The 288358-nt window shown below is 44.6% G+C and overlaps 5 protein-coding genes across 6 annotated transcripts; 2 read left to right on the top strand and 3 right to left on the bottom strand.

Moving 5' to 3' along the window:
- Nucleotides 1-12955: 12955 nt before the first annotated feature.
- On the top strand, nt 12956-13843 carry PPP1R3B (protein phosphatase 1 regulatory subunit 3B; the record flags this gene model as incomplete). Its single annotated transcript, XM_081999785.1, has 1 exon — nt 12956-13843. Exon 1 carries the CDS (start codon nt 12983-12985, stop codon nt 13841-13843), a length of 861 nt encoding a protein of 286 aa, XP_081855911.1. The 5' UTR covers nt 12956-12982.
- A 35015-nt stretch (nt 13844-48858) lies between these two features.
- ERI1 (exoribonuclease 1) lies at nt 48859-59293 on the bottom strand (the record flags this gene model as incomplete). The annotated part of the gene is made up of 7 exons (XM_081999228.1): nt 48859-49101; nt 51047-51161; nt 53424-53533; nt 54167-54250; nt 55548-55758; nt 58144-58319; nt 59213-59293. 7 exons carry the CDS (start codon nt 59291-59293, stop codon nt 48859-48861), a joined length of 1020 nt encoding a protein of 339 aa, XP_081855354.1.
- Nucleotides 59294-66493: 7200 nt separating this feature from the next.
- On the bottom strand, nt 66494-96868 carry MFHAS1 (multifunctional ROCO family signaling regulator 1; the record flags this gene model as incomplete). Its single annotated transcript, XM_081999714.1, has 3 exons — nt 66494-66624; nt 93643-95216; nt 95469-96868. 3 exons carry the CDS (start codon nt 96866-96868, stop codon nt 66494-66496), a joined length of 3105 nt encoding a protein of 1034 aa, XP_081855840.1.
- A 6347-nt stretch (nt 96869-103215) lies between these two features.
- TNKS (tankyrase) lies at nt 103216-238688 on the top strand (the record flags this gene model as incomplete). 2 transcript variants are annotated; one of them, XM_081999713.1, is made up of 27 exons in its annotated part: nt 103216-103850; nt 114776-115000; nt 134492-134587; nt 174026-174062; nt 174933-175008; nt 195365-195459; nt 198293-198359; nt 198848-199034; nt 201385-201506; nt 204123-204214; nt 204302-204380; nt 213221-213392; nt 217202-217281; nt 218286-218431; nt 219446-219611; nt 222381-222600; nt 222874-222983; nt 225482-225670; nt 227023-227296; nt 227985-228067; nt 231069-231189; nt 231864-231961; nt 233342-233416; nt 234633-234738; nt 235601-235787; nt 236516-236672; nt 238602-238688. In XM_081999713.1, the coding sequence occupies 27 exons, from the start codon at nt 103352-103354 to the stop codon at nt 238686-238688; spliced, it is 3846 nt and encodes a 1281-aa protein (XP_081855839.1). The 2 variants fall into 2 exon arrangements, with proteins under 2 accessions (XP_081855839.1, XP_081855838.1); XM_081999712.1 differs by having other exon boundaries at nt 103352-103850; nt 227023-227260.
- A 5938-nt stretch (nt 238689-244626) lies between these two features.
- DUSP4 (dual specificity phosphatase 4) lies at nt 244627-249330 on the bottom strand (the record flags this gene model as incomplete). The annotated part of the gene is made up of 4 exons (XM_081999118.1): nt 244627-245012; nt 245222-245441; nt 245798-245934; nt 248946-249330. The coding sequence occupies 4 exons, from the start codon at nt 249328-249330 to the stop codon at nt 244627-244629; spliced, it is 1128 nt and encodes a 375-aa protein (XP_081855244.1).
- Nucleotides 249331-288358: the final 39028 nt, after the last annotated feature.

Here is a 288358-nt window from a genome sequence, read left to right as displayed (position 1 = left end):
CTTCCTATCTGCAAAAGCTTTGAGACCTTTACTAAACCATTTTGAGAGTCATCCTTGTTTTCTTTCTTTCTCCTCTCTTAGCCACATAATGCTGGATTTCATACCACACATATACGAGTCCTCCATTTCTTACCTGCCTCTCATCATTCTGTATTTGCTCGTTGTATCACATACTCTTAATTTTTAGCACTGTGGCTGGGGGATCAGTAGCCATTGATGCTTTCAGGAGGCAACACCTTCAAATGGGGAGATATCATATAATCATACAGTCATGGACAACTTCATGTGGAAGTGAGCTCTGGAGGTGTCTCCCCACTCCTCATGTGAGGGTCACCCTCACATCAGGGCAGGATGTTTGAGGCTGCATCCAGGCAAGGCTTGGTGGTCCCCAAGGACAGAGATGTCACCACCTCTCTGGGCCATGTACTGCTGTCCCGTTCTTCTGGAGCAGCGTGGTTTCCGCCTATCCCATCAGAAGTCCCTGTGTTGCACAAGTGCCTGTTGGCTCTTCTCCTTTCACCAGGCACCTCTGAGAAGGTTTGGCGCTACATTCTCCGTCTACCTCTCAGGCAGTGGAAGATGCATCTGCAGCCCCATCGGCCATCTCTCCTCCGAGCTGAAGAAGCCCAGGACCCTCCATCTCTCCTTACGCGCCTTGTGCTCCAATCTCTCGTCAACCTGGCAGCTGCCGCCAGGCTACAGCATGTCATCATTTCTCTCATACCAGGGGCCCAGACTGGGCACAGTGCTCCACGTACAGCCTCGGCAGTGCCTGGCAGTGGGGAACGCAGCCCTGACAATGATGTAAGAGCCTCAAGCTTTGGAATGACCCGGAAAAGGCAATTAAAGCTGGAGTGCGGCGCAGTGCCTTTGACATATCACAACCACGCCATCTGATCATAAGGCAGTTAACACACCCGTGAGGGAAAGTGGGCTGCAAAACAGAGGAAGTCCACTCAGTGAATAGGATGTATGCGCATGCAGATAAGAAATGCTGGGGGCCAGCAGCACCACGACAGGCAGCGGTCAGGCCCGTGACAGGCTGTCCACTACAACACCCATACCGGATGGGGACATTGCCTGCCTTGCAATGTTAGTGTCAAGCATCCTCCCTGTCCTGAGGCAGCTGCCTCCAACCCTTTATTTAGAGATTTATTATAAATATATTATTTAACTTTAGAAATCTCTACAGTTTGCTTTGCCCTTAATTCTTAATTTGAAACTTATGCTTTCTATTTTCAATCACAAATTGTACAAGCATATTTATTGCCATATGATAAACACAGATGTATTTTCATATTTACGGGTGTCCAATGAAACATATGCCTGCTCCCCCCCACCTTACCCAGATTACAAGTCAGCAATGAGCCAGGAGCACTGGCAAACTTGGCCCCCAGCTGATGGGAGAGCTGAGGCTGAGAGCAGCCAAGCACTGACACGCGGAGCGAGCTCTGTGATCAAAGCCCCCGGGTTATCCAGGGGCCACCGATTGCTATTTATAGCTGCCTTAGCTCACATTTAAGCGGAGGCTTTAAAAAGCTCAGAGGCAGTTTGGGTGCCAGGGTAGCTCCGTCCTGCACGTGCGGCACATGGTTCCTTGCACGAGAATGGTGCAAAGCCCCAGTTGTGCCATTGCACAGGCTGGATCAGTCCCTGCCTCTCTGGGAGGCCCCAAACAGCTTGTGTTAAGCTGTTAATCAAATAGTACTTGTGGTAGTATCAAATAGTATTTGATTTGACTGAGCTAACTCTGCCTACCTTTCAGAGGACCCAAGCAAACCCCTTACCTGAGCAAACCCCACCACAACCACAACTCTAGTGGCTGTGGGACCGAGGGCTACAAAGGTTGTCCCAAAACTGTCAAACAACTCAAACCCAGTTCACAGCAGCAATGACCTGAGCTGCGTTCAGCCTTGTAAGGACTCCTGTGGAGAACCAACCCGCAATGACCTTGAGGGAGGGGAAGTTGGAAGACTGGACTTGAAGTTGTTTCAAGACCATGCAATCAAAAAGACCTGAGAAAGTTGGCAGGGTTTGAGGTGGGTCAGTCCTCTGTGGGGCAGCCAGCCCAGATATACAGCCCTTCTCCGGATGTGACAGCACCTTCCTGTCTCTGGGACGTGCTGACAATGAGTTCCGCTCTGTGAGCCTCAGATGATACGGTTGCAGCAACCAGCTTCAGAAAACACAGTGTTTGGTCTTTTCCAGGCTGTCGCCACACTGTGAGCCTGAACATCACAGGAGGCTTTGTGTTCTGGAGTGAGTCTTACATGAATGGAAATAATTAGTGCAGAGAGTTTGGTACTGCCTGCAATTTTTCAGCATTGCACTATGAGTTTTGATGGAGTGGTACTGCACAAAATTGGACTAATGCAGTGGAAGTCAAAGTATTTTTGAAAGATTAGGAAAGATGTCCTATCAGTAGAGACCAAGTGGCATTTGTCTTTTGAAAAAACCACCTGAGTTATCATTGCAGTTCTGGAGGTGAAAACAGACCAAAACCTAAGACAGCTCAAAAATCTGTGCAACCAGGTTTTCTTTTTTTCTCTGCAACTGAAAAGCTCAACAGTAGATGATGTTTCACTCTCTGAGCTTATTTGAGCATAGGGCATAACACTGAACTCTTACATCTTTCCATGCACACCTTTGCGTGAGAATGTGTCCATGCAAGTACACATGTATGTGTGTACCTACATATACGTAAGAGTCATACTGATGCCTATATTGCTGTCCTCTTGCACAAGACATGAAAAAGCAATATTGCATTGACTTCCTTTCTCAAAAACAGTCATCCAAAATACAACAGTCACCAGGGGATGTTCAGCTGCTATGCACTATTGCACTTCATCTAGATTTGCCTCTCCTTTATCAGGAGCAGATAAGTCAACAAATTAAATTCCCAGCCTACTTGTGATGACTTTCAGGACCATCATATTTATTTCAACTTACTGATTTTCCTACAGCCCCTGGCTAATGCTGCTTTTTTTGCAGCTTTGCTGGTGCCACCTGGTTCAGATCACTGTAAGCTGGTCATCCCAAAGACCTCCTTCTTCGCCACCTGCTGTGTCTGCACCACTTTGACCTGCCTTCCAGCATTTTAAATTCTGCTCAGGAATCAGTGGCATCCAGGGAAACTCGATGGAGTTTGTTTTACTTTTGGGAGGGGATTGCATTTTCTTTACACTGGTTTTCAGCCACTGCAGGATCCCAGTGGCTGCTGCTCAAGGCCGACACTACCCTCCGCTTCTGCACGCCATCCCATGCAGCAGAGGGGAGCTGGGCAGACCAGTAATAGGAGATGCGCAAAGACTAGAGGAGGGGTGAAGGAGACAGACAAAAGGCTCCATGGGCTTGGGACACTCGCTATTCCCAGCTGTCGGCACTGGAAGGCTGCTTACCATACCATCCGATGGCCTGACTACCTCCTCCCCGACCACAGCTAGCGCCAGGCTTCCTATGAATAACCAACCTGTTTTCCAGGTCCCATCAGAGTTATTCCTGCCCTGGGTGCGTCTTTTTTCTGCAGGCACACTTCCTAAATTCTGCCTCATCCAATCCAAGTTTAGAAGTCCTTGCTCTGGTGCAAAGATGCTGTGCATAACCTATTCCTGCTAAGTGCAGATGAGATTAGCTAGATCCTGCGAGGTCAGGCATGGAGAGAGCCATTTCTGCAGGATCCTAAGCGTTCAGGAGAGGAGGCAATGCCAAGCTACCTGCAGACAGTGGAGGTATTTGTATGCACCAAACCTGTGATCTCAAGTTATCTACTTAGCTGCACTTAATGTGCAACTTCAGAAGTATAAGAACCACAGAGAGCAGTAATTGTTGCTAGCAGTCAGTTTCTGCAAGAAGGAAATTTCAAGCTTCTGGTTAATTTGGTATCACCAGTTTTGGTTTTTGTTTGGGTTTTGCTTTTTTTTTTCTCCTGGGATTAAATTAAAACTACCACATAAAAAGGCCAGGTTACACCTAAAAACATTTTCAAAGAATTCAAAGGCTAATGATGGGAGTAGCTCCAGCTGACCACCTTCCCCAGCACCCTCTGCTCAGCTCTCGCCTTTATCGCTGACATTGCCTTTGGTACTTGCTCGAGGTACCATTTAAAAGTCAGGCATCTTGTTCCTGCTGATTTTCAGATTCCCTCTATTGTGAATGCACAGAGATAGGCAAGTCCGGAAAGCAACAGATCCCATCTTTCATTGACACTAATCTTAGGATGAGACAAAATGCTTCATGGAGGGACTGACCATTCTGTGCTGCAGCAGAGCGCGCCTGGATACTGACAGAGGCTCAGCTGAAGGGCATGAATCCCCAAAAGGAGCTTCGCATCGTATTTATCATTGAGGACTACACGCACCCCTCAGTCTGGCCTTTTCTCTCTCACTCTTCATCAGCATACAAGTGACTTTCAGAAAAAGCACAGTCTCTCACACAAAGAGAAGTCCTCTGACTCCCCAGGCCTGGATGCAAGACATGTGCCCCACCAAATAAGGTTTGCAGTCTTTTTAGGGCACCGAAGTTAAAATATACATTGCTTCACTATGACTCGTGCATCAAGGGCAGATCCAAGTCCAGCCAGCTGGACACTTGTATGGTGTAAACAAGCCAAGCTGTCAATGCAGCTGGACTGATTCAGCCCCTCCAGCCCAGCCCTTGCTGTCCCTCTCCTGCAAGAGCACATGGGGAATTTGGAGAATTTGAGGTTCTAGACCAGGCTGTGACTTTGTGCTCCTTGCTTGCTTCATGTAGGTGGGCATGTACTGCTTACAGACAATTTTTTTTTAACACATTGTATCTGCACAACCAGGTACTCCTGGGTTCAAGCAAACAGCAGAAGGGATGGAAAGCCTCTGTGTTTCTCTCCATCAACTGAAGCATAACAACGAAAATTTTCTGGGACGTCAAGCCAGGCATCTCCACAGTGCATGTTTGCTAGGGCAAGGGAAGCTCTCAAGAAAAAAAAAAGTAAGGACGAGTACACGGTTGCACTGCTTTGTGCAATCTGGGGGCAGACAACCAACCTTCTTTCTTTTGCTGTGATTTTTCCAGGAATTCAGTGATGGGAGTGAAACCTGTAGACTGCATGAAGGCAAGGTCTTGGAGTAGCTCCCTGAAAAGAACATCATAAATGTTGAAAAAGCAGGAGGTACCCTTCTCTTGGAGGGGCTCGCCCACTCTTGGGTCCCAGTCTCTAGGGAAGAGGTTGTTTTAAGCTGGTACCCTGCATATAGTGCCTCACCTTAGCACTGCTATAATATTTTTGACAAGCACATTGTGTGCCTGGGCAATGAGTTACCTCTTTGTTGTTCCTGCCTACCTGTCATTTGGTCGCTCTACAGTTATTTTGTCTCTTTCTGCTGCCCTTTGGGCTCTTCCTTCGCTGGAAGCCCGTTCCCTTTTTCTCTGTGGGTAGCAGCTTTCCTTAAGGCATTTGCAGTAACTTATTTGCACTCATTCCTTCCCCCACAACCTCTCTTTTTTGCAAGGATTTTCACAGTCTCTCTTGCTGGACATTTTTATTAGAGAAAACTATAGTTTTATACTACCCAGTCTTTTTCCACCACACACAGTACCGGGCCAGGCTTTGCATCTGGCCCCGCACTATCTTCTCTGTGCATGTTGGGCTGGAAGGGAAGGTGCCATGGTCTTCAGTGGGACAGAGTACACATTCTTTGGGGTGCTTGACCGTGAGGGCATACGAGATCCAAAGGGAGCCATGCCAAGACAGATATCCTACCTCAGGCCTGCAGCCAATGTACTGAAGTAACTCCTCATTTCTGTACAGAGCCAGGAGAAGCAGTGGGGCCTCTGCCTTGGAGCACAGCTCCCAAAAGTGCAGTGATGAGCCTTAACTGAGAGTGGGATTTCCTTTGATACCGGCGCACATTGAATGCTCTTAGCTTAATTTCCTGGGATGGCCACAGGAGTTTGAGACCTATGGAGATAAAAGAGGGGAATGCCACCACCCAACAGGAATTCTCAGATCTTGTCTTGGTGGAGCTGTGTTTACTGTGACCCTACAGGAGCCGGACAGGGGCCTGGGACCACAAGGAGCTCCCAAGCAACACACCAGGTGCTCAGACCTCAGCACGCTGCTGCAGCTAAGACCAAGTTGGCTGGTGAACTATAAAGCGAGAAAAGTCTTTTTTGCTACAGACTTTTGTCATGCTGTCGCTCTCCCGCTTTTGTTATCCCAGCTTTCTCCACTGCTCCAAGACTAGCCCCATGACATGTGCTATAGCTGGCCTGGAGGATGTCAGTGCTGGCTGGCCAGCTGGTGCAGACACCAGCTGGCCAACGGGCCACCACAGCCAAGCCCCACTCCACTTTTGCTCAGCGAGGATACTCACTGGGTCTCCCCGCCCCAGATGTTGATTCTCACAAAACTTAAAAGGGGTCTGTAAGCTTCCCACCCCCCTGTCAAGTGTGGCTGAAACCCACCGATACGTCAAGAAGGGACAAGGGAGGAATGATGGCTGGACAGACACCCAGCTCAGCCACGGATACATCCTTTCTGGAGGATGGCACGCATGCTGCCGACTGCCACCACTCCTGGGGCACTGCACAGGTCTGGCTGCCTCTCCCACCGTGCCTCAGTGCTGCCCAAAATAGCCTCTTCTGTTTCAGTCAGGCTTTCCTCCCTGACCACATGCCCTCAATGACAAAAATTACTCCAAAATTAGTTTCTCCCCTTGCATTTTGATATGAGGCAACATCTGATTAAAATTACTTCAGAGTTATCCTCATAGCCTTGTCACAGGCAGGTGGACTTTAACAAAAACCCTCCTCTGCTTGGCACAAGCACTGCGGCCTGGCACAAAGGCAGCAGCAGTTTCTCAGCAGTGACGATTTGGAAACTGCTGGCAAGCGCCAGTGTTGCAACAGCATCAGCCACAGCACCATGGCGGGCACCGTCTGCCTCCGCGGGCTGCTGCGGTGAGCACAAGGAGTGTGGCACTTTCACCGCCACCCCGAGGACTTCCAGCAGCCAGGGATGGAGACCTCCCCATAAACGTGCCACTGAGCACTCCTGGCCAGGCTGGGGCCACAATCCGGTGTGGAAGTGCCGAAGGCTGGAGATGCGTGCCCATCGGCAGCAACAGGGGATGGCAGCTGGGGTGGTGGGGAGAACAAGGTAGCAGAACAAGATAGCAGGAGGGGGCTGCCGGTTTGGGAGGGGGCAGGAGGTGTGGGATGGGGTGTCCCAAGGTGGCAGCCCCGGTGCAGCTCCCTGGGCAGCGCTGTTACGCCAGCCACTCCACCGGTTTACAACACTCGCCCTTGAGCCTTGGCCCTGCAGCCTGCTGTGGTGTGGACGCATTGCACAACACCCCTGGTCCCACTCCCCTTCCCCACCGGGGCTGCCCGGTGGCCGGCTGATGGGTGGCCGGCTGTCGCAGCAGCCTGCCGGTTCCCAACAGGGAGGAGAAGATGCTCCATCCATCCCTGCCTCTAGCAGAGCACCAGAGGAGGTGGCAGGACCAGGAAGGGTCCCTAAGAACCTACTCAAGCTTGCTGGTAGAGGTGGCTCTTGAGGAACTGTGGTGGGGGAAGGAGGGCTGCCCCACAGAAGGGATGGAGAAGCTCTGCCTCCCTTCCTGCAGCGAGCCAGTGGGGCTGCACCCCAGGGGTGCGGGAGCCTCCACATCCTGTCCCAGAGGGCCTGGGGTAAATCCTCCAGCCAAACCAGGAACAAAACCTGATGGAAGAGTGGGACCTTCCTTCCAGAGACGTCTGTCATGGATGGGACTGGTTCTGCAATGCTCCCCCAGGAAGAAGCACCCCTGGATCCTCTTCCCCATGCCAGGGAGCAAGCTCTTCCTCATCCCTCAGCAGTGCAGGAGGGGTGGAAAGCTGTGGGGAAATCACAAAGACCACTGTGCAAGGGCCTAGCACAGAGCTAAATATAGCCACTATCTCAGCTCCCCAAAGATAACAGCCTGTGTCCACAGACTGCCGCAATGCCCTGCCCCAACTTCCACCTACCTTTGCTTTGGGAGCAAACACCAACCAGCAGTTGTGAAACACCCTGCCCTGCTCACAGCAAACAGGGCTTATACCGTGGGGCAGAAACGCCCTCTAAGCCACCTCACATGCACTCCTTCCCCGGCACGGGGGGCTGGCTGGCCAAAACCCATACAGATCAGTGGCCACCCAACATCTCCCTCAGCACCTCCATGGTGCTGAGCAGCCAGCAACGTGCTGGAGAAACCTGCGGCAGAGCAGAGCAACAAGTGTCAGTCAGGTTGGGGCTTCCCAGTTTTTGGGCTCACCCCATTAAACGCACTGCTTCCACTTGAATCTCTCTGGTGTCCCAAGATCAGCAACCCCGAGCTAGGCTGTGGTGGCTGTGCCTGGAGAAAGGGAGGCAGCAGTGAGAGGGCCCATGGGCCATGACTGCCTCATCGGTCTCTGTCTATTGCTCTCAGGAAAATGTGAACATGGTTCCCCTCATCCCTGCTGTGAACCCGCTCACTACGTAGCACGTGCTGAAATCCCACCATACCCTCAGCACATAAAATACCGCTGCAAGTCTGCAAGAGTCCTGCAGCGGATACATCTTTCATCTCTCTCTCTCCCCAACTTTAAATCTTATCACTGCCTTCATCTAAAAAGGCTTTTTAAAACAAAAAACAAGGTGGGCTTTTTCCCTTTTTCCCTTTTGCCTCACAGAGTAACAAGTTTATGAAATGGCAGCTTCCAGCAGGAAGTCTCCGGCTTTAACAATAGCTGCGTGTGTTTCCACAAGTTAATTGAAAACAAATGTTGACACTTCAATCCTGCTTTTATGCTCTGTAAGAGAGGTGAGAGAGAGCAGCATTGCTCGCAGCTGTGCAGTTAGAGGCCAGATGTGGCACAAAAAGAGGCAAATATTATTACCCCTACCGTTGCCATGGGGGGAAGGTAGATGCACCATCCCCGCCTGTCAGGAGGCTTTACAGCCTCCGCTCCTTGCCCATGGCGGTGGTCTTTGCCCCCAAAGCTGCTTCCCTGCCAGAGCAGCCAGCTCTGTGTACACCTTCGCGTCGGCAAGTAGATGGGCTCTGCGCCGAAGCGGGCTCAGGAGCAGCCCCAGGCGCAGAGACAGGAACTGGCGGCAACCGAGAAGACCCCCGTGGTCACGTCTGTGAGAAAGTCATATTTTCCACTCCACACCGTAAGCATCGCATGGAAAGAGGATTTGGGAGTACCCTCTGGAGACTTCTATCCAGCGCCAGCCAGCACGGTGGCCACACGACGTGGACGCCTGAGGAAAATTAGGAAAAATTTCTTTACTGAGTGGTCAAGCGTTGGAACAGGCTGCCCAGGGAGGTGGTGGAGTCACCATCACTGGAGGTGTTCAAAAACCGTGTAGATGTGGCACTTCGGGACATGGTTTAGTGGCCATGGTGGTGTTGGGTTGACGGTTGGACTTGATGATCTTAAAGGTCTTTTCCAACCTTAATGATTCTGCGATTCTGTAACCCTCCTCCCCACCCGGCCCTGAGCGCCCGAACACCCTGGGCCAGCCCAGCCGAGAAGAGCAGTGCCCCAAAAAGGCTTTCCCGCCTCAAGAACAACAGCTCCTCCAGGTGCGGCCCCGATCGGCTTATTCGTGGATGTTCAGAGCGCCCCGTCCCGCCCTGCTGGACCGGTGAGGAGGGCACCACGGCACAGGAGCCGCATGGTACCTGCTGCCAAAACAAGCTAGCCCTGCGCGGGGAAAGCCGGAGGGGCTGATCCAGCGAGATCCCCCCGCAAACGGGAGCGTCCCTTAGGGCTGAGAGCCCCGGGAACCGGCCGCCCCACGCGCCGCCGCGTATCCCCCCGCCCGCGGCTCCCGGCCGGCGCCCCCCGCCGCGGCCCCCCGCCCTTCGCGTGCCGGGCGCCCGGCGGCCTATTGGCCCCCCGCCGCGCTCGGAGCGCGCTCATTGGCTGCGGCGCGGGCCGGCCGGGCGGGAGGGGCGGGGCGGCGCGGGCGGCCGGTCTTAAGGCGCCGGGTCGGGGCGGGCGCTGCCCGGGTGGCGGCGAGCTGAGGGTACTGGGAGCGGCCGCATGCACTGCGCCAGGTATGGCCCCGCAGGGGCTAGCGGCCCCCTCCCCTCCGCCGTCGGCGGGCGCGTCCCCTTTGGCTTCCCCGAGTGCCTGCCGCGCTCCCCGGTGCGGGGTCGCAGCCCCCTCGGGTACGCGGGTACCGCTGGTACCGGCGCTCCCCGCCGCCGTGCTGCTGCCGAGTTGCGGGGGGCGGGATCCTCCAGGCTTGGCTCCCGTAGCTGCTGCCGCCGGAGCCCCGGTGGCGCTGGGTGTCCCGTCTTGGCTCGGGTTTGCAGGAGGGACGGGCTGTAGCAGGGTGGAGGTGTCGCCCGGAGCTCGGGTAGAGGCCTGTGAGAAACGGGCCGTGCCCTCGGAACGGCTGGGCCCGCCCTCGGTCCGGGGGGAGCTGAAGGCAGAAAACCCGAGCGCTGCTTCATCCCAACTGTGTTGTTAGGGCTAAAAACTCCTGGCTTAGCGGCTGCTGACCAGCGAGCCCTCTGCGAGGGTGCTACCTGGTCACGAACAGCGCTGGGAGCGGAATGGAGGCAAGGGAAGGGATTTGATAAATGTAGGTGTAAATAATTCCTTTGCTCTGGCTTGTGTCTCCTTCCTAGAAGTAGAGGAGGGAAGAGTGAGCAGTGACATCCTCACCTGGAGAGGGTAAAGCTGTGGGATGATGTCCAAGAGGCAGAATCTAGTCTGGCTTCGTCTTGAGAGGAGGGGGAAAGGAATCGGCCCTGGTACCTGCGCAGGGCTGCCTGCCTTGCGCCGCTTGCTTCCTAGAGCTCCCTTTCCTGCGTAAGGTCTCAAAGCCACTTCCCTGCTCCCACCTTCGAAGCGTCTGAAGTTTGAGACAGCCAATGCTAGCTCCTAGAAGGGAAACCTTCCTCTGCTGGCTCTGAGTTGGGCATCAGCAGGCTCTCAAGCACAGAAAGAGACGTCTGGGTTATCAAATGAACTGAAAAAGAAAGTTTGTAAAAGCGTGGAGCTCAGACTAATAGTAGGTATGAAAAGCTCTTAGCTTGGAAAAAAGCTCTAGGTAATGCAAATCAGGCTGGATATTTCATGCCTCTTCATTCTAAAACTTGTGAATAACCAAGGCTTGCTAAGAAACCCGACTTCTCAGCAGTTATGGGAATTCAGCTGAATAAATTTCCCTGGGAAGAGATGCAACCAGGTGAAACTGGCCCAAGTAAGAGAGAAGCATTGCAGGTTGCGTTAATTTAAAGGAGGAAATGACCTATATAAAGTGTATGTGAATAAAAACTTGGCAAAACCAGGTAGAGAACAGTGTTAGCAGACAGGTGGATCTGCTGTCTGTCTTGTACAGCTGCCCTTGAGCTGAAAGGAGGCTGAAGGAGGCAATGCTGAAGGAATTAAGCTGGTGGGTGTGTTGGAAAGCAAACCTTGGCACATGTGCTCTGAATAAACAGATGCCCTTGCTGAATGGGTGCTGTGAAAAGCCTGCTCAGAGCTGCTCTGTTGGTGTTGCAGGGTGGGGAGTTAAAGCACTGAACCAGAGCGTGTAGCTCTTGCTTTTTCTTGGCAGGGGGGCAGCAATCAAGTACTAGGGCTGGCTGTGCGTGGCTTTGGCAGCCGGAGCTCTGCCGCATCACGTGGCCGGCGGCCGCTGCTACCGCTGCTGGCTCGTCCTGCTCTGCACGGTGGGAGCAGCTTTGGAGCCTGGCCTGCAGCCAAAGAGGGATTTTTATTAAGGGAATACTCTGTGTTTAAGGTCAGCTGCAACACAGTTGACTTAAGGGGGATGTGTGCGATAAATCTGTCCAGTGGTTTATCCAGAGCCAGGCCAAAGAGTTTGCCAAAAGCATACAGCCTAACCTCAGTGTAAGGGCAGGAGCCATAGGTATGATGTTCTGAGAGCTGGCTGGCTACATCTGGCAAGGTGCTGGGTGGGAGCTATCCTAGAGTGGGTGCGCAGAGAGGGATGGTGCTGCGTCCCTGGAGGAACGGGCTGGATGCTGGAGGAGGAGAGGCCGTGGTGGAGGGGCACATGGCCTGTGCCTTCTGGGGGAAGGACTTGTTTCCAAAGACTTGGTCATCCTTGAGTAGGTGAGTTGTGTTTGTCAGAGCCCTGTGTTTCCCAGGGGCTCAGCACAGGTGCTGTGGAGGCTTGAGGTGAGAATTCTGCGCAGGAGGTAAAATCTGCTGGGCCATCTGAGCTGACAACTGTTCTAAAGTGCAGTAGATGGAAGAAAGCGGCTCCTCTGTACGTGTGGAGCAATGTCAGTTAGGTCTCTACCTTGGTGCTGTATCAGACTTGCTATCCTTACAATATCACTTGCAGGCATTTTAGATGAAGCAGTTCTGGGAGACAGTGATGAGCAAAGTATGTAGCTCAACCAAATGAGTGCTTTTTAGCTTCTAAAAATACTAAACGTGGGGTTTTATGAAAGGTGAGGTCAGCTGTATGCAGCAGCTTGTGGCAAAATGAGTTCCTGTTCCTACAAAAGCACCTGATGCCCTGGGGAGAGCCTGTCCTGGAGGGAGGAGAGTGCAGCAGGAATACTGCTTTACGTAGCATTGGAATTTGATAATCTCTGGATTCTGTGGGCATCAGCAGGACTGAGCCATGGGTTTTGCTTTGGGTCAGAAATGCTCTGGAGCCTGCTGTTGCTAGCCTAGTAGGGCAGTGCCTGCGTGTGTCTTCAAATGGTGACTGTCCCTGTAGCAACTGGAGGAGATCTTGTTCCAGGGCACAGCAGGCTGTGCTCCTGCCACTTCTGCTGTAGCATGTTCCTCACTGTGTCCCTACATCAAAGGATGCAAGCACCTGCCTCTAAGCTTGAGGGGCTTGTGGGGTTGGGGTTGATGGAAGCAAGTTTCTTCGGGATGGCTGGGGGGAAGTGTTGTAGCATTTGTCTGACAAGTCCTATGAAAATGCTTTTCTAACATCAACTGACCCTTCTTATCTTCCAGAGTATTAGACTATTTTCCTCACAAACAAGCCATGGCTGTGGATGTAGCAATGCAGCTATATCTATGCTCTTCGCCCTTGCGGAGAGAGAAGTGTGCCTGCAAAATTGCTCCGAAGCCAAGCAAGCCGTTGCGGCCCTGCATCCAACTGAGTAGCAAGACTGTGCTGAATGGACCAGAAGAGGCAGCAAACTCCTTCACACACAACAAAGCGAAGAAGAGAGTGTCATTTGCAGATAGCAGGGGCTTCTCTCTGACAATGGTGAAGGTGTTCTCGGAGTTTGATGATCCGCTAGATATTCCTTTCAACATCACCGAGCTGATAGACAACATTGTGGGCCTGACAACAGTGGAGAGGGACAGCTTTGTCCTGGATTTTGTTCAGCCCTCTGTGGACTACCTGGACTTCAGAAACCGCCTCCAGGCAGATTGTGTCTGTCTTGAAAACTGTATGCTAAAGGAGCGATCCATTGTGGGAACAGTGAAGGTGAGGAACCTCGCTTTTGAAAAGACTGTGAAGATCAGGATGACATTTGACACCTGGAAAAACTTTGTAGATTACCCATGCCAGTATGTCAAGGATACGTATGGAGGGTCAGATCGGGACACGTTTTCCTTTGACATCAGCTTGCCCGAGGGAATTCAATCCCATGAAAGAGTCGAGTTTGCCATCTCCTTTGAGTGCAATGGGAAGATATACTGGGACAGCAACAGGGGCACAAATTATAGGATCATACGGTCAGAACTGAAGTCTGCCCAGGAAGCTGTCTGCGCCCCACGAGGCCCTGACTTTGGCAGCGCCTTTGACCAGTTCGGGAGCCCTCGGTGCTCCTACGGCCTCTTTCCCGAGTGGCCCAGCTATTCAGGCTATGAGAAGCTAGGGCCTTACTATTGACCCAAGGACAAAGTCCTGATTGACTAACTGTTGCTGGCGTGTCCGCAGGCCCGGGAGCTGGTCTGAACGTGAGGCGTACAGAAGGGTGGAAGAAGTATGGCTCCATGTAGCTCTGCATAAGCCTCCCAGCAAAACCAGATGTGCTCTGCTGGCAGTGGGCTTATAGTCAGGGAAGCATCTCTGGTGTAAAGGGCTTCCTTCCCTGCCTCAGCTCAGATAACTGGCTTTCTGGATGCTCAAAGGACCAGGAGCTGTTGCTCATGTCTCTTCAGTGCTGCTACTCCTTCCTCTTCTATAAAGCTGCTAGTCTCCAGGGTAACACTACAGTGCTTATATCGTCTGTCCAAGGTGTGTAGTGGTGGCTGGTTTGTATTGCTTGCCTAGTGTTAAAAGGCTTTTTCAAAATATTAATTTTTAGTGGGCTGTACTTCAGCTGCAGGGCTGTCCTTGCAAAGCTGGCCCGTGCCTGTCAGGAAATGGAGTGGTTGGCTTGTGGGGAAGAGAGTCCTCTCCTTGCACGTTTCCTTGTAGTGTGAGGTCCTTCCTACTAGAGGCAGAACGGGTGTTTTGGAAATGAAAATGCAACTGTGATGACAGGAAATGTGGCCCTACAGCCTTCCATATTAGGAGACGTATGTGCCTGTGGGAGAGGATCTGATATGCTTAGTCACCAGTTGTTTTATCAGCTGATCTTGAAAAACTCATTATACTCTTGGTGATACCAAAAATAGAGATTAGCTGTAGCTGTGTTGTGTGTGTAACACAGTTGTGGGTTGATGGCCTTGACTGCTGCCTTCAAAACCTTCCTGTTTCTTTAATCACAAGTGATCAATGATGCTTCTTCCCCTTGATGGACACCTGAAGTCAGCTGTTGGCTGTGCTGGGCCTTGAAAATGCAGTTCTTCCTCCTGTGGACTGTAAAACAGGGTTTTGTCCAGCTTGGGGCCTGAGTCCTGTGCAGGAGGCTGTGCTCAGGTGTTACGGAAGCTAATTGCAAATGGGCCACATGGCTACTCTTTGTGTCCTGTTATAAGGTGACTGTTGTGTATCTACGGTGGTGGAAGCGCCTTGACTGAGAAAGGGGTGGTACATGCGATCCCAGTAATGCTTTGGGATACACAGGCTTTGGAAATGATGTCGCTTTTAAAAAAGATCTCATAATGGTTTGTTACTCTGTGCCATGGACTGCTTGGCAGCTAATGGTGTGGCACTGTTCACATGTGAGGATGCTGTGGCTAACTGTACTGGTTGAAGATCAACATGCTGGGCTTCCCTCGCTGTTGTAGCAGTAGCTGCCATTTCAGCCTGTAAATGCCCAAACTTTGCATCTCTGTGCACATAAGAAGCGGCTCACCCCACCTCTACAAAGAACTAGCGGTAAGGAGTGTGAGATGTGGGGTTATCCGGACACCACGCCTGGATGTGAAACAAATCACTGGTGTGAGCCATCCCTATCTTCAAAGAGGTGGCTTGTCTTCTGGGCCTGTGCTGAGGTGAAGCGGCCAGTTTGTGTGGTGCCAAATGGCCTCACAAAGCTCCTTGCGTGCTAGTTGAGCAGAACAACTTAATCCCTCAGCTCAAAGGGAGAGTGTCAAATAGTTTGTAGAAATAGAGGTCAAGGGAATTTTACTTTTTCTAGTGCATAAGCTTTATATAATTTGGGTGCCTATAATAGCCTATGGATGGGCTGGAGAGAAGCAATGGGCTAGACCTACTTAACTTTTTAAACCTAGCTTTTAATTCTGGAGACTACCATATAAAATACTTACAAGCTGTTTTACCCTAACATAGAAGGGATACTATGATCACTGTTGGATGCCAAAAGGGGCAAGAAGAGCTTGCAGGAAGAATAGCTAGCGTTCAACTGCTGCTTTTTCAAAACCCAACATAATGCATGTCATCACTGTGCTTGATCACTTAGTTCAGGTAGTAAATCTACTTGCTGGCCCAGAGCTCATCAGGCTTGGTTCCTCTGTTCAAGCAGCTTCCTGAGTCAGCCCTTAACCTGCATCTGGTCTCTCTTAAAGGGACTATTGCCTACCTTGGCTTGAACCTGATTTTAAACTTAAAGCAAGTCTGAGTGACACTGATTTTTTTTTTTTGATATAGTATATGATGTTAATGCTGTAAGACACTGACTGTAGAAAAGTCATGTTCTCCTGGCATGCTATCATGCTTATGGAGAGCTGTTTTTGGGCTGAAACAAGGCATGTATGTCTGGGGTGCTGTGGATGGTGGTATCTCCTTACGGGCCTGTTTGTTTTCAGGCTGTGGATGGGGTGTGCTTAGGGAGGAACATGGAAGATAAGCTAGAAGAGCAATGCCATAAGTAAATGCTAGGCTGGGAACTGACTATTTGACCAACAGTGGTTTAAAAATACTACTTGTGGCCTTTCCCCTTTTCCCTTTCTCCATTGCCAATGTGAACGTAGAAGTGAGGGGTTGCTCTCCTTGCTCTATGCCTGGAAGTGCCTTGTGGGGTGTTTTGCATGTTTGTTTTTAAAAGATATTTTTGTACACAACATTCAAGTGGAAAATGCACTTTATAATTGCCATGTAATGACTCTTTTAAAAATATGGTTCTGTTTTTATCTGATTGTTAAAATAAAGGTGGAACAAAATGTTGGCTGTTTATATTGCCATCTTCTTATTTAAAGACCCATGGGGCTGGGGAGGTGATTTGGACACGGGACAAGCTTCCTGCAAGCGGCCATTGGCAGGGAGGAGCACATGTCCACAGTGGACTCAGCTGCCTGAAACAGGAAAGAGCTGCCTATTCCTGCTGCCCTCCTGCCAGCACAAATGCTTCCAGAGCCTCCGTAGCCACAGGAAGGAGGAGAGGAGCCAGGGCCTTGTTTCCATGCTCTGAAGTTTCTCCTCTAAGCACTGTGTTCCTGAGCTATTCTTCACTCTTCCCCTGCTTGCAGTGCCAGGAACAGCCTTTTCAGGTTTTTCTGCATTTATTTCAGGTCAGTCTCAGTCCTCCCCCCTCAACCTGGCTTGATCTGGGATCAGTGCTTTCTCTCTGCCTGGGTACTAGGGTGTGATGGATGCTAGGAGGGTCAGGCTCTTTTCTAATACCAGGATCAAGTGAAAGCTAGACCCCTCTTCACTTCAAACTAGTTGTTCCTGTTGTCACTGCAATAAAAAGCACTGGCAGGAAGCTTGTCCTTTGCAGCAAGGGAACAACTCTGATGTGAATGGCAGCCAGGGCTAGTGTCAGAATTTGACCTGGCTTCACCATGAAGACTGGGTCTTGGAGATGCTCGGAAAGTGTCACATTTCAGTCAACTCTCCTGAGTTGGGTGGCTTTTGCCACTTACAGATAAGTTAAAAAGGAAAGCTGGGAGGAGGGGGGGGAAAAAGCACAGTCTTGGTGTAGGCTGGCTTGTCGGGCTCTGCAGGCAATGCTTCCCATCTTGCTCCAAAGCCTTGCAGAGTGAGCTTAGCCTCTGCTCTACACAGAAACAAAACAGCACCTTCTGACTTGCTATTTCTAAGTCTCTCGCTTTTAAAAGATGAACTGTCTTTCCAGGGTGTTTTGCTTCCTGTGGCAGGTGGGTAAGGTAAAGCTTTTGGTTTCTCAGGTGCCTCCCCCAGGCTTTGCATCACAAAACCCAGCATGCTGACACAGTGGGGTGCCAGCTCTTCCACCACCTCGTGAAGCTGCTCCCCTGGACAGAGGAGCATGGGGCCTGCATGCACCTGGGAAAAAGGGTATTACAGGCTTGCAGGCTGCTGCTTCCTTTTTTTTTTTCTTTTCCCTCTGCTCAGGGAGGCCTGCGTTGGCTGTCACCACTGCTGTTTGTGCCCAGAGGCCCTTCTGGCATTGTCTTTGTAGTGGGATTCTTCCAGGGGTAGCGGATCTGCCCAAAGGCAGCTGAGGGCTGCTCTGCAGCAGGAGTGCTTGGGTCCTCGGAAAGGGAACAGCACCGGCTGAGTGGTGGGAAAAGTTGTGTGTGTGAGATGGGTGGGTAAGAGAGAAAACCCTGCCTGTAATCCCCTGTCTGACAGCAGTTATGCCATGAGAAGTAGCATGAGGCAAAGGGCTTTACTTTCTTGGTAATCATTTGCCACTTCCTTTTCTCCCCAAACTCTTTGTTACCTCCACATCTAACCAAATGCAGTTAAACACCATTAAAAATGCTTCAGTTTTTTTTTTACTACTGTTAAAAGGCCATCTGATGGCTTTTGGGGTACAGGGAGGGGAAATGTTTTTAAAAGCTGCTTGTGCCACTGCCCCAGCACATCCCCAGGTGCTTTGGGTGGCTTGGCCAGGGCTGTTTTCACACCCGAACACTGGCCTAAGCTCACAAGAGAGACAATTGCAGTCAGCCATTTCCTGTAACAGTTCTGTGGCCGAAAGCCTGCTGTGATGATGGTTTCTGTTTGAGAAACAAGGAAGCCCAAGCTAAGCCTGCTGACATCTGGGGCGGCTGAGGAGATGTGCAGGTATTAGGAGGGCCAAGAGAGCTCTTGGGTTTCTCTCCTAATGCTCAGGTGTTACTTGCTGGAGGGTACAGACATTGGAATGACTGCATTTATAAAGACCTTGGTGGCATGTGCGATTGTGCACTTGCTGTTTAATAAACAAACATTTCTTAAGAGTGCTTCTGGCTCCTGGCATCTTCCCTGCTCCCCCAACCTTTCCTCTAAGATTCCCAAACCTCTCTATCCTTAGGGTTTTTGGTGCCACCTCTTGGCAGAGATAATTAAGCTGGGATGTCGTGTTGCTCTTGATTGAGGTTTCCTGAGTCTGTGCTCCATGGACAGTTCTGTGAAGGGGAGCGGGGCAGGTGTTCCCCGGTCTATATCCAGCTCCCTTTGCCAAGTGCCATCTCCTGCTGGCCTGGGGATGCTGTTCTACAGTGGAGCAGCTCTGCTGAACTGCTGTCACCACAGCAGCCTCCTCTAGAGCCCACTGGAGGTTGCAAGTCCTGGATGCAGTGGAAGAGGCAGGATGTGGGCTCTGCACCCACATCCTGGCAGAACAGGGTCAAAACTGTTGAAGAAGTTTGTCAAAAGTAGATCCACCACCCCAAGAAGAGCACAGGTGAGAGTTTGTTGCTCTCTTCCCATTTTCATCCTTGCCAAGGGGGTCCTCGCTGGGGAATATGGGCTGCCAAAGTTGTCCCCAGCCTTGTCCAGCTTCCAGAACAGGGCTGGTGATGGCTGAAAAAGTTCACCTTTGAAGCTGCTCATGTATTGAAGAAGGTCCTTGAGTTCAGGTTTCAACACATGCTTAGCTCATGTCCCTGCTTAATCAGAAAGTGAGGCTCTGTTGCTAACTGAGCAGTGGACAACAGTGCAATCAGAGGAAAAGCTGAGACACATGAACCTGAATGTGGGGAGGTGATGAGCAAAAATGTAGGAAAACCAGGAGGGGCTGACTGCTTTCATACCCAGCGAGGACAGTTCAGCCTGCCATCTGTCTGTGTCTCTGTACAGATGCTGTGTGAGCACGCCACATTCTTGCTTTAGAAGTCTACCAGGCCAGACTCGGAATCATGGATGCTCTGGTGAAAAGCTGCCCACAGTGGGGTAAGGTGCAGAGGGTAGGAAAAATGTCTCTGCCAAACCATGGGAGTGTAAATGCATCCAGATAGTACTTTGCTGCTGGAGCAAATTTTTCTTTGGTGTTAAATGTGGCTCTTACAGGCCCTCAAAGTGGAGTGACCTGTGGAAGATGTGTTTTGCCTTGCTAACGGAGGGCAGTAGGAGGGGAGGAAGACAGAGCGCATCATTTCCAACAGCAGTCAGCATTTATTCCTCGGTTTCCCCTCCATAAATGGTCAGCAAATGGGCCTCACTAAGAGACTGGGTCTTTGGGGGCATGTCTCTTGTCTGCAAGGTAAGGGATAAACGGTGCTTCCTTTTAGGCACGTACCACGGGGCTTCCTGTTGCTCCGCAGTGTCTCCCTTCTTGTGCTCTACAGCAGGGCATTGCCCTTTTTTCTTCTCTCTTACACCATGATGCTGTTTCTTCCACTGCCAGTGTAACCATCACCAAACTCAAGGGTCAGCTTGGTTTCACAATGTCTTCCACAAGCTTGTGCGTGGTCTGGGGACAGGAAAACATCTGTATGCAGCGGGAGGAGGCTGTGCTAAGGCCAGAGCTCTCGGCAGCACCAAGAGCACCCTGCACCCCTGGGAACAGCACAGAGCTTTGCCGTAAAGCCAGCAGCATCGGGACTGGGTTGCAATCCTCCCAGACTCCCCCGGTATTTCCACGGACTTGCTCCTGCTGGGCAGCTCAACTGGCTCTAAACTATTGCAATAAAACATATTTATGCCCTTGTCTCTTTTTGATGGAGCGAAGCTTCAAACAAGCAGCTCTGGCCCAGCAAGGTTCTGCCACACTGCAGCCAGAGAAGCTGCCCAGCCTGTCTTTATCCTCCCCCTTGGAGGGGTACCGTGCCAGACAGTTAGCTGTCTTTAAAGGCTTGTTATTGACATTTACACAAGGATTAAAAAAAGAAGAAGGGTGTCTTTGTTGAAAAATAATTGCAGCTGGCATGTTCCTTTCGTACAGATAAGTCAGAGCAGTCACCAAGTTAAGTACTTTGGCTCCTGGAACAGGCACATGGGCAAGCCCTTCCAGCCGGCACATTAGTCACAGCCCTCCTCCCTGCTCTGATGCTGCTCTGTAGTCTAGGTGGGAAGGAAGGCTCAAAATTCATAACCCAGGAGAAGCATGCTCAAAAGAGCATAAGAAGAGGGTGAAACTTTCAGGATATCTCCATAAATGCTTTTATAGCTTCCAGCTATTTCTGGTGGGGGGCTTCTTCTTGAGACCATGGTGATGTCTTTATATTTACTGAATCCTAAACAGGTTCAGGTAGGAAGAGATCTCTGGATGTCTGCTCCAAGCAGGACCACTGTCACAGCTAGCTGAGGTCACACAAGGCCTCAACCATGTGGATGCCGATGACTTTGATGATGGACATGCCACCACATCCCGGTGCCCTGCCCCAAGGCTGCACTGCTCTCCTGGGGAAAAGACACGGTCCTCAGGAATCAAAGGTGCTCTGAGCAATGCTACAGTCTTGCCAAAGCACCCTGTTTGTTCCAGCTCCTGTCCAGATTCAGGACCTATGGATCTGAGGGGACAAGGTAAGTGGCCATGGGACAAAAACATTTCAGGGCTGGCAAGTCCTAACCCCTGTGTTGTTTGGGGTAAGGGACCAGCTGCTGTTTGCATACAGTAAGGTACTTGCCATTCCCCAAGGTATCCTGCAGTAAAAGGTAGAGCCCTATTCCCAATACAGTTGCTAGAAAATCCTGCTTCCAAAACCTAAATTGACGTACAGCCCACCTTCCAACGATGCCCATCAAGGTCAATTTGAGCAAACCAGACCCCAGTTTCCTTCCCAGCACTCAGCATTCAGCAGTAGGGAACTCATGTTCTCCTGCGCCTGCTTTCCATCTTTATGGTCACTGCTAGAACAAAACTGGAGCATTATCAGCAGGAGTGTAATTCCTCAGTGTTTGTGTGGTGATACTCCAGCACTATGGAGACAGGCACTTTTATAGGAAGAAATATAATAGGCTCCTCCAGCCCCACTCAGGGGTTTATGACCATGCCCCTTTCACACATTGCCCCCCTGGACACCTGGCATGTGTTGCTTCTCCTGCATTTCCCTACTTGCTATGATTTATTGGCATCTGGGAGACCATCAGAAATGTAGAGTGTGTATTCATCCGTGAGCTCAGCTGAATGTGTCCTTGACAGTGTTGCAAGCCAGGGCTCAGGGTAGCTGTAGGTGACGTGGTGACAAAGACCATGAGTGGCACCTTCCACCTGACCACTCTCAACAGCATACTCGGTCACTGGGGTAGGAGATGTTAGCACAGGTCTTCCTCTTGGGCTGAGGACTGTCACAGCCCAGCTTTACCTTCTCCAAGAAGCTGTCTCCAAGCTCATCAACTCACAATAGGAGGCAAACTAAAAATAAATAAATCTATCGAACCCTCCACTCCTCCATGGTGGCTTCTTGCAGGAGAAGAACTTCACAGACCAGAACAATTCTCACTTGAATGCTTTATAGCCATACAACCAATTATAGCAGACATGTACTAACTTTTAAGTTGGTGGTCAACAAGCTTTCTTAGACAACAAATGAATCTACACACAAATCTTTCAGTGCTTCTAAATGCCCTGCAATAACAGCCCAGTGCTGGTAAACAGGGAGCTATAAAGCCAGCAGGGATGCACTCACTGGGGTTAATAGCAGAATGACTGAGCATTTTAGTAATTTTTCCTTTTTTTAGTTTTGGTTTTACTGCAAGGAAACATGGCTTTTGTTCAGGCAAGCTGTCCTGTGAGCGTTATTTTTGCTAATGGGTATCCTGTTTTAGTCTAAAATTGAGTATTTATTAACAGTTCAGTACAAAAAGGTTTTTTCATTACTTATCTGCATCAAACTGGATTTAGTGTTTAACCACTTACCTCAACAAATATGGGCACTGCACACATGACTTGGTGGCCTGCACTGAGACCCGGGAAACCCACAGCAGTCTCAAGCTGCTTAAGACCCTCAGAACCCAAGGCTGTCTTTGGGGCTGGGCACCATGTGAGATGGCTCCAGCTGGCAACTCAGGATCACTCTGCAGAAGCTGGGAAGGAAAGCAGAGTTATCTCCCTCTGAAATCAGAGCAATATATGCTAGCAGGGAAGCTGCTGCCTAGCTGTCTTGTCGGATGTGTCTCAGAAGGCACGATGAATTGAGTGGGGTCCTTTCAGCACAAGCTGTAATTCTCATGGTTCCCTCAGTCCAGCAGCAGAACTGGCCACAACTGGCAAAATAGCCCTTCTCATAAAGACAATTTTCTAGGCTGACTTGTGTGTGCCAAGCTGGAGGTGGCCAAATTCTGGCTACATTAACTAACCTCCAAATAGCCATATAACCCCCCTCCCAAGCAAAACAATGGATGTGGGAAGCCACGTCTCCATATCATCTCAATGAAGCTAAATGCCTTGTGTAAGGCTATAGGACAGGCCACACTCCTACTGAGGAGACAGAGGAGCCCAAGGGCCAGGGAGGTGGCAGGGCCAGGCTGCCTCTGATCCCTGTTGTGGAGTGGAGAATGTGGTCTCACGTTGTAGGGGCTCAGCCAAGTCCCTGTGCTGGGTTACACAACTAGGCATCACAAACACTCGCTCCTCTTGCCTGCTGTGTGCTGGAAGGGCTAAGTCCATCAAAACTGCAGCGGGAATATGTCAGCTTAGGAAAATCCTGCCTTACGGTCAAATGTCTGGGATGAAAGAGTGCCAGCATCCCTGCACACCGTGCCAAGCCAAGCCAGTACAGGCTCTCAGGTTCCCTCTGTCTTAATACAGGCGAGCTCATGCTCAGCATTAAAGCACTGCTTAGATCCCCAGAGGCTGCCGTCGCACAGCCTCCTTTGAACACCCCTAAGCTACCTGTCAACTTGAGCCGTGCTTTTCCTGGGGCGGGGAATGGGCTGCAGATCAGCCCTGACCGATCGTCTTGGGCTTCTCCATCTCAGTGGTCCCTTTGCTGAATGGAGACAGGACGGCATTCTGGTGCGGCACAGGCGGCTACTCGTCTTTTCTTGCCATCAGCCAGCACCCTGCAGCAAAAGCCCCCCAGCAATGACAGGCATCTTCCCCCATCATGGGTAGGAAGAATAAGGCAGAAAGGAGGCCTCAGCTCAGATTTCTAATTAACAAAACGAGATATCTGCCAGAGTCTGGAAAAAGTGCCCATCTGGCAGGACCCTGCAGCTCCACCCTGAGGGAATTTGCATTTCTGACACTCAATCTGCCTACTTGAGAGAAGACACTTCCAAGATCGGCTGCAAGCAGAGAGCCCAGTGAGCCAGTTCTGTACAACTTGCTCTAAATAAGGCTCCACCCAGCTCTAGCTGCAGCCAAACAAAAGCAAAGGCTCTTTTCTTCTGAAATACATAGGAGGTCAAAAGCAAGCTTGGAGCTGTATTTTCAGCTCTGACGTTGCTTTTCAGCTCCGCTGCTTGTGTTTGTGCTTGGCTTCTTCCCCCTTTCCAAATTCCAGCAGTGGATTGCCTTTGTTTCCTTAACAATGCGAAGAAGGAAGAAGTTTGGATGTGGTCTTATAGGAAAAGAGTGAAAGCAATTTATAGCATCTTGCACCAAGGGGGCACTGAGAACAACTCGGAGCCTCAAACCCATCTGAACCTGAATCAGTACCCAGATTTTTCCAAGGTGCAGATCACCCAGCAAGTGGAATTGGTGAGCAGTGACCAAGGGGAGTTCCCAGCAGCGGTACAGACCCCAGAGAAAAGAAAACTGGCAAATCTGAACCCTGGGGAGATCTCCAGAACTCAAACTTTTCCACTGATCGGAGAGAGTGACCACTTCTCAGAGGAATCGACCATTTGGTGTGGAGCAGCTCTGTGGCCCAGCAGACCAAGCTGTAAATAGAGCCCCAGGGAACCAGACCACTCCAAACCAGTGCAATTATTGAACTGTGGGGATGGATAATCATCCAAATAGCTTTCTCCAGGCGATGCAGAGAAGAAATGTCACCAACCGTGTGAAAATTGAGACCATATGCTTCTAGGATGCCTTCTGAGAGGAGTGTGCTTGATGAAGCTGGAGTTGAAGGCTGGTTCCCAGGTCAGACCCTGGCACAGCAGTCCCTCCTCTTCTGGTCCCAACTCTGGTCATTATTTTCACTGTGGTCAGTGCCCCCTTTTCTGCACTACCTAGTGAAAGGCTGCAAGTCCTTCAAGGCCAAAACAGAGCTTGTGCTTTGTTTGTTTGGGAAAAAAAAAAGAATGCTAGAAAAAAACCCAGATGCTGGAGAACTGCCTCTGGCCTCCCCCATCTGTGGATGAAGGCAACTCCTCCACAGCAGCAGCAGCCTCTCCTTCCGCTTGGCAGGTGTTGCCTGGACCAGAGCCATAGGCACGGTATCTATTTTCTGTTGAGCATGCAAAGGAGAAGCAGTTGCCTGGCACAGCCCATGCCAGAAAACACTTTCCCATGCACTTTAACAGCTGATCTGGTAACACAGAGGCGCTGTCCCCTTTCTCCGTGCTTCATTCCCCGAAGGAGCAGGGCAATCGTTGCTTTTTCTTTCCGTGAGGAAGCTGTCGGACATAAGCTGACACCTGAAAGGAGTTCTTCCACTGTACAATTAGTTTCTGGGAATTTGGGGTTCTTTCACATCCTGAAAGATGGCATTTTTCACCTCTTGGGAGGCCTGTCCCTCATTGCCCAGCTCTACGTGTGCCAGTAACGGAGCCACATGTGCATGTGCTGGAGCCTCCCCGATGCTTTTGCCTGGTTACCCTGTCCCAAACAGCCTCGGCTACAGCTCCCGCGTCTCCAGAGGGCATGCACCAGAGGCTGGGAAACGGGGAGAAGGCAAAGCGAGCCCTAATCAAGCAAGGCGGCTAGCTATTACCAGGCTGCTATTTCTACTGCAAGAAGCCCTGGAGCAGCAAAACTGCTTGCCTCGTGTATGTTCATTAGCAGCAGGGATAAGAGCAGCATTGATTGCAGGCTATAATTAGATCTCTGGGACCTTTCTGGACTGGCTTTCTCTGGCATTGTGCTAGTTTGAAAGCACTTCCAATTTCTTTTCTCATTCTTTTTTTTCTTTTCTGAATGGTTGGGATGGCATTTCCCTATTCAGCAGATTTGGGACAGTTTCTGTTTTCTCCATTGTGGCTCGCAGAACTCTCCCCAACTTGGTGCCACAAGCCCCACACCACACAGTTAGCAAAAGCTCCATTGTTTGACCACTCCTGGTCCCTTGGGCTGTGGGGTTGGCCAGGCTGTAGCTCTCCTCTTAGCACCATATTGCTAGCCTGCCAGGCAGCCCTCCCTGCTTCAGTTAACGTGCCAAGACGTAGTTTAGAGAGTATCTTCCTCTGATGATGACTCTGATTTTCCTGGAATCAATTTCTTAGCATATTCTGCGCAACCAGCCCGGAGCACTCCCAGAAGAGATGGATGCAGTAAGCCGGCGCTAAGCGCATACTCCTGGCACAGTGGCCTACATGGAAATTATTACTCCTCCCCTGGAGTGCTGGAAAACAGCTTCAGCATCCACTCAGTGAAAACGGGTGAGGAAGGGTAAGGGAAAGACCCGTGCCACAAAGGCCTGGCCTTCACGTATCGACACTCCACGTGGCAAATGGTACCCAGGGGTCCCCATGCTTCTGGCTTCCCCTCTAAAACGCTGGTGTGTTGGAGACAACCGCTAAGCAAGGCTCTGTGGTGGGCACGGGCCTTCTGGGCTGTACCATGTTCATCCATCTTTGCCACATCCACAGACCATTCCTGTATCTTCTGCTGCGTGGCCCACGCAGCAGCCCACCTGGGACTGTGGAGCCGGAGGCAAACACGCACACCGAAGCCTGGCTGACCCGTGTGCTGGAGCAGGGCATCTGACGAAGCACGTTCCTGCCTCTGGTTTTGAACCCAAGGCCAAACTGACTGAGATTAAAGCCTGTTTTTGAGCGGCACTCTCTCTGAGGACAGAAATTCACCCAGGACAAAGCATTTTGGTGATGAGCTACTTTTCGGCTTCCTGCGTTCTCACTGGAGACTTGCTGACCTCACGCTGATGTGTAACCTGAACTAGATTCGCCGAGTGCCTGCCTCTTTCCAATACCTTCAGGCAGCAATACAAACTCTGACCCACCCAATGTCAGTTAATCGTGCTTTTTTCTGCAACGTCAACATGAATTTTATCCTATTGTTTGTGCTTCAAAGCTATGTGAATCGTTGGAAGCAATTCTGTCTTTACTCCGTAGCTTCTCCTTCCCTTCTCTTTTTCTCCTCTAATCTTAAATTGCTTTTCTGATGTTTTAAAGTTAAAGCAGTTTAAAGTTAAAGCTCTGCTCTGAGAAATGACTTTGTGAAACTGTATTTGCTTACATATGAAATTTTTTTCCCTGTGTGAGATCTAAGCCAGATCTGCTGAGGTTAGTGGCTCTCATATGGGTTTATTGCTTGTTACTCCTCTGAACCCAGGAAGAACCAGTCTAGCAAAGAGAGCAGGTGTTTTATTCTGGGTGATTTTCTAATTACGTGTATCAGCTCTGCACGTGCAAACCACAGTATCTAGCCAAAAGGTCATCACTGGCAGAACGTGGCCTGGCTGGAGCTGAGAAACTTGCTTATAAGCAAGGGATGAAAAAGAAATTACAAGCTTGAGTTTCAGAGCCCAGCACAGATTGTGACCCAAGTCACACTGATTAGCAGCCAAAAATTTACGAATCAAGATCTCCATTTGCAGGTGTGGCAGGAAGAAGTTCCCCAAACTGAGCAGCATGAATCAGGTCTCCCCACTGACTTTCTTTTATATGTCAGTGATTTTTGATCCACAAGGGCCTTTTAGTACCTAACTCCCTGTCTCCCCAGTAGGTCTTAAATGTTGTCTAGAGCAGCCTATAATAAACCAGGCCTGGCAAGGCTGTCAAATAATTTCTAGCACATAACTGCCTGTGACAGACGCTCAGGCAAGGACGTTTCTAACCAGCAGAGGCTAAGGGCAGAGCCTCTCTCTCCCAAGACGACCGTGGGTTTTCGGCAAATTGGTCCAGCGGGAAGAAGAAACAGCCACCACCATTTCTGTCCCAAGGCATTTGACAAGGCAGTGAATAGTTTGTGCCAGAGCCAAAGTCCATTAGTTTAGCAACAAAAAGCTGGTAGCACCTGACTTTCTAATGTAACCTGATACCACTATTTAATGTCTACAGTGTGAATTATTGACAGAGTTCCACCCAACGCCTTATCATTGGGAGGCTGGAAAAATCACCAACTTTCAAGGGCAAGTTCAATTTCCTTCATCTGACCTAGATTCTATAATCACCCTCCCACCATCTTAGCCTTATTTAAACTTTTAAATTGACACGCATGACCTGTGGCTTACTGCCCTTCCATGAAAAGGTGTAGTGAAGGTCACTGCTTACCTGTCTGTTGGAAGGGAACAAGCTGAAGGGGAGACAGAGAGAGAGAAAGAGAGGGCGGTTCTGTTCTCTTTTGATATAGTTTGGCAATGAAAATGCACACGCCTAAAAAGAAATAAATTGAATGTTTAAAGGACACTATGACAGGGACACGTTTGCGACGTAAAGACAAATCCTCTCCCGGCCAGACAGAAACTCAGGTTGTCTCTGCCTCTCCCAGGACACCCTCCTGGTCCTGCCTCCCCTTCGCCCTGTGCTTCCCTGGCAATCTCCCTGATAGAAGCCCACATCTCAAGTGTCTCACTCCCCTTCTTGTCTCCTCTCCCCGCCTTGGTTTCCCTCTGGAAACCCACTGCTGACAGAGAAGCCTGCCATATCATCCTCACTTCTATCAGGGTCCAAGCCATGCTCCAGGCTTCTCCTGAGATGTCCACAGCTAAGTGGTACCCGAGCGCCTGGATGCTCCTGCTGCCCGTGCAGGCTGAGCAGCAAGCCATGCTGTGACGTGAGAAACGTGACAGCCATGCTGCTCAAGGGCCTGGCTTCTCGCCCGACAATTGGCTTGAAAAAGAAAGAGGAAAAAAAAATTGTTTGCAAGAGTATCATGGAGAGACATCAAGACGGGGCTATTAATAACAGGTGAGACGTAACCTGCAGGCCACTTGTCACAGGGCCTTGTGGTAAGGCCATCGTGTGGTATGTGCAACTCAGTGTGCCTTCGTGGGGAGGCAAATGTAACCCTCACTCCCGTGGACTCGACCTTTACACTGAATATCCCGGTGCTTTGTGATGTTCTTGGGAAACACCTCAGGACCCCCAGGAACATTTCTCCTTTCTATGAACGACCTTCACTCAGTCCCGTGCCCATCCCCTACCACTGCAGAGGATGCCACAAGGAGCACGTGTCATCCTTCTCAATCCTCACTTAGCTGAGCTGCTGTACCTAGGCACAGACTAAAAGAGCCTTTGACTCACTCTGGGCAATTGCTCCTCCGACGGCTCCGTTGGCAGCTCACGCTGCAGGTTGCTACAGGAGCGCACAGAGGCTGCGTGGCTGGGCAAAGCGGGCAGCAAATCCAGCAGACAGCAAGTGGGGTTTCCCTCTGCAGCACGTGGACCTTGGCTCTGGTGGACACAACGTGTTAGGCTGGCAACCTGCCTGCCCGTCCCCTGCAGCTGCTCACTGTCATGGAAGTCCTTCCATACTCAGGACTGCAGATCCAGATGCTTTTTCCGCAGAATATACTGCATTTATTTGTAGCACCTCATGAATTTTCCTTGCCTTGTTTTCTGGCCACCTTCCTAATTCTTCCAGGGCATCTCAGGTTGTTGTTTCATACCATGTTCAAAATCCTGGAACGTTATTGCAAGCGAGCGCTCTGACATGCCGCTGAGATATGCAGTCTCAAGCTCCCCTTTACACAACCCTCACTTTTGCACACAGACCACAGCCCTCTTTCCGGGGGATCCAGTCTGCTATCCAACACCTCTGGACCTCTGGTGATCTCGTACCCAGCACAAACCATTCCTCCCTGGAGTCCGAGCGTCTCCCTTTTCTGCCAGCGCCACGCAGAGACAACGGCCTGCTCCTTCCCAGCAGTATTTTCTCTTCTGCAAACCACAACTTTACAGCAGCAAAAGCAGATCTCTATTTCACTGTGTTACTAGGAAGTGAAATTATTTCACAGTATTTGTCAAAATACCCTTCTTCCCAGGTTTCAGTATGACCAGGTATGGGAGGAAGATGCTGCTCTAGTTTAATCTACTTGAAGTGTTTGGCATGCAGCTAAAGAGCAGAACATGGCACAGTTAAACAAGAGTGGGGCGTACCTGCCAGTGGCCAGGCTGCCTTCAAGACCAAGCACATCTGCCTAGAGAGCCCTCAGAGCCTCCTGAGACTGCTGTCCCAGGGAACAGCTCTTGAGGCCAGTCTCTTGCTTTTCATGGGGGAAATTTCTGCAGGGAAAGCCCAACTGCCCACATGGGAACCATCTTCCAGGACAGCTTCCAGCACTACTCGCTCCCCATGACTGTCAGGTCTCTCCAGCCATGGGGCAGAGGTCAGCAAGGACCCCAGGTCAGCAAGGACCCCAGCTACACGTGAGAACCAAGCCCTGGTGTTAGAGCAAGAGCAGGGATGGCCTCAGGGGTGACTCCATCTACGTGTCCACCCCGCTGAGACAAGGTGCTCTGCACAGGGCAGACACCTTGGGGCACAGCTAAATACCTCCCCCTTTATGGAGAGGAGATGGAAAGAGGCCAGTGACCTGGGAGGGACTGGCAGCCATGCAGAGGGACAGGAAGGGCAGCCTGGGAGAGGCTGGAGAAGGCTGATAAGGAAAGGTGGAGAAACTCCACCCCGTTCCTCCTCGGTGGCTTTGCTGTCCCCTCCTGCCACTTCCAACACATAACCACCAGGAAAGCAGCTGTTGGTTGGTGAGATGGGGTGCCTTTGGGCTGAAGGAGGGAGGGACCTGGAGAAGAAGCCTCAAGGCCAGAAAGGCAGGCAGAGATGCCCCAGCATCACTGAATAGGAATGATGGGAGACTGAGACAGAAGGAAATGGTGGTGGGAGGCCTTTTCTGTTTGCACCATGTGCCCTCACTGGTCTGAGGAAGAGCAGGGTTCCCCAGACTCACCACAGCCATCTGACTCCACCATAGTGCTCCACAGTAGAGGAGAGCGAGGCACTAGGGAGAGGTCACTCCCCTGCCCAAGACACAGCAGCAACCACAGACAAGGACGCCTCAAGGTGAGGCAAGATGCACATTTCTCATCTGCCCAGCAAGCAGCTCTGCCCAGCAGATTCCCCTGAGGAAAGGAGGAGAAGAATGTGTCACACCCTGACCAGAAGCCAGCCAGCAGCTCACAGTCACATCAGCTGCCATAAAACTGCAAAATAACCTTGTGGCTCAGCCGAGCCAAACCCCGTTGTTCTGAAATTAATTTAGAGTATATGCAACTCGAGTCAAAGGCCCATGGCAAACACCCCAAAAGAGACACACAGTTTTCTCAAAGTTGCTTGTAGGGTAGGGTAAGAAGGTGTTCCTTAGATGACCATGAATGGTCATCTAAGCACAAGGTAGCAAAATCACCTGTGATTTTGCTGGAGCCAGTTAAGCTTTGGAGGAAAAAAAGTCTCCCCATGAGATAATGTGAAGTTGCTTAGGACCAAGCTTTTCATAAGAAAAGGCTGGGCCAAGCAATGGTGCTGTTAAGAGAAAAAACGTAAGATTTTTAAAAGGCCAAGCACCAAGTGTTTCAAAACTGGCGTGGTGAAACATTTGGAGAAACCCAAACCAAACAATCCCCTGAGCCGTGATTCACATTCGCTTTGACCCTCCATCCTGGTCAAGAATGAGGAAAAGGAAAGGAGTGAAAAGGAAAGAGTGAAAACTCCATAGTTTTCTCAGCACAAGCAAACCGCTCCCTACACGGGTGTTCGAATTTACTGTGAGAGAGGACCGAAGGTTTGCGGGGAGCGGTGCCTGTGTAAGGCACAGCTATGGCTTTCTCCCCGCTGAAACCCTGGCACTCAGCTTAGGCCTCGCGTTCGCTCTTCAGGGAGGCTTTTAACCAAAACAAAAGGATTAGCATGGAAAAAATGACTCTGTGGGTATCGCGTTGGGAGTCCGGGTCTTCCTTGACTCATAGTGTTGGCAGAGCATCCCAAGCTGAGCTTCAAAGTTGGACCCAGGCCTTGGAGACCTTAAAATCCCCGTGGGACATGGGCCCCGCTCTCTGCTGGGCTCTGAGGCTGCTCCTCCTTAGCCGGGGCAGGGTTATTACTGCTTGTTGGCTCCAGACCTTTCCTCTGGTGAGAGCGGTCATGTTTTCTTCAGCTGCTGCAAGTCTCCATTCCTCAGCTGTTAACCCTCCCACCAGAGACAGCTGCGAACTCACAGGATGCCCAACCTCCCCCTCAGTGTGTGTCCCAAATTTCTTTGGTTTCTCCCAAGAGGGGATGGAGAGAAGGCGGCTCTCCTTCTTGCTGCCTCCATGGCATGGGCTGACGAGAACACATGCTTGCTATTCCTTCCTCTGAGAGAACACAAAGAGAGCCCATCGCAGAGACGGGATGCCTGCGGCAGCCATCCTACCTTTCTCCTGCCTCCATCAGATCAGCGACGCTGTTGATGCACTGAATCATGAAGGTAACCAACACTGATTTGCAGACCTTCCATTGCGAGGACTGATCCAAACAAGCCAGGCAACGACCACTGCCGAGACTCGGTGGCGGGAGAAGCCTGAAAGGGCAGGGGAGGCAAGGTGTCCCAGGAGGCGAGGAAGAAACGGCGTATCTCTTCAGCGAGTTCGTGAGGCTGAGACAGCAGCCTGTGAAGACGTGAAAGGATACGCAGCGCTGGGCCTCGGTGCGGAGGAGCCAACACACCTACAGACAACAAAAGCCCCACAAAAAGAGGTGTCCAACTGTCTGTCCTTTGAGCCAGCCTGGAGGATCTCAAAGGATTTCAGGATGGAAGAGGTACTAGGCAGATCAAGGGGTCAGGCAGAAAGTGCCGGTGCAGCTCCAGGCAGCCTTTTGCACAAACGGCTGAATGCCGACAGAATGAAGGTCAAACAGGAGACAGAGGAGAGGGAAGTCTGGATATTTGCCCAAGAATACTGAGGAGCAGCTTGACTGGGAAAGATCAGTCCTACAAAGCTCTGAGGCCCAGCACTACTTCTCTGTGTTTGCTCTTGCAGCAAGAGGCATGTAACAGGCACCCAGCGCAGTCCATGCTGATGGACCTGGATGTGACCGCAGAGGAATGCAGTGAAGCAAAGGCATTCACAGGAGATGAAGGCCATGGTGGACATTTTGGTGATGATTACCAGGTTTTAAGCCTGTTTGGCAAGGCTTCCAGACGTGGAATTTTCCCAGTGAAGTCATCTGATGGACCCATGCTGGAGCCAGAACCTCACCATCTTCCATATAGGGAATCAAACCTTGTGTCCCTCCCTGCCCCCCCGCCCCTCACATTTCTAAATCCTGTTTAAAAATAGGATGTTTCTGAGTTCAGCCTCCCCTAGTGAAAACCATAGGAACAGTTGCTATCCAAAACAGTGTTGTCCCGAGTTGTGTACACCGAAAGACTGTAAAACTGGAGCGCAGAAAGCCAGTGACCTCAGGAGAGGTAAAAGTGGTTGCAAAATTCTCCCTCCCCATTCAAATGTGTTGCTTTTTCAGCCAGTGCCTGCCAAGAGAGACACATTTTAATTATTTGGCCCTGCAAGTCATTAAGTAGACTAGCACCAAGCTAGATGAAGTCTGACATCTTAAATGTACATACTACATTTCCTTCAAAAAACATCTTTGCCGTGCAAAAGAGCAAAAGCCAGCAGTCCGTGTTAAATTGGGTCCCCATATGTTTGGCTTACGTGCTCTTTAGGAGAGAGAGAGAAGTATGCAAACATGGGAACAGAGCCGGCATTTGCAAAATTCATGAGAAAAAAAAAAAACCACAGTCACTGCTTCCACAGAAGCACTGCCTCCCATGAATTTATACTTGCACAACCAACCAACAGAAAAGTGTGCTGCATGGACACTTGCGCTTAGCTCTCCTTCCCTTCTCCCTCCAGCAGCACAGGGACATCAGATCTGGGTAGTTTCTCAGCCTGTGATGCTGTTGGATAGCTTATTCAACTGTCCTGTTCCTATCTGTCAGTCAGATCTGTCTTGGTCAAACATTGCTACCAGGAAGGTCAGAAGACTGCAGGAAGGAGACTTTCAGTTCGCAGCAGCAGAAAACATCCATGCAACTTCTCCTCCAAAGCAAAAATCAAGGCTGAACAAACCAGTAGTGAAAATCCTCCTCCCAGGACTTCACCTGCCATGTGACTTGGTGCAGGACGACTGGTGGCAAGAGTTTCCCTGTCACTGCTGGCTCCCGAGAGCAGAAAAGCGAGGCTGGTGGTAGTGAGGTGGAGGATGCTCATGTTGCTCCACACCACTTGCCAACCAGACAGCCCATCATAGCAGTTTTCAGACCACTCCACAAAAGAGGGCAGGGGAGGAAGCAGGTTCTTTGGGTCCCAGTGCCAAATCTGAGATGATGTGACCTACTGCCAGAGCCCCGCAGCAACTGTAGGCTAACACCGGCTAGCAACACCACATGCAAGCATCGTAACGCGGGACACAGCTGAGCTGCTATGGCCAGGCCTTTGTCCACCATAAGGCACTAGAATCACGCAACATGAGACCCCCGAGAACAAGCTACGTACGCAGCTGACTGCATGTCCAAGCTGTAAGACCTCTTCCTCTGGCAGAATAAGTGCTCTCCACTCTCAACACTGAGCAGCTGAGCAAGGTGACCTTGCTGTGTTTTCCCACCCAGAGACCTTTTCTACGTTGCTGTGAGGACAAGCAGAGTACAGACCACCTTTGAGTCAGACACTTGGCTCTGAACAGGCCATGTTAAGCAGAACCCAGAATGAGAGCAGCTTGCCAGCAACTGGAAGGTCTTCCCAAGCAGAAAAAGGCTCTCAAAATTGTTCAAAAATATCTAGAGCCCTAAAGCCTTGTGTGGCAACACCAAGAAAAGAAATTCTGCCCAGTACTAAGTCTTCTCTTCAAACACAGACAAGGGACTGGCCCTGAATTTCTCAACAGCCCTGAAACTCACAGCTTCCTTCTTGGATGTTATTTTCTGTTGAGCACAATCAAACAGAGAGTGTTTTCAGCAGTGCAAGTAGAAACTATTGCAGCTGGCTTAAGTGATGGACAACCATTGTGAAAATGCCTACAATGGTGCAAGTATTCATTGAGACCTGTTTTCTGGAGGTTACTGCCCTTAGATATATCAGTGTTTTTCATCCCACACTGCTAGTTGTGCTTGCTTCTCTGCAAAAGATTGTCTGAACTCACCTGGCCAATGTTTTGCTCCAGTTAGAGCTGGAAAAAAGGTCATCTGAAAATGTCTCTGGGGTGATGAGGGTCTCATCTTGAGAAAGGTCATTGCAAAATATAAACAGTAAAGAACAGGGGGCATTCACTTGACCATGCACAATGTGGAAATTTATCCTCAGCTGATTCTTGTAAAGTAAACAAGCAAGAACACAGTGCCTCTGCAAAACTGGTACATCTCAGGGGACTGCAAATACCTGAAAATTAGAATAATGTGTGGGGTAAACACTACTTTGGTACTTTCTTACATTTTCCTTGCTACAGATCAAAAGTCTTTCTGTATATAAATAAAGCAAGAAATCTCTGTGTCAGTAGTCCATAGACGAATCAAGAGCCTGTGGTGTGAAACATTGGCAAGTTTAGAAAAGAACCTAGGTCTGGGGAAAAAAAAAAAAAAAGCACTAGCAACTTAGGAAAAGCTCTGGTGCTTTTTTATGAGCCTCAGGAAAGGCTGAAAGTTAAAACTGGCTTGAGCATCTCAAGTAATGCTTATGGCTACACACAAAGCCTTCTGCTTTTTCTGAAGAACTGGCCATGACTTGGGAGCCATTGGTCCTTCTCACCTCTGACTCCCTGTTGGGTGACCTTGGAAATGTACTTGGGGTCACCCTGGACACCTAGAAAAGGGCCTGATATAGGCACTAAGCAAAACCGTTGAGTTCCACATCTTGCCTTGACCCTTTCCTCAGTCCTGCCTCTCTCTGAGCACGTTCAGACCCTCCCTGCCTGAAATGACATTTCCCCTGTGTCAAGAGCTCAGAAGTACCTTGAGTAAAAGATGGGAGCAGCATTATTTCCCCACACCCTGTCTCTACCCTACAGTCATGGCTCAGGAGAAAGGCATGTCTCTGTCCATCACATGTACACCATTTATAACAGACACCACCCTGACTGTTCCTGCCTTACTGGTGAGGAGTGTGGTTTTCTGCCAACTTATTATTTTTTGGACCTGTTTACATATAATCACTGCCTGGCTCACTCCAGTTTCTTGACATCTTTCTTTTGGAGGTCCTGGACACTGTGCTTCTGATACAACCCTACAAACACCAAGCAGAAGGAAACGAATCATCTCCCCTGCTCCCATCACCTGGGTGCAAGCTAGGTAGGAGAAGTCACCTCTGAGGACTAAAGAGGTATCTCCAGAACGTCAAGGATACTTTTGGCTCACCCATAAACTGGAATGAAGCCAGATGTGCACCACCACCTGCTTAGGAAGTGCGGTTATTCTGAAAGAGAGACTGTTACATCTCAAACCTCCGCAGAAGTCAGGGCAGCAGCTAGGAGAGAAGTTGTTCTTGTGGACTCTGAATCCCTGGGAACATGGCCTGCAGGAAAGGCTTAGTCACTGGCAAAGATGCATCTGGGTGTTAAGTTTATGCCAGAATTACATTTGCATATTATCAATTCAGAAGTCTCTTTCTTTTCAATCTTGTGCAATCTTTTCTGAGTCCCTTAGCACTCACTGAAGACTCCCTTTCTTATTGAGCCTGTCAGTACTGGGGTCAAGATGAACTGGGATGAAACCTATAGCTTTGTGGACAGAGGGTGTCCTATAGTCATCAGAAAAGGCAAAGAGAGGGGACATGTTACCTACAGAAAGCTTGAAAGGATTCAGAGTCTGAGGATTGGGTGCCAACTAAGCTCTCAGTGGACCCTGAACAAACACCACTGCCAACAGTAAGATGGTGATGGGGAAGAAAAAGTGCCATCAGGCTGAACTCTGGGAAAGTGTTTCCGAGAGCAACCTGAAGCCAGCATCCTCCCCGCCCAGCTGTTTTCAGTCTCCTCTAGAAGAACATTGGCTGCTTTACAAGTTTGGAATTGGCAAGCCGGTGAGAGAATTTGTGCCTGATGTGCCAGGTAAAAGGGGACCAGTTTGTAGTGATGCTGTCACACAAGGTCAAAGTCACTTGTGAAATAATGCAGGCCCCAGGGTAAACACAGAGACAAGCCCACAATAGCATTAGCTGCCAAACTCAGAAAGCCTTTGGCTGCAGCATTATTACCTAAATTTAAGGGCAGCAGGACTGGTTGAATTATTCATTGCAAGCAAACTCTCTGGCAAACCTTCGCCCTGCTGCCTGTTAAAAGACTGTGGGCAAACTACCTTTCTGTTTACAGGTGTCTGTTATGCAGAAGCATACCAACTGTTCATGCAAAACACATTTCAGCCTAGGAGCTGTCTGACAGTCCTTCTGCAAATCCCTGCCCATGAGTTGTCTCAGATGACAGCATGGTATCCCTGCTCCCAGCAGTACCTGTAACTCCTACCCGTGGGCAGAAGAGTGATACAGCCCAGGGAGGAGGAGAATTCTGTCCGTGAAGTGTGTGGGTAGATTTCACCATCCTTTTTTTGGAGATGCTTATGCATGTATTTGCTTGTATACATTTTCCACTCTTTCTTGTTTTCCTCTAGCAGATTATCTTCTTTACCCAGTGGGGGTTTTTGCCTGTCTAGGAGAGCAGCCTGGAGACAGCGCTTCTCCTACCACTGTCCCTCTGTTTGCAGCCAGCACTCTGTCCCCTTCTGACTTCAACAGTCTCCCAGCCATTTCCAACTCTCCTGGCTAAATAATCAAAACAAAACACTCCTATGCTTGTGGAAGAGGCTAGTGCTGTGCAATCAGTGTCGCAGGCACATCCCTTTGAAGCCTTGCACTACCCTTTCCAGAGGCAGAGCTCCCTTGTCAGGGACAGTCTTTAGCGCACAGAAGACCTGCTTTCTGCGAAGAGGAAGGATGGGGCTGAAGGCAGCCCAGAAAGACTGGCTGCTCCAAACTTATGAAGGGAAAAGAAACTGCAAGAATACTCCTTTTTTTTAATCCCTCCTCCTTTCTTGGGGGCATTTTTCTTTTTGCAGAGGAGGGCTAGTCCTCTGGCCAACCCCTGTCACCCATACTCAGCCATGGCAGTGTCTTGCAAGGCTGGGTTCACTGCCTAGCACTCTAGTTTGCTCCACATTATCATGCAGTTGCACAGAAAACAGCTCTGTCCTGCTCATGCAAGAAGTGCCTTTTCATGTTCTACCAGTGGAAAGTAGACAAGTCTCAGGCTCTGTGGTTTGTGCAGACAACCACAGAGATAGTCTGGCAGGTAAAAGTTGCCCTGAGAGGGAGTGACACCCAACCCTGAAAGCACTAAGACAAGGCATACCAAATGCAGCATTTAGCTCTTAGAAACTGAAGAGCTGGAATCCCTTCATCCCAGTTTAAATACTGGCACCAAACCACTACCAAAAAATAAGCATCACTCTTTCCTCACTTCAGCAAGTGCTTCAGAGACTCCTCCCAACTTTCAATGAGTTCAAGACTTCCTAAAGGTCAAAGGCTAAGCACCCCAATCTGCAACTGAGGACCTTGGCAAGTAATTGATTTCCACACAGGTCGGCTCCTCCATCACTCCTGTGCAAACCTGCAGTATAGCAGTAGGTGATCCCAACCTTAACAATCCTATAGCAGTTGTCACTATTCATTTTCACTGGAGTGCAGAAACAAAAAAACTAAACCCAGATCTAGATGTCTTCCTCACATGCTTTTTGGGAGGGCTAGTGAGTTAACCAAACAGAAACATGTCCTCATTTCCCAAAGCCTTTGGCGTTTGAGAGATGATGTCTTGGTCTCACAATTGTACTTCCTCTCCTGGCTGCTTGAAATCCCCATCTCTCTAGCAAAGGCTCTGTGGAAGCTCATATGCTGCACAGCAGCAGCACAGCTTCTACCTTGCAGCTAAGTCATATTAAGAGACAGCAAAGACCAACAGGACAATTCATTCTCTGGAGGTACTTGTCTCTTCCTGTTAAGCTGACTGGGCCATGAGCTTGCTCCAGGGACACCATTCCGGTGCCCACACACAGGTATGAGCAATAGCGCTACTGAAGATATCTCAAGTCTCCAGTCTGGCTTCCAGCTGCTGCTTCAGAAGACAGGAGGACTTCTGCAGGTCCCATATGGTATCTGCAAGCTTTGTGCAGACAGCTGATACCAGAGGGCACCAGACAGCTATGTTTAGGTAACTAGATCTTTCCCTTAGCAGTTCCTACAGGTCTAATTCTCAAAGAGCTTAAGACAGACTGAATTATGTGCTGTTTGTGCCAAGCTCTTCTGAGACAGGAAGATATAAAGTGGAATTGGAAACAGGACTAGAGTGAAAACAATAAATCTATGGCAAACCCAGCAAGCAGGAACCATTTCTAATCAACAGGCATCCTTCTGTCCCCTTGAGAAAACAACCTCTTAGTTGGTCTCCATTTGCCCATTAAACTCTGCCAAAAATGCACACTTCATCATGCTTCTTTGAGATGCTCTGTAGACTATGTCTGGAAGGACTCACGGACTCCTTTTCCATTTCAAGGCCTGTCATTTGAGGTTGTAGCCTTCAGAGTGGATCACCAAACCTGTTCCATAGTGGGACGCTACATCCTTTGAGTGTGCTCTCGTACTGCTAGATCCTGGAAGGATGGCTCCAAGCACAGCCAGGTTGCCCTCTACATTCTGTGGGATTCTAACAGTCCAGTAGGTCATTGGTGCCTTAGCAATGTGCTAAGTGGTCCACAGACACCTTGCAACCCAAGGATTTGGCTGCATATATGCTCCCAAGACCACCTTTCACAGTCACAGGAAGCCAAAATAAATCCACCAACATGGATCAGTAGAGGATCCTGGAGAGACATTCCAGTGCTACTGCTAAAATCATTGGCAGCTATCAGTTCCCAGCAAGCTTTCAAGCGCAAGACAGTGTGTCATAGGAAACCAAGGAGCAGAAAACAGTGTCAGGGCATGCTTTCAGAGCAGCAAAATCAAGCTGTAAGTGAAAGAGAAGAGACAGCTGGAGAAGCTCACTTAAAAAGGAGACTTTCCCCCAAAGACATTGGACCAAGAATGAACACTTCGCATTCCAGCACTGCCTATGCGCTGATGGATCTCTCTTCTTGCAGCCACACTGCAGCAACTCTATCAAAGCTCAAAATGAGACTATAGAAAGTGCTTGTGTTTAAAAAAACCCAAACTGATTGCACTCATGCATACTCTCATACATATAAATCACAAGTACTATGACATGTTTCCACATGGTCAGTCCAGAATGCAAGCACCAAGTGTCCATGCTCTTGCCAAGATTACTTGCAACGAGATGGAAGAAAAAAAGATGCCAGATATCTTCCCCCACCCTCCTGAACTCTCAGGTTAGCGAGCATACACAGGTTTTGGATGTGTTCTCTGTACGAGCCCAACCCATGATTAGGATCATCTTGTCCTATCTCTGTGAATCATTAGGATACACTCTGTCTTTTGTCTCCTTATCTCAACAAGTAATTGCTCCAATCCCGTTCTTTTATCATCCAACCAGCATATTTTCATGCCTTGAGATTTCAGGTTTGTCTTGGTTTAGGCTGCCCCTTGTTCATCTCATCTAGGTATTCTAAGGAGCTGTAGGTGTGCTGTAATTTTGATGACCTGCTGACACATGTGCTATCAGCACGTCTCATTCTTATACTTCTAGCGCCTTCCTTCTGGCGCTTCTAGACACTCCCATTCCTTCTCCATTCATATCAATGCGTCTATCACAAACCTCAAAAACTCCTGGTGGCAAAACAAGCTGAAGACAAATTGCTGATGTTTCCTTGCAGTCATCACAAACATAGTCTACCGGGTTTTATGCTGTCAGTCCAAGTGACCGCATGCACTCAGAGCTATTGGAAGTCTCAGCGCTTGAGCCAGGGCAGACAGACCACAGTGACCCATTGCTCAAGAAAGCATTTGCAGAAGATACATCCTGCATGTCCAGAGATGAGATCCAGAGCCAGCTGCTTTGGAGACCAGGAGCTTGAATGGAATTCCCTCAGGCAAGGGCCTGTCCCAAGAAGAGCTCAGCCAAAATCATGACAGCAGTTGCACAGCCTCTTCCTCTAGTGGCAACCTACATTAAGATGTTGTCTATTGAAAAGAAACAGTAGAGGTCTTGGGAGAGACAACAGCTGAGGAAACAAGGCAGCTGATTTCCATTTCTAGCACTATCCTTACTCACTGCATAAACTTGAATAAGAATGTAATTCTATGCCTGAATTTCATCCTCTTTAGAACAGGGCTAGTAACTTCACTGTAAACTATAGTCAGTGTATAAGACTTACTACGCTTATCCATCTCCTTAAAGCAAGCACAGAGGTCAGCCTAACTGCACATACTTTTGGGACGTTATATACTTGACATTTAGGGGCTGCTGAACTATGGTAAGATGCCATAGTCAGGACCACAGCATAGGGAAAAGAAAATAGGACTGAGAAAGAGAAAAAGAAAAGGTAAGCCTTACACCAGACATGCACAGCACAGCTGGTGCAGGACAGAGTGGAAAGCTTGGACAGAGAAGCAAAAGGGGACAGAAAGCAATCAGTTGTACTTTAAGGTATGTTACAGACACTTAGTCCTGTCAAAAAACCCACAAGTGAACAGAGCAGTGGTTGTCTGCCAGGTTGAAGGGTAGCTGGTATGGATGGAGGAACAGAGGTACATGAAGACAGTTCAGTCCATTCTACATGTGCTCCAGAACTCAAAGACTGAGGGCAGAGGAAAGCACTTTCAAGACATTTATATTCTAAAAGAGAAATTACTATATGTACAAAGGGCTCTAGAATATAAGGAATTGGCTGAGCTGCAGGATGTGCTTGAGGAGATTTTGTGCAATTTTTAAAAGATTATGCAGATGGCAGAAAAGAGGAGGAACAGATGGAAAGCTCCCCACAGCAACGGCCAGGTGGCTGCAGCCATCAGCCTAGATGTTGAACTGTGAAATCCTTTCATATACAGTATGAACATAGTTGAACAAGCTTACTATATACTCAGTGGCACACAGCCAAGCTCTGTGTTCTTCGCCTTGCAGACACAAAGGTAATGTTTCCACCATGGAGTATTTTGCTCACTGCCACAGCTACCAGGAGGGACCTGAATTAGGTCTGTGGTCTCTTGGCTCAGGAAAGAAGTTCAACAGCCTTGAACGTGGCTACCTTGGTTCAAGACAAAAGTTTCATCCAATATGACACACCTACTGCAACCTTTATGGAAATGTTTCACACACAGACAGAATCAGCCAAGCACAGAGGAGTTCATTCACTCTCTGCCAAATCACTCCACTAAACAACAAAAAAATTCCCATATCTATGGCAAGCAGTATCCACCAAGATGGGCAGGTCTCTTGGCTGGAGGACAGGAAGATGACATTTCTATTTTCTGCCTGAAAGGGAGCTAAATCATAGGCTGTCACAGGGATTCTGTTTCCATAGTGAAAGAGCATTGTCTGAGGATCATTCATTTTGGAAGCCTTGATCCAACACTTAGAAGACTCCATCTCCCAGACTAAACTATGGAAGAAAACTTCCTGCCAATATGTTGAGGCGCAGTGTTTATACTAGAATTGACTTGCTCTGTGGAACTGCCACCATCTCGGCCTCATAATACCTTGCTCTGTGCTAAAAGAGGCACCCCTGCTGGGATTGCTCCACAAAAACAGCCAGCAAGGCTGATCAAGGTCCTCCAGAGCTCCGCAGTGCCACGCTCCTAAGTGGAGCTACACAACACTAAACGCTACACAACTATCACAAGAACGTCTTGCTCCGAACAAAATCCATTCTGTTTGTCACATGCTCCTGTACTCGACAGCACAAAAACACTTTCTCAGCACCACTGTGTTTCTTCTGAAGCACTTCCAATTTCACAGTCCTCCTGAAACTGCATGTAGATCTCTTCACCTCCCCAATCCCTCAAATAAAAAGTCTTTTAAAAGTTTGTAAGTTTAAAAACATTACTTTCTTCTTTCAAGCCCAACACAAGAACAGTAGTTTTCCGTGCTTGAAGGCTAATGACAATCTGTCAGAAAAATCAAGGGCATTTGAACGGGCTTGCTTGCTGAATCTAGTAAAGCATCACTCTACCTCATCCACGTGATGCTACATTTAGCAACGCAGCTCTAGCATAGAAACAAATACCCATCACACATCTAACTTAACTGGCATTCAGTTTCAAGATGACACTGTCCTTGCCACGATTTTTAATCTCTAATGGTGGCACCAGCCCCAGGGGGATGTGCACATGATAGCAAGCATGAATGAAAGCACCATTAAACCGTAAGAATTTGCCACAAGCTTTTTGCCATGACTTGTGAAGGAAGCCAAGAGATTCTCTATTTATTTATACTGTCCTCCCTACTTCTAGTATCTGTTAAATGGCTGCAGCATTCAGCAACCACAACACTGCACTATAAAAGCTCCTAACAAGGCAGCAGTCCCTGATAAGGTTTCTGTGAGACCTGTCCCTAACAGTTAGGCTAGCAGCACAGACAAGATTACAGCATAGAGTACAGCTGCTTCCAGACATGGCTTGTTAGAAAATCAGTACAAGCAGGCTACCTTGGTTCAAGACAAAAGAACAGGGAAGGACTGTTTCATGTAAGCGAAACAAGCAAGAACAAGGAGCGAGCTAGTAAATTCCAGAGAAGCCAGCCCCAAAACCGGGAAATCTGAAGTGTCCGAGAAAGGTCTGAAGAAGGAACATGCCCTGCCTCTGCAGGTTAACAAGGGGAAACAAAGCACCAGCACAGCTGAAGGAACCCGCTCCCGAAGATCTGCAGCACCCCAACAGACGGGCTTTACAGGCACCATGGCAATTCCCTCCGATGCCGGGTGGGGATGCCTCCTTTCTTCTTCAGCCATGCCCCACTCGGGCCTCGCAACTCAAATAAATGCCCCTTATCTACAGGGCTGCCTGTTTGAAGGCTGCCAAGCATGGGGACCTGCCCTATGGATATTACTCTCAGCAGGACATGGCTTAACTTTCCGAACTAATATATGGCAAGATACTCCGTTGGTAGGAAAGAACAGCTGTCTATCAATAATGAGAAACAGAGTCCTCTGAAGAGTAAAGCTGGTCTGAAGGCCCCGTCTGTGGCCAAAAAGTGTGGAAAATTCCCAGTTAAAGTGATCCCCCTGCAGCATATTACGACTACCGGATAATCTACAGCTCGTTTTTCCCCTCAATGGGTTTTCACAGAACCAGAGGAGTGTTGTTTGGAAAGGAGGTGGGGGGGTGTCTTGTCCAGACTCCTATTTGGAGCAGAGCTATCACTAACACAAGGTCGAGGGGCTGGCTCTGTCCTTCCTCTCTTCGTGGAGGACAGCAATATATGACCATACTATCCCCCAGATTGTGCTTAAATACAGCCACGCTTAGTGTGGAAGCAGTCACCCACCCCCTCCATACATGGCATCAGGCAACCCAAAAAGCCTGTTCTCAAAAGTCCATCAACTGTATCAAACACTGAGACTATACGGAGAGGTGTATGCACACACCTGGCCTACTCTGCCTAGATCCCCTACTAACGTGTCACTTCTCCTTTCTTTTTAGGCCTCTATCATCTTAGTCTGTATCTGCATGAATGGAAATTTATCATAAACATTCAAGTGTTCTCAAGTGAGAAAGGGAGGCACTTTTGATTCTCATACTGCTGGCTGCTACACCTGTCTCTAAATTACTTATAAAGCACTTTCATGCTGCTCAGAGCATAAGTATTCAGCTACTTATGAATTCAAACTACGAATTATTATGAAATAAAGAAAGGAACACAGCAAGAAGACCTCCAAATCACACTGATTGCAGTCATAAGGAAAAATAAGTGATGCTCAAGAATGGAGTTTTGCTGAGCATGTAGCTGTCTGGGAAGGTATGTCACGCTTCATGGCCAGCCTGCAGCGCAGGACCTGCACACCAGCCCAAACCTGGACACAAGCAGGATGAAGCAATTCCTGCTTATTGGGACATCTCTGGCTCACAGAGGTCCATTTGGCTACGTGTGGTCTTTAAAAATCAACATTGCTGGAACAGGGAACATAAACAAAGGAGGTCAGAATCACCTGCAAGTCCTTTACCAATGCAAGATCGTTACTACCATTCCCTTCAAACAGAAAAAAAAACATGATTAGCCATAACTTAGCCAGGAGAGTAGGCAAAAGCCCCCAGTACAGATCTGCAAACAGCATCATGAGATTTACAGCTAACGTGCAGTCATGACCACACTGAGTTACGAAGATCGCAGGAGCGGGGCATGGTGCTACCCATGGGGCACCCCTGAACTGAGTGGCCACAGAGGAGACAGCTGCCTGCGCCACGCACTCACATCCCTAATGACAACACACCCAGAGGTCACCTCTGCCATAAAGAGGCGTCCAAGGCTCTTGTTGTCTATTACGAAAAAAAACTTTCCTCCATGAGAGGCCATTTAGTGCAAAGCAGTCACACTCCTCTAATTTAAAGAGCGCATCCCTGAAGCTACTTCAGGCTTTTCTCCCATAACACAAAGTCATCTGACTTAAAGGGGGAAAAAGCCAGTCAGTGTTGGAGGCTACGAATGCACAAAGACCAAACTAGAAGGAACACAAGAGAGAAGCAACTTCTCATCCTCCAAAGCCATGTCTGCACCCATATTTGCAGATCAGCACCCCGTCCTCCATCGGATGAGCAGGAAGGTCTTCTGAAATGAAGTGTTAGCCTGCTCACTACTATGGCTGTTCAGCTAGGCCACAGCTCAACACGAGGTAGAGCAGAAGCATGGACGGACCACCACCTTGCTACTTCACCTGTCACCATTAGGGGAATACTTCTGGTAAGCTGTCACTGTTACCCATGGGGCTGTCAAATGCAAAGTCCTTGAGAGGAGGGTGGAATGGTCTTGGTTGCAACAGAACGATGTTCTATACATTTAGCCCCTTTCAAAAGCCTCCAGCCAGTAACTGGGTCTCTTGACACCTACCCTCCACAGCCAAGACTTCCAATTTCTTTTTAAAGGGACAGGGTTTTTTCCCCCCACGTTAAAAAGAACATACAAAGATCTCACCTAGCACAAACCTCTTTCCAGGGGAGGCAAAAGTTCACTAATGGAATAAAAAGGAAGGACTTAAACAGCTTTGGGAACTGTAGGGCAAGAGAAATCAGTTGTCCCTTAGCGAAGCTGTGGTGAAAAAGCATTGCTTCCGCAAGGTCACCAAAGAGCCGTGAAGACCTGCTGTGAAGCACTGAGAGCTCTCCAAGGGCACAAGAACCTCAACTCAAGGTGAGCTGAGGTTTTTTATTTATTTCCACTGCTGGGAAAAGCCCCCTCCCCATTGCAATGTTAATTTCCAACAAAATATGGAAACAACAACTACCTTGTTAAACTTAATTATTAAACTACCTTATAAGACAAGCACAGACAGGAGCAGTTTCCGTGGACAACTTGACCTGCTGAGACTTGCCCCTGTAGCCATACCTCACTAGGAGGTTGATGGGAGGCTACACACTGTTGTGACCTCTTCTTCCCCATGCATTTAGTGACACTTGCTCAGACATTTGCTCATCAAAGGAGAAAGGTTATTGTTCTTTAACCTGCCTGAGAAACCTTTTTTTCCCCCTCTAACACAACCCCAAGATTCTGTGAATCCCTCTCACATTCATATACATATTAAGAAATCTACTTGAAAGTGCTCATGTTGAAATTTGTCTGCAACTTCTTTGGTGAAAGCTTGCTAGTGTTTTACAAAGGCTGTTTGCAGTAGTGGTGGAATTGCTCAAGTACAGCTCCTGAAATGTGGGGAAAAAAAAAACCCCAAACAACAAACCAACAACAAAACAAGGCCTCTTACTGTATCACCAGGATAATGTCTGCATAGGGTTTTTTTCTGCATAAAAAGGAAATCTTTTCTTACATAGTTGTCAATGAATTTTTCCAGCATGGGATGATTCCTCTAATAAATAAAAATATTCATTACAGCAGAGATGCACTCAGCAAGCTTCTCTGGATGAACAAATGAAATCGACTTGAAAAAACATTGTTTTGCCTAACACAAACATCACTACTAAACTCACTGTGCCACATGTTTCCCCCCCCCAGATGCCTCCCTCCCCTTTAGTATGACAGCATCCAGGAAAATTTATCCCATTATAGTGTGTTGTGAACTAGTCACATTCATGAGATTTAGGCCACCTAGCCATGGCAATGTTGCTAGTCCAGAGAAGACTAATCATAGGCCACGCTAAGACCAAGACCCCCCAAGACTGCTGAAGTCATCTCATGCTTTATAGAGTGAATTTAGTACCTGACATGTTAATAAATACCAACTTATTTTAATGTATTTGTTTACATTTCAAGTAAACCAATAAACATTGATAAATTCACTTCATCTCAAAATCAAAATAGTTACAGCTTACAGCTCGATATTACTCCAACTTAGATAAAATAGTATCTGGAATGATTCTACTGATTCCTGCAACTCACTGATAAAAAAACCTACTCAAGCAGTAAAGAGAAAACAATTATTAATATTTAACCCTTATCTCAAAATATCTTTTAGAAGTTATTTAACAAAAATAAACAACTCTGTACTTAAAGTAAGTGTTGTAAAATTACAACAGCTCTTCACTTATGAATCCTGCAGAATAATCTGTAACAAAGTTTTTCACTGGACTGTGAGCCTGGTTACAGACCTGCAAATAAAAGACTAGTGATGAAGCCTATGATACTCCCAGCATCTCAAGGGGAGGTCTCCTGAGCTAGATTAAATTTTATCATAGAAACATTCATTCACCACAGTAACTCAGATACAAAAAAAGTAAATTACCAAGGTTCTTCAGAAAAGAAGATACTATGTTTGCTATAGTGAAAAGCAAATATATAATTAACAATTTGTACAAAACACAGGCTGACAAATAGGCCATATTTTCAGAGTAAGCATATCAGAGATTTGGATTTTACCCTTCTGAAAATACATCAAGTATTGCCACAGAAAGAAAGGAAACTGTAAAGTTCAACAAAACTCTAAAAATAGAACAAGTATTTACTTTCAGGAAAAAATTAACATCATTCTAAAGCAGTTGTGGCTGTCCAAATCTGTGACTCTGGAAAGAAAACTGCTTCCTTCCCACATGTGAAGCAACTGAGAATTAACCAGTGTTTTAAATTCATCTAAGAGAGAGAAGTAAAGTTTTCACATTTCCATTGATCCATTTTTAACAGTCAGAAGAGCAAGAGGAGCTGGGAGGAGTTTAATTAGCCAAGCAGTGAATGTTCTCAACAAACCTTTATTAGGACTTGGTTATTTTGTTTCCTGAATGTAAGTGGCAGAAAGAAGGAATGAATACAGGGATACCAAACTAACTTTTTTTTTTTACTAAAAGCAACCAAAATACATCATTCTGCTTTTCCAAACAAGCAATTCTAATGCAAAGCTGATCACATCAATGTTGTACTTCATAACAGCCCATGGAGACAAAGCAAATTAACACTTTGGCCTCTTTTCTGTCTCATCTTATCTGGGGCCTACCTTTGGAAAGGTACCAGAAATAGTTGAGCATGTCTTTTACTATGAACTAGAAGCTTCTCGTTTTGTTTTATGCAACGACATAGCACAAAATTTTGATGATCTGGCATGTTTTAAACTTATTTTTACTTCACTCATTTTTAAATACAGGTTAAAAAAATTACTATCATACTGCATTAATGGAATTTTTGTTTAATACACAGCTCTTCTATTCACCGTGGAAGCAGACAAACACATCCCTTAAAGAAAAAAAACCAAACACAAACAACACAGTATTTCTCTACTGCTTTAGAACCGATGAATGTGCTCCCATTTGGTCTAGACTTTGTTAAAAAAAAAAAAAAAAAAGAGTATTACCAGCAGAAATCCTTAGAAGAGTGTCTTATCAGGAAAGGCCAGCCTGACCACTCGCTATTTCAGTTCTTCCAGCAATGTCTTATTTGTGTGCAATGAATAATCAGATGCTAGATATCATCAGAGTATGGCATAGTGAATAAATACTACCCACAGGCTGGGGTGGAACAGCAGCACACAGGCCCAACCAATCTTTACATGTGTTTAAATTACAGGTTCTTAAAAGCTTAACATTTTGCCTAGATTCTGCATATCAACCTTACTGCTACAAAAGTTGCAAAAGACAGAAAAATCATCAGTATAAAAAAAAATATGCTGTAACACAGGCTTCAAAGAGCAAAGAGCTTCCACACTCCTCTTTACTTCAACAGAGACAATTAGTTAAGGTGCAGATTCTGCATTGCAGGCAGGCTGGCAGAGGTGGCTGTTTAATAAGCTCTTAACAGTCTTTAGCAGGTATCTGAGAGCAGTTCCTAAGGCAGAACCCCCAAACTGCTAGTTTCTGTAGCGGGGCATCTGTGGAGCAGGGGCTCCCTCTAAGGGGGCTGAGGAGGAGACTGTCATAAGCTGTCCAGCATGCATTCTCTCATTCACCCGCAGTTCACAGCCATCCTGCAGCATCCTTATAGCTATCCTTGCAATGTTTTTAGAGTCATCAAGTCCACTGTGAGGTCTCCCATCATAATTCATGCCCAGCTTTTCAAGCATGATTGTCAGCTTGGTCTGGTTCCTAGGAACCTGATGGAGAAAGTGAACCACATTCAAGGATTAGGTTCTGTACCAAGTCTTTTTAATCCAACACAGTGCAGTAGAAACATATGCAGATTTTAGGTCTACTTAAGACACATGCTACTTTCATTTTGCCTGTTGTCAGATCACTAACAATTTAACTTCAAAGCACATTGGTGAGACAGACACTCTCATTTTTTTTTACAGAGAAGACATAGTCAACAGGAGTTTGTCTAGACTCAGGATAATCTCAAGAGCCTCTTGCCATTACCAGCACCAGCTCAAGATGCGCCAGTGCTGGCAACAGTGGAAGCCATGGCCTAGCTAAGTTTAACAAGCCTTATAAAAGAGGAATTACCGCCCAAAGTGGCATTGTAGAAAGAATCAGAGTTTGGTTTTCCTTTTAAATGCTAAGCAATTAAAGAAGCACTGGGCTCCTGATTCTCACTGACATCAAGCTTCTGAATGTCTCCAAAGACCACAGGAGCAGATCAGCAACACCTACAGCAGCCCATGTTTACATGGATGACCAACAGCATGAACAGATGAGGAGGCTTAACTAACTTACCCATGCAAAGTGCTATGCCAGCAAAAGCCCCCGAGTTCTCTCTTGATTAACTACTAAATACATGTTTGTGCTTTGGAAAGGCCAAAATAAAACAAAGGGATAACTTTAAAGGAAAATTTTAGCTTGTTCTCTTGGTGGTGGGATTGGAGTGGGAGAACACAGGACATGACAAGTTCCAGGATATTGCACCATACTACTGGATTGAATAGCGAGGCAGAATGCTCACAGCACAGTTGCCAAAACCTGGCAATATGCAACTCCAACAATAACACCCAGAAACTGGGTAGAGGAGACATAACTGCAGGTTGTGGGATATTCCATAAGAAAGTTACAATATACTCCTTGTCGTTAATTTTATCAATTACTTAACAACAGATTCAATAGGAGCACAGAAGAGCTAAACAGAAGCTCTCAACAGCTATAAATGCTACAATTGTTTGCATTTATTAAAAAAAAAAACACAGAAAGTAAAAAGAAACTGATTCACTCTAAGTTATAATCTTCATTGCCTTTGATGAAAAAGCACTCACTGCTCAACAGAGAAGGAAAAAGAAGGTATATCTATGTTAAAGCTTATAAGACTAACAAGACTGTTCTGTGTTCTTACATATTTCCAACAGAAACTATCATGCAGAGAAGGCACAATAATAGAGGGAGAAATGGAGTAACGCTGTAATATTTGCTCAGCACAAAGTAAAGCTCTTCTCTTATTAAATGTTAACCTCTTTCTTTTCCTAGATGTTACATTTAGTATGAAAAAGCCCTCCAAGAGAAGATTGTCAGATAGGCTGAAATCACATTCAAACAAACGGTGTAGTGTAGACTGACTAGGCATTCACTAGAATCTCCAATAACCCCTTTTATGGTAATATGACAGCAAAAGAAAGCAGCAATAGGGTCCAGCACTGAACTTGGTATTACTTTTCTCTTGACAATTTGATCCAACTGTAGATATGTCCTAATCTTTCTCAGTTCCCATTACACTGTCAAAAGTAGAAATATCTGAGGGTAGTGGTGCAAATTAGTTTCGTAGTGTATTACATGAAAACAGGAAAAAATAATTGAAAAATCAATATAGAATCTTTTCAGCTGAACTACTTCAAGGCACACTTGATTTAAGAGCACCAGTATGACATTTTTAGACAGTCCTTCATGGAGCATCTCTTCATTCTTAGAAACAAGATTAAAATAAAAATGCAGTAGCTTATATGATCTTCCATTAGTAAAGCAAGATCTGGGCATGAAGCACGTTTGAAAATCAGGCCCCAAGCAACTAGTTTAAGTACTATAATTTTATACTACACAAGTAAAGATGAGAAGTACAACAGGACATTCTAGACCTTTAAACCAAATTTTCCCACAAGAGAAACAACAATCTGTACAAACCTTGTAGAAGTTCCCATATGATTTGCGAATATTGATCCACTTTTTGGCAAAAGAAGGGTATTTGATACGGCTAATACGGCACTGGATGTTCAAAAATTTACTCATATCCCAAGATCTTACAAAGTCAAAAGAGAAGAGAAAAACATTAGTAAAATATAATTCAGAAGCCCTGCATTCTCCATGTTGCACAGCCATAGCACAAACAACTGTCCTGTCTTTGGTGGTGAGCAGAAGGAAAACAGTTTAGGAAAAGCTCTTTTGCCATAATCATGTAAAGATTTGTCTGAATATGAATTTGTTAATCATGGGGAAAACAAACACATGAGCAAGATTTTTCACTAGGATGGTTTCAGGTCCAGGTTGGTTAAAACAAGAAATAGCATGCCAGCTTCTCCATCTACGACATCTACTCTAAAAAACTGCCAATAAACTAGATGGTTACACAGCCCTTGGGGAAGTAAGTGGCACCTTAAATTTTCCTGATTACTTGGGTATGCATGCATCTCTCTACTTAACGTAGATTATTGAAACAACACTGCACTTAGTTTTAGGAGAACCAGACCTTTATGGAAAGAAGATGAAACTATAACGCTATGTGCTTCTAGCCCACCTTCCTAACAGGAACCACCCCAACAAGTGTGTAAGCTTCAAGCTAAAATAAAGCCTTTTTTTGCTCCTCTCTTGCAGCTGTCTACACAATCTCACCTATATGACAGATTTCACCACACCTATCTTCCTCGAGGAATTTCATGGAGGGGATTCCCCTGAAGGGGAGCTCCAGACACATTCTAGGCTATCGAGTAACATAACCAGTCTTGCACCAGTTTTGCTTTAGCATTTTCTTTTTTTAATTTGCTGTTGCTTCCAAAGGTAGAAGCCTAATTATAGGTAAATAATGAGTCAGATAAATACTGCTATCTGGTAAATACTGCTAAGTAGTTCCTTAAATTAAAGTTGGAAGGACTTTTTTTTAGCTTCTTGTTTTTAATGTGTAGACAGAGCTAAACTGTACACGTCAAGTCTTGTGTGACAGCTTTTAAATGGCTTTACTGTTCACACTGGACACAATCACATTTCAATGATACAGGTTCTTTGCCAGAGAAGACCTGTGATTTATAGTCATTGTTCAAATCTTCAGGAATTTTGAGAAAAAGGTCTCATGGCCAAGAAAATTTTCCCACTTGATAAGTTGGGTTAGTTAAAAAAAGGTTTTGTTACATATCCATTCATGCCCTACGATACATTATTTTTTAAACCACTCATAAACTAGAATATTTATCTGTGTTTTACTTGACAGAAGTGTTAGGAAGCTATACTAAGATCCCCACGTGCTTTTTTCATAAACTCCAGTTTTGTTTTGGGGTTCACCTCCCTTCGGTTCGACACAGTCATTGTCACAGAGCGGCACAGGACTGCCTTTTTAATGCAGCACAGCAGAATTACTCCAGGCAAACAACAGGCATAGCAACATGAAAATGCATCATTCAACTCAACACAGCTAATATTAAAAACTCTGTGCTACTTAAATCCCTCATTCCAAGAGAAGGGGGAAAGCAGACATCTTAACAGAATAGTAATGTTTCACAGCTAAAAAGCTAGCTACAGAAAAATTCTCTGGCCAGTGCTATATAAGATAAGGCTCAAACAGTATCTTTTATCATATAACAAAGCTAAGATCACAAGAACAATGTTGCATCACAGCTATATCTACATCTCAAGATCTGTTCACTTTGAAGTTATTAGGGGACTTGATTTTCCATGGAGACTTCGTAAGAGTGCAAGTTCAGGTGGCAGTTCAAGGACTAGTCAATCCCCCACACACAAAGTTTGTTGGAGCTGGGACCCACCAGAGCCACAGCCTTCTAAGCCAAAGCAGAGGGCTTTCTGCGCTAGTCATTTCTCCTTGTTTGATAAACAGCATAATCCATTATTGCTTTCTGGTGAAAATATGCAGGATGCATTAACAGTAACACTAACACACACAGGGTGCAACACAACCACCACATGTCTCTGAAACCTCGGATTCAGGAGAGCATGGGAGTTGCTTAGAACGGGTATCGCACAATGTTATTTTCAGGTATTATGTGCTATATGAAAACTAGATGTAAACACAGAATTACAACAACAATAAAGGCTAAAAAGTCTGTTCAACATCATTTAGTTGCATACAGAAAGCTAGGAAAGAAACAGTGCCACCTAATGGATTTAAGCTTCATTTCAAATTGTTTAGTTCTGCTTTTCTTATTTTCCCCAAAAGCTAAAATTATAATAAAATGGCAAAATGGCAGTGTCGTGATCGCCTTTTAACAATACTCCCACAAAGATTACACACTGTTTTGCAGTTTTAGATTGTGCTGAAGGTTACATAAGGACATACCCATCTGTCAACATGGAATAGCTATACTTTGTTCCCAGTTCTCGCTGCCTCATCCACTCTATGACGTTCTGCAGAACTTGAGGAAATGAATCGGCTTTATCAACAATGTCCTAAGAAAACCAAAAATCCAAAAGTGAGGAACATTTTTTCAGGAAAAAACCCAGCATGATGTGTATACAGGCACTCACTAAATCACCTACTTGCTAAGTAGGTTTCACAAAAATCTTTAGGAACAGGTAACACATTAAAATAAGCAGACAATTGGGCAGATTTTTCTAAACTGAAAAAAAGCACCACCAAAAGAGCCAACCTCCAAATGGCATCTATAAAGATAGCAAAGTGGGTCAGCTGTTGAACTTAGATTAAAACCTTGGAACTTGTTTCCCAGGCTCCTGCTCAAGTCACTTATCACAAGCCATTACCATCATAAAATTCTAAATCCTTTAGAATAAAAATCTTAGAAGAGGAACTGATGCAATTCAATGCTTTCCTCTGCTAACGATTAAGTTTCCACACATAGATTACAAAGTGAATGCTTTTCCCTACAGCTCCTTACAAACACCTAAATGACCAAATTAGTGAAATCAACTGTGATAATTGGGAAAAGGGGAAAAAACAAGGACTAAGAGAATAAGCCTTACAAAAAAATTACCATGAAAGACTACCAGTCTGAAAACATCGACACTACATCTTTTTTTTTTTTTTTTTATATTTTTTCCTGAAGAAACAAAAGTGCAAATTACCTGGGTGATTCCTGTCAGACTGATGCAGAAGTTTGAAAGCTTGGGATTAATTTCTGGCTTCACATATTGCTGAAAGGTATCCTCCTGTAATAAGAGAATCAAACACTCAGCAGCAGCACACTATGTAGCCCAAAAGGCAACTTCTTTGGCTTGCCCATAGCTGAAAGACAATAGCAGCTACTTGTCCTGCTGGAGGCAAAAAGGAGTGTGTACCTCCCCAGCCAATACAGGCCTCCTGACTGGCCATCATGAGATTCGCGGTGGGACAGATGGATGGCTTTCCAACCGGAACACGTCCTTCCTCTCAGCCAGTAGGCACCACAGAGCAGGGATGTGGATGTAAGAGGGGAGAAGGACAGACTGCAATAAAGGGGAGGATTTGAGAAAAGGAGAGCATGAGTAAGGAAAAAAAAGAAGTGAGAAGCATGAGCAAAGCCCAATGTTTTTTTAGGTGGCATCTCTAAAGGCTCACCTGTAAGTCAAGAAAGGCAACAGGCCACACATCTCACAGGCTGCATGGAAGTCAGAGAGAAACACAATGACCTCCCTCAGGGAAAATGAGCAGTTTAAGAATGAAGACCACATGCAAGTTTCACAGAAAAAAGAAAGCCCCAAATCCCTGCTGCTATACACAACCTTTTGGACAGAGGAAAATAACCCATGCTGTTTCCTACTACTCTAAAGGTAATAAAGCAGTCTACACAACCCTCTTTCTGCAGTTAGTCATACACACAGCTACGCTCTAACGTAGCATCACACTGATTGCTGGAAATCCTCCTCCTCTCAAAAGTTCTTGATAAATAAACCATTAGTCAGAGGCATGCACTTCCTCCATTTCACTGAGTCACTTGGTGTCAGTTAAGACAGCAAGTAGTTCTCCCTAAAAGAAACTTGTGCGGGAACAAAGCACTCGAGGCTGCCAAATGCCTACTAAATATGTTTAAAATCAGGTTACAGAGCTGTCAGTTTGTCAGGTACGTTGTGGAAATAGTCTAGCCTGCCAAGAAGCAGAGTTCACTCAACCCCACTTTCCAAACCTCTGCGTTAGTCTCTTGTAGACTACCTCACAGAGGATCACAGAATTTGCTAATTCTTTTTTATGATGAATCCCTTGAGTCCTTGAACAGATGACTGAGAAACTGAAGTCCCTCCTATCAGTAGAGGGAGTCAACAGAAGAGGCATGACCTATTCCAGATGCTTTAAGAATAGAAAGTTTTGCTTGTATGTAAGAGGCACAGAGGATAGGTCTTTATGAAAAATAAAAATTTTTTTGCTGTATTTAATGGAGTTCAACATCTACCTAAAAACTAATCCAGACTTCCTGAACCTAAAAAGTTACATCGAAGAACAAGATACTGACACAGTAATCAGGTCACTTACTATTTCCAGGGTATGTGTGTTTAGTAAGACAACAGGAAACTCAATTATTTCATGAACAAATTCAGGTGGGTTTCCCTCTTCACATGTTGCTTCAAAGTCAACAACACAGATGTAGTCATAGTAGCTGTCTCTATTAGCGGGTTCCTTCTGCATCAGCTTCTGTTTCTTGTAATGGTTTTTCAGTCTCTTTTTCAGCACATCTTTCACTCCTCTAAAGAGATAAGGAAAGTGACAAAGATCACACCCTCATTTAATCAGTTATTTCACCATTGTAGAAGTGAAGCTGTATTTATTAGTCTCATTTTGAACACAAGCACTTATGAAGTCCAGTTTCAACTTTATACAGTTAATGCTCTTATCTGGGGTAATGAAGAGGCCACGATACGCCCCCGACAACTAAAACATCTAGACAATACCAGTATCTGGGGACAGACTGGGAAGCACAGTGCAGAGACACTCCGCAGTCACCTCCAGTTCAGCAAGACTCTGTAGCTGAAGCCTTTGCAAAGCCCAAGTCTTTGTAAGATTGCTCCCAGATGACCTCTAGGCCCTGGAAACAGTATACTGCTTCACCAGTATTTCCCTGTGCCCCCTGCCTAAAGTGACTGATGCCCAAGGTATTTCTGCATCAGTGGCACAGATAACGCAGAAACCAGCTGAAAAGCCTACACATTAAATTTGTCTCAATTTAAATTTAAAATTGAGCATGAGTAAGTCAATTAAAATAAAGTATTCAAGATTTCAGTTGTCAGAAAAACTTCCTGGTCAAGATCCTGCTTTTCAGGAGGTTTGTGGCTAACACATAAATTCACAGTGGCAAATGATTAAAGTTACTTACTGTGTCTTTTTAATACAAACATTGTAATATGCAAGTGCAGGTGCCAAAAGTGCCATGTATGAAACCAAAGCTGAATAAACAAGCATAATTTATTCTAAGGAAGTTACTTTTAAAATTACACATTGCAAATGAAATCACAGAAGCTGGTAAGAGCTACTCGTAACAAGTGCTGTTATCAGAAAAGCAACTCACTGATCCACAAGGAAAAACTAGACATCAGCCTCTTCTGCAAACACAGGTAACTTTTTCCACTATGGTTTATTAATCTAGTTTAATTCAATGACCAAATCATTCAAAGTTGAAACAGTATGGGAGCTGATGGAGGGGAAAAATTACTGTTTTCTTCATCAAACCTATAAAAGAATTTGAAAGAGGAAATGATCTGCTATCAAAATAACCCCAAGGGAAAGGATGGTGTGTGGCAATCTGCTCAATTTACTACATTAGAGGTCATACACTATTTGTTTACATGTATGGTGTATTTTGAACAACTTAATTGAACATATTGACCAAAGAAGTTTCTTTAGTTTAGCTAAAAGAAAAGTTTAACACTTTCTGCATTTATAACTGAATAAAAAACACAAATAGAAAATCAATAACCTAGAAGGAAACCACAAACACATCATTTACTATTTGAATTCTGCTTTTTATTTTAAAATCAGAATAACTGCTGAATAGCTGTACAAGTCTAACCTGTTTTACTAAAAATTTCATCAGGTAATGATAACAATTTTTTGTCCTAAGGAGTCAAATTCATTTAACTGAAGGAGGAATTAAAAAAACCATGCAGTCAGAACATCTGCAGACAGACAGGGTGGAGGCGGCAGGCTGCACTTCCCACCCACACTGTTTTCTTTTTCTTTTATTCTGTTCAAATCAATGTCTGTACCTTCCTTTTTTTTTTTTCCTCTGAACATCCTCTGCCCTACAGTCATCTTTTCTAGAAAGCTAAACTTCTCCTTTCGGACCCCATCTCACCTTTCATATTCCTTCTTCCTCCAGAGCAGTAGCTTCTCACTTTGCTAATTCCCCAACACCACTGCCACCACTGCTTCATTACTGCTGCCAACAGAAACAATACACTTTGTTTTTCCCAGCTGACCTTCTTCTCAACATCTCAATTTGTCTGGCCACAGCGATATCAAAGGGTCTTGAAGGTAATTTCTGATAGAGCAGGAACAACTCTTATACACCTTAGCCCTTTCCTCTTCCTCCTCAATAAGCACAAAACCAGTTTATAATACATTCACCTATTAATGTTATTCTAGCTCATCTATTCAGATTAGCAAACTGTCCATCGAAAGGTACCTGTCCTCTGCATTAAATTAATTCCAAGTCCTATCACCACAGATGTTCTAGCCAGAGTCAGATCTGTACTGGGTACAGCAAACAAAAATATCTATGTTCTGAAGCAAGTTTCCACACTGAAGGTCTGCAACACGACCTGAGAACCCTTGCAGTTCTTCAGACCTATCTTTCCCCCTTTGCCAAAAACATGTTGAGAAGTAACCTGCAGTTGCATACTCTTTTGTTTCTTTGCATTACCGGTTGAGAGAGCATACAATTCTGATAACACATTAAGCAGTATCACATGCACTAATCCTGCAACAAAAGCTGCATCAAGACTGCACATAAAACTGGCATTTGGCAGCGTGTCTGCTTCTCACTTTGTGGTGTGTTTTTAAATTTAAAAATAATCATCCCTTATGTCTCTGCTGCTCTCAAAGAACAATTAAATGGTTTACAAATCAGTCCAACCTGGTTTCAAGCTTGAACTCTGCAAGTTTACTTCTGAGCTCCTCTCTGGTCATTCTGTTGATGTAACCATTGGTTATAGCAATTTCTTTGTAAACCGGATCACTGAAGTCATTTGAACTGGCAGCTGAGTTTTTCCCCTTGGTTTCTTGATCACTGGTCCTACAATGCTGCCTACCCTAGAAGAAAGAGAAATCCAAAGGTCATTTAAGAGGGTCAAAACAAGAAGCTAGAGTGTTAACATTTACACATCGTTTTGACACCAAAATGCAGTAAAACATCACACCATTTCACTCATGATCAAACTGAGCAAACCAGCTTATAGACAGGTAAGAAAATCAATACTTAAGCCTGCTCTGAAACACCATTTTCCTTCCTGCTTTCATAAAAATCGATAGAATAAAATGATACTAACAAACATGTCAGAAGCCATGCCAAAGAGTAGCTCCAAGAGATAAAACCTGAATGCGTGTTCCAGTTTCAAAAGAAAAAGTTAACTCTCCGGCATGAGCTAGCAAAACCTTGACCAGCTGGAAGAGATTTCTCTCGGCACTTTAACTAACCAGAATGCATACTAACTGATCCGAGACAGACAGACAGATGCCCAATAATGTCTGAAATAAACAAAACAAATTAAGAGGAAAAACTAAAGGCATTTTGACTCTAAACGGTTATTCGCAGCCTTTGTGGGGCGGGCACACGGCGGTGCAGGCCCCTCCCAGGCCCGCCGCCGCCACAGCCGCCGGGACCTCCTGGGCCTCGGGCGCAGATGGAAGGGCCCGTGGCACCCCTTCGGTAACGCGGCACTCGGCCCACCCGAGCAGGCCGCACTGGGCCCCACCGCACCGGCCTGACCCCAGGAACCACCGAGGGCCAGAGGAGCGCCGAGGCGCCGAGAGGCCGGACGAGACAGACAGCGCAGCCGCCATTGGGCGTGCCCCGCGGAGGCCTCTGCGCATGCGCGGCGAGCAGCGGCGGGCCGGGAGCGCGGGCACATGCCTGGCGCGGCCAGCACCGCCCGCCCGGCGCCGACGGGGCCGCCTGGCGCCTCCCGCCGCCCCAGCGCACTCACCGGCGGGCAGGCGGCGGGGGCGGCCGGCGCCGGCGCCGCGTTGCGGGTAGCCTGCGGGCGGTTCTCCTTCTGCTCCTCCATGGCGGCGGTCGGCGGGGACGGCGGCCCGGCGCGGGGCGGGGCGAGCGCGGGGCCCGCCCCTGGGCGGTGAGGCGGTGCAGCCGCCTTCCCCCTCGGCGGGAGAAAAGCGGACAGCCGCTCGGCCCGGCCCTGGCTTCTACCTTCCCCGCCCGGGATAAAAAAAACTGTCATGGGCGTGCGCCACCCGTGCCCGGCCTGCCTCACCCCCTGCCTGTCCCAGCGGGCTCAAAGGCAGCCCCGGGTACCCGCAGCCCTCCGCCCCGCTCCTCCGCGGCAGCACCTCCGCCGTCCCGCTCCTGTCATCCCGCCCCCCTGCGCCTCTGCTGACCGGCCTCCTGGTTTTGGGGGTCGCAGCAGCTTTCTCAAGCTCTGGCCATGTTATGGGAAAATGCACTGGACAGAGACACCTTATTTATGCTTCCATGTTCCTCTCCTGACTTTGCGCAGGGCATCCTAAACATGGACCTGGGACACCCACGAGGTGTGGGTGGCCAGGTCCAGGCCACTGGAGCAATTTAGCTGGCCCCTGTCCAGGGAAGTTGCCTCCTGCTCTTCCCCATATCCCTTCAGCTGCAGTCAACAAGTGGGGTGGGGCGGATGGCACAAGACACATGTGAGCCCTATGGGTCGTCTTGGCCAGGAGGTGAAGGCAAAGGCCTCTCTGTCCATCACAGGTCAGTTGATGTTCTGCTGGTGCTTCCCACAGCCCTGGAGCACAGTCCGGGTACATGCTCAGAGATTTCCCTTCTATCCCACGGCAATGGAGGCCAATGAGTTTGTAGCACCCACCTGACTGATGCAGCCTGACACCTCCACATCTGCAAGTCCCTAAAGAGTCTGGCATCTCCTCATCCGCCCTGCTGCAGCTGGGGCCCTGCCACCCACCCTCAGTTGGTGCCTCCTGTCTCACTCCAGCAAGTCAGCATCTTGTTGCAGATACTGCCATACAGTAACATTGCTGTGTTCGCTGGTGTTGCCACGGAGGTCTGCCTTGTCTTCTCCAGATGAGGGTAGTGATGGAAGTGGGGTCACACACAGCTGCTCAGGGCTGTGTGGGAGGGGGACTCGCTTTCTACTTTTAATTCACTCTCCTGGCGCTCCCACTAATGCTGATGATGGCAAGCAGAGGGCCATCTGTCTTACTGCTCTCGCCTCTGAACAACGTGGCACTTGAGCAGGGTTCGCAGGGAACCAAGCTTTACAAGAAAGCAGACAATGTGGTACCGGTGAGAACTGCTGAGCTGGCCTCACAAACCCACAGAACACCCTGAATGCCGTAGGGAAAAAGCTGTTCCCCAGAAATCACCTGCCTTGCTGGAATGGGCAATAGTTCACAGATGTTAATCCAAACAAGGGGTTCCATGCTCAGATTCATTCAGTGCCAAATCTCGTAATGCTTTTGCAAGTCATTTGCTAACAGTGCTCCTAGAAGCTCTGGCTCCTGCATTCAGAAAACCCCAGATCTACAATTCGGCACAGACCTTTCCAGAGGCAGGGCCCAAGGTAAAACAAATCAAACAGCCAGGCCTCTTCTTGAGATTGAGATCATTTTTATTTTCAGTCGTTTTGGCAAGGATGTGCGGGCAAGTGTGGGTGTGGTGCGTGTACGTCTGGGCATGCATGTGTGTGTGCGCAAAGTCCTGCCCTGTGACGTAGGTTATATGAATACCTGCAATTACAGTCCATAAACTGAGCCATGAAGTGCGTGATGAATGCTACACCGAGGCCCACTTGCTTGCCTCTTCTTGTGCTTACTGCAGTGCAGCATCTCTACCTCCCCACACTGCAAGGATGCCAGCCCAAGATCCCATCCAAAGGGCACGGGAGGAGCTGAGCTCCAGGATTTGGCTCTGCAGGACTGAGCTGGTGGGTTTCCACCTCACTTGGTGAGCTCCAAAATACCATTTGCAGTTCCCTTGAACATAACTGTATCTGTCTTCTTCACAGCGAGGAGCCCCTACTGCTCTGACAAACTTTAACCACCTCAGAGGGACAAAGGGGAAGGGAGCAAGGACCCCACGTAAGCTCTGGTGCTACAGCACAGCCAAGTCCATCTTGGGTTCCTGGGAAAGCAGCACCTAAATGCACTACTGAGTTTCCACAGCCACCGTGGAACTGTAGCATGGGAGATGCTGCAAGGGAGATGACTCGTGCTTCCACAGTCCCCAGTCTCTTCCATCTGATTTGAGAGACCACGAGGCAGATTAAATCCCAATCTGGTCTCTATTTCTGTTTAACTTTAAAGTGGAATCCTCCAAGCTCAGAGCAGAGACAGCATGCAGAAAGAACAGCATTGCCACAAAAGACGACTAGTCAAATGCATTCTGGCCTTGTGGCAGGTTGGAAACAATCTCACTTCTCTGACCTTTGTGCCTTTAGCACAGTTCAAGCAGAGGTGTCCTACCACCCAGGACCCTCTGCAGTTGCCAGAGGCCTCCAACTATCCTTGTAAGCCCTAAGATGAACTAGATGTGCAGCATCACCCTTCAGGCTCCTTCTCACTCTACCTCAACAGATTTATGTGCTGCTTAGGGACATGCAATTTCTCACGTTACACAGACCCAGCAGAAGACAAAGCTGCTATTCTGGGAGTTTCACTTGGACGGATGCAGGTTTGAATCCCAGGTTTTGCTTCAGAGCATAACATAAGGTACTCCAGGACATGTTTCAGGTGCTGAAAAGTCCTGCAGTGCAAAGCAACTTGCCAGCTCTACTTCCATGCTTGTCTGCACCAGTTTCAGCAGGAAATCAACTGGTCAACAAGCAAGGGCTCTGCAAACCAATAAGCAAAACCAGCACAGTCCTCTCGAGTGAAGTAGGCATCTAGTACCAGGAGATTCTCCTCCTGTTCCAAAGGGGTTTAAGTCACTGTCAATTCCACAGGGAGATAATTGATGCCCCAGTCCTTTCTGCCCTCTTCAAACACTTTCAGTAAAAGCTGCGGGGTGCTCCGCAGAGGCCTTAATCATTCCTAACAGTTCAGTAACTCTCCAAGCAGGGACAAGAACAGGAATATAATACTTTGAACTCACGTATCTCTGCACTTAGGGCACTGCCTTCAAGCCCTCTTTCCTTATGGCTTGACGCATGAAAAATGACAGATCCTTCAAAAGCATGGGGCCCTCATCCCTGGGGCTCAGGGATGTTACATGGGGTATAACAGGCAGGAGCTCAGTAAAGGGGCACTGTGTGCAGAGGACTCTAGGATGCATCCTTAAAAGAGAGCAACAGTGAAATAAAAAGAACTACCAGACACTTGGCTTGGTTCTCCTGCACAGTTCTCCCACCTGGCAGTTGCAAAGGGGAGACACTTTTGAACTGCACAGAAAATTAAATGGCTTTTGCATATTAAAAAAATACAGATGAAAATACAGTTACACCAGTTACTAAACAGTGGGCGGATGAGCAATCACCATTTCGTATTAAATAGACCCAACTAGACTGATCTCCATAGTGCCACACTCCCAGCATTACACCTTTAGTGCACACAGCAGACTGAGTGCCTGCAAAGGCCAGGTAATGCCGTGCTCCCGCTGAGGTAGCATGCCCCAGCAGGAGGGCTGCGGTCCCAAGGAGCAGACTGTAAGATGTCTGCTCTGTCCTCTCGCTCCTTCAATGCTCACGCATCCCAGACCAGATGGGCGCACAGGGAAACAGGCCTCCGGCTGGAAAAGGATTCCAGTTTGTAGTTTCTTTACAATGTGGTTTCCACACAACGTCACAGCAGCAAATCACTAGTTTCTTCCTATGGAGAATGGAAAGAGAGAGGTGAGTAGCAGCAAAGAGAGGAGAAGGCTGCCCAGCACAGGAGGCAACAGTAGGGAATGCTCTGACTACACCAGGGCCCTTCCTGTCTCATGGGCAGCAAGACTTGGGACAAGGGAGTTTCCTAGCACTGTTCTCGACAACATTCAAAGATCTTACCACCATTTCATTTCCTCCAGCCACAACAGGCAATTTCTAGTCCCCAATTTATCTACAGCAATACAGAAACACAATTAACGCTTCCCACTGTCATAAGAAAAGTTCAAATGCCCATTGCCAGAGGTGGCAGGTCAACACATGAAATCTGAGCCCAAGCTCCCTCCCCAGCTGGAATGATACCCTGAAGAGATGTGAAGCTGACAGAGCTGCCAGCTTTTATTTGGCAGCTTTCCCCCCCTGAAGTGAGGCACAACCACTTGATTTCTTCCACCTGGCCCCTACAGTCTCCTGCTAGAGTGGATTCTGCCCTGCATTTCCCAGTGTTAAGTTCCTGCCAAAGGCGATATTTGCAGCCCTATGCACAAGGCTGGTATTTGAAGGACCAGAAACCAGGGGAACGTCACCTGTGCAGCAGCAGCAGGTCCCAGCAGGATGCATGTCACTGTCTTGCACTGGTTGAAGGCCTGGCCAGCCTGCTGACCAGTATCACCCATCCCAGGTCTGGGGGGGCCTCTGCCCCATGCCTGCCATCACAGCCCCAAGTGTTAAGAGCTGTATGTTAATACAAGCATTTTAAGTCCCTCATCTCTCAGACCTCCACGAGCCTCTGATGAAGGGATCCTGGCTCTGGAAATGCCTGCCTCCCATTTGATTTACACTAAATCAAGTATTTGCATGGAACAGGACTCATACAGTCCAGTTATCAGAGCTCATCTGTAGGGCAGAAACTGACAGCAACATCTTAGAAGCCCTCAAAACCACCTAGTCAGGAGAGAAACCAGCACTGTGCTGCCAGTGTTCAGCCCATCCTTTCCCACATCTGGCCCAGGGGAGCATGGCTGCCCACAAAGCATGGCTGCCAGGGCCAGCCAAGGGGATCAGGGCCAGTTTGCACAACACAGCCACACACTGCTTCACTAGATCGCCACACAAAAGATGCCTGGGTGGCTTTGCTAGGAGGAGGACCCAGATCTAGGTTTCTGCTCCTCTAGTGGCCACAATGCATGGAGAGTACCGCAGTCGCAACTCCAGAGCATCCAGACGTGGCAGACCATGAGCTGTTGAGGGCTAGTGATAAGGAAGAAATGGCAGGTCCTGGGGGCACATGACTGCCCTTCTTCCATCCTTGTGTCGTTACAACACATCCTTACTGCTTCAGGGCACAGTGTATGTGAATACACAAGGCAGGAAACATTTCACAGCCTGCTTCTCTTCCTGTTCTGCCGGCCACCACCCAAGACTGCTGTGTGGGACACAGCCAACTGTTTTGCAGTGGAGCAATTTTAAAGGCTTCACAGCATCAACCCTCTCCCCAACAAAGCCTTGGCCAACTGCCACAAAACTCACTTGTCCAGGAACAAATCCAGGGAATCCCGCTATAGCTCATTTCAAGAGACTTTCCTCCAAGCAGGTCTGAATTAAATGGTACCAAGAACATTTTTACATTCATCATGAGATCCAAATGGGTTTTCAACACGCAATCAATGGGTCCACAGAATCCTATCCCCAGTGCTTCCCCTCTGGCCAGTGGCCCTGCCATCTGCAGCAATCGTTTTGCTTCATGCTTCGTTGTCATCCCCGACCTCCAGGTGACTGCGTCCACTCCATCCACGAGGCCTCCACCTGGGAGCTGCCCCCACCCCACAGCATTTCAAAGTCCAAAGTCCCATCGATCCCCGTCAGCATGCAACTCCACAATTGGAGAGATGGGAACACTGCAGAGCATCAGCCGTGTTCTGCCCGGTGGAAAACCTTTGGCACCAGCACTGATGATTTATCTAGAAGAGGAAAGGATAAAGAAAAAGTAAGGTAGCACAAGCAGCAGGGTTCATAGTGCTTGTGATCAATAAGCTAAGACACACAATTTTCTCTAGGCTTCTAAATAGGCAGGGTGAGGTCTTTAAAAGTAACACGGGTCTTTTTGAGAAGACAAGTTTCCTGTCAGCAGAGTGACTGTGAAACTGGGACACAGATGTCAAACATTGTGGAAGGCAGGCTGGAGGACAGGAGGACATGTGGACATGCATAGCCTGACAGCACAGTACAACAAAAATTGCAACCTCGGGTTAGAAATGTGCTGTGCCAAGTGTACACACAGGAGGGCCAAATGAATAGACAGTGGTGACCTGTGTCTCAGTACCAGGGCAGCTACCTTGTTTCCTGACCCTGGTGGGCACTTCACCTTCACACACAGCTCAACAGCCACCCATCACCGAAGCTATTCTCCAGCAGGATGAGCATATTTTGGGGTGGGAGGGTACTGAACAGAGAGAACAGCATCCAAAGCTACTTTCAGATACTGAAGAGAAAGTAATAGGCATTCACACGCAGCACAGCAGCAGCCACCAGCAAGACACTTGGCTTGCTCCTCAAACCTCCCTCCCAAATTCCCTTGCACCACCCCAAGGAAAGCAGGCCACAGCTGCATTTCTGTTCTGCAAGAAAACCTATGCATCGAAAAGTCAAGGCACTGGCTGGTTTTGTGAGTGTTGTTCCACATTTGTTCCCACCACAACACTGCTCTCTTTTTCAAGCACATCCCTCCTCTGTGGAGTGAAGGACCTGTAGGCTACTGATACACAGGAGGGCAGGGCTTCTGTCCAGAGGGAACTCACCAAGCTGGAGGACTGGGCCAACAACAGTGCTATGAAATTCAACAAGGACAAGTGCATAGCCCTACACCTAGAATGGGACAACCCCATGCATCACCACAGCCTGGGGTCCATCTGGCTTGGGTTCTAGTGGAGAACACATTGAATACAAGCCAGCAGTGCATCTTCGTGGCAATGAAAGCCAACCTGTAATAAGGGAGATTCTGATGGGACAGAAGGAAAGAAGTTCTGCCCCAGGAGAACAGTGTAACTCTAGAGTCCAGAGTTGCAGTGGCACCTCCATCCTTGACAGTCATCAACCTTTGCCTATAAAAGGTCACAAACAACCTGACCTGGCTGTGAGGGTGGCCCTGCTTGGAGAAGAGGGTGGACAGAGACCTCCTGAAGTCCTGTCCTACCTAAACCTGCCCATGACTGTAGTATCTCCTGATCTGTCCTGCCCACTATGTATGTCTTGCATCTGCCACAACACACCTCAGGGAAAACCTTGGCCCATTTTACTGTACCTCTTACCCTTTGAGCAGGCTGTCTATAGCCACAGATAATTAGGACAGTCCCCAGGTTGTGGGCCTGCTACCTTCCAGAAAAAATGCTTAGTGAAGGCATGTTTTACGAAGGCTTTCTGGTGTCTACTGACAGGGGAATGGGGGTCTGCTTTCAGGTCTCACTTGGAACAAGGGCTGATCACAGTTGGAGTGGGGGGGTAAACCAAGGCAACATTAACTCGCTCGCTGCCGTTCTTGGGACAGATGATCTCCGTCAGTCCCTCTGGTCTTGGCTGACTCAGCAGTTCTCCTGTGAATATGGGAAAACAATGAAAACATTTAAGGATCGGCAAGGCAGTTTTTGCAATTTTTGCTTTCAGCATGCCCTTACCCTCCCTCTCCCCAAGTAAATGTCCATGACCGATGCAAATGAGCACTGTAAGAGGGCTTACTGGTCCTGCAACCCAGCAGGTCTCATTCATGCAACCATGGTGAATGTCCTGGTGATTACAGCTTGAAGACATGCTGCTCCACACAAACATAACATCTGCCATCTTTCCTGTCTCTGCTTTGGATCACTGCACACAGACTTGAGAGCTCCTTAGGGATTCATCGCATCTAGATGGAGCCTAATGAGATGAAGATTTTAGGAGTAGGTATTTTAATTAGGCTTTGGGGGCAGATGGGATCCAGAAGTTTACCTTAAAACTCCATGAAAGGGAAGAAGATGACCTGTAGCATCAGCAGGATAACTGGTAGACTGACAGAGAAAGCTACAGATACAAGCCTTATTATTCACATCTGCATACTACAGCCATCCACACCCACAAAGCTACCCAAAAAGCAGCTGTCTTTCAGTTCAAGCAGAAGGATGCTACAAGGACCCTGCCAAGACCACCTTCTTTGGTATGAACCAGAAAGAAGATGGTTTGAAAGCACTGCCACAGACATGATTGTTGCATCACTTCAGTATTTCTCCTCTAAGAAATTCTAGGCAGGACTTCAAACCAGCCACAGACAAGTGTGCTTGACCTTTTCTGAACCTGTATGTTACCCCCTGTTCTGTCCCTGAGCAACCCTGCACATTGCAGCTGTCCAGCCGTTGCTCTGGTACTGCGATTTCTGAGCTGGAGCTACCTAGGAGCTGGAGAGACCCTACTGTTCTGTGGTGGTTGGCCAGCTGCAGGGTGCCTCTCTTAGCTGCCAGAACCAGAACAGTATTTAGAAGCAGGTAAAAATACTCAAGAGGATTCCCTAACACCCCTCTCCCTGCTTGCGCTTGCCACAGCTCCTGTGGGACTGATGCTGCATCCTGTCAGGGCTCTGGGACACACTATACTCTGCTGACCATGCAGATCCCAGCTCCCAGCCACCAACTCTTCCCTAATGGAGGTAATACCAGCTCTGCTCTGAGACAGTGGCAGTGAGGGGCTCTCACACCACATGTACCCCTCTCCTAAATGAGTTGTGTCAGCTCCGCTGTCCAAGTGCCAAGTTGGCAGCTCCCCGACGCTGGCACCCTTGCAGCATGTAGTCCAGGGCAAGACACAGGCCAGCACAGTGAGAGGGGAAAGCCAGGTGCTGAGATGTGCCCAGCTCTGAGGAATGCTTCCCCAACAGCTTATTCAAGTTTCCTCCTGGCTCCACTCCACACATGACTAGCCCCAGCAGGGCAGATTCCCCAGCCATCAACATGCTATTTCCTCGGCATAGTCCAGCCACAGCTTAGACACTCAATAGCACCAGAGGGACATTTTGATACCAGTCTGGCAGGTAGGGTCTGCTCTCAAAGGCAGTATGGGGTGGCAGCATCCATACCCAACAAGGGCTCAATTCTTCTGCTGAGCATGCCTGCACTGATGCCAGAGCCCTACCTGAAGCAGAGTCACCAGGCCACAACTGGCTTGTGCCAGCTAGATCAGCGACCTCCTTTAGAGAGTCAGGCCAGCTGTAAGCAGGCTGCAGTCCCAGGTTCACACAAAACTCTCTATACCCATCAATCAAGCAGCCCCTGTGAGCTGTCCCCACTTCCACTAAAACACTCAAGACGGATGGTCCTTGGACTTCACTATTTTGAAATAGGTTTGCAATAGATTCATCTGCTGTTAAACAAAGAACATCAGAAAAATGTCTCCCCATGTCTAGCTGCAATTGCCAGGCAACCCAGGAAAACCAGAAAAGAAATCACACTTCGAAAAAGTACTGCCCAGCCTGTGCAGTAATGGCATCACAGTCAGCCCCACCATGCCTGAAGGCCCCCACATGCCGCTTCCCTCCTCTCCTCCTCAGACTCTTCTCACTTTCATGAAAAAGTCGATCTAAAAGCCCCTGTTTTTTCCAAAGCAAGAACACATCATTTGGTACCATGAAAGCAGTGTTGGCAGAGAACACGCACACACAGTTCCTCTTCAGAGATACCCCACCCCTGGGGCCAGTAATTCCAGTTTGCCCCCATGGTCTGCAATCTGAATTCACATTTGGTTTGAATATCTACCCTTGTCTCACACCCACACTCAAACCTGAAGTGGCAGAGCAGCTTTTCAGCCACATAAACATGTCTCCTAAAACAGAAGAATCGTGATGGTATTTGCAGTTCAAAGTTAAATCTGCAAGGCTGCGTCCTCTATTACGTGAGCTGTCACACACCAAAGGCAGCATTGCATCCCATCAAGCACGTACGCCACAGAGCTCCGTGTCCCAGCAATTCCCAGGGTTCCAACCCCAGGTTGACTTCCAAACTGCAGTATTGCTAACAGTACTGAAAACGCCGGCTCTGAAAGATGAGTCATAGAATCAGTGCACCATTATGCACTTTAAAGACAGGGCTAATATCCATTAGGTCTTAAGCCAGAGGGAGTGCAATAAGACTGGTCTGTCTGCTTGAACCTTCATTCCCATTTCCATCTCCCCACTTCAGGAATCCTCAGATGGAGATTTCTCAAGCAGAGGAGATTGCTGCAGGGTAAAATGGATGCCTGATTTGCAGGCAAACCCCTTCCCACAGCTCTTCAGTCAACTCTCCTTTTCTGTATAGCTTTACCTTCAGCTTTACCTTCCCCTCCAGGTTGTGTTTGGCATAAAGCTCACCTCACTCTGTCCACAGGCCCATCCACATCTTCTCCAGCCCCACTCCCATTTCCTGCTGACATACATGCTGCTCCCCAGAAGAAAGACTTTTCTCACAGTTACTCCATGAGATACATCACGTACCGAGTGGGCATGCTTCCTATTCCCACCCCTCCCAGCTAAGGGATGTCCCACTGCCCTCCCACTGTAGCGTTCTCGTCCCCTTGTCTTTGCAAATTGCTCATCTTTGCTGCGTAAATTCATCACAGTACTAAAACAGGCATAACTATCTAAATCATGCTTCACATCACTGCTAAATAAAAGTCAGTGCAAACCCCACTGCAATATGCAATCTTCAGAGCTGTAACAACTAGCACTGAGGCACTGCTTGGATGCAGCTCTCCAGGCCCAGAATCTCCTAGAGGTTTCCAAAACCTCAGGTTTCTATTCAGAAATTATTCAAACTGCAGGAGATCAGAAATAAAAGTCTTCAGGGCTGTGGCAGAGTAGGAAAGAGGAGATCAAACGAAGCATTGCTCTGACACAAAAGAAAAAGCTAAGTGCGTGTCATGCGGTGGTAGTCGCTTGGTTTAACTTATGTTTAAATGTAGCTGGAGCAGCCTGTGTCTGCAGCACTTGTTCTGCCCCTATGTACAGGCTAGCCAGTCTGTATTTTGATTGCACATTCCTACATGAGCATGTCACAAATTTTACTGGAAACCTCAGTTCTGCCTGCCCCCTCTGAAAGGTTGCTCCACAATAGCACACACACAAACCACAAAGCTTATCCTTGTCTCATCATGGCCTTGGTTTTAATGTTAACTTCCACAGAAGCCACTATGGTTTTAACCAAAACTCCAACTACTTTGTCTTAAGGCTAAAGACTCTCACAGTTGAGTTGTTGAAGAACAACCCTATCTTCCAGGAGACAAATCTGCATCACTAACATTATTCAGCTGATTTAGGAGCATGAGCCGTATGTGCCTTTCAAAAGGCACTTTAATGCTGAGTGCTTGCAGACCAAGGCCTGATTTTTAGATGCATCGAAGTCCCAGCTCAGGTGACTAGAGGTACCCACCAAACCTGGTTAGAAGCACCTGCAAACAGACAGCAGATGGTTTAGAAGATGCTCCTTTGCTGCCTCTCCATTTACAATGGCACAAATGGTGCAGAGGAGTTGCATCTGTCCCACAGCCACCCCTCCTGGTGTTTCGGCACAGAAACAGGACTCTACAACTGGGTAAAACGTGCTGTACAGCAAGACACAAACTGAGACCCTGTCATGAAACTACAATGGTCAGTTTTGGCTGCAGCATAAGCTGGTTTGTAAACTCCCGCAGTCAGATGGGCTGAGCATATCATGCTGCCCATAGCATTTAAAAGAAACCTGCTACACGTGGGCAGTCACAGGCAGCGGTAGGAAGAAACCTTCAGCCATGCCCAAAGCTCTACAAGAAGGGCCTGTTTCCCCTCAGCATTAGCCAGCTCACTCGAAGCAGGTATTTTTGTGTCAGCAAGATGTTCTTTTCTGCCACTGTTTTATCCCAGAACAGACACGGCCAACTTTGAGCCACTTAACGCTGGGCTCCTGGGCCAGACCAACGCCTGCAGCCCACAAGGATAATTGCATGTGCCAGACAGAGCTCAACTGTGTATCGCCACTCAGTGCATGAGGAAGACACTTCTACTGCCATATATGCCCAGGAACATGGAAAATCATAGGTGTACAATTTTTGGTCAAGTACAGAGTTAAGCACATTTTTCCTTCTGTCCTTGATTTACTGTGATTTAGGGAGGAATGCCTCCCTTGGAGCCCATGCCAGTGATCAGACCCATGCATGCTGCAAAGCACACTTCACTGGCCTTTAGGAAATATCCGTGAAATGCCAGATACCCATGACGAATCAGAGAGTTAGGAGGGAGGCTGACAGCAAGAAAAGCGAGTACTTGCAGGAGTCTTCAGTTACTCCATGCTGGCAGCCAGACAAGCCCAGCTGTAAGCCTACTTGTCTGTCTAACAGAGAGAAGGGTTTTGCACGCAGGGAGCAAAATCCCGGACCCTTTGCCTTCATACAGTTCCCACTGCCATGGCTGTGCTAAGTGGCACAAGGTTCCCTGTTCACGTGTCAACAATCTGCAGCAAGGGCACAGGGGTGAAAAACTCTGCTCTGGCCTGCCATGACACCTCCTTTCTCTCAGAGCTCCCAGGAGAACACATTTGCACAGTATCAGCCTGATGGTGTTTCTCATTTTCATGCTTCTATTACTGCTGTCAGGAACTGGGCTCCACCAGGACAACCAGCAAGCAGCAGATGACTAGGACCCTAGCCCTGGCTCTGTGGTGCTGCTTCTCCAGTCTGCTTGGGATCTTGAAGATACATTGCCCATGCTTCATGACAGGGGCATGAGACAGCCAAAACCAAGATGTTCCTAGATCCTGCCCTGCCTCAGCACTGTCCCATTCACTCCACCCTATGCCCCAGAGCTGCACCAATCACATACCCACTGTTTTTTGAAGTTCCACTGCTCATTTTCTCTCCTACCCAAATCTCTTCTCACTCTTCCTCCTTGCTGAAGGCCTTCAGACACCAATCACTGCAAGTGGGATTGGCAGGAGATAGACTTTACATCTCCCCCTCAACTGCTTTTCTGTCAAGCCTCCTTTGACTAATGCATGCTTGTGACATCTCTCTATACAGCACTCAGCAGTCATGTCTTCAAAAAGTAGAGACTAAAACACTTCAACACTGCCTGCATACCAAAAGCATGTGTCCCATGATCGGTTTCCAACAGCAGTCAGAAAGCAGGGCTCACAAGAGAGCCCCAGGACACCCTTCTGCTTCACATGCAATCCTACTTACTTTCATCAATACAACTGCAGAGATGAGGGTTAGAGTAGCTACAGCTTCTCTGCCTGGCTGTTGTTTTGAGGTTCATCAGCTGGAGCACTTACAGAATTAGATCAAACCTGTCACAGAGGCAGAATGAGTTGAATAGCCATGTGCACAGATTTCCCCCTCTGCCGTAAGCACAGGCAATGCCCTCACACACCGAGACTTCACAGCCAGCTCTACAGCAGATGAGAATCTGCCAAGAGTCTTGGCAGAAGGAAGGGGAAGGAGATGGTGTCTCACACCAAGCCTGCTTCTACTCCACGCTGTTTAAATCTTGTCTTCACCACTCTCTGCTTGGATGAAATGAATGAGTTGCTTCCTGCAAATGCTGCTGTGCATGACACATAAGCTTATTCTCGAGCACTGCGCACAGAAAATACTGCTCTGTATTGGTATGAATTTTTAACATGCTCCTTGCAGCACCGCCTGGATGTCACGCACGAAAATATTCCCCAGAAAGTTAGAACCCTGCACTGTCCTTGATTTATTTCTGGAGTCCTGAGCAACCTTATCTACCTGGCCTGCTTGGAGCAGGGGATTAGATAGGGACCTCCAAGTTAGGACTTCATTTTCTTCTCACTGGAGGCTATTCTCCTGGCTGCAAACACAACAAAAATAGGGAAGATGAAAGCAGAGACATCACAAAAGGGAGCAGAGCAGGGTGAAATCCACATTATGAACAAAAAGCTTCATGAGCCTCATATTGCAGTCCCAGTTAAAGGAGCTTAAAACTAGCAAACAAAAATGCCAGCCAGTGAAGCGCCCCAGTGGGAGAGACCACTGGGGAAAAAAGCAACAGAGAAGAAAACTCTATTGGTAAGCACCAGTCACGACAGCAGGCTGGTGAGCAGAGCCACTCATCAGGTACAGCACATGCTCAGGAACAAACCAGCCTGAGGTTCAATATAGTCAAAAAAGAAAGTGAAGGCTTTAAAACAAAAAGCAGAGCTTGCTCTGGAAATGCAGAGTGAGAAAGGTGGCCAGTCACAAGGCAAAGGACCAAGCTGCAGAAATGATGGACCAGAAGCTGAGAACATGGAGAAAAGGATGTGGAGAGCACGAAAGATGGTTAGAGCTTTCCAAAACATGCAAAAGGAACTGATGGCAATTTGCCATTTCTCATTTGAAGGGTTCAAGACCAAAAATGTCAGCAGTGACACCTTCCTTGAACACAGAGTAGTCTCCTGTGGGTGCTCAACTCCACTGCAGAACATCATGACTGCCAGAGGGGCAGCCTCAGCTGACCCAGGCACCAAACAGCTTTCCAGCTCTTACCTTCACAGCAACAGCTGCCTCTTGAGCCAGCACGTCATCTCTAGGCCTCACTGCGGACATGTATATGGCTCACCTTGAGTATTTCCCCCAGCTGTCTGCACAGGAAAAAGTTTTCCCAAGGCTCTTAATTCATGGCAGATGACAGAAACATGAAACAACCTCTGTGGTGGATCTTTGGAAACAGGCAGGAGTGCTTTTCAGCTTGGAGCTGACAGGTCTAGGTCAAGCTTCAGGACCTAGAGCCCACAGCTCCTCAAGCCGTGAACCCCAGACCTGCTGTAGAAGCAGCTGAGATCACCCTGCACTTTACCTCCTACCCAAGAAGCTACCAGACTAATCACCCTAGCAGGAAGCCAGGCCTGTGCCAAAGGGTAAGGAGCTCTGCAAGGCCTGCCCAGGAGACACAGGGAGACAGATGCTGTTACCTGACAATTGCTACCTCTAATTTTAGCCACTCAGGGAAGGGGAGAGGTCACACAAACACCAGCTAGAGACCTGAAGGCTTAAGGATGTTAAATACCCTCCTCCTCCCCAAATCATGACAGGGTCAGCTAGCTCTTAAGCCCTCGTTGTCACTGCAGAAGAGGACACTGACACACCTCAACGGTTGCAAAAGCTCTGAGGAAGCCTTTGGCACTGGACTGAGTGTACCTCTGGGTGGAGAACTTGAGTGGAAAGCATTCTGAGTGCTTGACTCAGCAGTTGCAGGAAGGTAATTATTCAAAATGCTGATTTATATCTCATCCACTAATTTCCCCAACATGAGTTGAGATCATCCCTTACGAGTGCATCAGTATAAAGTTTCCAAGTATAGAACGTGGAAAACTATGTTTGTCCCAAAACATTAGTTAATTATCTTATTCTCAGGCACACAGAAGTTAATTATAGTTAGAACTGGAATTCAGTTAAAAGCAAAACAAAAAACCCCACACATTCCTCAAACCACACAATGCAGTACTTCCTATCTCCATATTCACAAACCAGAATCACAGAATCTTTGGGTTGGAAGGAACCTCTAAAGGCCATCTAGTTCAACCCCTCTGCAATGAGCAGGGACATCTTCAACTAGATCAGGTTGCTCAGAGCCCCATCCAACCTGACCTGGAATGTTTCCAGGGTCGGCACGTCTCTGGGCAACCTGTGCCAGTGTCTCACCACCCTCATTGTGAAAAATTTCTTACTTATATCTAGTCACAATCTGCCCTCTTTTAGTTTAAAACCATTACCCCTTGTCCTATTGCAACAGGCCCTGCTAAAAAGTCTGTCCCCATCTCTCTTATAAGCCCCTTTTAAGTACTGGGAGGCTGCAATAAGGTCTCCCCCGAGCCTTCTCTCCTCCAGGCTGAACAACCCCAACCCTCTCAGCCTGTTCTCACAGGAAAGGTGTTCCATCCCTCTGGTCATTTTTGTGGCCCTCCTCTGGACCCTCTCCAACAGGTCCATCCATGTCTTTCCTGTGCTGAGGGCTCCAGGGCTGGACACAGGACTCCAGGCGGGGTCTCACCAGAGTGGAGTAGAGGAGCAGAAGCACCTCTTGACCTGCTGGCCACACTGCTTTTGATGCAGCCCAGGATACAGTTGGCCTTGTGGGCTGCGAGTGCACATTGCCAGCTCATGTCCAGCTTTTCATGCACCAGTCCTCCCAAGTCCTTCTTGGCAGGGCTGCTCTCAATCCCTTCATCCCCCCAGTCTGTACTGATACCAGGGGTTGCCCTGACCCAGGTTGCAGGACCCTTCACTTGGCCTTGTTGAACCACATGAGGTTCACACAGGCCCACTTCTTGAGCTTGCCCAGGTCCCTCTGGATGGCATCGATGGAGAGAGCAGTAGCAAAGCATCAAAATAACTTCAGGAGCAGTCATGAAGGTTTGAGCCCTTCTGTCTCCTTCTGACAGTATGAAACAAGCAGCTTGGATAAATAAAGGAGGGTTGACATCTACCTAATTCTGAAGCCAGTGCAGGTAGGTGATGTACCATCAGTGTGGCTACACAATGCATGCAACATTTCTCTCCTCTTTCCGCAGCTCATGAAATATTAAGCACAGAGAGCATTTATGCCAGGTAATGCTGTCATCTCAGCAAGAGACTTGCCATGAGGAAAGAAGTTTATGGCTTTTGACAGCACCATCCCCCTCCAAAAGGATGGGGGTGGGATGAACACGGTGCCATTTCTCCACTCTGTCCTGTCAAACTCAATCTATTTCAAATAGTGTTTCAGCACGAGTAGCCCCCTTTGTCCACCTTCATCTCTATCTGTTCTGTTGGGCACCCCATCCCCTTTCTCCCTGTGCAATGGGGAAGGTGGGAGCAAGCCGCCTCTGCCCATGAGTGACCAGAACATACACTGGAGAAAGGAAGTGACCACAGAGGACAAGCAAACAGCACAACATAAAGCCTCAGGAAGATAAGAGGGGGCACTGGGGAAAAGTTGAAATAGAAAGCAAAGTATCTTCCAAATTGCTGAATATTTTGCCGCCCTTCTGATATCTAAAAAGCTCCTTGAATTGGCAGGCTGCAACACAGCACTTTTAGATGACTGCAATACAAAGCCATGAAAAATTGATTTGCTTCATTAACATTTTAGGACCTTATTAGCTGTAAAGAAATTGACTGTCAAGGCATTCTAAGGGAGCGTCATGGTGTAATGAGCTCTGTGCGAACTATCCTCATCCCAGAATAGAAACAGGCCTGTCACTGAGTAACCAAGACCAGAATCTACCTTTTGGTTATTTTTAATTCCACCCCTTCAGCTCTATCTGCCATGAGCACTTTCTCATTCTGCCAAGGCAAGGCACCAGGTGGAGAGAAAGCTGCAGCCAGCCCCGACCTGTCTGCTCTCACCCAGTTAAGAGCAAGGCATGACTGCATGCAGAGCATCTACCCCAACACTAGACACCATCAGCTACAGGCAGTCCAAACAGCAACAATTCCCACCAGCCATGAGCCCACCTTTCCAAACAGTAATTCCAAAGCTATTACACCCCCATCACAGAGGAGATCATGAGTCTTCTTTCATCTAAACGATTAGCATGCTGCAGGTCCTACTGCGTCTGCAGGGAGCTATCAGAACTGGTCACCATCCTGCTAGCTCTGGCTCTCTGTGTTTGGGTCACAACACATTAATAGCTGGCCACGTGAAAATTCAACTCCTGGAGGGGGGCTTAAAAGACTCAGTCCCATGGACTTCCAGCCTTATGCAACTGATGAGGCAGGGCCAAGTCTCAGCCTGCCCCTCTGCTATATTTAGAGAATTAGGCAAGCCTGCAAGACATTTTTCTTCACAATAGTTTGGCTACGGCATTGCACCCAGAACTGGCTGATCAGTTTTCTGCCTGCTCCGATACAAGAACTAAGAAGGCTCCATGCAGGTACTATGAAGTGCACTGGAAAAAAATCAAAGGAAGCAGTCCAGCACCCGACACAGGCTGCAGAACTCCCTGCTGCAACACACTGTAGATTCAAGAAGCTCATGAGGATTCACAAAGAGACCAGACCAGTAACTGGCAAAGTGTCTTTAAGAATTACTAAAGAGACATATCCCTGTGCTGAAGATAAGCAAAGGGGACAAGTTTTTTTCCCCAGTTGGCTTGCTCCTTCCCCACAAGATGTCCACACACGCCACAGCTGAAGGTAGGATCCTGGCTATGCAGCCCCTCTTCTGGAACAAGCATTCAGCGAAGTCCAGCTGGGGAGCAAAAGACCTGCAGTTGCATTCTGACACAACAACACCCCCCCCCCTTTTTTTTTTTTAATTTACCTGCCTTTTGCCAGCCAAGAAAAAGAACCAACCAAAACACACATGCAAGACATGCGTGTACATGTGCTGCTCAACAGTTTTCCCTGAGATTAAATAAACTCCTTCCTGGGTAAAAGTAACTTGGCTCTATGAGTTGCTGTTGCTTTAGGGGTGTTCCAAGGCTTCAGTGTGTTCAGCAAACGGAGTTGGAGAGCGCTATATTCTCAAACCTGCATGGTAAGTATTCTCTTCCAGATCATTTAAGGTGAGATGCATGTGTAATACTCCTCTGTAAAGCTATTTTGGTCGCTCTAAAAGCCTCCCTGTTCAGCACGACAACCACAGAGCCCACTTATGCAAAGGAACAATTTTTATTTTTTTTACCCTTCATCATCAACTGGTCTAAGGAGCAAAGTCTAAACACTGTCCCACTCAGGCTCAAACGTTAAATCAAGTAAGTGTTTTACCTGTTAATTGAACCAAATTGAATTCATCCCTGTTTTAATCTCATAACATGACTTTCTGTTGAAGCCACTTCACTGTGAAATTTGATCTATGCACGTACATCAGAGAATTTATCGTGGGCTCGTGCTTAATTGCAGCAAAATGCCTCCTTGGTGCTTCTCCTACAAAGCTACCCACTTCCTGCTAGTTAATAACTAACAACACACTACATGCTGACGACAGGTATGGCTTTAGCTGAGTGAACCTGCAGGATCACAGAAGTTTCCTTAATTACAAGGGCATCAGATCTAACTTGCTTCTCTGCCTATGTTTTTTCCCTTTAAACTGAAGTTTCATGAGTACATCCTTAGGTCAAAAGTTTCTTCCTTGTGAGACCACGTGATGTAGACTTGGGTGAAGCTATACGGCTGAAATCAGAGGAGCAGAGTGCTGAGACCAGTGGCCAACTCTCCTCTTGGTCTCAGGGGTAAGGCTGGTGCCTTCTATAAAAGCATTGCTGGTGCACATGGCAGTGCCCAAGCAGGACTCCACAGAGCTCAGAGCCCAAGCCAACAGAGGCAGAGAACTGATTTTCATTTCAAATCTTCTCCATCTGTTTGGTTTAAAGTATTTTTGTTATTACCAAAATTGCTGTCTTTGAAATCTGAGCTGCTGGTTTGCACTGCTCAATGGTCAAGAACAAAGTTCTGTCTGTCCTTTTACTGTTAAGACCTTTACAAAATCTTTTTCTACTTGTCCCCTTTTCCAGAGGGGATGAGAACTAATCTGTTATATCTTTTCTTTCTTTTTTTTTTTTTTCAGTGATTCCTCAGCATTTCCAATCATTTAACCATTCGTCTCTGGACCCTCTCATTCCCTAATAACCGAACAGGTGACAACTAACAGCTGTAAATCAAGGCAACAACTAGCTTTTGCTTACAAACACCTTTTCCCCATGGGAAAGTGCTTATTTATGGACTTCACATTATGGATTGTTTTACTACCTCTGCTGAAACCAATTCTTGTTACTTTTTATTCTGCCACTGGAACGCCTACCAAAATGATAAGTCATGTGAGTTCAGAAACAATAGCTTTGCTACTTAACTCCTGCAGAGTTCATTGCCTGCTAAATGCCATCTGGTCTGGGATTCTCAGTGCCCAAAAATAAACTGCAGCATCCGTCTTTTCTGTTTAAAAACCGCTTCTATGGCAGTCATGTTTGCTACTGAAACAGGAAGGAGCCCCGGGGGCTGTAAAGAACTCATCAGCCTCACAGGGAGGCAGCAGCATTGCCAGGAGAACATTACAGTCCTTCACCATCTCCTCTACCCCCTCCCACCTTCCCAGGAGCTGCCTGCTCCACCATGGGACTCCGGGACAGAGCTGAGCTCCTTCCTGGCCCCCTAACTATTTGTGCTGCAAACCTGTAGCACTTCCAGGTTTTCTCCAGGCAGCTTTCCACCAGGTGGATAACTCTGAGGTACTTACTCCCCAGCATCATTGTAACACAGCCCTGGTCCCCTCTCCTTCAGATGTTTCACCAATCCCACCTGAACTGCAAGCTGGCTGGCTCTCCTCTGGATGTTCCCTGCACTGATCCCCTCAGAGGGATCTGACTTGGGAAGAAATTATCTTAAAACTTCCAAGGCATTTACTTGTACTGGTCAAAGAGGAGAGACTCGGGAAGATCTTAAGCATATGATCAAGAGACCCCCAAGAGTGAGGACCATTGGGACTGGAAAAACAGGAACCGGCAGGATGCTCGCTCTCAAACATGGTTCAGCACTGGAAATCAGGCCCCAGCCAGACTTGCTCTGAGGGGAGGTGAAGCAGACAGGGCAGCTCAAGAGATGGCTTCTGCCAGAAAAGTGGGCAAAACGCTGCCATACAGGAGGAGAAGATGGCATGTTTCAGCGCTACTTGGAGATCATGCGTTATTTTAGACAATGCACTGCCACAATACAACAGCAGAGCAACAACCAAAGAAATAAGGTCAATCACACACAAACTCACACAAAAGGCCGTTACAGGAGAAGCAAAGAGCATCCCCACCTCTGCTGTGCTTCATCCAGGATCACAGTTTTTTCGGAGGGGCAGGAGGCCCTGGAGGACCACCAGTGTTTTGGACACAGAGAGGTTAAAGGGGGAACATGAGCCAGACCAGACTAGAAAGAGCCTTTCCTTCCCTCTACCTGCACCAAAGGTTTGCTCTGTGAGGGAAAAATTCAGAGAAAGCACAGACCTACTGGCTGCTCCTATTTGCACACATAAGGATTTTGCATGCTCGGTGCTAGTGGATACGCGTCCCACAGCTCTGGACTTCACCAGCAGCCACCTGGGAGCCAGACAGAGGCGTTTGTGTCCCTTCTCCATGATCTGGTTCCCTCCCACCCCCGTCAACCTCCTGCATTTTTCTTGTACACACAAGCCAAGAGAACAGTCCTCCAAGCAAAGCAAGGTTTTATTAAAAATGACTTCTGATTAAAAAGGAGTTTTAAATCCTTTTGTAATGATGACCAGATTATCCGCATCATGCTGCATTATGCAACTGGGGATAAAGCAGCACAGAGCAAGTGGCAAAAATGCCGTCTCCAGCAGAACGACAGTTTTGTGGGCAGCTCCCAGTCCCAACACTCATCTGCAAGGCTCAGATGGGGCCGGGCACGCTCGGTATATTGCAGAGAAGCCAAATCATGCACAAAACTTGTATAACGCAGCAGCTGCGGGGCAGAGGCCGTTTCACGACATGGCTTTCAACCAGAGGTGCTGTTTCAGGGGAATACTACCCTTAAATACTTCTGGAAATGCAGGTAAGAATGACAAACCCCTGACCTGGAGCCCGGCCACAGGGCTGCCATAAAACATGACAGCTTGCCATGCCACTTTGGCAATGAACTAGAGGCTGGGCAAGAACCGCATTCAAGCCACCCAATCTCCCTACAAGGGCCACGGTGCCAGCACCCACCCTGCTACCCAGGGGCGAGGAGCAGCCATGCAGTAAGCGAACAGCCGTGCTGCTCGGCTTCCCCGGCCGAAGACACCCAGCCACGCTTGCAGCTGACGGCTTTTAACGGGAAGCACATTTTTAGCACCCACAAAGCGCTGTGCCAGAAATCCAAGTCACAGATTCAGAGCCAGCCCAATCACCCAAACCAGCCCATCAAGCACCTCCTCTCATCACATCCTCTTCAGCCCAATGGTTTGGTGGGGGTTTTTTTTATTTTTTACTTTTCTTTTTATTTTCTATCAGAGGCCTGTGTGAATCACCAACTCGAGCATGGTGTTGCCTTCTTTGGCAACGTTTTCTTAACATTGTGTTTAGCTTCACTGCAGGCACTCAAAAACGTGCATGTGTGTATGTACATAACGTGCTAGGCTCTCTTTTGTCATAGAAGAAAGATGTGAATTATTTCAAAGAAGGACAAGGAACAAGTTAAAAATAACAGGCAGCTTCAAAAGCTTCGTGGTAGCTTTGTGTTGCAAAAGAAGACAGAGATAGGTACTTTTTTTTTTTTCTGATCCCAAAGGAAGGTTCACAAACTTTTCTTTCATCCAAAAAGCCTTTACCGTGGCTGAGCCTTTGAGGCACAAATACATTGCTTGGACAAAGACACACACAAGCCTCAACTGTTGATCATTTATTTCAGCACCTTATCATAGGAAGGCTCCAAGCTGACCACAGCAGCCAGTTGCTGAGCTGAATTATTTGCCCACACGAGCATCAGTTAATATCTTGCCAAAATCCAGTAATGATCACCTCAGAGTCTGTAGGGCTTCCTCTGGGCACACACGTGCTCCTCTGAGAAATGACAAACTTCTCACTTACTAAAGTTGGCATGAAAACGTCACCAACCCTAGATCACAGGCTTCTTCACCAGCATGAGCCCAAAAATCCTTTTCCCAAACCCCTGACAGTATAGGATCAGGTACACAGATCTGACTGGACCTGTTAGCAAGGAGGAGCTTCACTCCCCATATACCTCTCTGGCACCATCAGAGAGCTGGGCAAAAGCACCTGGAGATGACCAGAGTTCCAGAGCGAGGCTCACATCACCTCCATTTTCACCCACCGAATGTGTCTGCATAACTGTCCAGGGGAAGCTTAAAAAAACACACCTGAAAGAAATTCTTGCTCAGCAGATCTCTGGGATATTGCAGCCAGCAAGCAATGGCATCTCTTCCCAGTGTCCCAGTTGTCTGCCTTCACTCCCATCCCAATGTGAAAGCAGGCATGGGATGTTTGGAAACAAATCAGAAGGCAGCTGAAGCAGAACAGTCAGCTATATTAAAATACAAGCTCAAAGCTCCACAGAGCCAGCTTTAACAAAGGAGCTTGCTTTAAAAAAAACCCAAAAACCAAACACCACCAACAAAAAAGAAACAAAAAACAAAACAAAACACAAAACACAAAACCAGAAAAAAGTTTGAAAGCTTGAATTATATATTCCTGAAACCAAGAGCTCAAGGTTCCAGCAGGGCATGATTCCAGCAGTGCATTTTCAAGCCCAGGATGGCTCAGTCCTGGTCCGTAACAGGGTATAGCGAAAGGATGTCTGTGTATTAGAGACCTGTGAAACCAGAGGCATGCAGTCATGTTCCTGCTCAAACTCCCACTGCACACGCAGTTGCCTCCCTACTTCGGTAACAGTGAAACACCATCTTCCCAACGCTGTCCTCCTAGAATTTGGAGGATGGAGAGGTGGGGTGTTAAAACCCATCACTGCTGCCACTCATTACACCTCAAAGATGCTGAAAAAGTAAACTGCTATCAGAATGAAGGGCTTACTGCTACCTTCTTAAACAGAGCGCTGAGCCCCAGAGCGAGGTGGGGAGGCCCAGAGACCCTCTGCCGAGCGGACGGGGCTCGAGAGTGCTGAGCAGGGCTGCCGGGGGCCCGACGCAGCGCTGGCACCAGCTCAGCGGGAGCAGACTGCCCTCAGAGCCCTGCAGCTGCCGCACGGCCGCCTTACTTCACAGAAACAAACATCGTCTTTCGCACTGTAGCCATCGTTTAGCGCCCAAGCAAAACAGATTTAAGCTGTTCCATCATAAAAATAAGAGCAAGCAAGGACTATTATGTCAGATCACAGGAAGGGGAAGCTCTTTTTTGATACATTTCCTAAATTTAGCCGCTTTGATAAACCAGGGTCATTCGGACACAAGAATTTTCTGTATCCCATGTGTGCATCATTATCTGAAATAAGAGCATCAAAATCTCACCCAAAGAAAGAGCCTGTTCAAAAGGAAGATTTAGATAAACGCACAGGGAGCTGAAAACTCCTCTGGTTACGCAACACGTGGAAGTAGGCCTGGTGCTTGCTGCCGACTCCCTGGTTTGGAAACCTGCCACCAAGCACATTCGACCCCATCCAGCAGTTCTGCCTGTAAAATGCAGCCGCACACAGCAAGGGGGTAAGAAGCACCATGCAGACCAGGAGAGGAAACACACACAAAACCCTCTGTCTGTCTCTTCCTCTCCTTGCAGCAACACAGACTTATCAACAGGGAAAGTCTGTGCCTCTCTCCCCGCATGGGATGTCCCAGCGGCGTGGAGAGAGGTCCGCCTGCTTGCTCCTCTCTGGACACAGCGTGCTGGCACCCTGAAGATACAGCCCAGATGAGGCTTCCCCAAGGAAAGCCAACCGATCCAAAAGATTACTTCGGGGCTACTTTGAACCACCACTGATCATCCCAGCTCTCACTGCTTGCTCCCGGTTGGGCCGCCCAATGATGTGGTAGTGCAAGATGGAGTCACTCAAAAGGGGTAACGGTGGGATGGAGGCTGGCTGGCTCAGAGCCCACATTAACACAGCGGAAGCCAAGCCAGCAGCTGTACCCTCAACCTACAGCACTCTTTAAAACCAGTTTAGGCCCAGGAACAGCTCCCCATCATTGAATGAAAGTTTGGCACCACACAGCTGTTGCTTAGTCTGACACCAGTTTGTCTGGATTTACAATTCCCCATGCCCTTGGGGCAATTCTTGGGTGAGTCTGCAATTTGCAAGACGCCTTCCATGATACAGACCTCCTGATGTGTGCTGAGCAGCTCAGCTGCCTCCTTACCCTCTCCTCTGCTCCAGCTCCTACATGTCCCATCATGACTAAATCCCCCTGCTAAGGAAGGTCATCACTCCTGTGAGCCGCTCCCCACTTCACAGATAGAGAAGAGGATGAGGAACTACAAAAGGAAAGGGACACCTAATTCATGTAGCTGCCCCAAGTCCCCTTTGCTCCCATATAGATGAGGTCCCAGCTGCTCGGCCCTTTTTGAGGAAAACACAAATGAATTGGACATAAATACCTTGAAACCTTCCCTATCACACACTGCAATAAATACAGCTGCACCTCACTGTCTGTTGAGGATGTAATCCTGAAAACTGCAAAGGTTATCAATTTAACAGACAATTATCTTCCCCATAATGTGGTAGAGGAGAATGTGTGTACAGACTAGTGAGTTACACACAGTATAAATACAGAGGGAGGATGGAAAGATACAAATGCAAATATCAGAATGGTCAATATGAGATGACTGCTTTTCAGAATGAATCATTATCCCCAGCCATTGCCCCGTTTTTGGGTCCTTCATTCTTGATGGATCTCAATTTATCTAAGAATTTTAATGAGAGCAATGAAAATACAATTGTTCAGACACAGCAACGGGAATACTCAACAGTAAAAGGCTGATGTCAGGCAGCCAGTCTCAGACAGAGCTCCCTGCATCTCCATCTTCCACACTGTCCATCCTGTGCATTTCAGCTCTGCACATTGCTAAGTCCTTGCTTTCTAATATTATCTGTTCAGAGGAAAATTGCTTGCTGTCCATATCCAACTGCTGCATTTAAGAAAGAGGCCACAGTGAGTGGAGAAAGGTATTCAATGGTCAACGACAGAGCTCTACAACAACAGCTAGGGATGCAGCACTCACAATCTGTGCTGCAGGAGAATTTTGCAGTTCTGCTGTGTCCACCATAATGTTTCAAAGGCCACACAACAGAGATGCATGTTTCTTCTGCTGCAGGAAGCTCACCCTCTGCCTGTTGACCATGTAGCAAGGGGCCTTACTAGATGTAAGGACACTTGTTTTGGTGTAAGTTTGGGACAAAACAGCCTCTCTAGCAGTCCTCTGCTGCCAGCCTTGCGTGAGTACAAAAGCACCAAACGCGCTGCACATGTCTCTCAAAGACAAGCAAGACTCAGTCAGTGTGTTCACTTTCCACTGTGTGATTTCACGTGGCAGAAACAGTAGCTAGATACAGGAGAAGCAAATTAGGCCAAGCACCTCTGTCTCAAGCCAAACCGTGCAGATTTTGGTGTTGTGGAAACTGTGGCCAATTAATTTTTTAGAGAGCTCATCAACAACCCTATCCTGTTACAGGGCAGAATCTGTCCCTTATCACAGGCCACTGCTCACTCTCTATTCCTGGAGAGGAAGACACTTGCTAAAAATGCAAAGAACATGGTCCAAGAGGAATTTAACACACAGGAATTAGAGACTTACTAAGTACAGATCATTCAAGAGACAAATCTTGAGCAAAGTGTGCCATGACCTTGCATTCTGTTAGGACAAAAACCTACAATATTAATTTCATCATCAGTCACAGCAATAAGGCCCACAAATCCCTCTCCTACCATTGCTGTACCTTTGTTTCCTTCCTGTTACGCTGTAACAGGGAGAGCCTGAAAAGTCTACAGAAAGTGATGGGTACTCAGTGAAGGAGGAGGGACCTCTCCTAGAATGGTCTGGGAGGTCTGGGTTCCCTCTCATATAACAAAAATTTAAAAAGCTTATATAAACTGGATGCTTGGCAAGCATCACCCTAAAACCAGAGAAAGGGGAAGATATCCTGGTATCGCTTTCGTAAAGGGTCTTACAGAGATGCACTTAGCCAAGCTTGTGAAACCCCGCTAACAAAGCCCAGCAGAAGTCTCCTGTCATCTCATCAGCACAATTCAATGTAACTCAGATCAACAACAATACAGCTCCTTCCCGGAGTATTCAAGCATCATCTCCGAGTCAGCATGTGGCAAAACAGGGCAGGTCTGAACAGGATTTGAGATGCAGCTTTGTTTTGCTTTGAAGGTTACTTGCCTCCACAGTTCAGTTTAGTCAGATCCTCACAAAGTGCTAAGTCTAATGGACTTCCCCACAGAACTGCTTAGCTCACCTCAAAGCTGTCATCTGGTTCACGCAGAGCTTGCCATGCTGAACTGTCAATTCAAAATTAATGCTACCTTGTAAAGTCTGTAGGTCCTAGGCCAGTCTCACAGCTGTCCCCAGGAATTCAACCTAGCCACAGCTAGAACTAGTAGGTGTATTCAGTATACCTTTGGGAGAAGCACAGAGCTCTTGAAAATGACCACTGGAAAAAAAAACCCAAATCTGAAATTAAAGTTTTGCTTTAAACCATAACCAACTCCAAGCAAGCACTCCAGCAGCCAGAGCTCAGTCCAATCACAGCTTCCACCCACTGGCCACAGGCAAGTCACCCCTAACCACAGAGTCTGCGAGCATGCATCAGTCCTAACCCACACGGCCTCTGACCACATTGGCAACCTGATCAGCACATTCAGAACCAAGCTTTAGCCATGAAAATGCCACAAATACAGTATGACTTGAGCCTCCAGCAGCCTGCTGCGGTAGAACCATAAGCTCTCAAAGATGGTCCACCTGAACACCCCAAATTAAATTTCTCCCAAAGCCAACCAGCCAGTTGTTTCACAGGCCTTGAACCCCCAAAAAGAAACCAACAAAGAAACCGCTAGAGGACAAATCTCTCCCAGCTGCTCAGCTGGAACAGAGGCCATATCCACACAGCTGACCTTCCCATTACAGGCTGTAAACTGCATCCATTTAAACAGCTTCTAAAAATGCCAAGGTCTCCTCACCCTCTGTATGAGGCACAGCTCCTTCACACTGTGATGACCAGAATCCCATCAGCTCTCCTGCTGCAGGCAAGGAGACCACGGCATAGCAGACCAAGGAGGCAGGTTGAGACACCTACAACCCAGCTGCATTGCTTTCTCAGACCCACCTATGTTCTTAGGTAGCCAAAAGCACCGATACAGTTTGTTTGCAGCAGCAGGCATTTACTATAATTGACATGGTACTTTAAGCACTCCCTCCCCACTCCTCAACCCTACGAGGTGCTCCCTTAAATAGCACATCCTTAAATTGGCATCCCACAAGCTCTCCTGAGAAAAGGTGACCTTGTTTGGCACCAGCCAGCCTGCTTACTCTCACCATTGCCCACATCTGTACAGCAAGTGCAAGTACCACAAGCAAGGAGAGGGAGAAAAAAGGAAATTAACTGATCATCTTGTATTTACCCCCCCCAGACCACAGTTTTCTTTACTCATCTGCAGAGGTTACCTTCCTCTATAACAGACAGGAGAAAAAAAAAAAAAAGGTAAAAAAAAAATCTGTACTCTGAAAACTTTCAAGAATTCAAACCTGACATAGAACTTTTCATTAAATACTTTTTCTCCCTTCTCCCCCAGCAAATTGCTTTCAAGAGTCAAACAACCAGCCGGTGCTATTATTAGCACATCACTAATTGGAGAGCATCCTAGGCTACCACAGTTACCTGCTTAATACTGCAAATGCACCAAGGCACCACAGCATACATGAAAATTACCTACCAGATGCACTCATAATTTGTTTTTAAACTGATACTTGTTTTTTCAGAGCTCTATCCCAATGTCAAGTAACATGTTCACAACATCACCAAAAGGCAACCAAGATTCAGCACTGCTGGTGGTTTCCCACCATCCTCTCCTGAGACACAAAAGGAGTAGGACCTTGCAAAGTATGTGGATCATGCACATGATACCTCTGAACGAAACTTACATGGGAAAACTTTTCACACATAAGTGTTTTTAGAAAGAGGCACCATACCACCAGAAGTGCGTGCACACAGCAGGAAGCAAAGCATGTTTCATGACATCTGTCTCCACAGCATGCTGAAGCACAGCTCAAATCAGTCCTCCTGTTATCACTTGACTCTGGAGAGGTGAAAACCTACATCAACATTTTATTGCACACACACCCCCCAGTCAGTAGCTTTTAAATAGTTCTCATGCAATGAAACAAAGAATCATTTGGCACTGAGCATCTCTTTTATAGGTCATTTCCTCCAAAGACAAATTTCAGCAACTATAAAGATGATAAACACAAACGAAAAACACAAACCAAAAAAAAAAAAAGTTACACACTAAAGGCCAAGAACTCTGCTTTGCTTCACTAGCCAAACCAAAAAGATCCACTCAACCAAATCTAGCGTTTCCCTGGTTCAGTGATGGCAGCTCAAAGTCCAGAGGCCCAAAGCCCAGAGACAACTCCCATGCGGAATAACACAGGGCAAGACAAGGAACAAACCAGAAGAGCTTTCTTGTACCAGAGCTGACATACCTGGAAACCTTTCCTTTAGCAGAAATGATTAGGAACTTTTTGCATAAGGAAGAGGATTCCTTCAAACAGTGTTAAATATACACATTGCCATCCTAATTTAAAGTAATTTTAGCAAGTTCCATATTAGAAGCCTCAAAAAAAAAAAAAAAGCCCCCAAACACACACAGAGCAATGCACACAATACAAGATAACCAGCCACTGCAGGCAACAGGACAGCTTTAAGAAGGCAATTGAAAACCTCAGCCTCTTTTCTGGTATCCACAAGTTGAGCTGGTCCCTCCCGTTCTGTGTCCTACCAAGCCAGACGGTCAGGCATGAGCACAGCTCTGCACTGGCTACTCTAGTTCTCTCTAAGGACTAGTTCTCACACCTAACAGCCCACCAGGCATGGTCCCACGGCAGCCACCCATCTTGCACATCACACTCTTCCTCTAGCAGTTTCTCCGTCTCCTCCAACACTACAAATCATTTGTTGTCTCTTTCCTGAATGTGTTATTTAAATTAAAGGATGCTCCACCACAGCCACCAAGCAAGAGGACCTCAAATGCTCACTGTGCAACATGCAGCTTAACGTGAAGGAGATCTCTAAAAATCCCTGGTGGTAAACAGACTGTGTTTCTACACCATTACATACAGCAAGTCACACCACTCAAGGTTGTCACTTCAGCAGCACAGAAGTCAGCTCTAGTCGGTAAACTAAATAATCAGCGCTAGAGCTACAGAATCACACTAGCTTCCCCAAGTCCAGCAACTGATCTATTATCTTCTCCTCCTGAATCATAGGGCCCTGTTCAGCTTTATCCTGCCACCTAGATCATCCATGCCCAGTGCTCACACTGACCTGAAGTCTTGCTCCCGTCTCTGATTACACCACAGTATTCCGCTGAAGTCACAACCTTCAGGGGAGCATGAGAACAGCCCCAAAACAGCTGCATCTACTTTGAAAGGCAGGCAGAAAAGACTCCACCCTCAAATGGGGAAAATAAAAGGCTGCCAAATGCTAGCATCAGACTCTATAACAAGGAGGTGTTGCTCTATTACAATTGTCTGTGCAAAGAACCCCAGCCACTGGGGTTTACAATTTAATTACAGAGCACAATTAGATACCTGACATCAGCCTTTCATTGAGCAGCAGCTCAGATTTTGAAGCAACCTCTGAGTCCTTCTGACAAAACCAGTCCCACCTGCTCCCACCTCACCTTGCATGGGTGACTTGGCAGCATGAGACATCATGGGATCTTCCACCTCTCCATCTCCTGACTCCATCCCAGCCACCAAGGGAGTTCATGCTTGCTTTTGACTCCAATGCAGGGATGGTGAGCGTGGTTCACTTTGAATCGCAGGCATAATAAGGTGGTCTAGAGTTAGCCCTGCTCTGGCCACGCACTATGATACCTCCATCTGTACCCCTGAAGGTGACCTGTTTCTGCTCATCTTTGATGTGGGAGACAGGAAGAGTAGAGGCTCATGATCTCCCCCCTGTTCCAATACCTTAGGAAGGGGGCAGCAAGGCAGGTGGGAGATCTTCCTCTCCACAGGAGACCTCTTGTCAGTCCTCCAGCATCTCCCAAAGCTCCCAAATAGCTTTGCAGCAACCTTTTGGAGAAGGGCTGCTAGGCTCACACACAGTATCTTTGCCCGTGGCTTTCTGTCTGTTGTCATACATTTTTATTGCGTGAAAACCCAGATCATCTTGTCTTGCTTGTGACAGCATTTTGCACATTTTCTGCACTGGACACAGCCCCCGGCTTTCTTAAGTCTGCGTTCATACAGGCAACTTCACAGGCAGGAATAAGGGAAAACCACTGGTCAAACACAATCCCCCCCACCCCAAACACCAAAAGGATCACACATCGGACATCAGGACACCTTCTGCAGACCACAGCCTAGAAGAGCCTGGGGTGGCCCAGACCCAGCCTAGCGCAGCGCAAGAGGAGACAGGAGCAGAGCAGTTAGCAGGTACACACGAAGGCAAGTTTGGAAAATCCAGTCACATTTGTCCAAACAAAGCTCATGTGCCTACTATCAGACAGACAGCAAGCCACCTCCACCCCCCAGTCCCAAGTCACTTAATAGCTTATGGGACATGAATAACTTAAAAGCCCTTCAGTCCAGGGGCTAAAGGAACATCACATACAAAGTCAGAGCATTTCACAATGCCTGTGACAACCCAATTCAGGTCTCATCACCTTGGAGTGGTGACCCATTCTTGTTGGTTACTCCAAGCAAGGATACACGTTTCTTAGCCTGGCAAGGATACTTTTATTTATATGCAGTGCAAATGTAAAAGAAAAAAAAAAAAAAAATCAACACACCACTTATCAGCCAAACAGATGACTGCAGCCTCAAAGCACACAGACATTCCAGCTCAGATGCCAATTCAGTTACTACTTCACCCAGCTACAAAACTGTTTCAAGCATGAAAACTTCCTTAGAAGGACCCTATCAAGTAATTTTTATACCACTTTTATTCACTATTTGTTTGCAATAAACGCTCAGAAGACTGAATCCAGAATCTCAGTTCTTAACCATTTCTATGCACACTAGCTTTTTCTTAAGAGAATTTGTGTGTTTATTATCAATGCAAGTTATAGAGCATGCACACACTGGACTGAGAGGAAAAGTAAGGATTATCCTCAACTCATTAACAACCAAGTCCGCTCTTTGAAGGGGATTCCAACGAAAATTTTGGATGACAAAAGAATGCACCATCGGTTTCATAAATGATGACACAGATTGCACAACCAGACACGCAGCCAGACTGCACTTCCATTTTTGAGCACAAATTTGGCAGCGTCTCTACAGAAATATTTCCCTTATTAAGGTCAACAGGCTGCAAAGTAGTTCTTCAGTACAGTCCTAAAAAGACCACAGCCTTATTTAAGAATTAGCAACGTTGTAATTGCCAGGGATTTCCACTGGAAGAGCTTGAAAGGAAACACAGACATGTCCCTCACTACTTATTTTTGTAACATTAGACCCATCTCTTTCCTACACCCTGTCAAAAATGATGCCAACCACAATTCACTTGCATGACAGCAAGCTTGGCAGCGTGACTTTTAACACACACACACACATCCTGATCAACAAAATCAGGAGCTTCATGATTGCCATTTGGGGGCTCCTAAACAGTCTTTTATTCATAGAGCAGGTACACAGCAAAGAATATTTTAGACTAAATGCAGACATACAGGCCACTCCCAGCCAAATCACAGTTCACATTTTTCATACAATCCAGGTCATAGCTGGGCTAGATTTAAGCATCATGCGAGAAGACAAGCAGGTTTCTTGATAAATTGCGGCCTTTAATCACTCTTCAGCACTTCCACAGATCAGCCCTGCCTCTCACACACATTTGCCTTCTCAGCATGCTCTTCCCCCAGCTAGACTCGCATAGTATTCATGTTAATACAGTCATCCCCTGCCCCAAGGCAGGGCCACTTGGGATGCTAAGCCCTGTGCCCAGTGGTAGCAAGCCCTGGCATCTCCCCTGGAGAGCATCAGAAATGCTGCAACCCCCTTTTCCACAGGCAGCATCACCCAGGTGTCATTCGGAGCACAGCAGCCCCCACTCCTCCCATGCCCAACCACACACTGCTTACCTGCGCCTCCCCTTCCCAGCACACCTGGCCTGGCTCCCAGGCGAGAGCAGTTCTTTCCCACCTCTACAGAAACATATATGGCACAGCCAAATCCAAAGGAAAATGCTTCTAAGTGTCAATGCCCCCCTTACGCTTCTCAACCTGCTTTGTCAGTCGCTGGTCAGCACAGACGCCAACCGCCTGCAGCCAGTCCGGTTCCTCTTCACATTTCACTTTTAAAGCATCATCTACTCATAGGGGGCAGAAAAAAAATGGTCAGCCACAAAACATTAACTAAAAGGAGAAAAAAAAAAAAAAAAGGAGATACGTGAACCACAGACCTGAAGTTAAACCTTCAATAGCCACCCATCACACCTGCACATACAGTTTGCTGTCTTGGCTAATTTTGGTGGGGTTTGGTTGGTTGGTTGGTTTTACTGTTGTGTTTTTGTTTTTGGTTTTTTTTTTTAAGGGCTTCTGTGTTTTTTAGTTCTGGGTTTTTGGGGTTTTTTTGAGAAGCAGATCACATTGCCCAAAGCACCATGCCAGCAGCAAGACCCAGCACGTGGATACCACTCAGCAACTCACACAGCATAGGCTCACCCCCCAGTCCAATGGCTCTTACATAAGCTAGCACAGTTAGAGGGAGATACAACCGACGGAGCCAGGATGCAAGTTGAGAAGCAAACAGCATCTCCTTATTCTCAAGGTCCAGAGCAGTAAAAAGGAAAAAACCCACAACCCTCCAAACCACACCTTACTATTCACATTTGCCTACAAACCAATGCAGCACCACTGCTTGCTTTAACTCAAATCATACTCCAGTTCCCCCACAGTTTCAGGCTAGCTGTAAATAAAGAATGTTCCAACATACTTCCAACATGGGTGCGTGTGTGTAAAAAAAGAAATAATGCACATTTCTACAGTTCAGACTCTGTTTTGATTTTACACACCAAAGTACCCTTCCCAGGGCCCCCCCAAGCCCCAGAGCAAACCCAGTGGAGCAGGGAGGACACAAGTTAGGAGGCAGTCCTTGCATACATACAAAGTAAAACAGATGCTGCTGGAAAACACTGCCAATAAAAGCATGACTTTAGAGGCAACAACTTTAAAAAGCACCACGACTTGTCACATTCCAGAGGAGAGTGATTATGTTTTTTTCATTAGATGAAGAGGGAGAGAGGAAGGGAAATAATTGCTCTCAAGAATAGCTCCAAAAGGCACAGTCTGGGAATCACTTCTAGGTGAGACACTTAAACAAAGAAGACGGAATATTCCTCTTTCTTCAGGGAGGAATGCTTCCTGCTAGAGACCAGGCTCAGATACAAGAAAGGACCTTTTATACTGGGCTATGGAGACTAACACACCCATTGTCCACCAGCAGGAGCTTTCCTGCATTCAGAAAGGCTGCAGCACAAGCCAGGTTTTTGGGGGTGGAGGGTTGAAGGCAGGGGGACACAGGACACCTGCAGTCTTTTAGGCATCTCTATCCATGTTTACAAATAGCCCCAAGGAACGGGGAGCTGCAGGGTAAAGAGAATTTGCAAAAAAACACAGTGTCATTCAAAGGAATCGAAACAAGGAGAAGGACAGGTTAGGGTCATTTCAACAGCGACACTGCCAATGCTCGGGACTGAAACCCAAAAAGCAGAAAGAAAAGACATGGTCAAACGGGGATGTAACACCCCCCTCATCTCAGAATAGGGTTATTTTAAGCCTGTCTCCTTGGAGCTACCCTAATATTTTTTCTCATGACTCAAGTCAGCAGGGAAGGGAGTTAGAGCAGAGGAGAAAGGGGGAGGGAGAGGAAAAAAAAAAAAAAAAAAGAAAAAAAGAGACAGAGCTACAACTAACACCATAAGACTCCCTTCTAGAAGGGGCAAAGCCCCAGAAGTGATTAAAGGCAAGCTGGACTGTGCCTTACCTGGAAAAGTATGTGGGTTGGGTGACCCTCTTTTAAGGCACTTTGAACAGAGGACGTGCACAGTGTAGTACAGGCCCGGCCATTCCTTGAGCAGGACATTCAGTTCTTCAACTAAAGGGGTAATAGCTTGCCAAGCTGTCCAGATATTTGGTAGGGACGCATGACTAGCAATAGACAGAGTATCTGGCTGCAGAGATCCCCTGGCAGGCCGGTAACTCACCACCACGGGCACCTTTCCCCGGTAGGCATAGATCTGGTATTTGCCATCTGACCGCTGAACCACGTGGCTGTTAATCTGGACGCTGTAGCGTGCAAACAAGCCGGGTGGGAAAATGAATGGAAAGCTATATTCAATCTGCAGCTGCTCAACCACGAAGGACTGTCCGCTCAGATTGGCGCCGTTGATCCACGCCTCCGCGTGGGGCACCTCATTTTTCACGTAGCAGGGAAACTTGTACCAAGCGGCCGCCCCATTTAGGGGCTTGCATTTGGGTTTGTTGACACAGTAACAGAGCCCCATCTTCTCCAGGAGCTCCAGAATGAGCTGCAGATCCTCCCGGCTCTGGATGTGGGGCTTAAGGAGGAGACGAATAATGTGGGCAGGTAGGAGGCCGTGCAGCAAGAAGCCCTCCACGTAGTGATGGAGCTGAGTGGCCCTCAGTTCGTCAATGTGGGTGTCACTGAGCAGTTTCTGGAGCAGCACAGTGGCATCCCGCTGGCAGAAGACATTGAGGATGTCAATGAGCCGCGGCAGGTTGTGGAATACATATTCCCGCAGGGTGAGGTGCTCCTCAAAGTAGAGCAGCTTCCCACTCTCGTGGAGGTAGGACAGGGCACTCTGGAGCCGATCCTCTGTCAGGCCTGCCTGCAACCCCAACCGGGCAGAGTCCCACCAGCTAAGCCACAGCTGCTGAGCTTGTGGCTGGAAGTGCAGCTCCTCCAGCACTTGCCAGGATTTGGGCAACACCCGGTGCAGGTTCGGGAAGATATCCCGGTGCTCAGCCACCGAGAGGAGCTTGTCCCGCAGGCGACGGACCTGGCAATGGTCCTGGCAGCTGAAAGGCAGCACCGGGGAGAGGATCTGTGGGCGGTGGTTGAGAAGATACTGAAACTGGGCTTTCTTCCGCCGCAAGTTCTTGTCCGAGACCCCGTAAAAGGCAGCGTGCGGGCTGGAGCAGCGCAGGTCAAAGTCCTGTCCCAGAGCCTCATCCACCTGCTGGACCAAGCTCTGGAGTCCCTCAGCATCCCTCTTCTCCTGCTGAGCGATCTGGTGGTGGATGTCCAGGCACTTCTCTTCCAACTCCCGCTCCGCACAGAGGTCAGCATGGGTTCCCACCATGCACACCACGGCATGGGGCACCTTGGAACCGAGCCAGTGCAAGAAATAGCCCACAGAGGGGTAGAAGTGCTGAGGGACGTAGGCACTCAAATTCACCACCAGCACGTACAGGGCTCCAGGAGAGAGGAAGAAAGACTGGATCACATCATAGCTCGGGTCCCCCGCCAGCTCGTACACAATGAATGTCAGGCCCCTCTCCGCATCCGCTGTCCAGTCCATCACCTCAATGCCCTTGCTGCCTCCCGACAGTCCCAGTCCTGATGGTACTTGGGGGGCATGTGGCGGCGGTGGCAGCGACGGTACAGGGCACGGTGTTTCCCCTTTCACTCGGTGAGAAGGCATGTGAGAAGGGATATACTGCCGCTCAACAGGGAGATGTTCCAGCTGCTGCGTGGCAGCTACCTGCACTGAGGAAGCATCCTGAGACTCCAGGAAGGGGCAACACCCAACTGACACCCTCCCAGTGTCCTGCTGCTGCCCAGGGCACCCTCTGGGCTGGGTGCTCCCTGCCTCCAGACTTCCCATGTCCTCCCTCTGCCCATCCTCCTCCATGAGGCATCGCCTCAGCAGGGTCTTTCCCGCATCCTTTAGGCCCATGAGGACCAGCTTGAGGCGGGGTTTGAGGGCAGGCTGGGAGTGGGCCAGCTCCTGCTGGTAGGCTGCAATGTAGGGGATGCCTTTCATGCACACCTCGTAGGGGGGCTGGATGAGGGGGTTGTCTTTGATCTTCCACAGGGTGACGCGGGAAAGCTGCCCGAAGCCCTCGGGCAGGATGGCAATCTGATTTCCTTGCAGGACCAGCTCCTCCAGGCTATGGAGAAGCACAATGGAGTCAGGCAGGTAGCGGATGCGGTTGTTGTCCAGCCAGAGGGTGCGGAGCTGGTGGAGCTGGCATAGGTGAGGGGGCAGTAGGGTGAGCTGGTTGCGGCTCAAGTAAAGCTCTTCCAGACTGGGCAGTGCCAAGATGGCAGCAGGGAACTCTCCCAGCAGATTGGAAGAGAGGTTCAGCATCTTGAGCCGCTGCAGGCTGCCAAAGCCGGCGGGCAAGGCCCGCAGCCGATTGCCGTCCAGCATGAGGCTCTCGAGGGCATTCAGCTGGCAGAGGCCCTCAGGCAGGGCCACCAGCCCGGTGCCACTCAGCCAGAGGATTTTGAGGCGGCGGAGGGCAGCAATGCCCTCGGGCAGGGCCCCGAGGTGGCGGTTGCCGGAGCAGTCGAGCTCCTCCAGGGCGGCCAGCTCCAGCAGCGGTGCGGGGAAGGAGAGCAGCAGGTTGTGGTCGACGTCGAGGGCACGGAGGTGCCGCAAGCGGCCCAGGCCCTCGGGCAGGCGGCGCAGCCGGTTGAAGCTGAGGTCGAGCTCCTCGAGGCGGCCCAGCTCAGCGAGGCGGGGGGGCAGGCCCGGGCCCTCGGCGCCCAGCTCGTTGTGGCTGAGGCTGAGCTTGCGCAGGCCCCGCAGCCCCGCCAGCGCCCCGCCGTCCCCCAGGCCCCGCAGCCGGTTGTGACTGAGATCGAGCTCGGCCAGGCGGCCCAGGTGGCGCAGGGCGGCGGCGGGCAGGCGGCCCAGCCGGTTGCGCCGCAGGCTGAGCACCCGCAGCCCGCTCAGGGCGGCGCCCACCTCCTCGGGCAGCTCCTCCAGCCCCCGCCCGCTCAGGTTCAGCGCCTCCAGCTCCCCCAGGGCCGCCGCCGCTGGGGGCGGGCGGCGAGGCGGCGCAGCAGCGGCGGCGGCAGCAGCAGCGGCGCCGGGGGGCGGCGGCGGCGGCCCCCCCGGCGGCCCCGCGTCCGGCTCCGGCTCGGGCTCGGGCTCGCCGGGGCCGCCCCGCAGCTTCCGTGCGCGCAGGGCGGCGTCGCGCCACAGCCGCACCGCCTTCGGGGGCTCCGTCTGCGCCATGGCCGGGGGAGCGGGCCCCCCGCCCCGCCCTACCTGCCGCCGCTGCTGCTGCTCGCCATGGGCGCGGCCGCGCTGCGCGTCGCCGCCACCGCCGCGACGGGCTCGGGGCTCCCCGCGGCTCCGCACCGGCACCGCCAGCCGCGCCGCGCCGCCCCGCGCACGTAGCCGCCGCTGCGGCCGCCACCGCCCCGCCGGGGGCGGGACGCGGTCACGGCCCGCCCCGCCAGCGCCGCACCGCCCCCGCACCGGCGGGGAGCCGGCCCCGGCCTGCCTGGAAACCCCCGCCCGCCGGGCAGCGGCCGCTCCTCCTGGGGAGGAAGGGACCCTGCCTCCGGCCTGAGCCTCCCAGCCGTCGTCTCCTGCCCCTCGCACCGTCTGGCATGGCCCGAGAGAGAGGCCCCGCCGCCTCCCTACGGCCCCTGGCGTGCCCCCGGTGGGGCGAGCCCGCCTGGCGCTGGCAGGCGGTGGTGCGGGCAGCGGTAGCGGTGCCGGCGCTTCCCCGGAGCCCCGTGTGTGACAGCAAGCCGCCGCCCCGGGGTCTCACGCTGCTCCGGGGCTTGCTGCGAGGTTTGTGAGCCGCTCGGCTCACCCCGGGGAGTCACAGCAGAAGCTCCGCGTCATTTCTGCACCGGGCAAAGGCTGTTTTCTTCATCCAGCCCTGCAAGAAAACAAGATTAACCCTCCTTCCCGTTAAATAAGTGCGTTTCCGTGCTGCAGGGTGCGAAAGCCTGTGACACTCGGGTTAGCCAGAGCAACTCTGCCACCTTCCTGCCGTGCTTTGTGTCGTTTGCCGCCTACATCTGGCCCGATCCTGAACGCCGCCTGCTTCAGGACCCTCAGCCCAGCCTTGCGCCTAGGCCTCTGGGGAATATATGCCTGGAAATTTCCACTGCTGCTACACGGAGGAAACAGGACCGTTCTAGAGCGGGGCCGCGAGGCAGACTGGCAGAGGCTGTGGCCACTCCAATCTTCTCCCGAGCTGTGGGACCTTACCTGTACAAACGCCAGCGACGCACCGTGGTCAAAGGTTTAGAGGTTTTAAAATGTCACTGCCTTTGTAGAGCACTGAACACACCAGCGTGCTCTGGGGGTTGGAGAGCAGTTGCTGCCTCTCGCCGTGTCACGTTGTAACAGCTACCATTACAGCATGCTGTAAGCTATTCCTTCAGAGCCACAAAGAGAAAGAAAAGCATTTGAAATGAAAAGTAGGCCCTGGTGAAACCCGTTTCACAGCCTTTATTCTCCTTTATCATGGAGAGCCCTCACAAGACAACGCCTTCTCTTTCGGATGGCCCTGCGCCATCTGGGGTTTAGGAGCTGCCCAAAGCCAGCGGCAGTCCTGGGGTCTGAGCCCATGGTTTGACTCCTCGGCCACTACTTGGGCTCGGAGGTGAAACAGACATGCAGGGATACTCCTGATCCGGGAGGCTCTGCTGAGAGGGACTTAACCTGGGGACAAAACTCTTCCCATCCTTCCTGTGTGGCTGGTGTCAGATCCTGACCCTGGGAAACAGAGATACTTCATGGCCTCTTGCTAAATTGTGCCCAGCTAGAGCTAGTTTCCAGGCTTGCGCTCGTTTATTTTCAGAGCACTCCTGCATTGGGTCAGTACATCTTTTATTTGGGCTGAGCCAGTTTTTGCGTCTTTGCTTTTCCTGAAGGTCACTTGGGAAGTAGCCCTCCTCCGTGTGCTGAAAAGAGCACTCTCTTTCCCCACTTCAAAAGTAGCACATTCAATTCCTCTTGGGGAAAGAGTAATTCTCTTCTCCCACCCTCTTGCCCAATTGCTCTTGTGATACCAGGCCGATGGCTTCATTTCCAACGCTCTCTTCCAACATGCAAAGCCACTCAGCCTGTCACTATCAAAATAATGTTTTTAAATCAAGATGACGTTTCTAGAAAGAAAAGATCTCTGCTTGGAAAATTGACTCTGGCATCGAATTTGCAGCTAATTTTCTTCCTCCCTCTGCCTTGTGCATGTAAAGACAGAGAAAGCAGCATCGTTACTGGGGGCCACCCACCTCATGACGCCCATGGGCACTGCAGAACCTCTCTGAAGCTAGGGCAGGCTCCCCATTGCCCTATGATCTGCAGCAAGTGTCACCCAAAAGGCTGCCACTCTGTACTATCCTCTTGCTTCCCACGGGAAAACTGGACAAACTCCTCCACCAGGGATGCTTCAAGCAGCTGCTTGACTCAGCCAGCTGAAAAATACCAAGGAGAGAAGCAACCTCCGTTTGCCCGCTGCTAGAGGTCATGGCCTGTATTAAACACATCTTTCTGATTAGCATGCAAGGACAGCTGGGGAGGAGCTGGAAGCAGGGAAAGTTTTGCCTGTCAAAACCCCTATCACAAAGTATGCAAAGCCCCGAGAGCTAAATGCCTCCCCAAGGTAATGGAGAAGGGGAGAAAGAAAAGTCATTCAGCACTAGTCAAAATTTGATTTACTCATCAGCATACTACAAGTCCACTTAACATGAGCACTAGCACACTGGATGCTGGTTTTGGAGCCATTTCCTATTTGTTGGAGCTTAAAAATATTCAGAAACCACTCCAAGCTGCTCTCCTAGCTGTCATCAGCTGGGCCTGAGAGGCAGGTGGCTGTAAAATTGCCAACCATGCTATAAGCATTTTGGTTTTGGTTTTTTTTTTTAAAGAAATTGATCCCATTTCAGTGGGTTCCATCATATGCCAGAACTGCATTTGGAGTTACTAATTTTAAATAGTGGCCCTGGAAAGTCCTATGCATGGGATTTAATTATTCAGCTGTAGTCTGAGGTGCCTCCACTTTACTAAGCCCTGAAGCTGCATCATTAATAAGATTTCTATCTAAAGTACCTCCCTCAGGTAAAAGACACTGAGTTATCAATGGTATTTTAGAGCCTGACTCTGGCCTTTGCAGGACAAGAGGTGCAAATCCACTTGTGACAGGACATGAACCTAAATCAGCTCAACAGAAGCATCGAGCCACTGTGGCAAGCGGATGTGAGGAGCACTGTGGGCCACTGCAAAGCTCATGGGTTCTGGCCCTAGCCCCGAGTAAGGCTGGCACCCCCTTGGGAGAGTGCTTGCCCTCCACACCACCAGACACACAGCCCAGACGGTAAAAAAAACAGGTTCCCATTTTGGCAGCAATGGAATAAGCCATGTTGCCAAGCGCTCGGTGGCTGGCCAGGGAACATGCAATGGATTGACTGAACGCTTTCAAAGATGGCCCCCATGTTCCACCTCAACCTTAAGTAGAAATCCTGTAAGGATGAGGAAATTTTGCCCAGAACTGCATTCCCCACACTGTTTGCCCACGTTTCTGCAGGAATGAGATGAATCTACCCCAAGACACACCAAGCATATACAAATGCTGATGGCAGCACTTGAAAGGGATCCTGGACATGCTTTGTGCAGGGGAAGGAGAAGGGTTGGGGTGGACAGCACTGACTGCTACTTGCCTCATCTCTCTGGAGGGGAGCAGTGCTGCCGTACATGTGGGGCAGGAAGGTGGAGGCTTGTGGAAACTGGGGGCTGCAATGGGAAGGGACCTCCACCCAAAGGTGGGGGTCTGAAGAGGAGGTGCATCCCAGAACTGCTTGGCATCACACCCTGTGAAACCCAGGGCCAGGCCCCACTTCCCCATGGGCAGGTTGTCATACTGTGAATCCTAATCACTTTACTTGTACCTTTCCAGGCACAGCTTTCATAGAATCACAGAAAGGTTTGGGTTGGAAGGGACCTTTAAAGATCATCCAGTCCAACCCCCTTGCCATGGGCAGCGACATCTTCAACTAGATCAGGTTGTTCAAATACCCATCCAACCTGACCTTGTACACTTCTGATGACGGGGCATCCACAACTTCTCTGGGCAACCTGTGCCAGAGTGTCACACCCTCATTGTGAAAAAATTTTCATGTCCAATCTAAATCTTTCCGCTTTCTGTTTAAAACCATTACCCTTTGTCCTATGGCACAGGCCCTGCTAAAAAGTCTGCCCCATCTCTCTTATAAGTCCCCTTTAAGTACTGGCAGGCTGCAATAAGGTCTCCCTGGAGCCTTCTCTTCTCCAGGCTGAACAACCCCAACTCTCTCAGCCCGTCCTGATAGGAGAGGTGTTCCATCCCTCTAATCATTTTTGTGGCCCTCCTCTGGACCCTCTCCAACAGGTCTATGTCTTTCCTGTGCTGAGGGCTCCAGAGCTGGACGCAGGACTCCAGGTGGGTTCTCACCAGAGCAGAGTAGAGGAGCAGAATCACCTCCCTTGACCTGCTGGCCATGCTGCTTTTGATGCAGCCCAGGATACGTTGGCCTTCTGGGCTGCGAGAGCACATTGCCAGCTCATGTCCAGCTTTTCACCCACCAGTACCCCCAAGTCCTTCTCTGCAGGGCTGTCAGGAAAGGCTGACCCAGAGTGTAGCATTTCTTACTCAATCTTGCAACCAGAAATTAATTTTTAATGCCACCATGAATCCCAAATCTTAAAAAACATTACTTGTCTATTTAAAACTCTTTCCGGAAGTAGAACAAGCGTTTGCGTACCGACACATTTCATGAAAGTGATACTGTCTGTAACCTTGGTTTATGGGAAATACAGAGGAATAAAGGAATGTGATTTGTTTGCCACTGATGCCACAAACCAGCTGGCTGGTGAAATATAGACTGTGGGAAGCCAGCAGTGAGCTGAACAAGTGCATGCTGATGCTTTGGCCTCTTAATGTCTTGGAAAGAGTGGGCCTGACAAAGGGGATGTTGTAATTAACTTGTAAAGCCCTTTTGGGAGTTTTGGATTGAAAGAAGTCTGTGAAGCAGCAGCTATCTCGTTTCAGGTGTCAGGGAAGCCTTGCTGAGCTCTCTCAGTGCCTGGTCAAGGCCCGTGGCTTCATAGTCATGGCATGAACAAGAAGTGAGCTGGGCACATTTAAGTGGATCTTCATTTACTGCTCCATGAGGATTGATTTCATGCCTGCCTCCTCATCACTGGCAGAAAGGTACTTAGTAGCACTAGACCAGATCGTAATTTCTTCTGAATTCCTGTCTTCTGATTTTCTGTGCTCCCCGCATTTAAACCTGGTCAGCGCTTCTTCAGCATGTCATATAGTGCTATGCAACCACCTCCCAAAGCCTGTTCCCTACCAAACAACTAAAGCAGATCTGTTTGTCCTGGTGAGGCTGGCTGGCATTAGCCGTATTCACTCCCTTTCACAGGGATTCCTCACGCTGCCCCACCAGCGCTGGGAGCGCCAGTACCTGGTGTACTGGGAATTCTTCAGGAATTGTTGCTGTTGATATTTTTCCTGTCAATAGAATCTCCCTTGTGCTCACAGATTAAAATTAAGGTAAGTGTACTGGAGATCTCTTGGGGAGAGACAGTTATTTTTCTGACTTAAACAGTTTATTTATAATTGTTGTTTATATCCTCCCTAGATACCAGTAAGCCAGAGGCATTTCAGTCTCATCTTCCTGCTGCTTTCTAAATCCAAACGAAAACCCTTATTTAAATGCTTCTGCTTACTCCCATGCAGTTCAGATCTGTGGGCCTCATGGGATTGTTTTGGTCCCTGACATCCCTGGATTTCTCTTTCTTACCTTCAGCACTGACAGCCACCATCTGCCTTGCTGCCCTTAGCTTCCCGTTCCACCCCTCCGCACTTTGTTACCTCTGATGCAGATGGAGCGCTCTCACTTGCCTCTCTCTGCCATTTTTGCTGCATGTGGCTTTTTAGCGACTGCCTTGCTCTGGAGAACAGGCTGTAAGCCAACTCAGCTTTCCTCCCTGAAATGAGCGAAGAGGTGGCCTTTCAGCTTCACTAATAAACTTTTCAAGAACTGCCAGGCTTCATTGAGGTTTCTCCATCAGCTTGCTCTCCTGCCGGTCCCGCTCCATCATTTTCTAGCTTTGGGGAAGGAGCTGTACTGAAACGAAACTGCATACTGCTGGTTGGACTGCTTGCAGGGGAGCTGAGATGGCAAGCGCTTGGCCAAGCGCTGGCTCTCCAGGCCCAGTAACTCATCCACAGTTGGCATGACCATTACTTCAAAGCCTGCCTGAGCCGCCCTCCCGGGCGTGGAGGCGAAGAAGGGCCGCCTCACCCCCACAGCGGCACCCCAGCGGCAGCAGCGAGCTCCGGAGGGGGACACGCTGCCTCCTGCACTCCCCTCCGGGGCCGGGGTCACACCTGGGACCTTGCCAGCCCAGCCTCAGGCTCCCCTCCCGGCTCCTCTCCCGGCCCCGGCAGCCGCGGCGGGGATTCGGTTCCCGCCCTGGTGCGGCCCCCAGGGGGCAGGGGCGAGCCGCTGCCCCGCTGTGGGGCGGGTCCCAGTGAGGCCGCGCCCCCACACGCCCCGCCCCGCCCCGCCGCCACAACGTGGGCGTCACATCCGGGCGCGGCGCATTGGGATTGGCCGGGTGCGGGCGGAAGTGTGGGCGGGGGTTGCCGCCGTTGCCGCAGTGACGGAGGCCGAGAGGGGGGTGGTGGGGGGGCGGAGGAGGGTGAAGATGGCGGCGGCGCCGCGACGCTCCCAGCACCACCACCATCACCATCACCCGCTACCGCCGCCCGGGCCGGCCTCGCCGCCAGCCGCCGCCTCGCCGCCGCGCAGCCCCAGCCTGGCACCAGCCGACCTCGCTCCCGCCGCGCAGCGCCACAGCCTGGCCGGCCCCGAAGGCGAGGCTCCCCCCGACGCGGAGCGGCCTCCGGCCCCGGAGTGCTCGGAGGGTGCGGGCCCCGTCGCCCCGGGCCCGCCGCCGGGCTCAGGCAGCAGCTCCAGCAGTTCCTCTTCCTCCTCCTCGTCTGCATCGTCGTCGGTCGCGTCGAGCCCAGCGGCGGAGAGTCCTGAGGCAGCGGGCCCGGGCGCGGCGAGCGGGGCCTTCCGCGAGCTGCTGGAGGCCTGCCGCAATGGGGACGTGACGCGCGTGAAGCGCCTGGTGGACACGGGCAACGTGAACGCCAAGGACATGGCGGGCCGCAAGTCCACGCCGCTCCACTTCGCCGCCGGTGGGTACCGGGACCAGGCAGGGGCCGGTCCGGCCTCCCGTTCCTGGCGAGGGCAGTGACAGCGAGTGCGTCGGGGCAGGGCGGGTGCAAGCTCCCGACCTGGCTCCCCGGGAGTAGCTTCCCTGGCTTCGGGGAGCGGACCTCCAGCATCTGGGTGGGTCGGGAGAGCTCGGGTCTAAGCTGAGGGAAGGAGTGTGAGCACCTTTCCCGGCAGCGTTTCACTGCAGCTTGTGGGGCGATGGCTGTTAAATTTCCTTTTTTTTCCTCTCATAAAATAGAAGAAGATTCTTTGGGTGAAATGAGCGGGAGAGGAGATCATGGAGGCATAAGGGAGACTGTATGATGTAAAACTACGGACGTTTTTCTCCCTATTCGACACATAGGCTGCTTCAAACTTGTGCACATCTGCTTAGGATGTGAGAAACTGAAATGCAGGATGGAGTTGGCTTGAAGTTAAGGGTTTCATGTGTATTGTAGAAGCTCTTGAAAGGCAGGGACCCTTGTGGTGCATGTAGACTTGATAGGAATCAAAGTGAATGCCTTGTGCTTTGTGACTTTTTTTCTTTTATTTGACCATAGCTGCTGATTGATTTCTGCATCTCTTGTGGTCTGAGTGGCCTGGGGAAGGAGGCTAAGTGGAACAGCTGAACTTGTTAGAAGTTACAGATGTGTCCAGGAGAGAATATGCCTTTTAACACAGAGAAGAGATGTCATTGTGATCAGGAATAATGTAATAAAAGCAGTTAACAGTGAGGTCCAACAGTTCACATTAACTGGAAGTAAACATTACTTTCTAGGAAGTGTAGCTATTACAGGTTAGCCTAGACCATAAAGAGAACATTTTGTTCAGGATGTGGTCTTCACTGGGGGCACAGAGCACATGAAGTTCATGGTAAAAGTCAAATGAGGAAAATGTTTTAAATCATCAGCCCTAACTCAGGGCCTGCACAATTGCTAGGTCTGTGGTTAGGCTGAGGGCTTTCCGACATGTTCCCACGGTGTTATGGGACTAGACCTTATGTAGTAAGGGGTACAAATCTTGTCTGAACTTTAAGCTGTGCACCAGTACACATAAATTAAGAAAATTAACAAGACTGTATTGAGTGGTTGGTATTTGAATGCTGGCGTAAGACTGTATTGAGTAGTCTGGATTTAAATGCTTGCGTATGGCTCTAAAAACACTGTGGTGAAATTGATAATAAAAATGAATGTTTTATGGCACAGTATTGCCTAGAACTCTGAATAGCTGTGTTCAATTATCAGTCAGACAATACTCTCTGAGACTGTAAGGGTTTGTTTTAATTTTCAAAGTACAAGTGGCATTTCATGATGCCCCTAAACGAACTTTCAGTCCTGAGCCATTTCCTTTTCATTCTTCTCTGATCCTTGAGCTCTACTGGTAGAGCATGACCTTAAGCAAGTGGAGTTTAAAATGCAGTGAACTTCTGGGATATGGAGATGGACTTAATTGTAGTGAACCCTCAAACATAACACTGGCACAACTGTATGTGTGCGCATGAAGTTCTTAACGTTTTGGAAGGCCCATCTTGGATCTGCTTTGCTTGTTTTGGATTCAGACTTAAAATTAGACCTTGCTGCTTCCCCTTAAACTCCCGAGATCTCAAGTTGTTACTTCAAAGGGACCAACTGTAGTGCTGAAGCTGCAGTGGTAATTTCTACTTTGATTAGAGAAGAAATGGACAAAACTTACTTAAGGGGATAAGGCTTTGAAAGTTGATACTGTCCATAAGATGTTACTGTAATAGCAATGGAAGGTGCTTCCTTGTAGCATGAGGAAAACAGCAGATGAAGTTCTCATACCTAACAAATTCCTCTATTTTTGTAGATTTAAAGACTTTCCTTAGCTACCATACCGTATCTCAAATCGTTGCAATATATCTGGTCCAAATGAATTTGGCGTGTAATAGCATTAGCCAGATTTCTTATTACAGAGATCTTGGGGTCTGGCGTTTTGGAAAGGGTTGTAAGCATGTTGTTTGAATGCAACTGATCTTAGGCAGTGTATATCTGCCAGTATTGCAGTATGTGGATTTGATCTCCTTCTCCTTTGTGGGCAAAAGGAGAAATAAAACTTGTTTGCTTATGAGCATAGGAGTCTGCTGTATGTATAAAGCTGTGTTATGGATAATAGCTCGTGTTTTGTGACCCATACCTAAGTGTGAATTTTATGGCCTTCACTATGCGAAAGGGAGTTCGAGAGTGCAATATGCAATGTTTTAAATGGCTTCTTTCAAAACTCTTGAAGCTAAACTCTTAAATGCCAAGAGAGAGAGTTCCACTTCTGATGATAGAGGAGGAGTTCTAATTTCTTCTTCATTTCCCAATTTTGGGTGTAGCTGGATTTTTTTTTTTTTCTCCCAGGTACTTGACTTCTGAGAAAACCAGGCTGAGCTAGGGAGATGTCCTTTTTGGCAGCAATGTCAGGCAGTTAAGTTACTTTTACTGTAATAGGGAAGGACGGCTTCCCTAGTTCTAGTTTCTTGAAAAAGGCACTAGAGTTCAGGTTTGTGAGGTTTCTAGTTTGAAAATCAACTTTATGTCATTTCTCGTGGCAGAAGGAAGATAAAAGGGGTGACTTCTGAGAGCATTCAGAATCCTTAGTACATACATAAGCTGGGGATAAGCTGAAATCTCTATAATCAACGATTTAAAAATCTGGGGATAGATCTAAATATGTTTCTAGAATTGGAGTCATCTGTACATTGTGTGCTTCCAGATAAAATGTGCACGGCCACATCAAGTTGAAGCAACAGTGTTATCCAGATTTTCTTTATCTGGGATATCTGGGTTGTCAGTCGATCTGAATGAAGGGGAATTGGTTCTTCAGCTCTGTGTTGAAATGTCAGCTAGTGTGCTGAGTAAATCTAACCTGCTTTGGTTAGCTGTTAATAAGGTAGAAATTAATACTGAGGCCATATCAGGGTGATGGAGACCCCTCTTGCAAGCAGGAAGAGGTTGAACAAAGGATCATTTTCCTTTCATCCTCCAACTGGACTGTTACTCTAGCAGAGCCTCTCTTGAAATTCTGAACGTCTTTCAAGATGTGTGGTGTTCAGCTTTTCCTTTGCAAGTGATATGAGGGATTCTTCTCTTGCCAAGCATGTGTACCTCTATAGGAAAACTCAGTACTATCTCAACTGCTGTGTGGATTGCAGGATATTTGGGGTGCTGGTACCAGCACAGTCTTTCGATATTGTCCAGCAGCACCCAAGAATCAGAGTAAGAAACAGATTTTAAAGGTTTGAAAGTGATTGGGTGACTTTAAAATACAGGAGAGAAATTAAGTGGAGATATTAATAGTTTTCATTGAAAAAACTGAATGCAAAAGCGAGCCTGTTTATAACTAAAAAAAATTAAAAAGCAACTGTGCTAGGCACAAACAAAGGTATGTTTGGCTCAAGGTTTTATCCATACTGGTGGCCAAAAGCAGATGTCTAGGGAAGAGTTATACGCTTGCCCTCTTCATATGATATGATGTACAAATTCTGCAGTTTGTAGCTCAGCAACTCTTTGAGCAAGACCCAGTTTCTACATGTTAGTAGAAGCTCATCTTGTAGTAAAGAGTTCACTAAATAATTGGACTGTTAACTTGTACGAAAAGTAATTTGCTTCCTCTTGTATTTTCCACCCTCTTCACTGGAATATCCTGCATTCTGTTTAAGGGTTCACTTCTTCAAACTGCATTGAATGAGGCAATCTATTCCATTCCCTTGCCTTTCCATTGCACTCGTCCTTTGATCTAAAGACATGTTACCTCTTTTCCTTGAGAAAGATCTTAACTGTCATTGTTCATTTCACCAGATTATGAACATCTTTACTATATTATATGCCCCTCACTAGTTGGAAAATTTGTTATACCTGTGCTGTCTTTTCTTGTAAACTGACTTGATAATCCTGCATTTGGTGGTGATGTGGTGATGTTGTCACATAGCTGACGAAGTACCTTTTTAGCCAGTATAACCAAATCAGTTGCATGTATGTGAGAAGTAGATATTTTTTTTTATTTCCCTTTGGGAAATTTTTTATTGACTTTTTTTTGAACAATTGAATGATTTCAGTCTATGTGATAAAGTGTCACATTTTAGGTACACTTTGTGTGGGGTAGAGTGAGACTTTACTCTCAGCCTCCATATTTTCTGTGAATCATTATGTGGTTTGTGGGGGTTGTGTATGTGCCTGTATTGGTCCATTGCATTTGAAGCAGGTTGGCAGTGATGCTTTCATGGCTCTTTTTGTATGTCATCCTCCATTTATAGCACTCACATACCAAGGTTGGCTTTCCAAGACTGTTGTGCCTTTAATATGCCTAGGGGAGGACTCCTGTGACCTTTTGTCTGAAATACCAGCTTTTTCCCAGAGCCAGCAAGAATTTGTAAGTGTTGGCTTGGTAACGGCCTTCCTTCTTCCCTTCTGAAACAAGGCTTAGCCTTACAAAAGGATAGATATGTATTTGTGGCTGACACCTTGATTCATATGTTTTTAGGTCTAGTCCTTGCTGGTAAATAGTTAGTAATAACACCTCTTTCAGAAATGACTAGGTGAATGGACCTGCTATAAATAAGGTGAGTCCTAGTTAATTTCTTCATATAGCCACAGTCATAAGTTTGTCCAGTTCCACAGCCATGTAATGAGAAGTTTAACTTTTTTTTTTAGCATGAAGTTAGCCCCTCAAGTTCTTAGGCAATGCGTTCATTTAGCTTTACAGTTATTCTCTTTCTAGTGTTTAACCCAAGGATATAGAGAGTACTAATAGTAATTGCTGAAGTGTGGCTTAATGCCCACTTCTGTACTGAGGTAAAGGTTTCCAGACAGGCTTTTGGAAGGCAAAACAGAGTTGGGATCACAACGGGAGCCCAAACTCAGGCTTGGTGAAACCTGATTTAAGATGACTGTTAGAGCATCAGTGATACTCATTCCTTTCTTTCTGCTTCAGTCTGGAGTAATAGCAAAAAGCTGTTTGGGGAAAGTAGTTTTCTGTAAGCATGTTTTTGATATCACTAATAATAAGTGTGGTAAGTCAAATCTTTTTATGATGTGGTTAACATATATAACTGTTCTTTGGAAAATTTCTGGAGTACACAGCTTTTATTCTGAAGGCAAAGGGATGTCACTTGGGTTGGAGAAAAGAGTCAGTGGTCAGAGTTTAAGAGACTTCATCAGGTTGATTTGTCAACTAGCAAGCTGTTAATCATAAAAATGCAAGCTGCTTCAACACGTATAAGTGAGATAAGCAACTAAGGAGGCAGAACTAATATAACTAGCTACTGAGTGTTCCTTGAGGGTGAGCCAGGAAACAGCAGGAAGTCGTTGGAACTTCTGCTCTACACAGAGACACCTGAATGGACCATTCCACCTGTGGTGCAATGTGCAAGTTAGCTTAAATTGCCCTGGAAGGCCTTGCTTGAGATTCCATTCTTAAACTACTCTGACTCATTTTGTTGTGGTTGTCTGATATATCCTTGCCATGGAAGAGATGTCTGACCTTACTCAAACAGTTGTTTGTAAAGCTAAGTTGCTGATTAATTCTGCCTTGTGCAGCTTAAAGCAGGGGTAATGACAATTTTCAGCTGGATTCATGAGTGTAGAATGAGGAGTGCAGATTGTGTAGTCAATTAGGAAACATCCTGTGACAGCCTTACAGGCTCAGAGCCTGCAAAATGCAGACTTTTTCATATAAAAAGATGAATTGATAAAATACTGGCTTTGACTTTGGAATTCTTTCTTTTATGTTTTTTGTAGCATTTTTAGCACATGAACTCTGTTAGTGTCTCAGCGTATTACTTCCTAGGAAGTTTCAGCTTGCTTGCTTTGTGACTGGTAACTTGTTCTTTTGAATGGTCTTGCAATACTCCGGTTTACTTGGTTAAATCACTCAGTTTAATTGTGTTCTGCTTAGTGAAGTGGGAGAAGCGCTGGTGGCTTTTGGAAGGCCTGTCTTGGGGGGAAAAATCCAGTCCCAGAATGTGCTGTACTAAAGCAAAGAGATGTACAATGACTTAGCTTGAAGTTCTTTTGCTCTTTGCTTACAGTTTAAAACCGTTCTCAAAAGGTTGTGTGTCTCCAAGATGTGTGCTTCTCTGCTTCAAGGGCCTGTATTCTCATAGGAGCTATGTTTAGTGCTCTAACAAGTGGGATTGCATTTAATAAGAGCATCTTTCCTGCTTTGCCTAAGATTGCAGTAATACCTGCAGGTGTGTTTAACCTGTGATTATACACTTTCGTAAAAATTGCCTCCTTTTGGAGTCAGCGTGCTCTTAAGAGCAAGGAGGTGAAAGGGGGAGGAAAAACACCTAATGAGAGTTAGAAGTCTTTCATGTGATAAGTTATATTCTGCACATAACACCAGCTTTGCAGAGGTTGGAATTGTCATTTGGAGGAGTTCATGCTATGTTGTGATGAAGTAATGTTAATCGGGCAGTGGGTGAAGCAGTATAGCTGTACTTAAACTGATCAAACTGACTACTTGATTTATTGTACTTGCTGGAGAAAGCATTCTTCTGACTCTAGTGCAAAGTCCATTTATTTATTTGCTTGGTTTTTTACCAGACTTTCTGAAAATGAGTCTTGAAATTGGACAATGAATTATGTGGCTTCTGTATTACTAAGTAAGTGTTGTCTTCCTTGCATCACTTCTCATCAGTCATTCAGCCTGCGCACCCTATTGCCTCTTGTTGCTTAGGTTCAATGCCACCAGAAGTGATGGGACAGGACAAGCTTGCAGGCTGGGAGCAGGATGTGGAGGGTGAGTAGGAAAGGTCGTCTTGGCAGTAGTAGTACACATTCAGTGGTGTCTCTTGTGTGCTGTCTTGTCTGATGGCATTTAAAAGTTTTATTTAGCTTAATTTTCAAGCTGCCAGTTTACTACCTAAAGACTTTTCTTCTCACTTTCAGCCTAAAGTGACAGGTATAAATTGGAAAAAGGCAAGAATACAGCAAAGAACTAGTTAAGTGGCATTTTCTCTAAATTGTCTGCCTGTCCCTTGATTTATGTAAAGCTGTCATAGCTGTATGTCCATCTCCTGGCTTTTGACAAGCCTTAGCCTTCAGTTGTTTCAGTGACACGACTGGAGAAATGAAGAGCCTGTCAGGCACTCTGAATTTTTGCCTTTTCTTTGGTTTGACTGATGAGTGTTTCACCCTTAAATTTCAGATGTTCTCTTGCTACTGCCTTTTTATAATGGAATTACTGCTTCCTTTCTCTCCTGGATAACAGGCTTTCTGAGGTACTCCAGCTTGCCTGAAACTTTTACATTGTGTAAAGAAGCTAAAATGAGGGCAAAGCTTGTCGATTTTACCTGTGTGAAATAGCCCAAGCTAATAAGCAACCCTGCCCACGAGTATGCTTTGGAAGCTGGCAGGTGAATCTCATCAAGACAAGCTTGCATGCTGGGAAATGTGACTCTCCTCCATAGTTACTCTCGTTTTGGATGGTTTCTGTAGGAGCCTTCTGTTTGATTGTGTTTTGGGATCTTTAATTACAGGTCCTTTCTTGGGACCTTTGTAAATTAAAGTTGCACTATACAAGAGTAGGATTTTTAAAGTCATCTTAAATTGCATCACGTCAGTTTCTTCACTTTAAACCAATTTATATGTGCTTCATGTGTCACAAATGGCTTGGCATGTGTCTGTTGTTTTTACAAAAGGTGACCCTGACATTGCAGGAGTTTCAGAAATTACAAGTACTTTGTCAGATTGAGTTGTGTAATCATTTGAAAGACATTCTGGCACTTTGTCAATTCAAGTTTTTACAGGTTTGCCTGTGGTGGTGGGGGAAGCTACTCCCATAATTGGTTACTTTTTCTCTGAAAGATGGGTGGTCTGGTGGGATAAAATCACAGTAACATTTACTGTGCTTTTTGAGGACTGAACAGAAGAGCTAATTCACCAAAAACTATAAAGTGTTTATTGCTGGTATTTCCAAAGATATCTTTATTAATGACCCCATGTCCAGCAATACCTTGAAGAAGTATGTGTGTAGTCCTGAAAATCACAACACTGAACAATTTGAAAAGGAGCCTGGGTTTTCAGGCACTGTCAGGTTGGTTTTCCTCAAAAGACAAGAAGTTATATGTAAAGCAAATACTCATGCAGTTTCAGCACTGTTTTTAGTAGTTCAACCTATAAAAGCTTAAGGCTAATAAAATCTGTTGATTTACTGTTTAGTTGAAAGCATCCTTTTCTAATTCTTGTCTTCCTCAGTTTTCCTTTGCCAGTCAAATGAACAGTGTAAATGTGGGAACCTTGAGGGCTTGCTTATTTGTATTTATGCCCCAGGCCTGCTAACTTTGCTGTGGGACCAGATACCCTTTGTTTGCTGTTGTATCCATTTAAGCAGTCATTTTCTATTTGAAAACTTATAGGTGATTTTCCTTGGCTATTTTATAACAGAAACAAACATAAAAAAAAAAAAATCAGTGTTCATGCAAGAAGCTGCAGTGATTTACAGGAGCAGTGGCCTTGCTGATAGTTCAGTTAAGAAAAACGTGTCTTCTGGTAGCAGCTTTGTCATGATAAATAAGTTTCACTTTTAATACTACCAGTTTTGATTTGTACACTTCCATTTCTGTAGTGTAACACTTGTAACACTTCCAACATGAAGTGTTCAGTGTATAATGTACCAGAAAGCTTTGACTCGTATGCGGTGATGGGCTAAAATTGGACTGCTGAATGGGGTGCCAGTCTGGTTGTGGGCCCCTCCCTGCAGCTGGTATGGCTCAGCAGCTCGTGGAGCAGCTGCTGAACTGCTGTTTAGTCCCATGTGTTAGAGAAAACCTGCTTTGGTATCTGCTCAGTGTGCTAACTTGTAGTTGTAGTGGTCCAGTATCTGCGCTGCAAGCAGCTGAGGGCTCTGTAGTGGATGGGAGAATGCTTACAGCTATCCAAAAGTAACCTTTGAGCTACGTTACCATACAGGTTTAACTGAGGTGTGAACTGCTACAGTCTCTACTAGATGTGAGCATATACATGATGTCTTCCCCAGACTGTTCTTCCACCTGCTTGCTTGGGTCTCATAGAAGAATACTTCTTTGGGCAGAAATATAGATACTGTTAAACTGGCATGAAAACTCAAACCACGGTAAGCATTGGTAAAGGAGCTTTTTGTTTTGGCCCTGCCTGATTTAACCATAGCATTAGTCAGCTTTTAGAAAACTTCTATCCTTCAAAAAAAGGGGTTGAAGGACTCTGAGGAGACAGTGTAAATTCCTGTAGAACGGCTAGCCTGCAGCTTGACTGAAAGCTGGATGTTGAGTTATAACATTAGCCTTAAATGGATAAGCTAGTGTGGATGCAAAGCTGCTAGATCTGGCTTAGAGATCTCACTGTATGGACTGTGGGGTGAAAAGCATGTTAATTCTATGCCGTAAGACTGCATAGATGTAACTAGTGCACTACTCTGGCAAAAATGGGGCTTAATTAGTTGAAATGGAGGTCCTATCGAGGGACTGTGGGGTAAAACGCTCCCATTTGGGAAGTCCTCATTCATGAGTTGTTGCCTGCCACAGAGGGTGCTGACTTTTGAGAACCATTTCTGTCACTGTTTCAGCAGCATTTTGCTGTGTCTGAGTTATATGGTCACCTGGAGGAGAACTGACAGCTGCTTTGTTGCTTCGCTTGAGCTTTGTATTTGCCTTCTAGAAGGGAAATAATACCTTTATTTTTTCAATCAATGGTCTGTGGAGTTAATATAAGCTGCCAGTTAGCACCAGTGTGATGGAATTCCACTCGCTGCAGCATTTAATTCAGCTGTTTCACAAGCATAGTTCATATACGTGGGATTCTTCATACTTAAGCTGGTTGGTATCCATGATTACCACAAGACACAATAACTCTTTAAGTGATGGTCTTTTAAAATCTACAGTTTTTAGCCCCAAGGTTTATAAGAAATGCAATCCAAACTTTGAGATGCAACCAGTACGAAAACAAACACTTGGGTTTTCGTTCAAACTCTCCCTCTTGAGCCTGATTTTTGTTCCTGTCCTCCTAAGGCAGTGGTCTCCAAAGTGGAGTGTGCAAAGTATTTCATTGGGGTGCAAGAAGAAAATACATTTTGTACCATTAATAGAAATTTTAAAACAGTGTTTATTTCATCTTTATCTTAGCCTTTTTAAATTTCTATTTTTGTATGTTTATAATCTACATAATAATGCAGTAGTGCATGTATAAACAGTGATTTATAAATATACATATATTGGGAGTCCATGCTCAAAAAATTTTTTACTGGTGGAGTGTGCAATCAAAAAAGTTTGGAGACTGCTGCTCTAAGGCATTTGGGACAATAGGAAGCACACCTGGGCCCTAGAACCTTTCTGGGTTCATCATGGACAAAAAGCTAAAGGTGTCAGGGCCTGGCATGTTGATGCAGGATTTTGAAGCGTATTAGTTTAATGATGCTGGCTTTGTGGTGTTTTCCCTGGCCATAACAGGGGCTGCATTCCTAGGCTGAGACGTTCCTGTGGCATTATTTCCCAGCTGAGGTCTCAGTTCTACTTATCAGTAACTTCTTAGTTTGTCAGTTGAAGGTAGTCAGACTCTTTGTAAAAGAGTAAGAACGTAGTTTGCAGATTGCTTTAAGTACATACAGATTATACTAAATTTTTAAAATTCATCATAAGCTTTTCTGAAAACGAATGGCAAGCCTATTGTAGAACTTCATCATGAGATAGAGTGGTAGCCAGTCAGGCTGGTTATAATACAATGCTGTTCATGTCTGTCATGAGTATAAGTGAGTCTTCCAGCGGTTGTTTGAGCAGGTGACTATAGTCTCACTTTATCATGAAATGAACCAAAAAGTAGAAGAGGGACATGAATATCATTTGATGTCTATACTGGACTGAGTGAACAGTTTTAAATACTAAATCATGTTGTTTTACCAGAAAAATGGACAGAAATATGTTCTCTTACAGGTTTTGGGAGGAAGGATGTTGTAGAACACTTGTTACAGACAGGAGCCAACGTTCATGCTCGTGACGACGGAGGGCTGATACCCCTTCACAACGCCTGCTCTTTTGGTCATGCTGAAGTGGTTAGTCTGTTACTGTGTCAAGGGGCAGACCCAAATGCTAGAGACAATTGGAACTACACTCCTTTGCATGAAGCTGCTATCAAGGGGAAGATAGATGTGTGTATTGGTAAGTGTCTGTCACTTCTTATATTGAAACTTTACCAGATATATGTTTTGTGCAGTTGTAATTGTTAATGTGCTGGGCTTGAGATGAAAGATATTGCTTGTTCTTAAAAGCTAACTTCTTTTAAGGTATAGTGATAGTCATTTAAGACTAACTTTTTCATGGTGTATAATACAAGCTTTGCTGAACTTGCATCTGAAAAACTAATCTGGGGAGGTTGGGTAAAGCCTCCTCATCTGTTAAATTACAATATTCAAAATCTGAATATGAAAGTTTATATTGCTTGGTCACTCTCAAGAAAACTAGCTTTACTAGTCTCTGCTTTTTGTGCTGCTCTGTATGTTGTTGTAGTGGTTAGGAAGATGGTTAACCTTTCATTCTATACAGTATGGGAAAACATCTCATTAGTCCTTTGGAGCTTTCCAATACAAGTTATAGGACACCATTGCTCACAGTGGTTATATTATCTTCAGACATGTGCTGAAGCCAAAGCAATTTCAACTAAAATTGAACATTTCAATCATTTTAAATGTGTCTAGAACATATAAAGAGCTTTTCAGTCAGGATGTCTTTAACTTTTATGTTTTTTCGCAGTGTACTTAGTATTACTTTTTTTCTAAATGGGAACTTCTATTTTTATTTTTTACACTCAGATCAATTCCTTGAACTTATTTATCAATTCTCGTTCTTCTCACATCTACTAACTTGAATAAAATGGTCTGTTCAACATTGTGTATTTTATCAAATGTGGGAAGGAAAACTTGATCTTTTTAGGAAATGCAGTTAAGATTATGAACATAAGATTTGTTCTATATGTTATGCAGATAACAAGACACAATTTTCAAAATTCCAGATGTCTTTTTGCTTAAAGACCTATTACAGAAAATTCCTGCAGAGAAAGCTGCAAAACTTACAGGAGAAGTTGTTGCATTAGCTTTATTGCAATAGTTATGTCATTACTTAAAAAAAACCAAACAAACAAAAACAAAACCCCACACCAAAAATTGAGGGAAAGAAAATTGGAGGAAACACCAAAATATAATTTTTTAGTCTATTTCTTCGTTTTACAAGGGATGTGATGGACTTCATCAATTTCATCTCTGTGTGTGAGGTGGAGCACATGGAGAATATTCTACAGAAGTAACTGAGTACAGTTGATAACACAGCAGTACTGTGGGAAGAGATCCATTGATATAGTAGGTCCCAGTAACAGTCTATTGTGACAACGATGAATGGAAAACTAAGCTTAATTCCAGTCAGTAACTGGAGTTTTGCACGTGATTTAAAGGAATTAATTACTTTGGTCTCTTCAGTGCTGGAGTCTGGCTGACTTTAGGAACTGCTGACTGAAAATACAAATTAAATGGGAGAAGGTTGACAGTAAGAGGCTGAGAAAAGTGGCCTGTAAAGGAGGACTGGGTTGGTTTGTGTTGGAAAAGGTGTATCTTGCTCGGTCTTTTAAAACTTTGTTATAAAGCAGGAGGGAGTGCAGCAGCACACCTTTGTGTTCATAGGTGATAGGACGAAAGATGGTTGCAAAAGAAAGAAGACTTTAGGATTTCAGAGGGCAGCATGGGTAGTGTTGCTTTGGGTGGTTTGTCTAAAGACTCTGTGGTAGTCTTTGGAGAAGATTGGTCAGGTTGAGTCAAGGTGGCAGATTATGTGGCACATAAATTTTGATGTAGAATGCTGGCAGTAATTTGAGATTATTTATATGTAATTTCTATAATCAAAGAACTGATGATACCTTTAAAGGTATACTCTAATTCAGCAGGAAGTTGTGGGCTTGGTGAGAGGAAGTACAGAATCAAATCTATGGCTTGTATTACACACAACTTCATTCTGTGTTCCATGCACAAATTAGATCTGTGACTGTAAATGTTAGATGTTAGTCTAAGGGAATGATCCCTATATATAAAACATTCACTATGTGATACTGATCAAATCCCAAAGCTTTTCTGCTGTCTGCTGTGGTTGTAGGGTTCCTTGGAAGCACTGAGCAGGGCCACAGGACTAGATGCAGTTCTCCTTACAAAGCTACTTGCAGGCAGATTGGAGTCTGGGAATTTTTTGAAATTTATTTTATTTTAACGAAGCAAGCATGATGCTGTTATGCCCAGTTTAGTTACAGACATCCATGTATGTTGTACTTCAGTCAGATGTTTGATCTGTCAACATGAGAGTTCTTACTGAAGGCAGTCACTAGATTTAATATGTACCACAGTATGGTGCTTCCTTGGGATTTAGTTGATTCCATAAAACCGCTAGGACATGAGTATAGACAAAGATGTCTATTCTTTCTTGTTTGCAGTGAGTTTGCAATTTGTATCTAGTGAGCAAGAATGTTTTACTGTCTTTGGCAAGTTCCTGTTTCTTTTCAATAGTTTGATATGTAATTTTTATATTGAAGTCTTCAGCTTTTATCTTAAAGTCTTTTGAAGGAACACATACACAGACATAATGGAACAGTGATTGCTTAAGGGCATGAATTCTGACTAGGAATACTTGAATAGCTTTCTGGAATATATTGCACAGTACTGCTATTTACACCTTAGTGTAGACTGTTACAGCAGGTATGATGGAAGAAAACAGTCTGTAAAAAACAAAACAAAACACGTTCTTAGAGTGTTCCTTTTTAAACAAGCAAGGTATGCTTTTTAATAAGCATTGATTGAAAAGCAGTCTCTGGAAATCCTGGTGTAACCTAGAATTTATTGATGAACTTCGATATCTGTCTGAAAAGCAATAGACTGTGTAGGAATTAGTCATCTAGCCTCACTTTACCATGTAGTAGTCTTGCAGGAAGAAAACAACCCTTCTTTTTCTTTAAAACATTATTCTTGATTACTTTTATTGCAAGCTATTCAGAACTTTTGTGAGAAATAGTGAAGTCATTTCTATTTGTACTCTGCATATCCTTTGTGATTTTATAGGCATCTCTTTTTTCTTCCCTCAAATGGTTTTTTTTCAAGCTGAAAAACTTAGACTTCCAGTGTGTTATCCTGTTGACTATTCTGGCATTTTTGTCTTTTTTTTTTTTAAAAGGGTGAGGGATTGATATGGGGATACAGACATAAAAACTGGGTGTAGTAGATTTATAGGGTAACTTAATGTTCTTTCTGTTTTGCTTTTCTGGTTGCTGAATGGGAGTAGGTCCAGAGTATTTCTTGAGCGGTAACAGTTCCTTTAAAACTGTGTGTTTGTGCAACATACGGGTTTTTTTTTCATTTAATAAAAAAGGCTGAAAAGAGCTTTACAGTAGCTGTGCTTATGCAGTCTGTCCGGGCTTGCTTTGCCCTGCACTGTGTGTGTTTCTGCAGAGGCTGTAGTTGTTCCTGCAGAGATTTGTTTGTTTGTTTGTCAGCTGGACCTCCAGTGAGGTGATCTGGGAACTATAGGACTGCTAGCCTAAAAGTGATCTCAGGTGTCATATACTTACTTAGCCTTTAAGGGCATCCTTCACAAATACTCAAACTGTGAGTGTCTTCTAAGGTGGTGCCATGATTTATAGATCTGAACATACAGGGTACTCTAGTAATTTTAGGGAAATAAAAAATTCTAGCTACTGAAAAGCTCCCTTCAGCACTGTACAGAACTGTAGAAGTTTTTTAAAATTACTTTTAGTCCATGCAGTGCTGAGGATCCATCAGGAATTACTTAATATGACATTAGACCAATGTTTTTACTGGCTTCCTCTGGGCTAGTTATAAAATTTCTTGCAAAGATCCTGTGATATGATGAATTTACTGTTCCAGTGGTACTAAGCGATCTCTAATGGTAGTGTCAAGGTGCATTTGTCTCTATTTTTGACCAAAGACCTTCTGTGGAAGTTGATTTTTTTTTTTTCCATTACCCTTTTTGCACTTGAAAGATACAGCAAGCAAGCAAACTAAAGCTTTTTTTTAAGCTGACAGGTTTTCCAACCTATGGGTCCTGCCCTTGGCATAGGGTTCACTGTTATTTAAATTACTCTTTGTTAACATGTCAAAACATCGCTCTCCCTGCTGTCCTTCCTCTGGACTGGGGAAGGAGAAGAATTCATTAGCATTACCTTCTACTATTACATATCTTTAGGCTGAAATACGTGGAGGGATTATGATGTGACCCCTTCCTGCAGGGCAGATAAACCTTCTGTCAGCATTAAAAAAATCTATGAAAGGTAGTATTATGGGTAGCACTAGTGCACAGTAAACCTTAAAGGAATTGTAGAAATGGTAACTTGCCCAATCATTGAACTGCTTGTCTGTTTGTTGTACGTGCATTCTTTGCAAGGTTACCAAATAGTGAAATTATTACAATTTATGATCTTTTTGTCTCTTGATTTTAGAATGCTGAAAGCATTTTGCCTTCCAAGCAGAGGAACTATATCTCTCCACAAGTTAGAGCTGTGTCTGATTTTGCTACCTGGAAAAAAAAAAAAAAAGTGCTATCAAAGAGCACAATTGTGCAGTAGCCAGTTCTTTTTGGAGGTGGGAGCTGGTGAGGGGGAGAAGCTTTAGCATCTTAACTGAAAAATAATTACAATGACTGTGGACTTAGCTGCTGGATTGACAAAAGCCTGTAAGAAGACTAGTAGCTTCTTAATAAGTATTAGAGGGGGATATTGGTAATTGAGGTACATTGGAAGCTGGTTATGCATGTTGTTTATTGGAGAAATGTACTGAATTCCCAAAGACTCTCTTGGAGAACTGGTGTTCTAGCAGGAAGCTTAGATTCAAAGAGGCATCTGATATTCAGAGGCTTGTAAAATCACTGGAAAATGCTCTCAAGTGAGTACTTCCAAATACTTCGTGTAAAATGTTTAACTATTGCTGTTGTTTGTATCGGAAGATTCTTGAATATTGTTAATATTCCTGCTTTGACTTTTGAACTACAGAGTTGGAGTATTACTGCTACTGACTACTCATAGTGTGCAGTGAGAAGACAGTGACTTGTATTTGAACTTTTTATTTAAGCAGCAGGATAGTCTAAAGAACTTTACCTGTTCTTGTGTACCAGAAACATGACTTTTGTTCCATTAGGAGGACATGAATTAATCCGTACAGTGGGGGAGCTACTCTGTCTGTTGGTTGCAGTTAACATTGACATACAGAGCAAAGGTACATTGTGATTTTATATGCTTAAGGCCAAGCTGTCCTGGTTAACAGCATGTACCTATTATCTGTCCAGATAGGAAAAATAAAAATTCTGGCTATTCTTAATAATATTTATTACTCATGCTCACTGGTCAAAGCCAAATCTGTTGTTGTGGAAGCAGGCTCATCAGATCATTCAGGTTATGAATTCTTTTGGTCTGTGTCTGCTCTGTAAGTGATAGCATGTGTGTGAAACCCTGCTTCTTTGAGTAGCAAATGGTTTTAAATCCTGTGCATACATGGTGGCTCAAAGACCTAATATGCTTAAGTCCACTTATACTGTTTCTTCATGGGGTCATTCTCAAATGAACCTTGCATGCTGGCAACCATAGAATGAAAATTCTGTGGTTTAGGTTGAGTGGAAGAATGCTTTTGTTTTCTCACTGGAGTTCTTGTTCATGGTTTTAAATAGTTTCATGTCCTCTAACCACTTGTTTAAGCCACGTCAGCTTCTAGACGTTCATGTGGTTTAACAGAAGTGAGAGCTTCTTGGGCTGAATCTTACTACATTTCCCACTGTATAAGTCTGTAGTTCAGACTTCTCGTATTGAAAGGGATGCGAAAATAAGGCCTTCTTCTCTGTGAGCTGGTGGGAGTGGAGGAACCCATGATTGAAGTCATACATTGGTAATTTGGAGGCATTGTAATATCGCTGCCATAATAACAATGGACTGGAGCATGAGACAACAGGGCTTTTGTCAGAAGTGACTGTAGAAGATGGTTTGGGGGACACTACCATGGCATACACAACTGCAGTGCTCCCTGGTGGATTCTGGCAGAAGGACAGGAGGGAAGTTGATCAATTCCTGTATGTGGAGGTTACCTCTTCCGTATGTGACAGCTTTGTGCAGGCAGGTCTGTTAATTTAATGCAGTCCACAGGAGTTACTGTTACAGGAAAAGCTGCCAAAATGAGATGGTGTTGTTTGCTTGCTGTAAAGGCTCCAGGGAATCCTTTCTGTTGATAGATGCTTTATGAAGAAAATCTCTGTGAGCAGTGTCAGTCACCCATAGGTGCCTGACAAAGGTCTTGGAGTGCCAGGAGCCTTGAAGCAGCTCAGTGATGCAAGGTGGAAGTGCCCTTCCACAACGTTTTTATGAGAGGACCAAGCATTGAGCTGGATTAATCCTGAGGTTAAATCCTTTTCAGAAACAAAATCGACAGTAAACTTGATAGCAGAGAGGATGATGCTTTGTACAAATCATGTGGAAACAAGCCTTACTTCAGGTGAGGAAGACTTGTCTGCAGGGTTATGCCAATAAAATGACTTCTTGTTTTCATATCTGGAATTAGGGGTGCTGAAGGCTTGTAAAATCTGTCATGTTACTGTGTTGCTTACAGTCCTTGAGGCTATCGTTTATATTATGGTATTTGTATTGCTAAAAGCTGATTGAAATTCAACTTCATGAAAATAGGTTGAGGATTGCCTTGTCTAAGGTTTCATACACTGTGTACATTTTGGAAACCATCTGTCTTTGTTAGATTTGAACTGTATTGACAGTTCAACTGTATTGACAGTTGAATTTTAGACTTTTTCCCACTTCTATTTCTTTCCTAAAATTCAGGTATCAAGAAAACTAGTCTTTCTGCCTTGTTTGGCTCCTTGGCACAGGAGAATCTATGGTGGACAAGAACAGAGTCATTTATTTTATGATGTTTCTTTACAAGTATTGATTAAATCAGAATCTGGTTACTTGCAGCAAAGGAGGTGGTACGATAATATGCAAAACACTATTGGAAAACTTGCTGTTGGGTGTTTATGGGAAGGAAGGTCTTCAAAAGTACTGATGTTAACTACCAGCAAATTGAGAGGGAGGGGAAGAGGAAGTTGCATATTATCCAGAACAGAGTAATGGAACAGATACTGCTCTTGCAGACACTGAAACTGCTTTCAGATGTCTGATACCAGCTTACAGTGGCTTTCAAAAAATCTTGCAGAAATACTTAATCTTGTGGGACTATGCTTCTGATTACTGTAGCAATATCTGCTTTTAGCTTCTCAGAGGAACCATGTGGTCTTAATGCAGTTCATATGTGGTTTAAAAACAATCTCTAGATGTATGTGTAGCTGTTAAGGCATAAATGAGTGGTGTAATTCTAGCAGAGTTCTCACATGTTTTCTTAGTCTAATGGAAAGCATTGATTAAAGTATTACTATAGGATATAAAGGTCTTGCTTGTAAAAATGTGCAGGCAATTAAATATTTGTCATACAGTGAACAAAGGAAGATGTGTTTTTAATGATTTGTTTTTTTCCACAATGTAAAGCAAGTGTATAAAATGAACTTTGGGTGATTGAAGCCTACTGAAAACACTGAGCGCTTGCCTCTTTTTTCTGTGTGGTCTTCACTTCAGTTTTTCATGTACATAAGTCTCATGATGAAATAGACTCCTGTACTCCAGTAATTCATTGTTTTTCCATGTTTATACAAATGCACCACACTCCTTGGACAAAGCTATTCCTTTCTAGGAAAGGCTGAAGTGTCTGGTGTGAATCCTGCTGTTCATGCTGCTGTGTTTTGTCTTCATGTTTTGCGGATGTCTTGTCCAAGCAAGCAGTGCTGAGTAATTCTTTGGTTAGGCACAGTGCTCTTGACCTAGCTATGGTATTGTATACTGAACTTCTATGACGAGGGAGCCAAGATGAACTGGCTGCAACAATTTGTTTTATTTTCTTATTTGGAGTTGATACAAGGGTGGTGCAGGACACAGGTGTGACCCGGGAGAGGAACCCACTCAGACTGATCTAACATGCACCCTTCCCTAGCAGCAGACCCACAATAGTGATGATATCTTACCTGACAGATTGTGAGATTTTTGCAGTGTAGAATATATACTTGTCAAGGACCTAATGCTCAATAGGATAAGACTTGCACTGCTCTGTATTAACAGGGCATGATGGTGAGCAGTTCTGGGACTGGAGGACAAATGGGTATAGCTCTGTCCTTGTAAGAATGGAAAGCAATGTGACTGTTTTAAATAATAATGTGGTCTAAGATCGTGGCTGGGGAAAGTTTGCAAGACTGATACCTGTAATACTGCTAGCTAGCCAGTTGCTAGTAGAGTTCTGTATCTGCTTGAACATAATCTATTCTTAGCTTCCTGATGTTTACTTCAGAAACAGAATCTTTGAGAATATCCATGCCTTCTGGCCATCCTGTAGCTTTAGACACAATTTCATGTACTGATCAGTTTGGTATTCCAAAGATTTCATGTACTACTTGTATTTCTTAAATATTTGGCAATTATGCTGTGGACAAATGATGAGTTTACAAAATTTGCACAAGGTTCAAGCTTTATGCAAAATATGCAGAAGTTATTTGGCATGTTTGGGCTTCTTTAATCATAGGAGTTTCAGCTCAATAACATCAAAATGTTACTCTGTGTGTTCCATAGAGTGTGTGACTAAGATACCATCCCCAAGTTTCATACTGTGGAAAGCTGGTAGGCACTGAGGTTCACCTCTGGAAAAGCCTGGAAAAAGCTGTGCTCTTGGATTGTGACAGTTGTTTGTTTGTTGTTGTTTTGGTTTTGTTTTGTTTTTTTTCTTATGCTTACCTCACTGAATGGTGTGTTGAGAGCTGCTTCTAGGATTTGAATCTCTTCAATGTATATTTCTTCTGGTGCTAAAAAGAGAAACTGGTTTTGATGATGCAGGCACCCTTTCTGTTTCAGAAAAATGGTAAATCCAGGACAGGTTCTAAGAAACTTCTAAGACTCCTCAGTTTATGTTGCTTTCTGAGTGTTAGATTTTGGTGCACTGGCATATAATGTGTTCTGATAGCCACATAGCTAATTACACATGCAATCTCTCACTTCCACCAGGATTTTTTTTTCCACAAACTTCATCTGGAAGAAATGGTTAGCATATGCAGAAGGAGGTTGGAATTGGTCTTTGGTTTCTCTTAACTCTCCTCAATTCCTTTTCCTTTTAGGCTGCTACTTGTTGACCTGATTTGCCTCTGTGGCTGCTTTTGCTTTTCAAGGACACCGAAAGCAGGGCTCTTAATCTGTCAAGTGGCATATTAGTATTACAGCTGACATTTATTTGAATAGAACTTGAAGTGGAAAGGTGAATTTGTTCAGAGAAAAGTGAGATTGGGACCAAGCAATGAAGACTTGTCCTTAAAACAGCTTTCAGCTTGGGATATAGATTAAAACATAAATTGGGCAGACAGTAGGGCAGCAGTTAAGATTTCTAGCTGTTCAGTAAATAGTATACTAAACCAAATGCTTAGAAACTAAGTAACTGCAGAATTGTTGCTTGCAAGAAGGGGAGTGATTTAGCTGTGGCATAGTGAGGCCTTAACCGGTACCATTTACAAATGAGCTAAGTGGTTTTTGGGTGTTTTTTTTAAAGCTCTTTTGGTTAAAGGATCTTCTATTCCATTTTGCACACTAACAACGTAAGTGTTCCAGGTGACTACTTGAACACAGTTAGGTGTGATTCTTAAGGTCCTGTGTGAAATCGGCACAAACTGAAACACGGGAAGTTCCTTCTAAACATCAGGCAACACTTCTTACTGTCAAGGTGACCGGTCACTAGCACAGGTTGCCCAGAAAGGTTGCGGAGTCTTCTTCCTTGGACATACTGAAAAGCCATGTGGACAGTCCTGGGCAACTGGCTGGAGGTGGCCCTGCTTCAGCTGAGGGGTTGTTCCAAATGATCTACAGAGGTCCCTTCAGATCTCAACCATTCTGTGATTGTGCGAGTCAGTGAAAAAGGAGTGCGTGTGCATGGCTGCAAATAAATGGGATTAAGTAAATGCTTTGTGTACTGTCTTTTATTGCTTGTTAGCTCAAAGAAAGTTTGGTTTGGGGTTGTGGGGTTTTTTTTGTAACTTAAGCTTCTAGAGTTCTTACTTTTTGCAGGTTCATTGTGGAAGCCCGAAAGCTTCCTTTAACACTACACAGCTTTTGGTGCAGATTATGTGCTTGGGGGAGCATTCTGGAATGACAGAGGCATCTCTGGCATGATGCAAAAAAAAAAAAGAAAACCCAACAAACAAAAACCTGCAGTGACACTAGGGTTTTGAGGTTGCTGTCTAGAATACTGTGTTCTGCATAACCTGCATATACTTTTGCTTTCTCACTGTTAGCTGAACTGGAAAATTTTAAATGGAAAAGTATTCCATCCAAAAAAGGAAACTGGAATATTTACTTCATTAAGTTCAGGCAAGATCGAGGCTTTGAATTGCTGTTCACGTAGGCTGAGCAATGTACCAACTCTGGCTCTTTCTCTGAGGGCAGAAGGATATTATCAGCCTGCTGTGCTGCTTACAGCCTCTGGAACTTTCTGGTTGTTCTCTCTCCCTATGCGTATTTAATCACTGGTAGGCAGAACTGGCGTACCAGGGAGTGATTTTTGTAGTACTTCCTACATATAGAAAGCTAATCATAGTTAAGATGCACCTACTTATAGGGAAACAGTTGTGGGCAGTCACTGAGGGAGGAGGGAGCCTTTTAAAAAGGTATCTTCTTGCCCTGCTGGAAGAGCTCTGACTGTTGCAATGATGCTTGTGGTTTTCGTTGTCTGGTTCAGATCCTTTTCCCCTACCTTACTTTGATTAGATAAGTCTGATCTCTGGAACATCTAGTGCAAACTTAATTCTAGAATACACTGAAGTATTTTGTAGTGCATTGGGAAGTGAGGTTATGATATGTATTTATAGACCAGGAGTCAGGCTATCTTGCTAAGAGGTTGAAACTTCAGTGAGCAAAGTCTGAAAGTATTTCTGGGGCAAACAATGAAAAGGCTGAGACCAGTCGTTCTGAAACGTTAGAGCTTTCATGAAAATAGGATAAAGTCCTTTTAAAGTGATGCTTTGTAATATTCTTTTCGTCTAGGTTGGTCTTCTCTCCTCAGAAGAAATAAACAAATAAATAGTTGGTACTGGGAGACCTTGTTCATGCTGCTGCTTTGAAAATTTCTTATTGCTGCCTTGATGCCTGTTTTTCTGAATTGTTCACCTAAGCTGAAGGAAAGTCTGACCTCTAAGTGGTGTTCCCATTCCATATTTTACTGGGCTTCTGCTCAATTTGGTAGTTGCATCGTGTTACTGTAGGAACTGGTACAGTTTTTGCAGTGTATGGATGCATGAGAACCTGCCTTTCAAAGAGCAGATCTGTGTCAATGAGATGTTTGACATGGCTATCCTCTGTCCCTGATGGACCAAATGGTCATTTCAGCCATAAAGCAAGAAGTGCTTGAGAGATGTGGCAAGAGAGATTACAACTGAAAACAGAGGCAAAAAGAATTGAGTGCCTTAGCCTTTTCCATATTGATTGTCACTAGTTCTCATGTCTTAGCTAGGGGGATATGTTTTCTTTAACCTTCCTTTTCTAGCCAATGTTCCTGTTGGAAGCCTTTCTTATGATTTGTATCCCATGCCAAATTCAGCTCCAGCTGTGCCTTAGCTTTCCTGATCTCATCTGCACATCTGGGCAGCATCCCTATATTCTTCCCAGGATACATGTCCCTGGTTCCACTGCCTGTGCATTTCCTTCTTACACTTTAGTTTGACCAGGAAGTCCTTAGTTATCCATGCTTGTCTCCTGCCTTCCATGACTGATTTCTTACACATGGGAATCAAGAGCTCTTTTGCTCTAAGAAAAATGTCCTTAAGAGCTGCCAGCTCTGTTTTGCTCCTTTGTCCCTGAGGGCAGTTTCCCAGGGGGTCCCATCCATTAATTCCTCAAACAACTGAAAGTTTGCTTTTCTAGAATTTAGAGTCCTGACTCTATTCTTCACCTGGCCTATATCTCTCAAGAGTGTGAATTCCACCAGGGCATGGCCACTGCAGCTCAGGCTTGTGAGTAGTTCATCTGTGTTGGTAGGCAGCAAGTCTAATAATGCTTTCTCCTCTGGTTGTACTGTCTGTCACCTGGATTAAGAAATTATCCTCGATGCAGGAGTCTGCTGGACTGCTTACAGCTTGCTCTGCTGCTTTTCCAGCAGATGTCAGGGTGATTGAAGTCCCCAGCAGGATCAGAGCCTGCGAGTGTGATGCCTCCTGTAGCCGAAGAAAGAACTCTTTACCAACAAGCTCCCTTTTGTCAGGTGGCCTGTGGTAAACACCGGTTATGAGGTTTCCTTTGTTGGCTTGGCCCCTAATTTTTATCCATATGGTCTCAACTTATTCATTGCTGTTTTTCAAAGGCTGCTCTGTGGAGTCAATCCATTATTTTTTTTTCTATGTAGAGGGCAACTGCCTGGTCCTCCTTCTTTGCCTGTCCCTTCTGAACAGTTTCTTGCCGTTGATAGCAGCACTCCAGTTGTGTGATCCTTCCCACTATGTTTCAGGGATAGAGATTAGATAGTAGCTTTCTAGCTTCACAGTGGCTTCCAACTCCTCCTGTTTGCTACCCATGCTGTGTGCATTGGTATAGAGGCACTTCAGCTGGGTCAACTGTGTCACTTTTTTTAGAAGAAGATGGCCTAATTCCTTTGAGGCATTTCACAGGTGTTTCTCTCTTGGATCCTAATATATCAGTGGTCCCTGGCTTTTCTCTGTTGCTCAAAACTCCATCACTCTCCCCCGCTACTTGTCTGCTGCTTTCTCCTGCTGTCAAAACTCTAATTTCTGTCTATGCTGTTGGAGAGCACTGTTCTAATTCCCTTTACAATTTTTTGTTTCGGCATAGCAGTGCCTAGTGTTGCTTTTGTAAGCTTCTGTTCATCTACTTCATACTACGGTCAGCATATTTGTATCTTGCTCTGTCTGGCCCCAACAAAGAACAAACCCAACATGCCGGTTCATTGGGAATAAAACCGTTGTCTGGGGTAAAGGAAACTGGAATGCCCTGAACAAGGCAAGTAGGGAAGACAAAATGATGGGAAGAGCTTGGAGCCAACATTGACCCACCAGGACTTTGGCTGGTAATGTTAGCTATACGCTTCATCAGAACAACAAAATAATCCTTTTCAGCTCCTGTTGCTGGCACATGTCCCTGTACTGTCTTTTTTTGTGCCAGCCAGAGCATGTCATGTTGTTGCGTGATGGACTGGGTTGGGCAAGTGATCACTTTTCTAATTTGCCTTGTTGCCTGACCAAATGTTTGCAGCCGCCCAGAGCAGGGTGGGCAGCACAGCGCTGGGGATGGTGATTCTGCCAGCCTCATCTAGGTGAAACTGTAGCTTGTAATAATAGTGCTGTTTTGCAGGGGGGCAGCTTTATAATTCTTCGCAGTCCTTCAATGCTTTGGGTTTTTTTCAATATTTTATTTTTATTATTGGGAGGGGGGCAAAGGCTGCATGCTCTCCTGCTCGCTGCCTTGAAATGTCGTTTGTTCTTATCCTACTAGAGATGTTCCTTATTCCCCTGGAGCTTGGTGTTTGGACCCTCCCTTTTCCCCTTCAAGTTAAGCACTGTTCTGCACGACCCCTTTGTCCCAGGGGTGTTGAGACTAGCTGGACATAATTTCTTAGCTTAGCCTTTGCCTCAGAAAAAGCACCCCTCAACCTGGAAGAGTCCATTCCAGTCTGCCATCTGAGCAATAAAACAAAACCCTACAAAGCAGCTGTGGTAATGCAGGTCTTTGAGGTCTTCAGCAGTTAACTGTTTGCAGATGCCTTTGTTGCTGGAGATCCTGTCTTCTGCAACTTCTCCTTGTCCTACCTGCACCCAATGGGGACTTCTGTTGTATTTCTCCCTGAATTTCCTTAAGGATTTAATTGCTTACCTTGCCTTTATTCTTCCGTTTTGCTTCTTCTGCATGCTCTTTCATGTTTCTCTCTCTCCTCTACCAAATGCGTACCTATCCTTCTGTCCCTGAGCTGCCACCTCGTTATCATCTCTTCTTACCAATAAACTAATGCTCCCAGATATGTCTGGTTATCACCTCTACTCTACCCTGACTCCAAACTAAATGCTTCAGTGTGCTTAGCCTCTCTGCTCCATAATCCTCTCTTTATTCAGCTTTGCTGGCTTTCACTACAGAGGGGCAGTCAAGAGCATAGGACCTGCTCCTCTCCTTTTTTATAACAAGTCTTAGCTGAGCTGGCAGTGGTGTTGAAGCCATTGATGTCATCAGGTCAAGTAGTGATACTCAAACCTTTAGAGCTGTGTGCAGCCTCTGTAGTGATGCTGCCTCTTACATTTTCACCTTGTAATTAAAATGGCTGATAAATATGGACTTTTTCTTAATCATGCAGCCAAGACTGGGATTGCTCACAGAGGTGGGAGTTAATCAGTGATACAGTTGTGGCTAATGTTATTGGCTGTATCTCATATATTCAACTTTATCAAGCTAAGAGTAGGGTGCTACACCTTTTGCTATATGGGGTCATTTAGCAAAAAGGCATATGTATCTGTTAACTTGTCAAAATGGGATTATTAGATCCAAATCACAGAAGCGTAATTTCTAGGGAAGAAACTGTTGTTCTTGTAACATGAGAAAAGCTTCAAAACCTCAATGGCTTGATTTACATGTAGAAGTAGTTAGGGGAGAAGATGCATTTAGCATTGGCTGAAAAAAAATTAATAGTTTGTATTCTAGTGTGTTGTCCAGATATTTTTCAGAATGTGGAGGTAAATGAGCACATGTTTCTTGTCAAGTATAATTTGCAAACATGTCTTGCATGGGATGAGTACTGAGGTGTGTGTGTTCCTGGGACCTAAGGTTGGTGAGAGACTGACCAGCTCGAAAGGTATCCTTTAGACTGATGGAAGATAGTGCATATGTTGTGAGGTAAAAGGCAGGCTTTTTTTCTCCATACCTTGATACTTTGGGAGTAGATGGATAAAGCTATAGTAATGCGTCTTGGAAAGGACCTTTGGAGATCATCTTCAGAAAGCAAAGTTGAAAAGGGGGAAGAAAGGATATATACTAAAGCTAGGATAGCTGGAAGGGACCACGAGCACAAGGTAATGGGACACAGTGATAAAAGAACTGTTGGGGAGAGAGGAGGCAACGGTAGAAGTGTGAGGAACTGAAGACTCTGGAAATGTAATTAAAAGCGGTAGGCAGGTTTAAGTGCAGATACTTCTGGAAGGTCTGCCTGTTCTTGCATTTGTCACTCAACAGCCAAAGGTTTGGATGTGTCTTTTTTTTGTACTTCGGTGCATCTGATTTGAAAGAAAATGTGAATTTTTCCATCAGCATTCCTGTAAGTATACTCAAGAAGCTTGTGGATGTTGGGCCTGGACAAACTATAACAGAAATATTCTGATCTTTGATTGTGCCTAATATTGGAACAACGAAATTGATTTTTATTTCCATTCTATTCCCGTTTGTATTTCTGTCTTTCAATCAAAAATGTTTTCCTTTGGTGCACTTTTAACTTGAGGCAACATGGAGAAATGACTAAGTACTTGGGTGATGGCTTGTGTGTGGACAAACTACCTTTTTTTTTTTTTTTTATTCCTAATAAAATTTACTTCTGTCTTGTTGCTGCCTAGCTAACAGGGGAGGTTTTGCCATACCTCATTGGTGAAAATGTGAAGGTTGAAACTACCAAAAGTGAAAATGCTTGTTCTTGGTGGGCTTATAATTTGACAGCCAAATGAGGTAGTGTTTGTTAGCTTCACAATTCAAAATAGCTATGCCAGGAGGCAGTGGTCCAAGTTCTTAATTTTAGGATTCATGCTGCTGAAGTTGGCAGTAATCTGAAATAATTAGTGGTAGTAGTTCATGCTCTGTGCAATACTGTAACTTTTTTTTTATTTGGTGGGAAGAATGTGGCCTTCTCTATCTCTAGTATTGATCTGGTATAATAGCAGTGTAATTAAAGAAAGCATTTCAGATGGTATGTGAAGATCAGAAACTTATATATTGTAGCAATTGCAGTGAGAGTGAAAATACAACTCTGTAGCAGTCCATGTTTGTTCTATAGTTAAGCTTACAGGACTTTGATGTCCATATATAACACAAAGATTCAATTAAAAGAAGAGCTGCTTTCACTGTTTGTACAATATGGGCTGTAGGAAAGGCAAGGATAGCCAGGTAATGGTATTGCTAGATTAAGGGCCTGCAATACAGGAAAATAATGCACCCCAATGTCATCATTGTTCAGAGGAAATAAACCAGCATAACAAAATATGCTAATTAACAAAGTTCCAGGAGTGAATTTGTGTGTGCACCATCCTGGTGCTTGCCTGTTAGCAGCAGTCTCTTGACAGAAACTATGGCCATGTTTCCTTTACAGGCTACTCAGAAACCACCCTCTAAAACCAGTGTGCAGCATTTGAAATCCAAAATAGCTACAGTTAGCTAGAATATTCTGTTGTGTTTCATTATAAAGGGAATGTTTTTCTCAAACAGGAGATCTATCTTGACATTTTTATACATCCCTGGTGCATTGAAAAGGAAATTTAGAGAGACACACTGTATCTAGATCTCAAGTACCCTGTGGTTAGAAGAGACTTTGTGTTGGGCTTAGGTGTTAAAGGTTTTGAACAAGCAGGAGAACATTCAATTAGAAGCTACCTGTGGTTTGCTGGGTATAAAAGTACAGCTGTGTTATAATGATACGCTAAACATCAAATGCTGGATTTCTTTTGTTAATTCATGTTGATGACAACATTGCTCACTTGGATATCTTTTTGTGAGATTATGTACTAAAAAAGCGTGGAGAGAATAGACTCAAATAGTCAACAGAGGAAATGTAAGAATAAGAGTGCCTTTGAAACATGAATTTGCTTCCTTTATTCATCTGCATTCTAATATAGTCTTTATTTTTATGATTGGTTTCTTCTCCCAAGATGCTACTGGTTTCATTTCACAGGGTAGATCTGTCTGTAGGACTGAATAAGGGAGCCAGTCACTGATTCGGGGTTTTAGCAGGCAATCAGCTTAAGCACCACTGGTAAATTTTCAATGTATTTCCTTAGGTTTTAAAAAAAACTAAAAACCTGACACAAAAATTGTATGTTGTAAGCCATGCCAAAACCCTTCATGGTTCACTAGCATGACTGAACAGGTTAGATACAGTGCATAATCCTTTGTCATTTTAGCCAGAAGAGGAGCTGGAAGCAGTGCTGTGTTGTCATCTGCTGTGTGGGCCAGCAGAAGGAGCAGGGAAGCACTCCTGGTTGGTTTGCACAGGACTGAAGAAATGAGAGACTTGAAAATCTGTGCTTCTGTTTTAACATTGGGCTCAGGCAGTTGCAGATCCCTGACATCTCTACACCTGTTACCTCTCATTTTTCAAAGTGATCTTTCTTGCACCTGAACTTGCCTCAGCTTGGCTTTGCATGCGAGTCCAAATCTCCAAACTCTGGTCAAATCCCAGTCATTTGTCTCTCCTGGTCTTTCTTCCTGGACATTTTATATGAGCTATTATCTCTTCCCCTGCCACGTCTCCTTGTTCAGTGTTCTCCACTACCTCTTTGTCCCAGGTGTTTTGCTATGTGAATCCTTCACTATCTTCTCATCCAGTCTGTGATGTTTCATAATCTTGTACTCCTGCTTTCTATTGATAGACACATAGTTGCTGGTTCCCTCTTTTAGAGTCCCACTTTTACCTTGATACCTGTTGGGACAAATGGCTTCCCTCTCCTCTGGAATACAGATTCACTGGCAGGGTCCAAGATAATAGAGACAGGACATATAGGAGTGTGTCTCTCCATACTTGCTTTCTGTACTGCCTACTGTGTTTAAAAAAAAAAAATCTGCAAAAAGTCCTGTTCACCACTTCCTGCTGGAGTGTGCCTCACTGGTTTGTGAGGCTGGCTCAGTGTCAAACCTGTCCGTGGGTAAGATCTCTAAGGTGGTGGTAGCATGTATGGCACAGATGGCATCTTCAGAAATGTAGGTGCCAGGTCTTAACAAGCTTCTGTGAGCATGTGCTAGCTGATTTCCCCCCCCCCCCCCCAAAAAAAATCTCACCACCAAACAAAAAACCTCCTAGGAGAAGCCCAATCTGCCTACTTGAATCTTCTTTCAAAAATGTGGGACAATTGTACTTTCTTGGCAAAGCATAAAATAAGTCAATTTACTTCATTAAAGCACTAAACTTCTGCAAAAATTCAGCTTAGGGCAATCATGTAGCATAGCATCCTGTAAGCTGAAATATAAGAAATTTGGCAATGTTAAAAGCATGTAAAGTCAGAATTGTATTATAAAAGATGTTTGAATAAAAACAATGCTACCAGTTAAAATTCTAATTTAGAAAAAAGTTTATTTCTGAAAAGCCTTTTGCTGCTTAAAGTGATATATGTAATATTATATTGGTAATTACTTTTGTTCTGGATTGAGTTATGTTTTTTCCTGGAGAATCCTGTCTGTGAAGTGGTTTTGCACCCTTAGTTACAAAAATTGTTTGCAAGTATTTCTTTATCTTGACTCCTTCAGTCTAGCTGTATCTCAGACATGGTTACATGAGCAAGGATAAATGTCTGCTGGTTTTTTTTGTCTCTTTGACATGTAGTCTCTGCACAGCTGTAGGTTGTCCTGTTATTCACACTTGTGCAAAGTAAGTGTGTAGCTGTTGCTCTGAATTTGTAACATGTTGTGCTTATTTTGCACAATTTGCTGGAAGTGGAGAATTGGGGCCCTTTTTGTCAGACCTCTAACATTGCTGTAGACTTTGTTTTCCAGTTCTGTAGAAAATGCCTTGATCTTGAGAGGGCATGGTCTGAATTGCATTGTTGTTATGTTGTTTCTGATCAGAAGAGTTTACAGGTGAAATAGTGTTTTCCTTTTTAATTTACTGTTTCAATGCCTTCCTAGACATATGATTGTGTACTGAATATACTTGAATTTTTATGTGTTAATAGGTTTAATAGGAAAAAGAAATACCAGTGATAATAATAGCCTCTGAACATCCAGAGTGCAGGGTACCAGGCTATACATCTTACCCTGTTTGTTACACTCCTTGAAGGCAAACCGGTATGCTGTGGTTAAGATTTTGTGCACAAATGACGTGCCACTGAAAGGCTGGAGTATTACTGTTTTACAGAGGCGGGGTGACTTGGAATATTCGGCAGGAAAAGGAACAGGAGTGGTAACAAGCAGCACTAGTGGTAGCAAAGGCAGGAGCAGGTTCCACAGTTAGCAGACTTCCCAGTGTGAGTCAGTGCATGTACAGCTTCCCAGCTAGCTGTCAGGAGGAACCCAAACCCAAGTATCCAAGTATTGCAAGAGATTCAGGGTTCATGCTTAGCATGCAAAGTCATGTGTTCTTACTACATCTTAACTTGCCAACTTAGTCTTGCTCTGGAGAAGATCCTTTGCTGCAGTGCTTAACAAAAAAAAAAAAAAAAGAAAAAAGAGAGGGAGAGGGGGGAAAAAAACTAGAAGCAAAAATAAAGAAAATTGTGCAATGTGTGTTTATGCCTACATCATGCCGAGAAGACACTTAACAGTAAATAATCTGTGTATCCCTGAGGTAAGATACTGTTTCTGCTTTCCCTGCACAGTGCTGCTGCAGCACGGAGCTGATCCAAACATTCGGAACACCGATGGCAAATCTGCGCTGGATTTGGCAGATCCTTCAGCAAAAGCTGTGCTCACAGGTAAGATTCATACATCTCTCAGCAGCATTACCTGTAGTTCATTTTGTGTGTATAAGTTCAGTATCGTAAAAGCCTTCTGCATTTTTGGATTTTCTGTTGTGTAAGAGCATTTTAAAACTGTCTTTTACCGGATTTCATATTGATGTAACTGTTGTTAATCTGCTGTGCTCCTATAGGTTTTCTTATTCTACTTACGCTAATGTTGTAATTTTCTCTTATAACATCATTATTCACTGTGTTTCTGTGTTGTTGTGTTTTTCTTTTTAATTGCTATCCAATATACAGATTGAATAGGAGCCCCCAACCCCTGCAAAAAAAGAAAAAAGACACAGGTCAATTGTTTTAAGACCTTCACTGTTGAACAAGCAAGGACGTTTGTATAACTACAAAAGTACCTGTGATCTGAAAGACAGCCCGCTACCAATTGCAGAGATCAGTAGTTACATTATATTTCGCTGCAGATTCACATGCTACACTTTCCTTCCTCTTCCTTATTAGTCATTTTAGGTAGAACTCTTTCTAACCCACCAATTTTTTTCCTTTTTGGCAGCTAATAGCCCCTAAACAATGTGTTTCATGAAAATATTCTACAGATACCTCTTTGTTTTTACACAGCTTTGTTTTTATAAATTAACTGTTGTAGCATACCAGTAAGCATTAAAAGTATAATTTAGTAGCCTGTCAAATCTGTATCAAGAAATACATGGTCCTCTGTGCAGATTTTGACATTAGGAAATAATGTTTAGAACAAAGTAATCTTGGACTTTAAAACATATACAATTAGATTTATAGAAAGGGATTCAGCAGCTGAGCTTCATTTGAAGAAATAGCTATTTTTCTTCTTTTACCTTTATTTCCCCTATTCTCTGTCTCTTTTTATTGACAGCTTAATTTGGTTATGTGCTATGCAACATCCTTATTTTCTTCAGATTATGTTCAGAGCACACCAGCTCACTTCACTCTGTCAGGAACATTTCCTCATCTCTTTCCAATGCTCTGACTGCTATACATAATTATCTACAGCTCTGCAGTGATCTGAGAGTACCTTTGGAACAATGCACTTTAAATACATATGATTTAGTTTAATTACTCAGTGTCAAATTTAAACACATTCCTACAGTGTTAACACTAATGTTAGCTGTGCTAAGCAGGTTAATCTGACTTTTGGCTGTTAATGGATACAGTTATACAGACGCTGAGGATGGAAGGGGCACCAGGGAGTCAAGGTACCTCAAAGGTGTTAATGGATGTTCAGTGTTTAGCTGTGGGGAACTTGATATACATACATTTTAGAGGTTCCAGGCTACTCTTCAGGCTATGCTCAAAGATCAACTTCAGAGGATAGTAGAAGACTCGTGAAGTCCCCATCACACACCGTCCTATCTTCTCCACTTTGTTCTCTGGCAGTACATCACCACATTGTGCTTTAGGCAGTGGAGAGGGCGATGTGTCGTAGCAAACAAGTGGAGATGGATTAGAAGCAGCTGTCTGAGAATGCCCTGTCGAGTGCAGCAAGCACCGTGTCCCTGACCTCACACCTAATGCCTTGCACATGAGCATCCAGTGACTGCAAGCTTCTGCAACCAATGGAGGTTACCAGGTTGTGCATACACACACACATGCACAGAGCTACTTCTGCTGCTATTTAGGTCTTTTAGTGTTCATAAAAAGACGTAATTTTTGTATGTGTGTGTTCTTCCTAGCAAGAAAACCAGCTTTTGGGTTTATCAGCTTTGTCCTCAAGGTGGCTCTTGGCTACGCTGGGCGTGCTCTATCCTGTGCCTGAGCTTCAAGCTGTATAAACAGGGTTCAAATCAGGCTGTAGCTGCTGTATGATGTACAATAACTGAAAAAGCTGACACTGGATGCTCGTTTAAATGGAAGTTTTCTATTAAAAGCTGAATTTTTTCTGGATGCTGCCCTGCTTTCTAGTATCTCTGTTAGGCTGCTTCTTTGTCATGCATGTTCCATATGTTGTTTGCCTTCAGGTCTTGCTTCATCCCTCTGGAAGAAGGGGGCTTAAAGGATTTCTTAATGATCTATCTGGCTTGGGATAATCTTCAGCTACAGCAATGCTTTGCAGTTAGGTGCATCAGAACTTAAAGGTATTACTGGATTAAGGACGAGTAGGATGTATTAACTTCATTTTCAGTATTTAATGTTAAATGGTGGGATTTTAGAAATGCTCATATTTTGAGCTTTTAAAAGTAGAATGATCCTGAAAGCACAATTTGTAATTGTTACTGTATTTGCATCTTTAAATGGCATGCATGTCAAGGCTCTTCTCATGATGTTATTTTGGATTCCTTTTTCTACCAGTGTCTATGACCATAATACTTTTCCACATTGCTGCTCTATTGATTGTTGGAGAACAAGGTTCCTCTTACTACTTTTTTGACCAAGTATTTGCATAAGTTCATGCATTGATGTTAATCGCTTTGTGAATGAACTGTGATTATAGTCTGTCTTTGACCTCCAATTCAGCAAAAGTGAACAGAAAACTTGTTGGTAATTGATTAAATCTTTTCAATTTGACAAAGAATTCTGTACATTTTAAAAGGGACGTTCCTGCTGTGTAAAAAGCATTTCTGGTGTTTTGGCAGCAAATGCTGAATCCACAATGATTTGTTCTTTTCTGTCTCCCAATCTAGAATAACGTATAGTGTCTTTTTCTCCTGAGTTACAGAAAGGAGATATAATGCAGTAGTTTCTGGGATGAGTTCCAGCCATTTTCTTGCAACATTCTCTTAAAATACGTGGTTTTTAAAGGATATGTAATGCAAATGAAAGGCTAATGTTTTGATGGAAATGGGCTTTGAAAATTTCTGTGTAGATTTCTGTGTAGATTAAGGTGAATTTTTTTAGAAATGAAACATACAGTTCCAGCTTCTTTTTTTAAAAAAAGGAAAAAGTTATATAATTGAGGAATCTGCTTTTTACTACTTAAACAGGAAAGCAGTCTTCTTTTCCCCTTCTGCAGGAATAGCAGCATTTTTGTGAGCCAAACACTTCATGATTGAGATTGCGAATATTTTTTGTTTCGTCTTCCTTAGCATCCCTTACTGTTCCTGAATCAGGCTGTCAGAAAAGGATTGTAATCCTCTTTTTCTCTAGGCTGAAGTGGTAGTACAGACTCCAAAAACACACCATGTCTAAAAACCAGAGCTGTTACACACATCAGATTAATATCCTAGTTAATTTTACTTTAGTTTAATTGCATTTGGGGTGTGTGGTTTCTGAGATGGGGACTAATCTTCGTTGCTGTACGTAGCACTGTGGGACTCCCATGCAGAACAGAGCCTTTGGGAGCTTTTGCACTAGAAGTTGTATTAGTCTTCATTATTCTCTTAACCCTGTTTATTGCCTCTTTAAACATTAATATAATTTTATATCTTTCCTGTACAGTATATGATGAACCAGCAATATTATTAATGATTTATGTGAATGATTTATTTTGATTTTTCACACAGTGATGCTTTTTTGCCACTTCCCCTTATTATTTGATATTTGGAAATGCTTTCTCTACATGAATGGTTGTTCTTTGTACTTGAGCGGTTTCCAAAGCTGTTAGCAGGAGCTGAAGGCACTTTGGTTGGATAACATGTTCTTGACTGTTCCATGCCACTCTTGCAAGGCTGGTTTTGGTTGGTTTCAAGGATTACTCCTTTGAAAGAGGTCAAAATGAAAAAAAAATTGGAAACTCTGCCTCTTCAGATTAAAGGAAGATTTCTTGGGTATGAAATAAGGTCTTGTTTGTTAATAGAATCAATTTTCAAAGTTGTACAAGACTCTGATCTTTCTACTTACTGTGGGAATAATGTCTTTTACAAACAAAGTGCTTAGGTCCTATTAAGCATTTCTCACTTCTGTTTTTTGGATGTGAAGGACAGCTTGATGATTGGAAGTACAGCTGGGCTAAGGTTACCAGAGGTGTTAATGAGGATTCATGTTTTCATCTATTTGTCATGTCAACTTTTTAATTTAATTGGGGAGCATAGTCTATTTATGGAAATATTTGCACAATTTTTTTAAAGTGAACTGCCATCTATGCATAATTTGCCTGCAAGGAAGGGAAGAATCTGGTATTTCACTACCCTTTTGGAAACGGTGTCATAAACATCAGTGCAAAAGGAGGACTTTTTTAATGGTAGGGAGGGCAGGTGCTGCTAGAATGGTTTCGAGCATCCATTTAGCTGAGTCGTCGTCCTTTCTGATGGTGACACTGGGGTCCGCTGCCTTAGAGGAAAAAGTGCAAGAAACCCAGCAGTTGAGGAGTATCCTTGCCCTGCAGAAAACTTTCACCTTATTTCATATAGGCTGTTGGCATATGTCTTGAAGCAAGAAGTCTGAAGGGCCTTTTCCAGCACTGGCTTGTGCTTTGAATGTGTATTTTTGTGATTGTTTATTAATTTAGCATTCATTTAGGTCTACTCTCCTCATTTTTACCAAGGCTGCCTCAGGAGGAAGCAAGCCATCTGTTCTAGTTCACTGGTATGGGTGTCATGATGCTTTTACATTTGGAGTCCATGGTGATACTTTACCTCTGCTTTCTGGAGAATTATGAGGAATATCAGCTTTCCTTCAGGAATGCTGGGGCATTGCTTGTCTTGTCTTTGGAAAGATGTGGGCAAAATGTACTTGTGGCACAGACGTAACATGAAGCCTACCATTTAGGGGCTCCTTATCTAGAAGCTCTAACTATATGGATATATAAATCTTGTCTCCTATTTTTAGAGAATATTATAATTGGGACTATCTTGTATTTGTAAATATATAATTTAAAAAAAATCTCATTTAGTGTGTGGTCTAGTTCCCACTTACCTCTTTGAAAGAGGTGCATAGGTTACTTGGCGGGCCAGGAGTGAAATGCCTTCCTTTCTCAGTTCTGGCATGTTCACATTTCGGTTTCGTTTTGCATTTCCGTGTTTTCACGTTGAGATGAAAGAGGAAGAAATAGTCCTCTTTTTTTCCTAGATCTCTTGCCATACTTTGTGTGCACTTCTGTTATGTTTCCTCTTCAAGAAGAACAGTCCTTGTTCTTTAGACTGTCTACATACGAAGTTTCATTCCTTTCCACTCTCCGGCACTGCATTATTATTTCAAGATAGCATATCTTGATTTGAGCACTGTGCTCTGGTGAAACATCCAGTTGACTTCTGCAAGTGATGATTTAATAGCTTTCATGGCATTGTATTATTCCAGGTTACACTCAGGCTAAATTTGGTTTTTATTACCTCTGTGATTGCAGAAGGGCTAAATGTTTTATGTGAGCCTCTGAAAGAGTTCTGAATTCTTAAGTTTGTGGCTTAGATTCCAGTATAATTCCAGATAATTTATACTATACATGCAGTGTTTATTGTTTTAATTTGTCAGTACTCCCTTGTCTACCCATTTTATTGCCCATTTCCTCAGTTTGTCTCAAGTCCTTCTAATTTCTTCAGTTTTCTCTGGTAATTGAATAATTGTTTCCTTCAATGTGATAGATTATTTAACACAAATTCCAGTGTGTTTTATCATAAAGGAAACAAGTTACTCCTGCTTTTAAGTGTCTGATCCTTGGGAATACTTTGGTTCTGATTCCATGACTACATAATATCTTTAATCTCTTACTGAAGGACTTGTGCAAGGGTTTATGTGAGCCAGTATGTATGTTCTGCTGCCTAAATTTTCAATTTCCATGTGTTAATGTGCTTGGATTTCTTCCTAGTGTAACTTTAGCTCTGGATGCTCTTGTTTCATAGGGCTTAGTTTTAGGATAATGAGAGCTCCTCTCTGTCCCCCTGCTCCCTGCTTTAGAGATGAGCGCTAGCGTACTCATCTTTTGTTTAAACTTAGTTGTGTGTCTTGAAGTGGCTTCTTTTGGAATGTGGCTGTCTGGCTAGATCAAATGATTTTCCTTCGTGTTCATATCCTCTGTTTAGGCAAGGAGTTAAAAGTCTGTAGTCTGTTGTTTACGTAGTCAAATAAGAAGGGGCACTGTGGGATTCGGGATTGGTGCTTTTATGAAAAGCATGGTTTTGATTTACCTTGGCTGGGTTTTTCACTCTTTCAGCTTTCTTTTTTACCATGATAGCCATTTAGGAATATTTAATAAGAACTCTTTGAATGGAATCAAACTCCAACCTTGTCAAAGGAACAAATTATCCTTTCAAAGCTTTCACAAAACACCTAAGTGCAGTCTTCCAGTTCTCTGACTCTCAGCTCTGCTATTGTACAGAATTTTGGATGTTTTGAAAGCTTTCAGAAACCTGAAGCACTCAAATTTATTTAGCCTATACTACACACTGAAATTTAACAATGTCAAACTCAAAAGAAGCTTTTCTTCCTAGTATTTGTTGTTATTCAGATGGAAAGAATACCAAATAAGATCTGCAAACCTTGTAAGTAAAGAGCCCAAAATGTATTTTCCATGCTGCCCTAGGAAAAATAATTGCAGAAATATGTAAGAAGTATTTCTATTTCCATAGTGCATCAGAGCACTCATCTTCTTTTTGTTTCTTTGCCCTGAGCACTGATCAAGCTTTACTGAAATTATTTCTTCCTCTCTGAATATTGGTTAGATAATTTTGATTGTTGTAAAGTTTAGGATTTTTTTTTTTTTTTGCATAGTCTGTTGTACATTTTTGGTTATTCATTAATAGCAACTTCTGCCAGTCCTGAAACTAAATACTACTTTGATCTCTACTACATTTTTCCATTGTCCATGGATAACTTTTCTGGATTGCCGTACCAAAATGGCCTTTTCACACTCTATACTGCATGAGATAGTAAGCCAGGGTGCAGTTGTAAGGAATAAGTGCATGGAGAATGTTATATGATGTAACTTCTCAGTTGTTCTAAGTAGCATAGCCATGCTGCACTTGTCACTATTTTAATGTCGTTTTTGTGTATTATCTTTGATTCTAATATGTAAACTAGTTTGTAAGCAATCATGGAACTTGCCTGAAAAATTTTTTTAGCTAGCTGGATAACTCCTGCAAACAAAAGCCCATTGCTTTTATCTCTTGTACTGTAACTTCAAGAGCAGTCTTTTGTACTTGGACTCTTCTTTTGAAAGTGAAGCTATGTTTGAATTTTGAAAATGATGAGCCACTAACAGCTGGGAAATCTGTGGAGGCTGTGAATATGTGGACAAAACATTTAAGACTAATCTTTCCCAGCTGAACAGATGAATCTGAAAGAATGTTAATGTTGCGTAAGGAAAATGTACTGACTTAGGAGGTGGGAGATGCAGACAATCTTAATTTTACCTTTTTATGCACGTATGAGGACACAGACTCTGCTTATGAGACTGCTTACTGTTCCCCACTCCCTCTTTCAACAGGATGGATGGCTGTGCACTGGGGAGGAATCAAGACTCCACAGTGAAGTAAAACATTGTCTGTATACTCCTGCTTCATTTGCTGCAAAAGTTGAAAGGAAGAGTGAATGGTGCAAGACAAGGAAAAAAAAAAAGTTGCATATGTGGTTAACGCAGCTAAATATTTCCTTTGGAAACAGCATTTTCTTCTTGCTTCTGACCAGTGTTTCCACATGGTCTGGAGTGTCATTCTAACATGCTGAAGAACAGTGTTTTTTTTGCTGTTCTAGTACATCTCTGTTGCATCCTGCTGTAAAGCATGTAGGCTTGAAGTGGCTCGTGTTACTTCACTGCCTCCTAGACAAGGAAGAACTGTTACAAAGGGTAGTGTGTAGTAGAAGTAATAGGCTGTTTTCCCCATTCTTTCTAAACTTGGTGATACTGACTCATGCAGCCAGTTCTCATAGTAGTCTTATCTACTCTGTCTGATGCTATCCAACTTCTGGTCCCAGTTCCAGGACCCAGGCTTGTCCTCCTTAAGCTTCTTATCTTGGTCTCCACTTTCTGCCAACACATCACATGTGTGCATATGTGCAGCCCTTACTTGAGATCTCCATCCTTTAGTCTGCCTCTTACCAGGCCTGTAGGTTTAGTGTTTGTTGTTGTTGTTTTGTTGTTGTGTGTCCCCACCCTGGCTCCTAATCCTGGTTGTCTTTGAAATTCTTCATCCAATATCCATGATCACTTCAGCTTCTCTGTCTGGCTAGTTTCCTGACTCTACATCCCATTCTTCTTTTCCTCCCCTCACCTGCGTATTCCCAGTCAGTTTCTGGTATGACTTCTTTACTCGAGCTAAAAAAATAAGTCCTTTGAGAGTGTTAAATGCCCAGATTTCTAAAGAATTCTAATACCATGTAGAGACTGTGTTACGTTTCAGATTGATAATTGTTGTAGCTTTCCAACCTCCCTCCCTGTTATGCCAGTCACTTTTTCCTTACCTCATTTCCACAGGAGCTGTTTTTGAGTTTGAAGAAGAATACAAACTTTGGAGTGATTTTATTTTAAAGGATTTTTTTCTTTTAAAATAACTAACCTAGCCAGGTGTATGTGGCTTGAAAGGTCATACTGGAATAATCTCAGTAAGAAGCGTGGTTCTGAGGCCCTACTTGCAAGCCCTTACTCAGATGAGGTCTTCTAATAAGCTTTGTCAAACTTGAAAGTGTGCACTCAAGGAAGATTTGCTATGTGTGTGTACGGAATTTAATAATATCATTAAAAGTAAATCCATAGAATCATAGAATAGTTTGGGTTGGAAGGGGCCTTTTAAAAGTCATCTAGTCCAACCCTCCTGCATTGAGCAGGGACATCTTCAACTAGATCGGGTTGCTCAGAGCCCCGTCCAAGCTGATCTTGAAGTCCATAAATTGTTCTGAAAGGTAGGGATATGTCAGCCTAGGGAAAGGTTTCTTCTAGTTCTTTCAAAGTGGAAAAATAGCTGAAAGTAAGTCCTTACAAAAGCTCTTGGTCTGGTCACGTTGCTACTGAGCGCTGTGGCTGTGTTGGGCACTTTTTCTGTACAGAGCTGCTGCGCCAGTTCTGTTCTGGTGAGAGCAGGCTTGTTCTTGCCAGCTGAGAAGTGCTCCCACCTTGCCAAGTAATGGGCATGGGGCGCATCACAAGTTCTCTATGATGCAGGGCACTTGGCTGGGTCAGAAGCTTTTTTCCCCTTTAATTTTACTACACATGTGCTAGATGTGGTTTAATTTCAAGGATAAGACTTTAAAAAGTAGTTAATACTCCTGAAATTTAGAGGGACTTGGGTTCCTGAGTTACGTTTTGTTAATGTAAATGGTCAAGTGTTTTTAAGGCAGTGTTTAGAAAGGAGAAATAAAATTGCTTTTTGCTTCCGTCATTTCTCTATGAGGCATCAAATGTCCAAAAGAATTTTTGTACAAATCTATTTTAAAATGTCTTCACCTATTGCTTATGTAACTTTTTTTCTTTGAAAACCAGTGTGACAGTTCTCAAGTCCCTATGGCTTCATTAGCCTAGGATTTAAGATTGTGGTTGCTCTCATGTAAAAAAAGAAATCCATTTTTAACAATATGTTTGAAAAGTCTTTCTTAGATCAGGCAGTTTCTACTTATGGTTGTGACAATCTCTGTGGGTTTATTTGCAGCTCTTTGAAACTTCCATGCCCTGTGTTTTGTCTTGCCGTTTTGCTGATGCTGCTGTTCTCATAGCAGGGTTTGAAACATAGCATGTGTGTTTGTCTCGGCTATCTCATTTAACCCTACGATGCTGGATCATAAACTGAACGGGGATGTGCACTGGACTCTGCTGCTTCCAACAGTTCCTGTGTGCTTTCCCATTTATGTGGTAAATAAAGCGTATGTCCTACAGATAAGATTTAGTTTGTGCTGTCCCCTTTCATATACTGAATGCTGAGAGCAAGTTAGGGATCCTGTGAGAGGAAAAGTGTGGTATGATCATAGCAGAATGCACATACATGCAAGTTGAGTTTAGTGTGCACAGGAAGTCAACCAGATGTTGTAGAGGAATGTATTTTAATACAGACAGACCTCTGTAGCATCATCTTTTTCAGACTTTGCCCAGCGTTCTCCTTTACTCCTGTCTCTCAGTTGCCTAGGTGTCTTCACTTTTCCCCTGACCTGTCTAATCCAAGTTGCAGTCTTCAGCAACCTACAGTTTAGACAGATGGGCTTGGATTTTTCAGATTTCCATACAAGGCATTTCTTCTAACTTTGAATGACCCAAGTGTTCTGTCACATCTCAAGTCTCTGCTCTGAAATGTCTAGATATTAAAGTTTCTTCTCAGAGAGGTTAGAAGAGGTTCTCTATTTTGTTCAAATAGACAAAGGGTTATATAGGAGTTTTGTGGACAGCATGAACACTCTTTGTCTTGTAGATGTGGTGCAATTCTTCTAGTATAATTTAAAAAATTAGCTTGAGATAGGCAAGAAGAATTTCAGTCTGAAGGATTCAAGTTGGCAGAATTACAATGGAAATTAGTCTTTAAATCGTAGTTGTTAAGTAACCTTTAGTTTCCTAGCAGCTATCGGAATTGCTACCAGCTCTGTCTACAATTACTATATTGAAGAGAGTCATATTTCTTGGATGCAGCTTGTTTTGCTTTCGTGTGCTTCTGAGCTTAGACCACCTACCTTGAAGTATTTTGAAATTAATTTCAGGGCATAGGGGACGTTTATAATTATAGAAATATGTAATGGAAATGGAATTGACCTGACTTTTTGATGAGGTGATCTGATTCAGGAGGATCAGATTCAGTTTACATTTTATGTGGCCATGGGTTAGTTCTTTATTGTGCTGTACAAAACTTAAGAGATGAATGAGGAGCTGTAAGAAGCTTATAATTGGTGTTCATGTAACTTATACCATCAGGTCAACTGGCCTGTATTGACAGGCCAAGCGCCACAGGTGTGATGTGGTGCATCTTCCATGCCTTGACACGAGCTCAGTATCCAAACACTGAGGCCATCCACCTGACTACTTCTGTTGAAGAAGTAGTAAATTGAGGAGAGTAGGGGAGGAAGGTAACCTAAAGCAAATACCTGTAATGTTGTCTGTTATTAGACAGGTTACAAAGAATAGTTTAAGCCTGTAAGAGACACAGTTTTCTTTCTGGAAATATTCTGTCTACAGTTGACTGTAGCACCATTTGTGGTCTGAATGTGGAGGTTTGGTGCCTGTATCTCTACTTAAAGAGTATATAAGATTGAATAGAACTGCATTGCTTCTGTTGTATTTTACACATGCTTTTTAATTCTGGAGAAAGTTTATGTTGTTTTATGCTGGGGGTGTAGTTTGTGGGGAGTGTTTTAATTCTCATGCGTACATACGCATGCACATGTATGTTTATATTACCAACAAAAATGACAGAGTTCTCATGTGTTAGGTAATGACAGTATTGTTTTTATGTAGTTAAAGTTACTGTCAGAAGTGGTTTTTTCCATTGGTGCATGAAGAGGCTTCTAGAATGGATGCTTCTCAGTGAATTGATATTTTACTGTTAAAAGTTTCTGAATAAACTAGTAAGTTTCTGCTGAACTAAGTAGCCATTTCGGTCATGACTAATTAATTCAAGCTATCACAAATAACATAAGTACTGACTGCTAAGTTTCAGAAGTCCCACAATTTGGAGTCTCATGAGCTTGTGTTTGTTTCATCTTTCCCTTTCCCAAGGGTAGTGGTGGGGGAAACAGTCTTGATGACTGTTTTTTAAAGAAATTATTAAATTGTTTGATTATTTAATTGTTAAAATTATTTAACTGTCCAACAAAAGTCATCCTCAACTTACCTTTTCTTAGAACATAGCTTAGATATGCTAAAACCCAAACCAACTAAACTGTATTAATATTCTCCTAGGAGGCTGGAGTAAGAAAGGAGAAAAACTACTTCCAAAGTGTTCGTCTTATTTCTTAATTTATCACTGAAATGCAAGCAGATTCTGTGGTAAATAGTGCTGATGTACAAATTTGAATTTCATAGTATATGATGTATTTTAGATTGCTTAGGTAGCATTAAAAAAAAAAATCTTAAATTTGTTCAAGTAGCTGGATGTTTCGTTTATTTAATTTAATTGTGTGATGCCAGTATGTGGCTCTGTGACAGAAGATCATGGAAAGTTTAGTTTAAGATGAAGAAAGTCAGGCTGAACTGTTTTTGAAAGCTTTGAGTACTTTTGTTTGTTGAAAATTTAAGGCTCAACAGAAGATTTATTAGCTTCATTTCATGCTTTCTAACTATTAGTTGTGATCATTAAATGAGAGATCACTTATTCTTCCCAGTGAAAATTAAAGTATAATAAGTATTAGCATTTAAATTGAAATTGCTAATTTCCTCTTCCATATGTCCTTAGGGCTCAATCCTGCCGGATGCTGAGCCCTCTAGTTGTGATCCAGGAAAGATCTGGGGTTAAGTTGGGGTTTATTCAGACATTTAAATGTCACTTGCTGAGGCGGGGCCACAATATTCACCATCTCTGGAGTGAAGATGGAGGCTGTTCCAACAAAGGTCTCACTGGGTGCTGTTCGGCTCTGGGGTACTGTGGGTGACTTGTGGGCAGTGGCTATAGTCTGCACTTCTGAGTAGACAAATAAAGCCTTGTTCCAGATTTTATAAGATAAAGCAAGTTACCTCTTTATTCTTTTTCTGCATGCAGTTATTTTAGGAGAAGCATACTATGTGGGTATAAAGGAATAATGCAGGTCAAAGCAGTATTTCCCATCAGAGTAATAAGCAGGCAGACCCATTATTTTGCATTTTCTATTTTTATTGTCTTCATGGTCAAAGGAACACAGGGTGGTTTTTTTCTCTTTAAAAATTGAAGTTAGTATTTCTGAGTTGTAGAGAGCATGTCTTTAATGTGATGATTGAGTTTTCATAAGTATCCCTGATGCGCTATCCCTGATGGCTATTTATGCAACTGTTGTGTTCAGGTATGAAAAAGTAGGACTTGTCCTTCAAACCTCCTGTGTCTGTGTGAGTCAGCCCTTTTTGTGCGTCTGTTCAACATACTTCTTGGCTACAAAATGTCTGTCTTGGTGCTCTCCATAGAGATGGAGCCTCACAGTTCAAACTTCTTTAATCCTAGGATTAACACGGGATCTCTTTCCTCTCTAGCTTTCTCCCCTAGCCTTCTGCGGTCGCTGCAGTGCAGTCTTCCACTTTGCAGGCATGGTTCTTCATGGTGGCGTTGGCAGGAACCTCTGATAATTCAAGAGCATACAACAAGCCTTGGAAATCTTCCTACGTTGATTTCTCTTTACTGCAGGTAGCACAAGGGAGACACAGAACAATATCCTTTTTTCTAACTGTCTGCATCTGTCTTTGGTCCCCTCTTGCAGAAACGAACATTGTTGCTTTTTCTTCTTAAAGAGTTCAACAGTTCTTTTTTCTTCTGATTTCATGACTAGAATTGGGTTTTCTGGTGCTGGACGCTTTCTTCCCATACTTCCTGTTCATCCAAAGCCCACCTGATCAGGGCTTGCTGTTTTTTTTGTTGGGGGGGGTGAGGATGGGGGCGTGTGTACTTTTCTGAGGGTAGGGGAGGAAAAGGATTTTACTATGTATCAGGGCTATTGTCAGTCTCTTGTGGATGTAGTATGTGGAGACTCTTTCAGGGCTATAGGAGTTTTCTCTGAAATTAGATTGAATTTGTCATTTGTACATGGCTATTTACCAGACTGTCATGAAGGTTCAAAGTTTAATTTATAATACAGCAAAAATTAAATTTATGTTAATACTTAAACTAAACCTCTATGTTATAATTGTGGAGGTAACTTTTAAAAAGCATGACCTCATTGGCATCATCTATGCCTTTGAAAAATGCATCAGCTGTGGTCTTTATCATTACTGCTTTCATATGTGACAGAAACTCTAGCAACAAAGATTCAGCCTTCCGCGTCTCACAAACCTGTTTGTTTCCAGTATGCTTTAGAGATTTTTCAAAATACATTTTTCTTTGTGATTTGTACCTAATTTAATTGCTTTTAATCATGTTTTATAACTTTGCTCTGTAGTGCAATGGGACTGTTGTTATTCTTAAAAGAACTATATGATTAAGTACTTTACTTGGTTGGTGGCGTTGAATGGTTTCTAGTTTTAACATAATAGCTAATCTGTTGTCAGTCTCACGCCAAGACACAAAATTTTGAATTGATAGCACATTATTAATGGAAAACTTTCATGCATCTGGGAAGCTATAACATATATTAAGCAAAACTCTATTGGCTCTTTGGAAATGCATTGATAAATCATATTCAATTATGACGCTTAGAGAACCAGAATTAAAAAGCAGTAGACCATAAAGTATGAATGTATGTGTTCTATGCTATTGATTATCTTTCATAAATAGTAAGTAGCAGAAACCTTTGTTTTCCACAATGCTTTTTTTACTCCTGCCCCACAAAGGTAGCTACATTTTTATTCAGAGTAGAATAGTAGTTTTCAGTGGTAATTTAGAGGCTCTGTAGCTGAGACTTATTTTGGGTACATTATCGATAATGATATATAGACATTGGTGTAATTTTACTTTTCCTTGGAACTGCTTACAGGCCCAGAACTTGGACAGAAGAGGATTTATCCTCTGTTGTGATTCCCATAGTCTAATAATTTCCTTTTTATAACAAAAGCAGGCTTTGTCCTGATATTTTATTAGTCTGAAATGTTTTAAGATTAGGCTTCCCTCTTCATGGATAATAAGATTATTTCTCTGCTGCTTTGTTCCAGACTCCATAGATCCTGCTGTTTTGGGTGATAAAAGTGTTTCCATAATTTTAAGAACTTACTAGGACATACATGACTTATGTATTTTTCATTGTTGCATGTATTGGTCCTTTTAAACAACTTGGGAGATGACTTGTGGCAGCAGAAGTTCTGGGATTAGCTCAGAGTTTGATCTTTTGAGAGCTCAGCACAAGAAGCAAGTTGCACAGTTAGGGCCTAGATTAGCAGTAGGAAACGCAAGCTGTTACAGTGGACAAGAACTGTTTTATAAAAAATAAAAACAAATCAACCTCCTCACACTTATCAAGTAGATAAAAGGAACACAAAATACTTTCTCTTTCTGAGGACATGGAAGAGAGCCTGTGAGTGAATTCTTTCCTCTTCTGATTTTTCCCTTGTTTCTATGGGATGGATGTATTGCTGGTTGAAGAGGGCTGTGTTGATGAGCAAGCTGTTTTTAACTGTCTCTTTTTAGCACTTCGCTGGGAAATTGTTTTCATATTCCCAAGCTTATTCCTTTGGAAATTGTAATTTATATAGCTGTGGCTGAGTTAGGACAGCTTGGGTGTGTGGGAGGGATGCCGTAGGCTCTACAGAACATAGGGTGACATCTGTGTTAAGTCTGGACCAAGTCTTTAGAAGTAGAAATAAAATGGCATTGCTATTTAATTGACCCATCGATGTAATGGTCTACCTCCACAACTCAACTGAAACTTCCCTTATTAAAACCTCGGGTCAATTATCATTTATACAGTTATTTCGAGCAAGTTTCTACAAAGCTGTCCTTGTCAGTAGTTACTAAAAAGTTACACCCGTAGTAATTAAACTTGCAAGCAGTGATCATAGTGGCAAAGTCCAGACCTTGGAAGACATGGGTGGTTGGCTCCGGGCAAGCAGCAAACTGACATCAAATTCATGTCACCAGGTCTCTCCCCCTGCATCTGCCTCAGTTCCCTACAGTACCTGTATTGTTTTCACAGACTTAGCTTTGCTAGAAATGGCAGGAGAACCCTGAGGCTATTCCCTGCATTCCTCCTTCTTACTCTTTTCACATTTCTATTTGATACACCTTGTTTCCGGATGAGATGCCTCTAAAAAATTAGGTGTCTCTTTTGCCTTCCACAGGCTATTTTACTTGCTGACACAGGGAAAAGGCAGGAAGACATGACAAGCTGGAAGACAGCAATACAGGGCTTGCCTAAGATTTATGAAGTACATGTTGTGATAAGCATAATTATTTACAGCAAAGTAGCAGTGGGTTTAATTAGAATCGCTAAGACAGCACAGTTATCTTGATATTTCAGAAAAATACCATTTTAGACAAAACCAGTAACTTTAATCTTTATTTCTGGTAGAAAGAAACACTGTTCTCCATGCTCCTGAAAATAGAGAAAGGAGCCATTTAGCATAGCAAGCTGGTCTTCTGACCAATCCAAAGACATCTGTATTGCCTTGAATAATGGTATTAACCAGTACAGGAATTAATATATTCTGTGCTGTTTGTCAAAATGGTGAACCGAGAGTCTTTTGGGTAATGGTTTTAAAGAGGGCAGATTTAGACTAGATATAAGGAAGAAATTTTTCACAATGAGAGTGGTGAGACACTGGCCCGGGTTGCCCAGGGAGGTGGTAGATGCCCCATCCCTGGAAACATTCAAGGACAGGTTGGATGAGGCTCTGAGTAACCTGATCTAGTTGAAGATGTCCCTGCTCATTGCAGGAGGGTTAGACTAGATGACCTTTAGAGGTCCCTTCCCACACAAACTATTCTATGATTCTATGGTAAACAGATGCAAATATACAGACAATATGTAGGACAAGCTGTGCCACCATGGTCTCTCCATGGGCTGCAGGGGAATATCTGCTTTGGCACCTGGAGCACCTTCCCTTCCTCCTTCTCTGACCTGGGTGTCTGCAGGGCTGTTCCTTTCGCATTTTCTCACTCTTCTCTCTCAGCTGCTGTGCAGTGCTTTTTATGCTTTCTTAAATATGTTACCACAGAGGTGCCACCAGTGTCACTGATCGGCTCAGCTTTGGCCAGTGTGGGTCTGTTGGAGCCAGCTTAAGTGTCTGTGTCCAGCACAGGGCAACCCCATGTCCTTTCTCAGAGACCATCCCAGCAGCACCTCCTGCTACCAAAACCTTGACACTTGCACCCAGTACAGCTTGAAAGCTAGATGGATGAAGTCTCCTTTTGGCCACATTGAGACTCAAGTTTGTTAAAAGCAGTGTTAACTTTAGCTTACAAAATGAGCCTCTGCTGTAATGATTGATATCTGCTGTATACCGTGCTGTTAGGCTAATTTGAAAGACAGCCTGGAGTTTAACCTCAGTTATTTAACTTTGCCCATACCAGAAAGCCCCTTGGGTCCATGGTGTGAATATATCAGTCATTCTGCTTCTATCCAGCATGTAATGTTGTCTGCAATATATTTGTCATTTAAAAAAAAAAAAAAAATCATGTTAAGAAAAGTTTTCATCTCTTCTTTCTCACTGCAAAGCAGCCGAAATTTGCAAGTGTCTATCTTTGTATTAAAACTTACCATAATTGCAGGCAGTGTAAAAATGGGTACGCCTCTGGCTCAAAACTGTGCAACTTACTTTTTTGCATTTTACATGTAGTTTTTTGGAAATATTTTTAAAACGGGGATATTGGGTCTTTTGTTTTACATTATCTGTCCTGGAAAGTATTTTGCTGCTGCATAAGTTTGACATGAAAGATGATCTAAATATTTGTGATTTGCACCCTCGAAAGAATTACTCCTGAATGTGAGTAATGGTACTATTTTCTCAAGCCATATCTGTCCTTGCAAGAAACATATGCTATTCTAAAAAATTTAAATATTTCACTTCTGCAGTAATTCATAAGATTTTCTTGAGAGTTTTAGCTGTTATTAAAGACAAAGTCTGTGCCATTATAAGTAGCATGATCTTTCAGCTCCTCAAAGATGACATAAATGCAGAATGTAATAGTAATTTGTTAGTGTGCATGACGAGCAACTATCATTTTTGGTATAGTTCACTGCTGTGAATTTTAGTAGTCTCTATTGCGTTTTATTTTACAGTGCCAGCTGCAAATCAGGTGAGCATTTAAAAAAATGTGCCTAGATTTCACATGGCATTGCAGCAGTGGTGGTTAATATTTATCTAAACAAAAACTTCTATAATACTAAAACCAAAATTTTAGGCTAATTAAGATAGCAATTTCTACATTAACGAAAACATCTCCTCCTCCATAAAGAACAAATATAAATAAAACTGAGAATGTTAAGTACTGTATTTAATGGGTAAGGAAAATGTCATACTGTGCGACTGCTTACCAGAAATTTTATTTCCTGGCGTTATTCCTGCCCCAATATGTAATATGTGTGTGTCATTTTCCAGAGGCTTCAGAGCTGGTACTTTAGCTAATAATTTCTGGATTTTGGCATCACAGCCAGAATAATAATTTAGAAGTTCATGAGTGTGCTTCTAAAATGTCCCTCTACTCCCTCTTTCTCCATGGGAGGTCCCTAGGAAGCATGTGGTTTCCTATCTATTATTGTAACTTTTCGATGTCCAGGATTAGTAGGAGAGGGATCTTGAGATGGCTTTACAGAGCCTGTGGCTTTTTCTGGTGCAAGAAGAGAACCTGATTGTGGGAGACAAGAGACCAGTGTATTTGCAGTGGAGGTAGGACCGGTTAATATATAGATATCAGTGTGCCAAAAACCATCCTGACCTGGAAAGCAAGTTGTCCTCTGAAGTACCTCAGGTACCATCAAGACTGCTGAAAGAGAATTTTTTTCCAGGTCCAGCTCCCAGGACTCAGGGTGGTGCTACTGCTTCTGTTTTTCTTTTGTGACAATGTATCTTGTGCTTCTTTCTGCAGAGTGGCATACTTTTACCAGGAGTCACTCCTTTTCCCTGAGTTACTAGTATTCTGTGTGTCATGTATTCAGTCTGGTAAACTTGCTTCAAAGATACTCAAAAGTGTTAAGTCTAAGAAGATTTGTAGGGTAGGTATTTTGTCTCCCCTTGCTGTAGATATTTTATCCTTGCAGCAGGCCAGGTGCACAAACCAGTCAATTAAAATACTTGCTACGAGGCAACTGGAGTGAGTGTTTTAATCAGATTTAGGTGAGCTAACTCTTGCCCTTATGAGACTATCATGGGTACTTAAAAGACTTTATTTGGCATGAGGCTGCTTTATCAGATTCATGCCAGCATGCTGTGATCTACAAAGATATGTTTTTGAAAGGCTTCTGAAAAATGTCTTCTCCATTTGAACCCGTCTCTTTTGTTGCTGCAATGTTCTTACTGTGTTTTCTGGTCATTGACCCCATAAATGCTTGTCCTGGTTTCCCATACTTGATAGCTAAAGCAAGGAGGTGTCGTTAGGCCATACTGTTTAAATTGGAATTTGCTATGGGTTTGTTCGGACAAGTTTGCTTAAATAAAGCACTGAAATTATTTAGTTCAACAATTCTGCTTGGTCTCATTTCTTCCTTCTTAGTTGTCACTTGCCTTTGGGTTTAACAAAGAAATTAAACTACCCAAGAGCCAGCCATGTCTGAGATTCATTTATTAACATTTCATTTAAGCCTACCATCAAAGTTAATGGATTTATGTCTTTTTTGTACTTCATGGTTTGGAGACCTGAGACCTAAAAACTGGTTGGTATCACGGAATCACAGAAACTATCAGGTTGGAAGGAACCTCTGGTGACCGTCTAGTCCAACCCACCTGCTCAAAGCAGAGTCAGGTGGAGCAGATTGCCCAGAACCATGTCCAGTCAGGTTTTGAAAAGCTCCAAGGATGGAGACTCCACAATCTCTCTGGGCGGTGCTACTGCTTGTGTTTTTCTTTTGTGACAATATATCTTGTGCTTTTTTCTGCAGAGTGGCATACTTTTATGATGATCAAGTGTTTCATCATCTTACAGTTAAAGAACAAAAGTGAAAAAGATTTAGTGACAAAAGAGTAAGAATGAATATTCTTCTCAGTGTTTGAAATCAAGTATTTCTGTTTAATTGTTTCAATATATTCATGGTTGGAGCCGGAACGTCGAATTTGGCAGGTGCTTGTCCTGGGCTCAGAGTGGTGCCTTTAGCTGCCCCTGTGGAAGTCCACTAAACTGTAAGTTTCTGAAAATTTTCATTTGCGAAACCTCCAAAGAACTACTTACCAGGTTACAGCTGAAAGTTGGAGACTTCATTGCCATAGGAAGTATTTGTTCCAGTTTACTTCTTTAAGGTACCAGTTATACACCAGAATATGCTACCACATGTGGAAATGGTGGAGATTGAGGAAACCATGCAAGTACACACCAGCAAGCTTTAAGTCTAAATAGTATTTACCAAACTTTTGAAAGCGAATGATATTAGAATGCTTCATTAAAGACCTATTCAGAATATGCATTTGATTTAAATACGGTGTATAGAGTTAAGTAATCTTTAGTGAAGTGCTTTGAGCAATAAAACAGTTAACAAGGATGATTTTTTTAATTGCTGTTGTTTGAGGGATATTCATTTGAAATGAAGGAAGCAATTAACTTGAAATTACTGTTTCATGTGCTGTGTAGACCCAAACAGAGTTTTAGTTGCATTTACTTTGCATTTCTTTCCTGACGTCAGCTTGCAGCTTCTCTTTTGAAAAAATTAAGCTGATGCATTTTTGCCATTTCTTGATTCTTCCACTTATCAAGGAAAAACACTAAATGTTGCGAATGACATTTGGTCAATCACAGCATTTAGAAGCACTTATCCAACACTGTTGCTACTTGTTATACCTGTGCTCTGGAAAACACGTGTAAACTGCTGGTGGGGAAGTGCATGATTAAAAATTTGTCTGTTTGCCTGTAGGTTTGCTTTAATTAAACCAAACTCTTAGGGAAGGGCATATAGGGCTGGGGGGCAGGAAAGTTGTAGAAATATCTGAAGGCTGAAAGTCAGACATGAACATTCTCAGAAGTGTCAGAATTAAAGTTGCACAGGCAACCTGGGCTCAGATCTCTGTGGGTTTTTTCCTGTCCTAGCCAGTAACTGGGGCTCCTGGTATGCTCCTGTCAACAACCCTAAATAGTTGGGGTTTTTTTAAGTTGTTTTGGTTTTGTTTGGTTGGGTTTTTTTTTTTTTTAGTCCAGGGTAACTCTAGTCTGGTCTAGTCCTGCGGACTCAGCACCCACTAGCAGTTGGAGTGCATTAAATAAGCATTTGGAGTGCATCCTTCTGTGGATTTTCTGAATGACATCCATGTGGTGCTCTCCAAGGCTGCCACAGTATATGCACAAAACTGCAGTAACTCAGGATGATGAAGATTAATTTGAAAGCCCTCTCCCGATCTAGAATAAAATGCTTATGTAATTACACCAAATTTCAGAAATATCAGAGCGATTTTTGTCAGCCCCTCTTGTTACAGCCCTCTGGTTAAACTCTTCCAGGTCATTGAGCTAATCCAGAATTTTACAGTAGTTTTACGGATTGGCATTGCCTTTTGCAGAAATAAGGAGAGGTGTTTCTATGTGTGGCTAAAGGTACTTTCTTCTTACAGGATTACCTTTTTTCAATCATGTTCCTTTTCAATCTGTTAATGACTGATTTATTGTCCCTAATTCTTTTGATCCTGCCATGCTATTTCTAATGCTATTCTGTGTTATTGTAGCAATCAAAGCTTTTTTTAACAAATTGAGGAATGGCATCAGTATGAATTCGCTGCGATTTGTATATTGCATAAACACAGGTGTTTGCTGTAGGTTGTGATGCTGCTATTACTCTTATTCCTCCAGTCTTTGCAGGTGTTTGCGAAGGACGTATGCAGGTGCAGTGACTATTGCTACTGTTCAGTGGGGTGAAGATTTTGAGGAATGTCACCAGATCCTGAATATGTTCACCTTTGTCATTGCCAAATGAGTGTATGCTTGCATTGTCGTAGCTGTCAGATCAATACGGTTTAAAAGTCCTGCTTCTCAGGTACAGTCTTGTGAGAGAGAGACTACTTTGAGCACAGTCTTACTATTGGTGAAGGTAGATAGAAGAACTTTACCTGTAACAATGTACTTATCAGTGGACAGTGTTTTATGAGCATAGCCCAGGGTGTCTTAAGTGCTTGCAACGGATTTGGATGCAAAGTCGCTATTTTAAATATTTTACTTTGTTTGTATAAATGCTGATGGTATTCAGCAAGGTTTGCTACACACAAAGGAAATATTTGTATACCTTAATTCACCTGGAGGATTCTTAATGTCTCTCGATATTAAAATAATTTCTCTCTGTAACCATTCTTTCTCTTGTCCTGGACCAGCTCTGTCTCTGTCCTGTTTTGTTTCTTTTCCTTGCCTGCCATACTTCTCTCTAGAATGGCTTCTTTCTAGGTTTCTCACTACCTATGTACTTTGAGAAAGTTATGTATGAATCAAGTCCTTATTTTCCCTGTTTTCCTCTATCTCCAGAGGTTTGAAGCGCACCTGTCCCTGTTTGGCAAACAAGGATAGGTTAGAGAAGTTTGGAGTGAAACTGCCTGACAGAATTGAGTCTGCATCATGTGGAAGTTGAAAGAAGTGCTTGTCCTAGATTGTCTGACTTGAAGAAGATTTGGCACCCCATACGATGCAGAAAGAGTCCAGGTTTTCATAATTCAGTACTCACAGCTGCTTATTGTTCCTATAGTGCTGAGTGCTTTATAGACAGGCTGATAACTATTATTATTATTGTGCTGCCCCACCATTATGCAATGCATGTGTAAACCATTTTAGGAAGGAAGGTTGGTGGTGATAATGGCACCAGGTAGAGCATTACTTGGTGTTTGAGCTGCTCAGTCAGCCTTGCTGAAAAGGCAAAATTATGAGTTGAACAACAGATGACTGAACTAGCGCGCAGGCTTGGTTTCCGCATTCTGAAAAAGGCAACGGTAATGCAAAAAGAGGTCCAGAGATATGATAGGCAGGTAGCACCGTCTTCCTTGAGACCAATGGTAATCTGACATGTATTGAAATAGGTATTTGTTTGCAGTGGAGCATGACAGCACAGGGCAGCAGGCGAGAATTCATTCCAGTGCAGGTTTGAGCTGAAGAGCAAGGGACTTTTTCTTTACCAAAAAAAAAAAAAAAAAAAAAGAGGCTAGTCCTTTGTAGCTGCAGTTCAACAAAGCACATGAGACGTGTATCAAAGTCAGTAGGGCTGCTCACATGCATACTTGAAGTTAAGCATACTTTAGTGTGTTTAGGATTCTTTCACACTGCCAGAGCAGAGTGAACAAGTCTTTGTACGTTTGAGGATCAGAGCTATAAAAAACAGGGGAACAGAGGACAATTTTTTAAGACTGAAGCAGAGAAGGTTGAACCCCATGGAACTTTCTGTATCCTCAAGTCTTAAGACCTGTGTTGTTACAGATGGTCATGACATATAATCAGCTTAATACATTTGCAGTGCTCTAGTGTGCAAGTGTGAAGAGTACTGAGGACAAAACATCTGCTGAGAGCCCAGTTCAGAAATCATTCCTGTACAAGCTATGAACCTAATAACTTCCAGCCTAAAGGTTTTGATGGCCATTTTATGATTATTAGTTCCAGTGCCAGCAACGACACTTAGTGTACAGAGATCTTCCAGTCCTCTGTCTCCACCGATTTAGAGGAAGGCTTAAATGCAGCTGTGAAGTAAAGAGAGATAAGTGGCCTTCAGTCAAAGTATCAGAGCATACAAAATGCCTCGCCTCATGATCTGAGCTTGAATGTTCAGCAAAATTTGTAAAAATATATTATGAATGGTGCTTGAGTTTTTCTTAAAGTATGCGCAAATAACAGTCACAGAGTTAAAGGCATAGTGCTATCACAGCGAGTTGAGCAGTTAATGATGAAAATCCAGTAAGAAAAAAAAAAGGTGGCTCTTCAGTGTAAATATGCAAAAGCCATGAGGACTAATAGAGAATTGTGATGTGTGAAAGGCTTCCTGGCAGGCTGCACTGTTGGAAGAAAAATGAATGTTATAGTAGTGACCCCTGACACAGAATCCCCATACCTTGTCTGGCCTGGTTAGTTCCTCTGATGGGGACAGACAACTTGGATGTTGATTGTTCTGGATTACTTGTTTCTCCTTTGTCATGTCACAGTATTGTGGGGTTTGGTTGGGTTTGTAATCAGTTTGGTTTGTTTTTTTTTTAACCTTGCTGTTGTAATTCAGTCTGATGGCAGCCTTGACACTGCTGTGGCTAATGCAGTGATGAACCCTGCTAGGTCACTGCATGAATTGATGGTAATACCACTGAATTGAAGGTATTAAGAATAAATAATTCAAGACACAGAGTAGGCTGCCCACCTACTTTCAGCCCAGTGGTTTGCCTTTCAAGGATAACCCGATTTATCTTTCCTTCAGGTTCGTTGACATTCCTGAAATCTGAATGAATATCTTAATCCCCATCTGAAATAATAATTCCCCAAGTATCTGCATGGATAAGGTATCCTGTGTTTTTCTTTTAACCATCAGTAATTGCATCAGAGGTTTATTTGGGGTAATTTACCTTTCTGTCACTGTCACATATTGTGACACACATATTGTGTCTGTCATCTTTCCTTGAGAATTGTTTTTGACCTGTACTTGCCGTTGAGGTCAAGCACGTGGATCTGAAGTTGCTTGAATCGATCTCCCCTTAAAAGGAGGCATTGAACTAGCAATACCATCTATAATGGTAAATTTTATGACAATTTTTTTACCAAGACTTCAATAAAAATGATGTGCTGGGTCCTTCAGTATTCTTGGGTGGTACACAGATAGGAGCAGATTCAACTCCCTTTTCCTTTTGTGATGTGCAGTTTCCATTTCTACATACATAGTGCTATTTTTCTTTTGTCTTCATGTTCTGTATTGCCATACTGATTAAAAACTGAGGCAAAGCTGGTGTGAAGAAAAACAGTGCTGCCAAGTGGAGAAGAAGGATGTTCTGTCTTCAGCCTAGCATTCAAGGCAAGAATGAGTAAAACATTAAAAACACATTATTTCTTCATGAAGGAGCTTGTCTCTTCTATCCATAAATTGCAGCTAGTTGTCTGTAGCAATGAAATGTCTGTAGTACTTCACAGATAAGCATCTTTCAAGAATGAAATTAAGATGGCAAGGTACCAGTCTAGAGTGTGTGAATGAGCCAAGAGAAGCTGAAAAACTGACTGGTGGTTGATGGCTTCCTTCTTGTCAGAAGAGCAGTGTTGTATTCCAGAGAGAACAGCATCATTTTTCAGATGTTGGGGACAGACAAGTATGGAATTTTACTCTGCAAAGAGTATAAGCAATGATGTGAGACTTTTTGCAGGATGCAGGGAAGGGGACTGGTAATTCCCTGTCTCAATACATAAGGACCATTTAAAATAATTTACAAACAAAAAAAAGTATCCAGAAGATAGCTCCATGAGACTGTTATTCATAGATACCATTCTTTTTTGTCAGATATCTATTCTTTGAGAAGAAGCTGTACATGGTCCAGTACTGCACTGTGCATTGAGATAACAGTACTGATGCTATAACATTTTGAAGCATGTATTTTGAAATGTCATTAGAACATATTTTGAAATAGTTGCCTATTCTGTAGGGTACAGATTTTTGAATGGCATGTTTCCTTTTAGTGCTGTATTTTCCCTTGGTCACCTAAGAAGTGAGAGCTTTACTCTTCTGAGGGCATTCCCTTGTGTTTTGAAATGAAACCTTCTGTATTTTCTGCTGTTTCAGTAGCATTTTCAGCACATGATTTCATTTGATTATTGATTGGCTATAGAGCATCATGGTTCACCTCCTTCTATGCTCTATAAATTTGTTTTTGCATGCCTTTTAAGAATACAGTGTTTTTCTTGTCTGAACTTTATTTTGTGCAATGGCAAGAATATTTTGGCATAGATTCATGATTCAGTTTATTCTTTTGATTTGAGCAGGGAAGCAGCTCTGTCCTTACACAAGTAGCAGACTCGTGGAGTTGCAGCATTACTAGCAACTTTCATCTGACTGCCATCTTCAACAAAATCATCACCTCTTGCTATGCTTATGTGTCTAATATAAGCCAAGCCAGATGACTTAAATGGCGAACAAGGCTGCCAGCTGTTCTAGGGAATAATCCTAGTGTGACTGTAGGCAGAGGAGCTTGTCAGTATGACTGTTATGAAGACAGAAGAAAAAAACCTATGATGCATATCTGTACTTTTGAATATGTCTTGGATCCTCACATCTACCACTGTCACCCTTACAGCAGCTGCTTCCCATGACAAAGGACTGATTCTGTGCAGAATCCCCCAAGTTTCTACACGCAGTCTACTTCTGCTTCTGGGAAGGTAACGTGGGAGGGGACAGAAGTAATAAAAAACAAACATGAGATGGCATCAAATCCAGGGAAATTGGTCTATTAATTTCTGAAAATCTTTTGCATAGATTTGTGAAGAGAGCTGGACTCAATAAAATATGCACTTTGCTTCAGCAGCTCTCTTGCTACCAGCAATGGAGAAGGCAGAGCCTTGAGAACCTCCTCTGTGAATAGCTGAGAACTGACTATATTTGAATCTTTTTTTTTTAAATAAATTCCAGCCTTTACTAATATTTTAATAAAAGCTATTTCTTGATGGTCATATTACTCTTGCTACTTTAATAATAATAATTACAACTCCAATATACTCTGCTTAGAGGATTAAGCACCATCACTCCTATAGCTAAATATTACTTACTTTTGCAGTCAGTGACATGCCCAAATTGTTTGCAGGTCAGTGTGTGTTCTGCTCCTCCCTGAACTCCTCCTGCCAACTTCACTGGAATGGTAGAGTGTCTAGTACTCTGTCCCAAGAGTGAGATAGGGTATGAGCTACCTTGGTGTCTTGATATACATCCACTATTAAACAGCCCAGTCAGGAGTAGCCTCGCTTCAATGTGTGGTCAGTCTGAATTAACAACCTTTGGGAAGGACTTCCTTCTGTGGCCAGGCTATTGCAGGAATGAATGCTCGGAGTCAAAATTTCAGCTATCCTTTGCCTGCAGGGTAAATCTGACCTGCTAAAGGCAATTCTCTGCTGAAATTGAACAGATAATCTGGTGCAGAGAGACTGCTGCCAGTTAGCAGAACCATCGAAAAACCTGGGTGTCCATTTTGCAGTTGTAGAAAAACTTAGTTTTTTGTTCTTGTTATGCATTCTAAAAATAGGGGGCAAAGCAGACCTGAGTGAAGAGATGTTATTTTCTTGATGATATACTATTTCATATGTGGCTTTGCTGGTTAGTCTCTTGTCACCCATTGCCCAAGCAGTATAAGATTCATTTTCTCTGACAGAACACAGGAAAATAACTTTTCCTTTGCAGGGAGGTGTACAGATTCTATTTAAGTTTTAGCAATTGTAGCAAAAAATCTTTTGCAAACAACTTTTCCAGTTTCCAGTAAGTAAAAGGCAATAATTTTTTTTTCTTACATGTAAAAAGAAAAAAAAAAACATATATATATATATATGTTTGATGATAAAACTAGAGGGATGGAAAGAGCAAAGACAGACATTAAAAAAAAGTCAGCAGCATATTCATGTATTAAATCCAATACTTGTCTAAGAATGGAGAGAATAACATTTCTGTGGTTGCATTGCAACTCAAGCTGATCTTCCCTGCAAATCTGAACGACAGATATTTTAAATTATTCCTTTTCAAATGATGCGGTATCCTCAGGGAGCTAGATGAGACCTCTCATCAGTGTTGTAGAAATTGTTGGTCTAATTGCCCAGTAAACCTTGCCTTTTCACTGATCTTTCTTTTGTCTTGAAGTTGTGTTGAGCTTGATCACTGGCAGGGAAATGTAGCTCCATCTCAAGAATCCACCCACTTTTGTCTGCCTGCACTACTGCAAGATGGCAGATGAATTTTTTCTTCCTGGAGAGCTAGCAAGTCAGAGGGAAAATAATTTTATGACTTAATGTGCATTGTGGCTTTTACCATATGTGGCTGTACCTTCCCATTTAGCATATTCTCCGTTTGCTAAGCTTAGGAGCAGCATCTTCAAGGAGGTGAGAAAGGGGGGAAGGAAAAGAGGAGTGTGACTGTTTGCTGCTTAGCTGCTGGCCAGGAATCCCTCCCTAAAATCACCATACTTCCAAGTATGGGGCAGAGAATACTGCTGATTCTTCGAGGGAAATTTTCTAGTGAATCATCACATGTATGTTCAAGAATGTTCAAGGGCTTCTGTATCTAAGCATAGCCTTCTATTTGGGCCAAAGTGGTAAATATAAAAACTGTGTTGACAAAAACCAGGTGCAGACTGATGTCTTACACTGTTCGATGACTCCTAGATAGCCCACAGCCAGGGTCAAGAATGAAAAAAGGGAAACCAGAAACTTTTAGTAGTCCCTCCCTTTAAATATTTCCTCACCTGTTCCTTTTCAGCCTTGTGTCCTTCATCCAAATCGAAAACCATTTTGATTGTAGTAAAGAACGTTATGTTAGACATATATGCTAGAACTGTTTGGATGGCATAATGAGATCCAGCAAGAGCTGTCCTTTCTCTGGGAGTTTGTTCTTCCTCCCTGCAGTTTTCATTGTCCAGCTCTCTGAAGACGGATCCGGTTCTCTTGCAACCCATCTTTGCTCTGCTCCGCTGAGGTATGCGCAGAGGATGGCAAAAAGGAGAGTCAGTGTCAGGAAGCCAGATCTCTGAGAAATAGATCTCACCATCTCCTGCATCAGTAGCTGGGCTCTAACAGAAACGGATCAGCAGGAAACCTAAGCTGGTGCTGGGGTAGGTAACAGTATTATTTCTCCTTGACAGTATGTGCTTTCTGGAAGGAGTGGTAATGAGTTAGCTCATGCTGAACTCATACACCTAAGACACAGTAGAGAAAACCCGCATTAACTCTTGCATGGTCCTCTTTCATTTTTAGGTCAAATGGAGGTTTAAAATACCACTTTTCTGGAAGTTAAAAATGAAGCATACCTCAGAATAGCCTTGAAATAAAGCCATTGGCAAAATAGGCTGGTTTAGGAGCTGCTGGTAATCCTATTACTTAATAAGAGGATCATTTAAATGTATTTTCTTGGGGATATTTAAGATCCTTAATGGTTGTCATGAATGAGGAATGTAGGAATACTTTTTGGCCGATTATATTTTGAATTATTTGAGGTAAGCAGGGTCTTTAAATTTAGTGAGAATTACTGGAAGAATCTGAGCGTGGAAAGCAGTATTTTTTTCCCCAGTTCATGCAGAATGTAATTAAACTACCTTTCGCAACTGCAGAGTTGTCATGCTGAGGGTACACACAGTTTATGTATTTCCTTTCTGGCCCACAATGAAGAGGGAACATCTGGTTTGGAAGGTGCTTTATTCATGGATATACCTGTGACAGTGAAGTCCTGGTACTTAGTTTTTCAGTGCAATAGAAATAAAGTGCACATGATGTATCAACAGTGTCTGAATATAACTGAATATAACTGGTGGCTGGTTTCCATAGAGCCGTCTTGTGTAGGGTATCTCTTGAACAGGCAGCCCTGTATTCCATTAGATGAAACTTTCTGTGCATAAATGAAAAATGGAAGAATGAATGCTCTCTTTTGGAGATGAAACATGACAGCAATCTGGTGAACTAAAGCTCTTGTCTTTAATGAGTTAGTATCTCTTTCCTTCTATCAGCCTTCTTTAGTCCTGTTTTGCATTGTTTCCACTCTTCGTAGTGAACCATATTGTCATTTAGGGCAACGAATTATTTTTTTTGAAGAAGTCATATGTGTAATCCTATTATCTATCAGCCATTTAACTAGCGAAGTATTTAAAACAATGAGGTTGATATAAGGGACTGAAAATGTTTACAAGACTTAAGTGTATGTAGTATTTAATTATTCTTTCATTGTTGGTAAATAATGTAACCCTTCACAGCTAGACCTCCTGCATTTTGGCATTAGGCATTATTATTGCTGTATTTCCATCTTGTGATACGTTATTCCAGCAGGAGTAGCAAAAAGTGCCTGTATGTAAATAACAAATTCATTTTCCCCCAGCTGGTGCTCTGATAGAGATTTTTTTAATGGGGACAAGAGTTTGCAGATTCAGATTCTGAACATTTTCCGTAAATCTAAACTTTCTTTCCTTCCTCTTATAAAACACCTCTAGTCATACATAGGGCACAGAGCAGTTCTTTGCCTGAATGAGTACCCAGAGACCACACCACCACCCCGAGGCAAACCGTGATCTGAGTTGCTGTGACTGATCACTGCTAGTGCAAATGTGCATTCCCAAAAGGCATTAAAGATCGTGTTTAAAAATGAGACAAAACAAAGGGGACTGTCACTTTTAAGTTTATATTCCCTATATCATAAGATCTGATGGGAAAGGTAAGGGAAAGGAAGGATGTATACAAGTGAAACACGGCTCTTCTTTGCTCTGGGGTACTATCATGAGCCTTTTGTATCAATCCACAAATCCTATTTCCAGTCATGCTGCCATCTCCGCCCTCCCTCAAATTGTACCAGGCTTTCCCGTATTTTCCAACTGTCTTTTTACTCTACCTGGCAAATAAAAACCCACGGGAAGGGGAGAGTTGCCTGCAGCAGCAAGGCAAAATTATTTGAGCTGTTATATGGCTTTAATAGAAGTGGAGAAGTGGTTGGGTTATTTTGTTACCTTCTTTTTGTTGTAGGGAATTGTATAATTTTCAAAATATTTAAACTGAACTGTTGACAGATTAGTTTCCTGTTTGGCATGACTAAATTGTTCATTATAACAAAATCTATTACCTGTGTTTTGACATTCTTTTGGTAAGGATTTACTTGCTGTACTTTGCTTAAGTGCTGCATAAAAATAAATTGACTCTTTTTTTTCCCTTTTAATGATATCGCTGCTCTTTGTAATAAAGGTAATGTTGCAGCATTGTTTTTTTTAACCTCCAAAATACAGCTAGGTGGTTTCATTACTGTGTGTGCGGCCGGTTTGCCCTCTGTTTCCTCCAGTTACAAAGGAGTTCCTTCCTCTGCTTGCTACTCTGTGGCCCAGCAGGCATAGGAAATGTTTTGTGGTTTTTGTCTAGGAGGTAGAGAAGTTACTTAACTGGATTTGAGTTCCTTCCAGGGTATATGCTGCATGGCAAGTGTGGCAACACACATGCATTTTTAAGGGGTGGCAGAGAAAACCTCTGTTTTCTCAAGTTTGTAGTGTAAGTTTAGATACATGGGGAAGCTCCAGACGTACAGAGGAAGGACTGTACTGTTCAGTAAAAAACTTTTAAAGTTGGTAAAAAAAATACTTTGGCACATATGTTCATTTTGTCTCTCATATTCATTTCCTAGTAAACATTAAAAAAACCCCACTTCTTTAAATCTGTACAAATTGTTAGTACAAAATTTGTAGTTTGCTGTATCTAAGAGAGTATAGATTTTTTGGGGGTAAAATAAATGCTTCAATTTTGAATTAAGCTTTAGATTTGCACAGTGTCCCCAGCTTGCTAGCATGTTTTATCTACAATGGGAGAATCGGAAGCTGTAAAATTTAGTCTGCTCATGTTCACTCCAGAGTTCTTTCCAGAGAAAGATTGGATGATGGAGCATAATTTTGGAGCTTGCTTTTATACAGTATGGCTTTCCTGAGGGTGTGGGATTTTTTTTCCTTGCTAGTTTTCTTCCATGTTTTGTGTCAATTATAAACAGGCATTTCAGTGGTTTCTCTTTAGAGGATATTCTGGGAGATCAAATAATTTCCCTGTTTGAGGAGATTGTTTGGAAGGACAGGGGAGAGAGATGGCTTTTGAAAAGGATGCACTATTATGAAAGTAGCTTATTTCTCCCGCTCAGTTCTGGATATTCTACTTGGCTATCTGTCCACATCTACTGTACTCAAATCTTTAACAAAGAGAGTTTCTAGTCCTTTGTCTTTGGAAAGCTTTCCTAGAAATCCCAGAGAGAAAATAGATATGTAGACATAGTACAGAAATGAGAAAAGTAGTTGCTGGAAAAATGGAATAGCACAGTTCATTAGTTATTAATATGGAGCATGGCTGGAGTAGTGGGAATTACAGTGGAGGTTTGTTTTTGCTGATAGCTGGAATCAATACAAGAAATGAAGGGAAGAGAGAGAGCCATGGGAATGTTTCCTTTGTGCTAGGCATGAAGGGGTGGGCAATGGGGAAGGCTCAAGAGCTCTGGGAAAAAACCAATCAAGTTTCTTTTTCCATGTGTATTTCACGAGAGATCTCATGAGTATTGAACTTTGGGAAGAAAATCCAAACCTTTAAAAATTGAAAAGACACTGGTGAGGGGAAAAACTGAAGGGGTTGAGGCTCATCTTTTCACCAATTTCTTGAAATTCTGTAGTTCTTTTTCCTCTTCCAGTCTCTGTCTGAAGAACTTGACAGATGAGAGTAGTCTTCAAGAAAAATACAGCATTCTGAAATAGCACAGTTGTATTGAAAATAATATGTTTTTCACACTACAAATAAAAAACGGTGTTTATATGAGTAGCATGGACTAAGATGAAGCAACTGAAACTACTTGTACATGTACACTAAACAGAATGAGTTTTAGCAGATTTGTCAGACTTATTTCACAGAATCACCAAAGTGGGAAAGGACCTTCAAGATCATCAAGTCCAACCATTAATCCAGCGCCACCATGTCCCCTAAACCATGTCCTGCAGCGCCACATCCACACGTTTTTTGAACACTTCCAGAGATGGTGACTCCACCACCTCCCTGGACAGCCTGTTCCAATGCTGCTAGCTCAGTGGTTTGGTGGAGTTGTGGCCAAAACAAAAATATATTTGTTTATTTCTGTAATTCCCATTCTCCTTTAAAATATGTCCCTAGAAGCACTTCACTATTAGCTGAGCCATTTTCAATTCTTAAAATTCTATTTCAAATGGCTAATTTGAATCTGCATGCATAGTTCCTGACTCATCTTCAATAGAAGAGGCAGAGTCAAGGTACCAAACCTTTCCTCCTTAGTAACATTCCCCCTTGTCTGTTCTTGGAGACATTATCTCCTGAGTTGCTTTTCTGCCGCTATTGCATATAGTAGAGTTGTTTTGGTGTTTTTAATCTGTTACAAGAGCTTGAAATTAGGGCCTTGCTGTGCTCCTGGTTGAGCCTAAAAGACAGTTTATAAAATCAGCCCATTAACTTGTGAGAAACAGCTGAGTGGACAAGTGCAAGAGCCATAAAGAAATTGTGAGAAACAAGTGAGAATTAAGGGACTATAATAGTAAAATCTGAAATTATTATTTTTTTGTTCCTCTTCCTTCTCATGTGTTCCTTGTACTTCTTAGTTATACGTGCCTTTTCACAAAGAATATTATTTCAACGTACTCCCTTTTTTTAGTGTTGGATTTTTTTTTTTGCTGTGTCAGGTGGTTATTCCCACAACCTTGTGCTTTTTGGATGGTAAAAATACCTTGCTTTGATTTAACTCCGTATTTTAGTCTCACTTGTTGCTTTACTTTTAAGAAAAATTAAATAGAAAAGAAGGAATTGTTGAGTATTTTAATGGAGTGATTGGACCCTTCCAAAAGTAGCCACATGGAAAATAAAATTTCAGTTTGCTAGAAAAATGGTGTTTTAAAAAAAACAAACAAAACTCCAAAACCAAAAAACCCAACACTGCCCCCCCAAACCACCTAGTAGTCTGTCACAAGCACTGAAAGTTTCCTGCTCTGATTATAACTTGAATATTTGTTTAAATACTTTTTAAAATTTGTTTAACTACTCCAAAGATCACAGTGGATTAAAAAGGATAGCATATGTGGACATCAGCTCATTGCTCACTTGTAAGTCTGTGAAGTGCTAGAGGGTCAGAGAAAAAGTATGTTTTAATTTATTTCTGTTGTGTTTATTTCTTTGCTAAACTGTTTGGATTCTGGTCCATAGGTTGCTTGCTTTGTAGCAATGCCAACTCAAATGCAGAGTCTCCATTTCTCCTCTTCTCTGCACTGTCTTGTCCAGGCTGTTCATTCTCAGGGACCTGTTTGAGTGGCCATGGGCTGAGCTGGATGAAGTAAGGAATTTGGTGGGAAAACAAGTTCTCAGCCCCCCAACTGCATCAGGGCTCTGATCCCGTTTTCTCAGCAGCCCCATGCATTCCTGTGCTAGCAGAGTGCCTGGTTGGAAAAGCACCAGAAACATCTAAATGAGGAAAAAGGAGAGACTGCTGTCTCTACTGCTGTGCTGGAGAGCCTATGTCCACTGTGTTGCTGGATAATTGTGAATGCCTATTTGAAAAAAATCTGTTGGGCTGTTCATTAATATCTTGGCAATCTTAGTGTAGGACATGTATTTTCAAAAGTGGTAGTTCAGGTTTTCAGGGTAGGCAGCCAATAACAACCCATAGTCTGCACATGGTCAAAGTCAAATGTAGAGCTGCCATGTTTTCTAATGGAGCAAGATTTCACCCCTCACTTTCCAGTGCTGCGAGGCCTGCAGCTGCCAAGAAAGAAACAGGAGGTCCTGAAGAAATCACCACCTGGAAAGTTAATGAGTTGAGCTCAGGAGGGCTGAGCACTGGCACTTGTTGCCCAGGGAGGTTGTGGAGTCTCTGTCCTTGGGGATCCTCAAAAGCTACCTGGACACAGTCCTGGGCAGGCTGCTCTGGGTGGCCCTGCTTGAGTAGAACGGTGGGATAGGAGGATCTCCAGAGGTCCCTTCAACCTCAGCCATTCTGTGATATTCGTGAATCTTCTCTCCCCAGCCTGTGGCCACAGTTGCACATTCCTCAGGCCTGTGTCCTTTTATCACCTATCTCAGAAACAGGATACCCTTGGCTAGTGTAAAATTTTTCACTGTTCATCAGTACTCTGGGTATTTAAATTTGTAACTGTGATGCTGTATGATGTGCAACTTGACATCCTCTTTAGTTTTCAATTTGGTTGAAAATAGTTTCATCAATGATTGATTCTCTCCCTCCCCCCTTATTTTTTGCCATTACGTTGGATAATAATAGCTTGGTTTAATCTGTGTGACATTAATTTTTAGGGAACTGTCCTGACTCTGGCAAATTGACACATAATAGTACGATAATGCAAAAAACGCTTTGTCCAAGTTGACATTTTGGCTCCAGCTGGTTTCTGTATTAGCTGATATGTAGAGGGAGGGAGAGGACAACAATTCACTTTGTTTCTTAATGTAGATGCATTGAAAAAGCACTGTTGATTTATGCCATGCATTCAGATAGATTTTTCAGCTTGCAGTATTCAGATGAAATTTCAGCACCTTTGGAAGAGAGGGATGTAGGGTTATTTGTCTGTAAAGTACACTGTAGGATTGATTCATTATGTTATTTTTTTCCAGAATTTGAGATTTTTTCTTTTGTCTCAAACACATGATCACATTTCACAGACTCATCTAGTAAGTTTAAAATTTAAAGGTTACTAGTGAATTAAAGCTAGAAGTGGATTGACTGATTATTCCATGTAACTCTTTAACAGAATTGATTTATGCTGCACCTAGATTTTCAGTGTGACGCAGCATAACACCGCATAATCATGTGGCATCAATAAGCACAAAAATAGGACGATAGCACCCTGAAGATGGGAAGCAGCAAGAACAGGCTGATGGTAGAGGAGAGCTCGTGAAGGCTAGCTGCCACAGGCTGGTTGTGCTTTTCTGGCTGCAGCTTTTATCATTAAGCTGGAAAGCACAAATGAAAGGAATACGTTAGAAGCCCGTAAAGGTTTCTGCTTGTTGCTGTTGGTCCACGCCTGTCTTTCATTTTCCCAAATACAATGTTCCTGCATGTCTGTATATGTCTCCAGCGCAATACTCCACTGTTCTTTCAATTACTTTCATCTGCTGCAGTTGGATTCAAAGTGACTGCTGATCAGCATGTTGTCTCGGTGCAAGGCCAGGTCTCCTGTCTTCTGCTGAGATCTCAATTGAGCTTCCAGCTACTGATCTGCTTAACCGCTGGGTGCAAATGGTTGCTGATAGTTAATAAGTCTGATAGTTAATAAGCATTTGCTGTTAATCAGCTACTGCAAAATGCAGCTAGGGCCAGGTACAGCAGTGGCTGTGTAGCATGTGGAGCTATGGTCACTGTAGTTTGCAGCAGCTGATCAGAGGTCTTGAAGATAACTGGTTTTCTCCTGGAGGGACAGAGATAAGGTTAGTTAGCTGCCTGGTGGTAGCTGTGTTTTGAAATGGTGATTATCTGTGGTTACCAGTGGTGACTTCCTAGTCCAGCACAAACCGAGGAGCAGTGATGTTGATCTGGAGCTGGGAGCAAAGGTTTAGCGGATGCTGAGCGAGCTGTAAGCAATGAACTTGATCAGATGCAGTGAACACCAGACACTGAGCAATTTCTGCTTACCTACCAGGTTTTGTCTGACAAGATAGGAACAGGGACACTGCTTTGGTATAGTGCTCTGCTCCCTGTTTCACCCCTGTTCTGTCCTCGCCTTCAGAAATTCTCAGGCTGACTGTCTCTGGGCTACCCAGCATGTGGAGGTGAGCAAGTCCAGTGCTGTGCTTGTGAGCTGCTGGGCCGAGAAGTGGCAGCCTCTCTGGCTGTCACTCTGGGCTCTCTTGTATGGAGAAGGGAGGCATGCCCAGCAAGTTCTTACCTACCCAGTGTGGCAGGACGTGTCTGGGGGTGTGGCTGTGTGTTGTTTGGGCTTGCCATGAAACACGGAAAGGAAAGGTTGAACTGCGATGTGGTTGAAGGGACGAATTGCAGATAGATGAAAATCGTTTCCAGCATTGTATTTTGGTTTTGATCTTCTGTGGCAAGGTGTAACGTTAACTTTCACAACTCTGGCAGACAAGCTTTGTGCTAGCCAAAAATATTGCTGCCAAAAATCCTCTGTATTGATACTGTGATTGGAGGGATGTTTTTCTCTCAAAGCTAGCAACTGCTGAGAGATCTGGAAGGGTAATTCAGGCTGTTACCTGCGCTTTGTTCTGCAGATGTTCTTTTGCAAGACTCTAAATCCTAACCCACCCAAAGGAGCTTTTCAAGTGATGTTACTAGCTTGGTTCAAGACAAACAGTTTGACATTCTTTGAACAGAAGTATTACGTGAGGTTGATGGTCTGTATTCCTGTACTTCAGCTCGGAACTTGAAATTCATCTCTGCCACAAGCATGCATGGTTTGTTTTCAAAAGCTTTGCAAATGAATATTTTATTAGGTAGCTGCAGCCAAATGCTGCAGGATGGCCTCTGATACGCTTGGTAGCCAAGCAGCTTTAGCCACGTTTGCAGAGCCCTCTGGTGGGAAGGCAGCCTGCGCCAGCAGCAGCTGCTCCTGCAGGCTGCGTCACCCACTTCTCCCACATGCCATCAACCAGCCCTCTTCTCCGCTCAGCGGCATCCCACCAGCTACTTGCTCCAGCGGCCAAGGGGTTTCCCTTCATCCCCTTCCTATCCAGAAGAGCAGAGCCCTGTGGAGCGTGCTTGGCCCTTCCTAGCAAGCCTGATGATGTGCTGTAAGTGCCTCCATAATTTTAGGTGTTGCTTTGCAAAATGTGATGGCTCTTTGAGAGTAATAAAGTTAGCCAATTACAAGATAATATTTTCCTAATCCATATCACAGTGAGGGAGAGCTGTGATGAATTTCAGGAATTGCTTGTATGAATTTCAATGGTGTCTGTAAATACCTTTTTTTTTTTTTTAATTACCACTTAGTAAAAGTAACTGATTTACTTAGGCATACAGTGGGACATTTCTAAATCAAGAGGCACAGCCTTCCATTTCTGTTGGTCAGTAATGCTTTTGCTAATCAAGGTACTTAAGGAAAGGGCTTTTGTGTTTTAAAAGTACCAACTTACTGAGCATGAAGGAAAAACGTTATTACACTTTTCTAACCTAATAGTATTCAAAAGCTTGGTTAGAACTGCTAGATGCAATGCCAAACCAGAATGTGCAAACAGGCCTTTTAATCTGATTAGGTCCCTAAAGTGTTGATATAATACAGGCCAATATGTCTCCTGCAGGAAATCCAGCTGTTTGGCATTGTTGCACAAGTAATGCAGCAGTAATAAAATGTCTTTTTTTTTTTTCCTCACATGCTGCCCAGAGCTTTTCACTCACTGTTGATTTGAAACACGCACAACTGTGCTCAGTATTTTATCTTCGTTAAAATAAAAAAAGAGGAACAGGTACCATGGCTTGAAAAGGCAATTGCCTGTGGTGGGCAGGAACCCCCTCTGATGAACTCGGAGAGTGGCGGCAAGACAAAGACAATCATATTTTTGTGTCATTTTACTTGTTTCTTAATCAAGTTTGTACAGACGTACAAATTCTTCCAAAAGCTAAATTAACCTTTGTGGCCTATATTTGAAATGCCAATTTCAGTTCTTCACCTTTGTGTTGAACTCATCTGCTCCATTGCCGGGGTTCAGAAACACAGAACTGCTCAGTTGAGACCCGTCATGTGAGTGGCAGTCGCATAGTGGAACTCCTTGCTGCAGGTTGTTGTGAATTCCCAAAGCTGACTATGTTTCAGAAATCAATTAAACACATCCGGAGAAAGGCAAATTCACCAGTGTTATGAGATGCAGATACTGCCCTTGTCTGAGAATGCCTCCACTGCAGCCTGAGGGATGGGTGGGAGGTGTGTGGCTGTGTGTACTTGCCATCTTCCTCCCTACCCTTGGGTCAAGGCAGGATGCTGAACTAAACAGGGCTCCCTGAGGCGCTGGAGAGGGCTGGTTTTGTTGTGGTCCTTGTCCCCCTCTGGTGATAACCGGAGGAGATGTGATGGGGGGTGTGTGGTACCAAGCTGTTTCCAATGGAAGAGGACTCTAACCCTCCTCCTGTGGCCTAGAGAAGTTCTTTGTTGAGGGATATTGTTTCCAGAGGAGCCTTCCAGTTTACCTGCAGTCCGATCTGGCATTTCCCATGGCCCGCCAGCTTTCCTCGCCTGTAATGGGAGTTTCACTGGAGGCTTATTACAAATGCACATAGGAGGAAGCACAAAAGGTTTTTTTTCTTTCTTGCAGGCCAACTTCATCTTGTTTTTCTTATAGCGTTGTGGTTAGAGGCTTTAATTATCTGGCAGGTGGTATATGGTATGTTTTTCAAGCGCTGCATCTTTTGGCTCTTAGGATACCCTCTGCTCTGTGACTTTAAAGCTGCTGAAAAGCTATTTTTCTTATTTCTGAATTGAAATTCCCTTGAATTTGTATTGCACGATATCATCGTGATTCAGCTTTGTAGAATACTGTCTTTATTTCTGCAGGTCATCTTGTTCCATGCTCTTTTTGAGATATTCACATGCAGTTTTAATCCTGCGATGCAACAACCCTCCTGACTTGTCTATTATAACTCAGAATTTCAAATCTCAATGTTGCTTTAATGTTACTCATGGTTATCTCTAGTCTCAGAGTCTCGTAGCAAAATCTCTTGGAGAGTTCATGCTCTTCTGTCTGTGCATTTTATTTCAAATGCGTATTTTCTTGGAAAGTGGCTGATGATACAATATTTGGAATTTTTTAAATAATCACTGCTCTTCTGAAGAACTTGGTGAAGTAGAATATTACTATTCAAATAGGCAGGTGAGAGCTTTGGAGACTGGTAATTTGTACCTTTTAAAAAGCCGCACTGCCTCGCTTTTGTCTCAGAATTTATTATGCTTCCCAAGTATAATGTGACATACTGAATAGGGCAGGGGGTGGGGACGTTGTCTTCCGCTGACATGCTGTTATCAGTGGGACGGTGTTTCTGGACACAAGATTTCGCAGTCATTGGTCGTCCGAAGAAAGCCTTTCCATCTGAGGATTGGACAAGAAGATGCGTCAATTTGCTGCCCGTCTCCAAGGTACTGGTGATGCTGCCTCCACAAGCTGGCTAACGTCACAGCTCCATCACCCAGCGGGGTGTGGGCTTTATTCTCCTCTTCTCTGTTTTAATTCTGTATTTGCTTCCTACTGCATTTCTTAATCTGACTTCTGCCAAATGCTAACAGCATGATATTTTGCAATCATTTAGGTGAATACAAGAAGGACGAACTCCTGGAAGCTGCTAGGTGAGTGCTGCTTAGAATATAAAGCATATTTTGGGGGTGGAAGCAGGAGAGGAAAAGGGATTTTTTAAACAGTAATGTTTTGTCACTGCCTTTCCATGAAATGATGCAAACCAACCACTTCATTAGCGTAAGTCTCTTAGGACTTTGCAGTCTGGTACAAATGGAAAAGCCTGTTTATGTAATTGAAATCCCCCACTATGGTGATTATAAGGTTAATATTGAGTTTTTGCTTTAAGCTTGCTGAAATCCTCGTTATTGTTTTGTGACTGTTCTTTTTAGGGGCATATTAAATATTGGAATTTTTCTTTGGGTTTTTCCTGCTACCTTAGGATATATTTTGAAAACAGGCTTTATCAGAACAGAGCATAAGGAAGCTTATACAAAAGGTGTAAAGTTCAATCGTATATTCCAAAGATGCTTTCATCGTTCCTTCTGATAGCACAAAACTGTTTTATATAGACTCTTAACCCTTCTAAAGATTTTCTGGATATTGGTATGTAGTTGTTTCAAATGTTATGGGCCATATGCTATGAAAATTTATTTAATTTAGAACATTTAATTTGGCAAATGGCTTTCAAAGGATCTGTGAAATTAGATAAAGGGAATATAGGATGAGATTAAGGAGAGAAATTAAGAGGTCTTTTTGCATGATCTTTTGTAATACACTTAACTGCAAATCTAATAATTCTTTCCTGTATTTACCCTTGGTTTTGAAATGTTCAGAAGATCCTTTAGCCATCTGATCTTCACCCTGGCAGATTACAAATTTCAATATACTATGCTTTGATATCCAGCTCCTTAGCAAATGTTTTGCAAAGAGCTCTGGCTTTTTTTCCCCCCTTTCCATAATCCTCCCCTCTCCATTTACAGGAGTGGTAATGAAGAAAAACTGATGGCTTTATTGACTCCTTTAAATGTGAACTGCCATGCAAGTGATGGGCGGAAGGTAAGTTAATACCTGCTTTATATTTCTGTTATTCAAGAAAGGCCAATTTAACCATACTGGGAAGCATAGATGTATAAACCAAGAGAGTGTATGGGAGGGAAAACCTGTCATGTTTTTTCACCATTAAATTAAATGCTGTTGTACTTGATGCTGGCAGTTGTGACAGATCAACAGTCAGCAGATGTGGATTTTGTATGTGTCTTTTCTTTTAGATGTTAGACCCTGGCGTACATGTAACATGAACCTCAAAACCTTTCATAAGAAAAATAAAATGTACTGTTGCAGATGAATAAAATAACTAAGGGAGGAAAGTTGTTATTTGCACTTGAACATTGTCTGGGTGAGGTGGTTGGTATTCGGCTTAGTTCCTAATACCCTGCCACGTAGACTGGCAGCGTATTGATACGCTTAACACCTTCTGCATTTTCTTAAATTTGACATTATTGTTTTGACTTTCTCTGGCAGCGATGTTTGAATGACTTAAATTAAGGATTAGGCTGAAACTGGAGGAGGGAAGAACATACGGAGTGAGAAGTAGATCCTATGATTTTTTTGATGTTACAGACATCAAGATGATGGTCTGTCTAGACTGTTGGATTTACAAACCTTGGTTATTTTTATTTTTTTCTGCTGTGTACCAGAATGTTCTTAATCTGCATATCTTAAAAATGTCTCTCACATGTAACAGTACATCTCACTCTCAGAGAAAAGCATGGGAGTATTTTCCTCTATAGTTCTCGTTATTTTTGGTGGAGTGCGTTGGAGCATAGTGTAAACATCTGCCCATTCTGGAGCTGTTGTGGAACAGCCTAGTTCCACTGAAATCAATGGAGATAGGCCATTTAATTCAGCTGTGTCAGAACTGATTACATACTCCCTATATTTTAAGATTAAACATATTGCCCATAGTTCGTTGTTTCCCTTTTCTTAAGGCTTTACTATTCAAATGAGATTGTGTTTAGGTATTAATAGTGCACTGTGTTGTTATAATTAAGCATGGTGGTCCACAGCAGTGCATTACTGAGTAATTGAGTCCCCATCACTGTTGATTTAAGGCCAAAGGCAGAGTTGTGATTTCTGTCAATATGGAGAGGAATAAGTCCTTGCAGATATGTTATCTGAAATATTTATCACTCTTAAAAAAAAATAAATAAAAGCAAGATTTTAAAATTCATATTAAACTAGTAGAAAATATTTATGTATTATTGCAGCCTCTGAATTAGTTTGAAAATTTAAACCCAAAGCTCAGAAACCATATTGCAGTTAAAGCTAATCAGTGTGGACACTTTGATAATTTGTTTGTGTATTTGGTTGTTGATAAACAGAGTGGTTATTAAAACTCCTTTTAAGATGGCTTGCCGTTGATATTAATTAGCTTTTTTTTTTAATGAAGCCTACCAGATATATAGTGGTGGGCTTTTTTCCCCCACTGTATGTGTACAGACTGTTTAAGGTGAGGTAATCCTCTGTAGCAAGTGTGCTATATAACTGTTAAATACTTAATTTTTAAGGCAAAGCTTTCAGGTCCTGTACTAGTGCAAGATCACTTGGGGTTTAGTCATTCTAAGCTGTGCTGCAAATTAAGTGAACTTTTCAGCCTAGAGCACAGTGTTCTTGTAAATGAAAGTCTTTGCTGGTGCAGCTGCTTTCAATTGACCTATGCTGATTTACACTAGCTGAGAATTTGTCCATTTTGGAAGTTGGTTTTTGCATTCCTTGATGCTTTAAGTAGGTTTTTTTTTCAGATCCCTTCAGTTTTCAAGCCTCAAACTTATCACAGTGTAAGGCCACACGCTGAACACAGCTATCGGGGCCAGGAAGTGCAGTCCCTGTGGAGTGGCCTGAGATTCTCGGCATCATGCATACTCTACAGTACAGACGTAGCCACAAACTCTTGTGTACACGCTTCTCCAGTTTGTGCATTCCTCGGTTTTCCACGTTTCTGAGATGCCTAGCACCTCCCTCATAAGGGAAACATTTAGCTTTGTAGGTGATGAAATTGAGTCCCAGTACTGAATGGGTAATTACTTTTTCTGTATAGCAGGTAGTGATAGTGGGTTTTTTCATACTTTGTGTGAGTTTTTATAAGTTGTCCTCTAACACCCATTTCACTAGAACTGAATAGCAGAATAGTCAGGATATTGTCAATCACAGTATTGCTTATTTCATTGCTGTATGCAATTTACCTTGGGGATCTCTTCTGTGTCCCATGTATACTAACATCTGGAGTTCCTGGATTTCCCAAACACCACATTTGCTGTGAGGGTGTGCTTCATAGAACAGATAAAAGGGGTGGAAAACTCCGACATAGCTCACTGTTTTGAAACCAGCTCGGGTTGGAAATAACGAAGACTTACAGCCTTCTGTGTGTTGCTTGAAGCCTTTTTGAAAAACATAGATAGCCAGGGTCTTATTCCTACTGGACAGGAGTCCATGCTGCTAAAACAGTTACAGCTGGTGCTGATAACCATCACTCCATCTGTTTATTTAGCACAGAGGTCAAAGACTGAATAGGAGTGAAAACTGAACTTGCTTCTTCCCCTCCAACTCACAGTTTAGATTATATGAGCATCGTAGAAATGTTCATGTTACTGAAGCTGTTGCCTGAAAAGGGGGTTAATTCTCTGTTGCTACTCTCCCAATTATTTTCTGGAGTGAAAAATGGAGTGTGTGCAAAAGAAAGAACAATATTTTACATCAACTAAAGCATTCCCGCATACCAAGGATCTGTGTAATTTGTGGGGTTTTGTTTTGATGACCAAGGAAAACTAACAATAGTATCTCAGCAAAACAACTATTTCATTGAGTTAGGTAATGGTTGTTTTTTGGGTAAGTAATGGCTTATGTACCTGTTGAATATATATGAGGGCACAAATAATGGTGCACAAGTACAGAGCTATACAGTGCAGAGCTATATGGTACAGTGTATGCAAATGAGTGTTATGCCAGTGTAAGATTTCACAAGAACTGTTTTTTTGTAACTGTTGCATTTGCTTGCTTTTTAAAAAAGCCCTGAGCTAAAATATAATAGTCATTTTTCATGCCATTTAGTCTTGCTTTGATTTTTTTTTTTTTTAACAGGAGACTGGAAAATCACATAATTGTTAGGATGTGGTGTTATATGTAACATAAAATCTGCATGTTATGTCACTTCTTTTTAGATTGGTTTGCAAAATATTTGCTCTGTCACAACAGAACCAAGACAAAAAGCTCAGGGGCACCTGCATATTCCCTATGGGTCTGAAATTTCACTGTGTCCAGCCTCTGACCTCTGCCAAACTGTTCGGTCTTTATGTAAAGTATAGAAGTAATCACATCTAGAAGACATGCTATAGTATTGAAGTTAACAGACAGTACTGAACTTTGACACTGTCAAAAAGCCAAGCCACTTATTTACATGTCTGACTACGTAAAGGTATGTAGGCTCCAAAGACTTGCTTTACAGCCCCTGTTATTTTTCCCTCAAATATTTTTTTTTTCCTCTGGCGTGTCTTTTTCAAGACCTAGTCGTGGGTAAATTTTCAAAAATTTTTTTTTTACTCTTTTAAAACAACAGGTTACTATTTGCTACTGGAAGCTAAAGCTGTATTTTGTCATGGCAGCTGGATTTCTGACTTGCTACAACAGTCACAGCTTACCAAATCCAGTAGTTAGTGGCAAGACACAGGCTTAGAATAGAATGTATCATCGTTGCAGGTTAAGTTGAAGCCATCTCTTAGCCCTCTCATTTCCTTTGGAAAGCTGTTGTGGACACTTGAGAGATGTTTCAGGAACAAATTGATGTTGCCTCCAGTTTAAAAATACAGGAATGTCTGAGCTAATGAGGAAGCACTGGTTTTAGCAATTCAGATGAGAACTCTTCTCTACAAGGCAGACTTCCCACATCACATCTTGACAGCTTTCCAAAGTGAACTGCATCCTCCTGACATGGTAGCTATTAGCAATGGGCAGTTGGATTTTTTTTGTTTTGAAGTTGGATTTTTGCTGGTATAAAATATCCTTCTCCTGTACTACATTACGCATGCTCAGATCATGACACACTGAAATACTCAGGTGTCAGTTGAATAAAACCTTCTCTTCATGCAAGGAAACCCAAATCCTCTGGTCAGAAGTTACTCAAAAAACAATTTGTTTTGCTCCATTTCTCAAGGTTCATCTCCTTCCAGTTTGAGCAAATGTCTGAGATTTTGAGCTCTTTGGAGTGCAGAACAATTATTTGTGAAGTAAAATGCATCCTTCATATTTGAAAGCCTAGTTTCCATTGATCTGCTATTACAGCTGTGTTTTGTGTTTACACTTTGTGTGAAGCATATGAAAAACAGAGAATACTGTGGTGTTACCTCTGAACAGCTTGGTCTCAGGTATTTGTTTAGTGTGAGGCAGGAATTACTACCCAAAGGCAGCACAGAATGCAATTCTTCCACAGCTACGTTGTTTTCCTTCCTGCATCTTCCCTCACTGCCTTGCTCCTTAGAAACCAGAACCATGGAAATTTCTGCAACAAGTCAACAAGGGAGCCTGCAAACAACGCACTTCAGTTCTTTCCAAACACAGGACCATCCTGCACTCTGGATGAGGCAGTGATCCCATGGGAAAAAATAATAGGCAATTATTTATTAAAAGACTATTTCTAGCGTGCATGCAGTCCTATTTAATTTTATTTCACTATTGTCTTCTGGCTCCTAGTGCCCTTTTCTTTGTTTATTCCCAGTTTTCAGTCCTTACTGCTCACAGTACCAGTTCTTAGTACTTGGCATTATGCCTTTCCAACACCTTTGTTGTTACGCCTTTCCAAATCAGATGTAGACAACACTGGACCCAGAATACCAGTAGCAGGCCTTTGCATTAAACTCTGTGAGTCATAGGAAACATACTTGCCTCTTGGGGTTGAGGCTGTTTCTTCCTGGCTGCCAGACAGACATTCATTTTTCGTGTGCATGGCATCATCCAGGTTCATGGGTACAGGGTAACAGACACAAGAAATCCAACTCCGAGAAGGTCTGCAACGCGGTGCTGAGTACCAGCATTCTTGGCCTGAAGCAACTCCTGCACAAGATCTTGCGTGTCCATGTTTTACGGAGAGGAGGAACTGCCCCTCAGCTCCTGCTGTGGGACATCTTTGATATCAAGCAATGTTCTGTTGGATGGGGTTGCAGATTCCTTCTCTTGCTTCCTCTGCTGCTTTCTCTCTATTGAGAGATCAGCCTTGGTCAGCCTGTAAACAAAGGGCTGATAAAAAGAAATTTAATTCTAACAAGATCAGGTGAGTAATGTCTCCTTTTATGAGGGAGTCTCTCTAATTTGCTGCTAAGTGGATTTGCCAGCCCCTGTTCCAGCATTCTGGTTGTTCTCAACCATTTTCATGAAAAATCCTGCAGTTTGAAACAAAATTGGTATGCCTTCCAATTTCTGAGTCTGTATGGAGCAATCGATCCACGTTTTCACAAGCTTTTTCTTTACAGTTATTAAGCCTACAGACTTGAGCAGTTATTAAACCTACAGCAGTGGTTGAGATTCTCTTGTAATCGTTTTGGCTCTAGAAGCTGGGGGTTGAAGAAGAATGCCATGCATTGCAATATTTGTTAACAGTTTGTATGCTAGTGACACTATAAACCTTTACAATCGTGTGCATTTTTCTTTGCTACAGTAATAAAAATGAAAACTAATACCACATAAACTTATAGGTCTGTTCTATAAATTTATGGCGTACAGATTATAGTCAGATGAGTATGAAATGTCTTTTGGAAGCAATTATCTCACATTTAATAAAAAGTGGTGTTTAAATGTTGTGAAAATACATGCTTTTCTACTGACAAAAGCTGCATATTTGAGCAAAAGACTTGTGAGCAGATACCTGATGCGAGGCATTTTTGTCATACCCAAGGGTATGTCTGAATCTCTGTGTATATTCTTTACGTGTATATTTTTTTGTCACATGTAATATATTATTTAGTGTCATAATCTACATCTATCTTCCCCAAGATTTTTATAAGCTTTTTCTGCTGGTATACGTTGTTTGTTTGTGGTGTTTGTAGATATATCAAAAGTCACTAGTCTCAAGGCTCATCTGCAACAAAAAATAACTTGTGTAGAGGAGAGGAGCAAAGGAGTCATATATTGAAACCAAATTAACAGTTGACTGTGCATTTTCTTGATTCAGAACAAGTGCTTTCTCCTTGATTAGTCTAATAAAATAAAAATGTTTTTAAAATTCAGAAATTGTTTAACTAGAAAATGTCATTTTATTTTGGGGAAAAAAGACAGCTCCCCATGGATTAAATCCAAAACAGTTATTCCAGAACAACTGGATAGACAAGCCCTTGCTGAATCTGCTCACTTGCTGCTTACTAGCATAAAATGTCAGAGTGGTTTTGAAGAAGTACTATAAAACCTGTGCAGATTTTTGGGTCTTCATTTGTGGTCCTGCAAAGATTAGCCAGAGGTTTCCTGATGTGTGATTACAGTGTTTTGGAACTGCAGTTATCGAAAAAAGCGCTAACAGTGTACTCCGTTAGCTAACATTTGCTAGCGTAAAGTTGGCCTTGACTCATGGCTTCTAAACACTGTAGTCTTTGACACTGATCTTGGATGTGTTTCATGAAATGCATATGTATCCAAGGTATGTCTAGAGGTGTGAGTGTGTTAACTTTAAAGTATATAGGTTTATATATATATGCCTATATTTACTCACATATATATTCATATACACTTTTATATATACCTAACTGTGTGTATTTACGTGTGTGTGTGTATATGTGTGCATATCTCAAAGGTATAGCTAGGTAGTGTGCCTGCCTAGGGGAAGACAGGAGCCAACACTTCCCTCTTTCTGCAAGCTAATTTTCTGGGGATTGAGGGAGGATGGAGAGCACATCGATTTTTGTTTAAAACAAAAATGTTACTCTGAAAGCTTATTGTTTTAAAAATGTGGGATTTAAGATCCTTCTTTACTATGGTCAATGACTGCTGCGTTCTGCAAGCGCTACAATTATTTGTGCTGCTTCTGCAGCCTCACCAGTGACCCATACTGGGTATAAGCATGTATACAGTCATGGGAGAAGATGTCATCAAATGCCAGCTGCTCCATAGCAACATACATGTTCTTATCCCACCTCGGATATGAACTCATTCACGGTACCTGAATAAACTGCATGAAAAAGGGCAGCTGGGGGTTGGATTATGAGTCGGCCTCCAGAGCTCGCTTCCAACCTCGGTTATTTTGTGATACCTTGGTGCCCCACAGTATTGTATTTGTATGATCCATACTCCCAACTTTGATTTGGATGGAGGGCTTCACAACCATAGAGCCTATCCCTGTGAACACTGTAATTAGGACTGATGGAGGGCAGATGATGGACTAAAGTCCTTCTAAGCAACTCTTCCCTCAGCCAATATGTGCCTCAGTGGTGAAAATAAGTACTGTACATCAGATGCAGACATTTTTGTATGCTGTTAAGTTATAGCTATATTTGTCTGTAATTAAGTATTTTAAATCAAAGTCTGTGCTCAAAATTAAGGGTCCTTCCTGGATTTAGGTAATGGAGCATTGTGGAAAAAAAGGTGACATTTCCAGCATTACAAAAAAGTAAAAAAGCAAATGCCATCATGTTTGTGATGTGCATGGGGATGAAGTACCCAATGCAGTACACACGTAGAAAGAACATTTAAAAATGGCCACAACTGTATTTTGCCTTTAAAACACGATTGTGTTTGTTTAAAAAGATAGTTCCCAGGATTCATGTATGTCAGAAATAGTGGCAAGTTACGTTCTATATTACGCTGTGATCCCATCTTACTTCATCAACCAAGCATGGTGCCTGCTTTCGGCTGGAATAGAGTTAATTTTTCTCTTGGTGACTGGTACAGTGCTGTGTTTTGGATTTGGGATGAAAATAATGTTGATAATGTACTGATGTTTTTAGTTGTTGCTAAGCAGGCAAGGACTGATCAGCTTCTCGTGCTGGCTGGTGGGGGATGTGCAGGAAGCTGGGTGGGGACACAGCCAGGACAGCTGACCCAAACTGGCCAAAGGGATATTCCATACCATATGATGTCATGCTCAATATATAAACTGGGGGAATTGGCTGGGGAGGTGACAAGCTCAGGAACTAACTGGGTATCGGTCAGTGGGTGGTGAGCAATGGTGCTGTGCATCACGTTTTTTGTATATTGTTTTAACATTTTTTTTTCCCCTGGTCCTATTAAACTGTCTTTATTTTAACCCACAAGTTCTACCTTCCCTCCCCACCCCTGATTCTCTCCCTCATCCTGTTGCAGGCAGGAGGGAGGGGGGCGAACGGCTGTGTGGTTGTTCTAGCTACCTGCCAGGTTAAACCACAACACATGGTCAGTGGATAACACAAGAACACACACCCAACCCCTGACTTTGTACAGTATAGATGACTCAGCTTAATTTCTATCCCTGGTGTAACTTAAGACCCTCTATAGCCCAAGATGATATCTTCTGAATAAAATGTAAAAGTGATCTACCTGATCTAAGTATCTGTTATGAGATCTTAAATATTTTCCCCAAAAGGTTTCGGTGAGTACCCCTTCATCTCTTTTAATTTTCTTTAGAAACTATTCAAAGTGTAGTCTATCAAGGTCACAAATAGAAATTGCGCTCTTGAAGGACTGAAAAGAAACTGTTTACTCTGTAGTCATTCTCTCTATTGTTCGCTAAAAATCAGGAAATATGATTTGTTAGGTCTTAATCGATGTGCTCCTCAGGAAAACTTCAAATGTATTAAAGGTGTGGGGTTTTTTTATACCTGAACTGTTTCCCCTTGATGATTAGCTTCACACAAGGGATAGCTTCTTGCATTATCCATCTACTCTCAAGAAATCTTAAGTCAAACTGGCAGATTTGGGCAGACCTGCCATTTAATATTTTATGGAAATTAACTAAACGCTGTGGTCTGGATTTGGCTCTATCAGCTCACAGAGCATCCAGAAGTTGAGTACTGATGATGTTTCTTCTACTGTGATTTCGAGAGTGGAGTCTTTTCTTTCACAGAGCTTGCTGAGGTTATGTTAAGTTGAAATGTGGCACTCAGTCCATGGACTGTATGCTTTTGATTTCTGTATATGATTGGCTGTAGCGAATGCTGTAGATGCCACTTCTATCCTTGGTGTCACTTCCCTCTCAAAATCCCTGCACGTAAGCATGAGAAGTACTGAGAAGTAGACCACTCTGCTTTCTTGTTGCTTTTCACTTATGAATGTGGTATTAGAGTACTTTGTGGCCTCCCTCAGTTGTCAGACATATCATTTAGTTGTACCCTCGGTTTCCTATCTCTGCATGCTATCATGCATCTGTCTCAGGACATAACATCATCTTCCTTAGAAACTGTTGGTGAGGATTAATTTAAAACCTGTTGAGTGTCTGCATAGACTGGGTCAGTTGGATGACCCTTATGCACGTGCTCGTTGACTGCTTCCAAAAACTCCAAGAGCTTTAAAGGTGGAACTTCCCTTGGCAATATTTGGCTCTTCCCAAGTAGATCATATTTATCCAGGTGCCCACTAATTCTAGCTGTTGTTATGTTATATTTTTCCTGGTACAGACAGCAAGATTACAGGCCTGTAGTTCCCCAAAACATGTTTTAATGATTGGTTTGCAACTTTTGGATCTTCATGTACCAAGATAATCTTAAGTAGAGGTCACATACCACTAGTAATTCACCTGTTTCATTCTCCAGCACTCTCTTGTGTGAATGAATCCCATCCTGGCAATTTGTTGATGTTCATTGTGATTATGTGTATCTTTACGTCTTTTATGCTTAATTTAGTTTCAGACAGATCCTTTGCCAAGTTTCACCATGCTCCCAAATACACACATGCTCTTGTGCTAGGGTCCTGGGGTGAGAATTACCTGTTTCTTCCAAGATGTATACCATGCAAAGAGTTCCTGTAGTTCTTCCACAATGACTTCTCACCTGCAAGAGCTCTATTTCTTGCCCTAGCATCACCTTGCCCCACTGGACTGTCTGATGAATTTTGTGCTCCTGGTGGATTGGAATGAAGGGTTTAATGCTGGCTTGAATTCCTTTCACTAGTCACTGCTTAAAATATTTTTGCCTCTGTTAATTGTATTTTTACCTTTAATCTGCTGGAGTTTACAATCCTGGTGATTTTCTTCACCTTGTAAATTCAACTTTTTGAATGATGCCGTCTTAATTCTAGTAATATCTTTTAGTTTGCTGTTAGTCACACTGGCTTCTTTCAATTTATCAAGCCTTTCCTAACAGGAGGTATAAGTTAGCATGGTATTTCCAGTATTGTCTCCATTGGTAGTCTTCATGCTGTCTTATGGTAAGGACTTAGTTCTCATAGCTACCACTTTTAGCTTATTGATAAAAAACTTTTTTCTTAGCTCCTCTTTTTGAAGGTTACTGTGGTCATGCTGGATTTTTTTTTTTTAGCAAGCATTTCCCCTGTAGATAAGTTGAATCTTAAGTATGTTATAGTCACTGTTCAAGAGCACCTTCTACTGCAATGTTTTGCACCAGGTGTCACTTGTTACTTGGTACCAGCTCAGTAGTTGCATTTACTCCTGTGGCCTCCCTATTCCTCTGTAAAACAATCCCTGATAGCATCCAAACATTTCACCTCTGTGGCATGTTTCAGTGTGATAGTTGCCCAGGCTATATGGCAGTAATTTAGGTCACCCAAAGCCCTTCTGTTTTCTACCCTTGCTGCCTCTCTGATTTCTCTCAGCACATCGGTTATCACTTGCTAATACAAGCCCATCATTGACTTCATAGGTTGTGTGGGTAATTGAGAGTAAGCAGTTTAATTCTAAACAAAAAGAACTACAAATACTTACGTGCAAGGAGAGGTGTATTTACAGAACCATTTCTAAAACTGTTGTGTAAGTTGACTGAGCAGGCAGCCGATGAACAATAAAAGGAGAGGAAAATGACAAAATATAAGGCATTGTAATTGATGATGGATGTGTCATTGATGAACAAGAAAATTGAGGTGATTTGATTAGTCTTTTCTAAGTAATATACTTCTACTTATAAAAGAGACTTCTTACAGATGAAATTCTTTAGAATATTCATATTCTAATAACCATGACTTTTTCAGTTTTGAAACATACTAAAAGGAAGTACAAGATAAATTCTGTCTCTTTTCCTGTATTTTGCAAGGCTCTCCTTCAAAGGAACAGTGAAGTCTACATGACTGGGTTACAAAGGAATTAAATTCTAAAATTTGCAAATTATCACTATAATGCTAAAGAAGCATTTTGTATGTTTAATTTTGTGAATTGTTTTAGATTTTGTGTTTTCGTTTCATTCCAAAATATAAGGCATATTTATTTCACACTGAGCACTGGACCTGAAATGCAATCGATTTCCAAGTGTTGTTCTTAACAGAGTTCATTCTGACCTCACTCTCAATAAAATGAGTGAAGTGCTGATTTGAATGTCGGTTTAACAGAGGGAACAGTCAAATTTCACATTCTTCTCAATAATGTGAAAATCTTATGAACTAAAGCCTGGGAAGTTTCTAGCTGGAAGAGGAAGGAGGAGAAGCAAAGTTATAAAGATGGAGTGTGAAAAGTGGTAAAAACAATGAGAGATATTAAAAAATAAGGGAATAAAAGATTGTTAGTAGACTGTAGTAGGAAAAAGACTTTGATAGCAAATGGAAAGAGACTGAAGCAGCAAAGAACTGGTTTTCTGGTGTGCATCCTCTTCAGATTGTTTTAATGTTGTGTGTGGTACTTCCCCAGTCATCTGGCACGGCTGTTTGGAGAGGAGCCTCTTATTAACTCCTGTTTGTACTGCCAGAGCAACACCAAAATATTTCATTAAAAAGAGGGAACAGCAGCCTGAGCGAATAAGTAAAGAACAGGATTCTATAACTTCTGCCACTGGCTGACAGGAAAGTTAAAAATGTATGTATTTGTGCTGGAAGAGGGGAGAAAGTTGTCTCATCCTACTTTCCTGGTACGACAAGCATTTGCAGCTTGCAATTTGACAAGATTGATGTGTTGAGACTCGGCCTGTAGACCGTGCTGGCTGGAACTAAGACGCTTTCAAAAACTCTGCAGAAACTTGGCTATCTGTGCCCCATTGCTCAGGCCAGCAGCAGTAGCATCTGTTATTCCCTGTGCTCTAAACTTGAATCACAGGTTCCAGCGTGTGACTTAACAAATAAAAGTTCCAGCTGTTGACATGAGACAATTCTGCATACCTGTGTGCTCAGTCCATCCACCCTGATGAGTTTGTTCTCTAGCTGGCAGGTGTTGCCAGATGTTCCTTGGAGTACTAGAGGTTTGAATACCCTCTGATGACTTTAGTTAATACCATTGCAGGAGCAGTTTCTTCTTCTTGCCTTTGCCTCATCAAGAGCCAGTCACGCCTCAGTGGCTCACCTCAGATTTGTCTATTTTTGACTTGCATTTCTGACAGATTCTAGGTGATGAAAAGAAGCAACAAAAATGGCCATCCTGGACACAATTATACTGTAAGTAATTCCTATGTAGTGTATATGTCTTCTATTAGCAGCATTCCCTTAGGAGAGGAGAGAGTGGGTCTTTACTGTCACTTCATCTTTACATAGCTCAGCAAGCCACTACTCCCTCAGCTGCCAGCATCTATCACCAAAGAAACTGTATAATTCGCTGCTTCGCTGATAATCCATCTCAAAGTCCATCTCCCCATGTCATTGAGTGCTGCCAGAGATCTATTCTGTGCTTCTGAATCTGGGAAAACTGCAAATGCTGCTTCATGGTAGAAGCTCCAGAATTTCTTTTTCATATTGCGGTTCTATCCTCAGCCAAACCTGTATCATTTGCATGGAGAAAGGGAAGAGATTCTTGTAAGAAACAGTTTTCTGAGAATGCCACAGGTTGTGAGGGATGTTGCTCAGCTTTTCTGACACATCTTCTGTGAAACTATTTTACCAAATGGGTGGTAAGTTAAGATACATGCAAATACAGAAGAGTTTCAGGGGTGGGAGGAGGACATGTTGCATTTTAATTCTTGTTTAGGAAGACGTCGAGGATCACTAGTGCCCCATTTATGGGACCTGCTGTTTGTGAAATCCTAAGATCAGAGGTCGAGGTGGTGTTCCCATTTAAATGTTTAAGTGTTTCTCCCAGCCCTTTACCATTTCCCTCGCAGTCTTCGAGGTTAGTCTCTGAAAGTAACAGCAACAACTTAATATGGAGTTGTTAGGGAACTAAGCTTTCTAATTAATTTTTGGGGAGCTGAGATCCCTTTTATCCCTTTGCCACACCTGCTTTTTTCTTGTGGATCAGATTGATCCTTGCCTTTAAAGTTCATTTCAAACATGGCTGCTGCCTTCTGTCACACAGTATCTCTTTTTCTTCTGAACTTTCTTTTAGCCCTTTTTCAAGAGCAACGATGCTCTTTCAGGTTTGACTTTGTTTCTTTTTCTCTGAAGTAATCAATTTGAGTACTTTCTTTTTTATATAGCTACTGCTAAGAGAATAGCTTTCAGAACTATCTACATGGATTAAGGATTTCCCTTCCTGGTGTCAAAGATAATAATCTCCATAATTTTGAAAGTCAAGTGTCATTTTCTGGAGAAACCTGCTCGACAGGGAAACCAGGTTTTTCTTTTGGGATTTAATAACACTTTTACATGGTCATCTTCAAACATCCATCTTAAGCCTGCCTCTGCAGATGAAACTTCCTTTTGTTGTATGGTCCTGCAGTACTTGCATGTTTTCTCTCCTGTCAGGAAAGGTGTCTTTGCCCTTTACCCTCTTCTGCTTTTGGGCATACTTTGTTTGCCTCCACTTAACTACATTCTCTGTGGTGACACTATTTCTATGCTAGCAGGAGGAGTTCCTGAGCAGAAAAGTAAAGCACTCATTTCCCGTTCTTCTTTCTTTCAACCTCTAAGAGCCAGAGGAACTCCGGTTATTTCTTTGTCTACCCCTGTGCAAGATGATGCTTGTCATCTTTTCTGTCCTTCTCTACCCCAGGCATGTATGTGATTGAAAAAGCTCTTCTCTCGTGAATCTCCTGCCCCTTATTTGTCAACACTGAGCCCAACTTGCAGTACAACAGGGTCACCATGTTAATGTATAGAGCTGATGCTAAGTCTTGTCACAGTCTTCAGGCTCAGAGATACAGGCAGAAGCTTCTATTGTCTCTCAAAGGTCAGATCTACTACAGAAATATTTAGTAGGCAGTAGTTTGGATGTTACAGCCCTCTGAGAAGGAACAGATTTGAATACTCACTGGAAATTAAAAGAAGATTAGTCCTGATCTGTCATCAAAGTAAACCTTTTCCAAATGAGGGTTTATTCTGTCTGTGTATTTGCAGTATTTTTATTCTGCTCTTCCTGTGCTTTTTAACTCTCCAGCCATTTTATTAATTCTTTCCATTTCACCTTTCCTACATGTTCTTATATGTTCCTCCAGTTTATCAACAACTTCCTGGTCTGGAAGTGTCCAACACTAATTTGCAAATAACATTCCAGCTGTGGTTTCTGCACAGTTGCATACATAGAGCAATGTTTCTTGAATCTGTGATCCACAAAGCAATGCTTTGTAGCTGGTACATGTTTCTGAATAATTCTAGGAGGTATGCCATTCCTGATATCTGACCTGCTCTGGGCTTTGTAGTACAACCCAGGTGGTACCATACCTGAATACATTTCTGAAAGGTATTCAGTTGCAAGGAAGAATTTCTTTTTAATAGAGACTTTGTTCTCCTCCTGCCAAGTGGCAGAATAAAAAGGAATGCAAACGTTTCTGTCTTACTCTACATGTAGTCCTCATTCTTGCCTGATAATGCTCTGCCCTAGCACTAGTGTGAAATCAAGCTGGTTTTGTCTTCACTGGTTTACAGCTCAAAACAGTGGATTTTTTTTTTTCCAAAGAGCTCATCTGATATACCAGAGCTCTAAATTAAGGTGCTGTTGTGACTTGCTGATTCTGAATTGGTGAGACGTTCAGTTCATTTTCCCTGTCATTAGCTGTTAGAAAGCACTATGTGAAACTTGTGATGTGATGTTTTTCTGAATTTTACTGTACTAAGTCTGTCTGTTCAACAATCCAATTAAGTATTACTGGCTGTGTTCTGAAGATGAAGCAGTTAAATTACCACTGGAAACACAGTGGAGTGAGAAATGCCTTCCTTACGCATTTTGTAATCCTTGTCCTTAGGAATTGTTTTTTATGTTGTTTTTGTTGTTGTTGTTGTTGTAGTTTTACATAAGAAGAGTAGTTTAAGCTCTTCATCCCTGTGCTTATTTCTAGAGTATAAACTTGTTGCAGCTAGCTCACCTACAGTCAGCAGTCTGACATAACTTGTTTTCTTGGAGCAGCATCTATAAGTTTGTCCCTAAAGCATAATTGTTGACCATGAAATTAAATAACTTGGTACTGCTTATAAAATGACGAAGGAAGTTGCACAGTTTGGGTGGCTGAAGTTGACAAGCCATGTGGCTGATGAACAGAAGCACAGCTCCTTTCCTGCTCATTAAGAGCATGATTCTCTAGCTGAGGTTAGGGACCTTTATTTCTGTAGCACCTAGTGTGCAAGAGCATTGTAGCATGAATATAAAATTATTCTGAGTTACTTGAAATACGTGTTTCTAGAAGGAAATTTTTTGTATGTGATGGCATGTCCAGTCTTGGCACCATACTAACAAATGTCAGAGAGATATTTTCCCAAGCAAGCTTACAACTGAGTCTAAAAATGAAAGTGTAAGATGGCCACACTGCTTAGAATTGCAATACAAGTTGGTATCTGAGCAGCAAAGGAAAAACCTGATCATTTCCACAGTGGAAAAGTTCAGGAATGTCTCTTCAAGATTGTGATGTTGTTGCAACTTGTTTTCTTACCTCATTAATCAGAATGATAAAGTGGTGACAGGAGGTATCCCACTCACATCTGGAATGTCTTCCTCATGTATGCTCATGATTGATGCAGTTCATTTTAGAGAAGTCTGTAAGAGAGCAGCATCAAGCAGACACAGACTTTTGCAATTGGAAAGACAGATTCTATCATAAATTCTAACCCAGTGAAGAGTTGTTTGTCTGCTCAGAGGCTTTTCCTTAGTATGCCGGATTCAAATAGTCATCTTGCCAGGAGTCAAGACATCTTTCAAAACAGTATGTTTTATGCAAAACTGTGAAACAAAGGTCCCTCTCTGCTCTTCCCCTAATTTAGAGGAGGTGAAACACTGTTTTGAAGGGAGCTTGTAAGACAAACTACAGAAGTTTAAGATATTATTTTTATTGCTACTGCTTTCTACAGGCAGTAGGGTCTGATTAGAATAAAGGTTTTGTTTGACAAAAGCTAGATGGGAGTTTGCTGCAATTTCCAAACCTACCAAACCTGAAGATAATTAGAAACAAGGTAAAAAAGTCACATATCTTAAAGTCTGCATGAAACATTTTAAAATCCCTCCTTTCCTCTCCCTTTTTTATTTCACATACAAGTGTCCTTAGGTATTTTCTGCCAAGTTATACTTGTTTGTGTCTCTATGTAAGAGCCACCCTTACTGGTGCATATCCACGTGAGGACCATCTGCACATGAGAGCAGCCAAAATATGTCAAGGCCAGAGCTGGCTCTCAGAATCAGGGTGTTGCCTCTCTATTGTGAGAATGCCCTTCCTGTAGAAGATGAAATTAAATTATGACAATTCTAAATCACTGTATAGTATTGTAAATTAGATGTATGATTGGACATCATATATATGATAAGATTGTTATTTGTTGATTTTTATAGTGTCTGGGATGACAACTTGAGAATGAAACACATTGGTTACGATTGTTATCATATAGCATGATACAGAGATTTTGGTAGCAGAAAGCAAGAACAGGCTTTATTAGTTCTTAAAACAGTTCCTGCAGCTGTTACTGATCATGCAGATAATGCATGATATAAGATCCGTACATAAGATCCCTCAGTTTAAAGCTCAGTTTATGTACTGAGCATGAAGTTATATGGTAGGGAACATCATCTTGGCCAGCCTGGATCAGCTGTCCTGGCTGTGCCCCCTCCCAGCTTCTTGTGCACCCCCTCACTGGCAGAGCATGGGGAGCTGAAACGTCCCTGACGGAGCATAAGCACCACAACTGCTCAGCAACAACTAAAGCATCAGTGTGTTATCAACATCATTCTCATACTAAATCCAAAACACAGCACTATACCAGCTATTAGGAAGAAAATTAACTCTATTCCAGCCCAAAACAAGGACACCCAGGCAACACATTTTCAAAAAGACTGCAGGCAAAAATACCTGCTGTAGTATAAATTGTAGGTGTACAGGTTGACAGTGATTGCCGTCTTGTGTACAGTGATCTTCCTTGAAATGCATAGTAGCTGCTTTGACTCAATTACAGCTGCCATAAAACTTTAAAATAATGTAAGCATCTTCCATGAGGGTCTACTTTACTTAATAAAAATGGAGTTGTACTCTTTTTAATTACACTAGTAACTAAGACAGTGTGATTGGCTTCGTAACTGTGAATGTGAGTCTTGGAAGGTAAGTGCCCTCTAGGGATTCTTGTTAGTCTCTTGCCAGGTATTGCAAGACTTGGGAGGAGGGGTTAATTGATAGCTCGATTAAATCTCTTCCCTTAATACTAAGTGATTAGTTTGATATGCCTTGCAGGTGCAGTATACAGTACTGCTGTTTGTGATAGTTAGTTTCGACCTTTCTAGTGCTATATAAACAGCATGTTAATTTTAAACATCAGTCTCATTACTACCATCATTCAGTTGATTTTTTTTTTTTTTTGAGGCCTAATAATCCCACATAATGAGTATTTTGTGTAGCATGACATGTTCTAGGTACTTAGTTTCTGTAATTAGCATACAAGCTTGTAATGCCAGATTAGTATTTTTAACTGTTAAATCTCTAATATTAATGAATGCCCTTTCTCATGAGAAAGGAAAATAACTCCTTAAAAAGTCATTGCGGTAGGGCCTTCCTGCTTCCTCCTTCCTGAAGCATATGTATAAGAGCCTTTTAGCCAACCTAAAGTGCCACTGGCAACACTGGCTTGTGGGTTCTGACACACCAGGCCTGGATACAGGGATCGTGGATCCTCCAGGCTCGCTGCTTCTGCACGCCCGTTGCGTGTGTTCAGTTGTCCTTGCCCCTCAGCCAAGTGGTCCCTCTGGCCCTCTAACTGCCTGCGTCTCCGGCAGTGCCTGGTCCTCCACGTCGTGTGGTTGGCAGCTGCAGAGTGGGAGCATGCAGGCTGGCAGAGATCTGGGCAACGGGTGTAGGGAGCATCAGGTAGCTCCTCCTTGGAGAAGCAGCCGCAGCACGGCACACGGCTTCGCTGAAGCTGCTGTGGATCGGAAGGCAAGCACGCCAAACATCAGGCGCCTGGCTGCAGATAAATAACTAATTCCTCTGCGTTGGGGAAGACATGGTATTCTGTGTTCATTCATGGCATTCGTGGGACTGTGGTGTCTGTGTGGTCTTGCTCGAGGAGAAGGTAGTAACTCACCTTTCTGAAAGGCAGGGATATCAGTTGTCTGAAGATTTGGGATGACACTATTTTGCTTCACTCGCATCACTTGTCTTGCAACTATAAGCTTGAAATGTTTTGGATTTCTTCTCTAGTGAAGTTGTTTGGCAAATGCAGGTCTAATAAAGCTAGATATACAAAATGCAAAGTCCCAGCCTGAGTCATAATAGTTTTAACTTTAAGTAGTGAACAAAACTCCAGGGTTGATGTATCTTTATTGAGAGCATCCCTATTAATAATGCATAATATGAGTAAAGCATTATCTTGGAAGTCTGCTATCATTGTTTTAGAAGTAGCATGCAGAAAAGAGTGGATGTAGTTTAATTGTGAGTTTAAAATATCCTGCAGTGCTTCAAAGACTTAGTGTTTGCTTCACCTTCTTCTGGAGTTTAGACCTTTCAGTAGACTGGCTTTTCTGCAGTCCATTTCAAATTCCTTTCAGGTTTTCTGAGTTATTCATTCAGTTGATAAAACAGGATCTAGTAACCAAACCAAGGCAATTGTCAGAATAAACAGTACTGAAGTATTCTGTTAATATCAACAGCAGCATAATCTTTATCCACATTTTCATTAGTGTTTGTGATATGCAGAAGCCTGCTATTTTATGATAGAGGCAGATATGAAAAGAATATGATACCTTCTGGATCAGTCCAAATTGTTAATTCAGTGCAAATTTATGGATGGTAGCACCTGCTGCTATTTACCACAGATGAGACCATTTGTCTTGATTCTGTTTTTTTAAATCTTTATAATAGCGAGAATGTAATGTCTCATCTGTAATACTGTATAATGATCTTAAAAGATGCTGACAGTAAATCTGTACTTGGCTTATTACTATGAGATATGTAAGTGTTCCTGTGTGTTTAAGCTGGTTTATGTATGGGGTTTTACTGTAATAAAACTGTGTTGTTTGGTTGCATGCCACAAAATGAATTGCAACAAAGATCCCTTTAAAATTGTCTGCTTCTCAGCCTTGGGAAGGAGGAAACAACATCACCCATTTGTGTAAGAAATCAGTTCCTTCAGACTGAGACAGCACACAAAACTTGTTACATAATAAAAAGCTTGTAAAATAAACTTTGAGGAGAATTACTGTTGTCAACTTCAAAAGCTTTCAGTTAAAATTCTTACGAATTAGCTATGGAGAAAGGTGGTATTACTACCCTGTGTGCATTACTGCTGAAGATGTGTGTTTTGCAAGGAACTGCAAACTGCGTACAGTTTGCTCTGCATGTCTTAGCACAGCACAGTACAGAACATGTATGACTACTTATTTGGTGCGGACCTGAAGACAAACATTCCTGATATGAGATAAATGCATTATTCCTTGTTCTACTGTCTGCCTTTTGTGCACTTGTTGCAACAAGCATACATACAAGCAATTTTGTAACCGGTGAATATGCAGTGTGAACTGCATCAATTTGCTTATGAATTTAAAAAAAAATAATTCTAACATTTGAAAAGTTAATTAAATTCTAGCATTTGCAAAACAACAACAAAAACCAACCAACCAAAAAAAAACCACCAACCCAAACAAACAAACAAACAAAAAAAAAATCCAAAAGCACCAAACCTGAACCAAAAAACCAAAAAGAATCCCAAAACCCAAACAAAATAAAGTTGGACCATTATTTAAATTGGCTTTAAATGATGAGCTTGTTACTGCCTTAGGAAATATTTGTATTCTTCCTCACCTTAAGGAACATTTATTTGGTTTGACAACAGGAGGGGCATGCATGTGCTGTGTATTTGTTAATTTGGCTAATCTCAGAAGGGAACTGTAATTTATTTTGATCCAATGCATAAGAGATATGGCAGGAAGTGCAGGACCAAATCTATGTGGCTCCCATTCTTGTTTTGTTTTACTTTGCAGTCCACTCCTCTACACCTAGCAGCAGGCTACAACAGAGTTCGAATAGTCCAACTTCTGCTTCAGCATGGTGCAGATGTTCACGCGAAGGATAAAGGGTATGTAAAATGAAGTGACTTCTTATTATCTGTTTGCAGCAGTGGTTTTATATTAATCAAGATGAGGAATTATTTCTGTTTGATGTTGCAGCATAGTCTCAAATAGTTGGCTGAGAATGCAACATTTGTTTCCAAAATCTGAGTGTGGGTCATCATAAATAAACTTTTGTTAGAGCTTCAATAACAGAATAACTGTGATTTCACTTGTTTTAAGCCTTCTATTGCACCTTTGAATTTTTTTTCCAAACCTTATTCTTTGCTTCCATGCATGGACTACACTGTTAAATCATGGTCTTCTAGCAATATTTTACAGAAGGCGATGGGGTGAAGGTACATGGGCTTAGTAAAAAAACATGCATTGAAAAACTCCTCTGTGGTCTCACTATCTTGTTGCATATATATGGAAGTAATTCCAAGTAACGTCAGTAACACTCATGCGCTCACAACTAGTGATCTCCTAGTGGAAACCTATCTTGATTGATGTTGCCAGCAAAAATCACGATATAGTAGAAGCTAAACCATTCTATTTTTGCAGTAAGGATGATAAGACACCAAGAAAAAGTGCACAGCAATCAAAAATGTAGAACAATACATGTTGTACGTTGTTCTCAGACATATGCTTCTGAACTCTAAGGTGACTATTCTCGTGGTGGTCTGATAGGAAGGCTTAGTCCTAACGTTGTAGAAATTAGGCCCCTGGTTAAAGGCATGCCTTTTGTGTTCAGAGTCCATAGAGGTAAGATATTAATGAGTGTATGTTCTGTCTCCATCCCCAAACTTGAGTCGCTTCCTCTATCTTCATTTTTTGCTAAGTCCAGCCCAGTGTTAAAAGACATTTTACATTAAGATCTGAGCTTTTTTCTTTTTTTCTTTTTCTTTCCAAAACCAGTCCCACACATACTTAAACTCTTCAAGATTGACTAATTTTAGTGCTTTTGTCTGTACATTTACCCTTAATGGTTTTTTTTGGATCAGATTTGTTGTGTGATGCATGATGACCCATTATGTAAGTCAAACCCAACAGTAAAGTAGCATGTAATACTTATTCAGGTAGATCCAGTGTTGTTAAGCAAGTTTTAGGCATTTCACACCTTTCTGAAATGCTTTAATGAGGTTTGAATGATCTTCTTGGAAAGTATGAAAAGTGTGAAAAATAATTAATTTGAAGTTGATCAAGGGGATGGGGGGAAGAAGGAAAAGAAAAACAATACACTTACTTTGTTTTAATTGTTTTTTAAGTGAAATACGTACTTAAAACTGACAGCCCAGTAAGCTCCCTCTTTTTTCGGCAGCATCACATATTTATAGTCAGTATGGCCTTTTGTTTTTTCTTGCTGTTTTTTATTTATACATAATTTATAAGTAAAAAGGCTATAAATAAATGTCACTTATCATTTATGAAGCTAAATTAGGTTACACTGATTTTATAGACCTGTTAGATTCTCTTCAATGGGGTCATTTCAGAAAGACTCCTGAGGAAGTGTGATGCATCTTCAAAATGGTTGTCACTTCTTCTTACTCCCGAATAGGATCACAGCCAAGGAAGCAGCTCTTTTTCCACTGGTCTTTTCTTTGCCTTACTCCTATTATGCACAAAGTCACAATGTGCTGGAAAAGGGGAGGGTATGCGGTATGGTGCAGAAGTGGCCAGGTGGATTGCTGCAGTGATTGCCTTTGCTGAGACCTTGAAGGCCTCATTCCTCTCAGATGACTGTCATTTTGGAAGAGGGCAGGTTGTTTGAGTGCTCTGTGGACTGGATTCTCTCTCTCTGTCTCACACATACACCCATAAGTTGTAATTAAGTGAAGTAAGGATAGAAAATAACAGTTTGAAAAATTTCCCCAAAACAAATTTCCCTCTCCTGTGGCAAGTGCAGTGCTGCTTCTGAGAGTATCTACCCTAAAATTAAGTTTACCCAGTACTTGTTGCCCCAGTGCTCTTTGAGTTGATTTTGCAATTCTGGGAAACATCCCCTGTATTTTTCATAAATGGTGAAGGGTTAATTATTATTTTCAGTATATTATCATCCTGACTTGTTGATGATAATATACTAGCCATAGTATATTATAACTAGCCTGTCTTGCTTGGCTTGAATTAAACTCATTTTGTCCACTGTAATAATGGTCTTTTCATCTCCCTTTCATGCATGACTTTTTTATTACGTCTTGTACTTATGACTAGATCCCTGTTTTTTACTTTGCTATTGTCATTTTTAAGTATGGCCTCCAGTAATATAGCTGTACAAAAATTACAGGTACTCTCTTAGAAGTATCTTGCACAGTTAAATAGGTTGTACTCTAAAAAATGAAGTAAAATCAGGTCATTCCACAGTCTGGAGCAGCAATTTCAGTCTGCCTTCTATGGATATGTGTACATCTTCATAATATACCCAGAAGTTACATTAGCGTTATCTGGGGAGTTTTGCCTGTCACATAGCATTTTAAATAAACAAGAGTTCATATTTAGGCAGAAGCAGAACACTGACTTCTCCTGAGCAAATTCAGTGTGGAATGGGATTTCCACCCTCCTTAATAGCTTCAAGAAAGATAATTTCAAAGCCAATTAATGCTAATCTTAGTCGTAGATTAAAACCCTGTGACCTGTTAGCACCAAAAAAAACCCCACACAGTTTAATGGCACTCTTAAGTAAAATGTTGTTTGGGAAGGTTAGAATTTTCCGTTACTTTGTGAATCTTAATTTTTAAATATTTGAATATTTACCTATTTTAGGTTTAATTTGATTTCTGTTCATCTCTCAGTAGAGAGAAGATTGTTCCTCCTTCTGTAAAAATGCTGCTTAAATAAATTTGTCATTTGCTTTCATCCATACAGTGGTCTTGTGCCTCTTCATAATGCATGTTCATATGGACACTATGAGGTTACAGAGCTGCTGCTTAAGGTAAGCAGAAGGATGGAAAGTAATTACTGTAGATTTACATGTGTTAGGTGAGATATGAACTGTTTATACCAGAGTTGAAAAGGAAGTTGTTTTTTTTTTTTCTTGTAGTAACAGGTTCCAAACATCCTATATGTCATTTCAGAAGCCTGTAACTTTAGGCCATTCTGTGGTACAGTATATGTGGGTTTTTTCCTCACCTAACCTCTTTGGACAGATAGTAGAGTTTCATTTATTTGATTCCCGGCCCCCCCCCCCAATCTGTTCTACTGAAAAACTAGCTCATACAGAAATTCCTTTTTTTGGGGGGGGGGGGAGGTGGAGGGGGGTGTTCAATAGTATTTTTGTATATACAGGTATTTTTATAATATTTTCTGTGTATGTGTTCATATATGAAAGACTGGAACCAATTTTTATAACAAAATGGAAATCTGTAAGCTTTTAGTTGTTGAAGATTTCTTACTAACACAAGGCTTTCTTTGCTGTGCTAGCATGGCGCCTGTGTGAATGCTATGGACCTCTGGCAATTTACCCCCTTGCACGAGGCTGCCTCCAAGAACCGCGTAGAGGTCTGCTCCCTCCTGCTGAGTCACGGTGCGGATCCCACGTTAGTCAACTGCCATGGCAAGAGCGCGGTCGATATGGCTCCAACGCCTGAGCTAAGGGAGAGACTGACCTGTAAGTGTTTCCAGACTGGAAACAGTTCTCGGTGGGTGTAAAGGGGTGCTTTCAAGCCAGTTTCCTTATACTTTACAAGTAGATGCAAAGCAGCAGAGTAACTGCAGTTGTGCCTCTCACTTTGAAGTATGCAGATACCTCTAATACACCATTTGTGATATTGTCTGGGTTTTGTAGATATAAAAAGTTTAAGGCACTGCTGAATCAGTGACTGTGGGGTTTTCTTTATGCTTAAGGTCCAGTTAAGTCATATGGGAGGCTGCGTATCATACTTAGAGGAACTTCCAGAATCTAAGTAGCTTCAGTGTGCGAACTTGGAGGTGGAAATTCCCACCACCTTTTGGAGTCCTTGCAACCCTTATGCTGTTTACAAAACAATGTTTCAACGCTCATTTGAATTTGTCTGCCCTCTTTTGGGAATTTGTTTTCTCATTCTTATAAACTGGAAAAGATAATTAAATGAGACAAGTATGGAAACAAAGTATTATGAAGTTACAGAAAACTTCTTGAGAAGTAGATTCTGAACTCGATTATAAGTAAGCTTTTGGTTTTGTCTGTCACCTTTCCAATACAGCAGAAGTCCCCCCAACACACTGAGAATGTGATCCTGCACCACTTTCAATCACAGCTAGTCAGGATGTTGTCTATGACTATGCTTTGCATGCGAAGGTGGTGAGGTCATGTGCAGCAGAAAACTTTGCTCTAGGAGAAAAGAGGAGGGCATTAATATCTTTTAGCTACTTCTCTACTCTCTATTCTGGGCTGACTTAGGAGATGCTTCTGGCCTTTAGGCAGGTTAGTTTACCATTTGTTTAAATTAGCAAGCAAAAAAAAATCTACTTAAACTTTGTTTTAGAATCACAGAATCTTTGGGTGGGAAGGGACCTTTTAAGGCCATCTAGTCCAACCCCCCTGCAATGAGCAGGGACATCTTCAACTAAAACGGGTTGCTCAGAGCCCTGCCCAAGCTGACCTTGAATGTTTCCAGGGCTGGGGCATCTACCACTGCTCTGGGCAACCTGTGCCAGTGTTTCACCACTCTCATTGTAAAAAATTTCTTCCACAGATCTGGTCTAAATCTACCCTCTTTTAGTTTAAAACCATTACGCCCTGTCCTCTCGCTACAGGCCCTGCTAAGAAGTCTGTCCCTGTCCTTCTTATAAGCCCCTTTAAGTACTGGAAGGTTGCAATAAAGTCTCCCCAGAACCTTCACTTCTCCAGAGAAGTATTATAAGAGAAGCATATTATTTCTGTATTTATAGTTCTTGGAAGGGAAGGGGGAAAGATTCATGTCCATTAATATCCACTGAAATGGTGTACACAAATATGAGCATTATGCCAAATTTGACAGTATCTTGATGGAACATCCTGTATTTGCATATCCAAAATAACATGTTCGGTATATTTTTGAGTTCTTTGGTTTTACTCTTTAGGAATAATACTACATTTATTTGTTATTTCAAGATTTATTCATATTTGTGCTTTGTGTAATGCTTTGTTTACAAAGAAATACGAGTTCTGTTGGAAAACTTAAAAGTTACTATATTTATTTTTATTTCTAAATCCACGAATGCACCAGATGTTAAAACAAGAGTGGGAGAAGAAAGCCCTCTTAACGAGCTTAGCATTTCAAGCTTGCTTTATGAAAGAAAAATACTGGTATTTTTACTGAGTTTGACAAGTTTGGTTTTTTTCTAGCTCCCAGGTTCAGATGTCATTCTTGGTAACCTACCTTTCGTTAGTACATTTTAAGAGAAACACTTTTAGTCCTTTTTCAAATTCAAAATTAGCTGAAACTAGAACAAACTAGTTGCTGAACTGAACAAGATGTGACACTGAAAATAACAAAATTACATCACCGTTCTTGCAAAGATACAGCTGCTATCAAAACCTGTTTCATCTTTGTAGCAGACTGGCTTCAAATGCTTAGCTGGTTAGCTTTCTTTAAGACCAATAGTTTAATATTTTGTTTTTGAATTATATGTTCAGGCTTTACCTTAAATTATTTGTAGTTGTAAATAAAATAAGGTTTTTGAAAAGCAGCTGTAGTGCTTTTTTCCTGAAGAGCATGTAATAGTATTGTGCTCACTTGAACACATACATAGGTAATGTAGAGGTCACATACGCATTTAATATCAAGTGAGTGGAGGATAAGAGGGAGAAAAGCTATAGAATATCCATTTGGTTTCAGTAAACCATGTTTCATGTTCTGTGTCCCAAGTTAGCCACTATCTGAAGATATACAGAAATACTCTTATTTCCTCTTAATTGCGTATAGCTACCTTTTTCCAATAACATTTATAAATGTGACATGTTCCTGAATATTGAATGCATCTTTTTCCTCCGACAGATGAATTCAAAGGACACTCTTTACTGCAAGCAGCAAGAGAGGCAGACCTAGCCAAAGTGAAAAAGACACTTGCTTTGGAGATCATTAATTTTAAGCAGCCACAGTCACATGAGACTGCACTGGTGAGATTATACAGTCAATCCATTTGTTTTATGATAAATGTGGTGGTAGTGCTAGCGGAGGAGTTTTATTCTACACTATGAAAATGTATTCATCATCTGAGATTGAGGATTTGCCATCAAACACTTTATATATAAAAATTAAATCACTATTCTAGAAATAACACCATATATTTTTTTTATCACTTTTTTCTTCTTCCTGGTACACAAGCCCTCTGGCCACTCCTCACCTGTTCATTTTTCACTTCTCTTCTGCTTTTTTTCCCCCATCACTCTCTTTTTCTTTTGGCCAGTTGCTGTGTTTTTTCTGGGGTTAAATTCTAGCCCAGTGGCGTAGTGCTTCCATCTTGTTTTATGTGGGCAAACTTGGATTGCAAATTTTCTTCATAGGGTATGTAAAATTGTGGTGAAAACAGATGCTAGGTATATATCACAGGGTCTTACAGGATTGGAATAGTGCTGGCAATACCACATTAGCTATGGAAAGAGGGATCTTTGAGACTTTCCTGGCAGTGTCCTGCTCTTATTTCACTGTTTGAAAAAGCAGGGGAGGCAAAGAACACAGCCAGTATCCCAGATGCAGTGAAGATACTGAAGTTGAGAGGGGCTAATGATATTATAAAAACCATTATAGTTATAATACTTTATTCCAGTGGAACATTTTCTTCACAGTGGTAGGTCTTAGCAGCAGGCATACAACTGCATATTTAGTGTTACAAACATTGTGATTGTGATGAGAACATTGTGTGTTGAGTACCAAGCATCCGTATGCTCTGTTCTCTCCATGGAGCATTCAGCATCCTAGACTGAACTTAGAAGCAAGACTGAGAAGAGATATTTAGAGGCTGAACATGAAGACAGTACGAAATTTGGGATAATGTTATCCTTTTCTTCGTGAATATATCTGCTGGTGATATGTGGCATCTCTTTAGCTGTGTAATGATCAGTTCGTAGTGCTGTGGTGTTCTTTGCTCTTCTCTGCCTACTCATTCTGCAGAGACAGCTCGGCAAAGTGGGATGGCTTAGCTCTATTGATGACTTTGATTCACGGTTCAGTAAGTGTTTGACTGTGATTTCTCAATTTTTGCCTCCCATACTTGAGATTTCCAAGTGGTCTCCCATACAAGTGGCAGGACTTAGCTTCCAGGATCATATGTGGTTATGTACAATCTGAGCTATTCCTGTCCTAAGCATGGGATCTTTTACCATAGGGCACTGGGGTCTGTGCCCTATTACCCCACAAAGACCAAAGCAAGCACTTTGTTTATGTTTCGGTGTTGCTCTGAGGTTTAGCAATATCTTAGCATTTGTGTTGCTTTTGCTGCTGGTTTATCATATTGGCAGGAAATACAGATGGGTTATTCTCTGCAAAGCCTCAAAAATACAGCTACTTTTTGGAGCAAAAGTTGATCTTAATGTTTACTTACAAAGCCTGCCTTTGCAAAACTTGAACATCCTATGCTGACTAACAGCAGTGTGGAAGCTTGAGTAGCAGTTACTTCATAGTGAAGGCTAAAAACGGGCAAAAGATGGTTATCAGTACTACTGCTACCTATTAGCATTCTGTTTGAGATCTATCTCATTGAAAAGGCTGTTGGTTTACTATTGGAAAGTTTGAGAACTCTGTTGCAAGAAACTATCTGCTTTTTATGGGTTACTGGTTTAAAACGTGGGTAAAAGTATAAACAAAAATATTCAGAAGTATCTCTTATTTCTCGTAGTCTGCTATCTTGAGACATCCAAACTTGAGACAAGAATTTCTGGACTGATTTTAAGGCCTGGTGTTCAGCTTATCTGGAATCTCACTTGTATTTTCAGGCCTCAGGATTGCATTGATAAGGGCCACTGTTGAGAAAATGTCGGGACAGATTGAGTCTAGTCTCTGCAGAAGATCAAAGAAAAAAAGGGCGAACAAAGTGTGCACTTCTGGGTGCCGGATGCACAGACAAAACAACAAGCAGACCCCAGCCACAGTCAGGAGAGTAGTTACACCTAGCAAAGGGCTGTATGGTGTTCCCACAAGGGCAGGCTTGAGCACTGAAAATCCCTGTGTGGAAGACTTATCTTTCTCATAGCATGGAAAAGAAGATACTCTAAGAGAACTTTATTGCCTATTCGTTTATTACATAATTTGTAATAGGGTGCATAACACAATTGCCATTAGGTTAAGAAGTTCAGTACACATTGAAATAAAGGAAGAAGAAAAGCAACATTCAAAAGTCATGTTAATCTGACAACAGCAGCAGAATCTTAATGGACCCCTTTGGAGTCCCTGTGTGTAAAGTTAGGCTGTTTCAAGCCTGTTGTCTTTACCTCCTTTGTGCATTACATGCTGGGTTTGTCCTGATTGCTAGTTAATGTAGTTGGGAACATACTGCTTTTTTTGTAAGTGAAAAATAGCTTTAAAATGAAAATTGTTTTTCTGAGTAGAATAATTTAGCATTAATCACTAGCTTGTATTTTCTTCAGTATGTTACATGTTTCAGCAGAAATATGATGGATTCTGTTTGTAAATTTTGTAGTATGATGTTTACCAGAATAATTGAGAGGAAGTCATGGATCTTAAAGCTCTTTGTCATCTGTGTAGTTGAAATATAATTTATATTTACTTTTTTGCAGCACTGTGCTGTGGCCGCTGTGCATCCCAAGCGGAAGCAAGTTACAGAACTATTGCTCAGGAAAGGAGCAAATGTTAATGAGAAAAACAAAGAGTAGGTTTCTGAAATTTTTTAATTTTCCAAAGGACTCTGTCATAGTAGGAATGTAAAACTAATATCTTCCCTTTTCTTCCCCCCTAGTTTCATGACACCTTTGCATGTTGCAGCTGAAAAAGCTCATAATGATGTCATGGAAGTTCTGCATAAACATGGAGCAAAGGTAAATGTATTTACATATATTTTATTTAAGGCAAAAGGCAAGAAGAAGGGCTATATTGGTTAAATACAGTGTTAGTTTTTGTAGTTGTTGCTGTTTCTTCTGTATGCCTTGTGCTTCTTGTGTTAATCTTGAAGTGTGTTTATCTTAAATCAGGACAGGATGTTCAGGAATCCCATTTGAAAATTAGGTCCTCTCTCCAAGTAACTGAATACAGGCTTTAGGGCTCTAGCTTACTCATTTTTAACGAATCTTGCTATTCATTTCTAATAAAACTGGTCATATCTAGGTGCCCATTGTTGCTTCATCTTGTTAGCTTGAAAATATCCGATATCTAAGTTTGCTGACACTGAGTTTAATAGTCTAATGCTGGGCATTAGCCCTGGCTTGCTTCGTATTCTCTTGGTCAGATTGTTTTGCCATGCCCATTAGCCATTGATAGGTGCTGACCAATGTAATTTGTGAGACTATGGTGAAGCTTCCTTCGAAACACATGGTTCAGCAGGTTATTAGTTAAAGACAGAGGAAAGTATAATTTTATTTAGGGTGTGTTTTAAGCATCTTTCGGAAGTATTTCAGAATGATTTTTCTCTGAATTTTAGCAGCAAACTTGGCATTCACAGTAATGATGTACTTAGCTACTTAATTTTCTCAGAAACTCTTCTTGATGGATACTTTCTTTGCATTGGTTAAAAAATAAATGATCTCCTTTATTTTTGCTTTCAAGGGGGCCACATTATTCTCTTTGAGTCTCCCATCTTCATTCAGGTAGCTAGAAATTAAGAAACGTACCTGTGGTAAAAATCTATTGTGCCACCCTTGATGTGCTAGGAGGTGCGAGCAATGTAATTGTATGCACAGTTAATGCTAAGTCTTTTTATTTTGAAACATTGAGTTGTAATTTAGAAGCCTGTATGAGAGCTCGTTGCCAGATTTCATTATCTGAATCATTTCCATAGTACTTTAAAGGCATCATGAAATAGCTTAACGACAATACCATGAAAGAGTTTATCGCATTTGAGAATCCTGATGCAGTGGTGACATACCAAGATTTTCCTGGCGGTCGAAGCAGGGCCAGAAGTCTCGGTTAGAGTCACTAAAACCATTCATTATCATTTTCCCCGATTCACTCTTAGTAGAATACCTGAAAGTGAAAAAAAATAATTTTGCCATAGGAATAGATACCTCATGACTTTATGGATCTGATTTTGCACAGGAATTCAGTACTGATGGGATTTGGGTAGGCACTGAACTGCACATGCTGGCCTTTCAAGTGTAGTGATGCCCAAGTACTACCTACTTTGAAATACAAGTCGTTTCTGTGTGCTAAGGGTTTCTGGAAAGCCTGCTACTGTACTGTAGGTATTTAAATTAGCGCTCCCTTGAAAATCTAGCTCTGTGTAGCCAGGTTAGGAGTAAGCTTAAAGAATTCCTTACTGGAACAGCCCAATTTTATTGTTTATGTCAGTAGCACACTCTGACAATAGCTTGTAATTCTTTCATATCCTGAAGCAGGGGTTCCTAAATCATGATCCACGAGTCACTTGTGGACAGAGTGATGGTGGTGAGTGGCCCACAGTTATCTGCAGAACCATGCTGAGTGGTGTGTTCTGTTGTTTTTTCCATTAACAGTATGCAGCAGAGGTACATTGTGGTCATCAAAATTCATTCTTTGTTCATATTCCAGGTATATGCTTGCTATGTTATTCTGAGGATAGTCATTCACACTTACGATCTTAAGTGATGCACTTAAGCGCATGGCAGGAGACCACTTGTGGTTAAAATTAAGCATATATTTCCATACTGCAATAGATCAGGTCCTTCTTTATCGGTGTCCAAAGTTCCTTAGCTGTATAAGTGGTACATAATGCAATCATGATTTTCCATGAGAGGTAGGTCATTAAGGCTTATGAAGCACTTTGAAGTTCCCAGATGGGATATGCTCTAGAGTATTAATTAGTTAACTAGGCATATTTAGTCACTCTAAAATGTTTGTCTTGCTTGTATATTGTCATTTGATGTCTTGCTCATGCTTTGACTGTAGGCATTCAGTTCATCAGACACTCTTGACGTTGCTATTTATTTGTTTCTAATTGTTGGGACATGGCAGCTTTAACCCCTGAAGCATGATACAGGGGTTTGGATTTTTTTTTTTCTTTTTTTTCCTCCCATTTGTTGTGTTTCTGGAAGCTTTTTCTTCCTGTTCATTCTTTTTGTGCTTTGAATGTTAGTTACTTCAAAAGATGTAGTCAGACATACTAAGCTCTTTGATCCTGTCTAGTTGTATTTTTTACAAGAGAGCGTTCTCACGAGCTGGTGAATCTAGTCCCCCTGCAATAGCAGCCTCACAGTGAATATCCATTTGTTTTTCGAACAGCACTCTTCTGCAATTTAAGTACCACTTTCCCATTTTGATGCTTCCTTTGCTGAGGTATGAACCAGGTATGAATCAGTGAACAAACTGATTCTTCTTAGCCTTTGTTTTGGTAGGCTAAAAGCCTCAAGCACTTAGTCTTCCCTCATAAGGGAACATTGCCATTACCTAATCATCCTTATAACCCTTTTCTTTACTAGCACCAGAGGAAATCTTGGAGCTCAGGCAACAAGAATGGAATTAATTCACCTGCTGCCTTACATGATGAGACTTCCATATCTCTGATGTAAATGCTGGACTACTGCATACTGTGACCATGTTTGCCTTTTTAGTAGTCATGACACAGTAGTACTCAGACCCTTCCTGTAGTCTCGTAGTACACAGAGAATATTGATTCTTTTTTTCTTGCTAATTTTTCATATTTGTGCCCTGCAGCACAATTCTCCTGTGCCAAGATCATTAATGAAAATATTAAAACAAAATTATCCCACAACCAATTGCTGAGCAGCCCTCACCCTTTCAATACATTCAGTTCTTCAACCAGCCTCTATTTTTCCATATAAAATGAGTAAAAATCTCCCATGTGATCCCATACCAAATGCTTACTGACATGTGGATGGATCACACCTACCATATTTTCTTTACTTTGCAACCATTTCTTCTATCAAAGGAAAGGTACTGTGTAAGTCAGCTGTAATCTACCTTCTGGAAACCACTCCTGATTGTAGAGAGAGTAACAGTTTGTCGTGGTTTAGCCCCAGCCGGCAACTAAGCACCACGCAGCCGCTCGCTCACTCTCCCTCCCACAGCGGGACGGGGGAGAGAATTAGGAAAAACCTCGTGGGTTGAGATAAACACGGTTTAATAGGACAGAAAGAAAGAAGGGAACAATAATGATAATACCAACAAAGGAATGTATAAGAACAAGTGATGCCCAATACAGAAATTGCTCACCACCCCGTGATCGACAGCCCGTCCCCGAGCAGCGATTTCCGCCCCCCCGGCCAACTCCAGTTTATGTACTGGGCATGACGTCGTATGGTAGGGAATATCTCTTTGGCCAGTCTGGGTCAGCTGTCCCGGCTGTGTCCCCTCCCAGCTCCCCGTGCACCCCCAGCCTGCTCGCTGGCAGGCCAGCACAAGAAGCTGGACTGTCCTTGACGGCTCAGCAACAACCCAAAACATCAGCACATTATCAACAGTTCCTCATCCCAAATCCAAAACACAGTCTCACACTAGCTTCTGTGAGGAAAACCAGCTCTATCCTGGCTGAAACCAGGACACAGTTTGAAAAAGGTGAGTAACTGGGGCTTCAGAGAAGGTGCAACTTTCTTCTTCTGAAATACAGTGCCAAAAGGCAGACAGCTGATCCACAAAAACACATGCAGGAATGGATTTAGGAGTCAGTCATGTAAAGTTTTGTAGATATAAAATCATTTGTGATTGTTTCGGCAATAGAGAGGAAACTCTGCTGTTTTCATGAGGAGCAGCTATGATCTGTGTCAGACAGCAAAAGTGAGATAACGTCAAATATGTATGTTTGAGTAGGCTTTGCTTGTTTTGAAAAATGGGCTGAAGCATGGTAAAAACTGCTTTAGGGAATTTGCTTGGGATGAACAAGAGGTGGTTCATGGTCTTGGAGCTGGATTTAATTATCCTTAATTTTATCACTGTGTAAAGTCACTGTTTGAAGAATGTTAGACGATAATAAAAAGTGAAGGACTGCTTGAATAACATGTGCTTGATCTATACTTATTTTACAGAAAAATTTCTAAGAACATTAGTATTGGCAAGAGTCAACCTATACCCACAGATTGCTTATTTTTGTATGTCTTGCTGGCCCTTACTGACAACACAGATTAGATTTGTCATTTGAACTGTGAAGCAGTCCTTGGCACACATCACTTGCACACCAGCATGTTATGTCTAAGCAATACCCATTCCATGGTCAGTGAAGGTATTTTCATTAGCTTGTTACTTGAGTTTGCAGAAGTTGACTATCAACTGTATATCTAAAGCGCAGGTGAGAAACCCTGGCGTTTCTTAGAATTTTCTTCAAGAATGTTGATCATAAATGTCTGTGGTTTTAAATGCCATACCCAGTTTCTACTTGTTTGCCTGAACTGCAGTGTGAAACAACATTTTAATGCTTATTTGATGTTGAATATCCTCAAAGTGCCTTATGAAAAATAAAAGCAGAGCATCTTTAAAGAATCCTCAAACATAAACTATTTTTTATTAGACCCATGAGTAAATCCTGCCACGATTGTATCTTTGAAGATGGTCAAAATCCATTTAAAAAAAAGAGTAATTTGAAGGTGGTGAACTAATGAAATAATGGCTTTCATCCTGTTTTGTTGTATTGCTAGATAGTTGGGTACCTCTTCTTATCTAGCTCCTTGTCTGAATTTACAGATACATGTGAAATTTAGTAAGTTCAGAAAGACATTCGGTTTTCTAGCAGCGCAGAAGAAACAAATGGAATGATTCTTGGAAAGAAAAACTTGCAAGCATGCAAGTTCACTGGTATCTTGGGCAAGTGTAGAGATGTCACGAATGCTATTTGTTGAACTGTTCTATGTTTCTAAAGGATACTGTTGAAACTATTCTTCCGCAATAGAAAATGAGCCTTTCTAAGGTCATGTTAGACAGATAGTGCCTCTGTTCATGATGGTAGCAGAAATGGCTTCATTCTGCTCTGCTAGAAGGATCTTGCTTTATGGATCTTTGCATAATACAATTGTTTCTCTGTGTTGGAGTAGCATGTTGCCAGCCTTTCATGATCATGGGTTTGAAAACAGTCACCATCTATCTAGACCCGCACAACAGACTTAAAGGGTTTTGAATAACCTTGTTGTGTAACACATTTGCTTCCAACGTTTCAGGTAGAGGTATCATCTTCTCAGGAAAGAATAACCATTGAAAAATTAAATTTTCTTTCAGAAATGCAGCAGATTCTGGACTATGATGGTTAACAACATGAAGAACTGTGTGATCTGTTACGATGGCATGGTTCAACTTTTCTCACTGCTTAGACATCCAAACTTAGTGACATTAATCTTAAGCTTTTATGCAAAGGGACAACTGTGGAACACATGGATGGGTCATGTAGGAGCTTTCAGAGTGAAACTAGACCTTTTTTATCTCTTTTTTCCATTTTTTTTTCTGCTGACAGAGCTTGAAATTGCCACCAGCACCTTTTCACTCCTATCCTGTTTATTGTTAGTGATGCACCAAGGCACAAGACATACTGCCAGTTGTCTTCACAATAACTGCAGCGGGAGAGCAGTTAGAACACTTGCGTTGCAGGGAAGGATACTGTGATACTGGAACTGCTGGCAGAGCACAAGCTTTACGGGTGATTTTTAGAATGTACATCTTTTAGGTCTTACAGAGAAAATTGCAGTGCTTGGAAGCTGTTGCATTTTATGCTGCTGTAGCGTCAAGGAGTAGGAGGATATTTAGGGCATTTGATACCAACAGAAAGCTGATATGCTTATGAAGTCTTGCAAAAAAGTTTCCTGAACAAGTCTCAGCTATTGAGCTGTCACAGGTGCCTGGCAACCAAGGGGATATTGCTGTAGCTGTGTATGCTGCTCTGAGCAGCAGCAGTGCAGGGAGGAAAAATCTCTTCAAGTGTCTGACGATACATGACCATTTCAATTTCTCTACTACATCTATCCAGGATGGGGAAAAGGAAATGAAAGGGATAAAAGGAAAGAACAGAAGGAATTCTGCATTGGGAAGTACTGTATAGGACACTATCTTTCCATGAAAAGCCTTACTTAAAAACACTTCTCATTTGATAACTGCCTTCTGCTTTTATGTTGCAGTGGAGTGACTGCTTTCATGCTAAAAGGTGAAGAAACAACATCCAGAGCCAGTGTGCTGTGGAAGAAAAGCTGTCAAATCTGTCATTTTTAGCTCCTTGCAGAGAACTTGTCTATAAAGTAATTCAGAGCTGCAGCCTTCTAATTTCAGTCTGCTTATAAAGGGGACCAGTTGAATATTTCTCATTTTTTTGATTAGTCTGGAACAATCTGCCTTCTCAGCACACAAATACAGCAGTACAGCTTGGATATTTTACATTTTGTCAAATAGAGTTTAAACTTTAGCTTTGCATTTGAAAGGGCATATGTTTTTAGACCTAGTATTGGGCAGTGGCTAACCCAGGCATATGTCTTACCAGGTTTGATTTTTATGAGAGTATAATCTCAGTTTGTATTTCAATTTGTAATACTGAAACTGATTTTCATTTGGAAATAAATCCTGTTGCTTTCAGCCTTAGTGCAGTACATTCTGGGGTTGGTTTTAGACAAGTGTTGCCTGATTGATGAGAGCAGATCTGCCTCAAAGTGAGCATATTCCCCATGAAATTGCCTTGCAAAACCTAATTCTGCTCATGAGGGAAAGAACAGCTTCCTTTGGTACATGCATCCTTCTGTCAGCTGCAGCCCTCTTTTGTCCGAGAAATAAGCAGGCATTTCTTCAAATGGCTGGCATTCTTCTGCCACAAGAATCGATTGTTGGCAAAGATAATTATTTGGAGGTGAAAGGACACCTGCATAAGACATGTGAGATGATGGATCTGATGACTCTGCCAGTGTTCTTTTCAAATGAATATTAACATTTTTCCAGGTACACAGTCAGTATTGAATTGTGCAGTGTGAATGCCTTGCTGCAGTTCTGCAACAATTTGTTCAGTACAGGCATATTTAAAACAGGAATTCAGTGTTACAGAAGGCGTTAGTTATGATTCTCTTTCTCAGGCGAACGGAGTGTTATCAACTACTTCCAGAATCCACAAGTCTCATTTCATTCTGCCTTTACCATCACTAAACTTGCATAGCCCTAGCCTTCTGCTTTTCTCCATGCCCTTATCAGTGGTGGAAGGTATCTGGTGTCCTGAAACAGATGAGGATCGTCATCTGAACAAAATGATGGATTTGGAACATTCAGCACCTAGTTAATATTTAAGATAGCAGTAAGTTTTTATTTAAAACAAAACTTTTAGGGAAATGCCATTGGAGTGGCATGAGCTGAGCACGGTTAGAAGAAAGCAGTTCTCCTGTACATCTTCCTGCAAGAGAGGTTTGTGATCTGAGAAATTCCTGCTTTATCAGTCTGTAGAATTGTTCAGGGATGTAGAAGAATTTCAAACCATATTGACTCACACTCCACTCTATTTGTGTGGTAGTTCTTTGTTCTTTCCTGTGGCTTGACATTGTTGTATTGCAGGTATTTTACTTGATTTTTTTTTTTAAACCTATCTGATAGTAGCTATTTCCTACATAGTTACCTCCCTAATTAAATTTCATTTAGTTACTGAATATGCGTCTTACCCAAAATTTTTTTTCATTAGTTTTTGTGGAAAGGTAGTAGGATTTGCGGGTTGCATTGTATGTGAGAAATAACAAGCAAAACCTCTGTTCACTGCCACCACAAAGGTTTTGAGAAGGTAAAAAGGTGGGTTTTTTACAGTAACAGAGTTTATTATGCATGCGTTTCACAGCCTGCAATCCGTAGGCTTGGAAACAGATAAGAGGTTCTGAGTTGTTTGCAGAGAATATGGAGCAGTTCTGTGTTTCATAAAGTGACAAAAAGCTGTTGGACATACTGCATTTAGATTTGTCATGAATCGCTGATAGGTATAAAGTATCTTCTTGAAAGGTTATTTTCATGAGGTTTTTTTTCTGCTTTTTAAAGCTCTCTCTTACTCTTCTCCTTCCTCTGATAGTGAACCTGTAGAGATGCTTCTAGTTATTTAGATATGCTGTTAAATCTTGACAGACTGATAGGTTTCTGTGATATCATACTCTTTGAAAGTGATACTCCATTTTGCCTGTTTATGCAGTCTTGTATTGAGTAGAATTATATCCATTTATACTTAATATTTCTGTAAAAGTACAAAAAGTGAGGAGGAAATGGACTGTTTGTATCCAACCTCTTTTTTTATTTCCTCACTCCTTCATAGAATTCCTAATCTGACATCTTTGTTTTGCTTTAATTCTTGGTAGTGAGTAATGCTGAGTTAATTGCCCTTCTGAGGATGACAGATGGTAATTTCCTTAAAGCTGGAAGATCTTTGAATTGTTTGGTTAATTATTTACTACTTTATCTTCTTCTATGAGAGTTTTTGCTTTTCTTGCACAAGGTTGATCTTCATTGAATTTGTCAAAAGCTTGATCGCTATTTTAAGTATGGTTTTGAAGACCCGTGTTGTCTGTTAGCCATGCAAACAAATAACCTGCATTGTTAAAAGACAGGAAGGCATCTGTGGTGAATTATCTTTACACTGGACTGCTTGCTTATTTTGTCTTTGGTTTTGTTTAGTTGCAATGCAGAGGGATTGGTAGATGAATTTGTATGCCAGAAAATTCTTGTTGTTGCTCTTCTTATTAAGGTCAGGGACAGGTGCAGGCTTTTAATTATAACAATGTTTTGTTTTATATCGCTGCTGATTTTTCAGATGAATGCACTGGACACACTTGGTCAAACAGCGTTGCACAGGGCTGCATTAGCAGGTCACTTGCAAACCTGCCGGCTCCTGCTGAATTACGGCTCTGATCCCTCCATCATCTCTTTACAAGGCTTCACAGCGGCACAGATGGGAAATGAAGCAGTGCAACAGATTCTAAGTGGTGGGTAAAAATAAAGGTTTGTGTATTTGAACTTCAGCTTCTCCCTTTACAGCTGTGGATCTTATTTCTTTTTTAATGCAAGAGACTTGCAGTAGTTTTCTCATCACTCCCTTCTGCCATCATGTGCGCACATCTACAGTATATACTGAGTGATACTTTTCAGAAAAAAACCACAACAAAACAAAAAAACCTCTGCTCAATTCAGTGATTTTGTGCAAATCGTGAAGAAAATAAGTGTCTTGTGGATTTAGATCATGTTGCTGTACAGGGAGGTTGTAGGAAGGCAGGTGTGGGGAGTTTGGGGTTTTTTTGGTAACAAGTTCCAAGGCAATTGCAATATTGCTGAACATGTGGGAAACCTTTTTCCTCTCATCAGCCACCCTGTTAGGTACTCCATACTTTAGCAGTCACAAGCAGAGTGTTACTGGCAGAAAAACACTGATAGTTGCTAAACCGTTTGAACTTTACTTCAAATCTCTTGCTTGTTCAGCAGAGAAAGATTTTATTGTGAAAGTGCTCTGAATACTGTTTAGATAACAATGTGCTTATATCTTGCACTAAAAATAGATGTTTGAAGAGGGTGTCACAGTTTTTCATGTTAAGTGCTTGAGGGTTTGCATCCTTTTACCCATGTCACATTTGAATTTCTGCAAGAAGGGAGACGAGTAATTGCATCAGTAGCTATTGCAGAGCAAGTAACTCACCCTAGAGTGGGATATGCATGTAGTCAAAGGCAGGCAGATACCCAGGTAAATGAGAAGACTCATGGTAGCTAGAAACTCCATTTCCTTCAGTGTTTCCAACAATGCTAAAGCAGAGGGGCAGGGAAAGGCATTTTACAGAAGTGCAGGGAAGGACTGTTTTGAAGGGTATCCACTCCTGAGATGTATCTGGTTACATATAGCTCATTACATGCGTAGCATTACCTGTTTAAAATATGCATGTGACTGTATGCATGTGTATTGAGAGAGAAGAATGTTAGGTGTGACTCAAAAGAAAGTAAACATATCCCCTGCTGACAAAGAGAATAGGAGTTTGATTTTAAAAAATAATAAACTTAAAAGTATTCTGAAAACACTTGCTTGATTTTTAATTAAAAATTCATTTTCACTGATTTACCTTTTCTAGGAAAATGTCAGATGTCATACTGTACTGCTTTTCATTGGAGAGGTAACAGCCTTTCCTCTTACATCCTGAAAGTGTTAAAGACTGAAAGATTCAAAACCTGAAAAAAATGCATGTAGTGTAGGGTTGTTGACACTTTGTTCTCTATATTTCAAAAGTAGTAAATAAATGCTGAAATTATTTACAAAATATTACTATGTGTTCATTTTTGTAAGATTGGGTTAAAGAAATATTTTTTTAAATGTTGGAGTTGTTTTGGTAGAGATTGTTACCTGACTCTTGAGTTCACAGCTTAAAATATTTTCCATATAGTACTGTTTTTTTTCCTCACACTTGATGTCTCACAGCTGGGAAGTAGCTCAGCAAACAACCATGAAAACAGCTTTATAAGGGCACAGTGGCCAGTGGATACAACTTTACTCTAAGCTGCTTGTGATTTTTGGTTGCAACTGGTAGTAGTATGGCCATGTAATGTAAGAAAGCTTGTAATGTGAGTTTGTTAATTTTTTCAAATGTTCATTAGAAAATGCTGCTAGTTTTGCTTTTCTTGAAGAGTAAGATATGTTTTATTTCTTTGCTCAGTGCAGCCTTGTGGTACTCGAGTTCTAATGTAGTGGAATTGAAATTTCCTGTAGTAACTAGATTGCGTTTCTGATTTAGTTCCTTTTTTACCCTCACCAAAGTCAGGGTCTTGACTATCTTGTGAAGAGAAGGTCAGGAGTCCAGAGAGGAGATAAAAGAATTGCTAAGGAGCGGAGGTTTGGATCCAGCATAGGACGTAGCCTCACCTATTCGCTCCCTCCCTCAGGTCGCTGAGGTGGTGGTGCTGTTGGGGAGAGCAAGGGAAGGCAAATAACTTAAGATGAAGAGGGTGTGAGCTGAAATCTTAACCCACACCAACAACAGGAGTTTGCATGCCGTGCACTGCCCACAGTCACTAACATTTGTGCCAAACCCCTGCTGCCATCATTCTCTTGCAGCATGTGTTTGAATCACTTAGAATCATAGAATCATTTAGGTTGGAAAAGACGTTTCAGATCGAGTCCAAATGCTTGCTAACAGAACTGCTCCATAGGATTGAGGTAGACTCGAGGAAAGGAGCTGGCAGCTTTGGCTGTATTAAAGGTGCTATCCTTCTTCTGTGAGCTTTTTCAGCCTTTCCTTCTACTGAGAGCATTTCTTTACCCAACAGTTGAGCTTGTAGGCGTTGCTTCTCTCTTCCTCTTCCTGCAGTGAGCATAGAGGGATGGAGGTAGCAAAAGGCCACAAGACACTGTGATCAAGAAGAGAAAGTAAGGCTGCAATAGGAAATACTACCTCAAAGTGAATAGATAAGTTGATGCCCTTCTGTAAGGACAGCTAGTTAAGAAAACAGATATCCCTTTCTACCCATTTTTCACTCTTGTGCTATAGTCACAGATTACATTGCAAAGTCAGGAACTGACTGGATTCTGCAGAGACTATGTTGGTCTGTAAGAAGTACGTTCTCACAAGTACCTGCACCGTCTCTGCAGTTTCCTCTCTGGACATAGTACCAGTTCTCTATATTTATAGAAGTCTTTTAAGAGATTTTTTGGTGGAGTTGCATGCCCATCTAGAATGTTTAGCCTGTTACAACACTCTGACTTTCTTACAGAATTCTTACAGAGGTTTGCAACCCCAAGTTCACCTTGCCCCTTTTGTTTTGCAATAGGCAGTCATTTCTGTTGCTGATCAGGCAACATGCTGCCAAAACTTCTATTGCATAAATCCTTGAGCTTGAGAGGAATGGCTTCTACAATAGAAAGCAGTTTTTATTAAAAATTAAGTGATCAAAATTGCCTTTTCAGCTCCTTTTTGAGCAACACTGAAGAGCTCTAGGGACAGATAATCCACTGCTCCTTTCCAGCCACTTCTTCCTTTTCCCTCAGTGGATGTTTGCTTTCTCACAGCCGTATTTCTCATGAGAAGTGAGGTAAAAAAGAGTTCTGAGGTCAAAACCTGTCACTGTCTTGCAGTCATTTAAAGAGGAAAAAGAGTATCTCTTTAAAGGTCTCAATCACTATGTCATTCTTCTGATTCTATTTTTAACCACCCCATGTTTATAACAAGGGGCTGAACTCATTGTTACTATGAAGTGCAGTACACAACTGCAGCATCATAAAGCAGGTGGTCACCATGTGGCCAGGGCCATCTTAGAAATCCCATCCCCTTGTCACTGCTTTGTAGTATGAGACATATCACAAGTGCAGAGTGCAAGGGGGTGTAATTCAGCTGCTGAATTGAGCACGTTTAACCCTGGCTGTGCACTGGTGCCTCATGCAGTTTCCTGAAATTGTTGAGAAAGGTCCTTTTGATCTTCAGCAAAACTTTGAATCTGTCCCAGTGAGCATGTAGATTTCTTAAATGCAGAAATGGTCATTTTTTACCATACATAGGGTTAGCAAAGCATTGAAATTCCATTTGGCAGAATAATGTCAGCTCCAGAGTCTAAATCTGACTGGTTTACACTGAAACTAAGGCTCCTTATTCAGCTGTTTACGGAATATGAACTTGAACATCAAAATTCCAGCTGCATTTTTACAAATCACAATGGAACAGACTTGGGTATTTTTTTCCCCCCAGTTTGGAAAATATGTTGAGTACAAGTTTATATTAGCTTAATGACCTTGAGTAATCATAAAACATCTTTTTTCCCTATGTAGAAAGTACACCTGTGCGCACATCTGATGTGGACTATCGGCTGTTAGAAGCATCCAAAGCTGGAGACTTGGAAACTGTGAAGGTAGGTTTGAGCAATTCATGTTAATTTTCCATTTTATATTGCTGTGCAAGACTTGTGGAAGCCTCTGCTACAGGAGTTGTGGAAGTAGTGCCCAGTTAACGGTATATCATAAAAAATGAGAAGGCAAATATCTTAACTTTTTTCTAGAAAGTAGTGCATTAAGATGTGCTGGGGTGTTTCTCTTGAGTTTTTGGAGGTTCATTCTCCCAGTCCTTCACACAGTCATGTCTTCATTGGACTCAGATGCAATGTTGCAGATGCAGCCGTAATTCTTTGAAGTGGACCCTATGATCCTCAGAATAACAGTTATGATTCAATCAGAAGGCAAGCAAACCAAAGTGTTAACAGGTAGCAGATTTCACATTTTAAGCCATCCTTAATCTGAAGGTGAATGATCAGGCCATGGAATCCCAGCATCACAGGAAAGGTTGATCTTGTCTTTCACACTTGGTCTGTAGGCAAAATAGCCTGCAGACAGACCATTCTGCATGCATTCTCACCTTGAACTTCAATGTGATACATTATTAATATTCAAAAAGCAGCAGTTTTCTGCACCAGCAGCCCCTTTGACTGCCAAGCACCATATTTCTACTTTTCTGAAGACAGCTTAAACTTGGAAATGGTAACATATCTGGAGAAAGTTACATGGCCTTGAACCTGGTGCTTGATGATTTAGAGGATCAGTCTTTCTAGTATGTTAGGAATGTCTTCATACTGCTTCCATCATTTAGGTCTTGTTTGTTAAAGAAGTACTTTCAGTCATAAATTTAGAGCATGGATTTTTTTTTAACTTCACCTGAGTGGAAAGAAATTTCCTGAAACCTAAACTTCTAAAAATTTGTATGTAATAACCAATGGATAAAATTTTGTGTTGGGGTGTTTGGGTGTGGTAGTTTGGGGTTTTTCTTTTGGGTTTTTTGTTTGTTTGGCACTTGGAGGGCAGGCATTACTTGTTTGTTTTATTTCTGTACTAGATTTTGGTTTTTTTTCTTTTGTCTTTGCAGCAACTTTGCAGCCCTCAGAATGTGAATTGTAGAGATTTGGAAGGCCGTCATTCAACGCCATTGCACTTTGCTGCAGGATATAACCGCGTATCAGTGGTGGAGTATCTGTTGCACCATGGGGCAGATGTGCATGCCAAAGATAAAGGGTACATTTCATTCCATAATATGCTCTTCTGTTTTCTATTAGTCTGAGACTTCTAACCCCCCTATTCATTTTGCTTTGGATTTCAGTAATCATCATATTTTTCTCTTGAAAATTTTTCTCTTTTCTTTTTGTTCTGCATTGTTCTTGACATCACTGTAGGGAGATTTATAGACCATTAAGGCATACTGAGCTTTCTGGCAAAGCTGTTGTCAAGTATGTATCTGGCACTGTAATACATAATGCTTCTTTTCCTTCTTTCACCCTTTTTGGAGACTTTGTTGTGCTTAAAAGCAGTCTTTAAGTTATTTCAAGTGATCTAAAACTAGTTTTGAATTGCATGGGGTAAAATACCAGGGTTATCTCTGATCATTTTTCTAATTCTGTTAGTTAGCTTTTATTATTAAGTTAGTTATTTGGTTAGTACTCAGTTAAATGATATTAATTGTTTACAGTTTTTTTGCATTATTTGCAAAGCAGTCATGTGGAATAGCATGATTATGTTTGATCTTTCACTGCAATTCAGGATGGGGTATAATTCATTTTGAATGCTAAAACATTTCCAATACTGAATTTTCAGGTTCTCCCTGAAATAAATGTTTGAGCATCTTTCTGTATCTATTAGGTGTTCAGTGCTTACTAATAACTGTACTTCAAACCCCTTGTATAGTGTTATACCTTTTCTGAAATTTATACTCAAATATCCAAAGTCAGAGCATCAGTGATTCTTGCAATTTAGTTTTTGGCTCTTGTTAACAGCATTGAAGTTACTTGCTTGTGGAAGTAGTAACATTGGTGCTTGCTAAGTATTTAAAAGTCTCATGGATGAGAACTAAAGGAAGAAAATGAAGTTTTAATTGATTTTTTTTATAGCAGGAATATAAAGCCATCAAAATTGGAAAAACTGAAAGATACCAGTAATGTCTGGTGGAAGTGGGAATTTTACCTACATGGAACTTTGTATGGTTGCATATTGGATTTTATTTTCTGTAGCTATTAATAACTTCTCTTTGATTAGTGGCTTAGTACCCCTGCACAATGCCTGTTCTTATGGACACTACGAAGTGGCTGAACTCTTAGTGAGGCACGGTGCTTCTGTCAACGTGGCAGACCTGTGGAAATTCACTCCTCTGCATGAAGCAGCAGCAAAAGGAAAATATGAAATCTGCAAGCTGCTTTTAAAAGTATGTGATCTGGAGTTCTCAGACATGTCTTTAAATGTGTATATGTTTATTTTTGCTGATTAATTAATGCAAAGTTAATTGCATTCAGTGAGTTCTTTATGGTGTCATTGAATCTATTTTCATCTTACAGTGGTCAGATGTTTTCTTGTGTGGTGTCAGTTCACTTATAAAGAATTCAGTACAGTTACTTTTTCCAATATGTGTATTAATACTATTAGCCAAGTAAGACTCTCAAACTGGAAAAAGCAGCTGAATTTGTGTAAAAATACAAACCCCCCACCTTATCCTATTAATCCCTTTCTGCAACAGTTACTGCCATTAAGTCAACCTTTGTAAATACTTATGCAAGACTGTGTTACAGGGCAATAGCTGAAAGTGGGTCCTAAATGCTGTCTGGCATGTGAGAAATTTAAAACTTATGCTAATGTATAATTTATCAAGCTCCTGGAGGAAATGTCTATTAATATACTGTGGAATAAATGTTCATTATAATTAGTGGAAGAACCTGTAAAAAGCATGAGGTAATGCCAACATGTTTCCAGTGAGAAACATGGGTTTGAGGGACTGTTTAACATAAGGTCATATCCTGCTGTGGGAAGGTAAAAGAGGGTGCTAGAGTACAATTTCTTGCCAATCCCATTTCCTGTTTTAGCCTTGCCTACTTCATGTCCCTCTGAAGCATAGCATTTCAAATAGGAGTAAGTCAGAATATGAATACTCTTAAAATGATGAAGCTCTTCCCCATCCTTTTCTCTTTTCATTTGCTGCTGCAAAGCTCCGCTATTTCCCTCTTAACTCATTATTTCCCTTGATTACCAAAAAAGCATTCAGAGGAGATAGCACATCAGTTTGAAACATATCCACAGTAGAAACCAGAAGATATTCAGGGATGTCTGTGGAGTAGGCACATGATAGCCCTGGTAGTAACATCTGAATACAGATGTTAGCTCAAGCTATAGGAGCACTCATAATCTCTCAAGCACAGCATTACTTTATAGACACCAGAGGTCTCTGGAGTTTTCTTATCATTTCACTGGGAATGTAGCCATTTTATGTGTTTAAAGGATCCTGAATGGATGTACAACAGGAAATAGAAGAGTGCTCAGGTCTTCCTTTTTGAAATCACTTTTGCACGGGAGCTAAATACGCCCTTAAGGTGACACAGTTTTGTAAAGGCTCTGGGTGTCTGTGGATCTGTGCTCGTGCTGCCGTTTGCTCAGGGCTTCTCCTGCTGTGTCTCTTATGCCAGCTGGCAGTGCTTTAAGTTCTGCTGAGCCATGGATGTTGAGCTTGACTCCTCCTGACTTGTGTTGTTTCTGACTGACCTGTTCTGCTTGAAGAAGGAAACAAAAATGTACAGGCATTTTGGAAAGACTTTCTTTTTTCATCATCTTTCTTTAAAATTACCACCATCTCTATATTATCAACACTGTTTTCAGCACAAATCCAAAACATAGCCCCGTACTAGCTACTATGAAGAAAATTAACTCTATCCCAGACAAAACCAGCACATATGCCTTTGAAGACATCTCAGAAGACACTGCCTCCTCATGCAGATATTTATTCTGGAGAGTATTTAAATAGTTCCAACTTTGATGAGTTTTAAATTAGGGGATCTGATGTCGTATCTTGGAGAAGTCATTGCAGTTTAAAAGGCTTTGTGCAAAGAACGCTGTCTTCGCAAAAGCACCACAAATGTGGAACTTGTTCTGTGTAATCAATACTGTTGACCCTTTCTGTCCCTTACTGTTTACACCCTGAGCATTGCTGTACTGGTTCCAAATGCAAGGCAGTTAATTCCTTCTCTCCCCATCCTCAGCGCATTCCCTGTGGCTTACACTAACACAGCTTTGCCAGCATCCCCAGTGAGAAATGGCAGGGTGTACTTGCTGGCAGGGCTTGGGCCGCTGCATTTGATTATTCTGAAGGGGCCAGCCAGAGAACTGTAGTGCCAGCAGCTGCCTCTGCCTAATCTGTCTTTGTTTTTTTGCCATTGCTGCTGAGAGTGCACAGAGAAGGAGCTGTCCTCCCACAAAATTGTATGGGGACATGACTCACACCATATGCTGTATGTAGATACATGTTCCCTTCCTCGCCCTGTGCTCCAGTACTGTGTTCTTACCACTGGCTGATCTGCGTGTTTTACTGGCACGTGTACTCCAGAAGTCATCCAAATCCACTTTCCCACCAAAATGTTTTCTTCAATGCTTTCCAGGACCTGTAAACTGCTTTAGATGGTGCTGTTATCTACTGGGAGGTGTAGAAATGAATATTTTTCTAGTTGCCTTCTGAAACAAGTGCCTTTCAGTAGCAGGGTGGCATTTATTGAAGCTCAGGGCCTGGCTTCACTAGTTCAGAAAGGTGTTTGGAGGAAACACCACTGCCAAACAGTTTGCAGGAGAAAGGAAGGATTGGCCGGAAAGGTATTTGCAGTTGGCTTTTCTTTAGCACTTGCTGCAACAGCAGGGTGTAGCTATATGCAGGATATGCTCCTGAACCTACTTCAGGTGCAAGCAGAGCAGTGGCAGCTCTCGTAGAGGGCTGCCATTCTTGCCTGTGGAGTTGAGATTCACACAACTGTGTTGCAGACTAGTGTTTTAGGCCTCAGCCTCCTGGATTTACTCTCATGTGCCTGCTAATCTATACAGTTGTTACTTCGTGATGGCAGGTTGGCAAAATCCCTCACCTCCTATCTTGTGCCACAAAATAGTGACACATTTATGTGCACTGGTCTGCTCGTGGTTGTGACAGTAGCTTTGCTCTTCGCAGCATGGAGCTGATCCAACGAAAAAGAATCGAGATGGGAACACTCCTCTAGATTTGGTGAAAGAAGGAGACACAGATATCCAGGACTTACTGCGAGGAGATGCTGCTTTGCTAGATGCTGCCAAGAAGGGATGCCTGGCACGAGTGCAGAAGCTATGTACTCAAGAAAATATCAATTGCAGAGACACCCAGGGAAGAAATTCAACACCGCTACATCTTGCAGGTGGGTGACTTACCAGGTCTTGGAGGCTTTGTATATCTATGATAGGGCTGCAGAAGTTAATCACCAAAACCAGGATTGATATAGTAAGAGTTTCACAGAGGAAAGTCTCTGTCGTATAAAAGAGTTGTTAACTGTGGCAGCTGTGTTTCAGGAGGTAATACAGTTACTAGGAAAGAGGAGCTTTTGCAGTCAAAAAATCACTTTTCTGTCTAGTAATTTTTCTTTCATTTAGCTCTCCTAATACCCAGTTCTTCTCCTGTGCCTTTTCTACAGCTGGTTACAACAATTTGGAAGTAGCTGAATACCTTCTTGAGCATGGTGCTGATGTTAATGCCCAAGACAAAGGAGGATTAATCCCCCTACACAATGCAGCATCCTATGGGGTAGGTGCAGGCATTCTTGCCATGAGTAGACCAACAAGGAACTCCTTAAAGTCATATCCAAAGCCAATTATTTTCCTGCTGTCATGCTGTGAACATAGTTCAGATTTTGATGCCATGAAATACTTGCTGGGCTAAGTTGCTGTTGTGAGTCCGGTTTGCAATCCTACAGATCTCAGTAAGGTGTGCTGTAGCAGTTAAAGGCTGTGGTTTGGAAAGATCGCTACAACATGGCTTTTATGCAGGCAAGCAGATGCGCAGCATTGAACAGTGTTAAATTTGGGGTGACTGTTGAAACAGAAAAGACCTCAAGTTGTCGCTGAACAACTTGGATGGAAGGAAGAGAACAATACCAGTGGATCATGTCTAGGTGTTGACAGGGCAGTGGAGGTCTGTTACAGCTTGTCTCTGGTGGGGAACTATTGGTAAAGCTAAAGTTTTGAGGGGCTACAGAGTTTGTGGTGTGGGTGTCCTCCTGGGCAAGCTATCTGCTGCAGTGGGAGTGCAGTGGCTGATTCACACCATTTTGGATGAGGCAGGCCCTCCTTCCTCCGTATAAGAGGAAGCATCTGTGTGCATACCAGTTGCACAGATGCCCAATAGATTGCTTATAAGCAGCTGTTAATTGTGGATGAGGTGAGAAAGAAATCTCTTGCAAATAACTGTACAGTGACAGTGCTATGAGAAGCTCTCAGCAGTGTGCTTACAGTCAGACAGAGGACATGAAGCTCAAGTAGTGTTTCGGATGGTCTCATGATATGCTTTGTGTGTTACTACCTGGTCCTGGCACAAGAAGAGCAAGATCTGGGAGAGATGATCATAATAGAACCATGATTGCTTTTGTTTGAAAGACAAATGAAATAAAAAGTACAGTGTTCACCTTGTTTTTAAGGAGAACGTATCAATGAAACTTAGGCTGCATCATTTGCATTGGTTCTTTACATCAGTCTGGGATCCCAGTGCGCTGAAGAGCAAAAAGCTACAAATCCTGCTGAAGGTTTAGAAATGCAACACAGTTGCTTAGATCTGGAGATGTATTTTGTTGCAAAGGTTGTGTTCTTTCTTTTGAAGCACCAGAAACCAAAACACACATTTATATGAAAGCAGAACATTCCTTACTGGCACAGGGAAATGTTAAGAGATCGGTTCGAGCCTATTACCACTTCTAAAAATCATAATGCCAATCTAATCTGCCTTACTTTCTCTAGGAAAAGTTAACGAGACAGTGTTTAGTGCTTTTCCATCCAGCTTATTTAGTTAAGAGTTGCTGTATACCTTTGCTGTGGCGGCCCACACTTCTCTCTGAGCTGTCATCAGCCCATTCAGTTCCCTTTGCTGGGAGGTAGAGAGATGAGTACTGTTTTCACAAGCTCATAGCTGGCAGGTTTCACAGGCTCAACCTTTTCCTCACAAAGTATCTTCAATTCTTCAACCCAGTACTTCATGCAGCATGTCCCTCAGTAGTGTTTCAGAAAAGTAACAGGACCAGCAATTGCTTTAAAAATTTGGCAGAGAGGAAAAATAAGGCCGGCAGTCTTTTCAAACCACACTTTTTCAGAGAGCAGGCCCTTTCACGAGAGCTGCTGAGAGGCACTTAATTGCCATTGAGAGGAAGAATTAAATCTATTGGCAAGTCTTTGCATTTCTGCTTACAATTTCAGTGTTTCATGCTCCTGCCTATTCATTTTGACTACCTGCTTTTTTATTTCTTAGCTGTATTGCACAAGTAATTTTACTGGTCAGAGGCAGCCAAAAACTCCATTTGCCACTTTTCTGTTCTCTTATTTTAACTTGGGAGACTTCAAGGGTGGGATACTGATGGAAGTATGGGATTGTAAGATCATTACTTTCATAGCCCATGTAAAACAGTTGTCCTTTATGACACTCATAATGCATTTTATCAATTACAGTTCTCTCATAGAATATGATTGGAGAAAGAAAAAATCTGTGCTGCCATGCCTGGGTTGAAAGTCTTGCAAGAACTTGCAAGAAACAAAAGTACAACAACTTCTGTGTATAGGCATTTAAGTGGTGACTCAGCAGCACAACTCATTGATCTTTAGAGCTTCTAGTATGGTATCACAAATGTTGCAGCCCTGTAAACTGTGTTGCCAGTTCAAATTTGTCTAGACCTATTTTGACAGTTAACTCTGTTGGTTTTATGCTGGATCAAGTGTCATGTCTGCTCCTGCAGCTGACACAAACTTCATGCGGTGTACTTGGGGTGATTTGGCAGAAATATAATTCTGTGTCTGATCGTGTGCTGGTGTGTTATACGTGTGCTGGTGGACGGTCTGGTAGTACACAGATACAGATGACCGTGGAGCTGCAGTATAAAGGGGTACCTGAAGAGGTGTGCTGCTATGTAGACACAGGAGGCAGAGAAATGAGATAAGGGAAAGAGAAATTACAGGGGTCTTTAAGCACCATTACCTCCAGCACAAAAAAGGAAATGTGTTTTACCAGTGCCATGTTGATTAAGATGTTCTTGTGTTTTCCAGCATGTGGATATAGCAGCGCTGTTGATCAAATACAATACGTGCGTAAATGCAACAGATAAATGGGCATTCACACCATTGCATGAAGCTGCACAAAAAGGAAGGACACAGCTCTGTGCTCTGCTGTTAGCTCATGGAGCAGATCCAACCATGAAGAATCAAGAGGGTCAGACACCACTAGACCTGGCAACAGTAAGTTCATGTTAGCGTGCCAGCCACAGGCTACTCTGGAGGATTTGCTCTGCATATTAAATGGCTTTTTATGGCTCCATGGCATCAGTGGTGCCCAGCTTTCACTGTGCTAAGGTAGAGGGAGATGAGCATCTTCAGAGTGCCTGTTTGTGACTTTTTACCAGTGGGTCCAAACTTTTTCCTTTGGCTGAGATTTTAACATGGTATGTGATTTTAAGGCTTGCTTCTGCTTAAGGATCCTGGGATCAATCTTCTCATTGACAGAAATAAACGTCTCTGAAATCGCTCAGATGATGGTCAGTCTGCGTACTGTTGGTGATTATTTCTTTGAACCTAGGAGGAAAATCAGATGGGCCTTTAGAGGAATGGGATCATTTGGAGGATGTTGATGATCAGTGCCTGCATATTACCTTGGGGTTTTTTTGTCTAACTCCAAAACAACATTCTAAGATTTGCAGGTGGCTCTCAAACTTTTTCTAAAGCTGGTGTCTGGACACTTTCCTGTTAGCGGTTGCAGTGGCAGCTGGTTAAAAAGCCTAATAAGGTTACATGGTCATGTATGTCCCAGGTTAATCAGTCTTGACGGAATAGATAATGCAACCAAATTGTATGCTGCATCTGGTTATAGTGCGCGTATCTTTTAAGGCCATTGATTGATTTACGGAGGGTTCAAGAAATATCCTCCAGAATAATCTGAGCTCTAGAAAACTTGCTTAGTGATGAGAGATATGAAAACTATTTGATTTCTCTGGGGGAAAATAAGGGTGTCTTAATCATGTTCTACAAGAACATGCAAGGAGGTAGTTCTTGAACATGAGGGTCCTGCTTAATTTAGTCAACAACGGCTAAATCCAGTTGTTAGCTAAGTTCATACTTCTCCTGTAGTTCCTGTCTCTTTTTCTATTATAATGCTATAGGATGTGATGCTAGCAAAGGCAGTGGTAGTCTTTCCATTGAAACCTTGATCCAGTGCAGATTGCTTCACCAGAAGTTGAGTCTGACAGAGAAATTATGAGGTGGCATTGCCTGGCCTAGGTTGTGAAGGATTTCAGATAAAGTTGCTGCACTGCTCTTCCTGGCTTTAACACCTATAAAGTCATTCTGCCAGAAAGGAAATTTGATGTACCTTCTGATATACCTTTAAAAATGGGGAGAACCTGTTTTACCTGTGTCTGAGCAGTGAATCGGAATGTTCTTGCAACCTTGTATGCCCATGTTACAGAAGTTGACAGTTTTCTTTTTAATGGGGGAACAGAGCAATCAATTAAAACAAATTCAAAGCAAAATTTTTTCCAGAGATTGGTGATTTGTGATAATAGAACCTCATGTTGAATGTTCTTTCTGTTTTTCAGGCTGATGATATCCGAGCTTTGCTGATAGATGCGATGCCTCCTGAAGCTTTGCCTACATGCTTTAAGCCTCAAGCTACTGTTGTTAGTGCCTCCCTGATCTCACCAGCATCTACGCCGTCCTGCCTCTCTGCTGCCAGCAGCATAGATAACCTTACTGGGCCACTGGCAGAACTAGCTGTAGGAGGGGCATCAAATGCTGGTGATGGAGCAGCAGGATCTGAAAGGAAAGAAGGAGAAGGTGCATTTGCTGCTGGACAAGTCGATGTTGCCATAAGTACAGTAGCTTAGTATCACAAGAGGCCTTGCTTTATCTGAAAAGCATTTTGGACTAGCCAGAAAATACTGTACAGTTTAAACTGTTATCTATGTTTTGAAGTGTCTGATGCTTGCTCTGTTTTCATGTGCTCTGCTAGGAGCATTGTTGGCAGTTCATCTATGTTTGCTATCAGTGATTAGGTCTGACTACAAAGGCAGATCTGATGAGGTGCCCAGATGTTCGCTGTTGATTTTATACAGAAAATCCAATCAGAATTATTTTGATGAAGGAATTATGATTGTGATGGCTGGGGGATTTTGCTAAGGCTTTTTAAACCCTCTGATTAGTATTTCAGTGCATGCTTCATGTCAGCATCTAGGTGATTACATAGCAAAAATACACCCACCCTTCCTTTCCTCTTTGCAATATGAGCCTGTATGTGCCACAGATCATTTGTGCTTTTTAATAGTTGATTCTGAGGAGGAAACAGTGATAAGCTTTGCGCTGAGCTTTCACACAGTGGAAGTGGATTGTTTATTATAGACATAGACAAATTGATTTTAAAAAGAATCAGAGTTTGGAATTTTAAGAGAATCAGTGGAATTGCTTGATACTTTTTTTTAAGGTGGGTTTTTTTGTGGGTTTGTGGTTTTGTTTTTTTTAATTCAGGTGCATAGGATATAATGACTTATTTCTCCTCTTATAGTTTCTGGTCTTGACATGAACATTACCCAGTTCCTAAAAAGCCTGGGTCTTGAACACCTTCGGGACATCTTTGAGACAGAACAGGTAAGTGGCAAGCCTCATCTCTCTATGTTTAGAAGGTAGACTAATAAATTTGAGTGACGTTTTCATTCCCTAATTGATAAACGGAAACAAACAAACAAAAAAATTTCACATGTACAGAAAAACAAGTATGTGCAAGAAAAGTGCAAATGAGTAGCCAGATGCTTTATGGTAAAGTTGAGAAACCTGTGAAAATCTCTCTTGTTTGATTCAGATATACATTGCCTTTCATTTTATTATACATATATGATGACTGCCAGTTTGGCTTGTATTCTCAGAGTTACATTGGACCTTCTGGACTTTGAATGTGACGATTGTAACAAAGCTAGGTTGGAATGTCACCTGCACTTGTCCTTCAATAATCTTAATATCCAAACAAGCCTTTTGCCACCTGTGGTGCTGCATGTGACACTTTGGTTAGATCTAAGAAACCTTCCAGTTTCACTATAAGCTGAAATAAAAATCTAGTTTACCAGGGCGTAGTCACACTAGGGAATGCAGAAACTACATTTCCTAATAGGTTGGGACTATAGTATTAACTGGGTTTTGCAGGGCTAACAAGTTTCAAATGGAATTGAGAGATGGGGGGAAAAAAACCTGGATTTATCAACAATTCAATATCAGTATTTGAAGAGAATACAACTAATGTAACAGTTTCTCAAGCTTACCTTACTTTTTAGAGCAGAAGTACCTCTAATGTATTTGTAGACTCTTTTTATGTACAGTTTCTTAAATTTAACGTGTTACAGTTAAATAGATTATTTGTTCACATGGACGAGATGGACACAGCAATGGAAGTGAAAGGTACAACTGAAAGGGACTGGATTTGATGTTTTTTCCCAGGCCTCTGCTGCTAATCTTTTATGAGGGGTCAGGAAACAAACATTTGAAATGTAATGCATTGCTTACAGAAAAAGTTCCAAGTGTTCCCCTGAAACATTACAGGAGGTATCTCCCCAATGTTCAAGTGCTGTATCTTTTTTCCCCTTCTTATATATGAAGCATAAGCTCTTTTCTTAATTTGGAACTGCTTCTATTAAGAAGCAAACCAACCTATATTCTACTCACATTTCTTCTTTCTTATGATTTTTCACACCTTCCTGCTACCAGGCTGGTTTTGTTCTGCTTTTTCTTCCTTAGCTCCTAACCTGCTTTTAAGATCTTCCCCTGCTAATAAGATTTAATAATGTGAATCAGATTCACTATATTCATTCAGCATTTTGAAACTCTTTAGCTCCTCTTATAGGTTTCTTTCTAGTGAAAACAAGGTCATCTTCCTTAAGCTTGTTGTTTTAAGCTGCATCTTCCAAGCACTGCGGTACCTTCATGTGCACTTTTTCACCTTGGCTCTAGCCTCCTCCTGATGCTTTCTAATATCTGGGTTTCTTCTATATTATTTTAATGTTCTGCTGCATGTGATGAATATCTTCAGTGTTTTTTCCACAGCAATCCCAGTAGGGTTGTTTTCTGCTCAGCTAGACAGATGTTCAGTGTAGCTATTAACAATCCAGTTCCTTTTAATCAAGTTGTATGGCTTCCCATTGTTTGCTGAGCTTCCCATTCGAGTTTAATGTGTAAATTTGAAAGTAGATTTTATATAGTTATCTCCTCCAGATGAAATCTTCCTGTTTTTCACAGAATCACCTCAGTGCACACTTGCTTTATAGTAATAAAAATGTGTACTTTATTTAGCCTTTATCTCCTATTCTTTAAAAAAATGCTTATTTTCATCATGTTTTATTACCTTTCTGCTTCCACCAATAATCTCCATGACCTTGAAATTCAAAACCCTGTCAGGTGATTGTATATGTATTCATATATTGCAACCAAATGAATAGTTGTACGTGTCCTCACAATGTTAATTATTTCAAAAATAGTGGAATAGTTGAGCATGACTTAGCATAGCTGACCCACCAGTTTGATATATTGTAGTTTAACCCCAACCACGCAGCCACTCACTCACTCCCCCCGGGTGGGATGGGGGAGAGAATCAGAAGAGTAAAAGTGAGGAAAGTCATGGGTTTGAGATAAAGACAGTTTAATAGGTAAAGCAAAAGCCATGCACGCAAGCAAAGCAAAACAAGGAATTCACTCACCACTTCCCACAGGAAGGCAGGTGTTCAGCCATCCCCAGGGAAGCAGGGCTCCATCACGCGTAACAGTTGCTTGGGAAGACAAACGCCATCACTCCAAATGTCCCCCCTTCCTCCTTCTTCCCCCAGCTTTATATGCTGAGCATGATGTCGTATGGTGTGGGATATCCCTGGGGTCAGCTGGGGTCAGCTGTCCCAGCTGTCTCCCCTCCCAACTCCTTGTGCACCCCCAGCCTACTCGCTGGTGGGGTGGGGTGAGCAGCAGAAAAGGCCTTGGCTCTGTGCAAGCACTGCTCAGCAATAACAAAAACATCCCTGTGTTATCAACACTGTTTCCAGCACAAATCCAAACCATAGCCCCGCACTAGCTATTGTGAAGAAAATTCACTCTATCCCAGACAAAACCGGCACAGATACACCTGCACACGTGGATATATATGCTCAGTAATAACACACACCATAATAATGTTGATGTGAAACACACTTAACGTTTATTAGTAAGCTTATAGAATACTCATTGCTGTTTGTGTAGTGAAAATAATGAATCACACAACTACATGAAACTTTGAACACTTCAAAAATATTCGCAGATTTGCCCCAGGATTTCCATGCATCCTCCTTCTACATAAGTAAAAATGTTTGAGAACCTCCTGTGAGAACCAGCTCTTGTTAATTGCTGTAAGGGAAGTAAAAGTTTTGCGCAGCTTCAGGCCATAGCAGCTGGGTATGTCCTGTGATAGGGAGAGGCTTGCCAGAAGGTGGCAGCAATTAGAAGTGCAGCAAAACATAAAATTATGTATATTGTCTGTATATTGTTGCACTGTGAATGAACTGTGTGAACTGATGGCTCTTCAGCCTTGGGAATCAGGCCAGGTTTGGCAAGTGATATTTGTGGTCTTTCACCTTTCCAGATAACCCTGGATGTGTTGGCAGACATGGGGCATGAAGAGCTTAAAGAAATTGGGATCAATGCATATGGACACCGCCACAAATTAATAAAAGGTGTGGAGAGACTTCTAGGAGGGCAGCAAGGTAAATATGACACTTTTACTGGTTAGTCGAAGTAGCATGCAACAGGCTCCCATTCTCACATTTGTGACACTGTCCCAACAGTCACCATTACAGAAGTCACATTCTGTAAATCTAGGCATTGTCACCAGGACTTGAAAGAATCCGGATGTCAGGAAAATGTACTTGCTGCAGACCTAATGGCTGGGTGCGTTGTGATGGGTAAAGAATATATTGAGGAGATACAGGACAGAGTGATCATTTGCCTTTCCAGAGAGTGGACAACCTCCACCTGAGACATCTGTGGAGGCTGTGTGCATTTCCAGGGACTCTGTTACACCCAGACAGGAGCATTTGGATTCATTTGCCCTACATACTTACCCACAGGCCAGTTGTATCCTGAAGGGTTGGACCTGATGGAGTTTTTTGCTGCCCAGCACTTCTCAGATGCTTCTCTTGAAAGCGGAAAAAATAAAATGCAATAATGTCCCACATGCATTTTCATTCTCTCTTTTAAAGCCTCTGCTGCTAAAAAAAGTACTTTATTTTTTCAAGGTTGTGCTTCTGCCTTGTGTTTATTTTGCGTTTCCTGCTGTAGTGGGGTTATTTAAGAAGAATAATGATGAAGCTGGATACAAATGGAGCTGGTATTGTTTTCTCCTGTTGACTTTTATTCCTTTAATTCCTTCTCTTTGCAGGCACCAATCCTTATTTGACTTTCCATTGCGTGAGTCAGGGGACCATTCTCCTTGACCTTGCTCCTGATGATAAGGAGTATCAGTCCGTAGAAGAGGAGGTATTGCAAGTACCTTTCTTAATGCTCCAATGGCAGCATATTTCTCTTTTCACTTATAATCCCTCAGAGCTAAAGTATGCAATATAAAATAATGATAAAATATGCTTTGGTGTATGAATTGCATGTATCTGATGTGAAGTTTAGGGCTTTTCATTTGCCTTTTTATATAGAGCAATTATGGAAATTATTTTGTTGCATCCTGCCAATTTTTTTTAATAAGTAATCTGTTTGCTCACTTAGTGTTATCCCAGTTTTGCCTTTTTATTTTGTTTTGGATGTCATCTCATAGCAAGGGTTTTCCACAGCTTTCCTGAGATAGGTTGACCTGTGAAAATCAAAGGCCATGAGTGAAGACCAAGGGATCAAAGCCTTGCAAGTCTGTAGGCATTCTCTGTGCTCAGGCTGTTTCTGCATGTGAACCAGCTTGTTTTCTCTTGTCTCAATGGCTTAGTTAATCTGTAACCCAGATAAACAACTCTTGGATAATTTAGAGTTGACTGTAATTTTGCCTCCCACACACACACATGCTCTATTATTTAAGTAAACTACAAGCAGATACCATTTTGAAAGAAAAATCATAACAGAAGAGAGACTTTCTGAAGATTGTGTTTGGAAGAAACTCCATTTTACTGTGCATTTGCTATTTGTGTAGTGTTCCTACACTGTAGCATAGAAGTGTTTGGAGTCTTTTTAAAAAGTCTAGATATTCAGGATTGCTGCCAGCTTAGCCTGGAATATTTTTGATTAGTAACTGTAAACTGGAGTTTGTGCAGATCTTTTGTATAAACTTCTCTGACACAAAGGGTCACTTGTCTGCTATAATAAATTTGGATAGTTATTTGAACTGTTACTAAATGTTGCTGTAGCTATAAATACGTCTGGAATAGACATGATGAAACTGTTCAAATTCTCAGGGTCTTCTAAAGACTGGAAAATTTACAGTGCAAGCATTTCCCTATCACTAAGAAATGCAAACTGTACTCTATTAGAAAGACATTTTTTTATTACTTCAAAATTATCTTTTTGTATATTCATTTTCAAAGATTTTTTTTTCCAATCTAAAGCTGGTTTTCTAGTTGTGTATAATTTTGATAGCAAGTGCCACTATTCTCCCTTTTCCTATGTAGATTTTTATTACAAGATTGGATAATTGCATCATCCAACTTCTCTGTTGTGGAACAGCATAGTGCGTTGAGTGCCTGAGAAATAAGGGTGTACCTCAGTTTAAAATTGAGTTGTGGGGGGTTTTGTGACACCTTTTAATTAATTTTCAGTCAAGATTGTCTGTTGTCGCCAGTGATATACTGAGATATTGCATGAATACTTTGCCTTGCTAGCAAGCTTTGTGTGCTGAACATTCAGTTATGTTCATTTATGTAGATGCAAAGTACAATCCGTGAGCATCGGGATGGTGGAAATGCTGGCGGGATCTTCAACAGGTACAATGTCATCAGGGTAAGTTTCAAAACCTCTTAATTCTATGTGGTAAAATAAGTTGGTACTTATGCAAGCAGGCAGAATTAGTTTAATGGATCACCCTTTTATATTAAAAGTTCTTCGTTGGATATAATATTCAGGAGCAGAGTTAAAGCAAGTGCTAAATGCTAAAATTAGACTGATTATGTGCTCTGCACCGTGGAATAAGGCAGAAGTATCTACTTGTGCTCTTAAAGGAGTCTGAAGAACTGATATTGAAGATAGAAGTGGTGAAGAGCCTGACTTACAATTCACAGCCTGATTTAATTTCAGAGATCTGTAACTTCTGTATTTGATTTTGCAACACAATTTTTTTTTTCTCAGTGTAGTCTTTTCTTGCCTTTTTAAAGGAAAGTTTTGGGGAGGGAGGGAGGATGAGCATGACTTAATAAAAAGTTTCTATCTCCCTATGCTACTTTGCATCTTGACGCCTTCTTCTTTACCCCTGCCAACGAGAAAAATACCTTCTACAAGCCCTGGCATATCAGAAAACGGAGTGTTGTCTTTCTGAGGGGAAAGTACACTTTCTGGTTCCTTTTTTGGGGGAGGAGGAAAGAGAGGAAATTAGAACAGAACTTGGTTCCTGAGCTCCAGCAAACCCTTGCTGTATATCTGTTTGAAAAGTAAGCCTGTGCAGAGCCTTTGCAACTTGGTCCAGTAGATCATACATCCTGAAGCAAATTCTGCTTCCATCCTACTCCAAAACAAAGCAGAAGTCCTTTACAGAAGCCACAGTGGTATTAGAGCTGGAATGATATCTCAAGATAGATTGAACAGCACATCTCCTAACTTCTTTCCTCAGAAGTTGTTTCTTTTCATAAAAATTCAACATAAATGACACAGCAAGTTTCAAAAAGCTACCCCAGATTGTTCAACAGAGGTCAAAGCAAAGAGGGAAGGAGTTTCAGACAGTTTGTAGTTCTTGGTATTTACAAGCTCTGAGGGAAGAAGCCTGAGTCTTCCTTAAACCAGGGAACTTGGGCTGCAGTTTCACAGTAGTTCTAACCATCTGTAGGCATGTGCTACCGACTTGTTTGAAAGACTTCAGCCCTGCCTGCAGAACAGCCATGGGGTTTCTTTATACCATTCGTGTGTCTTACTCTTAGTTTCCCTGTCGAATTTATGCAAACTCTGTGAAACTACATTCAATTTCAATTACAATTCAAGTATGGTTGGGCTTGTTGTACCACTGCAGATTCAAAAGGTCGTGAACAAGAAGTTGAGAGAGAGATTCTGTCACAGGCAAAAGGAGGTCTCAGAGGAGAATCATAATCATCACAATGAACGCATGTTGTTTCATGGTAAGGAAGTGATCTCTATTTTTATGTACTGGTAATTAAAAAAAAGGCTTACAAGGACCCACAGGCGATGTTAATGTTGCTGTGTCACCATCCTCTACAGTAATTGTATTTCTGCACTAGAAATGCAGGAGTGTGGGTGTGGTGGAGTTAGTCTGTGTGGTTACCACAATCTGAACAGCTACACTAGATAAAAAAGATTAAAAAAATTAAAAGATTTTAAAAAAAAAGTCTTTTACTAAGCCATATCTTAGTCATTTCCAGTAAAGCTGCTGGGAGGATGTTATATTGCTGTGAGAAAGACAGAGTATCTTCTGAAAGAGAGGAGCAGCACACAGTAAAAGCGTTCTACCCTGGCACTTCAGGCAACCATCAGGGAAAGGAATCAAAACCAACCATGAGTTTCAGCAAGATGTTCTCTAGAAGCATCCAGAAGTGCTTACAAGTGACAGTTGCCTGAGGGTCCTCCTGCACTAGATCCTTCTATGATTCTGCGTAGGAAATTGGTTTTGGGTATGATTGTCCTGACATCTTGCCCCATCTTAACCAGTACTAACTGCCGGAGAAGGTGTGCATTGAAAAGATAAATTGCGCTGAAATGTGGGTGGGGGGAAAAGCCATTTAGCAAGATCTGTGAAATGAGTAAGAAATATGAGTCACACGTGGGATCTTGGTATATAATGATAAATCCCACACATCACTGCATCCTGCTGGGTATCGCCCCCTTCCAGCTGACTGAGCACTCTTTCTGGTTTTTAATGGTCTGTTTGAGGCAGGCAAGCTCCTTTTGACATAGAGTCCTGTATTACTACAGAGCTTAACAAGTATGTATGACAACACAACGTTTTGTGTCGTTCTGTTCTAGGATCTCCTTTTATTAATGCTATCATTCACAAAGGATTTGATGAAAGGCATGCATACATTGGAGGAATGTTTGGAGCTGGAATTTACTTTGCCGAGAACTCTTCAAAAAGCAACCAGTATGTGTATGGGATAGGGGGAGGAACAGGCTGTCCCACACACAAAGACAGGTCCTGTTATATCTGCCACAGGTATGAGTCCAGCAGAGTTCTTTGTATGTAATTCTGGCTGTCCTGGTTTTATGATCCTGGCACAGGATGAATTGCAGGGAAAGAATAACTTGAGCTTGGTCATGGCAGGAAAAATGCAGTTTTCTGCTTGTCAAGGCTGAACAAAAAAGGATATAAATGCAGCGAGTCCCACTGAAAGGTAAAAAATTACGTCTAAGCATACAATGAGTATAAATCTAAGTGAATTATGGCTCAGGAAAGAGGTTTGAAACAGCAAGTTTGAAAATGAAGAGTCAGAGGAAAATAGCAATTAAACTCCAGGCACTCTCAGAACAAAACTGCAATACAAAGTGGTGGTCAGCATTTTGTTGTTCTATGGATCAGATCATTTTGTTTTGTGCTGGAGTAAACAATCTGCTTTTTGCACTTTGAGACCTGTCCATGCCCTGCTGGTAGGAACACAGACAGAGTTTCAGCGTCTTTCAACAGCTTTATGTAAAATGAGCTAGAACAGGACTCAATGTGAGGGCTAACCAAAGCATGTGTTTTTCCTTCTGCGTGTCGAGAAAGGTTTTTGTGTGTGTGTGTGGCAGGTTTTATACAGCCTTAGAACTGGTTTCTGAAAGTATTTCTCCAAAAAGCCTTGAGAAATTAATTGTAACAAAATAAACTCAAAAGTCTGAAATCGTTCTGGAAACATGCAACTCCTAGTAAGATATTTTAAAATTACGTTTTCTTTTTTCTTTTAGACAAATGCTCTTCTGTAGAGTGACCCTTGGAAAATCCTTTCTTCAGTTCAGCACAATGAAAATGGCTCATGCCCCTCCAGGGCACCATTCTGTTATTGGCCGGCCAAGCGTGAATGGACTTGCGTACGCTGAATATGTTATCTATAGAGGAGAACAGGTACGTGGATTTGTGGAAGGGCAGAGCTTGGAGCTGGAGAGGAGATGTGGCTGGTTTCCCATACCAGGTGTGCTGTGATAACCTGGTTGATTAGATTTTAAATTTTTTTCATTTAATGTGGAAATAAACAGTGAACTGTATCAAGCCAGCAAATGCTACTCCTTTCCACTGAGCTGCTCTGATTTATACCATGCAGAATTGCCTAATTCCTCCGTGCAGCACTGCTAGAGTCTGTTAAGAGTTGTAGTTTCTCTCAGGAGGCACTGATTCTCCCATTGCATTTTACTGGCGTTACTGCAGTAACAAGAACACATGCATTTCTGGGGCTCTTGTAGAGAATGAGGACTGTGGGCTTTTTACCTGTAGATTCCCAGCATGACAGTGTCCCTGTCTGCCAGAGACTACCTTTAAACGGCAGCTGAAGTAGCACAACCATTTTCAGGAGGTGATTTTTAATCTGAATAACCCAGCTAGACTCTTACTGTAGAAAAGTGGTCTGTTTACTACTCTGGAGGGCTCCAAGAGTATATAATAAATTCAGGTTTGAAGGAACCTTGGGGAGGTCACCTAGGCCAGCCTCTTGTTCATGCTGAATTCAGACCAGATTGTTGAGGGCTTTCTTTGACCAGAGAGGTCTTGAAGGCCTCTGAGAACAGTGTTTCACAGCTTCTCTCAGCAGCTTGTCCCTTTGTTTAATTACCCTCAGAGCAAAAAATAAGTTTTTTGTATCCAATAAGAACCTCCCCTGTTTTTTAATCTCATTCTCCTGCTGTGCAGCTCAGAAAAGAATCTGGCGCTCGTTTCTCAGTAGCCTTCCATACGTGATGGAAGATGCTGTATGTCCCACAAAGCCTTCTCTTTTCTGAACTGAACAAGCTCATTTCCCTCAGCCGCTTCCTGTTTATCCTGTGTTCTCTCCCCCGACTATCTTATTGGTCCTTTGCTGAACTTGGCTCCAGCTTGTTGCCATATTTCTTGTATTGGAGGGCTCAAAGGTTGTATGCAGTTGTCTAGATGTGGTCTAGTGAGTACTGAATGAACAGCAATCATCGCTACACTCAGTTGACTGGCTACACTGCTGTTGATGTACCACAGGATGCTGGTAGCCTTTATTGCTGCCAAGACGCACTGCCGATGCTGCTTTAGCTTGCTGTCAACCAAGGGCCCCCAGCATCTTTCAGCAGAGCTGCTTCCTGTCCTGCAATGTTATAAGGAATTAGTTCATCCCAGGTGCGTTTGCCCTTGGTGGATTCAATGAGGCTTCTGTTGGCCTGGTCTCCTCTTGTCTGTCTAGGTTCCTCTGAATGAGGCCCTGCCCTCAGCAACTTTAGCTTTGTTCTGGAACTGAACCTTCTACCAGCTGTCTTGAGAAAACACTGGATAGATACCTGGGTTACGTGCTTTGGATGTGCCAAGTGTTTCACTGCCAGTAAATGCTTATTGGTCCTTCGCTGAACTTGGCTCCAGCTTGTTGCCATCTTTCTTGTGTTGGAGGGCTCAAAAGTTGTATGCAGTTGTCTAGATGTGGTCTAGATGCTAGCAATTGCAGGTCAGTGAGCATTTTAGGGTCGGACTACATAGGTCATCTGAGATTTTTTAATAACTTACAGGTGCTGACTGATCTGTAGGATTAGCTGACAAGGAGAGTAACTCTGATGGTGAATTCCTGTTGCACACACATTTTCTGGCAGTGTCCGCACGGAAGAAACCTTTTTCTTTCTCCTAGTATATTAGCAAAGGTATTAACTACATTGAGGAGTTCCCACTGAGTGTTGGCTAGGTTTGCAATCTTTTCTTTTGCAGTCTGCAAACATAGAGCTGATTCTTGCACTGTCCTTCCTGATCACAGTTTATTGAAATCCAAATGTGAACTTGCTGAGCATACCCTTGCATAAAGCAATGCTTTTTTTTTCTTGATTTAACTTTCAGGCATACCCAGAATATCTCATTACATACCAGATTGTGAAACCAGAAGCTCCCTCACAGACAGCAACAGCAGCAGAGCAAAAGACCTAGTAGCTACAGAGCAATGAAGAAGGATGTGACTTCAATCTTGGACTGGATGGATACGTGTTTCAGAAAATCAGTATCATATAAAATCCTTAACAACCTGGAAATAAGCTGTATGTCTTTTATAAAGCATTGGTGTCTTGATGAATAGGATATGAGTAACTCTTGCATACTCAACTGCTACTGTTCCTTTTGAGGAAAGTTTACAAGGGACTGCCTTTTAATAACATATCTCAGGCTCCTAGTCTCTGCAGTCACCATGTGTAAAGTAATGTTGTTTTGATCTAGACTTTGGGAACATTATTGTGCAAACGGAAATCTTTATCAATGCCATCTCACATGTTAAAATTTCAGACACTACTATAATAGTTATTTTATTTGCAGATAAATTGCATTAAGCCCATAATTTTCTTTTCAGCATACGCCAGTCATTTTATGTTTGCAGGAGATCTAGTCAGCTATTTATTTTCCTTTTGTATTCTGAAGTTGAGCCGGAACCTTCTTAAAGATATTTTGCACAAAGTCGATTTGACTAAAATCATTAACAATGCAATATGAATTTCATCTGAGAAGGGGCTAGGTCCAGTTCTTCAATAATAGGGGTTTTTTTGCACACCTCTGAGCAAATGGTAATATGAGTGAGTGTAACTTTAGAGTGGAAACAAATTGTGTCAGTTTTCTGCTTTGTCTGAGTTTTCTCGGGGAAGCCCTAGGAAGTATTTTCAAGGGTAAAACCAGCTCTTGTGCTTGGAACAACTCCATAAAGCAGGTCAATGCCCTCTGCTGGCATCTCTAAAAGAACATTTTATAAGGCTCCTATTAAGAACTTGCAGTTTGTGAAATGTTCTCCAGTTACAGCAGCGTACAGTTTTGCTGGATATAGGAGGTGAAACATCAGAAGATTGCATACACGAGGGCATATCTGGTTCATGTCCCTCTCTAATCTGAGAAGAAATAAATGGGCTTCAAACTGATAAGGGAGAATGTATTATAGCAGTTTCATGTCACATCTTTGCGTGTGACATCACAGTTGAAGGGCTTAAGGGATTTACAAAAATAATAATTTTTTTTAAATATTGATTTTACATTTTGATGAGAACAAACTTTTAAAACATCAGTTGGCAAGTGGATTTGTATGCAGGTATACCAGAGAACAAAGCTAGGATTTATTCACTCTAATCCCCTTCGCTGCAAGTTCCCAGGTTTATTTCACTGGGTAGGAGAAAGTTATTTTTAAGCATTGCACAGCACAGCATCAAACAATTTCAAAAGTCCCCCACATGGAGGATATGCATTTAACAAAAGCAGAAGCAGATTTCTTTTTTGTGTTGTTTTTACAACTTCAGAGCAAGTTGAAAATAGAGATGTTTTAATTATTTTCTTAATAACCAATACCAGGAGATGTGCTTCAGTGTTGAGCATATAACAACTGGGAAAAAAAAAAGAAGTTCCTTTGAACACAACACACTGTACATTTCCCTGTCAAACAGCACTGTTTAGTATCTGATGATCCAGTTCATGCATTCAGGTTTTATCCCCCTTAAAGCAAGGAAACGACAGAATAGTGTGCTTTTTTTAGTTTACAAAAATACATGTGTTCCCTGCAAGTGTGATTTTGCTGACACATTTGGATAAAACAAACTTAAACCTGAAGAGCTTTTCACTTTCAGCGCTAAGACACAAAATTTTCATTTTTAACATTAAGACATTAATGTTGAAGCAAGTTATCCTCACAGAGGAACTTCACCCACTGTAAAATCATTCATTTGATACAATCTGGCTACCTGCGCATCATCTGTTTGTAATAAAACCTTGAAAATAGCAATACTCCAACAGATCTTGAATTTGGGGGGTTATTTTTCTTGAGCTGGCAGTGGATATATGGTTCTCGCTTCATTTTGTGACCTGAGTGAAATATGTAGCTTCGAAGTCCAAGCCAGGCTCTAGCCTAGTTTTCCTTTTAATCAAATTTCATTGATAAAATTGGGTGCTTGTATTTTGGCTACTTGTTTAATAGTGTTAGGATTGCAAAGATCACCACTAGGCTTTGGAGCTTTGTATTCATCATTTAAGTTTGGGATTTGTTTTTAACTTAGTTAATAATGGAGTGGGGGATGTGCCTATCTACACTAGGGTTTCAGATAGCGGTGAGAGTGGGTGTTGCTCACCATCCCCAATTAGACATAGTTTTAAATGGTAAAACAGTTGTGCTGCTTAGGTGAGCAAAATGATTAATGTGGGTGTGGAAGTTAAAAGCTTTACATCTTTCAAAAAACAAGAACAAACGTAAAAAACAAAAACCCCACCAAGCCCGCACTAGATTCTGTTCTTGCTTGTTGTTTCCTGTGTGCTGATTGAACTAATGGCTAGTCTGGATTCCTTCTGCGGCCTTGAACTTCTAGAGGATAAAAATACTGTCCAGTATCTTTGAACTGCCAGTGTTTGCGTATCTGATGTTCTGTGCAGAGTAAAGGTGCTGTGTGAGGAAATCATTTTGCAGTGGTTTTTGTCTCGTAATGACGTGATCTCGTGTCCGTTTGTGGCCAGACACGGAGGAGTACCCGGGCCTGATGACGCGTGTGTGTGTTGTAGAAACCTGTGCAGGGGTAGCGTCCACCTCTCCTGGTGTATGTTGTTGTAGCTCCTCTTACAGTTTAAAACAAAGTGAGGATCTGCCCATCAATATCGAAGTCACCTGTGAAAAAGCTGGTTGTGGTTTTGGCAGTAGAGCTGCAGTTAGCAGGTTGTTACGGTACAGGTGCTGCTGCTTTAGCTGAGGGAGTTAACTTGATGCCTCCTAATTCTAGAGAACGGGACCATAAAAACAGCATTGCCCCCATAACCAGCCAGCTGCTGCCTCCTGAGAAATAAAGATGTTTTTAGACTTCCTGAGAAGAGCAGTCCCCTGGTGATGGGATGCTCATTTGCAGTGTTGGGTCACCAGCAGAGGCACGGTAGGAACTGAGGGTGCCGGAGCACGCTGGGCTAACCCATCTCAAAGGCTTGTGAGCTTGGGCACCTTTCACTGGCTCCCGAAAAAGCTATTCCCACTGGGACAGAACGTGGTGTCTGCTGGGGAAAGGGGGAGTTGTCTTTCAGCCCTGTCGATTTCTGTCCATGTCCCTTTGAGGCAGCATTTTGAAATGTCTGTGCAGTTTGTGACGGGACCTTAATGGGCAAAACAGAAAGAAACTTCACCACACAGCAAAGAAGGGAGGGTTCTGCTCTCCATTGCTGAAATTGTTTCCATGAGACAGATAAATTAGGTACCTGGTGCAGAGTGACATTGCAGCTGTCAACAAAACTTCTGTTAGGATTAAAAGCAGAGAGTACAGTACCTTAATAAGGTGTATCTTATTTTCTCATCTTTGTTTTTATCTGCCAATCTGTTTTGATCCCAGCTCCACGGAGACTGTTAGAAACCTCTTGTACTAGTTCTACCATTTTGCGGTCACTATTGGTCTGTAGTCCAAGGAATGAGCAACGTATTCTTCTAACCTCAGTTTTGAATGTTTGCATGTGATGCAATTGAATCCCACTGCATTATGCAGGAGGAATTTATTTTGCCTGCAAACTTTTGTACTTTGCTTGTTGGTAACGGAATACCCCAAAACAAAATTCCACACCGAAGCAAAAAGAAAGTCCCGCAAAATGTTCTGCACTGCTGGCTTTGGTGGGAAGCAGACACAGAAGAGGCAGGTGGCATATGGGACGGAGTAGCTTCTGGAGAAGGGCACTTCCTTGGCTCTGGAAACCAGCTGATCCTACTGTTTGTTGTAGGTTAGAGGAGGTGTCTGCTCCCCATGAGTGCATGAAGTGCTGAGGGACACTAACACGTCGTGCCACTGCGTGGCCTGCGGGAATTACTTAAGGCAGTGGCCAATCTTCTCCAGAAAGACTCCATCCCTGCAGTGAAGTCAGAGCTCCTGCACAGTACGTGCTCTACCCAGAATTTCCCCATGGGACTGTTAACAGAAATTACCCAGAACAAATTTTTCCAAAAGATGGGTAAAAGGAAGGGTCCAACCACAAAACAGATTAGTTTGAACATTGCTAATCATTCTCAGAAGCTGAAGGTCAGGAAATGTGTGAATTTATTTTTAATGGGGTTTCTTCTTCTCCATGCTGCTTCACCACAGAAAATCTAGCTCTGAAGTCTAAAAGGCGATGCACCTAATGCATGCGTCAGTCATTTTAAGCCGTGCTGCAGCCCTGCTGAGGAAGATGTGGGATAGTACAGATCCCGTTCTTGCCACAGGTAGCGAGCAGCTTGTGAACCTCCATAGACTTGAATCTACTGATGGTCAGAGGTGGTGGCTTTGGCACAGGCCAGAGCCTGCGCCTGATCTTTCACGGAGCGGCAGGATGTGCACGCGGAGGTGGAGTGGCACTGTTCCCACCTATCTGAACATGCAGTAGATGTGAAACTTAGAGGACCAGGGGACAGCATATGCCTGTTAAAGCTTCTGAAGCAAGGTGAGCGAGCCTGTGAATCAGTAGGGAACATGAGAAATGGGTGTGTTTCCCATTACATCAACACATATGCCTGTCAGGTTGTATTACCTGACTGGTTTTGAGATATCTATCCCCATCTTCCTGCACCTGATAGTGGCAAATTCTAGTATTGGTTCCATTAATTACTAATGTAGTTTGATTAGAGTCTCTGTATTAAAGTCAGTTTTGACACTTTGTTGTTAACATCTGCAGAGCTTGCTTCAGCTTTGGAAATTGAAATGGGGATTTTTCTGTGCCACAGTCCTGTAAGCTTGTGTATCTTCATTCTCTGCCAGCCCAAATGGCAGTGTACCTAGGGGTTGAGTTTTTTGACCTTTTTGGTTTTTTATATAACTTGTTTTCATACCTAGCCCTGTGTTTCCTCTCTTGGTTGCCAATTACATGGAGCTGGGATATCATTTATTTATTTCTTCCTTTACCCTCTCTCTCAGAGATGATGGGCAGGTTTCTCAGCCTACCTACATGGTGGACTTTAGGTAACATCTCTGTAACAACCGAGTTTGATCTATAAATGTGCTTGGCTAAATGTCTGATCTGCAATACTTGTAATAGTTTAAAGTTCAATAAATACATTTTTAACAGTTTCTCTGTGAAAGCTGAGTGTTTGCACCATCTGCTATTCTGTCTTGGTCTTAGGACAAACCTGTGCCAGCCACAACTGTTGAAAACGGTTTTATTTTCATTTTCTCCCTCTGTCAGGCAATAAATAAAAAGTTAATTTCTAAAAAAAAAAAGGAACAAAACCATACATATGTACATCAGCCACACAGGCATCTTGTGTGTTGGATTAGACTGGGGGGGAAGGAGGGAGGTAGGGTGGGAAATACAGCTCCAGGTGGGTTGAAGATGAGGCATGTTCTAGGCTTGGACCAAAAGCTGTAGCATCGCCTCCCCGGGCACTGGCATGGGTGAGGCTGACTGCAGGCAGCCCTGTGCCACCACTCCTGCTTGTCACCCAGTGTAACTGCCTCAGGTAAGCAGCACCCACCCCTGTCGATTCGTGCAAGGGGGAAAGACTGCTGCACAATAAAAAGAGGGGATGCTCCCCTTTCAACCCGGGGGAGCTTAGGGCAGAAATACAGGGAGAAAGGGGTATTTTTTTTTTTTAAAGAAAAAAAGAAACAAGACAACAAAATAGGGATGGAAAGAGATGAAGACCAGGCACTTGAGGAAACCCAGTATACTATTTTTTCCCTCCCCCAAAGAGCCTGGACAATGTCAGGGTTTGTGGCTTTTACAACTTCCATGCTTTCAAAACATAAAATTAAAAAGCAAAAAACAAACCAAGATGAGGTAAGACATTTCTCTACGAAAAAGACTTTGAGTCCAGGGTGAACGGCAGTGTCCAGCGCTATTGCTTAACCTCACGGGGCTCCACCTGCCCCCTCCACACCTGGCACTGGCTGCCTGGCTGGCCTCAGCCCCTGAGCTAACAGCTGGGCGACGTGGTGATGGGGCTGTGCAGGTAGGGGAGGCTGCTGGGGGTGGCATGGACACCAACAGAGACTGGGAAGCTGAAGACAAACTGGGAGGTGGGGGTGGAGGTGGCCTTGCCCCGCTCCCGCAGTGTCCCCGAGGGGCTGGCAGCTTCCACTGCGCACGAGGTGGCCAACACCTGCGATTCAAACTGCAGCAGCTGCCCCATGAAGCTGAAGTTAGGGGAGATGATGCTCCGGCGCTGCTTGACAAACTCAAAGGCCTCCTCCAGCTTGACACGCTTCTTCATCATCAGGTAAGCCAAGCAGATGGTGGCAGAGCGGGAGATGCCAGCCTGGCAGTGGACTAGGACCCGGCCACAACACTCCTTCACCGAATCTGGAGGGCAAGAGGCGATGAGATGCAAGACCAATGCCCTTCCAACAAAGCCAAACCTGCAGGTGTTGGCTGACCTCCCTCCCACCAGTGCAACAAATGGCCTGGACCCTGCTGGACCCCAGTCCCCCCTGAGCCAAAGGCTCGTGGTCTTTGAGGCAGGAACCTCCCCCCGCGTGAAACGGACACGGCTGCTCTGCACAGGCACTCACCAATGTACTCGATCGCCTCCATGAACCAGGAGCTGATGTCAGCTTTGTGGTTATCCTCCACGGGGATGCACTTGTACTGGTAGTGCCCCTCAAAGTGGTTGGGGCAGTCTGAGGAGACGTTCAGCAGGGCTGTGATGCCCAGTGCATCAAGCATGTCCCGCCGGGCAGCGTGGTAGGCACTGCCAAGGTAGAGGAAGGGAAGGATTTCCACAGGGCCACCCTGTTACAGAGAAAAACAACAGATAGGGGGGTGACCAGGGGACAGAAGTGGGCAGGACACACATCCAGATGGCTTGGAGGCCCTGAGCAGAAGCTGCCTTTCTGAGCGCTTAGACCCATTTCAGCCCTCCTCCTCTTCATCCCGTTCAGGAACGGGCAGGTGTGGTTACTGGGATTTGGTCTTGTCCACTCACCAGGGAGCAGAAACACCCTGGCATCAGGAGGACCACCATGCTCTCCCATGAGAGGAAAAAGAGCAGGGCTCTGGCACTGAGGAACAGCAGAGTCTCCAGCAGGACCAGGTTGCAATGCTAGAAGGAGCAGTCAAGTAGCTGAGCAGTGGGCTTCTGGACATACCTGGTCATGAAGAGGAGTCCCACAGGAACTGCAGCCCAAATCCAGCGGCTCGGCGCTGGTGGGGGGCGACACATTGCTCAGAGACTTGGTTTTTGCACAGAATTCGGGGTACTCGGAGGAGAAACGCTCATAACCCCCTGCAAAAAGAGAAGCAGCGAAGTGTTATCCCATGCTACATTCACAGCACAGCCGGAGCTGACACATCTCGCCGTGCCCTTCACCACTAGATGATGCTGCAGTGATGGAGAGTGGTCTCCTGCCCCAGGATGAGCAACCAGGCTCCTGGCAGTGAGGGGGGAATCCTTAAGGCCCCACCACTCCCTTGGAGCAAGAGCTCCACGAGCTCTGCAATGCTCTTGGCTGCCCTAAGCCTCCAGTCAAGGGGTTAGTCCCCTACCCGCCGCCAGCCAAAACCCCAGACCGAGGCCAAGGTTGCTCTCTAAGGTGATGGAGAGAGGATTTGTTGCCAGCACCCTCTGACTTTAATGGGAAAAGCTGCTCCCAGGCTGATGACTGTTCAGTTCCCAGCTTTCCCAGACACAGCATCCTGACACAAAGCACGGGGAGGTCTCCCACTTTCCCAGCCTGACCCTCCAGCCCAGAGCTCCCAAAAAACCCACTGTAAAGCCATTCTCCAGAGGGAGACGTCCACTGCCTCTCAAGGACACAGGTGTGAGCCAAACACAGAGGTGAGGACCCTGTGAAAGAGCAGCTTGGTCCTTTGACCTGCTGCCAGGGGGAGAAGCAAAGGTGACCTCAGACCTTCCTAACAGCACACAAAACGAGAGCAAACGCCATCGACTTCCCAGGATGGGGAAACTGCAGTGTTGGCTGCAAACAAACGCCTCTGGTGAGATTTCCTTCTCTCATTCAAACCAAATCAACAACCCTGACATCCTTCTAAGTCTCACCTTGAGCCTAAAACCAACAGAAATCAGGTATTATCACCACAGGAATCTAGCTAGACCAAGCCCCGGCTCCCAGGATAGCTCCTGAAGACTCCCCCCAGCTGCAGGACCTTATGGCTGCAGATTTGGGCTTGCCAGAGCACACACAGCAGGACACATACTCCTTATCCAGCCTCAGAGCTCTGAGACTGCCCTGAATGAGGCTGGATGCTCAAAAGATGAGTGGATGCAAGGGTCTCCAGCAAAGCAGCCCGCATCCCGGTGTCCTTTTTTGTTTCCTCCCCCTTCGCAAGGAGGGGGTCTAGTACCTTAAAGCAGAAACATGCATAGGCATCACTGAATTTGCACTGTCCCCCCCACCACATGAGCAGGACCGTTTGCAGGGGCTGCATTTCCAGGGCCTGACATCCCTTTGCAGCCCCGCTGGTTCGATTTGGAGGAGCACTCAAAACCAAGTCACCCCTGTTGGACATCTTCAGGAGGTCTGAACCTAAAATCCCTGGATCTACCACATCCCACTCCAGTGCCCATCGCACCACCCTGAGAAGGAGAAGCTGCTCAGGGTGATGTGCGGAAACGGGCTCCCTCAGAAAGGCAAAGCGACCCTTTCAAACTGTCAAAGATCACACAGAATCACAGAATCATATAGGTTGGAAAAGACCTTTAAGATCATCAAGTCCAACCGTCAACCCACCACCACCATGGCCACTAAACCATGTCCTGAAGTGCCACGTCTACACGTTTTCTGAATACTTCCAGTGATGGAATGTTTCTCTCCCACGTATCTCATCAGATCTAACACCCGTTCAAGCCAAGCGACACGTCCAGAGGCTCCATCCAGCAGTGTGCAGCTCCCCGCTGTGCGTGTGGGCCCTGCCTAGCGCAGGAACCACGCCGCGTGGGTGCCCATCACCGAGCAACACCCAGGCAGGCTGTTTCACGGGGAACCTGGCAGCAGCCTGATCTGCACACGACCGATCCCGGCCTCCATCGTGACCTGCACCCAGCAAACTGGCATTTGGACGTGCACAGCGCTGGGTCAGCACGGCGCCTGTGAAATCAGAGCAAGATCAAGCATTTCAGTGGCTCTGTGGTAAGTGAGGAAGAGGTCTCTTGTGCCGAGACCGAGTCTCCAGGAGCCCGTTCCTTAAAAGCAAAGGAGTAGAAGCCCCAGACAACCCCCTATGAGAACCACAGGGGCACCAGAAGCCCTCAGCTGACAAAGGCCACCCTTGAAGCATAGCGGCGTTTCCTGCCACACACGCGGCTCCTGGCACCATCACGGCTCCCGGCGAAGGACCCGAAAGCACATTGCCGAGCGAGCTTTTGCTGCGCAGGCACTCCCGCAGCCGCGTATCGTACGGCATCCTCGGAACGGCTCCTGCTGTTTTTACTGTATCTACTGTATCTAGTGTAAGGGACACGCTAGCTCCTCCAGCTATCCCGCCTCTCAACCGCTCAGCTACGCTGCACACGCATCCTCACCCCTGCTGTGAGTAAACTAAGGAATAAATTAACTCTCAGGCTGTAAATAAAAAAGGAAAACCAAAAAAAAAAAACAAAAAACCAAAAACCCCCAAAACAACCCACAGAGCTCACCCAGGAACCCCAGCTGGGCACGCCTTCCCCTAAATCATCTCCCGGCAGTTCTCAGGACCAGCAGCTCCGGCTGCTCACGGCATCTCGTTTAATACACGCCGATGCTGCGGCACGGCGGGGGGAAGCCCCGATGGCGTCCCGAGGGGTTCTGCCCACGGCGGCGGGGCGCCGGCGCGACGGCAGGTATTCGGTCCTGCACAAATCCGTCCCCGGCGCCGTGGGGCTAGGGATGCGCCCGAACAACGGGGGGGGCTGGGGGGACACGGGCGACGGACTCGTACCCCCCATCGCGCCCTTCCATCTGGCGTGGCTTCTGCCACGGGGTTTGCACCTTGCCCTCTCGGGGTCTGCGTGCCCGCCCAGCCCACAGCCGCGTCCCAGGCGGAGGCGTGGGGCCTGCCCCACCGCTCGCTCAGCCTGAGGTGGCTCAGACGGCGTTTGCTTCCGCGCCCCTCCACGCGCGGGGTGGACGGCCGCGCTGCCGACTGTCCCAGGACCCTTCGCCGGGTGTGCCTCCCACCCCTCACCCCCCAAACGCAGCACCCACAACCCACGGACAGCCGGGAGGAGGGGAAGAGCCCCGTGAGGCCGCCGGGTCCCACCGCCTCCCCCCAAGGCACCCCGCCGCCCCGCGGTGGTACCTGCCAGGAGGCGGATGTCGGCGCGCGCCGTGTCGCGGCGGAGCGCGCGCACCACCAGAGCGACGGTGCTGTCCTCGCGCAGGGCCTCCGCGCGTGGGCTGCGCTCGTCGTACACCACGACGGCGGCGTACAGCCCGGCGCGCAGCCGCGCGCGCACCTCGCCCTCGGCCGGCAGGATCTGCTCCAGGCTGACGGCGCCCTTGGCCCGCCGCCGCACGATCGTGTTGCAGCGAACGTTGAGCGCCCCGCGGATGTGGCCGGCGCTGTGCGCCAGGAAGGGGCGGCAGTCCAGCAGCAGGCACCGCCCGCCGCCGGCCTCCTCCCGGCACACCAGGCGCCGCAGCGCGCTGCCCTCCATCTCCCGCAGCCCCTCGGTGGCCACCATGGCGGCGGCGGCGGCGGCGAGCGGCGGGGGGGGGGACACGCGGGACGCCGTGCGCCCGCCGCCGGTGCCCGCTCGCGCACCCCGCGCGCGCGCGGCCGGGCGGAGCCTTTACTACCCGCCGGCGGCCGGCGAGCGCCCCCGCCCCCCGCCCCGCCCATTCATCCCGCGCCGGGGCCGCATGAATGGAGGGAAGGGCGGGCGCGGACGACGTCACCGCCTCCATTCACAAAAAAAACCCCAACCAACCGACACCCAAGAACCCTCCCCGCCAGCCGGCCATCTTCTCCTCTGCTCGTGAATGGGGGAGAGCGGCGCCGCCCCCGTGGCACCGCGGGGCAGCGGGGGGTCAGCCCCGCCGGGGCACCCCCCGGGCACCGCTGGGCACACGCGCACATACGTGCCCACGCTGCAGGGCGCACGCTCACGCACACACACACATACACACACACACGCACAGAGAGACACCGTTTGAGCGCACACACGCCGCAGAGCACTCACACACTCAGGCACACACACACTCAGGCACACACACAGAGCTGGACTGGCCGCCAGGGCAGGAGGCGTGAAGCAGGGCCGGCTGAAAGCTCTGCGGGGTCCCTCGGACTGCGCATCTGCCACCACCACAGTTTCCCTGCCAGCAGATGACAGCTCATTAGCCGCAGAGCCTTAAAAACCCCACAGCACCCCGCCTGGGAAGCAGCCCCGTGGAAGGCTCTCCCGTTTCAGTCCTCACGTGGAGGGCCACTATTTTCGGCTAGAAGCCAAAGGGGCAAACTCACAGACCCGAAGTGACCCCAAAAGGGTCTCCCCATAACCACCACCTAAGTACCAAGCAGTCATTTCACCCAGAAGTCCCCTTTTGGGCTGCTTTCAGACTAAAGCAATGCCGCAAGACCCAATACCAGCAACTGTGCTCGTCCTGCAATCAAATTCTGGACAGTCCCGTGTGAGTCTGCTTCAGAGACCCAAAGGTGCTCAGCTACCCCGCCGTGGACCTGGATGTGCTGGGACCAAGGTTAAGGGCCCAATGTTTATCCAAGCCCATCTGCCCCAGTCACTACTTTCCACAGAGGGCAGCACCTGGACAGGCAGCTTGGCTTCCCCTCCCCTGCATGCCTGGTAGCCATTTATTTGGGCCAGGCAGGGCGACACCTTGCTGTGCGCGCACACCTGGGAGGAATCCAGCCTACCACGCACGCTCGAGGCCTACAGCTGGTGACACTCCTGCGTCCCGGTGCTGCCTCTCCCCTACACTCTGCTCTCTGACCGCTGCCGGATTCTCCCCTCCGTCTGCGTCAGCCTGATCTTTGCCCCCCTGGCTTTTGTGTGCCATGCCAACCCTTCGCCAGCCAAGCCAAATCAGATTAGCTATGGGGGAAGCATAGCTGCCATTTGTGTAATACACCCCACTCCAGGAATGTATTTGAGCCCGTTGCCTAATACAACCCGGGCAGAACGCTAATTTTCTCCCGTTCCAACCTGCATCAGAGACAAGGACAGAAGAAAGCTATTTCCACTGAAGTAAGGCAGGCTCTGGCTGGCCAGCGACATGCCAGGGATGTGCTTTCTTCCTTTAGAGAATGCTACCACAGACCAAAAAACTCAAACTGAGAATCTGATTTCAAACCAATTGACAATTATGCTCTCAAGCTGGACCATCAGAAATGTCTTAGGAAGTTTTACTCAAGAGCTGATGCCAAAATATGTTGTTTTCTTTGCTCCTTTTGGGCAGGAGGTGTTGGCCACTTCCATGCGATCAGTTGGCCTGCTGTCTTCAACACCTGCACTTACTCCAACTTTTACACTGAAATTGAGTGACCAACGGGCAGAACATACAACCTTGGAGGCCTGCCACCCTAATATTTCCCCTTCTGTCCCAGCGTGCAACTGGGCCAAACTGGTCTGAGGTGGGAGAGGAAGGCAGAGGGGATTTGGGCTGCTGTCCCTGGAAGTTTGCGTGCGCACTGATGGAGGACATTATTTCAGGATGGAGCGTGGATGGATGTGTGTGCATGTGCACGTGCACCTGATGGAGATTTCAAAGTGTTTCCCTGTGCCTGAACCCTCCTCTCCCCGATGTGCATCCCCTCCTGCTGCCTGCGTGGAAGTGGCAGGTTCTTTGCTCTTTCATGCTGGAAAACAAACTGCACCCAGCCAGGCTGGTGGCACTGCCATCGCACACCCACACCAGCTGTTCTCACGGCTGTGCCCCTGGCTGGTCACATCTGGAACTGATGCTGTGGTGGGAATGGTGGCTCACAGACAGCTGGGAGTGGAGAAATTAAACTCGAAGGTGAGAGTGTCCAAACTGGACCAAGTCAGCCCAGCTGGAGGAGAACAGGGATGTCCCTCACCACAGCCAGCTCAAAAGGAAATCTAGTTAACTTTGCCTGTGGAGGTGTTACGACGGGGCAACCAAGAGCCACCAGAAGTGCTTGCAGGGCAGAAGCCACAAGGCAAAAGAAGCAGCACAATTACCTGGGGGGTGGGGGGAAGGTTTGGGGAAGCAGGGGGGAGATGGGGATGGGAAAAGTCCATATGGCTTCATGTCCTGACTTTGCAAACCTGGAGAAGCATGAAAGCAAATATTCCTGTCAAACAGCATCCGTATGGCACAAACTGAAATATATCCTGCTGGAAAACAACCAAGCAAAAGAGAGAGAGCAAGAGCCGTTCATTTACTTCGCAACAGAGTCAAAGAATTATCTTTAATAGGGCTCTGGCCAGAAGAGGCAATTGCGGCAGGAGGCTGGAGGGAAATGAATTGTCAAAGGAGGCGCATATTTGGATGATTAAATGTCAATATGTACCTTGAATTAAGCAAAAGGAATTTCCACCTCATCTCACTCTGGCCGTGAAAACCAAATTAGAGCCAGGCTGTAAATTTGCCGGCCAATAGACACCAATTTGTTTGGCTATCTAAATGCTTTTCCTGCCCAGAGAAATGCTGAAGCACGAGTCCCCCTGGGTGGGCAGTGGCTGCCGCGGGCAGCTGGTAAGCTGCTGAGCTCGGCGAGCTCTCTGGGTTCCTCCAGGCTTTTCCTGGCTCTGCTCCCCCCGGCTCCCGGCCCCAGCGCACACACATGGGGTCCCGGCGTGCTGCGTCACGCCGCAGGTCTCAGCTACCCGGCAGATGCGCCCGCCTCTGTGGCACCTGGGCTGGGACGCAGCCCAGGGATTAGTTACGCTGGAGTTCTCCCAAGCGCTCGACTCCCTCCCTCCTCCTGGCCGGCCAGCCGTACGGATGGACGAAGCACAGAGCTGTATCCCCGCCGCTCTTGGCGCGCGGCAGAGGCTGCAGCATGGGGATGCTGCCGCCTTCCCCCAGCCGCTCCCAGCGGTTAGCCGAAGGGTTGAGCGATTTGCCCTGGCGTGCGCAGGAAGCCTTTGGCAGAAACGAAAGGCAGAATCAAGGTCTTAACGACTTGCCAGTCTGCGCTTAGCCACAAAACCCGGCCGTCCCGGAGGGCCACAGGGCCACTGCTCCCTTTCGTCTTCACGCAGCACCTTACAGCGCTCCTCTCGCGACATCTCTCTTTCTCACAGCTTTCCAGGCTGGGGAAAGCGTCCTCCTGTCTGCAAAGGGCAGGGTGGCAGTGAAAGAGTTAACAGATTCATGTTAATAAATTCAGGCTCTCTTTTCCTCTAGGGCATATTTGCATATTAATGGTGGGGAATTGTAACAAACCTGTCTAGGGAGGCTAAAGGGAAAATTATGCAAGGTTGGCTGAGAAGGTGGAGGAGGGGAAAATGTTCATTTCCAGTCCTTTCCAACCCCTCAGCTGCAAAAGCATGTGAGCAGCCTGAGCCCCAGGGCAGCGCCTTGCCGAGCGTGGGACACCCTAGGAGTGAAGGCAGTACCCGAGTGCAGGTAGCTCTTTGGGCCCACCTGCATCCCTTCCCACCCTGGCTGCTCATGGCTACGCTTCAGATTGCCCCAGACATGCTTTTATTTTAAACCTAGGGCCACGACAGCGGAGTTCAGCAAGCACGTCCCAAATCATGGCCCTTGTCCTCCAAGGCATCCGGGTAAAACGCAGCGCTTGGTGAGCTGTCAGCAGAGCAGCTCGTCCACAACTCGTTTGCAGCGGAGGATCTCCCAGGGCTTTTCAGCAGCGCCGTGCTTGGTGCAGGGGCGGATGGAAAGGCATTTGAGCCAGGCTGGGCTGAAGCACCTCCCTTTCCTGTCCCCACTCCTTCACACCAGGCTGCAAGTAGCTGCGGCACATGCTTAAACCCTGCCACAGTCTTTGTTGCCTCAAACCCCAAAGCTCCACACACCGGCCTGAACACCCCTGACAGCACATGAAAAATGCCAGGAGCTTTGCCAGGTCTCCTTCCTCCGCTCGCTCACTGAGGCATCAGTTTATAATCCTCACTCCAGTGAGCTGCCCTACAGATTTTATCTCAGGAAGGACAAATAGTCTGTTGCTTTTGCCATGCGATAGCAGATAGAGTGAGGGTTTATAGTCGTGGAGAAATCAGCTATAAATCACTAGATAGGAGACTAACCACTGAGCCCCTGATCTGATCTCGATTAGGAGATGGAAAAAGCAGCCTTTAAAAAGCAGCCTTCCTGAAGGCAAAGCACCCCTTCTCCAGAACAGGGGTGGGGTGCTCCATATACCCCAACAGCTGCAGCTGGTTTGTGCCTATGCAAACGTGATCAGGGCAGGACCCGCTCAAATTAGCAGGATGCAAAGTGGCCCAAGCCATTTTCTGCTGCAGGTTTGGTTTCCTCTCTCTCTCCCCCTGCTGCCTTTTGCCACTGCCTCATCTCCTGCCTGTAAAAGTCAACGTGGCTGCAACCACGTCGGGTGAGAAATGTGAGGTCTGATCTTGAATGGTCGGTGAACAGGAGCAGGATTTTAAGAGGATATATGGCTTCTGCTAGATGGTTAGCTCAGGTGGTTAATTATGGCTGGTGTTGGGGCGGTCCGCAACAGGCCTAAGTGCCACCTGTGGAAACAGAGAGGCTCCCTCCCCAAAATCTCCATGCTGCTTCTTTTTGACCCGTTTGGTTCTGGGGGGAGATGTGGGGGGACACGAAGTGCAGGGTCGGGATGTTAGCTGCTGGCGGGGCTCCTCAGGACGGGATGGTGGGTAAGGGCCAGTGGATCTGATGCATCACTCCAGCTCAGAAGGACTTAGGAGCCCACTGGTCCCACAGACGTGGCAGACTTGCCCCTCAATATCACCAGGGCCCAGAGACCAGCCCTGATACGGGGCCCAGCAGGTACAGAGTCGGTTTGGCTGTCCCCTGGGCAGAGCGTCTTCCAGCACGTGGTTCAATTTGGGTGGTGGCCGGTTGGATGTGGGGTCATTGCTGAATGTTTCTACAGCCTTGGCACACAAGGGCGAGCCACATCAGTCAGCTGCTTCCTGACATAAGAATCCATATGAGTCGTCCTTGACATTTTGTCATTTTTAATTCAACTGTGCTGCTGTGCCGGCTGTCAGACCCCATCAGTGTCCTGTGCCCATCCCCTTTGGCCTCCTGCCTTCTCCAAATGCTCTGAAGCTTTCCCCATTCCAGCTGTTGGGACACACATGGTCTGTGATCATGTTATTACAACCACAGATTATAAAGCAGATGTGTAAGTGAGGTGGATAAAACAAGCACATGGGCCCCTTAGTCCCAAAATTTCAAGTGTCATGGGTATTAGACTAGTATCTTCGGCTGCAGGATTTGGAGATGCAGCAGAGCCAGAGAAGTGAGTCTGTGGAAGCAAGTTGATCCCCTCCTCTCAGTGTGCTGTGAGACAGACTCAGTGTAAAGGATCAGCTTTGGAAATTAGATTGAAACCAGTAAGGGCTGCGGCATTTTAACCTTTAGCATAACCTGTGACATTTTGCCTTAACACGCATTGGATCCCACGTGGTTGTGAAGCCCTGAAAGTCTTCTGAAAGCTCTCCAGCCCCGGTGCAGTACTTAATCGCAGGCATGCAGGTCCTAGCGGCTGCCTTCTTTGGGGACATAGCTGTTTGCAAGTTGAGAGAGAAATGCCTCACTTGAATTTCCCAGTGTTCGGTTAAGCATCCGGCCTGTGTGATAGGATTGAAGCTGAGCTTTGAATGACGTTTTTTGCTGGGAAGAAAGGGCCGGGGAAGAGATGTTTCTCCCTTGGGCTTAAGATCATAAATAAGGCAGCGTTATGTAAGTATGACTGTAACCTGTTTATACATAGTGTCAGACTCAGACAATCAGGCTATGAATGACAAATCTCACACTAATTTCTATTAATGTAACAGGGGTCCCTATTTGAGTTTTGAAATGGCAGTGGAAATGCATGTTGTTCTGTGTCAGCAGTAACTGGGACTCCCCTCCAGCGTAGACCGACGGAGGGGTGACTTGTGTCTGGCACTTCTTACACAGGTACAGCGGGTGCAGTTGGCTTCAGGCAGCTCCCTTGCACCCATTCCTGATCCCAAGGCCCACACGGCAGGCATCAGGGGAGTGGAAACCTGCCACCTTCCCTGGGATGAACCTTGGCTCTCATCCCTCCAACAGTGGGCCAGGCAGGAGCTGGGCTCCTCGAAGGCTCTTTCAGCAGGACTGTGCCAGCAACACTTTGCCGTTGGTTATGAGGCATGGAGATGCTGAAGTGTTCACCCAGGTGTCAGGGCACGGGAACCAGAAGTGTCACCTAGCAAGGTCAAACCGACGTAAGGAGCGCGGGCTCACACGTGGCGTTAACCAAGGGAACGCCTCGCTGCAGGACCCTGCAGGCGCTCAGAGTCTACGGGGTTTCAAAACTGAAAGGATAAATTCCTGGAAGTCGGCTTTACTAAACACTGGGAAATTGCTGAGCCAGAGGTGTTCAGAGGCTAGAAGTGTGGCTGAGCCCTTATGTCATACACTTGCCCTGTCTCCATATGTCTGTCCCTAATATTGGTGCTGCTCAGTGTAAAGCTGCTGAGCAGCGTGGTTTGAACCAAAATGGCCACACTTAGGCTAATGCAACCTTAGCTGTGTGGGTCTAACTTGGTTGGCATGGCCTGATGCCTGCTTGGTGTCAAGATAATGGCAACTGTATATAAAAAAACAAAGGAAGTTTCAAACCCAGGAGTGACTCCTGAGACACAGAGAAGCAGCCATTGTAATTGCAACCAGACAAAACCCCAAATCAGGTTCAAGTTTAAAGCCAGGCTTTTTCCTTCTCCATCGCCTCGCGGCCCAGGCTCTGCCTTCAGCACGGTCTCAGCGTGGCAAACAATTGCACATCACTGCTTCTCCCAGGGTCTCTCTCATGGCCCCTGTGCCAGCAAGCCCTGGACCCCAGAGAGCCTGAGCATCGCAGCCATCCACAGGAGGCTGTGACAAGAGGAGAAAGTCTGAAATCCCTGTGGGGCTCCTTTGTGCCTCCAGCTAATCTTCCTTCACTGCTTCGCAGATGATCTCAGCTCCCGCTGTAGCCTGATCACGCAAATCCAGAGGAGATGCATGGCCCTGGCTTGTCAAGCCCTGCTGCCCCCCAGAAGAGATGAAGCAGCCATAGGGTCAAGCGTGGATGGCCCAGGGGGTCAGAAGTGATCGCAGCTGCCGTGATGTTTTCCTAGACACCCCCAGCAGAGCCCTGTGACTGATTCACCTCCTGTCTTGGTGCATCGGGCATTGACTCACACCCAAAATGCGTCAGATGGTTGTATCCATGAAAGGCTTCATGGACTTTGTCCCAAGCGTCCCCACTGAACTTTGAAGCTGGGCCTTCTTTTGGAGGGGGAGGTGGACGGGAGACCTTGGTGGGTGATGGTCTGGACCCCTGCAGGGACGCAAAACCAGGCTGGGCAATTCTCCCAGCCTCCTGCAATTTGCTTCTCAGTGGTTTCCTGTGCCCGCGCGAGGTCTCTCTTGCAAAAAAAGACCTGCTCTGAGAAAGGCCCAATCCTGATGCCTTTGCAGCCATGACAAAGCCCTTGGTAGCTGCAGCAGGGACAGAGGGAAGCAGCAGAGACCTCAGACTCTCAGGCCACTGCCAAACAGTCAAAATCAACTTCTGCAGCAGCTGGCATGCAGGTGGGCAGGCACAAGCCACAGCCTGGCTGGCAAGAGTTTACGCTCCTCTCCTCGGAGCTCACTCTTTCTGCACTCTGCTTTGCCCAGTGAGTTCATTAAAGGGAAAAGAAAACCCCTAGCAGAACCCAAAACGCTCCGACAGACTCCTTGATGTCCAGGCCAGCCAGAGACCATCACTGACCTGGTGACTCTCTGAGCAGCCGCCCCCAAACCAGAGGGCTTAACCCCAGGAATAGCATCAAGCACAAGCAGTGCTGGCTCGGCAGAAATTGGGGGAAATAGAGACAGTAAGCAGTAGAACAGCAGGAGCGGCAGAAACAGTAAAACTCTGTGCTAAATAGATGCATTTAGTAGACGTCCTGGCCAGTCTGGGAGCCTCAGAGGATGTTTGTACTCCAGCCATAATACAGAGATGTACAAAGTCCAGCTGGATCAATGACCTGGCTCCAAGGGCAGCTAATCTACCTCGGGCACCTGGGAAACAGCATGAACCCGGGCGAGCGAGCCAGCGCTTCCCAGGCGACTCTTCCCGTCTCGTGCAGTGTGCCTGGGGGACTTCCTGAGCCGGCGCTGTGCCCCTAATAACCCCTGGTAGATTTTTCCTCCATGAATAGGCCCGAGTGCTTTTTGAACTCATGCAAATGTTCAGCATCCACAGCATCCTGCAGCGAGGAGTTCCACCGCTTCATTATGCCAGAGCCACTTCCTTGGGCTTGCTTTGAACCTGCCACCTCCTTGTTCCACTGCTCCTCCCCATTTCTGTCCTGGAAGAGACAGTCATTTCAAACCCGTCTCCCTCCAGCAATGGGAGCAGAAGAAATGGCCTCTTACTTGCTGCTTTATTTGGGCAATTAACACTGTTGCCCTGAATTAACTGGTAAAAGCGAAGTGTAATTCTGCCCAACTAACACAGGAAAATATTGTCCTTGCTGCAGCTTGTGTGCTTTATCACACAAAGGACACATAGTCAGGTTCCTCCTCAGCATTTGTAGACTGCTCTTCACCATCTAGACTCGCTAAATAATGTCGTCAGGACATCATCTTCTGAGAATGACACCGTATAGCACCATGCTCTTCTTGTGGGATGGAAACAATTTATGAAAGTCTTTCTGTGGGGCTCCCCAGGCTGCTGGTCATTCCAGCCCTATCGCTCTGAGCTCCAGCTCAGTGAGCTCATGGGGTGTAACATGATTAGCAGAGAGGAAGTTGTGTTTTTGCGGACCTTGGCGTGACGTGGGAGCCTGAATGCACTTGTGCCGGTCTGTGCTGCCAGCACACGCTTGCCAGCGGCTGCTGATAAAGAGAAGTGGTCAGAGGATCACCTCTGAAGGCAAAGAAGAATGAACAGATAGTCTCTAGCAAGCTTTGCATGGGAGGCAAAATAGACGGGTGGGACGAGTCATGTACGCACACAAATATATATGTCAGGTCTGGGGGGTGTTCTCGCCTGTTTTCGGCATCACTGCCGTAAGTCCCCGGTACACAGCTCCGGCGACGAGACCATCTGTTTTGCCACGACAGCTGGCAGCTAGCAGAGGCCAGCACGAACAGGCTGCCTCCTCTGGAGCCCGCGTACCGCCAAACTTGCTAAGAAAAGCAATCTCAGCCGAGCCAGGTGAAAGCCGCCTGCTGCCCAGGTCGGAGGCACGGGAAGCGTGGGCACCACGGCACCCCAACCTCACACCAAATCCCTCCTGTGCCGCAAGGCAGTGGGGTCCTGGCGCAGGGGAAGCCCCCAGCGACATCTCTTTTCACCCCTGCACACTAGCCAGGAGAAGCTACGGTAGGGCTGTTCACCCTGAGTGTAATTTCCCTGGGTTCTTTTTTTTTTTTTTTCTTTTGAAAAATGAAGGATTTTCCTCTCTCTCTCTCTTCCCCCTCCTCTCATTCAGTGTCATTGGTAGTGACCATTACTCAGTGGCTGAGGGAGAGCGTGGTGAGTAATGGGTGCTGGGCATGAGGAAAGACTGACATAGGAAAATGTGGCAAGGAGGAAGAAGGGGCACAGGCGATGTGGCCCCACAGGCTCTCCAAAGGGCAGAGCAACGGTCACACAAAAGAGGAAGCAAAAGAAAAAAATGGGGAACTGCCAGTCCTCCGTTGGGCGTCCCCTGGGGAAGGTGTGCAAGACCAAGCCCCCAGAGCACGTTATCCAGCAATGCATAGGCAGCTGGGGGCTGGGGGGCTCACAGCTGCCCGCTCCAGCCCTTCTGTGCCCCTTCTGGGAGCCTTTTTGGGAGGCACTGCCCTTGCTAGTACCACGAACCTGAATGCCATCTGCCTGGTTCTGATCCCACAAACCTTGCTGCGAGGGAAGGGGGGTTGTCTGTAATCACAAGGGTCCCCCAGGGATGGCCACCTCCTTCCCAATGTTTGCTAGGCTTCCTCGTGCAGAGAAGGGACCTGGCCCCCCTTCTGGGAAAGCCAGCCCCAGATGCTGCCTTTGGAGCATCCTACAACTTCTCAGCATCCTTGAGGCTCTTCTGAATAGAAGAATACCTGGCTGGTGGACCTGACCCGGGTCTGAATCCACTGCTCAGAGAAGTTAATCTGAACTATAATCTCAAATGTTGTCTTAAAAAGATGTCCAGACACTTTTTAACAGAGGTAGCCTTGGAACTATCCCAATAGAAATAGGGGCTCACAGGAATTTGGGGGGGGGAAGAGATGGCCCCATCTATCAGCATCAGTGATGCCACCAGGAGGCTTTGTTTGAAGAAGGGAAACTGAGACAGTTTACCCAGAATCAAGGACATCAGTGGGGTTGCCACCACATTAAGGGAACCTCATTAAATCAGGATTAGCGCCTGGGATCTCTTGCTGAGGTCAAAGCCAGAGGTGCAACTGCAACCCACGGCAGTCCCTGCACCCCCCTTGCACGATGCGTTTGGTTTCAGTTCCACCCAAAACTCCTCTTGGGCTTAATTGTGTGGTATAAGAGTGAAGAGGAAAGAAAAATTTCCAACAGAAGGGTTTTTCAGTGCTGTCCATTACATTTGTTTGGCCTCGTAAAAGCTCACTTCATCTGCAAGGAAAATTTCCATAAATGTGGCCACACAACTTCTTTGCAGTAAAATTTTGAAAGCCACAATGTTATCTCCCCTGCGGACCTCCTGGGCCAAGGGGAAGCCTGCCTGACTTTCCCTCCCTGTATTTGGAGAGCAAACTGGCAGGGATGTTCTTTTGCTTCCCTACATGAGGGCTGGCCTCCCACTTTCTGTGTACTTGGGAAAAACTGTGAAGATCTCAGGACAAAGCTGAGGTTTTTAATTCTCATCAAATCTGTTGTGATAATTTTCACCCTTCCCTCCCTGTGTTACACAGGTCCCCATCTGCTTTGCTGCTGGACAGCTGAGGAAACCCACCCTGCATCTCTGAGATGTCTCGTCTCATCCTACCCTGTCCTGTCCATCAGGAAAGTGCGACGGGGAAGACTCCATTTCTTATACCACACTTTCTTTTTTTCTGAACTTCCTTCACTGAGCCTGTTGGGGAAAAAAATAATCTATGCCAAAGCACTAGGGAGCGTGAAGAGCCTGGAAACACCAAAAGCGTCAGGGCAGAGCATCCTTCCTCCCCAGGAAGGTGCAACCAGAGCATACAGAAAGCACTGATGTGCATGTGCCCATGGTGTCAGGGTCTCGTGGGGAAAGGGACTGGCGTGAACAATTTGATTTAGTTGTAGACATGAATTTTGCCACAGTCTTACCGATTCGATGCTGAGTATTTTGGGGCACACACATGCCTAAGCACTGCCAGTGCCTGGTGCACGGGGAGCAAAGGCACAATTAGCCAGCATGGACTGGTTTTGTATTAGCCCATTTCCTTTTCCCTGACACAGGAAAAATTTGTCTTGCATTAGCGCTATTTCCTACCCACTTGGAAAGGAAGAAGTGGGTGGTGGCCACATCCCCTTCTCTGAAGGCTGTCCCCGGTGAAGGGGGCCCCAGGGCCTGAGGAGAGGGAGCGGAGGAGACCGGCTTTGCCACGGCATCCGCCTGAAGCATGTCAGACTCGGCTTTTAACCTGCCGTCACACAGCCAAGGGTCAGCCCTGTCTGCAGCACACCCTCTTCATCCCCATCTAACCATCACAGCAGCACAGACGGCTCCTCGTTGCCCAGAAATGCCAGCTGCAGACCTGCCTTCCCACAGCGTCCCTTCCTTAGCTGGAAATCCCTGGCAGACAAAAAGTCCCCTTTGTTCCTTTTTTTTCCCCAGAAGCTATGCCATCCTGCATCGTCCATCGCTCGGCCAGAAGTTCTCTGGCGTGACTGCAGGTGTTGGCAGGGAGTTTGGGTAGCTGCTGTAGCCACTGGCCGTGAGAAACAAAATCCCAGCAGGGAAGGCTGGCCGGGCTCATGAATGACCACTCTTTGCTCGAGGTAATGAGCAAATATTGTTAACAAGCAGCTGCAATCTCCTTGCTTTGTGGCCTCCCCCTTCCCACGCAGAGAGGCAATGCCGGGGTGTCGGGGCAGGCGTCTCCCCCCAGACACCCCGTGCGCTTGCGAGCCGGCGCCAGCGGAGATGCTCGCCAGAGCTGTGCCAGCACGTGTGGCCCCTTTCCCCCCTTCCCTGGGCCCTGCAACCTCCGGGCCAGGCAGCTATTACACCTGTTACACAGCTTCCCAAATCCCCCCAGCGTGTGACGGTGTAGGGATGCGTGTGCTCAAGCCCAGGCACCCACCCACCCAGGCCAATGTAATGCCCATCCTGCCCAGGTGTGGTGTGGGGCAGACCCTTCGACCCAAAGGGACATTGAGCCTTGCTGGCATATTTGGGCCCTTAGATGCTCCCTCTGGGGGCCAGTGCTCTTTGGCATTATGGGCTGACTCTCCAGCATTATCATTTTGTCAGTGGAAGAAATTTAGGATTAGGGGCAGAGGAAAGAAAGGGTAGGAAACGCGCTCCATTTCCTAGAGGCGGCCGCTTTTTCCTCCTCCCAAATTGCCCTGAGAGCCACAAGATGAGTCACTGGTCTCCCGCATTTCCACCTGACCCACTTTTGGCTTGCCGGTGCTGACTGCAGAGCTTTTGTTTCTAGGATGCTCATACGCACAACCATGGAGCTGTGATGCTTTGGGCTTCTCCTGTGTGAAAGAACTTGGAAGCAGGGAAGTATTTCAGCCCTGGGTTTCCCTTGAAGGTACCAAATGATGACCGTCCCAGGCCACCCTCATCCAGGCTCCAGTGGGAAGGTCCTGGGGGCCTTGCCTGTGCTCCGTGCAGCTGCTGCAGGGAGGTTTGACCCCCGGCGGCTCCAAGCTGAGCCTGGGGGTCCAGGGCTGTGAAGCTGTTATCCCATGGTTCGGTTTCCCCCTGAGGAAGCTGAAAGGAATAAACAGCAGATGGGACAGCTCGTTCCGCTTGCCTGCTAATGGGTTTCAGCAGGCTGCTCCTAATTTGCATCGCTCCTGTCGGTGGGAAGGTGCTGTCAGGAGTCAGGATGCTTGTGCAGCCCAAAGGAAGACGTGCCCACCAGGTTCCTCTTCACCTCCTCAGTGCTGTGTCTGGCATGGACCTCTCCTTTTCCAAAACCAGGAGCAGTGCTGTTTTGAACCACAATCGAAATGGCTAGCTGAGAAGCACAGATTAGCGGCAGAAAGCAGAAATGGCATCCCAAGCACAGGAACAGCCCTGGGCGGCAGTATAAATAGACACGCGCTTGCTCTGCTTTGTGCATGGTGGTGTCATGATTTGTTTTTCCACCGCCCAAGGGAAATTCCCAGGGGTGAAATGTCCACCCCGATTGTATTTTCCATGCCCAACTCATTGTACTTCCTATTTGCTCAGCCACCACATCTTGAAGGATGTTGCAGGGGACTTGCCTTGCAACCAGATCATGCTTTGCTTTCACCTCCCTTTGCTGGCCAGCGAAGCAGGGCTCGGTCCTCTGTCCCCAGCTATACCTGCGTGCCCGTCTCTCTCTCTGGCCTCTGGTGCAGCGTCTCCGTGGCTGCCTGACACAGCCCATGCCTGGCCTCTGTCACCTGCAGCCAGTCCCTGCCTTGCTTGCCTCCCACCGTGCCGTGTTGCAGTCTCTTGCTTAGAATCCTAAATTCAGATATATGTCTCAACACCCCAAGCCAATGGCTACGGCCCTCCTGGCTGGGGTGCAGGGCAACAAAAAAGCCCAAGCCTACCCACAAGGCAAGGTGGGACTCACGGGAGAATCTCACTGAAGAGGGGCAGCAAAGGGGAAAGTCGCGCTTATTTGGCTGCTAAAGGTACGGGGATTATTTAGGGTTGCGAAAGACCGCTTTGGCTCAGTACCTGTCCCACACAGGGCAACGTCCAAGTATTCCAGACCCAAATCCAGCTCCACTCATGCTGAATGGAGGACATTCAGCGTTAGCCTTAAAAACCTCCCCCAGCCAGCTGCCGACAGCTGTACGAGGTCCATGACCATACACTGCCCGTTGTGTACCCCAGAGATGCTCACAGCCCCCTACAGCAGGGCAGCCAAAAAGCGGCACCTCCTTTCGACTCGCCGCAGCGCGTGGCTAACCCTTGCGAGCGACTGAGCCGGCAAACAAATAAGGCGGTTCCTGCCCACGGGCTGTAAAACGTGGGAGAAGGAGGCCGCGCATCCCAGCGAGCGGCTTCCCGGGCACCTGAACGCAGCGAGAGCTGGGGGCCACGTGCTGATGAAACGGCCTGTTTATGTTTTCAGTGCTCATGTCCCTAATTACTGGTGTCCCTGCGCTAATCCATGCTCCGCGGGCAAGCCGGGAGGTGAGGCTGGGCACACCTGCCCAGCGTGTGGGACCCGGCCTGCAGCGCTGGCAGGGTCCGGCAGGATGGTGAGGTGCCCCTGCCCCACGCCTGCGAGGCACCAGCCTCTGCCGGTGCCTGATCGCATCCACCACCCCACACACCGGGGCTGTGCTGTCCGGTGGTAGGAACCCACACAGAGCCAACCTGAGGGTCATGCCAGGCCCCGCCTCCCATATTTTGGGCAGGTTTGGGGTACACGGGGTTTGCCTGGGCTGGAAACGTGCTGAACAAGGCAGGGCTGTGGCTAAGCCCTGCCAGCCGCAGCCGTGCCGGAGTTGGCCGCACCCTGGCTCCCATCCGAAGAGGTGGCTCCCTTGGCCAAGGTGCACTCCTCCACAAATGCTTACAATATTTGGCACTTGCTAAGTCCCTGGCTCTCTGCGCCAAGGTTTTGGGTGGTGTGACAGCTATTTGTTACACCCTGGAAAAGTGGGAGACTACATGTGTTTGGAAATCGCGGGTTGTTTATTTGACTCTTCCCATGATCTCCTCTGACAAATGAGAAGCTCGTTGATGAGGATTTTCTTCCTTTTTTAATGGGAACTACAACTGCTGACGTGACTTTTCTCTTATGAGCCCATAACCGTAGTACCTACGATGAACTGCAGCTACTTGTAGCCTCATGAAACAAAAAGTGCCAGGTCCTTTTCATGCCCTTTCCTCTGCCCCTGAGAGCAGCCTGTGGCAGAGTGCGGTCACATCCATCCGATTAGGCTCCTTTTCACTCCAGAGCAGGGCATCTGAACTGCTGACTGGGTTTCTTTCCCAGCCACAGCCTAATACTGTGCCCCGTTGCTGAGGTCCCCATCTAGGAAACTCCTTCCCAGGTGACTCGCAAAGATAAAACCTGCTCCTCACTTCAGACCCCGAAAGTACATAGGGAAGTATTTGCAGGAGGGTGCAGACGTGCCTGGAGTCACTGACATACAAGCTACCGCACTCAGCCAAGTCCGGGAGCATGAATGAAGCCGGTCTGGATTTACACCGGCACAACAGGACGAAATTCAAGCTTTGATTAAAAAAGAAAGAAGTCGAGGAAATCCCATGTAAATGTAACAGGTGTCAAAGGAAGATGATGGTTTTTCACTAGCGAGGAATAAAAATTTGTACTGAAAGTCAATTAAGTGAGCCAGTAGTATGCTTTTCCCCGGTCTTCAATTTGGGAATCACATCAATTCCCTAAACCTCCCTTTGGAGATGACTTTTAGCTCCGCTGTTAAATATCACTGCTGGAATTGCGATGAGAGGAAAACAGTGGTATTTGCTGATATATGGACCTGCCAGGAGAGAACGGGGTTCATCTGAAAATGTGGTCATAATTCTTCTCTTTACATTATTTCCCCGCTTCCTGCACTTCTCTGCCTCTCCCTTTGTACTAATGACTAATGACTACTAATGTAGTCCAGGCTGAAACCCTCAGCTCAGCGTGTCCTCGACTGCAGCAGGAGCAGGGTGCTTCCACGGAGACAAGCCAAAGGGACACCCAAGAGGGACTGAGCAAAATTTGGGCTGAAATCGCTATCTCCCGGGTCTCTCCTCAGTCCGTAGGGCATAGTTGTTAAATACCCATCCCCTCCTTGGCACAGCCCCCAGGCCCTGGAGCCCACCCTGCCCGCCGGTGTCTCAGCTCTCTCCGCTCACCCCATCCCCGGGACAACGCCCGTAACACCCAGCGGTTACCCGTTTTTGGCAAGCGATTGAGCAGCCCCCGAGCTGCTCGTAGCGCAGCAAACATCCTGTGAGTGCCGGAGGCAAGGGGGGGACCACAGGATGCGAAGTGCAAGGCTTATCAGAAATGCCCCCACAGGAAACGCAGTGATGAATATAGAAACCTGATCAAACCGCAGCCGGAAACGGGCTGCTGGAGGCTCCGGGAGATGCTGGGCTCTCTTGTGACCTGCCAAATTGCTATCTGCTTCCTTCCAGCAAAATTAAAAGAGGGGTAACGTTATCGGAGGAGGAAAGTTGAATGCACACGGGGAGAAGGTGCCCAGCCCAGCAGAGGCGCATGCGTGTGTACCTCCTCTCGCAGGAGCTAAATTCCGTCCCTCTCTCACGCACACGCCAACTCCAACCCGTGCTGCTTCATTAGGTGCCGGGTCAGATCCCCAAAGCAGGAGGTTGCCGGCTCTATCCAGCACCCCCACGGCTGGCCGCCAGCCCCGAGGTACGGCACCCCACTCCTGCCTGTCGCCCACAGCCCGCGCCGCCACCGGGGCTCCCCCGCGTGCCCCGGGGCAGGACCCCCTCGCCTTAGGCCAGGGCGCCCGGGAGCCGGTCCTGCCCCGCGGTGGGTGTCAGCTGGTAACGCCGGGAGAGCTGCCGAGGCCGCCGCCTCGATGGACTCCTACAGGCGCGTTGCTCAAGGGTGAAACGCGGCGAGGGGGACTGCCCGCAGCAACAACAGCCTCGGCAAGAAAGCAGCCGGCTGGCAGGCCGCAGGGGCTCTCCGCCATGCCCCTGCTGGCTGAGGCTCTGCCTGGCTCCCCAGCCATCCCTCCACCACAGCGTCTTCAGCCCCAGCGGCGGCCACTGGATGAACCCCTCTCATTCGCCTTGGGAGCCCAGGACTAGAAAGCAGAGGGGGAAGAGACACCCTGCCAGTCTAGGCTCACAGCCGTCCATAACACGTCGTTTAAAATGCTCCCCCTCCCTGGGGATAGTCTGTTGGTGTTGAAATCCATTTGCATTAGCTATTTTAAGTGCCGGCCTCTTTCTCCAAAAAGCCCTGGAGCTGGAAAGCTTCTTGGGTTACCTCATGCCCTGCTCCCCTCCGGCTCGTGCCAGTTCCTAATGCTTTCTGCCTCTCCAGTAAAACAAACAGGTTTTGCCTGCAGATCCCAACTTACCCATTGCATGCCGCAACCAGGCTGGTGTTCATCTCGAATATTGTCTCTGCTTCAGCCATGGAGAGCCATATAGTGAGCTCCCACAGTTATTCACTGGGGCCCAGTAATTAATCAGCCAGCAAGGGCAACGGTTAAATGGCAGCCGGTACCATACATAGGCGCATAATGGCACAATTAAATCTCCTGAATAGATGTCAAATGACTGACTTAAGGTAGCTGCTAAGCTCAGACAGTTCAGAGGGTTTTTAATATCAGGTGCTAATGGGCAATGCTCAAATGTAAGCCTGGGTTAATTAAATCATGCTCTATCAATCAAGCACGAACACAGCCTAGTTGGCATTTCCAGTTTATCGTTAATATGTGACCCCCACTAAGGCCCAGAATTAATCAGTACAACCAATTATTCTGCCCCTGCCAATAACACCGGTGCCCACCAGGCTCCCTCATGCTCGGGCACAGACCTTAACACAGGTGGGTGCTGGTTTTCTGCCAGAGAAAAGCAGAACGTGTGTGGGTGACTGAGACCCACACACAGCCAGGACCACCTCAGAAGGACCTAGAGCAGTCTCCGGAGACGGGCGTTTTTGCAGTGGGAAGGTGCTGGAGCGAGCCCATCTCAGCCGGAGGAGCAACACAGGAGGAGAACGACCCAGGGGATGCAGCAAAGATGGACAAACTCTGTGTTCTGCAAGAAGCTTTGAAGCCACGTGTCAGTAGGCCTTTCTACACGTTTGTTTCCCCATCCACAATAAAATAAGTAAAATAGCACTTAGTTGCCTCATAAGGGTGTGTGAGCTGCACTTAATTGATATGTGCAACCGATTTAAAGGCTCTGGGAAGAGGGGAGAATTGAGAGGAGCTAAATGGCACTCATGCTCCTGCACGATGCTGTGTCCTTGTGTACTGCACCCTTCAAAGGATGAAGTGTCCCTTGCCACCACTTCCCTTTAACAGTAAACCCCATTTTGAAGTCAGATGAAGACATCCTGCCCTGTCTTGTTTTGACACACAAGATGTCTTTGTAATCTTGACACCTTGACCATCAACACTCACAGGTCTGTTCTGACCCAAGAAGACAGATGTACTTTTTGCATAGAGGAAAACACTGCAAGTTAACTCGTCCTTCAAAACAATCTACCTCAAGACATGGAGGTGAACCGAGAGAAAGTTGGAGGCAACCTGGGCGTACAGAGTGCTGCAGCTCTCTGCTCTGCCCTGCTGTCACAAGACAGTACAAACGTGCCACCAGTCCTTGGATGTGGCTTCTAGTTTCCTTTACACTGATGTTATTCAAGAGTCACTTAAAATATGAAATAAGCACTCTTTTCCAGGTGCCATAGTATTTAGCCTGTTTTCTATGACCGCTCTGGGCTGCAGTGTGAAGTGTGTTATTTTTTTTCCTCTTCCTCTTTCTTCTTCCTCTTTCCTCTTATTTCACCCTCTTTTTCCATGTGCTCCATCTCCCTTCTCCTCTGGATGATATAAAAGCTTAACTTTCCTTTGACTTTGCCTCATCCTGGACTTCAACAACCACCAAGACCTTGCAGCACAAGTTGTCTAAGCCACCAGAGTTGCTGGCTGCAGGCGTGCCTTCACAACTGTCTTGAACGTGCCAGCACCAAGCCAGTATGCAGAAAACTAGGCTCTGGTGTGCATGTATGACGAGGTAAGATGTGCCCAGAAATGTGTGCACAGGGAGGAAACTGGGCTTTCAGAGGTCTTCGCTGCCACAGCTGTTCCTGCCCGAGGGAAAATAATTGAAGAGTAATGATAGACATCGCTGGTATGCCAGTCACTGGAATATTGTCTCATCAAGATGATGGGAGTGCTTCTCTGTAGGCTAGATGACATGAGGACCATAAAAGAAACCCATAACGAGATAATGGTGCAAATGAACCAGGATGGCATCTGCCAGCTCCTTATGCAGCATGGAGCCACACAGCGATGGACGGCTCCTCAAGAGGAGCTGTGAAGCTAAGAAGTTGCAAGAAGAGAAAAGAAAGAGGAGGTGATGAAGAAAAATAACATCAGCTGATTCAGCTTAGGGCCATGCACAGGTGGAGTCAGTCCCTGCCACGGCATTGACTCAAAGCTGAGCAAGTGAAAGGACAGGGCTCCTACCAATGCTCCATTGCATCCAGCCACTCATCAAACTCAGGCAGGACACTCTTTTTACACACATGCAGGTAAATAATTCAGACATCAGGAAGAAGACACTGGAGACTTATTGCTCACTTAATTGAAGAAAATAAAATTGAAAGAATCAGCACAACCTGTCAGGACCTCAGCGCCATGTTTCCCAGGCAGTGGCTCAGCCTTGATATTATATGTCAGCTGTTGCTAGACAATACCCACCACTGGCAAATAACCAGTACTTTAGGAAGGACATCTTCTGTTCAGATTAGTCAGGGCCCCTGCTGTTCCCCCAGTGAAGCAGAGAATTCCTTGGCATGTGATGGGTGAGACTGCTAACCAAGTCTAGAGATGTGCAGGCTCTGGTAAAGGCTCTGCAAGATAGAGAACCCACTCAATCCTACGAGCTGTTGGTCCAGGGGTCAACTCCTCTCTGATTTTATCCTTCCTTCCCTTCAAACCATGGGGTGTGCTATCCCTCTGTACCCTGGGATGGAAAACCCAGCATGGGCAGAGGTCTCCTCAAGGCCCAGAAATAAGTCATGGCGGGGACTGTAGGCTGCCGCTGTCTCCCAGGGCAGCAAAGCACAGGTAGTTCAGCCTGTGTCCCAGGAGACCAGCGAAGGTCCATCTGCGTACATGAGGGGCATTGAAGGCCCAGGCTGCGCTTGCTATCTCACATGTCATAGGCAAGGGAGAGACCCAGCCGCTGCCAACCAGTGATTCATCCTTCCTAAGACAGTTGAGATGAATCATCTGATGCAGATACCTGCTCCTCTGCATCAGCCACAACAGGAATTCAGCTTTCCTGCTTTGAAACATTGGCTGTTTGGTATTACCCATCTCATGTGAGACCTTTAGCAAGATCAAGTCTAGATTTACTAAGCATCTGGGGACCTACTGGGACTTGACCTTCCAGACAGGCCTTTACACCAGTGTAAGGGTGTTGAGCCCTGGGCTGAGACAGTGCATTTGTGATGTTAAAACAGCTTAGCTGGAGGTTAGCCTTTAGCATACCACAGTTAAGCACCACCACACTTCAGTCGAAGAGGCTGACATTGTGGATGGGACCCAGGCCGGAGGTGTTACTCAAGTTACAAGCCACATTGACCTGTCAGGGAAGACAAGCCAGGAAGAGATGGCTAATTTATCATTCTTCAGACCAGTAGAAAGCTCACCCAATTAACCAACACTTTGCTTTCCATGCAAGTCTTCTTTGAAGGTTTGTTATTAACACAATTAAACTGGCTTCTCTGGCTACAGCTGGTGTATCTCTACCACTGGCCTATGTTGCTTTGTGACAGACACCAATATCAATAACCAGAGCTGGCTGAAATGAGAAGTCTTTGCTTGTTTGAGGACAGCACTCTGGCTTGTTAGGTGATTTCAGGTAAGTCAGTCAGTCTCTGACTCTTTACCTGACTTTCCCCATCTGTCCAGTAAGGGTAACTGCTCCAACTTCAGAAATACACAGAGGCTGAGGGTTGTTCTCACATGAGGATTGTCCTTTGCCATGTCCTTAGTGAGAACACTTTTCAAAACCCTGTTTTTAAACTTCTCTAGGAGCTAGGCAGGAGCTCAGGTTGAGCACACCAGCCTGGCCAGGGGACAGGAAGAGGAAAATATGAAAATTGAACATCTCCTGTTCTCCCTGGCATAGCTCATCCAAACTGTGACACGGCTTAGCACAGCATTCACAAACCTATGGGAAAAACAACTGAATCATTAAAAACAGAACCTAAACCCCCTAAGACCCAAGCCCACAAAATGCAGTTATGCTTGCACAGCTTTCTCAGACTCTGGTAAAGGTCCTCGGGCGCATCAGATTTAACAGGCAGGTCAGTTCAACTGTTCAGGGTGTGGAGAAAATGCAGAGCAGCTGTTACATACATAATGCAGCCAGTTAGAAAACATCATAGAAGTTTCTTGCGACTTCAAGACATTAATCTTGGGAGCTACTCTACACACATTCAGCAGTAATGGTCCATTCTTTACAATTAAGAGAAATAAAAAAATGCAGGTCAACAGGTCATGATCCTTGAAGGTGTCCCCAGAAAGCCCCAAAAGCTTATTTGATGTATGAATCACCTTCAGTGACATGGTAAAGCCTCCTGAATCATGTAAATGGATTAAGACTTACAAGTTTTCTGAAAAACCATGCAACAGCTTATAAGATGGTAATTTTAAGGACAGAGAAACCGGGTGGAGAGGAAGCCAGGGACATAGAGGACATCAATATATTTAATGAAGGCTACCTATGAATCAGCAAAAACCCACCTTCAGCCAGGCTGATCGTTTTAAACTACACCAGCAAATCACCTTTCCAAAGAGGATGGATATTTAGGCTTGTTGACAAACCTCCTTCTAAGGTAGGTCTTTCTCTTTGCCTGGTCCTACTCCTAACCTGATGAGGACAGGACAGAGTATTGCAGCAGCTCAGCTTTGAACTTGGCACTTACACAGTGCACTTCAACTAGCGTCCAGGGTTTGCTTGTAGCTGATGACACCAATAAGGTGTGAGGTTTAGTCTGCAAAAAGAGGATTAAGCTGCAATCATTATCCTTATCAATGATTTCAAATCACCTACCATGTACCTTTCCAATCTGCCATCAGCAAACCATGGATGTAAAAACTCTGATGTTATGGCTATAGTTATGGAGGTTTTAAGTGTCCTAACCAAGACTCTCTGTATGGCCCCAGACACATGCTTCAGAAGTTGGGCTTCCTTCAGAAGAGATTGTTCTTAATAAAATATTTCATTGCTATTCAATTTCCTTCATGGCTCAAAGATTGTCTCCTCTAGTATCTATAAATATTCTGGTGATCCTATCCTGGACACACTCATTCCACAACCTGATTGCTGTTGCAAAAGCTGACTTAGACAGTAGGACCACAAAAGGAAAAATTTTAGACTTGGAGCTATGCTTAGCACTTGGTTGAATCACACCCACAGTGATGTCCATCTCCAAGCTGGCAAAACTGATCAATTATCTTAAGAATATGTTGACTTTCCCTGCCATATAAAATTAAGTTTGGATCCAGGAGAATGTCTTTTGTGTGTCCTTGTGGCTAATGTCTTAAAGGAGAGTAGGCAGGAGGAGAGTCACAGAGGGAAGCGCACCTGGGCTTGGGCTGCTTGGCTCACAGGTTGATGAGCCAGGATGTACAAGGGCTGGGGGAAGCAAATAACACTAAGTGACAGTTTCCAAAGCAGGGACAGCTTTGCACAGTGCATAGTTAAAGCATGGACACGCTGAACCACAGGATGATGTGCATGCTGAAAGCTCACACAAGTTCAAAGAGCAAGACAAATTCATGACAGAAAAATCCATCAAGGGCTTATTAATTGCAAAGACAGAGCCTCTGTTTCAGGAATTCCCCCACTCCTACACACCTGGAGGCCAGGACACTACCCTGGGATAGCACCAGAACATGCTAGCCCCATGCTTTTACTTCTTGCTAGGCGTTCTTTTCCCTGGCCCTTAGTAGAGAGAGGATGGATGGGCTGAGTAGTGCTGGTCTCATGTCCATGTGAGGCCATGGGATGTTGACCTGGGAATACCACAGACCTACACAGGACTTCCTGCCTATGAAGAAAATACCCTCTAGCTCCAAGTTGCAATATTGTAGACTACAAAGAAAACTGTCCACAAAAAAACCCCACTTTTCTTTTTATCTTATCTGTGAGCCCTATGGAAAAGTCCCCAGGAGCAAGATCTATTGCTAACATGAGGAGGCAGAGAAGAAAGCTACGCCATTTTGCCTGAACTGCCCCTCTGATTTGAAGGCATCATCCCTGCATCCTGTTGATTTTTTCTTCCCAGAGGCTAAAATGCACATGAATCATTAACAAGCTCATAGAGCCCATGCACGCTATCATGGCTTGCGTAATTACTCCTGAGCCAATGTGATCCGGTGAATTAATAAAGTTGCTGTTGCTGGGGTGGAAATTCCTGTTACCTGCAGCAGGGCTGGATTTGCTGTTCATCTGCATCTGCACGTTTGCAGGTGCCTTGGTCACAGCAGCAGGAGCTATATACAGGGTATATGGATAAGGGGTAAATATGCACAGAGCAGAAGGGAATGAGAAGAAATGCATCGTGACCCAAAGTTTTAGTGGCTTTTCTTTCCAAGAAAGAGGTCTCATCATGGCTCCTGCACAAGTTGTCAGGTTTGTTATGACGAGTTTGGGTGTCCATGTGTCACTTCTAGAACCTGTGAAAACATCTCCAACTCTTTGGTTCTTTCGGTCTTTCTACCCATTCAAGCGGTTTCTTTATGTAGCATCTTCTCTTAATCACCTTTATCTGAGAGATACCTGTTGAAAGGAGCAGAGGGAACTGTCCCTTGTTAAAGGGAAACTACACTGCAGACTTAGACAGGAGAGAAGTCCACGTTCTCTCATCCCACTCCATTGTCCATCTGCACTTTGACACACAGAAGCAAGTAGATGAGATGCTCAGGTTTTACCTGTGCAACAGAGCTTGGTTTGATTTCAGAATATTCAGCTGGGGGAGCAAGTTGTACAGGCTGCAGACACTAAATTTTATGCAAGCCCCTCTTCAATATTTGGCCTGTGATTCCTCCAATACCATTGTCCAGGTGAGCTGTCTGGGTTTGGCCTTCATTGAATTTAAGACTCTCCTGCTGTAGGGTGCTGAATTTGTCTATATCTGAAGACATCAAGACCATGTTGACCATTTCCTCCTGGGGGATAATTTTGTTAATTACTGCTTGGTACCTGCTATGGCAGAGTCTTGGTCCTGCCAGTGATCTAGAAAGATCCCAAAGGTCTCAGTAAAGTGCTGAGGATCTGGGCTGGAAATGTTCAGTTCGGTGATACCCCATGTATCTCGTGCAGTAGGATGGATGTCTGCCACTTTTGTCAATCTCTTGTTTGTTCTTTCTCGAGAGTCAACAGGCACTTGTCCCGCCTGGCCAACAAGCATGTCTGACATTGGCCTCACTGATACCCACCCCTCCCTGGGCGCAGAGCCCATTCGTACAACGTGAGCAGCACATACCCATTTCTGACAGCAAGGCAGCTTTTCTGCATCAAGACGACATTGTGTTCTCAGTGAGTGAGTAAGAAAGGAGTCATATAAAAATAGTCACCCAACATCCTTTCCCAACATGGGTTTCATAGACTCCTCAGTCACCTTTTGCCAGATATGGTCTGTCCAGTCAAGCAGGCAGATCTGAGTGTAAACAACTGTATGTAGTTTGAGGTGCTCCTCCACTTTTTTTTTTTACAGTCAAAAGTGAAACCTGGGCTTGGAGTGTTGAAAAAAACAGTGCAGAGCTTGCACAAAACCAGGGTGCTGAATTTTCTATCAGTGCTCACTCTGTTAAGTGATAGAAAAACTCCCATGCATTATGTCCTGAGGAATCTTCTGCTCACCATCAAGGGAGGGAAAAATGTTATTTGTCCTAAACACAGATGTGGTAAAAATAGAAATTGAATCCTAGGCCATATTTAGCATTTCAATCAAATGACCTCATTTTTAATGAGCGTACCTAGATGATTCACATATTAAAAGAATCAGGCTATATACAGAGCTGTCCAAATGAGAAACTATAGCATGTCCAGATACAAGTGGAAGATTTAATGCATCTTGGGTTCGGATCATCACACTACTGGCCAGATTTCAATGGTGGTTTCTCTGCCATTCCCTGCTTCTCCTTTTCCCAATAAATGTGGATTGCAATATATCTTGTGCTAGGACAACCCCACAGTTCCTTTCCCCAAAGCCAAGAGAAAGGAGGTGAAAGACAGCCCAGCTGGAGTTGTTTGATGAGAAAGAAGAGAAGAGAAGAGAAGAGAAGAGAAGAGAAGAGAAGAGAAGAGAAGAGAAGAGAAGAGAAGAGAAGAGAAGAGAAGAGAAGAGAAGAGAAGAGAAGAGAAGAGAAGAGAAGAGAAGAGAAGAGAAGAGAAGAGAAGAGAAGAGAAGAGAAGAGAAGAGAAGAGAAGAGAAGAGAAGAGAAGAGAAGAGAAGAGAAGAGAAGAGAAGAGAAGAGAAGAGAAGAGAAGAGAAGAGAAGAGAAGAGAAGAGAAGAGAAGAGAAGAGAGAAGAGAAGAGAAGAGAAAAGAGCCCATGCTCGAGAGTCCAGCTGAGGTCAGAGCAAAGACATGAAGTAAGACAAACACTGATGGGGTAGGAGGAAATAAATCTGCCCCAGGAGAGCAGGGCAGCCCTGGATTGAGGCATGGTGGCATCTCTGTCCTTGGGGACTATCCACCATCAAACTTGACCCAGATGTGAGGGTCTGGGGGAGAGGAGGGGCAGAGACCCCCCGGACCTCCCTTCCTATCTAAACCATTCTGTAATTTTACAAACCTGTGAGCTGCTCACATCTACCCCAAAGGATGGGTTTGAATACACCAGAAAATGAAATCTAAGCAGCAAAACTTTGGCCCTAAAATTATCATGGAAATGAGCTGTGGAAACAAAATGATTGTATTAGCAGACTGCCCTGAGCATTGGTATAAACCTATCATTCTGTCAGAAAGGACAAATATTTCCTGCAGAGTTAATAGAGCTCTACTGGGTTGCTCTTAATAGTTGTTTATTTTATTTTCCACTGTTCATAATAAACCTCTGTGCATCTGAAAATAGCTCTCTCTAATGAGTACTGTATGAGTACCCGTGCATTATTGGTGTTCATGGGTGTGTTTATGTGTGCTGATGACACCTCAGGTATATGTAGAGGGCTACTCAGCTTCTTTGAAAAATGTATATTCACTGAGAAATCTGAAATGGTTTTGGTTCACAAAAGTTTCCCCAAATCCAAAACAGGGTTAGCACAATTGCAATCCTTAGAAGTCACTGGCAGATCTTTGCCTTTGGGGGAGACATGCACAGAAGAAATCCTACAAGGAGGGCAAGGGACAGTTAAAAGAAAAAATCAGAAAAACTAAAAAAATTGTTTGCTCTGATTCATACCAAAATTAACTGTCAGAAGAATGATGTTTCTCCTGAACATGAAGCCTTGCTCCTTTTTTCAGTAAGACTCCAGTGGCATGCTCTGTCACCCTTCTCTTGAGATTTTTGTCACAAATCGCTCTTCTGATAAGATTCAAGATTCTGACACGCAAAATGAGACAAAGAAAATAGATACGGTGGGCTGGCAATTTCCAGCAGTAAATCTTGGTGCTACGTGAAAGCCTTAACTAAAATACAGCATGTCTTCTTAATGAACAAGTTGTTTTTCATTTTGGTTAAGACATTTCGGTTCATGGAAGCACTTGGACAACAGCTGCGTTGCATTAGGAACAACAGGTGCTCAAAACCAGGGTTCAACCCAAAAGCAGTCAGGGGGTGGGAGGAACTGAGAAACAAAAGAAAAATTTGACTCAAAATTTTGCATGGAATTTGGTCAAAGCAAATCAAATCAGTGCTGGAGCAAGGAGATGGGTGAATACTCAGCAGGATGCAACAACCAGGGAGAATGGGGTTTTAACTGAAGGGGGACAACGTATTTTTAAATACAGCTCCTGGCTGAGCTCCACGTCTTTATTTTTGCTTGGTTGAGTGCAGCTGAGAAACTAATCATGGAAAGATTTGCACCTGGTCAATCCCTAGCAGACTACACCTGCAGTGACTGCCTCCATTCCGGGTACAAGCAAATTAAAAGGAGTCAGGGACAATTTATTGAAGATCTTTTCCAAGTCCAGCACTGTTTTCGGAGGCATCAGTGGATTTTATCTCTAGGCCCACCTTTAAGCTAGACTAGCCTCCTTGTAGAGGGAGTATCCACCATGTGGCATTAGAAGTGCTTCTTTCTTTCCACTGCCTGTTGTCGGGTGACTAATCTCTGGAGTGGCTGTCTACATGGGGGTGTAGACAGCCACCTCTTTGTTTTATCTGGGGATGTCAGCTGCAGCATGCTCTCACCTCAATGAGTTCTTCAAAACAAGGTCCAGGACTGGAAATAATGATGCCTGCTGAGAAATGTGGTTCCAGCTGACTGCATTGTTCAACCTGGCCTTCGTTGTCTTTTTGTCCGTCAAAATAAGGTGAGGTGGTTTTTTTTGTCAAAATTGATGACTTTTCCATGGGATAATTCTACCCAGGTCTGAAATGTCCCTTTTTCTGTCTGAAATATCTCTGACATTTCAGCTGAAGCATCAAAATTTCCTTCCTGTGAAAATGTTAGGGGATTTTTTGGAATTGCACGTGTGGGATTGGGGCGGGAGGGTGTCAAATGTGTTGTCATTTGGTGATGGAGGCCTGAAAACGCCAGGGACGTTGTTTCCTGTATGACAAGTTTCTGTGTGTCTCTTAGTGCGTCTGTGACAGAAAAGACAGAAATGTGATCCTAACTGTGGTGATGCTGGACACCTTCCACCTCCGTAGCAGGCTGCAACGTGGGTCACAGGCTGTTCTAAAAAAGCTGTCTCTCACACTGTCGTTTCTCTGGCTGATGCTCTTTAAGCACCACCACTTCCAGGTCACGTTCCCTAGAGGAAGCAGAGGTACTAGGTCTGTGCTCACTCTGCCAGCGCAGCATTCAGGACAGGTAACAGCACCCTTGTTCTGACTAGATTCAGGCAACTGAAAGCCAGCAATTTTTTTTTTTTTCTTTTTTTAAAGTGCCATCCATGTCCCTCGGATCCGCAGGCAAGCACTGCGCGGTGCCGCCGTGCTGCTGGCAGGGCAGCACGGAGCCAGTAATTCAGCTCCAAAATGCTGCCTAGTAAATCAGCAGAAGTGCAGGGTGCCCAGCTAACAGCCCTGCAAGGACATGGTACCTGAGAAGAAAGGACCTTCCAAAACAAAATGTGGGATAACAGGAAGGCTTCTAGGTTTTGAGTGATGCAAATGGACAGAGAGAAAACCACTCCTTCATCTGCAGGAACAGTTCTTCTGTGCCCAGCAAGAAGGCTAAACCCCAGTCTGGTGTGTTGTTTCATTTCCCTCTCACCAAACGGGAGAGGACAAGCTGGCGTCAGAGACCCCGCTGTCTGCCTGTGTTGGGTTCCCCGCACAGCCTAGGACGGGGCTGGCAGAGGAAACCCAGGCTCAGTTTCTTGCTCTGTTTCTTCCCTGCCCAGTGCTGGAAAACCTGTCATCTTCTCAGGAAAGCAGCTGGATGGAGAGGAGGTGTTTGAAGGAAAAGGAAGAAAAGACTGCAACAGAAGCACCAAAACCACTGAGATGGCAGCTGGCTAGTTTTTCGTATGACATGTGGACAAACAGCCATTGAGAGCTGACTGATGACTTTGTTAAGCATCTTGGAAGTCCTCTGAGAAGGTGCTCACCAGGCTGGAAGCACCCCCAAGCACTGCTCCTCTTCCCATGCTGGCCCACTGCCGTCTGCCAGAGCACTCGCTGGAGCAGCGGCCATGCCCCAGACCCAGGAGTAAGGTGTCGGGGAAGCAAAGCGGAGATGAAGCTTCCTCTGCACTCTTCATGCACGCTGCAGGATTTGACTGTCTCCCAGGACAGCAGGGAGGCGCAGCCTTTTGAGGGCAGTTCCCCAGAATCCCAGCTTCTCAAACATCATCCCTTGGGGTCCACCGTCAGCTGCTCCCACCACTGCATCCTCTGCCACGCAAGGAGGCACAAGTCACAAAAACAAGTGACACTGCATGGCTCACAGCTGGTACGGCACCTCGCTCCAGCCCGCACTTCATTGCAGAAGGTTATTGGGTCAGTTAAGCACAACTTCTCCTTCGTAAGTCTGTGCTGACTACTACAGACCACCTTCTTGCCCTTCATGGGTCTGGAAATTATCTCCAGGATTAGTTGAGGTGAGCCTGCCTGACCTGTAGTTAGTTCCCATACCTTCCTTCTTGATCTTCCTGACAAGAGTGGCACTTGCTTTCTTCCAGTCTTGAGGAACAGCTCCCAGTTGCCATGATAGCAGACGCACCAAAGATGGAGTAAGCACTGGCGAGGCAAAGGTCCTGGACATCATGTCCGACAGTTCCTCACGTCTTTATTGACATTTCCTCAACCAAATTAAGCCAAAAAATGGGGCTGCTGAGATCTTACATAGTTTTGTACTCTGATGCTGAGGATTTTCTTGCCCTAAGTGCTGCTTTCACTGGAAATCAGAGACCAGTGTGACACGCCGCTCGAAGCTCTGCTGGGCCATCTTTTGCAGCTCATTAAGGCATGGGTTTATCTTTAATTGACCCAGATGCTTAAATTTAAACTCGTAGTTAAGGACATTGCTGAGTCTGGATCTAAATTTCTGAGGAAGAGATAGCCAATGTGAGCGATCCCACTGCTTCTCCTGGCCACTTCTGTGGTCTCTGTTCCTGCCAACACTCCTGACTGCCTCTGTGCACACATGTGGCCCCCTCTGCAGAAAAAGGACCAGCACTTCAAATCTTTATGGTAATTATTAGTTTGTCTTCAAAAGCTCATACACCCTGCCTAAAAGAAGAGTTTTGAGATCACACCCAAAGCAAGAAAAGCCACATGGGGGTCTCTGGAAAAGCAACTGTCCCTGAACGGAGCTGAAGGAAGATCTCTTTAAGAGCCTCAGGTTTTGAGAAGACGAATAAACATTGGAAGCCAGCTGCTCGGGATTCACTCTGGGCTCTCTCCGTGTCTGATAAGTGCCTACCAGCCTCTGAGGCTGGAGCAATGGTTGACGCATCTGGAGGGGATGCTGAAATGATGATGATTTTGCTTCTGCAGAGAATCACAAAGCTGTGACCATGGGAAAACAAACATGGGAGGTCTGGAGAAGGGGGGGGTGGGAATCACAGAATTGGACCAGAAAGCCCCCTTCTATATTTTATTTTCCATGAACAACAAGCCTATGTATTACAGATTTTTTTTTTAATATATTCTTTCAATTGCATTATGGGGATCTGCAGATTTCTGATTGACCTTATGGTTCCCACTCCTCCTGTCAAACCAAATCAAAGCCCAAATCCCAGTCCTTCCTCCAAAATGCCTGGAGTGGACAAATGTTTTGGATTTGAAGCCAGATCCACGGGCCACAGAGCCTGGCAGGCATTGGCAGGTCTCCTCAGCATGCAGGGCTACACGTGAGGAACAACGGGGCCCTGCCAGGGCTGGGCAAGAGCGAAGGCATGTGGCAGAAAGACACAGTCTCCGTGACCCATGTGGGTGGATTTGGCTCCTTTCTTTGGAAATGTTATCAACGGTGGCAGACACTCCCTCTGGACGCTGCGAGCCAGGCTCCCAGACCACGCTCACATGTGCAACGTGGCTCTTGCCTTCTGCCAGCCAGAGGCTCCCATGGGGCGATTTGCCAAGTTACAGGGGGGGGTCAGGAAGAAAAGGTGGCATTAAGGTCTTCCATATGTGCATTGGATCTATTCTATGGGGCAGCAACCTCTAAAAATATAGAGAAATAAAGCTTTGGAGCTGCTTTTTGCTCCATTCCCCACTGGCGGATGATCTTCAAGGGATTTTTCACCTTTGTACCAAAGAACTGGGAAGTCTCCAGGACATAGCCCTGCGCTACACAAGCAGTGTCCAGATGCACAATATTTAGAGCAGCACCTGCCAGGATGAAGGTCTTTAAGGCCACTCTGATCGCCCAGCTAGGATGTGTCCTCATCTTGGTGATACGGCTAGCAACACAAGTGCTGAAAAGCCCCACCGATTCCACTTGTGGAAGACAACAGTGATCACCTGGGACAGGTGAGTGCATCCTTGTGTGTTTGCTTTCTTTCTGAAACTAGTCATTAGAGAGGGTGTCACTTGCTTTCAGCTGACAGCAAGCAAGGCGTTGTTACAGGAGTCGTCTTTGCATGTCAGAACTTTCTCACGGTCAGAAGTGCTCCTGGGCATGGGAAGGGTAGAGAAAGGAGTGGTGTCGCCCTCTGAATGTATGTCTCATGCATTGAGGAAACACTCACACAAGCCAGAAGGAACAGGAACTGTGCTGAGATGATTGCATCAGGTCCTTTGCATCAGTATCTCTCCATCCCAGCCATTTCAGTATGTCTTTCTCTACCTTGACCTGCTTCTCTTAAAATGAGGAGGGTTTTCCTGTTGGTATCTCAAGCCCTGCTCCCTGTTTGCAGGGCACCTTGTGCTCTGACTTCAACAGGCCTGCCCGGCCCTATGGTACCAGGGGAGCTGGTCTGCCTCTAGGCATCTCTGACTGTTTCAGAGCAATGGTAGCACCTCACAGCTGAACTGGAGAGGACAACTCGAAGGGGCAAGTTACAGTACTATTTGGTGCCTCCATAACACACAGCTATCCCATTTAAGGTTACCCACAGACTCAATCCTCCCCTAGTAGCTCTTCTTGCTGCTCTGCTGTGAATCCTGTGAAGTTGTCCCTTTGTGGAGCCAACTCTTCTTTCCAAATCCTGCTGCATTGCTCCCAGGCCCTCCTCCCACCTTCCTTCAGCACAGCACACCTTTCTGGCCAGAATCCATCCAGTATCATCATTAGAAGGTTTGTTGATCCCCAGAATAACACCTGCACGTTCTTTATCAAGCACTGACTTTAGTTCATGGCTGTTTTGCCCTATGTGTGCTTTCATTGAGTCACACCGTGCTTGCTGACTCACAGAAAGCATTCAAGTGAAACGTGGCAAGAATGGTAGGATGCAGGCTGGATAGCCTCTCTCCCAATGGGAGGTAGATGAGGCTCATCTGTTTAGCTTTGAAGAGACCTCATGCCTCTATGTGCATCCATATGGAAGGAAGGTTTCTGACAGCTGAGGTTTCTAATTTATAGGCAAACACAAAGCAGAATCTAGAGGTTGGACATACATACCAGACAAATGAAGACTGAAAGCAAAGCCAAATGTTTTCTAAATGAGGTAGCAGAGTACCTGGACAGTATGGAGAGCCCTCCATCATTTACCATCTCAAGCAAGTACTTGTCATGGAAGAGAGAAAGGCACACTATACATGAAACCTTCTCAGAAGCAGCCCTGTCACATGCTTCTAATGAAATCTTCATCCTTCCTTGTGTTCTGATCAAACATTACCGTATTATGCTGATGGGTACCAAAGGCATGGTACCTTTGCTCTGAACCACTCCCAGAAAGGAAGAGGCACTTGCAAGTGGCAGGGGACAGTAACACTACAGCCCCCCCTCCACACAGGCATGACAACTCTACCAGGAGTAAAGAAGACAACACCTCTGTCCATTCACATGTACCGGATGCACTGGCAGACTTCCCATGGGGTATGTCCAGGGCACTCCAACCAGGAAAGGCCAGTCTGGTGCTGCTAATCTCCCCACAGTGCTCAATCTGGGACTCTAACACTGTGATGTCTCTTGCAAGTTCCCTTTTGGCAAGGCAGGACAGCCTCCACCAGCATGAAGGCTGGAGCCAAGACCAGATAAAGCAGGTGGAGCAATTTATCGTGCTGGAATAGCTATTTCGTATTTCCCAGCTCAGCCCTTTTGCATGGCTTGCAGATATTCACCTTGGGTATGTGTTTGAAAGTCCCCTGTGCCTGCAGAATATCTATCCAGCTTTCAGCAGGCCCTTAATCAAAACATCAGAAGCAAAGCAGATGCAATTTCTCTAGCTAACTGTCTTGGACCCTGAGGCCTCTGGAAAACTGTAGGAAGGCCCCCACAGCTTCTGGGATGAATGAGGGCCATGTTAGTGGCACTGAAGGGATGACAGCCAGCTATGAGTTTTGCTATCTGCACGTGTGTTTACCTCGTTCATTCACATCTCACATGTAGGGAGCTGTGGATTCAATTAGAAAATAATACCCATTTGCAGCTGATTGCCTGAGACATCAGCTTTAATAGCAGCTGGAGAGAGTTAGGCACCTGAACTGGTTGTGAGTTGCACTTCCTAGTTATTATGCTTCTAATTATGGCAAACCTGCTATTTGTCAACAATGTTTTATCAAAGGTGGGGAGATATGACACTCATCTTTTGGGAGGTGGCTTGGACTTTCTATTAGGTATTACACAAGATGGAGTCTGCCATATACCTGCTTGCCTTTCAAAGAAGCATCTGGGCTTTTTCTGTGGCAATCAGGATGTATAGACAGCCTAGGAGCAGTCGGTCTGGCAACTTGATGGCATACACATGCTCCAGCATATTTTTTACTCCATCTGGACCAAATCTGTCAGAAGGTCTGTTCTAGAAGCCATTAAAATTTTCATTCCAATCAGGGCAGCAGACAGCTGGGAAATGGTCCAAAGGCTAGGACAAAATTTTGCTAAAAGATTATATGCCTGTAAAGAGAGAGCAAGCAGTACTTCTTTTTCCCATTGCAGCAATTTGGCAAGGGTTGGTCAATGGATCTTGGTAGCTTGGTCTTGAGGACCCCCTAAGACACAGCTTTTCCTGATAGACTCGGTTCAGAAGAGCAGCACTTGTTCGTAATACAAGAGTGTGATACACTCTGTTTGGCTTATGTAGAACATACAACAGGAGCTCTCAGGGCTGTCTAATCCATCCTCCTGCAGTCAGAGGCAGCCACTCAGTGGACATTCAGTCCTGATAGGGACACAGAGTTGCACTCCATGAGCTATAGAGCTACTCTAATGCTCTTAAGCAAGCTTAAGATTCTCTACCAAAAAAATCTACCCCAAAAGCAACAAAAATTCCTACTCTAAGAAGACAGCAAGAGAGCTGAAGGTCATTGCCAATGCTCTCGGTGCCTGCAAGGGAAGGGAGTTTGGTTAAGTGAAATTCCAAGGCATGCCTAGTAAATAGATCACATCCCTGTAACAAAAGACAAAACAACAACTAACCCAACCCTGCATTTGCTAGCCAATTTGACTTGAAATTCCTTCCTGATCTCAGATTTAATGGTCTGTTTAACTCTGGGCAAGACACTCCAGCTAGGCACTTGGAGAGCTCGCTAGCATCCATAGATGCTGCATCATCTTCCGTACTTAGCTGTGGTCAATCTCCAATGTTCAAGCGAGTTGTTTCACATCTTTCTTTCAAGCACTAGTTCTGCTTGCCTTTTTCATCTGGCAGTCCTAATTGTAGCCACTGACAAAGACTATCTCAGGACATGTAAAGACAATTCCTTTTGGAGTGTCCTTGGTAGCACATCCCTCACTGGCTTCATGATGAACCAACATCTTGCTCTTGCAGAGAGATATGAAAAAGCTCATTGGTGATATTAGCCTCCTTCAGGACAAAAAGAGACCAAAGATCCCAGAGAACCAGAGCTTCAAAACAGCAGCACTGACTCTTCCCAGAGAGCTCTTCCATGGAGAACAAAAAACAGCCCATCCTGTGAAAATCACAGGAACCAGTCCTGGGCAGGGCAGAGGCGTAGTAAACAACTTTCACCTTCCTGTGACCCTACTGCACATCACTGTAGCCCATGTGCAATATATTAGGGATATATAGTAATCCCACAAAGAACAGGTGACTATAAAACTACAAAACACCAAAAGGCATGCAGTTAAATCATAAGCTTAAGCGTTAACATGTAATGAGGTCTCATGGTATTCCCTGCAACCTCTGAAACCCTGAGGCCCCGGGATCCCGTGGCTCTGAGAAAATCTCAGCATTTTATTTAAAGTATCTCCAGAAGATAGACATTTCTTTCCCACTTTATGGAAAAACTTGAGTTTGTTCTAAGTGCATTTATTACCTCTTTTAGATATCACGAGTTTTTAGGGGCTGGCAATACATAAAACATCTTGTTCATCAGATGGATTTATGAGACTGGGCATACTCTCTCCAATTTCAAGGAAGACACCAAATTAGGGGGAGCAGCCGGTATGCTGGCAGGCAGGCAGGGCTGTGATGAGGGGCACTGCAATGGGTGGGAGTACTGTGCCTGAACCAAGGCAAGGGCAGATTCCTGCACCTGGGATGAAGCGATCCCTCGCGCCAGGACAGGCTGAGGTCTGGCTGTCTGGGAAGCAGTTCTGCAGAAAAGGGCCTGAGGGTCCTGGTGGACAAGTTGAACATGAGTCAGCAGTGTGCCTTCACAACAATGAAGCCCAACTGCATCTCAGTTAACATTAGTGAAAGCACAACCAGCAGAATGAGAGAAATTATTATTCCTCTCTGCTTCACACTGATGAGGCTGCATCTGAAAGTCTGTGTCCCGTTTTGAATCCCTTCAGTGCAAGAGAGGTGTCAATAAACTGGAGCAAGTCTGGCAGAGGCCATCAAGATGGTCAGGGCCTGGAGCACATGGCATTTGAGGAGAGAAGCTGAAGGACTTGTCCTTGTTAAGTGTGGAGAAGAGTCTGACTCTTCCCTGTAAACCCCCGTTTGGCAGAGGCAGACAGCAGCTAGATTCCCCCCCTACACACACATGGTTCTCTTCGCCAGGCTGAGCATACCCAGCTCCCTCAGCATCTCCTTGTACATCATGTGCTTCTTCTCATAGCCCAGCTGACTGCATCTGCCCCTGTGTGTGAGAGATGTCAGGACTGCAGTTTGTGAATGTCACCACAGGGCAAAGAGCTGGGGATTAGGGGAACAAATTAAATCATCAGTGAAGCACTAATGGCAGTCTTAGCACCAGGGTCCCTTTGCTTTGGAGAAGCTGAGGGCTACGACTAGAAGAAGCAGAGAACCCACACTGCTTCCCCCAGCCCCATCACTGACGTTCACCCATACGAGCTGGCTCTCAGAAGCGGGTGAGGTTTTTTCACTGTACTTCAGGCACACTGTGAGGTATGAGCAATCATTTGGACTGGATGGCTGTTCTGCAATCCACTGCCTACTCTGGGGGATTAGCGTATCTAATGAGTCTCCTGCCTCTTCTAATTGTTGCCCCTATACAATTACTGAAAAACTTGCCTCAACATGACCCAATATTCTCTCCCCACACTTGCTAATTGCCACAGGTCCTTACTCTTGTGCATGTGGCTATAGCTGGGAAATGTTCTCTTGCTCAGATAAAAATTGTAACACAGGCATTTAAACTGGGTGGCTTTGTTTATTCATTCAGCTGGAAAAAATAGCTGGGGGAAGAGCCAGCTGAGCAAACAGCATGAGATGAGGTGAGACACTAATGTATTGTTTAGGCCTATGCCATGCAGTAGGATCCAGAAGACATGTTCCCAGTGAGGGGCCCCAAAGGGAAGCACTCCTAAGTAACCTATCTGTGGTCTAAGAAGTGGCCTGTTTTGGGATATTGAGCATGGACTGCACCAGAGAAAGCAACAAAACTGTAGGTGTAAGCTCCTCTGAATGAGCCTAAGAGATGTCTGAGTGAGTCTACTTGTGGCTGACAGCATTGACGTGACTGAGAGAAGATGCCATAAGTCCTTGAGGTCCAACACAGGTACTCTAGTCATGTGTACCTCTATTAGGAAGTGTGGCCACAGCTCATCTGCATTCTTTTCTGTCTACTGATCCCCCTGCCCAAGTTCCTTATCTCCTATGACACAGCTCTGGCCAGTTGCTCTCCAAGGTGGAGAAGTGAGAAACCATTTTCAGATATCCTCTTCCAGAATCCTGAGATGTTTCTGCATCCCTAGTGCTGAGTTAGGGGATTGAAACAGGGATGAGGTTCCTTGGTTCATACATTTAATTTTACCCAAGACTGTGATGAGAAAAGACAAGGACTGTAAAATCCTCCCCAGATCTGTTGTTGGGGTGAGAAATCACTGAACAGAGGGAAGAAGTTTACAGACAGCACTTCCTACAATGCCCCCTTCTCACCACTACTTTATGTTGGCACCAAGCAGCAACCTTAGATTATAGACCTCTGAAGCCAGGTAGAATTACCCCCTCTCCTGGATCTGCATCATGGGGTTTATGTGAAACTGAAGCCATCTCTTTTCTTTCTCTTTTTTTTTTTTTGTTTCATTTTAATTATATTCAGGTTTTCAAAGGAAAAACAAACAGTGGACTCAGGTGTACCACCAGGTTCCAGATGTAATTTGAGTGCACCATACAAGCGTCTTGCTCAGATTCATCTGAAAATTTCCTTCTGTTCCCCTAACAAATAATTTGGATACCAGTCAGATTCAGTAGTACAAGTATGTGCAGATGCACATATGTTTCAGACACAAAGAGGAAACAACCTAAGGTGCCTGTAAGAGGAATCACCATGTCCCCATTGCACATTTATCTTAATCTGCTTTCTTTCTACTTCAAGGGATTGGCACCATTTACACAACAGAGCACGAGCTCACAAAGTGCTGCGCCTTGAAAGATAGGATGAAGAATATCCATTTATGAACTGTATGAACCATACGGAAAACTTCAGTGCACGCTGGCCACCCATGCATCTCAGCAATGACTGTTCAAATTACACCTTGAAGAGAAAGTAGAGCCACAGAGTATGACTCCTACAACGAACAGGCTTCATCTAAACACAATAATTAAGGTATTGTGCAATCACTCTGCTACTTAAGTATCTGTAATAATCATGCACCAGGAAAGTAAGCCCAACACATGTTCACAACCTTCCCCTAACATATGGGTTGTTTACACACTCGAGTTCTCAGCTCATCTTCTTGGCAGCTTAAGAAAAGCATCTAAAAATATGAGGCCACGTTGCTGAAATGGCCCTCTGACAATGACATTCAATTCAAAGGCTTTTGAAAATCATCCTTGAAAGGAAACTGGGTGGTAGGTTCAATGTTCAGACATGAGCTTCTGTACTTGTGCATTCAAATATCAGCCACCATTCCATGCACACCAGTGTCACCAGCTCTTGCTGGTGTTTTAGCCCAAGTCTTGTGCTCCTGTTTCCCTGGTGACTGTCACACTTGCACTTTCAAGTGAGAAGTCCCAGGGATCTGTCTCGCAGACTCCAGGATCCAACCATGAATCAAGTCTAGAAAAGGTGCAAAAGTTCTGCCTTCCTGTGAGAAGTCTCAGTCATGGTGAAAGGGCAGCCAAGAAGATACAGAGAACTGGGATGTTACTTGAGCCCTGCTGTGTGTTAGCACTACAGCCACAACTAGCTCAAATCAGTTGTGACTGTCAGCTGAAGTCTGCTCAGATAGCTGGTCAGGGTTTGCCTAAATCCATGTGAGTCTGATAGCCTGGAAGCTGACAGCTGGTACAAACAAGCCCAATTTCTTTCTTGTTTTAAGCGTGTGGTTACTAAGGTCCTCTCGTTACCACCTATTTTTCCTGTTTGTGATTTTGAGGTCCAAGACCCACAATCATAACGTGGGATCACATCCAAAAAGCTCACGGAAGAAAAGATTGCAATATATGGCACCAAAAATACAGAAGCCCCCAAATGTTGATTACTCCTGAGGCCCTAATACTGACCCTTAAATATCCTTCTTTCTTTCACACACAAGCTGTTTCATTTGCATTTCTTATGAATCCTTTCCCTTCCTTTTTTAAGGCTGTTTCACATAGCTGGATTTACATAATGGTG

This window comes from Phaethon aethereus (genome assembly GCF_964289735.1).
Source record: "Phaethon aethereus genome assembly, chromosome: 4".
Classification (NCBI taxonomy): Eukaryota; Metazoa; Chordata; class Aves; order Phaethontiformes; family Phaethontidae; genus Phaethon; species Phaethon aethereus.
This window is presented reverse-complemented; position numbering and strand designations above follow the sequence as displayed.